Source organism: Mastigoproctus giganteus, chromosome 9, assembly GCF_048544385.1.
Source record: "Mastigoproctus giganteus isolate SK-2022 chromosome 9, ASM4854438v1, whole genome shotgun sequence".
Taxonomy (NCBI): domain Eukaryota; kingdom Metazoa; phylum Arthropoda; class Arachnida; order Uropygi; family Thelyphonidae; genus Mastigoproctus; species Mastigoproctus giganteus.
The window spans coordinates 227,661,625-227,905,417 of record NC_143583.1 but is presented as its reverse complement, the minus strand read 5'-3'; the positions used below and the strand labels follow the sequence as shown (position 1 = coordinate 227,905,417).

The 243,793-nt window shown below is 40.0% G+C and overlaps 2 protein-coding genes across 3 annotated transcripts; both read left to right on the top strand.

The window, feature by feature from the left end:
• Positions 1–10,690: 10,690 nt before the first annotated feature.
• LOC150081156 (glycine receptor subunit alpha-2-like) lies at positions 10,691–128,233 on the top strand. 2 transcript variants are annotated; one of them, XM_090382058.1, is made up of 8 exons: positions 10,691–11,031; positions 86,860–87,344; positions 90,878–90,945; positions 100,991–101,220; positions 105,006–105,088; positions 111,790–111,924; positions 113,835–114,196; positions 127,826–128,233. In XM_090382058.1, the coding sequence occupies exons 1-8, from the start codon at positions 10,943–10,945 to the stop codon at positions 128,012–128,014; spliced, it is 1,641 nt and encodes a 546-aa protein (XP_090238184.1). In that variant the 5' UTR covers positions 10,691–10,942; the 3' UTR covers positions 128,015–128,233. The 2 variants fall into 2 exon arrangements, with proteins under 2 accessions (XP_090238184.1, XP_090238185.1); XM_090382059.1 differs by lacking the exon at positions 113,835–114,196 and having other exon boundaries at positions 127,826–127,963.
• Positions 128,234–183,580: 55,347 nt separating this feature from the next.
• LOC150081155 (solute carrier family 25 member 44) lies at positions 183,581–217,981 on the top strand. The gene is made up of 3 exons (XM_090381230.1): positions 183,581–184,202; positions 204,775–204,902; positions 217,677–217,981. Exons 1-3 carry the CDS (start codon positions 183,602–183,604, stop codon positions 217,866–217,868), a joined length of 921 nt encoding a protein of 306 aa, XP_090237356.1. The 5' UTR covers positions 183,581–183,601; the 3' UTR covers positions 217,869–217,981.
• The last annotated feature ends 25,812 nt before the right edge of the window (positions 217,982–243,793 follow it).

Below are 243,793 nucleotides of genomic sequence, written 5' to 3'. Positions count from 1 at the left end.
TCAATTCCCGCGCAAGCGCACACAAACGCAATTAATTCGTATCGTTGTCTTCTCGTATTAACTCCTCCCCCAGCCATAAGTCTTTTGGCATACAGCAGCATCCGTGTCAACTTTAAAGGGAATGCTATAGCCATTAGCTAGATGTGCTTAATAAATTAGCCACTGAGCAGTGACCACTTTGTATGCAGTGATTTCTGGCTTGTCGCGAATCAAAAAATCTGACTTGAGTTTTTGTAAAGGCAAAAAGGTTAGAATGGCTGAGTTTTGAACACTCACGGGACCATTTACAGCTGGCGACAACCTTTACAGAAACAGGTGACAATGATCAGAGTGAACTGACGCGGGTAACTGTCAAGGGCAAGAGCAACAAGGGCTTTTTCTTTCGTAAATGTAACTACGGTGGTCGCACACTGTTTTTAAATACTATGGAGTCGGACCAACTGATGGTGCTGCCAACAGCAAATTCTACATGGGAAGTAATCATAGAAGCTGCAGGCTGTTCATGCCAACTAGGAACACTTGAACCGATGTCAAATGAACTGATGAGACTTTCGGCAGAGAAGAAACGTGTGAGATGCATATAAATTACCAGGTGATGCAGCAGCTTATGGTAGATATAAATTAGTCTGCAATAAAGTCACAAAGTAAGTCGGACAAGCCCTCGTGGGTAGCACAGTTGTTTTAATCACCCCCCCCCCACGCAGGGTGGAAAAGACCTGAGTTCGAATGGGTATTTTCACAACGTGAATGATTTAATCGGTCTCAGGCGAGAGAAGCATACTTTTCCTCCCCGAAACTCGGGTTTTGGGACCAGCAAATCTACCAAAGAACACCCTGCACATGCATTTTATTTTATTGTTATTATTATTATTGTTATTATTATTATATTAGGGTTACCCCTAATTTAATACATAAACCGGCATTTGTGTCTGTGAATTGCATGTGTTCTCTGGTCGATTTGCTGGACGAAAAAAAAACCCAGTTTCTGGGGGAAAAGACCTTGCTGTCTACGCCTGAGACCGACTAACTCAGCCACCTAGTGAAAAAAGCCCATTAAAGTTCCTCGCGTCATCGACGGGATTCGAACCCGGGCCTTTTCCACCCGGTGTGGGGAGGACAGTGTGCATAGTGTTAGGGGAAAGACCCTCCGGTGGTTTCCCACATCTGCGTCATATAAACTCTGGAGACGCACAGATTGAGTTCTGTTGGGCGTTCTGGCTTTTGGCCGCGGGGCCCTTGAAGGGACAAACACACACACACTAGGAGGTAGCCAGGCTGCCCATAATTCTCAGGCTGGTCTCCTCCAGGTCACCTGAGCTTCCTGGAAAGAGACCAAGTAAAAAAAATAATAATAAATAGGGTACATGGAGTACAGGACGTACCGGAGAGAGTAATGGAAAGGAGGTATAGATAGAGCGACCGAGGATGTAAGGGAAGGCATCCTCCGCAGGTTGGGTGGGATTTCTCCCACCTAAGCGGAAAGTGGAAGAAGAGAGCCCTCGAGAAGGTGGAAAGACGTCCCGTCGCGTATCAAGAGAGACGCGGGTGAAACAATTAATTTTTGTTATGAGCAACGTTCGCAGGTCCTCGTACAGCGGGCAAACATAGAATAGGTGATTCCAGTCTTCGTTTTCACCACAAAGACAGCGAGGGTCATCCACGATGTTCATAGAAGCAAGTTTGTGATTTATGGATCCATGGCCTATAATCAGGAAAGTGGTGTATAAACATGGGCTGTACCATGCTGGAGCTTTAGGGTAGATCTGGGCTATTTGAGGTAAGAATTTTTTAGTGATGGAGCCTTTCGGGGTGGTATTCCATCTGTTTTGCCAGGCGTTAAGAAGGTGAACTGCAAGGCGGTTTTTTTTTCTTCGTTGATGGCGTTTGCTGGGTTTGTAGAGAAATCCAGGATAGTGGTAGGGAGTTCCTTTGCGAATTACCTGCAGGTCCAGAGGGAGAACTCCCGCCAGGACTTGGAGCGCTAGGTTGCTTACTGTGCAGCGGGCATGGGTGATAGTGAGAAGGATATTATGCTGAATGGAGGTGAGCTTCCTTTGATTACGACCAAAGAGTACACGATGATACTAGACACCTGCACAGTAGGTTACAGTGGGAATAAACACAGCTTTGTATAGCATTTGGAGTGAGCGGCGACTAAGGCCCCAGTCAGACCTGCTGATCCTTGCGGTGTAGTTCCTGACCTTGCTGTATGAAGGTAGTCTAGATCCGGGTAAAACGTGAGCTCGGGGTCAAGAATTACCCCAAGGTACTTCATCTCAGTTGCCAGTTTGATGGTTCTACCAGCAATTTTAATCTGTGACGGCTTGCTTATTTGAAGTGTTCCTCTGAGTAAAAATGAAGTAATTTTCTCAGAGGATATATGGAATATATGGATGGCCCATTCTTGTAGCTTTTTACGGCTTCATTGGCCGTTGTTTCCAGGGAAGCTCTGAAGTTTCCAGTGACTGTCAGAGGCAGGTCGTCTGGAAAGGCTTGGGTGGAAACATGGCCCAGGTCTAGTTCAGGAACTCACCCATGACCACATTCCATAGGAACGGGCCAAGGACAGAGCCCTGGGGGCAGCATCTGCAGACATTTATGGAGACTTGTTGATAAGCATTTCTGACTGTAACACTTCCGTTGTGCAGATAGTCCTGTATACAGCTGCAAAGATTTTCTGGAACGCTTCTCTGAGTCTTTGTAGTATACTTGCCCACCAAGAGCAAGCCAAAGGCCCCGGCGAAATCCACTGATATTACTCAGAAGTATTTGGTGGCTGAATTTTTGACAGAGTCCATGAGCTGTCGAAGGACATTTTCTGTCGAACTGGTTTGTGGTGTGGAGTCCCCAAAGCATTATCATAGTGTTTTTCCAATCTGGATAAGAGAAGACGTTCAAATATTTTGCTTAAAACGGGAAGGAGTGCTATGTGTCTGTATGACCTTGGCTGCTCTGGTGGCTTACTTGGGTTGTTCAAAATGAGGCGTAGATTAGCTCTTTCCAGTCATATGGGAAAAGTCAAACTTCCAGGCAATGGTTGTGCAGGCTGAGATTTGATTGCGTTTCTGCGAGCTTCTTAATTATTTCTGCTTCAATGAAGCAGAAGTAATTAAGTAATTAAAAACTGGGCTTTTTTTTGTTTTGCCAATGGCAAAGTTTAATTCCTAAGTTGAAAGGCTGTTCAACTTAGGAAAGGCTGTTCTATAGCAGTGGTGCTGTAGGATGCGTTTTCAGCGCAGATTTATTGTTGCTGGCTGGATTAAGGATCTGTATTTAGCGGGAACAATGTGTCCAAGATATTGTTTACTGACTCTTCCCATGTGAGAGTTGTTGTGCCCTGCAGGGTGAATGTAGAGGAGGTGACCTCACCTTACCTTGTTCGTAACAATGCGATACCCAACTCCCCAGGGGGTACTGTTTCCAGTCGTGGAGACCACGTGCTCCCATGACCGTTTCTTCTTGGCTCTAATTAAACTAGTGTGGTCATTTCGTAACATACAGTAGTTATTGCGCAGGGCATCAACTTTATGGGGGGAGCCAGGTAGGGCTAGCACGTTGGGATGCTTTCCGTGCTGCATGAACCTGATGGCGGAGATGTTCCAGTTGGTTGCACCACCATGGGAGAGCACTCGGGAAAGGGTTTTCTTCTTGACTGTTCTGTCGCAGACATTGGTTATGATTGATGTTATTTTCCTCTGATGCTGTTTGTGGTTGAGGTTGGTGAGATTGACGTTTCCAGGAATTTGAACGGAAGCTTGAACTGTTGAATTAAAGAGATTCCAGTATGCTTGTGACGTACTTGTGTGAACTTACGTAGAATATAATCTATAATTGCAGTATAAGATATATATACAATTAAGCTCATCACTGCGTATTGGTATCAGGGGGTTACAAATACACATACAATTAACTTAATTACATTAAACTAATAAGTAAACAGGTAAATTGGCATTGAGATACTGCTGTAGTATTAGACACATTTCTATAAGATCTTATAGTGTAACTGTGACGTTGTATACTCTTAGCATAGCAGTCCAAAGCTGGAGCGATGTGATGTTAGCAGTCCGGATCCGGAACCCACGGGTAGAACTGGAAAAGTGCTCTCAGTGCTGGTGTTGTTCCAAATGTGGCTGGACGGGGATCACAGGTGCAGGCAGCGATTCACATCTCTAGCACAAGTATATGGTGGTCACGGGTGTCGTCACTATTAAGCAGCTAAAAGCGCAGTTGGTTGGGAAGTGGCGCTCTAAATTGTTAGTGTAGCGAGGATTTCCTGTCTATTTCTTGTCGTGTACCACTTCTTGGAGTGAGGACAGCATTTGCTTTGGCAGGAATCTATCGGTGAGTGCTACCCACTTATGGATTTATAATAGCTGCTGTGCTGAAGACCGGCAATAAGGCCGAAGAATAGGCCAAGAGCAATGATTCAAGAAATTCGGCTGTGTAATTTTACTCGTGGCCATCTTGATTGTGAATAATAGCGTTATTTCTCCGATGTTGTTGTTGTTGTTATTTGGTTTTTAGGAGCATTAGCAACTAAGGCCATATTGCTCCGAGGATATGCGGTGGTCATTCCCTGACCTTTCCACATCCTTCGTATTTGGTGGTCACGGGCTCGAACCCCGGTCTAATCAAGAAGCGTAAGCTACGCATTGCTGTTCCTGCCCACCTCCGATGTGCTACTTAGAAATTGGATTCTCCTATGTAGAATCGCAACCTTGACAGTTGAAGAGCATCTAACTGTGTTGCTCTGAGAGCTGTGAAGAAGTGGAGCTTAATTTTGGCCCATTTTAACGGCTATAATTCCGCGGCACAGATCCTTTTAAGGTTGGACTCGACACCTGAGGCCCATATTTCTGAGGGGATACAATAGGATATAGAATGTATACAATAGGAGGAGATATAGAATGGATACAATATATCTTTTTAGCAGGTGTGGGTCATCGGTGTGGAGCAGTGGTTGCTTGGCGAACCACCATAGAGAAGTCAGTTTCGAATGTATGACGTTAACAAGCTAACAACCACCGTGCTCGGTGATTGGTAGCTGGGGGTTGAATACGACTCCCAGATATTTGTGCGTTTGAACACTTGGAACTGAGGAGCCAATGAGCGCAGGCTCCAGAGTCATTGGGATTCCCTTTAAATAAATAAATAAATAAATTTTCTGTTTATACTCCGGGACGACCAAACGGTCAGAGGAGTTCACGAGAGACAGAATACAAGAAACAGCACCGTATTCACTGGTCACGGGCTTGAACCCCGGTCACTCAAGGCACGTGTACTTATGCACCCGCGCGCCTGACCACTAGGCTACGGCGGCCTTCAGTGAGACGATCTGTGCTGAATTCAATGAGGATTGATTCAATGAGGAGGCGTGATTTGGAAAGTGAAGGCGTTGAAGTAGTCGGCTATGTCCTATAGTTTCTGTTGATTTACTAAGTGCTTTCGGCTGGCGATATTGGATCACATATGCTTGACATCGTTTGCATAGGTGATCCAATTGCATTTGTTGGCCACAAATGGCATCATGAGTGCCATGAAGAGACATTGGCTGGGTCCTGTCCATTGCTGGACAGGACCCAGCCTTGAGGCACACCGGCAGTGATATCACGCTATCTGCTCTTTGTTCCGACCTTTGGGACGAGAGTCCTCTTGGATAGGAACGTTTCTATGAACATCACCGCGGATATTCAAACAGCCTAATAAGAGGTGTAGCTGTATGGACACAGAGATAGCATCAAACGCAGCGTGGATGCCAAGATATGACTGACAGCTCCTATCTTTCCCCCATAAACTGGGGTTTTTCGTCCAGCAAAACAGACAAATCGACAAATTAAGGGAGGAAAATGCCAAAAATTTATCAAACTAACAGGATGCTTAATGATTTTGTTATAACAGAGAGAAAAGTGGAGGAGAAATTGCTGAAGATAAACATAAAGGTTATGTTTATCTTCAACAATTATAAACATAAGAATCATCATCATCATCAGCCATTTTCAATCCACTGCAGGATGAAGGCCTCTCCAGCAACTTTCCAGTTCCTTCTGTTTTGAGCACTGGCCATCCATTTACTACTCAAAAACTCACGAATTTCATCTATCCATCTTCGCCTTTGTCTTCCAGGTTTTCTTCTAGCTCCACTTGGGTACCATTCTGTTATTTTCTTAGTCCATCTGTCATCATGTCTTCGAGCTATGTGTCCTGCCCAAGACCATTTCAGTTCTTTAGTTTTGATAAGAATGTCCTTTACTTGAGTTTGCTGCCTAATCCATGTGTTTCTCTTCTTATCTAACAGTCTGATTCCCAATATAATTCGTTCCATTCTTCGCTGTGTAGTTCTTAGCTTCTCTTCCATTCTTTTGGTGAGTGCCCAAGTTTCACTTCCATAAGTCATGGTGGGGAGTATACATTGATTCATTATTTTACGTTTCAGACAAACTGGGATATTGCTCTTCAGTATGTGACTATATTTCCTGAATGCTATCCATCCAAAATTTATTCTTCTCTTGACTTCCAGCCATTTATCATTATTACAGCTAATAACTTGTCCCAGATAAGTATATGACTCCACCTTTTCAATTACTGCTCCTTCAATCATTATTTCCCTTTCCGTGGCATACTTGTTCATCATTACTTTTGTTTTAGCCATATTCATCTTTAGTCCAAAATCCTTACTAGCTGTGCATAACTGATTAAGATTTTCCTCTAATTCTTTGGGATCGTGGCTTATGACCACAATGTCATCTGCAAATCGTAAATGGTTTAGGTACTCTCCGTTCACATTGACTCCTTTCTGCGACCAGTCTAATCTTCTGAAAGCTTCCTCAAGGGCAGCAGTAAACAGCTTCGGAGATATTGTGTCTCCTTGTCGAACTCCTTTCTCGATTTTAAATTTGCTACTGTCTTTGTCTAGTCTAATAAAGGATGTAGCACTCTCATATATTTTCTTCAAAATCATAATATATGGAGTATCTATGCCTTGTCTTTCCATTGCCCGAAACATTGCCTTATGCTGTATGGAGTCAAATGCCTTTTCATAATCCACAAATGCCAGGCATAATGGTGTTTTATATTCATTTGCTTTCTCTATTAGCTGTGATATTACGTGAAGGTGATCCATAGTTGAGAATCCTGTCCTAAAGCCAGCTTGCTCTTTTGGTTGATTCTCATCAAGTATTCTTTCTAATCTGTTAGTAATGACCCTTGTGAACAACTTGTAGATATGGGATAACAAGCTAATTGGTCTATAATTTGCAATTTCTGATTTATCTCCTTTCTTATGCAGCAAAACTATGATTGCATTATTCCACTGCTTAGGCATCACACCTTTTCTAATGCACTTTGTGAAGAGCCTTGCCAGTTTTTGTGTTATGTCTCTTCCTCCCAATTTTAACAACTCTACAGTAACTTCATCTTCCCCCGGGGCTTTCCGATTCTTCATTTTATTCAATGCATGTTCTACCTCATCAGGAAGAATATCGGGTATGTCGTATGTGTTGCTACTTTGCAATCCATCTTCCTCACTGCTGGTATCATTCCCTCGCTCCTTGTATAATTCTCTATAGTAGTCTTCTGCTATTTGAATTATGCCTTCTCTGCAATTTATAAGTACACCATCGCTATTCTTCAGTTTCAGTATCATTTGTCTTTCTGTATTACTGCTCATGGCTGCTGATTTAAATCCTTTGTTTTCCCTTAATGCTTGTTCTACTTTTCTTGTGTTAAATCTTCTTATGTCCTCTCTGAGTCTCTTTCTAATGGCTTTGCATAACTCAGTATACTCAATTTTCTCCCTATCAGTGTTTTTCTTGCTCTTCATTTGTCGTCTTTGGTTCATCATGACAAGTGTTTCTTGACTAATTTTTTCTTCTTTGGATTTCTGTTTTCCTATAGGTTTCTTGGGCTTTATCACTTTCAGAAAGTTGTAATATTCCTCGTCGATATCTTGGTCCTGAGCAGTCTGCAGAAGCTCAAACTTGTTCTTAAGTTCCAGTACATACTGCTTTTTCTCCTCCTCTGTTATTTCAAAGACCTTTGTATTATTTACTCGTGTCAGTTTTTTCCTTTCCTTTCCTACATCTATATCAAGTGTACATCTTACCATTCTGTGATCACTTCCAACATTTACCTTATTCAGGACGGTAACATCAAACATAAGAAAGGTTATGTTTATCTTCAACAATCCAGTTATATTAAAGGAGGCGGCAAAGGAACTAAGCAAACCCTTGCCATAATTATGAGAGAATCCTTGGACTCAGGGAAAGTCCCCATCGACTGGAGATGTGCAAATTTATCCCCAATTCACAATTACTGACCAGTTAGTTTAACTTCCGTTCCGGATAAAATAATGGGTCACTGGTTAAAGATGCATTGCAGGATCATCTAGACAAGACTTCAGTTATAGTTCAGACACAGTATGGGTTTGTTAAGGAAAAGCCTTGGCTGACCAATTTGATTGGATACTACGATGTGGTCACAAAGGAACTGGATGCAAAGCATAATTTTGATATCATATATTTGGATCTTTGAAAGACTTTTGATACCGGCACATGGAAGACTGCTGCACAAATTGGAACAGTGTGGCGTTGGAGGCATATTGCTGCTATGGATAAAAGGATGATTGACTGGGAGAAGACAGAAAGTGCTAATCAATGGACGCTGCTCTTCGTGGACTAATGTTGTTAGTGGAGTTCCACAGGGTTCGGTGTTGGGCCCACTGTTGTTTTGCATATTTATCAATGATATTGATGAAGGTGTATCAGGCTTAGTGTCGAAGTTTGCAGATGATACAAAGGTTGGCAGGGTTGTTAATGTCAGTAATGGCAGTGTGCGACTGCAACACGATCTAGAAAATTTGGGCAGATGGGCTAAGAAGTGGCAACTGAAGTTTAACATTGACAAATGCAAAATACTGCATATGGGCAGCAGTAACCCCAGATGCGTGGTACTACACTTAGGGTGGTAGAAAATGTAAAAGATCTGGAGGTAATGTGCAGTCAGGTATATGAAGTTTTCGGAGCAATGCGGACAGGCTGCTAGAGCAGGTCATCGGGTGTTGTCAATAGAATATAGGAATTTTGCTAGTAGGGAAGAGGAGGTGATTATCCCTTTGTATAAGGCAATGGTCAGGCGACGCTTTAAGTACTGTATACACGTCTGGAGGCGTCATTTTAGGAAGGATGTAGAGCGGCTGGAACGAGTACAGAGAAGGGCAACAAGATTGGTGAGAGGAATGAAGGGATCTTCTTACCAAGAGGGACTTAAGTAATGCAAATTGCAGTGTTTGGAGACTAGGCACCTGCGAGGTGATCTGATTGTGGTGTATAAGGCTTTGAATGGGTTGAGCACGCTGAAATGTGATGGGATTTTTAGACTTCCTGAGATTACGAACCTGAGGGAGCATATATTGAAATTGAGGAAAGACGGTCGAACATTGGAAAGATGTGCGCAATTTGTCTTTAGCCAGCAGGTGGTTAATTGCTGGAACAAACTTCCATTTTTGTTGTCGAAGTTGATAACTTAAATAAATTCAAGGAGGAATCGGACAAACGTTTAGAATGAATGTTGCGTGAAAATTTTTTTTTTTTTTTTTTTTTTGGCTGAAGGTACATAAGCTCATACGCTTGCTTTCTTGCATTTTATGCCCCTATTACTTCTGTACTCCCTGCGCTTCAGCTGAAGTAACTGAAGAAGCCTCGGTTGAAAAGCACTTTAGAAATTCTTCCATTGGTCGACGGAAATGAAACCTTGACCTCTCGAAAGGAGTGGGAGACCACGTTGTATCGTGCCAAATAAGCTGAAACACACAAGAATGCGGGGTGCTTCGATGTAAACATAAAATAAAGTGATGTTTATTCAAAACTGTTTCGTCCAAAACTATTTAATAAAGTTGCATTTCATTTGTTTATGAAAGGAATCTCACTTAAGACTAAACTTTCGCGCCCATATTTTATTCTAAAGCGATGGCCCTCGAGCCTCCATTCAGCTCGCCCTCCGCAGATTCGGCAGGAAAGTGGAGGCTCGTGGAAAAAGGAAAAGTCTGCAAACCGTAAAATGGCAAAAATAAATCTGTTCGTGCAACAACCACCGTAACAAACGAGGTTGCTTCCACGCCTCGTTCCAACCCGATTCCGAAATCAATTTTTGGCACTTCACCAACTTCGGGAGGGGGAGAGAGAGAGAGAGAGTGAGACAGAGAGAGAGAGAGAAGGCTCCGGGGATGGCACAGATGATGGCAGTTATTAAAAGTTAATTAGTAAATGGACTGTTTAATCCAATACAAGAGTTTTCACCCCACTCGACCCGACTCCCCCCCCCGTAATAAAAAATCCAAAACACCGTGAAATTGACTTAAAGGTCAACTTACGTCAAGGGCGCGCCAATTCCGCTTTGTGGTGTATTTAAACGCGTTATGTTCGCCGAAACAGCAACATCCGGTAACTTAAAATGTGACGCAGACCCCACTTTCCTGGAATATCACCGGCCCGACCTACTTTTCCCACAAAGTTCGCAAAATACTTTCTGTTCGTCAGTTTCGATCACATTTCGCATTACGAGCGCTTTGTGTCTTTTGCCTTCCAATAACGCGGCTGCGAGTAATGTGGGGGGGAAGGCGTGTCACGTGAATGTACGACCCGTACGGATAATTTCCCGTAACGGAGGAAAAGCTAGCGTGGTCTGGGAGCACGCACGCAGAGTGACACGCGAACAGAACCCAAAGTGTTCCCCCTCCGCCACCCGAACACCTTCCCCTCGTGCTCGGCTTTGGAGCGAGCGTGTCCGTGAAAGAGCCGCGATTTAATCGAAGGCACAGATCTGGACGACGGTGCACGCTTCAAGCGTTTCACCGCAACATCATCTCGCGCAGCGGAAACGCCGACTTGAACTTTCTTTCCGCTGCCCTCAGTCGCCACTGGTTGCCGCGCCCTCGAAGAATGGCAACATGTTGAACCCACGACGGAGGCTTCGCAAGCTGTTGGTGCTGTGCATATTCCTCGCCAGGCGGTTGGCGTCGTCCGAAGGCCCGACCAGGTGAGTCCTCTCATTCTCTGACCTTTCCACGTCCGTCTTTAGTGCGTGAACTGTTTCCGAAAACGGTTTCTTTCGGAACCAAAGGGGGGCCAGTTCAGTGGTCGAATAAACGTTCCGGGCTAGCATTCGCAATAACCTCGAGTTGCGGCAAAAGTCCCGAGATAAATATACCGCTAACTGCTTCTGACCCAACGCAGAGGTTCTCCTCGAAGTGTGGGACGCGTCCGTCTGGAAGAGGTGCACTTCGTTTTTTGGGGTGTGCTGATCGTATTTTTTAAATAAATAAATGATGTTTATTGTAAGCCACACGATTATTTAACGAAGTATGGACCAACTTTCTTTTTCCAATCCTTTGTTTGGTTGACGTAGTTCACTGAAAAGTGTTAACCGGTAGAAGTGTGTACACTCGTAGCTAAATATTATGTCGGATCGCTTTATTTGCGCTTGTTCTGGAGGGGGTGACACTTACGGAATATATTAATGGGGTGAAAGGTATACAAAGTTTGGGAAACTGATCCACTTTGACCACTCAATTTTTTTTTAACGGCTCTTTGGGAGGGACAGGCAGCCTCACTCACTCACTGCGCTTACGCCTGCAATTTTACCCTACGGCAGTGTTCCCAATTTAATTCGCCACGAAACCCTCTCCTAATCTTTAAACAATTACGGAAGAACCGGGCGGAATTCTTCACTTTCACTTCGTGGAACAGCATTTGGGGAAACAACACTGCCCTAACGAAATGACCAGGGACATTTAGGGGAGAGTCGATACTCGTAATCCAGTAACTTGAGAAAATACTCGCGCTAATCCAAGTACCGTGCACGACTCAATGCTCAGAAGAAAGACGTTACCATTAATCGGTGGTTTTAAAACACCCCGAAGGAAGTAAAAGAGTGACAAAGGTCGGAATGTTTGGTGACCAAACCAGAATTTGTTGAACAAGCCACGGACGCTCTTCTGCAGCGAATTCTGTCTCTCTTGAAATGTTTTAAATACCTCAATGCTGTTATTATTCATTTGTTGTAGCCGACTTTGGTTAGATCGGTGGTCTCCAAAGTGGGGTGCGCGAGATGATCCACGGGGTTATTTGGTAAGCAGAGCGAGTGATGCAATCCTTCCATTTGGATCAACGTACCCACGTGAGGTGACTTTCTCCGCAATAACTATTATTAAAACCACGTTTAGAAAGAAACTTAACTTGGAACCAGATCTTAGGGTAGCTGTGTCCCAAAACATGAAACCGTGTTTTGGGACACAGCAATAACGAAAAAATATTCAAGCACATTGTTCCCGCTAAAAAATGCTGTTGATTTGATTTATACCAATTTGTACTTTAATTTCAATTTCGTTTTGTTTTATTTGTGATCTTTTAAAATTATATGTGATTTTAGATATAATAGCTTCCCTGTAAATGATTTATAAATAAAAAAATTAAACTTTTTATATTTAATTTTTTATTCCGGGGTGTGCGACCAAAAACGTTTGGAGACCACTGAGTTAGATGTCTCGTACCAGTGGCGTATCCAGGTATCGTCGTAAGGGGGGGGGGGGCACATGCCTTCTCTGCCCACCCCTGAATACGCCTGTCTCGCACAACGTACTAATAAGTACAGTATATGCGGCCAGCATCTAATATTAAAGCATCTAACACGATGAGTTCGCTGTTGGCAACGGAAGACAGGTGGCCCGTGCGATCCCGGGTTCGTCGCCCCACCGATATTACTGTACAGGGTGTTGAATAACGTGTGGGCCGTACTTTCCAGGTTGATCGAGGACCTGCAACCAGTTCGAATGAAAAAAAAGTTCAAATAAATGTTTTGCTGGTTCTAAAAGGCTGTGTGAATTTTAAACCTGTTAGTTAATGCACGCACTTGAGGCGCGTTCGATTTTTTTTTTTTTTTTTTTTTTTTTATTCGTATTGTGCGATTAAGGAAGTGAAAAGTAATGCAGTTGTCTTCTTATCAATCAATTACTAAAGAGTATCACTTTATACTCTGAGGTCCAAAAAAATTATCTGATACCTTACGTTCCGTAAACATCTATTTCATCACTCTGTCTCGCCTCGACTCTGCGACCACTGACTTTATGAAGTTCAATCCACTGAACAGAATCACTCTCTCATTGACTTTTCCCAATCACAGATGAACTCCATCAGCAAGTTTGGAGTTCATCATGATCTTTTCTTGAACTGCAAAGTGACTAGCGCTCATTTATTTGTAGTTTATTACTTTTTTAAATTATTTTTCCCTTCTTTAATTAATTTATTTAATGTTTGTTTTACCCGTAGCTTAATTGAATTTTGTACATTTGATTTTAACGTTTGAATCTATATCAATGTTTTATCTTTCTGTTGGATTCCTTACGATTGTTATCAACTCTGCTCTCACATACATTCGTGATGGTTACCCGTTGTGTAATAAAATAAGAAAACGCGTAATAAAACTCGCAGTTTTACGTTCTTCTCTAAGCAGCCGTTCAGTTAAATTGCAGTACAATATTTATTACCTTTCTCCCGTACACTTTTTTTTAAGTCTCTTTTCTCTCAACAAGCGACACCCCAGTCACGAGTGTTAGATGACAAAAACATGCCAAATTCTGTTTGTCCGATTTTTGGCCAGCTCGCCAAATCTTTCTATATGAACCAAATGTAAAATTTCGTGAAAATCAGTCCACTGGGGGTCCATTTGTTACCTATGGAAGGACAAGATTAAGACGACAGGTCGCTTGTTTGTGTGTACGCGCGCGAACGCTTCTAAAATGGCTGTGGAGTTTTTATGGTAAACAAGAATAAGCAAACGTGTACCTAGTATGAATAAACATTTTACGGTAATGAAGAAACCATCCAAGCGGCTGATGATTATTCACCGCTTTTCCTCACTACTGATGGGCATAATCGATTATATGCAAATTAATTGATTATGAAAACGACAGCGTGCTGTATGTTATCAAAAGAGGAAGAGAGAAAGAGCTTATTGCTCGGGTGGTAACAACACTTTTCTTCTTTAATTTCATTCGGGTAGATTTCATAATCGACTAATTTGCATATAATCAATTATTTCACCGCCTCTGGAAGTTCTCTCGACTTTAAATCATTGTTATAGATTTCTGATCACGCGGCCCACCACTGAACAAAGATTTTCAGTAGTAGGTCCGTACTATATGATCATCTTAACAGAGTATGTCCGTAAATTAATGAGGGGAGGGGGCGGAATCCGAAATGCTTCCCTCTGAAATATCGGTAATTTTTGCAACGAACATTACGCACTTAACCACATACAGTAATTTTAAAGAGGTTTTACTTTTCATTAAACTTTCTCGCATTTTCTAATATATTTTTAAAAGAAGCACCCGCCTCAGCCACAAAGATGCGGAGCGACAGACGATTTAGCCCCCAAACCCACCCCCACAACCCCTAGTTACGCCGTTATAACAGAGTGACGGTTCCACCTGGTGAACTTAGTGTAGTGCAATGACAGTGTCGTGTGCTAATTTAAGTGTCAATCAATGGAAATTAATATCGCGTGCAATTAATGCAACCTCCACATCCTTCAGCGTTCAGCTTGTCCTGGGATGCCGTTCACTCGCGAATAAACTGCTCTGACATGGACGTGTTGCATCTTGAACAGGGCCGCTCCTGAATCTTAGTTCAACTGTGACTTGGTTCTCTGCGATGATACTTGCTCATACCGAATTGTCCATAAAGGCCGAAAAGCTGAAGATCATGCATTTGTAAACAGGGAGGAAACAAAAACAGGAGGTTCTTTTTCAAAAAGTGGGAGTGCTTCCCTAAAAAAGAGGAGGAACGCAGGAAATATTTCTTAAAAAGCAGGACCACTTTTATAACCAGAAATTAAATCACCTAACATTAATTAATTACCTAAACACCCTTACTAAGAATTTTTCCGGTCTGTGGGGTTCTCTTCGGATACTCTATTGGACTGGTATTGATCGTTTCAAACAAGATACCGCTGCACACTTTCCCTCTTTAGAAATGTTGAGAGCAAGTTCTGTTCATAATGGCCGTGCTGGCTATCAACAGTACTTTTATATTAAAATACAGAAGGATTGTTTCCCAGTACAGAACAGTATGCTTTTAAGCATCAGCTTACCTAAAATTTTTCTGTCTGTGGATTTCTGTTAGACATCGACTAATTCCGAGTACTTCAACAAAGATACTGGTGAAGACTTTGCTTTCTTCAGAAATGTTAATTCAAGTTTTGTTCATAACAATGACCCTGCTTAGCTGTCAGTAGAATTTGCGAAGCTTCCTTAGAAAGAGAACATCTGAACTGATTTCCCCACCCCCCGACAAGGCTGAATATTCTCTCACACTCACCACTGCTACGATCAATTGTTAAAATGCCAAGCGCAGGAATGTGCACCACGTAGTCATACGCAGCCATAAAGTACTTTCTCACTGCGAAAAAGAACAGAACCTTCTTTTATTTCAGACTCGCCACAACTTTGGCAGTAGAAATGCCAATAATCAGGTCAGAATTTTCCTCCAGGTTTCTGCCATGGAAATAAACTTCCAAAATGGAAGCAGCTACGTTCGGGTTTTACAGACAACTTTTAAAAAGAAACAGGAATGAATATTGCTTTTTCAACCAGGAAGACGGAAACATAAACAGAATTTTGGCACAAGTCATCATCAGCTTGCTTGGCCTGTTTTAGAATTGCTTTCGCAAGAAGTTTACAATTATTTTTCTTGAGTTCATCAATTTGTCTTTCTTTCAAAACCTTTTGATGACGAACTGGATTTGAAGAGGAGTCAGTGGCACTCACTATAGATCAATGGTTCCAATCTGGTAACTGTGAAAAGTGCTCGTATCTCTTATCACCGCTTCTAACCCCATCTTTAAAAGCGCTTGTCAAAGACTGCCACTGACCCCTGTTGTACCAGTGTAGTTACACAATTAACCACAGATGGCCAACGTGTACACACGTTTCAAAATCTTTTTTTTTTTTTTTCACTTCAGTGGCATGCATCGTTTGAAGTTATTTAAATCTGTCTTTCCTTTTATTACTTCTTTCGAGACAGTAGTAGTTGAAATTTCTAAGAAATATTCATCCACTTTCACGAGAAGGCATGCAGCTTTATTCAGCACAAATTAATAAGTTGACAAGGACATCTTATGATCATTACCACCAAATGCTCCGCCTCCTCTTTTCATACCCTTACTACTCCAGCTTTTAAGCTTACCATAACTAGTACACCATCAACACCAGAAAGCTTTTTGTAGGAGTCACCACAACATGAGCTGAAGACAACAGCTCATGTTGTACCCTCTAGAGCCATCTTTCAATGCTGGTACTTAAAGAAGCTGCTTTAGTTTTTTTTTTTTTTTTTCTAAAGGCAATCACAGTGGGATATCGCTTGGAATCTCTGTAATCAATGCCATCTGTAGCAATCGAAAATGGCGCATTCTGTACCGCCATCACCACCTCCTTTTTCCCTATCCACGCAATTTCATATTTAGCTATGCTCGTTTTTGTTCCTAGAAAACTGGGTCTTTTGGCTGGATAAAGTGCAATACGCACATTTTACGTATATTTCTTTCTATGGACTGCACGCTGTCGTTATGCTCATTTGCTTGAAAATGTCTGGTTACATTGCGTTTATTTATTTATTTTTAACATGTAATATACACAACAGGCATGCGCCCAGTTAAAGTGCATAACAGAACAAAGATTGTACAAAAGTAGAATAATACACTTTGTACAAGGCATAAGGTATGTTCGTGTCGGACGGCACCTGGGATTTCTCCCATCTACACTTTGTACAAGTAAGTGTAAAGTGTGTTCGTGTCAAACGGCACCAGGAGTTTCCCCCATCTCCGCGTGGTTTTCTTTGTGGGTGTAACAGATCACTTAAGGCCAGAGATTTAAAAGTGTATGGGATTTGGAAGTATTGTGTTGTGTATCGTTGTTCCTCTGGCCATTTAGCCGCTAGACCCCCTGCTGGGGCCCAAAGTTGCCCACACTCAGCTCCGTGGAGGCAGACCAGGTACACCCAGCATAATTATTTACTCTGGCAGGCCCTGCCACCTAATTTCCTGAGATTTCAGTGGCTAGGGCCTAAAAAAAAAAAATAGTAATAATAAATAAAATAAATAAAAATAATAACGCGATATTAAGGGGTGGTTCGCTAATGAGGTTAAGTTTCGGAATTGATGCACGATTTGGCTGTTATAATTTGGAAGTTTTTGTCGTGTGGGGCATACACTGTGATGTATAGAGAGAGAGAGAGTGGGGGGAAAGACTGAAGGGGAAAGACAGAAGTATGAGGCCAATAGGGTAGACGACCCCAGATATCAGTGTGGCATGCCCATGCCGCACCAGGAGAAGTAAACGGGGGAGACGGGGGAGGAGACGGGACGGGACGGTCCCGGCCCCTCCCACCGCCAGGATATGGAGAGAAAGTGGGCCAGACTAGGTGTCCAACCCAGATCGCCAAAAGGCGAGGCAACAGCGTAGCTGCGGTCACAGTCATGGTTTTTGAATGTTCAGTTCAGTGTCACTTCAGGTAGGTCACAGTCTTGGTTCAGTCTCACTTGTCTCGTGTTCATCTTATGGGATCAGGAAGAGGAGTGATGACTCTGGTCAGTTTGTAGTACTGCTTACACTTTGTACAATGAAAGTTCATTCAAACGGGAAAAGTCCATTTCATGGAAATAAAAAGGATATGCATGACGTCAAGTCGAGCGTCATGAAAAATCGCAGAGAGAAGTTTGCTGCAGGAGACATCATCACACACGAATTAATGAGGACATCTTTGGCCCAGAACTCATCCGTCAATCGATCAACCCACTCCAAACAGTTCTGTGAAACTGTTTCTTGTTCACAGCCATAAAAAAAAAAAAAAAGGTAAAGTGCAGCCATTATCAACCCACTGCAGGATGGAAGCCTCCTCAACAATTCGTGCTGAGGGAAATGGACCATAATCTGCCACGCTGGTCCAGTGCGGGTTGGCAGATCGACCGTATTCAGCAGTCAGGGGCTTGAACCCCGGTCTACTCAAAGAGCGTGTGCTACTGCACTCTCGCTCCTGACCACTCGGCTGTGGAGGCCGGTTCCATATCCAAGTCAAACTTGTTCATGAGTGCCAATGTTCTTTTGAAGAAGGAGTTCCTCGATATCTCTAATCTAGAGTTACCGATGTGGAATGTAGTCTTCTGTCTAGTAGCCACCACTGGAGCGTGAAGGTCAATATGGCACAGAAGATCCGGCAGGTAGGTTGAACCAGCGAAGATGTGGTACAACAGTTGTAAATCAAGAAGAGTTCGCCGAGTTTCCAGAGATTGAAGCTTGAAGTAAGAACAGAGATTCGGGCAGAAGATTCGGTGGTAAAACATGGGGTTACGTGTGGAAAGATAAATTTCATCTGGAGCGATTCTATTTGCTGTATCAAGTATGTTTCTTTCCTCCTCCATGGATTGAAATATCGCGTCTAAATAAGGTACAGAAAATGCAATGCACGGAAAATCTTGCGTGTATGCTTTCTGAAAATTTACAAATATTTCTTTCAAAATATTTCTTTGGGGTTTCGCCGAAAGACATTTTTAATTAACTTCGCACTACTCGAGTAACTGAAGTACTTAAAGTAGCGCGAAGTTGTCCGAAATGACCCGCACGTAACGGGAACAACACTCATTGCGCGTTTTTGTTTCGTAATGTGCGCTACCACAATGACGGCCAACTGGTTAAAGAAAATAAGCGGGGGGGAGAGTAATTTTAGCGTAGTTGCATTATTGTTATCTTATTTTTTTGTGAAAAGAAAAAGACGCAGAAAAACAGTTAGTTTTTCGCAAAAAGACAATCTTTGTCACCAATTATATTACACGGTGAGACGGAGAAAGGTCAAAATGAGCCGATTCTCCGTCATAAACCCGAGAGAAAAAGCTAAATGAAATGAACTGCGCTCTGAATGTTTACGGATGAGCAACTTCAGTCCTTACAAGGGTTGCGCACAATCGTCAACTGCCAATTTCAAACATCATCGCCATTAAGGCACATCTCAAATTGCCCGAAGACTTTCCCCGCTCTCTTAAGCGAGGCTTTGAAGGGTCACAACCCCTCCCGAAGGGCTGCTGTCAGAAAGCGACTCGAGCTGGAATAAGACAGACCCTCGAATCTTTTGCGAGTGATGGCGTCATCATCGGAAGGAGTTATTAAAGCTGCGCATCCGAGAAGAGTGGCAGGGATTAACGAAGCCTTTTAATGATCGATGGAGCGGGACTGCAAGCCGTTCCCGCCCATCCCCCCCACCCACAAGAGTTCACTCTGCACACAATCACGAGTATTTTGTGGTTCGTCATTACGAAGGTAATTCCGCTGTTGCCGGAGTCAGACGAAGAAGCCTTCATTACTGTCAAGAAACCCCGTGAATTCTAACCCCCCCCCTCTCTCTCTCTCTCTCTCCAGTGACGGAAATGTGTCAGAAGCGTTGCTGATCGTGTGCGAAAATGAAATGATTCCTCCCAGATTTTAAAAACAAAATGCAACTGGAAGAATTGAAAAGTTCGCTTCGATTTTCTTAGATCGTAAATCATCTTTTGCATCGTCGTGTAACCAAGCGAACGGCATTAAAAGGAAAGAAACGTCGAACGAATAAATAATGCGCGATAAATTTCCACGGCCTTCGACGACAACACCTGCGCGCTTTCGAAACATCCGCGCGGTTTCGGTGATGTTCCCGTTTTACCGACGATGATTCGTCCAACGTGTCCCCCCCTCAGTCGGAACTTTGCTTGTCCCGAATGGCACCCGTCTTCTACCGGAGGAACACCCGTAGAGGGGGAGGTGCAAGATTTTTCGCCAGTAACGCCGCTTCGTACACGCGCATTATTACGAACCTCGCGAATTAATGGACAATTAAAAATATACAAATTAGCATTAGCAGAGGCATTAACCCCGGGGGCTCCCATCTGGTGAGTATGGGCTTGGCATGCCCAGGGTCCTAACGTGGATATCATCATTCTTCTCTTCCACGGTCTCTCTCTCTCACAGTAACTTGGAAATTTTTTTGACTCGTGCAGCATAAGCCTCGGGCTCCCTTGCACCATACAAATAATAACAAAATGAGTTCCTTTGCGGGCGATTGTAAACGGTGACGTGGAGAGCAAATGACAACGTCACACGGCATGGCATAAGTGTCGCCGTCGTCTGCTTATGTGGCAACAGGAAGCGAACATTGCGACAGTTCGAGTGCGAAACGACAGGGTTGGAAAGCCGCAAACACGAACGGAGGTTTCGTCCACAACAAATGGGGGCAGTTTGGCACTCGTGCAAAGTTCATTCACGAATGTCATCGCCCGAGCAGTGAAGAAGGGGATGGACGCAACGAGACGTCTTTTTAAGACTTCCTCGTCGCCGCTGCGACGAAGAATTCTCGGGGCTTCGAAGAGGAGCGCGGCTGATGCAACGGGACCATCGGTCTCGATTGGGAAGGGGGGGCGGATATATTTACAGAAATTTTCTGCCAATAAATTACTGACGGAAGAAATGACGCAACGAGCGGCAAATTCAGCCAAGAAAATGACGAGTGGTGCCGCCGTGTACATTCAATTAAATCGAGATCGGTTCACGAGGGTCGTTTGAAAAGTTCACGGGCCCGAGTACGAAGGGGAGCCTGGTGACGCGTTGCCTTTCCACACACAGCCGGGTATTTTCAACGAAATGAAATTCAGTTCCGGTTACACTGGACGAGCGCAGTTCGCACTTCGCTAAAACTGTTCGCGTCGTTATTTTTATTTTTCGAAAGCGCGTCCACTGCAAGTACATTATCCTGGAAGGCCACAGCTACGCAGGCTCCTTCAAAGCAAAATTTTCCGAAGTGGGTGTCGCCAAACTTTGACCTCTTACCGGCATTCTTTTCACGCGTATTCCGACGTAACGATCGATTAAAATAGAATTATTGAACGAACGTTAAAAATTTACGACCCTTTTTTTGTTTCTTCACGTTTTTCAAAAACGGCGGCCAGTGAGCCGCGTACACGTCATTCCTCTTTCGATTTCAGAATAGCTCCGCTCACACTCGTGCTCGTTCTCCCTCACCCTCGTCTACACGGCGCTGCATCGAAACACGGAAAGTTGCGTACCGCTCAATTTGCCACCGACTTTAAAGCGAGGCAAAATGAATCGCAGGAATCCGTCAAACGACGGCTTCAGTCGCGTGACGCTATCCTGGGTCAACAGCCCTTAAATGGATGAGGTAAGCTTAATGCTCGTGGGATTCTCGCTCTTGTTCACATTAAAATATCTTTATGGTTACTGCAATAAAAGGAAAATTATAAGGAGACAAAATATTTACGTCCTTGTACTACAACTGAAAAGATTGGGGGGGGGGGGAGTGAATAAAGATCCAAACCGAGGATTTTATCAGACAAACATCAGATGGAATAACAAGCGGAAGTCATCAGGCGGGTTGGAAACGATCACACAGTTAAGTGTGGAGAAGGGGAGTCGGGTTGTGCCACTAACAGATAACACACACGTTCGGGGCATTTATCACCCCTACGAACATTTGTAGGGTCGTAATTAAGTGTGCCCGATGTCAATTAGCTAGGGAGCCCGGGCACATTAAAATGCTCGGCCATTTCAGTGGTTCCCAGTTGAGAAGATGCTTATGACTGGTCCATTTTAGGGCCCAGTGTTCGTATATGAACATGGGGGAGGGAGGTATAAGTTCAAATTGCAGAAAGATGTGGAAGTTTGCCTACAGCCAACGGGTTGTCGGAACAAACTTCCTCCATCTGTTGTTGTGGAAGTTTGAATAAATTCACTGAAGAAGTGGTCAAATTATTGGAGAGGGGATGAACAGGCGATGTAGGAAGGTTGTTCCCCCCTTCTATGTCGCTGGTGCTGGCAAACACGATAATGACGCATTCACGAATGATCCTTGGAGGAAGTCAACGCAACTGGCGGCTAAGTTCGTTACAGCATAAAACAGAACTCAAGGTTTTCTTACTCTCCTTTTCTTGTTAAAAACGAGAAATTATCAGCTTCCGTACTGTGTGAGTGTATTCAGAGCCCCGATAACATCGCGTGAACAATCACAGCGATCAGCTCGAGGGCACAAGAACCGTTGTATCTTTGGCTGAGCCCGCCCTTGTTCAGAAGCAAAGCGTGAAAACTAGTCCGAGATCGGACGCCAACTCTAGGAAATTAGAAAGATTCTGATACAAGGTTAATTCACCAGACCGCTAAGAGGGGTGTTCGGATCAATTACTCATTCCTCAATATCTCAAAATTGCGCATTTTGCAAAATTTATTTAAGGCAACGTTCTTTCATTTTTGCCGAAATTCTGCTTCACTTTCTTCTTTTTCTCTTCTTCAGTTGGTTGAGAACCGTCAGCTGTAATGAAGATTTCCGAAGTTCCCTCCTCCTGCAGCAACGTGCAGGAGGAGTGACCGGGTGTACATTTCCCTCCTAAAAGCCCATTGGCCACTCTCAAACGCGCGGGGGTCACGTTAGCGCGTGGTTTAAATTTGAACGATGAAAACTTGAGAAGTACGAGGTTCCAGCGATTTCTGTTCTCGCAGGAGCGACTGCAGCCAACATTTATTGCACACTTGCAGGACGTGCTTATTTTGGAATCGTGCATTTCACACACTCGAGGTTTGTCGACTCGACTTCCTTCGCCGATTTCGTGACGTTAAGTCCGTTCGCTGTCTTACTATCTGTTTCGGTAATACTTCCGGTAATATTCGATACTGTACATACAGTGCGCGACTAAATTAATAGAGCACGAAGAAAATGTTCTGTAACCGGTGCACAGTAGAATAACGATGAAATGAGGAGAGCGAGAAACAGGTATAAGGGACATTTATAGGGGTTGCGTAAGAATTTCCAAAAAGATCACATTACAGAATTCGATACAAGATGCTCGCAAATATGGCCACATGACATCAGTATGGCGTATGACCCCCCTCCAACGGCTAAACAGGCATGACAGCGGCGAACCATGTCCGACAACACTCTGTGGCAACAAATCCCATTCTTCCACCATCGCAGACTTTAGCTCACCAAGGAACCGAGGAATTGGCATTCGGATTGAAATGTGACGCCCAAATGCATCCAACACACGTTCGATCGCATTTGTCTGATCGTGTTGGCCACGGCAGTCCTTGGATATCTTCAATTTCAAGGTATTCCCTCCACCTCTTGAGCTCTAAGTGCACTGGCGTTGTCGTGCACGAAAAGAAAATCCGGGCCAACTGTGCACCCCCTAAAAAAGGTCGCAAATAGGGTTCGAGGATCTGTCCTCTGCACCACTGTGCAGTTACAGTACCCCTATCAAAAACACGAAGAGGAGTGAGTTGATCATTATTTCGCCCCACACGAGAACACCGCTCGAAGAAAGTGTCTGATTTTGGAGGGACTGTTCTGCATTCCTCGTTGTTCCCAAATGAAATACCGTGTAGAATCTGTTTGTAGGCTGAAAAGGCACTCAATCAGAGAACTTTTCATCGCTTTTCATGTTTTTTCATTTCCCATGTTCATATCAATTTTATACGTTTTATGTTCTAATATACGTATCAATTCTTGTATTAGTTATTTCGTGTTAAACCCCTAGCATTGTCGCTGTCGTGGGTATTATTGCATCAGGCAATCGTGTAATCGTTCACTGCCTGCAATAAAGATATTAATTAACTCAACTGTACGCCATTTGTCAGGGCTCCAAGTCACGTGTTCGTGGCCACCAGCTTCGACGAGCTGTGCCGTGGTTTGGAATTAATGGGACACAAACCACTGCCTTCCTTGCGTAGAGTCCACTCGAATTGAGCCTTCTTAACACAGTCCCTTTGGAAATGTTTTCGCATGTGGCCAGGGGTGGACTGCCATAAGATTTACAGGGGAAACCCCGGAGGGCGATGTGATTATCAATATTATGCTCTGAGCCCCGATACATTGTTTCCTCCGGTAAGAATTTTTGACCCAGTCCTCCCTTGCCTGTGGCCGCCGCGACCTCAAGAGGCAGTCGATGACACGACATCGTAGGGTTCCGTCTTGCTGTTAGAGCTAGAGAGTGGTCTGTTCTGGTTGACGTAGCCTCGGGATGTTGTTATTTGGTTTTTAGGAGCATTAGCAACTAAGGCCATATTGCTCGGGGATATGTGGTGGTCATTCCCTGACCTTTCCGCATCCTCCGTATTTGGTGGTGACGGGCTCGAACCCCGGTCTAATCAAGAAGTGTGTGCTACGCACTGCTGCTCCTTCCCACCTGGCTACGGAGGTGCCGTAGCCTCGGGAAACATTGGCCGGATTTGTTATAATGGTTCCTGTCTCCTGAAACCGCTTCTTTCTTAGTGCCGAGACGACACTGCGTGACACATTAACCCCACGTGACACCTCCGCCAGCGACTTCACGGCTTCAAGTTGTCCAGACCTCTTCGGTAGCATAGTTAGTAGAATCGTTGTTCTCCCCACACCAGGTGGAAAAGACCTGAGTACGAGTCCTCTCAATGACTAGAGGAATCTTATGGGCTTTTTTACAACGTGGCTGAGTTAGTCCGTCTCAGGCGACGGTGACATCGTTTCTACTCCCAGAGTAGAAACACACTCTGGGAGTAGAAACCATGGGTTTTTCGTCCAGCAAACAGAAAACGAACCACAAAACATACGCAATTTATAGACGGAGTATTTTCGGGTCTAACGGCACCAGGGACTTCTTCCATCTCTGCGCATGTTCTTTGTATCGAGGACAGTACGCTGTCAAGGCCAGAGGTTTAAAAGTGTGTGGGTTATGTGCTGTGTAATATGTTGTGCCCCTTGTTCATCTGGCTTGTTAGCCTCCAAGCCCCTGATGGGATCTGACGTTTATGTACTCCGCCACGTGGAGGCCAGCCTGGTGTTCCCTTAAAGTTTGCTCCGGCAGGTCCTGCCACCTACTTTCCTGAGATTTCACTGGCTAGAACCTAAAAAAAGAAAAGAAAAAAAAATTCTTATATTTTCTTTTGGGCACAGACGGTATATTAAACACTGTTTAGAGAGGCTATATTAGGGATATGCGCTGGAAGTGATAAGATTTCTTAATAGGTCGGGCATGAATTTTGATGTTTTAAATTTGGATGTGTGGAGCAGGCGCTGTGTAAGGGGAAAGAAATGGGAGGGGATTGGAAGTAAGGGGTCGATAGGGAAGTGACTCCTGTTGAAATAGTGGGGCATGCCTATGCCCCACCAGAGGAGAAAGAGGGGTGGCAGGAGGGGAATGAGACAGCAAGCCATTCTTTCCCCCCTGCCAGGGAAAGAGAAGTAAAAAAGCAGGCTAGGCAGAGTATCTAGCCGGAGCAGCCCAGTGGAGGTCCGAGTCCAAGTTGCAATCTTCATCTTTGCGTTAGTTCGGTGGAGATTCAAGTCCAGAAATGAGGTCCAGTTCGTCACGTTCATGTGTTGTATCTACTTCAGGTAGCCACTAGTTCAGAGTCTGTGTTTTCATAGGTTAGTAACGATGTGCCAGGGATCATTGTCATTCAAAGAGTTCGCGGGCAAAAACTGTGAAAGCCCGGTAATTATCTTCTTCTTGTAATATTATTTCTTCTCGGTTCCTTAGCAAGGAGTTGATCCATGTGTATAGTTGACATCTCAGGCCTCGTAGTTGTCACAGTCGTGGATAAGATGTTCCCAGGTTTCCACCTGCCCTTAGTTACAGCTCGATTTGTCGAAGATTCCCAGCTCGTGGAGTTTCCCTCTGAAGGAGGCGCGTCCCGTAAGAAGAAAGGTGGTGTGCAAGCCAGGAGAAAACCAGGATGGGGAGATAGAGGCGCCTCCGTAGCCAGGTGGGAAGGAGCAGCAGTGCGTAGCACACGCTTCTTGATTAGACCGGGGTTCGAGCCCGTCACCACCAAATATGGAGGATGCGGAAAGGCCAGGAAATGACCACCGCATATCCCGGAGCAATATGGCCTTAGTTGCTAATGCTCCTAAAAACCAAATAACTAACTAACTAACTGGGGAGATAGGATATACCCTGCTGACATTGGGTATAAAATTTTTGGCGATTTGCCCTGTTGTGGTAAGATTTCATCTATTTTGCCAGAATGTTGCAGATGTTCCGTTAACCTCTTATTTTCTGTGGATCTGTTGTGTAATCTAGATAACTCTAGATAGGTTTAATTTCCTTTTCTTTTATTAATTATTATTATTATTTTTTTATTATTGTTTTATTCGTGTTTTTTTTTTTTTTTTTTTTGCTGGTGCAGCATATGCTTTCTTGTACCGTGCGGCCATTACTAACACTAATAGAGTTTTTAGAAAAAAGTCATTTGGTCACATTTATCCGAAAAGCCCAATGGGCTGGAGAAACTAATTTGTCACAGACCAAGTTTTTTTTTTTTTTTTGTTTAATTGAAGCAGTGTTTCATTTCCTTCAGGTAAGCCGTCCCAGATCATCCTAATTACGATCCCCGTCCTTGCACACGGCGTGGAAAGGGGGAGTGAGGGTCGGAAGTGGTGAGGATCAGAAATGTGGTCAAAAATTATTTCCTTGTTGTCCGGCAAGGGTTGCGTAGTTTTTCGGCATGGAACGAGCAAAATACAGTGACGCCTCATGATCTTAGTTCCTTTGGCATATAGCGCGCACCACCGCCAATCTTCATATACGGCGAGGAGTTTTAATCATGTGCACAAGCCAAAAAGTTCCGATTTCCTCAGAGAAATGAGTCCAATGCCACTTACAAACGGCACAACACTTCTTGGGGCAGCAAAAGGAAGTGGCAGTGCTCGTGGGAGACGGCCAGGATGCGGTGAAGAAGGAGTTTAGTTAGATCAGTTAACGAGTTTCCAGGAATACCAAAAAGGACTACAAACTGAAAACGTAACACGAAGTTGCCCCGATGTCCACGAAAGTAGAGAAATTATGCCTTTCTAATTTGTTTCCTGAATTTCAAAGAGGTGTAGCAATTTTGTTACGTTTTTTTTCTTTAATTAGATTACGAGATGAAGAGAGGATAAGCGGAATGTAGTCCACCACGAATTACAGCGATTAGAGGACCTTTCAGCGAATTACTGTGATCAGAAGTAGACCAATTCTTCATCAACGTTTCATTCAATCAGATAACGAGAGTCAAATCATTCAACTTATCTCAATTAGTTCCTCTGCATGCTTTCGGAAGACTTGACATATTTCGTGACAACTGAACCGATTCCAGAAGGCCCCTTCCTACTTCGAAACGTATTCCCCACATATACTGCCAACTATAATGTCAGCTGCAAGGGACCCACCGGACGAAGCAATCTGCGTACAAGGGGCACAAAGTCAAAAGGGGTTAAAACAAATTTTCTGTTTATACTCCGGGACGACAACACGGCCAGAGAAGTTCACAAGACAAGGAGAATACAAGAAACAGCACCGTATTCAGCAGTTCTCTATGTCCGCCTCTACAATGCGAAAAAGGCTGAGCGAGGGTAGCCGCAATGCAAGTTGACAATTGTGCGTCACAGGAGAGAACGCCTGAACTGGCGTAGACAGCGCGGCTACCTGGACCACAGTTCTGATTTGTTTTCCACAGCGATTCGATGCAGGCACGTATCTCGTGGGAAGGGGGGGGATTCAGAAACGAATTACCGCTTCAGTGGAGAAGCAACTGCTTTTTATTTATTGTAGCGGTATCTCTTTTTTTAAGGGGTGCAATACAAGGTGACGAATCCTCCGCAGATGGATCCAATTACAAATTGCTTACATAACGCGTTTCTTATTTGTTAAAGAAAGGTTACATTTTGATGTTCAGCGATTATTTGTTTAGTTCCTCTGCCCTTGTGCTATCGGGGCAGTTCCAACGCACAAATGCAAGGTACAACCAAGTCTAGCGGTGCAGAAGTGCGACATTTATTTGCTGGTTTGTTACAACGCAAATTCAGGAAAGAAAACTTGGCCCATCACAGCCGTCGACTGGAGGCTTTACGTAAAGATGGTTTCATCAAACACAATTAAATTACCAAACATCTCTCACCTAGACAACGAGCAAACTGGCAAATGTCCATATTTGCCAGCTTATAAAGACGAAACTTAAAAGAATGAAACTGTGGGGAAAGTTATTAGGGCCGGATTTCCCATTAGGCCCGATAGGTACAATGCGTAGGACCTATGAACGAAGGGGGGGGGGGAATAAATAAATAAAAAAAAATAGAATAATGCAAATAGAACTTCAAAATTATATTTCAAAAAACTAATTACACGATGTCTAGGCTACTAATAACATTTCCGAAACAAGTTTCCTTTTTCGGCTTTTCGTTAGAACAAAGTGTTTCTTAACGTGCTCAAAGTTCATATTACGTTCTCGATGTCTCTCAATGAATTACATTCTCACTTCGTCACCTCATTTTCTTCCTTCCGGCGGAGCATGAGCATGTCTCACTGACCATCTGTGGTCGCCTTCTCTATTGACCCCACCTCTGTCTAACCCCCCAAGTCTTCAGTCTCCCCTCCCCTCTAACTTTGCGACCACCTCTAATGATAAATTATTCCCAACCCACACTCAAAAACTCAAGTGAATCATGCAACAACCCTATTATCATTCAGCCTACCACTTTCAGCGTAATTATACACTGGTATGCAAAATTTAAGGACCAGTCAGGTTTTCACCTGCAGCTTCTCATAGAAGTGGCCTGGATATGGGGAAAACAATACCAAAGAACAGAGGAAACTCGTGAGGTACAGAAATGATTAAGGAAACAAAACGGTACAGAGGGACTTTATTCAAAAGTGGCAACATAGCACTGGCTGCCATGATACAGATGCATCACTGCCAAAGGTGGAACAAAGGAAAGAGGTAGAAGAAATGGCCACCACTAATGTCGATGCAGTCTTTGCACCACCTGTCCGTACTTAGAACAATGTTGTTGATAATGTCTTGTGGTAACATCGTCCATTCCTCTGTCAGCGCCATCTTCAGCTGCTGAACATTTTCTGGTGGGTGTGCCGCTAGGCTCTCCGCAAAGCGTCCCATATGTGTACGATGGGATTTAGATCGGTGGAACGTGCAGGCCAATCCATACGAACAATGTCCTCACTTTCTAAAAGCATATCAACAGCTGCAGTGCGATGAGGTGTGGGGTTATCATCCATAAACACGAGCTCGGGGCCAATGGCCCCTCGGAAATAGACGCACATGGGGGAAGGATTACTTCAGTAGCGTGCACCGGTTACAGTACCGCCTTCCAGTATCTGGAGTTGTGTACGTCCATCCAAGATAACGCCTCCCCAGACAAGAACACCTCAACCGCCATATCGATCCCTTTCAGTGATATTTGCGGGGTGATACAGTGTGTCAACCTCTCCCCAGATTAGCTGACGTTCAGAATTACCGCTGATACTGAATTTACTCTCATCAGTCTGTATGTATCAGTCAAAATATGTATTTTGACTGATACATACGGTTCCTTTTGCGGTTTCTCATCAGTCAAAATATGTATTTTGTGGTTGTAACCTTTAGAAATAGTGTTGGTCCTTAAGTTTTGCACACCAGTGTAGTATTTTTATTTTTCCCCCTTAGGCCTAGCCACTGAAATCTCAGGAAATTAGGTGGCAGGACCTGCCAGAGTAAATATACGAGTGTTCCTGGTCTGCTTCCACCAGGCACAGTGTGGGCAACTGCGAGTCCCATTGGGAGTCCAACAGGTAAAAAGCCAGATGAACAATGGTACAAACCGTTACACACCACAATATCCAAACAATTTTAAATCTCTGGCCTTTACTAGGATATTGATTTTGTCAGCGGCGAAGGTCAGTGAGTTACTGAATTATGTGCTCCTAAAAATACTCAAATACCTAAGTTAACCTGAAAGGATCATAAATGAACTGCATATTGACAGAGAACTTATGAGAAGTGGAATCTGGATATAGTGTCTACTAATGGAATCTTGAACAGGTAATATGTCTAATCTTGATTTTAAGCATTCATACTTCGCGTAATAGTTGAAAGGAACGGTTGGTTTATAGCGATTCAGTGCAGCGGAACATAGCAATATTCTGCTTAAGGCAATACGGCACTTAAGCTCTGAACAAGGTCAAGCGGTGACAAAGTTAGGGATTAAAACCTCCCCCATTTCCACCTGCATATTTCTTCGGCTAGTCATCGAACGATAGAAGTGCCCTATCTTGTTGTACTAAAGACTACCTGCCTCGAAATTACTGAAATTCCAGCCCCCATTTGCATTTCAGAATGACAGATTTCAGCGCATCAGCCGTGCCGCTTACTTGCTGCATATGTCTGACCAATGATGACTTCATAATTAAATGCGTTACTTGTCACAAAAACTATTGCAATAAGCCTGATTGTACTTCTGTAGATATTAAGAAATTAAACAAAACTAGAAAACGCAAGTTTGAATGTAACGCCTGTAGGCAACAAACAGGGAAAAATAATGAAGAATTACCCAATGAAGTCATTTGTGAAGATTCTTGCACAGAACAGATTAATGACCTTGAACAAGCAACAAGAGAAATCCTCTCGCAGACTGACCTTGGAAATGGCATCTTGGGCCATCCTGAAGGATCAATTTTTGAAACCTTGGGATGCGATATTTGCCCGGAAGACTGCGAGCACTCTGAAGGGGGTTTCGCTAGAAAGAGGAGCAATCATAGCCCGGATGAAAGGCAGGAAGAGAACCGTAAAGAATATGTCTCGCGTACGGAATTAAAGGATATCCTTGCAGACTGCATCAGCCCCTTTTCGATGCAGGCTGTGGAATACGCTGAAAACCTCGCGAGCAATTTCATCCCTGTACATAAAATGCTACAGGAACTGCAGGAAGAGAATTTTCTTCTCAAAGAACAAAACAGTAAAATATTGCACACCCTTAAACGACTGGAGGAAAAGCTAGGATGCTTTGAATCCGTCCTCGTTGCACAAGGTGGCTCAACGGCTCCCGTAACCGACGAAACTTGCTATGCGAGGCAGAGCTACCCAAAGAAAAGTAGAAGTGATATGCATGGATTGTACAGGAGGACAGAAAGCATTGAAAATCACAAACAGAAGACAAGAAAAGAATTGAATTCGGAGGAAAACATATCAGAAAGAATTGCAAAACTACAAGACAGCCAAATAATATGTGAATCTCAAGCCCAGCCGCGAACTGTCTGTTTGCAGCAGGACCTCGCAAGCAATAGCACCAAACCCAGTGAAACATTAGGGGCAGCACAAGGAAATGGCTCCACACATTCCACTAGGAAAAGTCGAAACCAAAATAAAGAAGCCTCAGAAATATTAGGACAACAGGAATCAACTGAAATGATTGGAGCATGCATGTATTCCAAGAGTACGAACTCCAGAGTTACATCTTCCCCCTCAAATCATGTTCCTGCAAACCCACTCACTTATGCGCACATCGCTATGCTACCTAAAAAGCATAACACTTTTGAGGGTAGAAAAACCCGCCCATCCCAAAATTTCATGCCTACTCTCGCCGAGGACAGCCGACGACGTAATCCAGTTCACAGAGAAAGTATTAACGTGTCTTCCTGTAACACACCTGAAACAAACAAACGGTTTTCTGAAATCTACAACATTACTTCCGTTGCAACCAGAGAGCAAATTTTTGTATCAAGGCTGGGACCCACAACACAGCCCAGAAACATTAAAGCCATGTGTGAGGGCGAACATGGGATAACTGTGGAAGTAAAGCAAGTGAAAACACGACACCCAGCTTACTCCTCCTTTATAATCTCTTGTCCACCAGATAAAGCAACTCGCCTACAAGACGTAAGCGCCTGGCCAGTAGGTACCTTAGTCAAGCCCTACAGAGACAGATGGGCCAGACCACTGGTTAAAAATGATGCAAGGAATCGGGCTCAATAGCAATCAAGAAAACTACCCCCAGCTGGGAATGCAGAACATCACATCCACCTGTTTGTACAAAACGTGAGGAGCATCTCAAATAAGCTCCACACCCTACAAACGATGATGATGTACGAGGACCTGGATTTCATTTGCCTAATCGAAACCTGGTTGGGAAATGGAAAACAGTTAGATCGGCTAACTGCGGCAGCAAACTGCAAATGTGTGGGAACCGGAAGAACAGATAGGCGAGGAGGGGGAGTTATAATTTGCTATCAAAATAAATACCAGTCTATAAGAGAACGAAAAACCAATTCAAATAATTTTGAAGGGATTTGCGTTACCTTTTCAAAAGAGCACGTGAAAATACAGATATGCATCATATACCTCCCACCTGAGCACTCAAAGGAGACAAGAAACGAACTCTATGCTTGGCTTGCTGCAAATCTAAAGCCATCAGTCGACACAATAATAGCGGGAGATTTTAATTTGCCTCTTCCGAAACACAGGGAGGCCAAGAAAGAGCTGGATGCGACATTGGGTGCATTGCACTTAACGCAGCTTCCGACACCAGTGACAAGGGGAATGCAGCAACTTGACCTGTTGTATCATAGTTCCTTAGACATAAGGCTAGCGCAAAACTGCATAAAATTTAAGTCGGCCCACAATCCCATTGAAATAGAAGCAGCACTGAAGATACACAAATACATGCAGGGTAACCACACGAACTGGGAAAAGCAAAGTAAGTATCTTTTCTCCGTGAAGTATATTAATGCAGAGGTCATTCTCAGTCACCTGACTAGTTACAACTGGAATGACCTGCAAGAAAAGCCAGTAGACGAAGCTTTAGAAATGATCACTAAAAAGCTATACCAAACAGCATTGGAAGGAGCAGCAAAAGAAATCAAAATATCTGAGAGAACAAAAGAATGGTTCAACCCACAACTGAAAGCAAGTTTCCTCAGGAAGCAAAAACTGTATAGAAAATGGCAAAGAACGGGTCATCCTGCCGATCACATTCGTTATAAGAAAGAAAGAGCACATTTCATCAAAGCAAAAGGACAGGCACACTGCAGTGTTGTTCATAATAAACTAAAAAGAGCAAAAAGAATTACTAGCAATAGAAATAGCACAGAGAATATGACCGAATGCATTTTCAAGGAATGGGCTAATAACACTTTTAGTAACCTGCATGGACTGAATCAAATTGAGAACACTGATAATGGTAACAAAATTTTTGAATTCCTGAAAGATTTAAACAAGCGAAACCATTCGGCAATAGAGGAACCAACAAGACCTCCTTTGAGTGAAATACAAATCACCAAAGAGAGCGTAATGAAAGCAATCAACGATCTGCCCAATAAGGCCACTGTTGGACCAGACAAATTTCCAATGTTCATCCTTAAGATAAGTAGCCCATTTATAATAGATCTATTACTGCACATCTATCAGGAAATCATCAGGTCAGGAGCTTTCCCGCAAGCCTGGAAAAATTACATTGTAACCCCAATACCAAAGATTAAACACCCAAAATTGGCTAAGGATTACAGACCAATTTCTGTCAGCTGCACCCTACAGAAGGTATTCGAAAAAGCACTGCTTCCCACCATCAATCAACACTGCTTCAGCCATAGACCACCGCATTTGCACTCAGTTATTTCGGGTAGATCAACAATAACAAACTTACTGGAAACCCTTTTTCGCGTGCAGAGAGCACTAAATGAGAAGGAGCAAATTGATATTATTTTTTTGGATATCTCCGCAGCCTACGACAACGTCTCAATTCCAGCGCTCATTGCGATTTTAAAGAATTATTTTAATGTAAGAGGAAATTTGTTAACTCTAATAACCAGCCTGCTAGAACATAGAAAACTTATTGTTAAGCACCAAAAGCTACAATCTTGCTTTACCATCTCGCGAGGAGTGCCACAAGGGGGAGTTCTTTCGGCTACTCTCTTCGCCGCCGCCCTGGAGCCGTTTCTTGCACGGTACTACAATTTTATAACATATGCTGACGATGTAAAATTCTTCATCACTTCCAAAGACCATGAATCAGCAGAAGGTATTTGTCAGATGGCAAATAGCACAATCAGAGAATTTGAGAGCTACCTGGATTGCATCGGGCTCCGTATTAATGCGCAGAAGTCTGCCCAAATGACCATAACTTGCAAGCAGAATAAAAATGACATCTCGATCTCTGTGAACGGGTCTAATGTGGTAAAAGTGCACTCGCACCTGGACCTGGGTCGTAAGTGGGATGACAGACTCACCTTTGCTCAACACTTCGCCCATATGAAGACAAAAATATTCGCCGCTTTATGGGCTACTAGACAGGAACTGGTAGGAATTAGGGATCCTCAGCTAGCGACCAAGTACATTTTAATGTGTGTCCTGCCAATTGCAATGTATGCCTCGCAAATCTGGTCTTCAGCTCCAGATTCACATTATAAGTCCGTCCTTGGGATCGAGTACTGGTTCTTGCGATGGCTTAACAGAATTGCTGGCCACCCTTTTACTATCTCAAGGGCCATTCTCTACTCAAACCTTAACATCACACCCTGGATGCAGCGGACGATTAACAGGAACATACACACTCTCGCACAAATGCTCACAGGCAGAGTGGATGCTCCAGTCTTGGATAATATTCTAGTCAAACCGCGTGCCACTGCTAGACGTTGCGGGGAAGTAAATAATCCACTGCGTCCAGTCCTGAACAATCTTAGTAGCCTGCAAAGATTCTTCCCATCAAATGCAGCGAAAATATTTAACTCACTACACATAGATGCCGAAAAACTGTGTGAGGATGCAACATACCGGAAAGAGATCTTCCAGGATTCGTATAGACTTACCAAAATATGAATCGGCTGCAAAGTACCAAAGAATTTAGAGTAAAAGAGAAACTTTCTGCTTTCAGAACAATAATAATTTGTTGACTGTAAAAATATATCTTCTGTAACAGTTATGTAATTTATAGATGGAATTATTAGTGAATTGTAAATATATGAGTTGTATAATGTATGTACAGAATCATCAATGTGTAAATACTATATATATTAAACATAAAATGTGTATATAATATTTCGGGACGAGACTACGTGTTCAGTATATGTAACCCACTGCACGTAGTATCTCGTACCCTGATATGTACTTAGCACCCTCCTGGCACTTTGCCGTCCCGGGGTGGTTTCCTTATGGAAATAAACGGATAATAATAATACAGTGCTCTGTATCACACCCCAATGTATACTACGCGGAGATGGGGGGAACCCCTGGTGCCGTTAGACATCAATACACTTTACTGAATTAAGGGTGTGTGCAGCACATGGTACTCATACTGCCACTTCGTTGATTTCCTAGTTAAGGTGTCAGTGGGACAGGATCGGGTAATAAAATATATTTAAAAAATTTACTAAAAATGCATGCAATTTGGTAATTTTTTACATGTATGATTACATCGTTCTTTAGAAAAATTACAATTATTCTAGTGTATCCGTAGCGCCTGACATCTTGTTTAAAAGAATGGACTCTACTGGATCCCAGCTCCAAGACTTTCATATACCAAAAAAGCACTTCAGAGCTTTCTTGCAGAATCCATGCGCAATTCTTTTGATTTGACTGGTCTTTAAGAAGATGTTAGTATTAATCACAATCCGAGGAGAGTAAACAGTTCAAGTTACAGTTCCGAGTGCTGTTGCTTCACAATGGGAAATACACGCCTATTGATTTCTGTTCATATTAAAGAAGATTAGGGAAATGTAAATCGTGTGATAATATGAAAATCAAGTACATCCAGTATAAATAGGATGTCTGCGGGGACCTCAAGATGCTGCGGTCCAAGGTGGTTTCATTAAATTCTTGCTTTCCCTGCCTCTAGCGCAGCAGTAGAGAAAAGAAAAGAATATTCTGCAAGAAATTACCTGAAGCCTTGTACACATAAACAAGCCTTTGGTTTGCAAGAAACAACCTTGTTTTCACCACCCCATATCAAGCTGGACTGGTCAAACAATTTGTTAAAACAGCGGATCCTTAAGGTGACACCATCAAGCGAAGATAGTGCCTGTTTCAAAAATCACAAAAGTGAAAGGTGGGATACTTATTGGTCCGTAACTTAAGATGTTCTTCGCAAGGACTGCAAGACACAGTGGCCGATGCTGACCAGTCTTCACTTTATAATGATTGCTTTCTTAGTAACATTAATTAATTAATCTTTATTGTACAAAGGATATACAATTTACCCTTCACGGCAGGAATGCCAGGGGCCTTCACATTGGCTGGTGTACAAAGGCCTTGAGGGCGGGGCCCACATCGAAGTTCGGGTTCGTCCCTCAGGGCCAACAATATAATAGGTTTCAGTTAAATTTCACAGTATTCATAAAAATGTTATACAGTATTTTTTGACATTATATACAATATTATACAGACTTTAAATTTATTATACTGCGACATTACTGTGAAGTTTTCCTGGTTGAGTTTACGTCATCAAGGATCTCCCTCCGGTATTTGCGGTCCTTGACAAATTTGTAGAGGTCGCCTTCGATTGCTTAGACTGTGATAAGCATCTGCAAGTGAAAACATGGTAAAAAGCAGAGGTCCGCATTGATTAGATTTCTGCACGTTGAAGTGTACAAGGCAGTGGGAATTCATTGCTGACTGGCGAACGTATACGGCCCCACAACCATGCCACAGAAGTTGCCAACCGCCTCTTCGAGTCGATGACGAGACACGATTGGGAGGGTCTGGGTTATCCACCACACGAACAGTCTCGATCTCGCTACAAGTGATTCCATCTCTCCGTAAACCCCGAAGGAACAACTGGCTTGCAAGCAAACCCCCTGGCGACTCGGGGATGACCAGCATTTCAGCACCATACCGAAGCTGACTTAAGCCTGAGTCAAACGGAAGCTCCACAACTACTTCCGATCAAGGACCACAGAAGTTCGAAGCAGCTACTATTATTATTATTATTATCTATTTATACAGGTACATTAAAAAAGATTTCCTCCTAGTGATATTTATTCGAACCAATGGGAGAAGAGGGCGAGGCAATTACTTCACAACAAATGCAATTATTGACAACTGCCTCCATAACGTTCACCAACATCCTGCACGTGATTCTCTGTCTAACATTTGATGTTCCATTTAACGTATTCTGTATATTTATATTTTTAAATACTGTAGTTTAGTCTTTTGTAAATATTTTTTTAAATATTTACATAGTGTAAATATTTCAGTGAAATATTTGGCATACTTGCATTATGCAGAGTATATCAATGTGCTTGATGTCATTCTTGCAAATCTAGGTTTAGTATATCGTGTCACTTATACGTAGATTGAGAAAGCACTTTACTCTCTTTTGGCGCTGGATTATTCAAGCAAAAGAAATATATATTTTTTAATAGATTTTCATTTTTAACTACTTAAAGAAGGCTACGTCAGTTTACGCCACCAATTCGGGACGGATTGGAGCAAAACAATAGTGTCCATTATCTTGTATAGAATAATTACGAAAGTCGTTTTACGCATGAATTCGTTAGTCTTGGGGGTTTATTTTAAAACAGAGGAAAGTGGGGGATAAACATCCAAGACTAACGGCTTCATCCCCTACTAGCCGCTGTTTTTAAAAGCGGCAAGTAGGGGATAAACACCCTAACCAACACGAACCCTAGCGGGCTAGCATGTTAATCACTGCTTGTTAATCGGAAGGGTATCAGATTGTAAAGACTTACTTTTCTTTTTTTTTTTTTAATTTTCATAATTTTACATTTACTAGCACAATACAACGTTTTTTGGTTTTTTTTTTTTATTTGATAATTTTACGTTACCAAGAATAATACAATCGTTTTAAATCCAAACTGTGATTCACTGCCGAAGTGTATTCTCAATCTATGTATAAGTGACACAATACATTAAACCTATATTTGCAAGAATGATGTCAGGCGCATTGATATGCCCCATATAATGCAAGTGTTCCAAATATTTTAGTCCTGCTCTTTTGGGTGCAACAATATTCCTCATGTATTATGGAACCCGAAGCAAAAGGTCTTTTCCTAAGTGACCTATGTAAACGCGGGTAAATAATTACATAGTGATGATATCAGCTGAAGTCCAGGATAGAATACGCTGGCAGGTAGTTCGATGAAAGCGAGAGAGACGGCGATAACTGACAGGTGAAGGCACCACCGTTTTCTGACTGTTTTGTGTCGTCGAGGATGGGGGGGGGGGACTTAGCTTAGGTAGGGTGTTTATCCCTCCATTCCGCTGTTTTAAAATGGGAAAACGAGTTCCCGACTTAAAAACAGCGGCAAATCTGGTAAAAAACACCACAGGAGGGCAGTGGGTGGGAAAAGCAGTGGCATCTGTTTGTTCTGTTCGTTTTTCAAAATATGGGAGTCACAACTTGTCAATCATGTTTTGCTTGCCGCCATGATGGAGGGTGTACACCGTTCTGGAATTTTACCGTGATATTTATTTAACCTTGAGAATGACACGCACTACAAATGCGCCGGTAAAAAATTACATAGGGCATTTCCTGATTAGATATCGACCAGTGCGTTTCGACAGGTGTGTCTTTTAAGTAAAAAAGATTTGACTTACTCCGTCCTACCTCTACATTTTACGTAGAAAAGCGTGCGCGGGGTGGGCGAGCAAAGCCCCTAGTTATTATTAAAATTTTTTTTTGGATGTTTCTATTTGTACACAGACTGTGCAGAAGAAAGCACAACATCACGGCGCCAATAATAGTGGCCGGGGGTTAACATAAATAAGCAAACATCAGCACACACACGAAGCTCAGGATGATACTTAATCGCCGCACCCTGTTTGCATATTATATCACATAACCACGGATGATATTACATACACTGCATATAACATCCACAGAAGTCTCGCACGTTTTATATCAGTGAGGTGGCAAGTTACCGTCGGCAAAGGGCATCGGTGTCGAAAGGATTACAGTTCACTGATGAACTTCGTGGTTGAGTTCACTGAGGAAGTTTTTTTTTTTTTTTAAAGAATAAGATCTTTATTGTACAGTACATCGGTACACGCAGGTACCACGACCATACAATACCCTTCACGGCACCATACCTTGGCTCTATGGAGAATGTGACGAAAGCAAACTGCAACTGTTGGACCAGTTGGGTGCGGACAAATCTGATTGCACGCTTTGAATAAGGAAACGTCAATAAAGGACACTGTGTACATTAAACACGTGTTGCCAGTTTACAGTCCAACAATTTATGGTGTGCGCATGAAAATCTTGTGTGTGTGTGTTGGCCGATTTAAGTTGAGCAGCTCCTTCAAAGAGTAGTATTTGCGAATTCAGCTCGAGACCGCGAGGCAATTTCGCATCCGCCCCCTCCCAGTTCTTCTAGCGGCACTCCCACCCACCGAAAGAATCTGCCGTGTTATACGACGCGGAAAACTGTAAACACAGCGTGAGGCACCTCTTTTTGCCACGCAGATCGACAGGCCAGGCTCCAGTTATTCTTTTTTACCAAAGCAGTAATAATTGGAACAGGAATGCGGCTCAATAACGGTGAAGTTGAAGGTGAAAGTTATTTCTCGGACCTCAGTGGGCTTCGCCTTCTGATTGAAAGGAGTAATAAATGAGCAACGCGCTGCGGAATCGGCAGCTGCAAATAAAAACAACTGTCGAACCCACATGTTATAAAAACTGCTATTTCTAAACTCGTGTACTATTTCGAAAACTCTTGCAACCACAAATGAGTGCATTCCTTCGGAGTCCCCCTGAACCCGAAGGAGAAACTGCTACCGGCTTGTAAGAAAGTTACATGAAGACACACACGCCTCACTCCCCTAATCGTCGCCTCTAAGAGGGGTTTTCAAAATACGCTCTTCCGTCAGTCTTAGCGTCCGCTTAACGACTAAACTCAGTCACTTTCAGTAAAAGGAGACCTCGCAATCTTTGCGCACGAACTGCTTGACCTTGTGACATTCGTCTGCTTCCAGCTACCGGATTAAGCTGTTGTTGTTGTTATGGGGGTTTGATGGCGCATACTGCTTTGGCTATAATGCGCCGGATTAAGCATTTTTGAGTTCCTCGGTGTAGGTTAGTACGAACTGACATAAAGGAGGGGATTTTCTGTATTTTATAAATCATTTCAAACCGATTCAGAAAAATGTAGAAATTCAATTAAAAAAATATAGAAAACGGAATAGCAACGTAAATTATATACTACTGTACACACAATTGTGCAACTTGCTTATCCACAATGGTGAGATTTTTGGGGCATTTCAAACTGTTGCCAGAGAGGTTTTTGAGAAAAGACGGCAGCTGTTATCTGCAATTTCATCTTCCGGAATTTATCAGTAATCTAAAAGATATCATAACTCTCGGAGATGACAGGGACGATTTATTGATGGAAGAGCTAGATGCAGGGAGCGGAGGCGGCGGCTTGAAATCACTTAAAGAATTATATTAACTCCTCTGACCGTTTGGTCGTCCTGGAGTATAAACAGAATTTTTTTTTTTTTATATGCTAAAAGTTACTTTACCTTTCTTTTTAATATCTTCATAGTACTTTATGACGTAATATAACGGCTACGAGTTTTTTCAGTCCCCAGAACACGCGATAAATAATAATAAAATAAATAAATAAATAAAATTCCAGAGCAAGAACAACCGTAATAAATTTATATCTTTATCCCACAATTTTTTTTTTCATAAACAAAAGGAAAACGTAAGATAAAATGAAATTTTATCTTACGTTAAACGGCAAAAATGAAGAAACGGTTATACGATACCTAATATGGCCACCTTTTACCCAAATTACAGCCCGTGCTCGTCGCAGCAAGGATTCCAGTAGGGATCTAAAGAAGTCTAGCTTGAACTACAGAAAGAAATTCATTGAAGTACGATCACGTACATGGTAAGAGTGGAAGTACTTTACACAAACAGAACGTACCATTTCCAGCAGGCTTGAGTGATAGACGAGACAGTCTAGATGCAATGGCTTCATGAGGTTGGCGCCACACTTTCACCGTCCCATTGGTACAAAAAAAGTGTAAATCGGGTTCGTAAAACCATCGATTCCACAGGGCAGTCCTGGCGTTGGCAGCACCACTACAATCGAATCTTTCGATTTTCTTACAGAAAGAAGTGGCTTTTATATACATACGCAGACGACTGCCAAATCCCACATTTTTCAACTCCCGCAGCATAGTTCGGCTGGAAATAGGTCTTTCTTTGCCTAAACTGAATTTTTGCTGCACATTGCACTTTCTATTTGACGTACAATTTGCTTTGAATTCCTGCAGCCTTGGTCTTGGAGTGCCGCATTTCTTCCTTCTAGAGGTGCGTTACCATTTAAGACATACCACACAACTTCTCCGTAGCCGAGTGGTCAGGAGAGGGAGTGCAGTGGCACACGCTCCTTGAGTAGACCGGGGTTCAAGCCCCTGACTGCTAAATACGGTCGATCTGCCAACCCGCACTGGACCAGCGTAGCAGATTATGGTCCATTTCCCTCAGCATGAATTGTTGAGGAGGCTTCCATCCAGCAGTGGGTTGATAATGGCTGCAATTTACTTTTTTACTTTTACGCAACTTCTGGCATTTACAGAGCCCTGAATACTCCACAAAAGTGTGCTCTTGTGGAGAATTCAGGGCTCTGTAAATGCCAGAAGATGGCGTAGATGTGTTTTGTTGTTGGTATTGGATTTAACGGCCAAAATTACTAAAGGCCAAATTGTGTCTGCTCATCGTTTATTCACAAGAAGCATATCATTACAGATGTTAAATTATATGCTTCTGTACAAGGCGCAGATGTGGGAGACCACCGGTGGCGCCTTACCCTAAATACTATACTACTACGTGCAGACCCTCACCATCTCCAGTAACCATCCGGTTCAGCTCCAAACGAACTTGCTGTTTCTCAGGTGTGAGTAGTCTTGGAACCCAGCGTGCAAAAGACACGTGACACGTGACATTTGCATATGACACAATTGCATATGTGTCATATGCAAATGGTCACGAAGAATACCGTGCGTGCTTCCTAATATTCTCAACATCTCTTCCAGTTGCCTTACTGTCATCTCACACGATTATAGAAGCAGCCTGTATGGTTTCTGCGGTGACATCAGTGGGTGCAGCTCCAGGACTGCCAATTTTTGTGATTTAACTATGTCCATCTTTAAACATTCTAAACCACCTACCACTTGCGCTATATGGATGCGCAGTTTCACCATCGCGAGCCTCTTTTAACATTTCATACGCTTCAGCAGACGGGAACAAAATTTGAAAGCACCATTCTGTTCCTCGTGTGTTAGTTTTACGTAGGCAAAACTAAAGAGGCAATAAACTTAACAGACCGTCAAAGTCACACCGTGCGCACGAGTCAACTGTGCAGTTGTTATGTAATGCAGCCGAGCTATAAATAGCAAGTAGTACGGTTGTTCGTGAAAACATGATCGTTCTTAACTGAACAGCCCTAATTGACAGAAACACTTAACAAACCGGGTCTCAATTTCCTTGTCGCAAAGTCAGTCAGAGTGCTCGAAGTCTCGATGAGCCTTCGAGCACTAAACCAATCAATTAGAAGTTTCACACGTGGAACTTCCTCCAACCTCAAGTTTTTGCTAATTGAACTTGATTAGCTTTGTTGTTTGTTTAAAACGTACAATGTCGACATAGTTCTGGCAACTGTTTCGACGGCACTGACGCTTCAGTAGTGACAAAAGATACCTCTCTTTGCTATGCGTACAAATCAAACCTTTATTTTTAGGCCACCCGAATAATTAAATTCATCTGCGTGCTGTGTCTTCTTTCGGTTAATTGCGTGTGTCTTCTTTCGGTTAATTGCGTGTGTCCTCTGGTCTGTTTGCCTGCTTTGCCGGACGAAAAACCCCAGTTCTGGGGGGTAGGGGAATCTTGCTATGTACACCTGAAACCGACCAACTGAGCCACGGTGTGAAAAAAAAAAAGCCCATTAAAAAAGCGATTACGTTCAAGTTCCTCGCGCCATCGACGGGATTTGAACCCGGACCATTCCCATCCGGTGTGCAGAGGACGGTATGACAGCGGTACAAGTGTAAAGTGTATTCGTGTTTGACGGCACCGAGGGGTTTCCCCCATCTCCGCGTTGCTGTCATTGTGGGTATAAAGGACAGGGATTTAAAAGTGTATGGATTTTGTTAGTGTAGTGTTGTGTATCGTTGTTCTTCTGGCCATTTAGCCGCTAGACCCCCTGCTGGGACCCAATGTTGTCCCCGATATGCCTCGTGGAGGCAGACCAGGTACCCAGTAGCTCTATATTTTACTCTGGTAGACCCTGCCACCTACTTTCTTGGGATTCAGTGGCTAGAGCCTTAAAAAAAAAAAAAAAAAGCATCGTAGGGGTGACACTAGATTTTGTAAGCCCTAAAAGTTTCTGTACGTAGTTTAATTTAGTCGTTAGAATTTTAGTGTGGGACGTGGTGCGATGTGCAACGATGCTCTTTATTTCCCACTTATTTCTGATAACTAAGGACTCGCTAAGTGTAATGCTCATTGCCCCTTAACTTTTGCGATCTCTCAGTACAAATTCGCCAATTACTCGAGCACTGTTCTGTGGAGCACACGCATTCCAATCTGTTCTTGTAGCGATTACGTACAAAGAAAGCGTCCACTGAAGAACGGGGATTTTGAAGTAATATATTACGGGAATGTTTTTGAATGTTTTCGGAAGAGAAAAGTGGGTTGGCATGCAACGCAGAGCAAGTGTTTTGGCGAAGACTTGCAGCAGAAACTGTCAAAACTACAAATTACAGATTTCCCTCGTAAATAAGACGTTGTTTGAAAAACTTCTGTTCATCAGTCACGGCTGTCCAACGAATCTGTATAAAAGCTCACAGAACTCGCTGCTTTTCTGGAAAGAGGTTCTCCCCCCCCCCCCCCCAACCATCTGCTGCACGCAAATACGCATAACTGACGCCTGTGCGAAGAGTACACAATTCAAAGTGAAATTCCCGAAACCGTACGCTACCCTCGTCTGAGACTGGCTAACTAATAAGTAATATTTTATCGCACACAACCGGATACAGTGGATAATACATACCCATCACAGCCTACAAGGCCGGGATGTTTTTTTTCCCATTTATTAATTACACACAATACACAGTCTCAAGATTATGTACGTAATGATTTATATACAACATATATTTATTTGTAAAAGAATAAGAGAAGTTTGCCTCAATATGATACGTAGAACACTTTCATATTATGATACTCTCCAGAAATTAAAGCGTTTTAATTTCTGAGAGTATCATACGGAAGGGTTCTACGTACTATATTGAGGTAAACTTCTCTTATTATTTTTTTACAAATATTGATATCAACGTAGAACGTATTGAGCATTACAGCTCTGGTTCATACTATCAAAGATATATTTAGATGCTCTGTACATATCATTAAACACTTGTGTGTGCGCGCGCGCGCGCCTGGGTGGCTTCTAGGCTAAAAGCCCATCTCCACCTTGTCCTCTGTGTTGGTAGAGGAACTGTGTACAGCGGGCCTGGAAAAGTGTAAGTGTTTGGGTGTAAGATGTTAGTGTCCGTTCTGGTTTGTATCAGGCTACTTTTCCAGCAGGGAGCAGCCAACAGCTGGGCAGCTGCTCCCAACCCTGGGTCTATTATCACTTGTGATGTGCGAATAAACAATAAATCCCGCACCGACTGGAGGTAGTACAATACCAGTAGATGCCAGCAATCCCGCTCCGAGGTTGCCCACACCCGGGAGTCAGCACAAATAATAATAATAATAGAATCCTTACTGAAAAAAAAAATTGACGAGATCAACTTAATTACATCCTCTGAGAGCCAGGGATCTTAGTTGAAAACGCTTTTTGAAAACATTTGTAGCAAAATCTTAAAGGGCTTTAAAGTTATTGGCACACTCAACAAGAATACTGACGTTTTCTTCTGATAACTGTGGAACAAGACCAACTAAAGTCTATCTAAATTGCTCATATTCCGGGCAAAATAAGAGAACGTGTATCCAAGTTTCGAAGTCATTACATGCACATTATGGATCAGGTTCGAGTCCACGTTCAAAGAGCTTAGCCCGTAAGGAGCCGTGCCCCGCGAGCAGATGGGAAGTGTACATATTTGGCGTAAACCATGAGTTGTTAGATAGTCAGCCTTTTGTATATATTTTGTATTAAATAAATTTTCTGTTTATACTCCGGGACGACCAAACGGTCAGAGGAGTTCACAAGATAGACAGAATTCAAGAAACAGCACCGTATTCAGTAGTCACGGGCTTGAACCCCGGTCACTCAAGGCACGTGTACTTATGCACCCGCGCGCCTGACCATTAGGCTACGGCGGCCTCTATTAGTTGTCTGCTGCAGACAACTAACCAGAGCACTAGACCCAACATCATGAATCAGGTCCAGCATTCTAGTCAGAATCCAATAGTTGAAGGCAATGCAATGCAAGGCAAGACAAGTTGAGTACACGGCAAAGTACAATTAAAGAGTTCTATACCAAAAAGGTGTCCCCCCCCCGTGGGTAGCACGGTTAATAGGATTGCCGTCCTCCCCACACTGGGTAGAAAAGATCCGAGTTCGAGTCCCGTCGATGACGTTAGGAATTTTTATTCGTCTTTTTCACAACATGGCTGAATTAGTCGGTCTCAGGCGAGGCTGGCATGGGTTTTTCGTCCAGCAAGAGAAAATCGGCCAGAGAACACACGCAATTTACATACAGTATGCACGGAGCAATATGGCCTTAGCCTCTGATGCTCTTAAAACTCGAGGAAAAACATTAGCAATAAGGAACGTTCATAGATAACGTTAACAGTTACCATAATGGAAAGTCAGGTGTATTTTTAGATAGGTTAACAATTTTCTGAAATTGTTGAAGGTAAATCGCAGCAGGAGTGCAAATTATGCGATATTTATATTAAAATTAAGAAACATATACACAAAAATCAATTCCACTTAACACAACTGCCAAAGCGTGCAATTATAGTGAGCGGCAGAAGGTCGCTAACTATAATTGCACGCTTAATATAGTGCTGCAATTCCCTAACATTTCTCATGTTAAATGCAAAAATCTTTGCGTCACTACTGGTTTTTTACGTCACAGCTTATACCAGATCTCAATTAGACAGTTCACTGATTGCACTGGAGAAGCAGGGGTACGCAACTTGGCGGACAAGAGATTTAAGCTTCATCACTGGAATCCAAAGGCAACACGCACAGAGAGAGAGAGAGAGAGAGAGAGAGAGAGAGAGAGAGAGAGACGCGTGTCACCAAATGAACACGAGCCGTTTACATACTGAGTAAAGACGGACCTTGCTGTGCTCCACCTGATTTCAATATTTGAATAGATGGTAGTGACTGCACATGTGTGAATCTGTCGCTCAGTTTGAGTCTACGTAATTATGGCAACAGCTTTGACCTTAAAGATTGTGCAGGGGTGCGTCGGATACAGAGATCCCAGAAATTTGGGGATGAAATGGCACCAGTTAGCAGTTTGGTAGAAGTTGTGAATTTCTGCTCCACAGCTCAGAGTAAGTTGCAGTTTGAATACATTTCTTCGTTGTCCTCAAGTTATTTGCACGAAGGTTTTGTTTGGCGCCTTATCTACGGTTACTCATCCTTGTTACGAACGTCTCAATATACTGATGGAATCTAAGTTTTGGATCTAAAATAACTTCAAGGTCGTTGTGGCTTTTCATTATGGGGATCTGGGTTCCACGGAAAGAAGGTAGAATTCTGGCTGGTAAAGAAAATATCATCTCAGATTTATCCCTGATTTAGGTGCAGCCCAACTGTTCAAGGTAGTGTAAGATCTGAAAATCTTACAAAAATAAAATATTTTTTTTGACTTCTGAAGTTAGTTTTCCTTTTTGGATTCTTGCCGTTGGGAGAAATGTTAATAGCGTCAGTTTCAATAAACAAGAATTATCCAGTAAGGATTGTAAAACTTAAAAGGTAGGAAGAACGAAAAACAGGAAAATTAGCTTTGCATCCGTCAAAACAGAAAACTGACGGAGAATACTATGACAAACCCAGCAGGGGGTCCGGCGCTGCAAAAACAACTTAAGTTTTATGAGGGGTCACGCACCGGAAACGCATACGGCAAAACGCACACTAGTTTCTAAAAATAGATGCTATAGTAGCTAGTGTCACAATTTGTGGTTTTTCTGAAGTGCTATAGAGACAAGCTGTGATGACACAGGAGGAGGTGTTTTGATGCATTCGGCCTACATGAAAGAGCTCAACGGATGTTAACAGGTAGGAAATAAAAAAGGAGAGGGGTATTGTGAATCACGTGCCACTAGGCTGGCTGACCTGCCAACAAATGAAAGGATAAAAATGAATATAGGAAAGAGGTGATTGGAAGAAACCCACTGTGGGGAGGCGTGGAAAATTCAGGAGTAAGAGATTGTTTTTGGTCGGGTGAGTGGGAGAAGAAGTGCGGAGGGCAGGAAGAAGAGAGTGGGTCAGTGTCAGTGAGTTGGGCAGCAAGATGAGAGTGGGTGAGTGTCAGTGAGTTGGACAGTAAGAGGAGAGTGGGTCAGTGTCAGTGAGTTGGGCAGTAAGATGAGAGTGGGTCAGTGTCAGTGAGTTGGGCAGTAAGATGAGAGTGGGTCAGTGTCAGTGAGTGGGGCAGTAAGATGAGAGTTGGAGAAGAAAAGAAAGGAATGAGTTCTTTTAGATAGAGTAGCCGGTGGAGAAAAGTGGCTAAGTTTTAATGTGTAGTCAGTATGAGGGGGAGATAAGCTTTAAGTGAACAGTTAAGTCGTTAATCTAATAAGTTAGTGAGAGAGGCAGTCGAGTAAGTGGAAAGATGAAGTTGAGGGGCAGAAGTCGGTCAGACAGTCAGTCAAAAGTAGACTGAGTTTTGAAGTGAGAGATGAACACGTGCCATAGAAAAGAGGGAAAAATTTTCAAGATCCTTAAAGTAGATGAGAAGGAGTCAACTCCATTATGAAGGAACGAGATTGCCTGATATTCTGAGAGCAAGTACGCTGGAGCTGATGAAATCCGAAGCCGGACAAAAAGAGTACAGCCATTCTGATCAGATGAAATTAATGCGTCCATAAAGAAATACAAAGGTACCCAGGAAGGAATCCAGCATCTTATGTCGAACGCCCCCAGTGATTGTGAGATGCGACCCAGATAGAAAGGATCCCCTACTCGCTTAGAGAAGGATGTACCGTGAAGTCTGCCAAGTTATGTAAGTAAGTGATTAGTTTGCTTAAGCACCATCACACCGCCTATAGGCACTCGATAACCAATTTATCAGAACTTTTGATTGAACACATATGTATAAGTAGTACTTTATTGTAATGAATAAGTTAGTGAATGTTATGGACTGAAGGACATTACCCAGGGCAAGTCATATATATATATAAATAAATTTTGGAAGGGAATAGATATAAAATTTTTGATGTGATTGATACTTGTTAATATTTGGTTAAATAAGTGAATGACTAAGTATGAATTTTGGAAGGGGATAGACGGATGTCAGTAACCCCCGAATGTGCAAGTAGTTAATTGTAGAAATTTGATAGTAATAATTACCTAGATTAGAGAAGGTTGTAGGCTATAATCTGTTAGAAAACAGAGTAATGATTTATACTGAAATTAAGAGTATCGGAGCTTTATCAATTTGGAGTAGGAATTGTTTTGTAATGAAAGAAGAATGTTAATAGATTCTTTTGAAAGTCAATTGAACTCAGGAGTAAGGAAGTAGAAACATTTTGTTAGTTTAAAGGAGGAGATAGTTGTTTATGATTTATGTAAAGGAAATAGCCCTCCTTGAGTTTGCTCAATAGGCAAATTACTTTGCTCATTTACATTCTGTTATAAGAAGATGAAATTAAATCTATTTGGTCATGAGTTTAATAAATTTCTTTTGTTTGATGTATCTATGTAAAAGTGTCCAATAAACTGTATTTTTATTATACAACATTTGTGTGTCTCTTTGTTATTCTGAGAAAAAGCCTATCCAAAGGGAATTAAACTCGCCAAGGAGATTTTCCCCTAGAACTTGGAATTTTCTGAAGTAAAATAGTCAGATGCGCAAGTGGGGAGTTATTATAAAGGGGAGTTGTTAATAGGGGAATAAAATATAAATAATATATAAAAAAACATTATCATAAATATACCCCCCCACAGTAGAAAGTTAACTTCTGGCATGATGGGGGATCAGAATCTGGATGTCGTCAGTGTATACCAAAATATGTTCACTACTATCGATGAAAGGTATGAGTGCAGCCATAAAGAGCAATCCGGACAAAACACCCCCTTGTGGCTGACCTCCAGCAGTTATTTTTCTAATCAGACTGGTTTGTTGTTCCTGAGGTATACAGTTACCTGCATACATCTTATTCTAAATAAGAAAACTTCGTGAATTTATTTGAAAGTGCAATAGAAACGAAATGTCAACGCCTCGAAGGAATTCTCACTGGCGATGACAAGAGCAGCGACATCGATGCCAAAGTGTTACGTCAAGAAATCCAATCCTTGCAGCATGTTTAAAAAAAAAAAAAAAAAAAAAAACAAACTTAGTTGAATTATATCCCAACATCACCATTTCTCTTCAGATATTATTAACGTTGCCAAATACGGTTGCGTCTGGAAAGAGGAGTTTTTAAACATATAAAAACATCCGACGTTTTAGACAAATTCATATCAAACAAATATCGTAAAGTAATGCGTGGAAACTTAAGTTTAAATAAATAATTATGATTTGAATAATTTTTGGATATTTCCTTTATTTTTCAATTTTACGAATTCCACCTTTAATTTTTGCGAGGGGGCTCCAGATTAATATTTTGCCCGGGGCCGACAGAAGTCGGTCCCAGGCAAAGTAAAGAACTACTGATTACTTTGTGGCACCGTGCACAATACAACGTAACATAATACACACTCACACGTGTGTGTAGCTGATCTGGGGAAAGGACAAACAATGATTTCGCAGACTAAACCTTCCCTCCTCCCCCCACCTGACTAGTTGATGCCACACGCACCATCGGATCTGACCCTGTTCATTCTATTAGTTAATCAGAAACAAAATACAAAGAAGCAATTTTTATTCACTTAAGATTACCTTCTGGAAACAATTTGGGGGAGGGGGGCTGTGAGGTCTGTTAATTTGCCTAACAATAATCATTTACTATGTACACGAGTTAGAATTTGAATTTACAGGACAAAGATGGACGGTTTGTACTGTGAGCGCAGCGGATAATCTCGCGATGACGATAACTGCTTAATCCCCGCGGTAATTTGAGACTTTGTTGGGAGCCCCGTAAAGATGAAACGCCACGTGTTCAAATCCCATCCCAAGAAACACTGTGAGCATGCGCACAGATTTCTTCCAAATTAATCGGCAAGCGCGCTGAGATTTACGACTTTATTTAAATAAATTAACTGCGGTTGTCCAAAGAGAGGAATTAATCACAGCCAATGAAAGTCGATCGCCAGAGGGCGGACTGTTGCTGCTGAGCACCGCATTTACCACGAATGCAACTTCCGACGCTCTGCGAAATCCAAAATGTGCCCTCGTCTGACCCCCACTTCATTCTGTGGGAGTTTGTTTCTCTTTTATTTAATTGAATTTATATTTATTTCCCCTCTGTGCCTCAGTATTGCTGCGGTGGCACTTGTTATTCTCTTCGTCCAACAACTCCCCTCAAGCAGTAGCTATCTGACTGCGTCAAAATTATCAGGATTTCCCATGAAATAACCATTATAAGAGTAAACTGCCAGTATTTCACGAGCAATGACGCAAAATGTTTAACACAAGGTCGTTTATTATACAATGCTACTTAGGATATGTGTTAGATTATCCATTTCCTTTTTTATAATGCGTGCACCTTTTCTTCCACAACTACGTCTCTTAATTATACCGCGGTGCAACTCATTTTTGTGATGTACATCAATCATACGCCATCATCAGGGCGTATTAATTATCTAAATGATGCTCATTTACCATATGTTACTAACAAAAACTTTTTTTTCCACATACAACGCAATCCAATTTAACACCGTGACTTAGAACTTTCTCTAAAACCTAATCGATTGTAGCGCAGTTATTTCTCGTCTTTAAACTTCTCGTTTTACTTTACTTCCACATTCTGACGTTCATTTTTACGTTACTTCACCTTATATATTAACATTCATAAATACATTATTCCCATCAATCGTATTCATTATTATTTCACTTAACTTAGGTATCTTACATCCACTCTCCTGTCATTTTAAAAGAAACATGAACTGTCCAGTTCTCTTCTGAAAACGCTTGATGCGACGACTTACACTTTTCGGATTTTTCCATCCCGCGATCTCCTTCTTCCTCTACCACAAGAAATCTTTATATCGGAACTTTCCTCGCAGATCTTCTAATTGCGGTAACGGCTCTCGGGAGCGGATTTGCCTACTGGAGTATCATCGGCTATTCCTTCGCCCGCTATCCAGGGTCTGGACATTTTCTTATTTCTCAATTAGGCCTTTCCGTTTTCTCTTCAAGACCGCGCGCGCTTATCTTCAGGGCTCCCAACCACATCTCCATTTACCCATGTTTCCCCTTCGCTCTATTCTTCCGCTACTCTCCCCCCACTCACTCACTTCGCTCACAGCTTGTCTCTCCCACACTCTCTCTCTACTTTTTCTCCCTTCTCTTCATTTTTTCTCCCCTTCCTTGGGCGCAAAAACCTTACATATTTTCCTCTAATTTGCGCATCTCTGCCTATCTAATTTGAACTTCACCCAATCACCGACTTATTCCTGAAACTTACGCTTCCCGTACGTCACTAACTCACAGTTTTGACTTTGCCACACACCAGAACTTTTTTGTTTTGCCTTTGAAACCTCTGCTGACTATACTTTTGAACGTTAAGTACCAACGCCTTCCTAAAATGACTGTGTCCAGTCTTCAAGTAGCGGTATGACAGAAAAGATTAAATTAATGTCGACTACTTCCTTTTAAATTTACCCCGTCCTTCGTTCCACACCTCTCTACTTGCTATTTTGTCTATTATTCCGATTCTTTTAAACTTGTCCCACTTTCCACACCTTACCAATCGTCGTACACGTTAATGCTTTAAGCGCAATGCCGACAGGCGCACTCCCACTAATTGCAAATCTGCGTTGCAACTAGATGAATACAATGTACACAGATGCAACTGTCCCGTCATGGCCAAAGGCCAGGGCTCGCGTCAGAATTAAATAGTTAATTATGTACACACCGATACAAAAGTAAAAATTTAAAAAAAAGTTAGGTTATCGCAATTCCTCATTAAATGCATTATTCGCTGCATTTAACACGCTGCGTCACGTAAGGTTCTATTCACAATATAATACACGAATGGAATTCATACCTTCTCTGTGGAGACGCATCGATGCGCTCTTGTTTAAAGATGCGTGGGTATGCCAACTTTTGCACCCACACGTAGCAAAAGACTTTTGTAGTAGCACAGGGGAGCTTGGCAGATGGTGTGGAGAAGAGCACCAACTTGTTCTTATTGGCTTTTTGGATCCGAGCGAATTGCTAAGACCGTTTTTCTATAGGTTTTATTGGTGCAGAACTTTTTAAGTCGGCATCGAGGTGCTGTACTTCCGTTAGAATTTCATTTGGGAGGAAGCGATCTGGATACGAAGTCGCCCATGCTTCGAACAGAGCATCGGAGTCCACCGAAGTTCTAATATTCGCCAGTAACACGAATCCCAAATGGAAGGTGTTTAGATTTGGTCTACTGACCATCTTAACTGTGGCTAGCTCTGTATTTCAATAATATCAGGCAGTCGCTGCATCCCCAGTGAAGTAGCAAAGGGCAGTTCTGTCCTGCGGTGGGAGACCCGCTTTCCGATTAGCCCACTAAGGAGCCAGAATTCTGCAGCGAGGACTGGCTTCTTCATCGTACTAGCTGCTGATGCCCACATTACAGTTCTAATGAATTTTCTAATTATTTGAGGATCTTTGACATAAATTAATTGCTGCCCATTGAAGAGAGGCTGATCTGGAATGAGCTTGTCTACATGAGCTTGAAACCAGTTTTCGGTTGAATGCTGTTCCCAAATCTACGTGGGTGGGAGTGGTAGATATCACAATTCCATCGAATGTTGGGGATGTTATTGTAGGGGAAGATTTGAGGGAAAACACCATTAGTTTTGTTTTTTGAGGATTGATTGAGAGTCCATACTGTCTGAGGTAAGAAGCGATGTTGATGAGACTATTATTGATACATGCTGTAGCCTCAAGATGATTTGTTGGAAGCAATAGAGGTCAGGATTTTTATATCATCTGCATACGTGATGATTTTCTCGTTGTTACGGACAAGAAGCGCAATGATGGCTGTAAATAATAAGCCAGATAGGACCCCCCCCCCTCCTGCGGAACAACAGCAGAGATCGCCTTTTTGTGCGATTGTCCATAGGCATCGACTTGTAGTACCCAATCATAGAGGAGTGATGCTATGAACCAGAGGATATTAGAGGATATACCTTGGATTAGATAGTGCGCTTCAAGTAAGCAAAGGAGTGCCGACACATTGATGACGTCAAAGGCAGCTTGAATATCTAGGTACATTATAACGAGTTCCTCGTGCCGTTCAAAAGCAGACAATATAGTACGTGTGATTGCAAGGTAGTTCGTCACTGTGGATCGGTTTCGGATTGCGTAGTGGACCTGTGGCGGCCTATCTCCAAGAATCTGATTCATTCAGGTGGGCAGCATAATGTTTTCCAGGATTTTTAGGAGCGTTGACGGGTTAGATATCGGCAGAAAGTGCTTCTTAAGTAGAGTGGAGTTTTGAAGTTTTGGATGTGGTCTGATAAGGTAGCTGTTCCAGGAAAGATTCTTGTGGTCAGAATTCCGTTGAAGGTGAACCTGAGCGGTTGGAGAATGAACGGGATGGGGCATTTTATCATGAATTGTTGCACTTTGTTGACCCTAGCAGTTGCAGTCGCTGGAAGCTAATGGAAATCTTTTTGTTAGCCCTCTATCTCCACACATTATTCATAACAGGAAAACAGATATTTGCGACTTTGTCTTACAATTCGAGGGCTTCGTCGTTGGCTGCCCTGAGCCTTCTCGTTCAGCTGCAGAAACCGAGACGGAAGTGTAAACAAAAGGATCTTTCGGCAGTCCGATCTTCGGCCAAAGTTGCGCACGCGATTGTTCGGCAGATTTTTTAGGTGTTTAGATCAAGCTGCACCGCAGCCCCCACACTCGCCAATGTGAACGCGTCGTGCAAACAACTTCGATAAATTTATGACAGCGTCTCGTTCGAAAATTTTCTTCCTGTCGTAAATGGAGCTGGTTGCTATAGCAACCGAGAGAAATTTCTGAAAACGAAGTTTTCTCCGCTTTTAGAAAAATTGTCCGTACGGAGTCCCAGACGACTTTCTTATTAAATTTGCGATTCACTCGGCGTTGAACACACTTCGCGGTGTACAACCAGCTCCGGCTATTTAATTTAAGAAGGAAGTGGTTTTTGTGTCTTAAGAAGTTTATCGAAGGAAACCTAAAGCACGCAGTTCCAAGTGTTTACAGCGCTCGCTTTCAGAACCAGTTTCAAAAATGACGACTTCCCGCGTGGCTACGGGGTCCCTGTTGCCCGCCACATCTAATCCTCCGAACTAGAAGAAGAAGAAGAAGAATTGCGTGAAATGCACTCACTCAGCTGCCAGGGGAACAAATGATGCTGTTTGGAGCTACCAACAGGGCAAAGCCCAGAGGAAATTTTTAATCGGAAAATGAATAAATATCTCAAAAGCATCGCGGGTTTGCTTTGACTGCAAAATATTGAGGTCAAACACCGCGCAGTTTAAAAACTAATTACCCACATTGCATCACACGCGCGTTTTGCGCCGACCTTCGTTCTTCGTGAGGTCAACAGCATTCGCTCTACAGACGGAGACGGGGTCGGAAAGAGATGGCAAATTGACCTTCACCCTGGCCTCGTGATGTATCCATAAATTACGATTTACCCTTTTATAAAGTGCCGATAATTAATTAATAGGTCGGGTGTCAGCGATTAGAGCAGTGACAGCTGGATTAGCTGCGCGTGCCTCCTTAGCTAAAGCTACCCGTAAATGAAGACGAACAACAGCCACGCAGAATAGGTATTCATTTTACAGATATTAAAATATTTCGGCGCTTTAGTATTTAAATTTAAACGCTCAACTGTAAAACGGCCCATTTTTCAAAAGAAGCAACATTTTATAATCCGCAAATATTAAGACAGTAATCCGGCACTCAGACCGACGATCGCATTTGTCTTTAAGAATCCACGCAAAAAAAAAGTGACATTTCTTTCTTTAATAAGATGCTTGCAAAGTTGTTTTATCATTTCATCTGGTTTTGCTGGCAGCAGGATTACAACTGCCCAGATAACACAATGTTCTTAATTCCCACTGCGCAACAAACTTGCCTTTTCATTGAGTTGCTCTGGTATTGTACTCCTTTAACTCATAAACGAGGCCTATGTAGCCGAGTGGTCAGAAGCGGGAGTGCAGTAGCACACGCTCTTTGAGGTAGACCGGGGGTCAAGCCCCAGACTGCTAAATACTGTCGATCTGCCTTGCCGCACTGGACCAGCGTGGCAGATTATGGTCCATTTCCCTCAGCATGAATTGCTGAGGAGGCTTCCATCCTGCAGTGGATTCCCAATGGCTTTACCACCATATCACTGATTTAATAAAAACTGACCTCACTGATTTAATAAAAACTGCACGCATTGCCGGAAGGAATCAAATGGACCCAAGGCTCCCACTCACAATCAGCTTGAACAACCTGAAAGGATTGAGACGCATGTTCCCAGGAAACACGGTAGATTTGATGAACAATCTAGCCATCGACCTGGATAGATTCTGCGAACAGCATTCATACAGACGTCAGAAGCTAAAGGACACATATGCAAACATACACTTATGAGACGCCACCAGAAGGAAAATGCCACCACAATGCATCACGTTAAAGATAGGTGAAGCCATCACTGGTCCTCTCTTACTTAGAATCTACTACTCCAAAGACGCCTGGCTGCACTATTACGTTCAAGATTGAAGAATTGAAGAGATACCACGTGTAACAACTGGTGAAGGACTGCCTCATTTCTTTATATTTTGTATATTTCCCTCATGCTTATATAATTTATAGCAATTTAGAGAAAATAACATCCTTTAATTCTTTTAATTATGTAAAATAATAAACACTAAGTTCTGTACCTGTCGGGTTAAGCATACATGGGCCCCATGTAACCGCCAGGCACATGTCCCTGTCTTAATCTCTGTGTGTAATATCACCCCCCTAGCTTCTAGCTGTCCAGGGGGTGGCTCTTTGGCAGAGCAATAAACACATTTAATAAATAAATAAAATAAACATATGGCTCGTTGATTCGACATTTGTTTCAAAGACGACACCACTTTGTCAGCACTTCAGGGCTAACTGGTCCCACATTCGACAGCAAGTGGTCTCTACTGACAACACGCGGACAAAACAATCGTAAAGAAGTACCCGATACATCGAATTTTAAAATCCGGCGAGTCTCAAATCCACAAGCGTTCCGGATTAGAGTTTGGTGCATTTTGAATAAAGAAAAAATCAGCTTGACGCTGAGAATTTCAAAATTTGGTCGGAACCGAGCGCGCACTTTTAACATTGTAATCGGCCTGTTAGTTGGTACTCTGTCTGAAATCTCCAACCCCTCTTCCCCCACCACAGTTAAAGGCTGTCTCTACTGAAAAATAAATACAATATTTAATAATAACTGATAAAAATAATGATTGCTCATCAGTCGTATTATTGAATATTAATCTGATATCTGCTTGGCCGTAATGCATTTTGCGTGGCAAAAGCACGCGCTTCGTGCGTTAGCAACAAACCGCAGTGCATCAACCGAGACGTTGATGCACTGCGGATATTGAAGATATTAAGGCTTGAAAATGGCAGAGGGTTATCAAATTGTAGCAGTGTGCTTAATGATTTTGTAATAACTAAGAGCAAAGTGGAAGAGAAATTGTTGAAGTTAAATATAAAAAAGGCACCTGGGATGGATGGAATCTATCCCGTTATATTAAAGAAGGCAGCAAAGGAAGTAAGCATTCCGTTAGCCATAATTATGAGAGCATCCTTCGACTCAGGAGAGGTTCCCACGGACTGGAGATGTGAAAATGTATCCCCAATTCACAAAAGGGGATCGAAGGGTGACACGAGTAATTGCAAACCAGTTAGCTTAACTTCTGTTCCGGGTAAAATAATGGAGTCACTGGTTAAAGATGCATTGCAGGATCATCTAGACAAGACTGCAGCAATAATTCAGACACAGCATGGGTTTGTTATGGGAATGTCTTGTCTGACAAATTTGACAGGATATTATGATGTGGTTACAAAGGAACTAGATGCAAAGAAAAATTTTGATATCATATATTTGGATTTCAGGAAAGCTTTTGACACCGTTGCGCATGGAAGACTACTGTACAAATTGGAGCAGAATTGTATTAAGGGTAAGTTGCTACAATGGATAAAAGGATGGTTAAGTGCGAGAAGACAGACAGTGGTAATCAATGGGTGCTGCTCTTCTTGGACTTAATGTTATTAGTGGAGTCCCACAGGGTTCGGTGTTGGGTCCACTGTTGTTTTGTATATTTATCAATGATATTGATGAAGGTATATCAGGCTTAATGTCGAAGTTTGCAGATGATACAAAGGTTGGCAGGGTTGTTAATGACAGTGTGCTACTGCAACAGGATCTAGATAATTTGGGCAGATGGGCTAAGAAGTGGCAACTGAAGTTTAACCTTGACAAATGCAAAGTACTGCATATGGGTACAAGTAACCCCAGAGAAACGTACCAACTGTGTGGTAGAAAATATAAAGAGAAACGTACCAACACTTAAGGTGGTGGAAAATGAAAAAGACCTGGGAGTAATTGTGCAGTCAGATATGAAGTTTTCTGAGCAATGCAGACAGGCTGCCAGGGCAGGTCATGGGGTTTTGTCAATGATATATAAGAATTTTGCTAGCAGGGAAAAGGAAGTGATTGTCCCTCTGTATAAGGCAATGGTCAGGCCACGCCTTGAGTACTGCGTACAGGTCTGGAGGCCACATTTTAGGAAGGATGTAATTTACTTGAGCATGTACAGAGAAGGGCAACAACATTGGTGAGGGAAATGAAGGGATCCTCTTACCAAGAGAGGTTTAAGTTCTGCAAATTGCAGTAGCTGGAGACTAGGCACCTGCGCGGTGATCTGACTGAGGTGTATAAGGCCTTGAATGGGTTGAGCACGCTGAATTCTGATGAGATCCTTCCACTTGTTCAGATTACGAACCTAAGGGGGCATAAATTCAAATTAAGAAAAGACAGATGTAGAATAGATGTGCGGAAATTTGCCTTTAGCCAGCGGTTGGTTAATTGCTGGAACAAACTTCCATCTGTCGTTGTGGAAGTTGATAGCTTAAATAAATTTAAGGAGGAACTGGCCATGCATTTGGAGGGAATGGTGTGTTTTTTTTTTTTTTTTTTTTTGTGGCTGATGCAGTTGCTTTCTTGCATCACATGCCACTACTACTACTACGTCCCCTTCGTTTTCACCCACTTCGGGCAAAACGGCTCTCGCGAATAAACGATTTTTCGTAGTCGGCCCGAAAGAGCCGGTTTACATCCGCATCTCGGTTATTTCCTCGCAGTTCCGATTGACCGAGTCGTTAATCGCTTTATCGATTGTGACGTGTTCTCCCCTTTGAAGCGTTGGCGCACCCGTCGAGGCGACACGTCATTTCAGTCTCGCTTTGACGCAACGCACGGCGATAGCAGGGTGAGTGATGCAACGTTGCCGTTGTACTTTACAAAAGGCAGGAAAAACCAGGTCGCCGCGTCAACGTCAAGGGCTGTTTCACAATTGTATCACCAACTTGTTCGCCATTTTCAAGGCAACGAAGAAAAAAGAAAAAATACAACTCCCGCTTTTCTGAAATGTTTTTAAGCACTTTTCAAGACGTTTATTACGGTATTCTAATAATAATAATTTGGGCTTCGTTTTTTTTTATCTGTCGTCACAGAAAATTCCAAATGAACTCAACAAGGAACAGCGCAACGTTTAAAAAAGCGAGTGACGTAAGAGATTAATCCTCAACTGACAAACGAAGGCCGATTACGAAATTTTGAACTTTATAAAGCCAGTAATACAACGGTAGAAAATATCAGTAATAAAAATAACAAGATACAGAATTTTTCAAATAATAAGCTTTCACGGATTAAAAGAACTTGTTAAGGGAGTAGTTCGCCCCTTATCAACAAGTTTTAATTATTCGAGTAAATTGAAATAACCAACTTATACGATGAAAGCGGGGGGGAGGGGAATAAAAGCCTTGGTATCATGAGGGTAAAAATTTATTATTCTATAAGTTCATTTTGACGATGTGCTTCCTTTTAAAGTTTCAGCTTACCAAAAGAATACTCATATTTAGACCCGTTAGCTTATATGCATATTATACCTGTTAGCTTCACCATGTCCGTCCGCATGTAACAACTCTTCTCCTAGTATACGGATGTTCGTGAAATTTTATATCTGGGTATTTTAAAAAGATTTGTCGAGAATTTACAAATTTCATTAAAATCGGACCAATAGAAATCCGAAAATTATTATTTCTGGATTCTCAGTAGATGAAATTTTATGTTTGGCCCTTCTAGAAAGAGCTGTTGAGCCATCCTAAATTTTATTAAAATCGAACCAAACGAAAACCGGCAATTATTATTTTTTGTCCATCCGTCCGCATGTAAATGGATATTCATGAAATTTTTATTTAGATCTTTCAGAAGATTTGTCGAGCGTTCCCAAATTTCATTAAAATTAGACTAGAAATCCGGAAATGATTACAAATTATTTGTATTATATAGATATATTTTTATTTTTTTTCCCATACATATCACATATACCATACATTGTAGCTGAAGCACATGGTATTCTAGTGACAAATGGGCCTGGAGTACTGGGGTCCATAGTTTAATAATTTTCAAATAGATATTTACAGTATACCCAGTATAAAATAAAATATAAGTACAAATTTTATTTTATACTGGGTATACTGTAAATATCTATTTGAAAATTATTAAACATGGTATTCTGTTTGTTGCTGTGCGCCGATTAGAAGATAGTTCCTAAAGTGTTCCATATTTGTTCAGAGGTGTGGGTGATCTGACGCAGGAGCTATTTGTGAACTGAGAGTATACTAAGGAAATCGCGCTATTATCTGCAGAAAGTATACAGCCTTTATTATTATTAAGGGTTAAATTTAATTTCGCTTTTTGAAGGGGGAATACATTCCAAATTCCCTTACCCGTAAGTAACTTAAATATTGCGTTCAAAAAAATTATAAAACCGTATTACAGAAAAAGTGTCGCACATTTTGTAGAACTCGCTTTTAAAACTTGCATATTAATACGGATTGTGTTAGTTAAGGGGCAAATATTCACAGCTTACTTTAAAAGAGATTTTTCTTTAGAGATGCAGTTTATTTTAAATGTGGTAAAATAAGTATAGACGCCTGTTTGCTGCACAATAATTATAACTCTATACATTAAAAAAGTTTTCCACCCAGTAATATTTATTCGAGCCAATGGTAGAAGAGGTCGGGGAAATTGCATCACTTATTCGAGCTAATGGGAGAAGCGGGCGGGGCAATACGTCACTACGAATGCGCGGGTAAATAATTAAATTGTTTTCTTCCATTCAAAGACAACTGCTTCCATAACGTTCACTAACGTGTGCACGTGCTTCACTGTCTAATACATGACCACGCCTAGCATCATTCGATGTTCCATTGTAATGTCGGCTGATGAAGAAACCCGATATAGTTTGTATATTTGTAAATAGTTTAGTATTTTGTAAATAATTCAAATATTTGTACAGTTTGTAAATATTTTAGTCCTGCTCTTTTGGATGCAACAATATTCCTCATGCATTATGGAATTCGGAGCAAAAGGCCTTTTCCTAAATGACCTGGTACAAGCGAGCGGGGAAATTACATCACTACAAATGCACAGGTAAATAATTACATAGGTCATTTCCTTATTAGATATCGATCAGTGCGTTACGTAGAAAAGTATTGATTTACTCCGTCATACCTCTACATTTTACAGAGAAAAACGGGTTGGGTGCAAAGAGAGCAGGGATGAAGCCTCCTAGTTATTATTATTATTTATCCCTGATGGGGTTTACCACCCTCTGACAGGTATTGGTACATTAATAGCCAGACATAACAGGGTGGTTATATCCGGCTATTAATACTACTGGTTGAAGAACTTTGACTATCATTATTAAACTTTTTCTCCTTTATGGGATTTTTTTCTGCCCAGTGACGGCTGCTGGTACCAAGTGCTTGGAGTTGTTTTGTTGTGTCCAGTTATTATTATTATTAGTCGAGAAACTCTAATACATACTTTACATACATATATACTTTCTCCAGAAAGCTGCAATCCTCAACACCTGTCCTACAGGTGTTGACCTTTCTGTCTTTGTTTCTTCTGTCTGTGTGAGTGTGGTCTTATTGTTGGGGTTGAGTGTTGTGTGCCGTTTGTCTATCTTTCTTGTGGCTTGGTGCTGTATTTTCCTTGAAGTAATCCCGCAGGTTGGTTCTTAATCATCTTCTTCCCTTGTTCAAATGATGTCAATCAATCTCTCCCCTCCTTCTTTCGGGAGAAATGGTCATTCCCTCAATGGATGAATTTGGGTGCTATTGGCAGCTCTTGGTCATCAATATTATTATCTTTTCTATATATTAGAATAATTTTCCTCCTAACGACATTTATTCAGCCAATGGGAGAAGAGAGATGCGGGTTATATGTATACGTAGCAAATACAAAAATACGTAACAGAGGCTTACACTTCAGTTTAAAGGAGGTCACGCGCTACTTTTATTTAACATGACCACGCGGTACCATTCTTGATTTCCATATGTAAAACGTATTTATTTAAATAAACTAAATGCAACGAGGCATAATATTTTAAGAGTTTAAGATTCTATATCTATATAATATGGGTTTAGATACACCATAGGCAACTCTTAAAGAAAAACTACGATTGTAGTGTGAAAAGGCACCCGCCAATGAAAAGCCAACTAGCTTTGAAACGGTGCCGTCTGGGTGGTGGTGCCTACCGAGAAAAGTGACAATAGTCTTCTCTACTAGTGAAGCGTTATTTATTCGAGGTAGTGCAATACTTGGTAACTCGTTGTAAAGGATGAGCGCAATATGAGATACAGATGAAATGATGCCTTTCACATGATGGTAGTTTTTCTTTAAGAGTTGTCTATGGTGTATCCACACCGATATTATATAGATATAGTAACCTATTTATGTATTCATAGCTGAGGAAGAGACACACACAGTGTCGAAAGCTTCTGTAAGTATTTTATTTTATCAAAGGAAGCGAGCAGGTGGCAAAGCCCCCTAGTTATTATTAATGAAGAAACGTGGGGATGTGTTGGTTTTTTCTGGGGCCAAGTGGCGCCAGAAACAATCCAGCACATCACCGCGGGATGCAAGGTGATCACCCAAACACTTTCGGACACGAACAGGTCGCCAGGATAATATATTCTGAAGAATCATGCTTCAGAAGCTAGCGAGGAAATACCAGCTGATCAAAGAAAGTGTACCGTATTACAAGTACTAACCTCAAACAGTACTATATATTATTTTTAGGCTACCCGAATAATTAAATTCATCTGTGTCTGTAAATTGCGTGTGTTCTATGGTCCATTTGTCTGTTTTGCTGGACGAAAAAACCCCAGTTTCTTGGGGAGGAAAAACCTTGCTATCTACGCCTGAGACTGACTAACTCAGCCACGGAGTGAAAAAAGCCCATTAAAGTTCCTCGCGTCATCGACGGGATTTGAATCCGGGCTTTTTCCACCCGGTGTGGGGAGGACGGTGACGCTACCACTGTGCTACACGCGCAGACCCTCAGACAGTACTGGAGATCCCAACCCACAAGCTCTAAGGGATTTGGGCCATAATAACGGACAAGACGATCCCGCAGAACAGGCCGGACATAACGCCTCGCTGAAAGAAAGAAAAGGATGCCTACCTGATCGACATTGGGGTGCTCAACCAGCAACCTTCAGGAAATACAAAGAACTTAGACAGGAAATCAAAGAAATGTAGCATGTGAAACAAGTAATGACCATCGCTATCTCCACGTCAACCACCGGCATGGTGCCAAAGAGCCTGCATAAGAACCTAGTAGCAGTAGGCCTCCTCAGAACACCTACAAGGAACTCCAGAAAGCTGCAACCTGAACACCTGTAGGATAGTCAGACAGTTCCTTGACCAACAGCAAGAACAATAAAAATAATAATTATTATTAGTTTATTAACTCAAGGGGTGTAAATTGCGAAATACAGAAATTTTGAAATATACATCATACAATTTTTCAGATCTTTACAATATAATTATTGTATTGTAATAATTATTAAATAGATAAATACATGTACTTAATTGTATTCACTTTGGAATAACATAGATCTGAATAATTGAAGGATGACTTCTTTATCAGCAACTAATATAAAAGATTTATTTATTTCCATTGTATTATTGTTTTGTTTAATTTAATTGTTCATATCATACAAATTTTTGATAAAACTGCTCAATTTTCGCAGCAATCCTGGTGATTTAGTCCAGATTTGGTCTATAATTTGGCTTCTGTAGGTTTTGTTGACTTCAAATTTGACCGGATCAAAGGAGAAAGTGTTGAAGTGTTCAATGGTGTTACATGGGAACATTCCTTTTAGGGAGTCCAAGTTTGATAACTTCATCTTAAGTGGGTGATGGCTTCTATTTCTTCCTCTTGTTAGCGCGATGATATCTTCTATCGATGGGGCATCATTCTGGCCAGTTAGCAGCTTGGTAAGTTTGACAGATTTTTTTTTTTTTTTTTTTTTGAGTATAGCGAGCTTCCAGTAACTGGACACAACCAACCAACCACCACATGCAGTTGTTAGCAGTCCCCTTCACGGGGTGGTAAAAGAAGAGAATGTTTATTGCAATATTAATAATAATATGCAGACAATACAGTTTATGTTGCAACTCACCCGTCATTGGAACAGGCCAGGGGTTTACATGTTCTGAGGTCAATGAATTTAAATAAAAAATTAAAGAATTCACAAAATTAATATAAAGAGTGGCTAATATTTAAGTAGAAAAGGGGATTGAAAAGCGAGCAATGAATGAAAAAGACAGTCCGGGTGTTCAAGTAAAAATACAGTCGTCTGTTTAACAAAGTATATCCATAAGAACTTGTCACATCATCGACATCGTCAAACAGCGAAAGGAAGCATCTTCATAATCCAAGAGTATTCCAATGATGCTTTTTTAGAGTCCAAAAAAAAAATGCTTTCTGTAGAATTTGTCCGCGTCGAGCTTGTAGAATTGAGACATCCGAAAGGGGAGAAAACGGTCAGTCAGGAGTAGTCTAGTCTTCTAGGGGGTTAGTCGTGAAGTAGATCGGAAGGCAGGCAGAGGAATCCTTCTTGGTATTAACAATAACGTAAATATTTAACGAAGGTTGCACATTTCCTGCCCTGTGACCTTAAAAACTCTGAATAAATGACAAGAGAGGCCACGCTGCATCTCATATTCACAAATTCCTTTAGACAATGCGCTGATTTCCCAATGTCACAGGATAATGGCAGCTGTGTCACCGTTGAGCACATTATACGTGTCAGACACGTTAATATATTCAACACGCAATCACGTAATAACATGAAAACAATCCCTCGCCGGAAGCAAACTAATTAAAATTAAACTTGGCCTGGACTATTTAAATGTCAACGCAAAGTTGTCCTGATTCGCTATGAAACTGCACAGATTGACAATTTGACACCTTAAAGGTTGAGGACGACCCTTAAGGAGGTGTAAAAAAGAAAGTGGGCCAAGAAAGTGTAAAAAACATGCTTCGAGCGCGTATGGCCACTGGGATCAATAAAAAAAAAAAACACGGAAGTATATTTACAAGGGAATTTACAAGTCGAAGGGACTACAAGAACTTCGCCGTATTTAGTAGTCACGCGAGCTCGAGGCACAGCCACTGAAACACGCGTGCTACTGTAATCCCGCATTACCCACTTGGTTACGTCAGCTGGAAGAAAAAACGGCTCGCGTGCAATTTTATAAATGCTCCTTAATTTTTACTATTTAATAATTCATTACACGACATTGGACAAGTTAAACAATGGTACAAGGTCGGACTGGAAAAAAAACGCCCCTCCGGGGAAGAAAAACTAATCTAGTTGGGATTTTTAAGTGATTGTACAAAGCTGCAGACTCTGGAAGAATCTTAGGCCGCGGAAAAATTTCGGAGACTGAGACACTTCCCCCCCCCCCGTATCCCCTAAGATTTGTCTAGGTATCTACCCGATCCAATCCAACCAGTGTAGGGTTGGATTAGATCGCATAAATTCATGATTTCATTCAGAATTAACGTTCTCCGTGCGTTAATGCGATAAACAGCGGTGGTTACTGCAAAATATCTTTAATCACAACCCTCTGCGTTCTGCCCTGCAGCCACCCATATCAGAAGATTTCCAGCCCGTTCACCATAAAAATAATGCCCAAAAGCACCCCCCCCCCCTCCCATCTGAGTGGGCCTAGTATTTCGGAAAATAAATACCGTATAAATATAATCTTTACCTAGTATAATATTAGCGTGTATATGGAATGATTGACTAATTTTACAGCTTAAAATAATTATCCGTTTAATTCTTATTCGGTTTCTTCGTACTCAGCTGACATCCGTATTGGTTAAAGTTAAAAATTACGTGAAAAGGGAATAAAGGTGAAAGTTCCATTACATTATTAATTGATTCAATTTAAAAACATATCCCTAGGAAAGGGGAGTGCACCACCTTTTTCCTGGTTGTCATTTGTAAAATTGCGTGGGGGGGGGGGAAATAAAAATTGGCGCGTTAAAAAGCCAAGAGCTGGACGTGAAGCTTTCGATGTCGTCGTCATCAGTTGGTGAATGACAAAAGTTGTGAGTGATAATTTATAGTATGCAGTACCCAGGATGCATCGCGTTAAACACGTGGGAATGTGATTCGTTTGAGCTGGCATATTGATGTGGGTTCGTAGGTAATCTGGTGTTTAAAATTTCGCACGATCTATTTTGGCGAAACCATTCTATAGCACTGGAATATTTTATAATTCGATATAAGTTTAATTAGTGTAATTGCGTTATCTATTAATGGATCGTCATTAAAGGAGTGTACGTGTTAACTAAGTTCGGTTCCTAGTTGGTCTATTTGAAACTATTGTAACGATTAGTTCCAAATCTTGTGGTAGTACCACCTATGTAGCACGCGTTACATCCTGGTTGGCATTTTATAAAACGTATATCATATTATTCCGATCATGGACGTTGTATTTATATGTTTCTTTGTATTTACCAAAAAAAAGTCGTTAGTTTGTTATACGATGAAAAAATTAATGTGATGTTTGTACCTCTGAAGGTGTTACGGAGCTGGGGTGGCTGCCAGCTGCTTATGGTACGGTAGTGTAACTATGGTATTTTGTGTGCGATCAGTACTAATGTTATCTATTCGAAGATTATTATTTTTTTTCTTTTACGGCTAATATGGTTTCTTAAATTAGCTGTTTGGGGTATTTTCGAGCTATAAAGGTTTTCGTCAGGTATAATAGTTCTGTTGTCAAATCTTCCCGTGAAAGGTTGTATTTTATCGCATTGTAGATTTGGTTAAATAATACTGATATTTTTTTTTTTTTTTTTTTTTTGTATTATAGGGGTGGTGGAGTGAAAATGTAGAAATTGTCCTGTGTGTGTGTTCGCGTTTTCAGTTTGTTATCAGATTTATATAAAGTCAGATTTAAAAAAAGTCTTCTTCTAGTTCTAAGATATACAAAGGGTACTAGGAAAGTTTTGCAATACAGCTTTGTTTATTTAATTTTTTCAAAGTAATTTCCTCTACATTCAATACACCTCTCCATCCTCCGAAACCAATCTTTAAACCAGTTCTGCCAAGTTTCACTAGGGAGTAAAGCACACTCGTTGTCCCAAGCCCGTAGAAAGTCCTCATCACTGGAAAACCGCCTCCCTTTTAGCTTCATTTTCACATGCGGGAACAGTGCAAAGTCACAGGGAGCAAGGTCTGAACTGTAGGGAGGGTGCTCGAGAAGTTTCAGTCCTGTCGTGGTCAAATATTCGGTGCAGGCTTTGGCGTGATGAGCTGGAGCATTTTCGTGATGGAGGTACCAGGTGTCCATTCTTGACTTGGCCGCAGGTTCTTCATAGATCCAATGACTTTAGGCAGGCATTATTCAGTATACCACTTAGCTGTGACTGTCTTCTGCGTGTCCAAAACGACACGTTCCACAATTCCATTCGATTTGAAAAATACAGCTATCATTTTCTTCTTTACAGATCGGGATTTTCTGACAATTACGGGTGTGTCGTCATCATCAAAGACCCAAACTTTGTTTTGAGCCTTGGTCGGCAGATCGTAATAGTACAGCCAAGTCTCGTCACCTGTCACGATGTTGTTCACATACCGAGATTGTCCCTTATCAAACTTTTTTAACATCTCCCGGCACCAAGTCACACGTCGTGTCATCTGCTCTTCAGTCAGTTGATGCGGCACCCAGAGAGAACAAAGTTTCTTCACGTGCAAATGATCTTGCAGAATCGAACGAATTGCTGGTGCATTTAGGCCCAAAGTATCCTCTATCTGTTGGTAGGTCACTCGCCTGTTTTCGTCAAGCATTTTCCTCACAGCAGTAACGTTTTCCTCCGTAACTGACGTTCGTGGCCTTCCCGGCCTCTCAGAATCCTCCAGAGTGAAATTTCCCCTTTGGAATTCTCTATACCACCTGAATATCGTTGTACGATGTGGACAATCATCATCTAGTGCAAGAGTCATTTCTTCTAAGCACTGGTCTATGGTTAAACCACGCACGAAATTATACCGCAAAACTGTCCTTATCTCATTTCGTGACCACGATGCCATCGCAAGCACTTTACACTCTCACTACTAATGAATAACTGAGCCCATCGACTTGGCGCGGCGGCTACTATGCACGTATGAACATGTCTCAACATGCAGCAACAAGCAGCTTCCTGTGATTCATTGTTGCGTCATATTGCAAAACTTTCCTAGTACCCTTTGTATTTCAATCTGTTGTGGATGGAATTGAATTTTTGTAGGAGCTCATCAATGGTGGTCTTATTGCCAACGATTAATACGTCATTTGCATATCGCGTAAATAATTTGATCTTGGGGGGAAAAGGTTTTAATATTTGGTTTTCAATGGTAGCCAGATAAATTTCAGAGGGTGGGGCGGAAATGCCTAAACCCATTGGGAGGCCGTACACCTGTTCGTATATTTCATTCCTAAACCGAAAATGTTTTGCCCAAACTAAAAAGCTGTTTAATTCTAAAATACTGTTAATGTTAAGGGACGTTCGATCTTTAGGTGTCCATTGCTAATAACACCCGTAATTTTTGCAACGTGTAATCGCGTTTATGTTAGTGTAAAGAGATGCAACGTCGTAGGATGCCAATTTGTCTCCGTCCGATGTATTAATTTTTTCGTACGCTTGGTTAGTGTTGTGTATTCTGATAATCTCATTAATGACGATATTATTTTTACGAGAAATGTTGATAAGTTGGCAAAAGCAGATTTTTTGTACGAAATTATGGGTCGCAATGGGTCATTGATTTTATGCAGTTTAACTGTCCCAAATATATGTAGCAGAATGTTATTCGGAACACCCATATTTTGTAAGGTACGTAAATCAATTTGTTTTTTAGCCCTAATTCGTCTGAGAAGATTTTCGGATTGATTTTTCAGTCTGTTATCTATTTTAAAAGGGAACAAAATATAGAATTGAACCTGCTACGGTCAGTTCAGTATTTCAAATAAAACAGTTTTATATTTCTACGAAAATGGGATGTTGAAAGATATGCCATGAATCGGAGGAAAACTGAGCCAGTTGCTGTTTATAAAGTTGAGTTAAATTTGAGCGCTATCAGTTGTCTTCTACGTATAAATATAGCTGTAAATTATATTTATTTAGGTACTCATTACAATTAAATGCATGGGTAATCGTGTGATCGGTCTGATTTAAGAAGAAATTTGGTCGTGGTTCACTGAATGGCCTCAATTTGGAAATCTGTAAAGCAATCGCGGGACCATACCCACCGGAGTCGCAAAATTCGATGTGGGAAACACAAGTGCCGTGAAAACTATCCTCGCTGGGTATGAATTTGTGTGTGGGAATGAAAAACTTTTAATAAATACTTTTTTTTTCGCGGGCCCGTGTCACTATTTTGTCAACGTAACTTTTGAACGTAACAACGTGCTTGAAAATAAAACTCGTCAATCGCTAAACTCATACTCACCCTCCAGATCACACTCATGTCATTCAAATGATATCATCGAATTATTTCGTCCGAATAATATAATTGAATTTTTTCGTTCGAAAGATATAATCGAATGAAACAAATGGATTACGGAAAATCATTCGATTATTTCATAACTGAGTTATTTCATTAGATTATACCATCGCTCATTACTAGAAATATACGGTATAATACGCCCTTATGGGTAGCACAGCTGGTATAAACCGTTCCCTCCCCACCACGGAAAAGACTCGAGTTCGAACCTACAAGAGACATTCTCTGCGAGAAAAATGAACGCGAAAATCTACCCGTAGAAAAGTCTACGGGTATTTTTCACACCGTAGCTGAGTTAGTCGGTCCCAGGCGAGGAAGAGAAGAAAAAGGAACGCGAGGAACTATGCGTCTTTTTTCACACACACACCGTGGCTGAGTTAGTCGATCTCAGGCGAGGGCAATATAGTTTTTTTTTTTTTTTTTCTTCCTGAAATCGGATTTTCTACAGAAAACACTTTGCAATATACAGGCATATTATATACGGCACAATATGGCCAAAGTTGCTGATGCGCCTGGAACCACACAACAGCAGTAGAATACACGTACAAATTTTGTCTCCAACGTCTCCATTCTGTTAGTATTTGCTGACGAAGAGGCTCGTTTTATCTCGAAAGCTAGAAACCATTTGTAATTAAATGTGTATTAAAATTTTTACTGGACATACGTATTTACATTTAAGCAATGGATCCCACTACTCATGCACACACAATATACCCACCACAGCAAGCAGCCAAGAAATCTAGATATTAAAAACGACTGCAGTTAACATTAAAGGAAATTACCTACATTGATGAGGCTGATAAATTTGACATTAAGAGAAACGCAATGGCGTATTAACTTTGAAAAGATATGGAGAAGTATTATTAGAATTATCAAACATCTGCCTCTGGATCGTGTCAGACATGACACGATCCAGAGAAAATGACACACACGATCAGGAACCGAATCAAATTACGCCCCTTGTCTTCGGATTAATCCCTTCATTATTGCATATGCTGCGGAGAGTACTGGATAGGACCAAGTCTCAAGAGTCCAACCGAGTGTTTGAGAGCTGAGTGAAGCACCTATCCATTTAAGAGAGAATGTCTCTTGTATTTCTTGGGTTTCCGGACGACATTATAAGGGTCAGGACCAACAGGTATCCCAGCGACAAGTTTACAAAGAACAGCGGGGTTATGCTCTATAACTGTTTGAGTCCACGAGATGGTTTCTATTGGATATAGTCGGGGGTGGCCGTGACTCAACTGATATTCCACGTTGAAATTGTTTGATATTGGTATAATCCCTTTAGGGGATTATACCAATATCAACAGGCCTTGTGTGGTGTTCAAATAGTTTTTGATGAGATTTTCGAGTAGATGGCTGTTTTGCAGCGGCAGCTTTTAGTCTGTTACTGTTTGTAGCCCCACGCTGGTTTTTCATAATAAATTATTTCTTTGTGAAACTGAACTCCAAATAATATTAAAGCAAATATGTAATGATTATTTAAGTTTAAATTGTCTGATTAACAATAAATTAATTTCGATATCTTTCCATACATTAAAATCATTTTCCTCCTAGTGATATTTATTCTGCCAATGGGCGAAGAGGGATGCGGGTTACGTGGTAATACATAACAAATACTAAACACGTAACAGAAGCTTGTTTTACTGTGCAAAACAAGCTTCCGTTTTAGCGTGATCATGCTAGATGAACCTCGTGCTCCCGCTTTGTTTATTTAGCATGACCACGCCGTACCATTCTTGATTTCCATATGTAACGTGTTTATGTATTCATATACTGGTGTGCAAAACTTAAGGACCAACACTATTTCTAAAGGTCACAACCATAAAATCTTTATCTGAGGTACTCTTTACTGATCAGAGTAGATTCAGTCTCAGCAGCGATTCTGGACGTCAGCTAATCTGGCGAGAGGTTGGCACACGGTATCACCCCGCAAACATCACTGAAAGGGATCGATATGGCGGTTGAGGTGTTCTCGTCTGGGGAGGCATTATCTTGGATGGACGTACGCAACTCCAGATACTGGAAGGCGGTACTGTAACTGGTGCATGCTACTGTACTGACGTAATCCTTCCCCACGTGCGTCTATTCCGAGGTGCCATTGACCCCGAGTTAGTGTTTATGGATGATAACCCCACACCCCATCGCACTGCAGCTGTTGATATGCTTTTAGAAAGTGAGGACATTGTTCGTATGGATTGGTCTGCACGTTTCCCCTGGTCTAAATCCCATCGAACACATATGGGACGCTCTGGGGAGACGCTTAGCTGCACGTCCACACCCACCAGAAAATGTTCACTAGCTGAAGATGGCACTGAGAGAGGAATGCACGATGTTACCCCAAGAACTTATCAATAACATTGTTCTAAGTATGGACAGGCGGTGCAAAGCCTGTATCGACATTAAGGGTGGCCATTTCTCATACCTCTTCCCTTTGTTCCATCTTTGGCAGTGATGCATCTGTATCATGGCAACCAATTTGCCACTTTTGAATAAAGTCCCTCTGTACCGTTTTGTTAACGTTGTTTCCTTCTTCATTTCTGTACCTCAAGAGGTTCCTTTTGTATGCTTTTCCCATATCCAGGCCACTCCTATGGGAAGCTACAGGTGAAAACCTGACTGGTGCTTAAATTTTGCACACCACCGTAGCTAAGGAAGAGCCCCATTCAATTTCGAAAGCTTCTGTATTTATTTTATGAAAAGAAGCGAGCGCAGCCCGCTAGTTATAATTAATTTATAACTAATAAATACTGCGCGAAGACATCGTGGTTATAACAGGTTCGAGATTGTAATTTATTGATTAAATTTTGATATTTTGTTGTTATTATTAATAATTATCATCGTTATTGTCTACTTTTACTATATCTTATTATATTACTATCGATGTGAAACCCCTGGCAACATGGCGTGTTGGTTACATTGTATCCTACCTTTACGTATAATAAAGATTAATTTAATGAAACCCAGGCTGATTGCTTTTAGTATCGCAACCACCGAGTCTTCACTGAGAAGATGGTGTGGTGTGTTAAGGTGCCAGCAACCGTAGTCGTGAGGCGTCCGAAATTGCTCCTGTATTTCGATGCACAACTACAACCATGCTTAAATCCATAGTGAAGAGAGGAAGATAGATTAATATTGTTTTGTTTTTCTCCTGTCTCGTCCTCGTTTATTGCATTGTAATAGCGTTCACTGTAAACCCCGGGCTTGTAGCCGCGAAGGGGATTGTGTACGGCGAATTTGGAAGGCTGCTCTCGTTAAAGTAACGGGGGAATTCCCAGCTTCATCTTCGTTTATAATGAAAATAAGAATTACCGGCAAAATTGCATCTCTAACTTTGACGACGCCATTTTTAAAACTCAACGTCGACGAATCGCGCTCTCGCTGGCCAATGTCAAGGTTCCTTACAGTAACAGCGACGCGCAATCTTGCAGAAGGGCGATTAATTAATTACCTTTCGTTCCTTACGATTTTTCAATTCCGCTGCCACGGATATCTGTGAGGTCCTCGTGCTGCGTTTGTAGAATTAAAAGCGGGTACCGTGGGCTTGGCAACTGCGGAGATGCTCGGACTACGAAGGCATTCGCTTCTCCCCCCTCCTGTAAATAACGGCAGGAGAGCAGTTTGAAGGAAAAATAAAAATGGCAGGATTTTCGGCGTAATGAGAAAATTACTGGCCGTCCATTATAAAATTTCGAGATCCCGGGGGGATCCGAAACTGCACGCTACCGCCGCTCTCCTCGACAGTTAAGGCGCCCATTTCGACCAAAACTTTCAAACTAATTTAGCCGCCGATCCCGATGACGAGAGGGAGGGGGGAGAAAATGAACTGCCGCAAATAATCACGGCTGAGTTTGAGCGCACCACAAATTTCGTCAGTTTTAACTACGGAAAGCGGTAAAGTATTTGTCAAAATAAGAGCACCCCGAACAGGCTGTCGGAGAAGTGCAGTCGTCGCAACTCGTGCGATTTAATTCAACGCAATCTTTTGCTCGCATTCCACGATTCTGCTTAACGGGAGGGGGCCCATTTAGAAATGTCGCCGAGGACGAATAATATTCGGCGGGTTTAAGCTGTGCCCGCTGCTGCTGTTGCCATGTCGGCACGAGCTGAAAGTTGGGCGGCATCGTGCTAAATAAAACCGACAGCTGCGGGGGAAGGCAGGGGGGGCACCGAAATTAACGTAGCATCGAAGACTCGATTTCGTGCCGGGAAATACGAAGGCGCGCGACAGCAAAACAAGAAAACGAAGAGCGTCTTTCATCTTCATATATCTGTCCCACCAATCCCATTTCGGCCGGTTCTAATGCGAAATGTGCGAAGACACCCCAACACATAAAACAAACGTGCCGAAATGAGGGGTCGCGGCCTTTGCTGCGCAGTTCCGACAACTTCCCGGCTGAACTCTCCCGGAGCAAACCATCACTGAGGAACACGTTTCGCCTTTCTTCTCCTCCGCACAAAGGTCCTCAACAGGGCCGACAGCAAAGCGCATAAAGATGACGCGGTCCTATCCTACGAGGGGTGGTAAAAAAGCTCTAAAAACAGGGTGTATAAAATGTACGAATAGATTAAAGAATGGGCAATTCTGAGAGCTTAATGTCCCAAAATAATATCAATGTCTGACGCAGTTCCTAAAAAGTAGGTCGGTGGAAGAAGAAAAGCGAACGTGCAGCAAATCGAGCATCGTTCAGTAATCAACTTTTCCACGAAGAAGGGCCGAATGCTAAAAAAATGCACGAAAGAGTGACTAGACTGTTTGGGGGAGTCTCACCCATTTACACCACTGCCGCAAGATGGTCGAAAGAGTTCAAAAGAGGGAGCAGTCAGTTGAGGGTGATGATAGGTCTGATTGGCCACCTTGAAGCAATCGATCTGAAACATTTGTCACCACTGAAGGAAAATTTTAGAAAGCGGAAGAATCATTAAAGTGTCTGAACTTGGAAAAGTGCTCGACATCTCCCACGAAAGCGTTTTAACAAGAATACGCGAGCATTTGGCGAATGTGCAATTTCGTACAAGATGGATCCCCAAAAACCTTTCCATTCGTGATAAATTTTTAGCCCGTTTGCTGACTAGTGATAAAACTTGGCTACATTTTCTTTATCCCGAATCGAAATTAGAAAGCACGAAGTGGAGGCACAAGGGATCTCCAAACCCGAAAAAGTTTCCAACTCAACCATCAGCTGGAAAAGTGTTGGCCTCAGTTTTCTGGGAGACAAAATGGTTGTTGTTCATTGGTTGCTTTGCACATAAAACTACAATAACGGGGGAACATTATGCCTGCCATTTGCTGAAATTAAAAAGCTACAGTTACGACGGAAGCTGGGTCATCCTGTTTGCATCTCCGTGACAATTCCCCCAACGTACAACGCCTCGGTTACGCGGGCTGAACTTCAGGAGTGTGCATTTAAACAATTAAAGTACCTCGGCACAGCTGAGATCTGGCAACAGGTGACTGTCGTTTGTTCATAAACCTCGTGGATGGGGCGACTACCTCTTCGTGCTGAAGTCGGTAACTCGTAGGTGGGGGCGGAGACGTCGTCCCCGCCGCGAGGTCAAAGGTCGTTGCTTTCTTTATCATTGAGTTACGTTGAACTTTGATATACTGACCACGAAAGGTTTAGATACAACTAAAGCTGCAAACTGGCGGTATGGGCAGAGGCCCAGGTGGAAATAAGACAAAGATGACAAGACATCGTGTCTCTTTTTAAGATGACGAAAATGTAAAGTCGACAGTAGAAGCAGTGGCATAACTATGACAATGCAGCTAATGCGCTGCATTGGGGGCCACGACCAAAAGGGGGCCCACTGCCCTCCGGCCCAAAACAGAAAAAAATTTATTCAGTAAAAATGTAAGTTTCTTAATTATGTTTATGATGAAATTGACTACATCTACGAAGAATAATTTTCTTTTCACACGAAGCATGTTTATTTGTTAACTAGCTGCATAGCACACGCGAAACTGCAGTGAATAGAGACGAAATGGTATTAGCATAGCTGGGCATACCAGGGCAGTTTTTAAGGATTTGTGACTGCGGGGGCCAAAGTCAAATACGGGCCCACTTATTGGGGGTCATTATTGAGTACAGTATTACTGTTGCGCCTATAATCACCGTTACTGATGGATCAAATGCTGAAACAACGCCAATTATTTGCAACTCCAGAAATTCAATTGATCTGGATCTTTCGAAATATCTTGGGTACGATGGAGCAGCAAACACAATCAGTGGTGCATAATCAGGAGTACAATCCCGTCTAAAATAGTTACAACCGAATGCATTGCGGCGAACAATCTCAATCTAGTTATTAATGATGTACAGTAAATGGAGTACTGAAAATATCCAACTATTTCAGCATTGTTCAAAGCATTGTTCCACGGGCAACGTGGGGTCCCATTAGGGGTCCTGCGGCCAAAAGCCAGACCACAACAACAGAACCCAACTCATACAGAACTTCTCATATAGAACACACAATTCTTTTGTCTGGCTTTTACAGAGTAATGTATACTTCACAAGAGTACTTATGGCGCAGTTGTGGCGCCCTCTTCCCAAACACTATGTACGTGTTTTTGACTACAGTATTAACCGTTGGGACTTGTAATCTCAAATTACAAGTGAATGCGATATTGTATTAAAGAAATTAAATCCAACTCGTCGGTCTAGCCGGCTTGCATCTATAATTGCCATAAAATTGAGATTTCCCGATTTACTAATGGCATTAAATAAAATTATCGTACAATCTGATGAGGGAACGAGATTTTGAGGGCAGTATGAATAAAAGAGAAGAACAGTCATTGATTAGCTTCAGGTCTGTTGTTCAGAACTTCTTAGAGAACAAGGATCCAAACTACAAGAATAACTGTATTAGTTGAAAATACAAATGTTGGCAAACTTCGAGAAGTTGGGTCGCAACGTGCGTGTCAAGGTACGTTTTTCACACTCCCACATAAACTACTTCCCACAAAATCTAGGGGGAGTTAGCGAAGAACAGATGAGAGGTGTGTCACCAGGACATTAAAGGCACATAGATGAGGTACCAGGACAGGTGGAATGTCATCATGATGGCTGACTATTGCTGGGTGCTGTAGAGGACTGTAAAGTAGAAGGATCTGCAAGAAAATCAAAGAAACGAAAATTTGACCCATCGAAGATTAGCTTTTAAAATGAGAGGCGAGTGTTTAGTGGACTGTTTACCACATTGCCCTTTTTAATAGTGTTTGCAACATGTACTCGTATTTAAATACAAAAGTTGGTAAGTAGCATTTTGTTATAATTCCAGTGCCGAAATTATAATTCTCCCGAAAATTAACAAAAAATTTTGAAAAATCAAATCTTTTCTGTCATGATTTTTGAAGAAACCTCACGTGATCGAAACAAACGGAAGTCATTTTTGAAATCAGCATTGGAAACTGATTCAGAAACTGCTTTGGGGACAGGCCAGAATACTTACATTCTGTGCTTCCTCGAAGGTCGACTATTACTAATTTAATGGAGACTCTACTCCGAATACAGCTAGCTTTAAACAATAAACAACAGTTGGACATCGTTTTTCTGGATGTTGCAGCAGCCTTCGACAACGTCTCAATCCCAGCTATAACAGTAATCCTCAAGGAGTATTTCCTCATTTCAGGAAGCACTTTAAGCATTCTCACTAACACCCTTCAAGAAAGACAAATTATCGCAATAAACGGGAAACAAACAGCATCTTACTGTATCTCCAGGGGTGTACCTCAAGGGGGCGTATTGTCCGCCACTTTATTTGCAATAGCACTAGCCCCATATTTAGCTCAGAACTGTGAGAAATTTATTACATATGCTGACGATTTGAAATTTTTTGTAACATCTAAAGAACAAGAAACTGCACCCCATCTATCAGAGGAAGCAAACAAGGCAATCAAGAAGCTAGAAGAATATCTGCACTACATTGGCCTGAAACTTAATGAAAAGAAAACTGCACAAATGACCTTCACCAACAAAAAGAAGAAAAATGAAATTACGATTTTTGTGAACAATACCAGAATCCAAAATTCCCCCGCACATGTTGACCTTGGCCTTAAGTGGGATGAAGGATTAAACTTCATACCTCACTTCGAACACATTAGGAAAAAGACATACGCAGCACTGTGGAGCACTAGACAAGAACTCACCGGTCTCCGAAGCCCTTATCTTATAATTCAATACATCCTTAAATGCGTTACACCGATTCCGTTGTACGCATCGACTATCTGGTCATCAGCCGCTGAGAGCAACATCAAGGCCTTCTTAGGAGTAGAATACTGGCTCCTGAGATGGCTAAACAAGACTGACTGGAAACCGTTTACCATCTCAAGAGCGGTCTTGTCTGCCAATCTGGATATCACACTCTGGAAGTATATCATCACAACCAGAAACATCTTAACTCTGGCAAAGCTACTAACGGAGAGAATAGATTCGCCGAAAGTGGGAAACGTGATCACTCGCCCTCGGATGATACGACCGAGAATAAAGAGGGAAGAACCAAGTCTCAAGTGCCAACTGACTCAATTGGACTCTCTGGGGAGATTTTTCCCAGCAAATACTGTGAATTATTTTAATAATTTAAATATAGATGCAGAAAAACTATGTACAGACAAAATGTACAGGACAGAAATCTTTGGTAATGTGTATCGGCAAGTATAAATATAATAAGAAGACTAATTTAATAATTTATATAATAATATTTAGCATTTAACAACCATTTGCAATTAATTAAACCAACTTAACAATTAATTCATTAACCACATATTCTGTGTTTTTCATCTCCAAATTTTGTAAATAAGTTCATGTAAACATGCTTGTAAATACTATAATGTAACCACACCCTCTAGCCACGTGCTATCTATGGGTGTCTCGAAAGAGAAATAAACAGATAATAATAATAAAAAAAACACCCTTTACTCAGAAAACATCAGGAATTTTTTTCAAAATGCTGAGTAGTGTAATCTTGCGCGTATCTGAACAGCATCCGCGCAATTGTCAAGCAGGTAGGTCCTTGTCCACCTTCTGCGACGGGCACGGACAAAGTTGCTAAGATGAGACTTCGCACCAAACTTCTTTGGCCACTTGCGAGTAAAATGTGCGGTATATTCCGGCGTAATCTGTACTTGGTTGCCGAATTACAAAGTAATGCTGGGCGGTTTCAGCGGACACTGGTTTTGGGGTAGAACTTTCCCATCCCTCCCCTCACTTTCCCCAAACAAAAACATCCGTGGACTTGGATCCATTTTTGCGGTGAATTTTTCAAGCGGAAAATGAAATCTCGTTAGGGATGTGGACAATTTAAGTTAACGAGGAGGAAAAGAGGTGTGTGTGTGTCTGTTCTTCTGTAAGTACCCGAAAACTTCCGTCTATTTGCAGAAAACCACGTACACACCATAAGGGAGTATTTCCAAAAGCACGAGAATATGATACATTACGCCGCAGACCTTTCTTAATTACTGAGAACGAAAGTTCAGAAGTCAGCATCTGAGTTTGCAGTGATCGGCGGCGGAAATCTGAGCGCCTTCGCATTCTGGGGAAGGGGGGATGTGCATTCTGGCTGTACACACAATACTATTCTGTTAAATATCGTCCCTTTTTACTAATTATATTCCTTGTTTTCGTAATTTAGCATTCTTCGCCCATTTTCCTCCTAATTTCCTCTTCAAAGGAGAATTCTCCTTCACTAAGTAAAATTATTCGCAATGTCGCCATTCACAGAACCTTCAAATTTTTGATGCGTGGTTCTTTAATCGCATTCCAGTTTTCAATGCTTACTTGTTGAACGGAAAAAGGAGGTCGACCTTTCCTACGAGCGTACAATTTCATTCGAGGTTTCTTAAATCTGATTTTTGTTCTCCGGTCCGTCCGTAAATCTGTACAGAGACTGTGGGAGTTTCCTTGAGTGCAGGAGTTTCCTAGAGATTCCCCAAATAAGAGCAAACCAATTTCTTGAACCAACGGATGTTAAAAGAGCCAATGTGAATCGGCGGCCAAAAGTTCACGCGTCCAGCTACATACACAAACATGGACACACATCTAGTGTTCAACGTCAACCATGGTTCAAGCCTATGTGACTGCAAAATGCAGTTAATATTGTATTCATTGGCAAAACAGTTAATTGTAAACTCTTCTGAGGTAGTGGTCGTGCCGGAGAATAAACAAACACAAGATTTCCAGTCTCTATAAGAAGTTCTTAATATACAGAACGAAAAGGGAAAACAAAGCACGGAACACCAGCATTAGTTTACAAATTAGACTGAGAACCATCTTCTAATGTACACAGTGAGCAATAAGAGTGGCTACGCGACGCAAACGACAGGGGCCAAACCACGACATGGAAGCTGGTTTTGAAGGTGGAAACTTGTCTTTTTACGCCAACGCGATCAAAAGACTAGAAATGTCAAGAGCAGCAGTTTGAGTTTCTTCGAAATTTTCCATGGAGTTTGTTTCGACTGGAGATATCATGGCTTATGTTACTCATCTTGGCTTGGAGACAGGTGACATAAGCCAAAATGTCACTAGTGCATTGATACTTTTTTTTTTTTTTTTTTTATGTAAACTCCAAACACAAGAGGTATTAGAACCTATAGTACATGGTACCGTGCTTGGGTTGGAGGTTGAGAAAATGAAAGAAGATATTTGTTGACATTGGACTTGAACTTCTGTAGATTGTAATTTTCAGGAAATACGTATGAAGGAAGGTTGTTCCAGAAAACGGCAGCTGAATGAATAAATGAGGAAGATCAAAAGTTGGTTCTGTGAGTTTGGAGTTGGACAGAAAATGGATGTTGGATGGTTGCGGCACGTGCTCGGACTGTTTTGAAAGACAGAGCGGGAATTATAGAAGCCAATTCAGAAGAACAGTGCCCATGGAAGTATCTGTAGAAGAGGCATGCAGCACAAACAGTGCGTCTATGAGAAAGCGAGTGGAGAGACTCTGTTAGAGACGAATCATTAATTAGCCTAACTGCTCTCTTCTGAATGGAATCAAGAAGCCTGAGAGAGGTTTTGGGGGGCACTATCCCAGATGTGGGAATAATATTCCATGGTAGGGTGGATTTGCGATTTGTACAGAGTGAGCAGCAGTTTGGAAGAAAAGTAACGCCGAGAGCGAAAGAGAAAACCAAGTTTTTTAGATGCAGAGGAAGCAATATTTGTAATGTCCTTGTACCAAGAGAGAGAGAGAGAGAGAGAGAGAGAGAGAGAGAGAGAGAGAGAGAAAGAGAAAAGTCAGGGTAATCCCCAAAAGAGATATATAATTTTGCCTAGAAACTAGAGAAGAAGAATCATTTTTGGAAGATATAAGACAAGACTGAGTTTTAGAAGGATTGAAATCAACTAAGTTGTCTTTGCCCCACTGGAGAATTACCTGGAGATCGGCATTTAAGGCATTGGTAGCGGATATTCGAAAAGTTGCAGCTGATTGAGTAGGGCAAGGTTTCTCAAAATGGAAAGTGGAATGCAATGTGCTATCATCGACAAAACTATGGATAGGATTTCCATTCAATGGAAGAAGGTCATTAATATACAAGAGGAAAAGAGTGGGGGAAAGAAGTGAACCTTGGGTGAGTCGGGCATTAGTGGAGAAGTTAGAAGACAGAGAGCCATCTATCATCACCCTCAGTGAGCGATCAGAGAGAAAACTGGATAACCAATTACTAAAAACAGTTGGAAAACCATAAGATGGAAGCTTGTTTAGAAGACCTTTATGCCAGACACGGTCAAAAGCCTTTGAGATGTCAAGAACAACTATTTGTGTTTCACCGAACCTTTCCATTGAATTAGTCCATAAATGGGTAACATAAGCCAAAATATCACCAGTGGATCAACTGGCGGAACCCATACTGGCAAGCGTTGATCAGACGGAAGGTTTCTAGGTAGTTTAAGAGTTGGCGGTTAATTGATTTCTCCATTACTTTAGAAAGAGTAGAAGTACAGTAATTGCAATGGGACGATAATTGGATGGGAGGGATTTGTCACCCTTTTTAGGAACTGGCTGGATATGAGCAAATTTCCAAGCAGAAAGAAAAACATCTTCGGAATAAGAAAGTGAAAAAAGGCGGCAAAGAATAGGAGTAAGTTCAGGAGCACAGGTTTTGAGAACAAGTGGAGGCCTGCATCTTTCTTAGCGTCAAGATTCGTCAAAATCCTAACATCCTTTTGACGGAAGACCACAGGAGGCATTGAATGGAGCGTGTTGGGAATGGTGAGAGGTGTTTTAACGAGATCGTTAATACATGAGTTGGAAGAAAAATGGGATGCTAGCAGGTCAGCTTTATTATTGGCTAAAGTGACAACAGAACCATCTGGTTTGGACAGAGATGGGAGCAGAGATGGGCAAAAGTTGCGGCCAATAGGCTTTGGCAAGAGACCAGTATGCTCGGCTACCATTAGGGCAAGAAGCAAGTTTTCTACTCTTAGCCTATTCAAACTCTAGTTTGGACTGATTAATAACTGCTTTACAATTGTTGCGAGCTTTGGTGTAGGCAGAAAATGAAACTGAAGAATTAGAAACCAGCCAATTACGATATGCAACATTCTTCTCTTGGACAGCCTTAGCACATTTATTGGAAAACCAAGGTTTAGATAAAGGACGAGATTTTAAAGTGGAGTGTGGGATAAAGGATTCCATTCCTGCAAGAATAATTTCACTGACACGATCTGAGCAAACGTTGACATCAGAAGTTTTGAAACAGTAATCCTACCCAGGAAAAGCAGAAAAGAAATCTCGCAGGTCATCATTTTGCATTCTTGTAATGGCAAACAACACGAGGTTGGGAATAGCCATGAGATAAAGGCTCCATTGGAGAAGAGACACTCACCAAGTTGTGATCTGAAGTGCCTAAAGGACCTCTCACTTCGACCGCGTACTTAGAAGGGTTGTTTGTGAGAAAAAGATCAAGCGTGTTGGCTGTATGATTAGGATTGTCCGGTATTCTTGTAGGTAAATGAACAATCTGTGCTAGGTCATTAGTAATTGCAAAAGCATCAGCATCTCGACCAGCTGGGTCGTTGTGACTAGAAAATGGAAGCCAGCTGGGGTTGTGAACATTAAAATCACCAAGGAAAATTACCTCACTGTTAGGAAAGTTGGACTGGAGAAAGTCAAGTTGCAAAGAGAGTAAGTCAAAGAGCTCCAAGTGATTAGTGGAGTTGGGGAACGGTAGAGCCAACAGATGAATATGACACAATGAAGTAGAGAGAATTTAAGCCAGAGAAGATCAAAGAGAGGAGATTCCAAATTGCCAAGTCTCTGACAGGGAATATCAGAACGGATATATGCACAAGTACCACCTTTGAGGAGAAAGGAATCATACAGCGAATAATTTGGGCATCTGAGATGAGCAGTAGTTGAATCAACCGATAACTGAGATTCTGTCAGAAAAAGTACATGAGGTTTGGCAGACTGCAAGTAGAAATGGTCATCGTTGAGATTAGAATTGAGACCACGTGTATTTGTGAAATGAATTAGGAAATGCTTGGGAGGTTTAGATCTTTTCACATATAAGCTTGCTCTGTTAGTTTGGCAGCTCATGGTGTATTCAATAGTAAGAAAACCTGGGTGGGACATGCTGTACGAAGTAATGAAATTTTTGGATATGGCGTACACATAGTAAGAATATACCCAGATCCTTGACATAACGTGGCTTCGTCAATGCTCCCCGCATACACACTACTCGGACTTCCTCCAGTCACTATCTGGCAGAGTAGAGGTATCAAGATTATACACTAGCTGATCCTGAAGCCTCCTAGAGAGTTACCAATAGGTTCGGTCCGGTGTACTAACTAGCGGCCGGCCTGCGAACACCGTTTTAGAGCTGTACCCTCGAAATGTAAGGAAGATTGGATCTCGCCACGACGTTCATCATAACCTTAAAAATCATCAATCATACTGCATGATGGAAGAGATAGGGAAGGGTTGACCGGAACTTAGTTCTAGAGACTAAACATGGGTTCCACCACTTCAAGCCTCCAATAAGCAAAGTGGTGGTATTTCACCGGGTGATGAGAGTCATCTACCACCTAGTACTGCCTGGTAACATAGAGGGGCGGCATTCCTCCATGTGGTGTGGGCGCCACACCTCGACCCCTGCTTACGTTGGTTCACACCTGGGTGGTCACCCACCATGTACTTGTGCGTGGAGGTTATACCCAGGATTACTAACAGTTCCACCATCGTGAAGGTGCAAACAGAGGATTTGGCTGTCATAGACCGTCCGGACGTCGCCGAAATTGGGTCCACTTGACTTGAGTTTAACCCGAATATCAGTTCCATCAGCGTTTTAGACTCCCGGGTAGCAAGTATGGCTTGTTTGGCATATCTGAGAGAATGTCTGTGACAGCCTCAAGGACCAAAATGCATACTGCCAATCGAAGCTAATAGTTGAGTTGACATCGTGATGCGTTAAATCACGATGTCACCTTTCAGAACAACCACCACAGCTACAAATCCTGGGCGATTTTCTCCTCGACAACAATTATCCAACCTTTTCCTGAGGAAACACCCACTCTTTGTCTCGCTGGCCCCGTCCTAAGGCTAGTTCCCATTACTGGCTGCGCAATGCTAGTCGCCAATGATATTATTATTATTTTTTTATTATTATTTAAAATTTAATTTCTTATGAATCGCTTATGGGAAGACGGATGGATAACCTACGTTCTCGTATTATTATTATCATCGCAAGTTTTTGCCCTTAGACAGCCTCAATTGCTTTCAGGTTGTATAAATCAAGGGAATATCAGAATAAAGCTACAATACTGTACATCCATTCCTGCGTAACAGATGATGTGCTTAAATATATATTGAAGTAAATAGTAGTTAGAGGACTCATGAAAACGAAAAGTTTTAAACATTAATCCACGACTATCTCAGATAGATACATGCTTAACTCAGACAAGTGTTTGCAAAGACCTTGTCAAACCTATATTCCACTCAGATCATTGCTAATCACTTTGGACATTATTGTGACTTACACAGCGCGTTCTCCAGGGTTCAATTTCAAAATGGCAGTTGCTTAACCTTAGCTCTCAGCAATGTGGACAAGTAGTTCTTCGAATCTGTTGACGACATCGATGTTCTCACTAATCACCTGCGGCCACTCATCAATTAGCTCCGACTTTGTTTCTCAATTCGATCTGAATTGAGAAACAGATGATTTCGCATTATTATAACACTTTAATAAAAATTAAATCTGAAGAGAGTGTAGGACTATGTTTGTACTGGCTGATTAAAGCCAACTTTTACCATTTACACAAGCACTGCCGTGTAATGTCTGCTGTCCTACTTCATTTTTAATACGTTAGGGCCTCTGACTGCAGGGAAAACTGCGTGTCCTTTTAGAATGTAGTGTAGAGTGAAGACAAATTTACTCCAGACACACGTTACTATCAAAGAACAATTTAATATGCATGTAATAATATTGTTAGGTCTTAAGCATACATTTTTCTTTATAAGAGACAATTCTCATCGGTTAACATGTACATTTTAAAATAGTCTTCCTGAGTAACATCGATATTTCTACAACTCCACTTTGCAGGTGGGGGGGGGGGTGTCTTCACAGCTATTAGAATTTACTTGTACACTCCAAATACAAAAACTCCTACAAACTCCGCGTTCTAAAGAGTTAATATATATCCTTAACAATAGTCTCATGAAACATTATTCCTTAAGAACACCGAATGCCTTCAGGGAGTTCCAGTTAGTACTAAATCCTTCTAGTCCGAATTATTTTTGCGCGGGAGACATTATAAAGGAAAATTTGCCAACCTACACCCAGATCCACTTGCTAAATACTAGTCAGTCGAATTAATCTGTCCTGGATATCTAAACCGCATCCTGTTTTCCCCTAATCCTTTTTCGAGAAAAACGGTCTTCTTGACCTACTTTGGGTCAAAGTTCTCTTTCTTTCTGCGAATTTTTCCTCGCCCTTTCGTACCTTCTTAAACGATTAAATACCCGTTTCTATTTTGTTTAAATTGTTGGCGTATTAAATTAAATGATTGTTGAATATAGCAAAACTATATTCAGGAATAATATCCAATGTTAAATGTATATATTATTATTATTTTTTCATTGTTACTAGTAAGCCGAAGCTTACAAAAGACTTCCAAAGGAATACGTATAAGCAATTAGGCGAGGTACGATACTATGAAGTATTCGGTCAACTCCCCAAAGAATTAAAAACTCATATTAAAGGCTTACAATAACTACACCAAGTCAGTTCAGGGTAGTCTAATAACTCACAGAGATACAAAACCATTCTGGAATTCATAAGGAGAAACCCACCAGCAAGTTACAATTCCATAATTCGGATGGAACTTTATTATCTGACAAATTCCATACTGCTCAAGTGTTTGCCAAACATTTTTTTAGAATTCAAACTAATGATAAGAAAATATCTGCCTCATTTCCTGATTTCGCACGAGTTAAATATGAGCTCCTCAACGACCATTTCATCAGTTGTAGGATTCTAGGAGCATCAGCGATTAAGGTCATACTGCTCTGTGATATTGTCTGCAAATTGCGTGTGTTCCAACGTCGATTTTCTGTTTTCTAGAAGAAAAACCTGAGATTCCGGGTGAAAAAATCCCTCGCCTGAGACCGACTAACCCAGCCACGTTGTGAAAAAGGCCCATAAAAATTCCTCTCATCGTTGAAGGGATTCGAACTTGGGTCTTTTTCCATGCGGTGTGGGGGGGGGACTGCGATCCTACCGGCGCCAAGTGAGCAGGAGCAGCAGTTCGTAGCACACGCTTCTTCATTAGACAGGGGTTCGAGCCCGTGCCACCAAATACGGAGGATGTGAAAAGGTCAAGGAATGACCACCGCATATCCCCGGAACAATATGGCCTTGGTTGCTAATGCTCCTAAAAACCACATAACGAACAAGCGATCTTACCAACTGTGCTACCAACGAGGGCCTTCATCAGATGATTTAAAGTCAGCATTAAAGAATACGAAAAATGACCACACAATAAAGATCCCGACGACATACCAGCCATATTTTGGAAAAAGACTCACTACTCCTAAACTAATCATACTTCGTATTTTCGAATTATCTCTCAGGCAACTTATCCCAAGCACTTCAACCAATATTGGATCCTGATCTTTGCTGAGTGAGCTGGCTGAAGGTCAACTTTAGCCAGTTCACCCATCTCAGGATCTAATATTCGAGCCCACAGAATCTACTGAGCTGCGCTTGAGGACCAAATAACAGAAGCATAGAACGGGATCGGAAAGAGTAAATCTTTTTATGTACTGTGGCATTAGTGTGGAGTCCCCACACTAATGCCACAGTACATAAAAAGATTACAGTACTTCCACTAGCTCCTGCTAATCGCCTACATAGCTGCGTATGTCTTGGTCTTCATCAAAGTGCCGTCGTAAAGAGAGAGGCCTTCATCACACGTGGGAGGAAACCTTCTTTACTAGGCCTTCATCCACGTGGGAGGAAACCTTTACTAGGATGCCACCTATTCGGATATCAATGTTGTTTTTCTTTCTTCTTTTGGTCATTACTAGTTGGGCTGATTTGATCGTGTCAAGCCAACACCAATAGTGGTTAAGCAATTGTAGGTTTGAAGGAATATCACGTTGCTTGCATTACAAAGCGTTTTCTTCATTTTCAGTGTTCCATCACCGGACACGAAGGCTGTGCCGCACTTCTCTTCGGAGCTCAATACAAACGACTCTGGCTACGATTCAACGACGAACAGCACGGAGAACGATATGACGGCGACGTCCCCTAAAGCTCTCGACGTTATCGAAGTCACGTGCACATCAAATAGAGGAAACGACTGCACAACGGAAGTTTCCAACCAGAACAACACGCGCGCGTTGAACAGGTCCGAAACTGCCGAAGGAAACCTTTCTTCATCTTCTTCTTCTGCTGCTGCTGCTGCAGCCAGTCCGCCTTCGCCAACCACATCTCCCACAGTCACGCCGAAACCCACTCAGACGAATCTACTGTCAGGGGTAGAAGACTTCCCGTACACCTCCACGGCCTGCGCTCCCGTGTTCAACCGCCGCAAGAAACAGAGCCAGCATCGCCTCGCATTCCTCGATTACATGCTCGAGGACTACGACAAAAGGGCGTGGCCCACTTACGGAACAGGTAAGCACTTTTAAAAATGCTCTAAACGTAATCTTGCTCGGAGAGTCCATTTACAGTAGCCATAGCAACAGCCGTAATATTAAACGGGTGAGGAAATGCACGCACTACGCCGCATTTAATACATGTTTGCCGCAACGGTAGCAATATCGAAGAAAGATTTGACGCCGATTTTTTCTTTTTCTGTGATTAAATCATCTTCTTATCAATTAATCGTAAAGATTATTATTTTATATAACTCAGAGTAAACCTCTATAGTTTCACGTTCTCGAAACTTACCCGTTCAGTTTAATTACAACTCTGATATTTATTACTGTTCTCTCATATACTTTTATATACTCACAAACGATAGATATCGCGTTCAGGAGTCTTGCCTAACAAAACACAGGTGCAGCGAGCTCGGACTGCCTAAAGCTAGCAACTACATTAAATTTACATTTAATCTACGGATTTCTTTTTCCCATACAATTTGTATGGAAAAAAAGAACGGCACCCGCGCAGACACGTGTTTTGATTACACATTAAAATGTCTATACAACAAAATGAAGACATATTTTGGTGTTAATTTGGAGGAAAACCTCAAATCTAATCGCACTTTATTTATATATAAAGGCATAAGTACCGAGGAGCCACATCCAGATCCCTAACGTGGAGCAGTTGTTGTTTTGTGGTCCAGCGCATTTGACAGAATTTTGCTGTGAGCTTGTCAATGTGGAGGTTGAAGCTCAGTTTATAATCGAAGACGACTCAAGTCCGTATGCATCTTGACCACTGGGAAGGGAATGCAGTCTCGAGAGGCTTGGATTTCAGTGGTTCGCGCTTCCAATTTGGGCTGATTTGGCAGGGTTAATCAGGAGGCCAAATCGATGCAGATAGGATCCTAAGTCGTTATTTCGACTTTAAGGACATAGAGCTGAAATTCCCAATAAAAATATATATAGTATGATTCCTACTTATAAATTAATTGCCACGAATTTCAAAACTTGAAAGATTCGGAAATAATAAAAAAAAAAAACTAACAGAAGAGAAGAAACTGAGAGTTTATTAGTAAAATTATTGAGCCAAACATTTTTTTTTACAATACCGTAAAGTCTTATACATAACATGTATCTTCATTACAGTCAGTAAATAGAATGGATTACGTAGAGCCCGATGCAATACCAGTAAAAAGATAACAGCAAAAATGCTAAGGGTTAATAAGAAATTCCATAAACAATCGTTTTCTTCTTGAATCAGAAAAATATAAAAAACATGAAGAAAATTATGAAAAATATAACATATTAAATTGTATGTTTAAAAAACTAACGTGATTTGTGTTCTTGAGCTCTTTAACTAAGGACTCCAATCTGAGTTCAGTGGAGTTTCAAAAAGAGCATCGCATATAAGCATCAGAGACAGTCGAATGCTCTTCTTTTTTATTTACGTCATGACTAAAAATCGTGTTTCACATAAATAAGTTGATGTGAACGGTGGCAAAATCTTCAAAAGCTTTTTCACCCAACATGTTATATTAACTCCTAATACTTATCCAAAATGTTGCGAGCGACTTTTGCCCCCATATCTTGTTTCTAAAGAACTGTCATTGGCCAGTTCGATGAGTTGGACTTCTTCCAATCGTGCAGGGCTGGCTCCAAAATTTGTGGCACCCTGTTCAAGAATTACTTGCGGGCACTGGGGTCCTTCGCAGAACTTATACGGGGTGTTTTTGTAATAGTGATTCTTTAATTTTTATTTTTTTTTCAAATTTTACAGTAACTAAGAAATAATTGTGTATTATACTGAACAAAAATTTTAAATACCAATATTTTCTACATTAATAAATAATATTATTTAACGATTGCAGCCATCTCATAAAAATAGGAACTTGAATAAACAATAATAGGAACCAATAATCACACAAACAGTACAGATATTACTGAATGTGAGTATAAAGGAAAAATTCATTTTTAAACAACGTCCTATGTTCGATATCAAACGAATCCAACTCCTTTCTGCTCTAGTTAGCAGAACCCGGTTGAATCTGCATCGAAAGTCTCCTTCCATCTTTTAACATCTCATTGAGAACTTCCTCAATCGCTTCAACGTTCTACGGTGGCACGTCAAACAACACTTCCTGCACGTGACTACTCGAAGATTACGAGTACTCGCTAATTTCAGCGTGGGAATTCTGACTTCTAAAGTGGGCCACCCAAACACGGGTCCTCCCTCCCCCACAGCTACGAACCACTGTTATGGCTCATCTCTTAGACATCCCTCAACTCCCTGACGGAATCAGCTTCAGAATTACGACTGTCAAGATGTGCACAGATCAAGATTTCTACATTGCACCTCCTCCCTCCCAAACAGGAACTCGAGAATTTCGTCCAGAAAATCAGACAAACCGACCACAGAATACATGCCCTTTACAGACAAAATGCACTGACGCCTCATCGCCTTAACTGCTTTGACGCAAACAACAAGAAGAGTGGAAAAGTTCGTTTCGTATACAATCACTTTCCTTTGAGCATACCTGTCACGTGTCCGAGGCTCACAAAAAGTCAAAAGTAAGTGTTGAACTGTACCGAATGTGAAACGTGATTAGCCTAACAGATTTGAGGTTTCCCTACTCTACGTTGTTATCGTTGTGGGATTTTTTGTAGGCGCATCAGCGATTTAGACCATACTGCGCCCTTATATCTCTAAAGGGTATGTTCACAGGCTGATTTGCATGTTATGCGGCTGAAAAGCCCATAACTCACGGAGGGAACTCACTCCCTCCTCCTCCTCCTCCTGAGAACGGCTAACTCCGATCGAAGAGGACTTTAGAAATTCCTTCAGTCATAGACTGGAATCGAATCCAGTCCTACCTAATCGAGTGATAAGAGCGAAGCCACCACATTGCCAAGGAGGACTCCATGCTCTACAAAATATTCTGATTCTTCTAAGCGTTTCTTCCGTGTAAAGAGCTTCGCTAATTTTCACTGACTTCTTTAGATGAGATTGTTTTGTGTCAGTTGTAACAGATGGAAATAAACAGCACCGTCTGTTGTCTACTGGATGTGTGGCGCTCTTCTGTGAGGTTCATCCGCAGTGCACCATTCTCGGATTGTGTTTTGATTTGCTTTCGATCGTTGGGAGGAAAAATTTAGGACTGACTCCTTTTCACTTAGAATGCGGAAGAAAAGGAACTTCCAAAGACTGACCAACCGCAACTCGCGCTTGAAAATAAGAAAAGATTACTCTGCTTTTATTCTACGGTTGGTGCGACTTAATTTCGGGGTGAAAAGTCCGACTTGCGGGGCGATCGAACTCTCCGACAACTTGTTTGCATTCACTTGCCTGCCTAAAGAGGAGGGTGGACGACGCATATATCATCGGTCTGGGCGCACAGATGAAGTGCCCCCGCCCCACTAAATTCAACCACGGAATTCATTTCTCTCTTCCAATAACGTAACCTGTTTTTGTGTGGTGATTTGCATATTTTTAAGCTTATTCCTAGTTTTGTTTTCACGAAGCCAGCTATTGATTTTTCTCTCTTTTTTTCTTTCTATTCTCAGGTAACACCACGAAAGTCAGCGTGAACATATACGTGAACAGCCTTGGTTCCGTGAGTGCGGCCAATATGGTAAGCTTATTACAGTGTCTTCATCGCTAGGTTTAGGCCTGCTCCTATACGATGGACTATTCTGTATGCGAGTGGGTACAAAGAAACATGCGTTTCATACTTCGTAAACACACTAGAAATTTAATTTTCGGTCGCCTGAACCAGGGCAGACTTGCATGCACAAGATATGATTTTATTTTACCTGTTTTTTTTTTTTTGTTTTTTTTTTGGTAGTGAAATTATCATCGCTAGAAAGTATGACATCCTTAATTTTACTGCCACCCAAACATCTCGTCTAGTAGTACTTATATAGCGTCAACCAAAAAAAAAAAAAAAAAAAATAGAAACACACACACTTCACCCACCCTTATGTTTATATGCCCTTTCATGTGTGTAGTCTCAGCAAGGAGAAGAATGGCATTCACATTCGGATTACTCAATCCATTCAAGGCCTTAAATACATCAGTCGGATCTTCCCGCAGGTGCCTGGTCTCGAGACGCAGCAATTTGCAAAACTGAAGCCTTTCTCACTGCTTACCTTCACCAATCTGGTTGCCTTTCTCTGTACTTGTTCCAGCAACTCTACATCCTTCCTAAAGTGAGACCTCCAGACCTATATTCTGTCCATCAGTACTCAAGATGCCGCCTAACCATGGCCTTACTTATCCTCCATTGCAGAGTTTGTGTATATTATTGACAAATTTTTCAAGTCTGTTATCTAAACCATTTGTAAACCATTTCGCATTTCTAATAAATGCGCTACAAGAGAATAACATGAGGTCGCATTGGTTCGTATCCAAATAAACAGCTTCATTTTCTCTGTACATTAAAGCTCGCAACAGTTGTGAACAAAATACTTCTTCAAACCTTACTCCGAACAGACAAAGGGTAAGAACTTGTTTCTTGTCCAAATGGCAGTCGAGCCGTCGGGTGTCTGGCCAAAGCTACTGGTCGCAACTTCTGTCCATCTGTACACCCCACCACTGGTACACGCTAATGTTTCTATGCATTATGGAAATTAGGCACCTGCGAGGTGATCTGACTGAAGTGTATAAGGCCTTGAATAGTTTGAGCATGCTCAATGCTGATGGGATTCTTCCTCTTGCCCAGATAAATCACTTCAAGGGTCATAAATTCAAATTGAAAAAAGACAGATGTAGAATAGATGTGCGGAAATTTGCCTTTAGCCAGCAGGTAGTTGATTGCTGGAACAAACTTCCATCTGTCGTTGTGGAAGTTGATAGCTTAAATAAATTTTGCTGATTTTTGCATCATATACCTCTATTAATGCTAATGCATCCTCAATAAAGACAGTAGGCTTCAGTAGCATTATATTTTTTGTTTTCTTTGTCTTGCAAGACGATCATTTTAAAACCACCACCTACCACGTCAAGCACTAGTGGCCTTCAGACAGAAGCACATTAGAAGAATCTCGAACAATCTCGATGCCAGAAAATCAACAGGACATGACAGCATTTTTCCACTTGTTCTCAGAATCTGTGCTGTGTCGCGTTTTCACACTTTCTTATTCCTCTGGTGTTTTTCCTTCTGCTTGGAAATTTGCTCGCATCCAGTCAGTTCCTAAAATCCTTTGCCTGAAGTATACAGCCCTGCATAGAAAGCTAATGAATATGAATTCATGGAAACACTCAGTTCCTCTTCACTCTTCAAACTCATGATTACTGGCCTGAAAGCCATCTGGTAATGCCCTGATGTGGAAAAGTAAAGGCCGAAAACTCACCCACCAATATCTTCCAACATCACAAAGCAAAGGAGAGGAATAATCTTCATACGTGGAATTATTATTAACGATAATTTTGTATCAGTTGAAGATTTCTCTGATCTGCAGAGTATTGTACGGAACAACTACAGGTGAAAACCTTTTTGAAAGGTTAGGATTAAATATTAAAACCCTGGTAAGAGTCACAATTGACGGTGCAAAAAATATGACTGGTAAAAACATTGGGGGGCTTATGGGCAGAATAACCAAAAAAATTATAGAAGTCGGAGCTGCACCTCCCATTGGAATTCACCGCATTGTGCATCAAGAATCTCTCTCTCTCTCTCTCTCTCTCTCTCTCTCTCTCTCTCTCTCTCTCTCTCTCGGAAAGTATTGGATTTCCAACACGTTACGAATGTTTCTTTAAATTGTGTCATGAAATTGATATTTTTATGAGAGAAAAACAAGGAAAACCAAAAAAAAACAACTATCAAACATGGCGTTTGATCTTGCAATTCTTACAGACATTTCTAATCATTTAAATGCTCTTAAATTCAGAAAGGAAAAGTGGTCTGTGATTTGTATGGTGACATCAAATTATTTCAGAATAAATTATTATTTAAATCGTAAATTGAGCAAGACAATTTAGTTCAACTAGAATGTTGTACAGAGCTAAAAGAGACGTATTTCCAAAGAATCGTTGCCTCTCGTTATTACGGTTACTTTTTGACGAGTTTGAAAATCGATTTGCTGATATACAATCCCACGAAAAAGACATGATTGTTTGAGAACCCATTTACTTCTATTGCTGACAACTACAATCCCAGCGTGCAACTAGAAATCATTGTTCTTCAAGCCAAAACATGGTTCAAAAATAAGTATATAGATTGCAAAAACAAACTACTTGAATTCTACAAGGCTCTCCTATCTGAAGATTTTGGGGATAAATTCAAGTTGAGGAAGGATGATTAAAGGATAGATGCGTTTGCCTTCAGCCAGCGGGTGGTTGATTGCTGGAACAGGCTTACATCTGTTGTTGTGAAAACGGACGGGTTGAATAAATTCAAGGAAGAACTACACAAATTCTTGGAGGGTACAGATGGGTGAAGTGGTTTTTTTTTTTTTTTTTTTGACTGATGCTATATAAGCTTGAATTCTTGCATCATTTGCCTACTTACTAAAATGCCATGAAAATGGCTACTTTGTTCAAATCAACGAATGTCTGCGAGCAAATTTTTTCACGCATGAAATGAAATAAATATTTAAAAAGAAACATAATAACAAATGAGTTTCTTCATTCTTTTCCTTGGTCGGGTTACTGTTTCAAAACTTCTGATGTCAACGTTTGCTCAGATCGTGTCAGTGAAATTATTCTTGCAGGAATGGAATCCTTTATCCCACACTCCACTTTAAAATCTCGTCCTTTATCTAAACCTTGGTTTTCCAATAAATGTGCTAAGGCTGTTCAAGAGAAGAACGTTGCATATCGTAATTGGCTTGTCTCTAATTCTTCAGTTTCATTTTCTGCCTACACCAAAGCTCGCAACAATTGTAAAACAGTTAGTAATCAGTCCAAACTAGAGTTTGAATAGGCTAAGAGTAGAAAACTTGCTTCTTGCCCTAATGGTAGCCGAGTATTCTGGTCTCTTGCCAGAGCTATTGGCCGCAGCTTTTGCCCATCTCTGCTCCCACCTCTGTCCAAACCAGATGGTTCTGTTGTCACTTCAGCCAAGGATAAAGCTGACCTGCTAGCATCCCATTTTTCTTCCAGCTCATGTATTAATGATCTTGGTAAAACACCTCCCACCATTCCGAAAACGCTCCATTCAGTGCCTCCTGTGGGGTCCGTGAAAAGGATATCAGAAGGATTTTGATGAATCTTGATGCTAAGAAAACTCCAGGTCCTGATGGTATTTCTCCACTTGTTCTCAAAACCTGTGCTCTCGAACTTACTCCTATTCTTTGCCGCCTTTTTTCACTTTCTTATTCCAAAGGTGTTTTTCCTTCTGCTTGGAAATTTGCTCATATCCAGCCAGTTCCTAAAAAGGGTGACAAATCCCTCCAATCCAATTATCGTCCCATTGCAATTACTTCTACTCTTTCAAAAGTAATTGAGAAATCTATTAACCGCCAACTCTTAAACTACCTAGAAACCTTCCGTCTGATCAACGATCGCCAGTATGGATTCCGCCAGTGTCGATCCACTGGTGATATTCTGGCTTATGTTACTCATGTATGGACTAATTCAATGGAAAGGTTCGGTGAAACACAAGTAGTTGCTCTTGACATCTCAAAGGCTTTTGATCGTGTTTGGCATAAAGGTCTTCTAAACAAGCTTCCATCTTATGATTTGCCAACTGTTCTTTATAATTGGTTATCCAGTTTTCTTTCTCATCGCTCACTTAGGGTGATGGTAGATGGCTCTGTCTTCTAACTTCTCCACTAATGCCCGTGTCCCCCAAGGTTCAGTTCTTTCCCCCACTCTTTTCCTCTTGTATATTAATGACCTTCTTCCATTGACTGGAAATCCTATCCATAGTTTTGTCGATGATAGCACATTGGAGTCCAATTTCCATTTTGAGAAACCTTGTCCTGCTCAATCAGCTTCAACTTCTCGAAAATATGCTACCAATTCCTTAAATGCCGATCTTCAGATAATCCTCCAGTGGGGCAAAGACAACTTAGTTGATTTCAACCCTTCTAAAACTCAGTCTTTTCTTATATCTCGCAAAAAGGATTCTTCTGCTCTTATGCTTATCTTTAGTGACACTCCGATTTCTAGGCAAGATGATATATCTCTTTTGGGGACTACCCTGACTTCTAATCTCTCTTGGCACAAGCACATTACAAATATTGCTTCCTCTGCATCTAAAAAAATTGGTTTTCTCTTTCGCTCTGGGCGTTACTTTTCTTCCAAATAGCTGTTCTCTCACTCTGTATAAATCGCAAATCCGCCCTGCCATGGAATATTGTTCCCACATCTGGGGTGATCTCCCCAAAACCTTTCTCAGGCTTCTTGATTCTATTCAGAAGAGAGCAGTTAGGTTAATTAATGATTCATCTCTAACAGAGTCTCTCCACTCGCTGTCTCATAGACGTACTGTTTCTGCTGTATGCCTCTTCTACAGATACTTCCATGGGCACTGTTCCGAACACGTGCCGCCACCAGCCAACATCCATTTACTGTCCAACTTCAAACCCACAGAACCAATTTTTCATCTTCCTCATTTATTCATTCAACTGCCGTTTTCTGGAACAACCTTCCTTTGTGCGTATTTCCTGAAAATTACAATCTACAGAAGTTCAAGTCCAATGTCAACAAATATCTTCTTTCGTCTTCTCAACCTCCAACCCAAGCACGGTACTAAGTACTATAGGTTCTAATACCTCTCGTGTTTGGGGTACGCATAAAAAAAAAAAAAAAAAAAATTCCGTGTTGAGAATTGCAAATTTTCAACAAAATTTGGAGCAATTATCTAAAAATATGCAGCCTGAAACATCTCATTAAATGTTAAGTTTTGTTCAGTAAATGTGTCTTGTACTTAAAATATTTTCGAATATCTTCGATTTTAGGTGTATCGTTATATTTATTTATTCACCTTAACACTGAAAAGCACTGATCCTTTTAGGGGTCTAAATTTCTGAAATAAGTCATATTTTTATAATTTTAATAAAATCTAAACAATAAATCGCTGACAGATTTGTTGCACATAAGTGTTGAGGATTACCCCCAGGGGCTCACATCTGATGAATATGTGACTTGGCACACCCAGGGTCCTGAGATGGATATCATCATTCTTCTCTTTCTTGGTGATTCCCTTCTATTTCTCTCTCTCTCACTCAGGGTAATTGGGGAAATTTTTTTTTTTTTGGCTGGTGCAGCATAAGCCTCAGGCTTCCTTGCACTATATGGCTAGTAGTAATAATAATAATAATAAATAATAATAATAATAATTTCCGTTTTTATATATATATAGCCTGAAAATAAAAAACGGCAACATGAAAATAGAAATTTACTTTTACGTGTCACAAGACATGGAAAATGTCACACACCAAGTCTAAGTTTTCTCGAATCACTCAGTATGGCCCCTATACGGAAAAGGCTGGACACCACTGCTCTAGAGCACAGGTTCTTAAACTTTTTGTTATCCACAATCCCTTTTCATAAGGCGAAATTATTAGTGACCCCAAATTCTGTTTCGCGACCCACAGGTTAAGTACCCCTGCTGTACAGGACTCGTTATAGATTCAGAACTACGAACCAACACTCATTCACTTACGACAATATGCTTCCGACGGGTGACATTTCACTAATAATACGGGCACCCCGCCTCGCGCGTACACACACACACACACACGAGTTTATAGATTTAGATTATGGATATTGTAATTTTGACTCTTTCTGGCCCTTGTTTTGTAGTGCTGTATTTGCTTATTGAACCTTTTTTTTTTTTTTCTCGGCTCAATAGGAAAGTCGTTCCCCGTCCTCGGTTTAGTTTAAAAAACGTCATCATATTCTGTACTTCTGAAACGAAGTTAAACCGATTTTAAACGGTCGTGGCACGCAACTACTCTCGTAGCTACACAACTAAAAGCGCGTACTGAAGAGTGGACATTGCGAACACCCGTTGGTTGTGCGGTTTTTCTTCAAATAAAATCGATTTAAGTTTGTCTCGGAAGTATACCGACGACGACTTTAGAATAAACTGAAGTTGGGGAATTACATTCCCGTTGGAAAAAAAATAAATAAAACTCGCAGTTAAAAAACTGACAGTTGATTAATCAAAATTTTAAATTTCCCAATTTTAACATCTAATTCAAAAAAGTTCCGCACCCTAATGGTACTTGCAACGTAATGCCCAGAACCTCAATGTAAGGCATTGTACGAAAAGTTTCTTATTACTAAATACCTTTACATCATTAAATATCTTTATTGCGTCATTAGCTCTGTTAAACACCACCCTCTAAGATCAGGGCTTTAACAGAGGAAATAATAAATGAGATCTCGGAATTACTTCAGTGGGGCGCTTTTCTCCAATAACAGCCTCGGGTCTCCGTGCCATGCAGTATTCCGTCTTGCCCATCCTGAACCGTTCTGAGTGGGCAACGCGAAAGATTTAAGCGAGTTTGGGCAGTCGGCACCAAACGCTCCGGAATGATAATCTCGGAAACTAAAGCCCTGCTGGGGTTTACACGTCTAGGATCCCAGTGACCAAATAACATCCAGCAAACCACAATCATGTGGTAAGAAACATCTCGTTGCTGGGGGAAGCCAAAGGAGGCAGACTAGACTCGTGCAAGGTAACGGAAAGACTGCAGTCGGCCGAATAACAACCCAGCGATAACTAAAGAGAACGCAGTAGACGTATCTTGTCACGGGTGAAGTACCGCAGTCAACGACTTCAACCGAGTTCCAAATAACTGTCAACCAAAAAAAAAAAAAAAAAAAGAAGATACGGTACAGCGGGTTTAAAAGCAGCAAACAGTGAACAGCGGAAGATCGGAGACATTCTAACGAATCCGGCGTCCAGCTGTTTCTGCAATGGTAGACCCGGAATATGGCGATAACAGTCTGAATCTACGGGCTCATTTTGTCAGGAGCGAATGACAGAGACTGATGTGTGCACATGTGTTTTTGTAAAGAACGTTAGTTCAACTCCGCCTCGTCTCTCTGTGAAGAACAGAATCACTACAAATGGGCCAGATTTCTGTGTAACGTAGATGTGTGTGTTCTGTTCTGGCCTCTTGGCTACCCAGAAGCATCAGTCACCCGGACAGATCACTCTGGGTACTCGTCCACACCACGGAAAGATGGGCCAGTTCCAGTATATCACGTAACGTCTCAAAAGAGACTCTGACCCACCTGGTGTTGCCAGGTGAGCCAGACTCCGCTGGGAGCCCACTCCACAGGAAGAGAGAAAAAAAAAGAGAGAGGGGGGAAAAAATCCCGTGGTGTAATAAAGAAAAAAAAAGAAAGAGAGAGCGAAGCTACACTAGTGGAGAGCGGGGGAAGGGGAGTGAGAAAAAAAAAAGTACGCTAGTGCGGAGCGCGAAGAGAAAATGAGAATTTTCTTTTAAAAATAGATAAAATACAATTAAAAAATTATATAAAAATAATTAATAAAATAAAAAAATATAGATAATTTTTAAGCTGCTGTCTGGGGATCTCCATTCGTAGCCTATTATTCTGTATGAGGCTTTCCTGCGCGTGAATACTTGCGTCGAGGTTGTGGAAGGCAGCCAGGTTCTCTGGTGTCTTTAACAGAATGTCCAGTTGATTTTCAGTGAGAGGGATGGTATTTGCTAAGTCATGCCTCAGGCACTCGTAGAGAAGGTGGAACCAATTCTCCTTGGTCCCGCAGTAGCAAACGTCTATGGGTATTAAGCTGAGTTGGAAAAGCTTCTCGTTCAATGAGCCATGCCTAGTGACTAGGAATGGTGTCTCTAGAGTTAGAGAGAGCCACTTCTGCGCTGACTTAGAGGAGGAGAAAGCCACATCCAGCAGGAATCTCCTTGTAACTGCTCCCTTGGTGGAAGTGTCCCATCTTGTCTACCAGATGTTTATCATCTCATTATAACAGCGTGTTCTCTCTGCCTTAGGGTCAGTGTCCAGGTTTAGCTCAATGTCCAAGATCTTGGTCGGAATTTTCTTGTTGATTCTAAAGGTCAGGCCACGGAAGGTTACATATAGGTCCAGTGGAAGGGTCCGAGCTAAGACCTGGACAGCAAAAGCATTGTCCGTTGCATAGAGCCTAATTTGCCTATCATTTTTACCAATGTAGCTCGGTGGAACCAAGCACCTGCAGCATACGACACGATCGGAAGGAGGGCAGCTTTATAGTACAGCTGAAGCGACCGCTTGGACAGGCCCCATTCGTTCCTGGTGATTCTGATGATTGAGCCTGAAAATTTTTTCACCTTGGAGCTGTGAGATGGATGAGGTGAGGGTGAAAGCTTAATTTATGCTCCAGAACCACCCCTAGCACAGCGGTCTGTGTGACAATGGGAAGATGTACCCCAGTGACAGAGACTGATGGTGGCTGTGTAATGGTTTGATGAGTATTTTATTGGGGTACAGTGCCCCCCCCCTTCTACAGTGGAGCAACATCTGAATACCACGGATTATCTAGAAATTTGTTTCCGACCACTCTTATCCGGCAGATAATCGACCATGTCCTTGTGACATGGCCGGTTATCCTGTTGGAAGTGGATTCAGCCTACTGTGGTGACTGTTTGGAGCAACTGAGTGAACGGGAAGCAGCATCCTTCTGACTGCTTTCGTTGAGCCCATGCCACAACGTACCCAAAGCTGTTCTGAAGGCTAAAGGGGACGTACTCGCTATCAGGTAGATGCATACCTAAGAAAGTGGTCACTTATTTCTACCTAACAGCGAGTTTGTTCCGACGAATATCGCCAAAGATCATTTCAAAACACCCGTTATCTGTTCCAATAAATTCTGCTGCACACTTTCGAGTTGTCAAGACCGCGGGACTACAAAACACGGGAACGATGGTGTTCGTTGTCGAAATGTCTGAAATTAGCGGCCGTTCCGGTGCATGGACGGAACGGTGTTTAAGTAGCAAAAACCAATAAGTAAATAAAAATACCGAAACACGTAGAAGAAAAGTAACAAAATGTGATCAGAGATCCTTTTGAAAGTGACTACAGTATTTCATAAGAAAGAGGGTATCGGATAAAAATTTAAAAAAACCAGTTCTTTTGGAAACGGTACACAAAATGTGTCTTCGTAACTTGTCAAGTATTAATACCCAAATTTTGTTTTTATATTTAACATTTTTTTCGGGTGTTTTTTTTAACCGCATTAATATGAAAATTCATATTCGTACGACTTCTGAGGCTGTTTTTGTTTTTTAAATTCCTACAAAAGAGTGAACCGTTTTCTTCGATTTCGGGACATCTCCCCAACCAGAAAAAAAAAAGGAAGAAGAGAAAAAAAATAATGTAGTTACGGCAATTCATCTTCCCCTTATCCGCGAAGACGGGGAAGGGAATTCAATTCTTTTGCCGCACTTCGAAAATCTCAATTCACCGCTCCCCTGTTTTTTTTTTTTTTTTTCTACCATTCGAATCTTTTCGTAGCTGTTTTTACAACACGGGGTCATCCATAATCTATTTTGGGCATAGATGGACTTTGCAAATGTGTCCCGAATTGTTGTTCGGAAATATTTCGCTCAGATAACATTGTTATTAAAGGAATTCAACCGAGATTCAATAAATGAAAGGAATTCAATAAACCCGTACTCGTTGTAACACTTTCGTTCGTGCTTAAAAATAACTGCGTAGACAGACAGAAAGTGAAGCAAGTTTTCTTTCCTCCTTTCTAGGAATACAGCATGGACATCTACCTGCGCCAGTCGTGGTTAGACGAACGCTTGAACCTCTCTCGATACGGCATCGACTGCATAGTCACCCTCAATGGAGAAGATGTTGCGGACCGGATTTGGAAACCGGACATTTTCTTCAGGAACGTGAAGGAGGCCAACTTCCACATGGTCACAGTGCCCAACAAACTCATCAAAATTGCCCCTTCCGGGGAGATTCTTTTCAGCATGAGGTAAGGACATCCAGCGGCGATAAAGAGCGCGTGCTCTACGTTGCTACAGAACTTTCAACGAGTTTTAAGTCGCTCTGCGTGCGTGATCGAGTCACGAAACATAGAATAAAGAGACGCGTGGTCATCTTTAACAAGAATAGTTAAAACTATTCTGGTTAAATTGTCACATTTGCACAAACAGATGAAATTGGCGGAGTGGTTCGTAAGAACTTCCGATTAGTGTGAACCAACACGGGCTCAAATAACCCCAAGACCCCCCCCCCCAACTATTGAGTGCATTTTCTTTTTGCGCTAAAATTTTGCATCACTATTATAGTTTGTAAATTTCGTTTTTAGTGAATATGCGGATTGTTTCTAACCCCATCCCTTCAATAAATTATGAGGCAGCTGTTGGTTCTGCTCAAAATGAAGTAACCATATTAGACGGCGAGAAATGATAAAACGACGGAGGTCGTGAGCGATGGTGCCACTTGTGGTGTACTAGAGGGGGAGGGAGTTAATTTTGATGATTGTATCCTTTTGTCTGTAAATTGGGTTATCCTGGCTGTCGTTTTGTGCCACATTTACTCTACACTTGCACTGTTAGCTTCAATATGAGCCAGCACATTGTAGTGAAAAACTGAAATAAATCGTTTGTACTAATTTTTCAATTTTACTGCGTTTTAGATACAAAATTGATAATTTTCATTTAAATAATGGCTAAAGAACAAATCAAAATTTCTGTTATTTTACTTTGAGCGAAAGTTTTGCTGGCAAACAGGGTTAGATGTCGATAATTCTTTTTATTCTCATTATTCACTTTATTATCGATAAACACCCCTTCAGCTATTACAAATTACAAGAAAAACAGCATTTCCAATATCCACGCAAGTTATGCAAAACCGAACAGAATTAAAACACATTATTTATTGCGGAGGTAGCTGCATCTTGAGAGGCATTTCTTACAACTCGAAGATGTTTGTTGTACTGTGCTGCCATTTCTAAAAGAGCAAAACCAACAGCGAGCCCAATTCATATTTTAATCACTCGTGGAAGCTTTATTTAAATATATATATGTATATATATATATAGAAAAATATATTAGGTAAGTGTATGAGTAGGAGTGCTGACCTGTCAGGTGTAGTTACAATGGAAAAAATTATTAAAAAGCGCCTGAAAAATAAAACCCGATTGCATAAAATTAAATAAAAGAAAAGAAAATATACAAATAATACTTAATGCTATAGATTCTAAGATTTTCCCGATGTCATCAAGGGCCAAAACCAAAGGAAATACAGCAAAAAGCAAAGGCCTCTGTTTCTGTTATGATATGTACGTATCACACAAAAAGTGAGCAGAGGGATATATCATAGCCGACCCGACAGAGACCTTTGCTGTATTTCCCTTGGTTTCGGCTGCGGGCCCTTGATGACATAGTTAAAATCTTAGAATCTATAGCAATAAGTACTATTTGTATATTTTCTTTTCTTTTATTTAATTTTTTGTAATCTGCTTTTAAATTTTCAGGCGCTTTTTAATAGTGCCTCCGTAGCCAGGTGGGAAGGAGCAGCAGTGCGTAGCACACGCTTCTTGATTAGACCGGGGTTCGAGCCCGTGACTACGAAATACGGAGGATGCGGCAAGGTCAGGGAATGACCACCGCATATCCCGGAGCAATATGGCCTTAGTTGCTAATGCTCCTGAAAAAAAAAAAAAAAAAAAAAAAAAAGCTCCTGAAAAAATGCTTTTTAATAATTTTCCCCATTGTAACTACACCTGACAGGTCAACACTCCTACTACTCATACACTTACTTAATATACACCGATGAGCCAAAATATTATGATCACCTATCTAATATGATGTTGGTCCTCCACGTACAGTCAAAACAGCTCTTACCCAGTGAGGCATGGACAACAAGATTTCTAAATGTGTCTTGTGGTATCTGGTACCAACACGTAACCGGCAGATCCTTAAACTCCTGTAAGGTCCGTGGTTCAGACGCCACAAATCGCAGTTGCTGTTCCAACACAAACCACAGATGCTCGATTGGATTGATGTCTGGGGAATTTGGGGCCCAGGGCAATACCTGGAAATCTTCATGTTCCGCGAACCAGTCTCGAATAATCCGGGCAGTTTGGCATGGCGCATTATCCTGCTGAAAGATAGCACCGCCAGAGGGGAAGACCGTTGCCAAGAAAGGGTGTAACTGGTCAGCAATGATGTTTAGGTATGTGGTAGTAGACGTCAGAGTGCCCGGCATATGGATGACTGGACCCACGGTATTCCAACAGAACATCGCCCAAATCATGACACTGCCGCCACTGGCTTGTTTTTGTCCCATGGTGCATCCAGGGGCCATGGTGCAACAGGAAACATGATTCATCGGACCAGACGACCTTCTTCCAATCCCTCAAGGTCCAGTTTCGACGCTCACATGCCCATTGTAGGTGCTGTCGCCGATGAACCGTGGTTGGCATGGGCACTTGGAGCGGCCTGCGGCTACACAGCTCCATTTTCTGCAGGGTTTGATGTATTGTGTTTTGTAACACATTACTCCCGTCACCAGCATTCCAATTACCGGCGAGTTAGCCACAGTTGCCCTTCTGTTGGGCAACTGTGGCGTAACTCGCCGGTAATTGGAATTCAACTGCCACTTACCATCCGGCAGAGCCTTCGCTCACTTCGAGCATCGATGAGCAGTGGTCGTCCAGCACCTCGCCGGCGGTTCGTGAGTTTTCCCTCCTCGGACCACTTTCGGTAGTACTAACCACGGCTGGCCGTAAGCATCCCACCAGTCGTGCCGTTTTTGTATATGCTCTGACCCAGTCGTCTGGCCATTACAATTTGGCCTTTGTCAAACTCTCTTAAGTCCTCAGCCTTTCCCATCTGAAGAACAAGGGTAACACTGATTAACGGAGCTCAGTATCGGGTGTTTTTTAAACCGTGTCCCGACCCGCGCCGTAGTCCACCCGCAGTTGCTTCGAGTAGCATAACGACTCGCTAGTCATAGTGTTTTGGCTCATCGGTGTACTTGTCTCTATTTCATTGTGGCTGCTGGGTATTGCTGTTACTAGCAGTGTTGCGGATCCATAAATCAGTACAATATATTATTAATTTTTCGTTATTATTAATTCTTTATATAAATAAATGCATTCCGTAATATTAGAAGTAAGATCAATTGAAAATGAATATGTAAAGTGAAATGAATAAGGAAACTAATAACGATAACGGAAATTACCGCTTTAATTGGCTGAAGGGAAATGTTTCTTGAGAATGAATACAGTGCATTGGAAATGTCACGAAAAAGAATTCATTTCATTCTTTAAAGCGCTAAATGCTGCGGTAATTTTTGATTTATTGACCCATCTAATCACGCAGCTTGCATTTTTATTTATTTGCTTTTAAATGCATTCCGTAAAAGTTTTATTTTTTAAATTTTTATTAGATAATTTATAATAAAAATGTTTTAAATTAAACAGTTTTCGTTTAAAATGAACAGGCCCGGATTTATGCAAAGGCAAATGAGCCAGCGCCCTCTAAGTCAATCACTTTCCAAACTACGATTGTGTGGCTGCTGTTTTATCCCAAATGTCCTAAATTTTCTTCCGCGATCTGCAGTTTTCTAAATTTTGTGGGGTAGACTGGCCTTCTTTAGTTCAATGCCGATGGATGCCAACCTCTTAAATCCGGACCTGAACAGACGCGACTGTGAAATTTCCTCTGAAGAGAATTTTAGCAGAGGCACGTCTCTGATTAAGAAATAAATGACCCTCGCAAAGTGACTGACGATGTCTTTATTTCGTAGGTTAACGCTGAAACTGGCTTGCCACATGTCCTTTCGCCATTATCCACTGGATACCCAGACGTGTCAAATTGTGTTCGGATCATGTAAGTAGTGCCGAATTATTCAATTTTCATAAATAACGTAATCTTTGATGGATCAACGCATGGTTTAACTGTATTTAACGGAGGGATTCAGATGGAATTGGTTTGCGCTACTGCAGCTTGCGTCGGAACTGTCTGCTACGCTCTTCGGGGAATTGGTTTGAAAATTTTTGACGAACTTGATCGCGGATTAAGAAGATGTTTTCGAGAGTTGTTCGAACAACGACCCCCTGGAGTCGTACACAGCCCGTGCTACTGGCCATTTTCTGCGAGTTGTTTTTTTTTAGCGCGCGAGATATTGTCACTGCGCACTACAGCCGAACTTCGCATATTCGACGACCCACTATTCGGCTACGTGGCTTAGGAAAAGGGGCGAATCCAGCAAACCGCCCGAGAACAAGTAAAAAAGATCGGCTTTTTGAAGATTGTACAGAAACCACATTCGGAATGCCCCTAAATGAAAACCAGTTTAAAAGAAAACCACTTTAATAGAATTTAATAGTAAAAAATATCCCCTAGATGCAAGAAATAATTGAGCTGTAAACGAAGTATTACGTGAGATTAATATTACTAGGGATAACTTAAAAGAACCGATTAACTGTCTCCCCAACGACAGGATTGGACTAGCTTCCTCTATTCACAATAAAAATGTGCGGCACATATTTTTATTCCGGAATCGGCTCCACCAAAAGAGAGGATTATTCCGGAATTTGGAAAAGATATTACAGTGTGTATGTGAAACCAGTTCCAAAAATAAACAACCCTAAATCCAGTAAAGATTTCAGGCCTAACGCCACTGGATTTTCTCTGCAAAAAATATTCGAAAGGGCAATCTTAAACACCATCAATCAGCGCTGCTTTGGGGACAGACCACAATACTTGCACTCTGTTGTCCCACGAAGGTCGACTCTAAAAAAATTAATGGAAACACTACTACGGACAGAGCAAGCATTAAAAATAAACAAGCTGGATACCATCTTTTGGACGTAGCAGCAACCTGTGACAACATCTCTGTCCCAGCTTTGACAGTAATTTTGGAGTATTTTCTCATAACAGGAAGCATCTTAAGCGTTCTAACCAACACCCTACAAGAGTTACTGCAATTAATGGAAACAAATCAGTAACTTATGTCTGATTTTTCCATCCTCCCATGCCACCCAACTCATCCGATCTCAACCCAATTGAGCATGTTTGGGTCCTACTCGAAAAGAATATTCGATGCTACGATCATCCAGTCTCCAGAGGAGTATCGTAAGGAGCGTCTTGTCAGCCACCTTCTTCGCAGAGGCACCTACTGTTTTTTCTAGCTCAAAACTGTAAACAATTTCTACGCATGCTGATGATTTAAAAATTTTAATTACCTCTAAAGAGCAAGAAACTGCACTTCATCTTAGCGAGGAGGCAAACAATACAATAAGAAAGCTTGAAGAATACTTAGACGGCATTGGTTTGAAAGTAAATGAAAAGAAAATTGTGTAAATGGCCTTCACCAACAAAAAGAAAAAAAAAAACAATTTTTGTGGTACCACAGTAACAAAAGGTTCCCCCCACATGTCGACCTCGGGCTTAGTTGGGATGAAGGACTAACCTTCATACTTCACTTTGAATATGTAAGAAAGAAGACGTACGCAGCACTCTAGATCACAAGCACAGGAGTTAACCGGCCTCAGAAGTCCCCGCCCGATGATCCAATACGTTCTTAAATGTGTTACGCCAATTCCGTTGTATGCATCAACTATCTGGTCATCGGTTCCTGGGAGTAGCATCAAGGCTTTCCTAGATGTGGAATACTAGCTCCTGAGATGGCTAAACAGGATTGCCGGGAAGCCGTTTACTATCTGAAGGGCGGTCCTGTATACTAACCCAGACATCACAGCTTGGATGCAAATCATCATTACAAGAAACATTTATTTAACTCGGGCACATTTATTAACAGATAGACCGGATGCATGTAAAGTGGAAAGTTGGATCACTCGCCCTCGGGCGATGCGACGGAGAAGAAATGGGTAAGAACCAAACCCCAAGAGCAACTTGACACTCTGAGGAGATTTCCCCCCCCCCCCCAGAAAATATTAAGTTTTTTAATACTATAAATACATTGATCCAAAGAAGTTATACTCCGATAAAATGCACAAGAAAGAAATCTTTGGTAATGTGTACCAGCAGATTCAAATGTTAATAACCACATGTTCTACGTCTTATGATTTTCAAAATTTCGCAAATAACTTTGTAAATATTGAAATAATGTAACAAAACCCTCTAGCTTTATGCTGTTTATGAGTGTGTCGAAAGAGGAATAAACAGATAATAATACGATACAATATATTCATCAAAAATTTGTTTACAATAAATAGTAATAATAATAACGGAAATCCATAGCGCCATCCCTGCGAAAATAAAAACTAAACATGACATTTCGGAAATTGAGCTAGACAACCCGGCGTTCAATTTATCAGTAGCATCTCTTTGTCCTTCATATTCCACACGCTGCTTCTTTCCGGGCGCTTTGCTCATCTCTTGTGACCTCGGCCGCCCAGAAAATAAACGGAACATCTGCTGGTTTCGGATTTGCAGAGCTTACTCAGCTGCCCCGAGGGTGGATGTCAGTGATGACCGCAGTATCGCCAAGTTCACAATTTCATTAGGTTTATCAGATCAGGGTCACGAGTGTCGCATCTTCACTTTGTTTTCCGAACTGTACCAACTCTTCTCCGATTTCAATTTGTATTTTTTTGTCGCTCGTTTTCATTCGAAACTTTAAATCTGCTCCTTTACACCGGTTTCGCCAGTTCGGCAAAGCTGTCATACAGGGCTGCCCTCTTGTTGAACGACAGAGACTGCTGGTTGCTCATCTTTTTATTATTATTATCATCAGTTTATTCAACAAACACCCCTGTACAGAAATTATCTAGGAGGGTGGCGCATACATACATGCAACTAAACTTATTAGAGTGTAACATAGGATAAAATATTAGCAAATGCATAAGATATACGGTATATATAGAGGAAAAATTACATAGATACAGAAATCATACATTCATAGAAAAATGACATCGTCATCTACACTATCAATTGATCTTGATTGTCATTCTCTAAACAAAGAGGAATACCCTCAGTCCTATAAGAGTCTTTTGGAGACACTATAAATAGTTCATTTAAGATTTTTATGAGTTCGAGGGCACTTGAAGTCTTTCTTGAATTACATTCTTCATCATATTTGTAGTTTCGTATACAGATCCGCTGCAATGAGTTTCCTGTACGTTTTATCGTGGCAGTACCTGTCCGGGTCTATTTTGAAGTCTCTAAAGAGCTCCAGAGTATTGACAGGAAACATCCGCCTTAATCCGTCCGTGTTATTGAGAGCGCTTCGGAGACTATGAGGGTTGTGTAAGCAGGCTCCGGGGCCTTACTATAACATTTTCAATTTGAGGGGCATCTAAACTCCCAGTGAGAAGTTGTGCTAGAGTGCAGATGTTTCGCATCGTGATCATCTGAGTCCACGGAGGTGTGTTCAAGTTTGCGTACAGTATGGATTTCGAAATTGTGAAGGGCTTCCCGGCAATCCTATTTAACCACCGGAGCAACCAGTATTCCAGGCTGAGAAATTTCCTGATATAAGTATTTGGAGCAGAGGACCAAATTGTCGAAGCATATAAGGATACAGAAACGATACATCTTTGGATATGTTGGGTCACTAGTTGCTGGTTTCGAATCTCAGTTATTTCCTGTCTTACAGCCCATATGGCAGCGAGAGTTTTTGTTCTCGTGTTCTGAAAGTGCCTTTGGAAGGGTAAGGCCCTCGTCCCACGTCACTCCTAGGTCGGTGTATGAGTTGACTTTCTTAATCTGTGCTCCATTAATAGATAATTTGATTTCATTTTTTATCTTCTTATTAGTTATTGTTAGTTGTGCTGACTTGTCTGAGTTTAGCCACAAACCGATTTTGCGTAGGTATGTCTCCAGTTCATACAGCTAGCGTCGGCATGGAAATTGACGTCGGACACCTGAGATCCTTCGTTAGAAACAACAAAATACTTAATATCATCGGCGTAGGAAATAAAATTCTGATTTCGCGCCAGAAAAGGCTCCAGGGCGGCAGCGAACAGCAAAACTGATAAGACACCTCCCTGAGGGATGCCCCAAGCGAGGGTGTATTCTGACGGAATTCTTGGTGTTGTACAATGAGGTGCCTTGGCTTCAAAATGGTCTCGATGATCTGCAATAGTTTGCCCTCAATGTGGAAATAAACTTTCAATTTGTTTTCACGTGAAGGCCGCCGTAGCCTAGTGGTCAGGCGCGCGGGTGTATAAGTACACATGCCTTGAGTGACCGGGGTTCAAGCCTGTGACTGCTGAATACGGTGCTGTATTCTGTCTGTCTTGTGAACTCTTCTGACCGTTTGGTCGTCCCGGAGTATAAACAGAAAATTTATTTATTTATTTTAACGACACATTATCGAAAGCTGTCTTAATGTCAAGGAATATGATATCAATTTCGGCCTTTTCATTTAAAGCGTGTTGCATTCTGAAGAGAATGTCCAACAGATTAGTAGTAGTGGATCGTCTCATAGTGTACAAATGCCGTCCTTCTATTCATAATGTGCGAAGTTTGGCATGTTCTCCAATCGTGGTAAGTCTCCAAGTGAGGTACATGTTCTGTGACTTTTTTCCTGTCTTTCTTTTGAAATGTGCTGTTGGGGCTTAACTTCATTCTTATTTCTGCATCCTCAGCATTCGAGTCACTTTCAGACACTGTTTGAAGATCTATTGGCTTAAGCAACGTAATTTCGCAGTGACATTTCTTTTTGCATCTTCTTCTTTAGGACCAAGCGAATTATTATTATTATTATTATTAACAGCTACAAAACAGCAAACAAACGTGCCTGAGGGTGCAGCTACAAAGCATTATTACACAGCTTCAAAGCAGAAGCTTGGAGTATACATTTCCCAAAGTAAAGAGAAAGTAAATGTACATAAGAAGACTACTGAATTCAAATGTACAGATTAAATAAATAAAAGTAGGACTCATCCGTCCTAGGCAGAGCACTGCTATTTCTTCACACACACATTACACAATCAGAGTCTTAGAACTTAAAAGAAGAGTCCATTTTAAGTCAGGTAATGGATGAGGTTAACAATTCCAGTTGCCTCTTGAAGTGTCCGGGGGGTGTCAAATATCATATTTGCTTTGTTCATTGATCTTGCAGTCCTGTTGTAGAAGTTGTAGTAGCCATAATTTGTTCTCGTAAAGGATGGTTTCAGCAGTGGATGGTTTCTTAACGCTCTTATCGAAGCGTTGAAATTTAGTTGTGAGACGAGATGAGGGCAATTCAGGGTAACATTTAAAATTAGTTAAGAAGGAGTAAGTCGGCTTTATCTCTTCTTTCTTCCAGAGTTTCGAGTCCAAAGAATACACACTACTCTTGGTAGGATTTCTCATTGTATTCAAGGCCACTTTTAAAGCAAACGTACTGGATTGCTCTCTTTTGAATATTTTCAATTTCTAATTTTTGGTAAGCTGCATGTGGGGACCAGACCTGTAAGGCAAATTCTAGGGCTGGCCTAACATAGATTTTTATACGAAAGATGAATAGTGCCAATGATTGAAGTCTCGGTTAATTCTTTTCAGGAAACCTAGTTTTTTGCTAGCTGCCTTCACCATGTTAGAGACATGGACATCAAAGGAAAATGATTCTTTAAGAAAGATACCTAAATTTTTGGCTGTACTGACTTTTTTTGATTGCCTTGTTGTTGATACAATAAGAAAAATTAAGTTTGTTTTTCCAAAAACCCAGATTCGACTCCCTTTGGAACTGTTTAAAGAATGTCCTTTTAGCCATTAAATTAATAGTTGGAGGTTTTTCCCTCTCTCTCTCTCTCTCTGTAGTTAATCTCTATCTGGAGGTCGAGATCGATTCGTTTCTACCGTCAAAGGGAACCAACAAAAATATAGCTCTTTCAATGCCACCTTTTGGTTGGTCTTCTGGTGAGGCAAGCCAGAAAAAGAAAAAAAAATGCGGTAATATAAGCCACCTGCTCCTTTCTTCCATTAAAACAAGAAAATATTTCTGACGAGATTTTCTTGGCAGAGGCTTGACGTCAAGTTAGCTTGAAAATAAATTAATTCAGACTCGCATCTCTTATTCTCTTTTTGAACTTATCAAGTAAAAGGTCTCAACCCCCTTCTCCCCAAAACTATTTTATAATTAATTAATTATTTTAGAATTGATTTCGAACAGTGTCAGGAGACGAGCACAACAAGTTGTCTTGGCACTGCACGAATAAATAACTGCTAATAAATAAATAAATCTTCTGAGGTCAGAGGAGTTCACTAGATAGACAGAATACAAGAAACAGCACCGTATTCAGCAGTCACGGGCTTGAACCCTGGTCATTCAAGGCACGTGTACTTATGCACCCGAGAGCTGCAGTGTGCCACCCACGAAACCGCCGTTTCGTTGCTCTGGGTGGTGCAGAAATGAGTTGTTATGGCCTCACGTTATGAGAGATCACTGTCAGGTATTAATATTTCTAAACTGAACAAGTTTTTTGCTTGTTTCTTCTGTAAACAGAAAGGGAAGCTTAAGCCTTAGCTTATCTGTGCTTAGAATTGCAATTACCGCATCGATGGCCTTTCTGTTTTAGTGAACTTTCCCTGATTTTTCGTTATTTGATAATGTTAACGACGGCTGTTCTTTCAATCAGATGCCCAAACCATTGATCAAGTGGAAATTCAGTGGCAGAAAAAAGACCCCATCGTTATCGACCAACCGCTCGAGTTACCAGAATTTGACCTCACCGGATTCAGGATATCTGGATTCACCAGAGCTATCGATACAGGTAAGCGTCTCGCATTTCCTCCCTTCTAAAACACAATGTTACTTATAACACAAAAGAGAATTTTTTAAGGTTCTTTTAAATAAATGCAAAATTTATTCTGATTTATATTCTGAGAAACATTCAGAGTTATTTAATTTACGCATGCCCAATAAGAACATGCTGCTCGTAGAACCACATTCTTATTACGCACTGAACAGGAACTATAAAACAATATTTCTCCTCCTCCTCTTGCTGCAAAATTGCTATTACTCTGTGCCTGGGCGCACGCACCTAAGCGCGTCCTCTGCCAATTCAGATTCTTTGGTGTTCCCTTGAGCACCCTTGTTCACGTTCATCCGTAAAAGTTTCAAAAACTCTTCGCTTTGCCTACTACACTTATATTTATTATTGTACATTACCTGTCTTCTATTAGAATCTCGTGTCATTTGAGGGGACAAACTCTCCCCTCGGCCAAGAGATCACCACAAGATGGTGGAAGTCAGAGGTAGGAACTATACTCCCCTTATGATCAAAATAATGTTGTTATTTTTACCGTTACGTGACTGTTAAAATTTGATTCCCTAGAACGCTGCTTCAGCGTTCCCTTCCCAAAAATTGTGGGACCGCTCCGCGTCAGAAAGCCGACAGAATGTGAGCGATAGAAACACCACACTTCAGATCACCCATAAAAAATTAAAACTTGAACGAGTAAGTTTCAATATCTCTAATAACGAAAAAAAAAATCGGAGGCGGATGAAATCAATACTATTAAAGATTATTATTAAATAACAAGTACATGAGGCATTTATGGACACGACTATAGACGAAATATTCAAAAATTGTACAAGGTGTGGCTATCAAATAACGAGACTACGCGGGTATCCACTACACCAAACACTACCAGAAAAACAAAGGCATATCAATTGACCTTGAACCCCCTCTCCACCCTGGTTGTATACAAGTCACATCCCAACACGCTCATCTGCTATGCAGTGAGACAGGGTTTCATTAACTTGCGCTCTACTCACCAGACCTCAGCCCCTTGTGACTGTTTTCTTTTGCCCGAACTGAAAAGCGTACTTAAGCGAACTCATTTTCAGACCACTGGAGATATTCAGAAAAAAACGTTAAAAGGACTTACAGAAGGCAGCTTCCAGAAATGTTTCTCCGCTTGCAAGAAACGCATGGAACATACGTGCAAGCCCAAGGCGTAATTATTTTGAATGTGATAACTCGTAAGGTGCGAAATTCATTACATTTATTTTACTTAGTTTATTGCAACACAGAATATAAATCACAAGAGCATCGTAAAAGGCATCGGCGAAAAAAAAAAAAAAACAATCTGTAAAAAGTACTGGGTTCAGATGATCTTTAAATCGATTAATAGCGGGGGGAGTTTGTTCAAAGCTCAGACACAAAAGATTACAATAGAAAACGGGAATGTCGGAGGGTCTACGTGGGCGAGACGGTGAGAAGGTTTGAAACGCGCATAGTTGAACACACGTGGCTATAGAGAACACTAAACAATCGAGATGGCAGAGCACGCGCGTGAACAGCAACTTTGCGGTAATGGGAAGCAGAGACTGGAAAAATAAAAAAGCCTTTTTTACATTAAGGAATTTAGCCAGGTTGCTTTAGGGGGAAACATCGGGAGAAATTATGGAATGGGCTTTTCAACAGTAAAATTAAGCGGCGATTAAAGAAGTGTTTGGGAGTGCTGGACAACGTTTGACACTAAATTAGCGACACCTCTTATGCCACGATGTCAACAGTTTTAAAAAAAGGCAGATTTATTTGGAACAAGTAGTCGATTAAGAAAGCAGATGTTGGCACTCAAATTCTTATCGGTGTGCGTAAATAATTTGCGCGCAATTTGTTTATAGCTCTGTGTTCACGCACTGTATTTCATTCCCTTTATTCCACACGCGCAGGGGCATTCAGCTTTCTGAACGTCAGCTTTGTCCTGGAGAGACAAAATGGATACCACTTGATTCAGACGTATCTGCCGACCTTCCTCATCGTGATGATCTCGTGGGTGTCTTTCTGGCTTAACGTCGACGCGACTCCCGCTCGTGTCACGCTGGGCGTTACGACGCTGCTCACCTTGACTACGGTGGCATCCGGGGTCCGGACCCAGTTACCGCCCGTTTCTTACGTCAAAGCGATCGACGTGTGGATCGGCGCTTGCTCCGTTATGGTGTTCGGAGCTCTCCTCGAATTCACGCTGGTCAACTACCTCTCTCGGAGCAAGCTGAGGCCGCAGGAGATCCGGCACTCGATGAACATCTTCCAGGTAAGGAGCGCAACTGAGTCGCATTTTAAACGATGCCACACGGCAATGTCAAAGTTTATCTCGCGAAATGCACCAACCGCTTTATTACATTACTACTGTCGCTTTATAAAAATGAATAAATAAATTTTCTGTTTATACTCCGGGACGACCAAACGGTCAGAGGAGTTCACAAGGTAGAGAGAATACAAGAAACAACACCGTATTCGGCAGTCACGGGCTTGAACCCCGGTCACTCAAGGCACGTGTACTTATGCACCCGAGGGAATCGCCAAAAAAGAGAACAGTGACGATATCCGGCCCAGGACTCTGGGTGTGCCAAGCCCATACTCACCACAGTATGGGCCTGGCATACCCCCATCTTTTCATAAAGTTGGCGCTCTTCGATTAGATTAATCTGCTGATCCAAATGTTATCGGAAAACATCGCATCAGAATCGAATCACGTGATCCTGCGGTCTGTGAATGAGCGTGTTTTGTTTGTCTTACTGAAAAATCAGTTCGCGCACCAATCGTGCTGGTTTCAATCACGCACATATACCTTCCATACTTCCACGTAGACTACAGTTACATTTGGGGGGGGAGAGGGTAAACTGATTTTTTTCAGTGTAATCTCGCCACCATAACGCTATTCTTATCTTAGTACAATTGTGCGCAAACTATGGGGCGAGACTCCCCAGAGGTTGAACAGAATAAATTAAATGGGTCGCGGAAATTTTCAAATAAAATTAGTTGTTGTGTACATAAAAGCTAAGAAACCTGCTGTTAAAATTACTTTTTCAATACTGTACGTGTAGAGACCTTACTACTCGAACGAAGTCTCAGATACCGATGAACCCTATTTGCCACTTTATTTTTTAGAGTGGTTTCACGTGTGATGCAGGTGGTTTCTTACTTATTGTCCTTGCGGGTAATACGCCTTGATTCGCTTACTTGCTATGGGCACGCAGAAAGCAGCTGACTAGCGTGACTTCTCAGTGTGTATTAATACTTCTCGGTACTACTCAATTGCTGAACCGTGATCCCTTTAGCTCTTAATTCGTGCTTCCTACAGCAAAGATTTCTGAAATTGCCTGAAGGCCAGAGGTGCGAATTTAGTCTTCTAAAAGCACGCACGCTTTTATTCTGCTTCGTAACTCGGTGCTTTCACGTCAACTTCGATGTGTTTTTCATTCTTCCGCTACTTTTTATATTATCTTTGTTTTTAAGAAGAAAAAAAAATATATTTTTTTACCATGGACAACTGGGTAATCAGAACAAAACGGTCGAGGAGTGAGGACAATAATATTGTTACACATACTTCAGAAGCAGAAAGGGTAAGAAAATTTGGACACTAACGTTATTTAAAGTGTAGTGCAAACACCAATTTCTGGTAGAGGGCCATCATATTCCAAATGAAAAAGAATAGAAAATTCATGAAATACGGCTTTACTTCAGTGTTGTCGATGATGAGCAACGTCATTTGTGCGTAATATGTTACGAAAAACTTGAAATCGCGTACTGTTGCTGGATCTCTTGTTGTCCCAGCTGCTGTAAAAATGATTTCAATTACGCATGGAGAAAAGTACAGCGACAATTTAAATGCCACTCCTCTGTCCAGTGACGCCACAGTCTCGCAGCATATTACAGTTATTGTGGAGAACATAAAATTCAGTTTATTAAATCGATTGAGAGAAAGTCAAATTTTTGCAATACAGTGAGATGAATCCACAGATATTTAAAACCTTGCTCAACTTATTGTATATGTCGGATACTGCTACGAGGGAGATATTTTAGAGAATTTTCTATTTTACAAAACTTTGGAAGGAAGGAAGGAAGAACGAGAAGATTTTATGTTATTAATATTTTCTTTTTCAAACAAATAATCTAACATGGAACAATTGTGTCGCGATTTATACTGATGGTGGGCTGCATTAACAGGAGAAAATAAAGATTTAAAAGGCAAAGTAAAGGAGATTGCTCCAAATACAGTTTTGAATCATTGCATTATACAGTACATAGGGAAGCATTAGCAGCAAAGAAATGCAAACTTATTTGCACGAAACTTTGAAAGATCAATAATTGTGATCAACTTTATTAAAAAAAACAAAAATGGAATCTTAAATAGCAGACTTTTCACAATGTTTCGTAATGAAATGCTTTTATATACGAAAGTGAGGTGGTTGTCCAGTGGTAAAGTGTTGCGACGTCTTTTTGACCTCCAACACGAAGTTATTGTTTTTATCGGATAAAAATGAGAGAACCTTGCTCAAATGTTTACAAATCAAAAATGGCTTGGAAAACTTACTTCCCTCGCTGATATATTTTGAAAACTTAATGATACTCAGTGATAAAATAGAAACTTTCAAAGGGAAGCTTAATCTTTGGAAAACTGAATTTGAGCATAATAATACCGAAGTGTTCCCATGCTTTACTGATTTTGTTATAATAGTGACATTTTACAATTTAGGAATATCACTGCCACCCACCTAACAATGCTAATTAAGAATTTTTCCAAATGATTTAATGTATCTCCAGAAAAAAAGGTTGTATTGGATTCGTGATCGATCCCCTTGCATTTGAAATTTCTTCGTGTCCCGGAATTACCATTCAGCAAAAGGAAGATCTTCTGACAAAACAATACGTGCCCTTTTCAAGACTACTTGGGGAAAATTTGGCTTTCTCTTCGAGACGAGTGTCCACAATTATCGAAAATGGCGATACAAATATTGCTACCTTTCGGGTCTACAGATTTATTTGAGGTTGGTTTCTCAAAGCTGTAAAAACAAAAGACTTGATCTAGAAGATGACACGAGATTAGTCATTTCAAATATAATCGGTTATCCAGGCTCGTCTTTCTCGTTAATTGCTTTGCTTTGCAATTGTTTTCTAATCTTAACTGAAGAATAAGAATTTGATTTGTTGTTTTTACTGTATTCAATTAAAATATTAAACAATTATTTTAATGTGTAAATTAAAAAGGAAACAATTTATTTTATTCCTTTCTCAGTACTCGAATAAAATTTTCTACTACATAATTTATAAAATGCCATTTTTCTTCTCTAAAAATCTGGTCATCCATCCTCGGGGTTTACATTAAGGGTTTAACATCGCGTCAATTTTATATTTAATAAAGGGCGAAATAAGTTTGCGCGCCAAGTATACGTGGGACAGAGTTATCTATTTATACACATCTAAACTGTGTACAATTTATATCGGAGGGATTACATGTATCTACTTAAATTAGTGAAACCCCCTCCGGTATAAATTTTCTGTCCCCCTCTAATATTTTCTAGTAATTCTATTCTGTATGAAACTTTTAGGAAAGTATTCAGAGGCTGGCGTGAAACCACTCGAGATGTGCTAACTCATGCCCTCGCGGTAGCACAGTTGGTAAAATCGCCGTTCACACCTGGCGTCGATGAGGTGAGGAATTTTTTAGCCTTTTTCACAACGTGGCTGAGTTAGTCGGTCTCAGGCGGAGGTAGCATGATTTTTTCTCACGGAAACTCGGGGTTTTCGTCCAGCAAACAAAAAATCGACCTCAGAACTTTATAAACGGAGCAATATGGCCTTAGCTGCCGATGCTCTTAAAAAAAAAAAAACCCAATAACAATAACCCCACAACTGGTAGAAGAGACCCAAGTTCGAATCCCGTCGATAAATGACACTAGGAATTTTTAGGGGCCTTTTTTTCAAAACATGGCCGAGTTAGTCGGTCTTAAGCGGATGAAGCATGTTTTTTTCCTCTCGGAAACTCGGGTTTTTCGTCCAACAAACCACATAAAAAACAAGAACGCGCCGGACTATAAATGATGCCCATAACTGAACACATCGAAAAGTACAGGCAGAAATGGCAACATGTAGAAAGAATGGAAAAATCCAGGATACCTCGTCAGAATAAGCTAGGCAAAGTCAGTGAGTTACTGAATTATGTGCTCCTAAAAAATATTCAAATATCTGAGTTAACCTGAAAGGATCACACATGAATTGCATATTGAGAAGTGGAATCTGGATATGTAGTGTCTATTAATGGAATCCTGTACAGGTAATATGTTAATCTTAATTTTAAGCATTCATACTTCGGGTAATAGTTGAACGGCCGGTTTATAGTGAGTGATTCAGTGCAGCGGAACGCAGCAATAATCTGCTTAAGGTAATACGGCACTTAAGCTCCGGACAAGGTCAAGTGGTGACAAGTTAGGGATTAAACCTCTCCCATCTGCATACTTCTTCAGCTAGTCATCGAACGAAAGAAGTGCGCTACTTGTTGTGCTAAAGACTAACTGCTACGAAATTACTGAAATTGCGCCTTCCGTTTGCATTGCAGAAAACAGATTTCAGCGTATCAGCCATGCCGCTTACTTCCTGCATATGTCTGACGAATGATGACTTCATAATTAAATGAGTCACTTGTCACAAAAACTATTGAAATAAGCCTGATTGTACTTCTGTCGATATTAAGAGATTAAACAAAACTAGAAAATGCAAGTTTATGTGACGCTTGTAGGTAATAAACAAAAAAAATGAGGAATTACCTAACGAAATCATTTGTGAAGATTCTTGGAAGAACAGGTTAACGACCTTGAATAAGAAACAAGAGTACCCCTCTCGCAGACCGACCATAGGAAATGGCATCTTGGGTCATCCTGAAGAATCAATTCTTGAAACCTTGGGATGCGATATTTGCCCGAAACACTGCGAGCGCTCTGAAGGGTGTTCCGCTAGACAAAGGAGCAATCATAGCCTGAATGAAAGGCAGGAAGAGAACCGTAAACAATATGTCTCGTGCGCAGAATTAAAGGACATCCTTGCAGACTGCATCAGACCCTTTTCGATGCAGGCTGCGGAATACACTGAAACTCTCGCAAGCAATTTCATCTCTGTACATACGAGAATATGCTACAGGAACTGCAGGAAGAGAATTTTCTTCTCAAGGAACAAAACAGTAGAATATTGCACACCTTTAAACGACTAGAGGAAAAGCTAAGATGCTTTGAATCATCCTCGTTGCACAAGGTGCTCAGCGACCCCCCCCCGTAACCGACGAATCGTGCTATACGAGGCATACCTACTCAAAGAAAAGTAGAAGTGAAATGGATTTTACATGAGGATAGATAGTAATGAAAATCACAAACAGAAGACAAGAAACGAATGGAATTCGGGGGGGGGGAAATATCAGAAAGAATAACAAATCTACAAGAGACCAAATAATAAGTGAACTTCAAGCCCAGGCGCGAACTGTCTGTTTGCGGCATGACCTCGCAAGCAATAGCACCAAACCCAGTGAAACTTTAGGGGCAGCACAAGGAAATGACTTCACACATTCCACTAGGAAAACTATAAACCAAAATAAAAAAAAAAGGATCAGAAATATTAGGACAACAGGAATCCACTGAAATGATTAGGGCATGCATGTGTTCCGAGAGTATGAGCGCCAGAGTTACCTCTTCCCCCTCAAATCATGTTCTTGCAAACCCACACACCTATGCGCACATCGCTAAGCTACGTAAAAAGCATAACACTTTTGAGGGTAGAAAAACCCGCCTGTCCCAAAATTTCATTCCTGTTCTCGCCGAGGATGTAAACCGGTTCACAGAGAAGGTATTAACATGTCCATAGCCTCCTGTAAGACACCAACAAACCGTTTTCTGAAATCTACAACATTACTTCTGTTGCAACCAGAGAACAAATTTTCATATCAAGGCTGGGACCCACAACACAGCCCAAAAATATTAAAGCCATGTGTGAGGGTGAACATGGGACAACTGTGGAAGTAATGCAATTGAAACACGACACCCAGCTTACTCTTCCTTTATAATCTCTTGTCTACCAGATAAAGCAACCCGCCTACAAGACCTAAGCGCCTGGTCAGTAGGTACCTTAGTCAAGCCCAACAGAGACAGATGGGCCAGATCGCTGGTTAAAAACGATGCAAGGAATTGGGCTATGCAAGGAATTGGGCTCAATAGCAATAAAAAAAAAATACCCCCAGCTGGGGATGCGGAACATCACATCCACTTGTTTGCACAAAACGTGACGAGCATCTCAAATAAGCTCCACATCTTACAAACGATGATGATGCACGAGGATCTGGATTTCATTTGCTTAATCGAAACCTGGTTGGGAAATGGAAAGCAGTTTGATCGCCTAACTGTGGCAGCAAACTACAAATGTGTGGGAACCGGAAGAACAGATAGACGAGGAAGGAGAGTTATAATTTGCTATCAAAATAAATACTAGTCAATAAGAGAACGAACAACCAATTCATATAATTTTGAAGGAATTTGCGTTACCTTTTTAAAAGAGCACGTGAAAATACAGTTATGCATCATATACCTCCCACTTGAGCACGCAAAGGAGACAAGAAATGAGCTCTATGCGTGGCTTGCTGCAAATCTAAATCCATCAGTCGACACAATAATAGCATTAGATTTTAATATGCCTCTTCCAAAACACAGGGAGGCCAAGAAAGAGCTGGATGGTACACTAGGCGCAATGCACTTAACCCAACTTCACCAGTGACAAGGGAATGCAGCAACTTTACCTGTTGTACCATAGTTCGTTAGACAAAAAGCTAACGCAAAACTTCATAAAATTGAAGTCAGACCACAACCCCGTTGAAGTAGAAGTAACACTGCAGATCCATAAATATATGCAGGGTAAGCACACGAACTTGGCAAAGCAAAGTACCTTTTCTCCGTGAAGTATATTAATGCAGAAGTCATTCTCAATAATCTAACTAGTTACAACTAGAATGATCTGCAAGAAAAGCCAATAGACGAAGCTTTAGAAATGATCACTAAAAAGCTATACCAAACAGCATTGGAAGGAGCAGCAAAAGAAATCAAAATATCTGAGAGAACAAAAGAATGGTTCAACCCACAACTGAAAGCAAGTTTCCCCAGGAAGCAAAAACTGTATAGAAAATGGCAAAGAACGGGTCATCCCGCCGATCACATTCGTTATAAGAAGGAAAGAGCACCTTTCATCAAAGCAAAAGGCAGGCACACTGCAATGTTGTTAATAACAAATTAAAACAAGCAAAAAGAATTACTAGCAATAGAAATAGCACAGAGAATATGACCGAATGCATTTTCAAGGAATGGGCTAATAACATTTTTTGTAACCCTCCTGGACTGAATCAAATTGAGACTACTGATAAGAGGAATAAAATTTTGCGCCTTCTGGAAGATTTAAACAAGCGAAACTATTCGACACAAGAGATTCGAAACAAGACCTCCTTTGAGTGAAATACAAATCACCAAAGTGAGCGTAATGAAAGCAATCAACGATCTGCCCAATAAGGCCACTGTTGGACGAGATAAATTTCCAGTGTTCATCCTTAAAATAAGTAGCCCATTTATAATAGATCTATTACTACACGACTATCAGGAAATCATCAAATCAAATCATCAAATGTAATTTTTCCGGCAAGCTTGGAAAAATTACATTGTAACCCCAATACCAAAGATTAAAACACCCAAAATTGGCTAAGGATTACAGACCAATTTCTGTTAGTTGCACCCTACAGAAGGTATTCGAAAACGCGCTGCTTCCCACCATCAATCAACACTGCTTCAGCCATAGACCACCACATTTGCACTCAATCATTTGGGGGAGATCAACAAGAACAAACTTACTGGAAACCCTTTTTCGCGTGCAGAAAGCACTAAATGAGAAGAAACAAATTGATATTATTTTTTTGGATATCTCCGCAGCCTACGAAAACGTCTCAATTCCAGCCCTCATTGGGATTTTAAGGAATTATTTTAATATAAGAGGAAATTTGTTAATTATAATAAGCCTGCTAGAAGACAGAAAACTTACTGTTAAGCACCAAAAGCTACAATCTTGCTTTACCATCTGGCACTTTGCTGTCCCAGGGTGCTTTCCTTTTGTGGAATAAACAGATGATAATAATAATAATAATAATAATAATAATTCTCGCGAGGTGCGCCACAGGTGGGGAGTTCTTTCGGCTACCCTCTTCGCGGCCGCCTTGGGGTCGTTTCTTGCTCGGTACTGCAATTTTATAACGTATGCTGACGATGGTAAAGCGAGATGGTGAATAGCACAATCCGAGAATTTGAGAGGTATCTGGATTGCACTGGGCTCCGTATTAATGCACAGAAGTCTGCCCAAATGACTATAACTTACAAGCAGAATAAAAACGACATCTCCACCTCTGTGAATGGGTCTAGTGTGGCAAAAGTGCACTCTCAACTGGACCTGAGTCTTAAGTGTGATGACAGACTCCCCTTTGCCCATATGAAGACGAAAATATACGCTGCTTTATGGGCTACTAGACAAGAACTGGTAGGAATTAGGGATCCTCAGCTAGCGACAAAGTACATTTTAAAGTGTGTCCTGCCAATTCCAATGTACGCCTCTCAAATCTGGCCCTCAGCTCCTGATTCACATTATAAGTCCGTCCTTGGGATATTCTAGCGATGGCTTAACAGAGTTGCTGGCCACCCTTTTAATATCTCAAGGGCCATTTGCAGTGGACAATTAACAGGAACATACACTCTCGCACAAATGATCACAAGCAGAGTGGATGCGTCAGCCCCGGATAATGTTCTAGTCAAACGAAGTGCCACTGATAGACGTTGCGGAGGAGTATATAATAATAATAATAATAATAATAATAAGATTCTTTATTAACATAAATTTTATACAATAGTGATTCCTTACACAGAGAGCCAGAGGAATCTTACAATTCGTGGTTACAGTAATTAATAGATAAAGGCAAAGATGATAATCAAAATGTAAAAATGAAGTACTGTAGTAATTACAGCGAAAAAGGACTACAAGTTGAGCAGAACATGAAATTACATCGGCTAACTAAGATCGGCACTTACATAAATGTCCTTTACAAACAGCAAGATGGGACAAGGTGCCATGCAATATGCCTTGTCTAAATCAAAGGAGCAGCAAAAGAAATCAAAGTCCACAGGTCGATGTTGAACGAGTTGAGAGTGTCCAGAGTCACATTTGGGAAGTGTCTCCTGAAATTTTGTAACCGCTGGAGCCTTGAGCACAAGAAGGGGGTAACTACGGAGATGTCTGCCTAGCAAACGCCAACCAACCGTGTTCCAGATGTTGATGTGATCCTGCTTAGCTGAGCACAGATGAAGGAATGACTTTATTTTTAGCACATGGGCTCTGTGGACTATGGGCGTATATTGCAGGTTGCAGCAGAGAGTAGATTTAGATGTTGTGTAGATCTGGTGCGACCACAAGTTGGCCCACTTCAGCACCCAAAATTCGAAGCCCCATAGTTTCCTGAGGGTAGTGGGTGGTGCCGCCGACCAAACTTCCACGGCATAGGAGAGTACATTACTTCTGTAGTGTACTAAGTTCTAAGTTGCAAGGTATTTCTTGATTATTTGCTTATTGTGCGTTTTGCACAGATCAATTTTCATTCCCCAGAACGCTCTCAGGGGTTTGGAACACTGAGCTTGGATTTGTTTTTTATAGGTGAGGTTGGCATCAAGGATTACTCCTAGGATTACTTCTGACTCCCACACTGTCTGTGGGAGTCAGAACATTTTCTGCCAATTCTGGAAGTAGAGAAGATGCAGTATCAGCAGAAGTCATCCGACTTGGCGTAAAGATGAGATAGTTTGACTTCTCTGGATTGACTGACAGGCCAAAAAATTTGGCATACTTACAGAATGTATTTAGGTAGCTGTTTACAGATTCAGAGGAGGTTTGTCTTTCTTGTGAATCACCAACATGGCGGTTGCATGGCAAGTAGCATACAATATCATCAGCATACCATAGGAAAGCTGGAATTTGATCCATTAGTGGAATGAATATTGCTGCAAATAGCGAGGCTGATAGAGAACCACCTTGTGGAATCCCTACTTCGACGCTTTTAGTGACTGTTTTCCCTAAAGGCCTTGGTCAGGAGGTCATTCCACCATGGCTTTGAGTGGGGACTAAGGATGCAAGTTTTGGACATTGCAGACCTTGCAATGAATTCCATCCATCTCGAAAGCCAGTACTGCCATCGCCCTTGAAGTGAAGCATTCTCCTAGATAGCAAGTTATTGAGGATCTCGAGCATATTTCCGGATATCCCGTAGAATCTCTCAAGTAAGGCAAGAAGGGATGCTATTTGGACTGAGTTGAAAGCAGATTTCATGTCCAGAAAAATGGTGTAAAGGTCTTCGTTGTCATTCCAGGCGCGAAGTATTTTCTGTGATAATGACTGTAGGCAGGTTACAGTAGATCTATTAAGCATGGCATAATGGGTATGTTCTGGCCTATGCGCAAAGATTGCGAGTGCTACATCATCATTATAGATGCACTTCTCGAGACATTTCAGGAAGGGAGAGGCAATTGATATTGGCCTGAAGTCAGCCGGTCTTTTCGCATGAGGCTTTTTCGGAACCGCCACGACTCTGTATGATAACTAGCTTGAAGGCACCTGTGCAGATTTGAGTACTTTGTTGTAGAGTTGAGTGAGCTCTTTGCTGATGAAATAAGAAGCAATTTTTAGACTAAAAAGAGGTATTGGTCAATTCCTGTAGTGAACTTGCCAGCTAGTGAATTTATTATTTTGTTAGCTGTTCTTCAGAAATTTCTGTATTACTAGAAGGTGAAGAAACGTTAAACGCTTCGTTCCAATGATACAGGAATTGACCAATACCTCTTAGTCTAAAAATTGACTCTCGTGAAGGCGACTTCTTGTAGGAGGCATGGGCTGCCTGTTTTTCCCTAAAGGTCTTGGTCAGGTGGTCATTCCACCATGGCTTTGAGTGGGGACTAAGGATGCAAGTTTTGGACATTGCAGACCTTGCAATCAATTCCATCCATCTCGAAAGCCAGTAGGCAGCCTCATTTATGCTAAGCTCAGCCAGTATGTTCCATGGGTTATGTTGGAAAAAGGTAGTAACTTTTCCAATGTTGACGTATTTTGGATTGTATACTCTCCTGACAGTGTTTGTAGTTTGTACTTGTGTACGTTCATCCTTAGGTGCCTACAGAGATATCATCCACTGCGTCCAATCCTGAACAATCTTAGTAGCCTGCAAAGATTCTTCCCATCAAATGCAGCAAATATATTTAAATCTCTTCACATAGATGTCGAAAAACTCTGTGAGGATGTAACATACCAGAAAGAGATCGTCCAGAATTCTTATAGACTTACCGAAATATGAATCGGCTGCCAAGTGACAACATAAGAAAAGAATTGTGAGTAAAAAGTGAAACTTTCTGCTTCAAGAACAATAATAATTTGGTAAGCTACTGACTTGTAAAATATACTTTCTCTAACAGTTGTGTAAATATACAAGTTGATTATGGAATTACTGAATTGTAAATATATATTTATATGATTAATATGATTTGTATAATGTATGTACAGAATCATTAATGTGTAAATACTTTATTAAATGTAAAATGTGTAGCTAATATTTCGGGACGAAACTACGTGTTCAGTATATGTCACCCATATACTGAACTACACTGCCCGTAGTATCTCGTACCCTGACATGTAATTAGCACCCTCCTGGCACTTGTCATCCCGGGGTGGTTTCCTTTTGTGGAATAAACAAATGATAATAATAATTCTCCGATACTCCCTATAGGAAGAAGGCCAGGAAGACCAAGAGATGGCTGGAGACCATAACAGGCCACTAAGCCTACTACCTGATAAGATAATGATAATTGTGATAGCGGTCTCTCTCGTTCTGGGGTGAGACCCAGGCAGTTTTTTTTTTTTTTTTTTGTCTCATAATTTGAGACCTTAAGTGTGCTATCTACCGAATGGAACTGGCCTACCATCCGGCAGATAGCACAAGTCCCGTTGTGGGCTACAGAGCTTGGCAACCAGGCACCTCAAAGGTGACCTGATTGAGGTTTATAAAGCTCTGAGAGGTATTAGTAAAATGAATGAAGGTGGAATCTCACTGCTCTAAAGAATTCTAGAAATAGGAACCATAAATTCAAATTAGAGGGGTTGAGGTTTAGATTAGATTGTAGGAAGTTTTACGCAGGTGGTTGAGGCAGACAGTTTGAGTAAATTCATGGGTCAACTGGATACTTACCTGTGTGAGAAGGGAAGCATATAATTTATGTTTTCTTATCTACTTAGTTTTTGTTTTGTTTTTTTTGCCAGTGCAGCAAAAGCCTGTGGCTCCTTTGCACTATAGGGCGAATACTATTACTACTATATTGTCTGTAGGAGTACTCAGAGCACCTTTCCAGGTGATTACTGCTTCTGGGTAGCCAAGTAGCCAACACAACACGCACTTATTGCACAAACATAACGCTATGACACGTCTGGCCCATTTTTACAGAGTCTGTATAAATTAGAGTTAAACGAGGCCAACTTCAACTGACGTTCTAGGAGCTGCCCTTTACCACATGTCCCCATGTTACTTGTCATTTCAACGGCACCGAAGATCTATAGATCGACGATTGGTGACGTGAACTGGAAATGGAAGCAAAGCTGTGCTGAAACAGTCAAGAAACGATCGGGGAACCTCCAAAGTTGACGGAAGGTGGTAGGAAAGCCCTGCAAAGAAACGTCTGCTTGGAAAACAAGTCGAGGTTGTCGTAGCACACACACACACAAGCCCCTCAATGAGACTATTGGGATACAGGTTAAACAAGTACAGTGCACAGGGTATTGCATGATATGGGTTCCAAGATCACTGCCCACAAAGCACTAATCAACCCGATTAATGCCAGACGCCGTCTACCTGGGGTAAGGTCTGCGTTCTTGGACCGTAAGATCACAGGAAAGCTCTGCTTTAGAGTGTTAGACATTTGCATGGTCCACAAGTCTAATAGTCGTGCCTGGATTGGTGGAAGGCCCGAGCTACCTGCTGTATGTATCTTCCCGACAATGAAATTTGGCGGAAGCGGTATGATGGTCTCAGGTTTTCTTTTTTTTTTTCATGTTTTTCCCTGGGACCATTGGTTGTTTAGCACAAACCCATGAATGATGAGGTCTATGTAAACGTCCTGGACGATAATACCTTACCTACACTGTCAGCACGTCGGGTAGGCCATACTGTATCAGCAGGACACCGATTCATGTCATACTGCTAGTTTTGCGAAGGACTGGTTTGAGGACGAGCGCTGAAAAGTTGGGCTGGCCAGTCCACAGCTCTGATCCCAATCCTACAGAGAGCCTCTGGGATGAATTCGATCATTGGGTGTATGCAAAGAGAAGCTACCCAAAAAGCAGAGCTGAACTGGTTGTCACTTTGAAGGCTGAACAGTGAAAAATATCAGAGGACATTTCCAAAAAATTAGTGGAGAATGTCTCACGGAGACTCGAAGCTATCATAGAAAGATTTCGGCACACGTTTCCCTCTAAATAAAGGTTATTTGTAGGTATGTAGATGTACATACCTACAAATAACCTAAAGGTAAGCATTTCATTGGCTCTTTAATAAACATGTCTGAACAAGGAGTTAGTTTTTCAATTTCCGTTATCAAAATAATACCGAATTTCGATACTTTGAGGTGAGTTTATAAGAAAATTCAAGTAATTATTGTAGTCATTATGAAAAATTTATCCCATGCAATTCTGCAGCTGATAATCTCTTTTCCAGTGCTTTCTTATTAAAAGAATATCTTTATAGCGTTAGTATCCCGCGCATGTGCTAAATTCGACTCTTTTATCTTTGTAGTGGAGCAAGAGGATTGACCTGCACAACAACATTGACGACCAAGTGAACTCAGAAGAAGAAGAAATCGCCCGCAATATGAAGAGAGCTCGCACTATGGACCGGGTGTGCAGAGTGATCTTTCCGATGGCGTTTTTTGTCTTCAATGTGATATACTGGCCATATTACATGTACGTTCCCGACCGCAACTGATCCCTGTACATTAAGAAAGGTCCAGAAAGTTTTTCGTGGAAGGCAGTTCATTAAGGACTCTCCAAGAATTCCGCGGCAGCTGGAAGAAAAATTGCACGACAAGACAGAAGAACAAAACCATGTACTGTTCAGTACGGACAGTTTAACGTTAAACAGTATAATGTACATTCGTTTAAAGCCGTGTCGAACTTTTGATGTTTTAAAGATGGTGTACAAAGAACGAGCAAAATATAACCGGGCAGAAAGAAGGCATAAAAAAAAAAAAAGACACTTTCGAGTTCGTTATGAATTTCATAATAATCAACTTGGCATACATTTCCGTCCGTAACTGCACGAGTTCGGACGAGAGAGAGAGAGAGAGAGAGAGAAAGAAAGATCTACTTTTATGGCGAATTTTGATTCTGACATAATCGGATACAGTATTCAACGTAAAATATTGCCTTTACACAATGTTCACAAATAAGTTGGGCACTACTTTTGAGCGGTGGCCAACTGAAATTCCTGATGGACTGGAACTCGAACGCCCCCAGCAATTTTCGATTTAGTTCAGATCAGGGTGGACTGACTACAGCGTCCCACTTTTCAGGGCGCTTCCGTAGCCAGGTGGGCAAGAGCAGCAGTGCGTAGCACACGAGCCCGTAAGCCACCAAATATGGAGGATGCGGAAAGGTCAGGGAATGACCACCGCATATCCCGGAGCAATATGGCCTTAGTTGCTAATGCTCCTAAAAAAATAAAAAACCCAAATAACCCGCTTCTCAGTGAAGTTCCACTGTCCGGCGGAGCCAACTAGCTCCGTTTTCTCCAGCAGTATTCATTATTTCATTCATTCATTTATTTATTTACACACACAATTTTATTATATAGTATCGGTGTAAATACACCATAGTTAACCCATAGATTTGAGCTACGATTGTAGCGTACAAGGCATCGTTTTAATTGTATCTCATAATGTGGTTGCCTTCACAACAAGATAGCTTCTATTGAATTACTTCAAATAAATAACGCTTCTCTAGTAGAGAGTCGTTATTTATTTGAAGTAATTCTCTACTAGAGAAGCAGTAGCTATCTTGTTGTGAAGGCAACCACATTATGAGATACAATTAAAACGATGCCTTCTACGCTACAATCGTAGCTCAAATCTATGGGTTAACTATGGTGTATTTACACCTATATTATATAGTTAATTATCAAAACCCATAAGGATTATGCCAGTGCATTTAATTTTCCAAACACAATTTTATGTACATTTTCAAGATTCATACATTAATTTATAAACAAGATTTATATACAATTTAAAATATACATTCTCATATGGGAATATCTGTATGTGTGTGTGTGTATTTACGTTTCCGGGTGGCTCCTAGGCTAAAAGCCCATCTCCACCTTGTCCTCTGTTTTGGTACTGGAAAAGTGTAAATGTTTGGGTGTGAGATGTTAGTGTGTGTTCTGGTTTGGGTCAGGCCACTTTTCCACCAGAGAGCAGCCAACAGCTGGGCAGCTGCTGCCTGGTGTCCAACCCTGGCACTAAAATCCAGGCTTGCGTCTATTATCACCTGTGATGTGCGAAAAGCACTAAATCCCGCACCCACTGGAGGTAGTGCAATACCAGTGGGTGCCCGCAATCCAGCTCCCAGGTAGCCCACAATAAAAAAATATAATAATAAAATAAAACAAATAAATTAATTAATTAATAAAATAAAAATAGCTATAAAAATATACATATAAAATAACAGTAAAATCCTTACTGAAAAAAAAGAGAGAGAGAGAGAGAAAGTTGAAGAGATCACTTAATTACATCCTCTGAGAGCCAGGGATCTTAGTTGAAGAGGCTTCTTGAAAACTTTTGTAGCAAAATCTTAAAGGGCTTTACAGTTACTGGCACACTCAACAAGAATACTGACGTTTTCTTCTGATAACTGTGGAACAAGACCAACTAAAGTCTGTCTAAATTGCTCATATTCCGGGCAAAATAAGAGCACATGTATCCACGTTTCGAGGTCACTACATGTACAGTATGGATCAGGTTTGAGTCGACGTTCAAAGAGCTTAGTGTAAAGAGCTTATCTCCTTAGCCCGTAAGGAGCCGTGCCCCATGAGCACATAGGAGTGTACATATTTGGCGTAAACCATGAGTTGTTAGGTAGTCAGCCTTTTGTATATATTTCCTAGTGATGAGACCAAATTGGCTTTCATCCCATCTGCGTTGCCAAATTCCAGTTAATTCGCTCCAAATTCTAGCCTTTTCTTGCTTTATGTTATTTGCGGGGTCGGTTGTATTCCGTGCTCTGTGATCGAAAGTCTCTTTTTGAGATTGTACAACATTCCTGGATAGATTATATAAGAGGTCAAGTGGCATTACTCCTCCAAAAACCTGCAAAGCATTGTTAGAAGTAGTTCGTGGAATGCGGTGAATGGTATTTGTTTGTTTGTTTTAGGGTTTAATGGCGCATTAGCATCTAAAGCCGTAATGCGCCCGGTGAATGGTAAGTACGACGGATCTTTGCAAGGATATTTATTAGCTTTGTTTTTATCTTGACTTTGGTAACATTTTGATGCCAAATGCTAGCGTCATAAGGAACTACAGGCAAAAAGATCGTCTTATAATACAATGAAAATGTCTTCCTAGTAAGACTCCATTCTTTCCTGGAGATCATAACCACTGAGGCAGTAAAATTTCGAATTTTGTTCTTCAATTTTGAAACATGCGACTGAAAACTTAATCTATCATCTAATATAACTCCTAAATATTTAGTCTCAGAGACATATGGTATTTGTATGTTTTAAGAAGGAACCTAGGAGGTCTGTTATAGTTGAAGTGATTGCCAAAAGTCATAAAAGTCGTCTTACTCGGTGAAATTTTTAATGTTTTTATTCGCCCATGTTACCAAAACGTCAATAATTGGTTGCATACACTCCTCAAGCACCTTTCTGGATCTACCTTCGATGGCCACCACTAGTCATCGGCATATGCAATTTTAAGCACACCTTGATGATCTCTCAAAAGCCATTTGTTTAGAACTGCATTCCAGAGGAGAGGTCCCAACACCTATCCTTGATGGCATCCTCTGGATATAGGGGAACTATATGTCAGGTGCTTTGCAATTACCTTTACCATACGGTCACTGAAATAAGATCTTAAGACCTTGTAGGTATAATCATCATAATTAGCAGCTCTTAAGGACTCGAGGGGGCTCTCCCACCAAAGGGAGTCGAAAGCACCCTCGAAGTCCACAAACACAGCCAAACATACTTTGAAGTAGAATTCCGAGCATAAGTAGTTAGAGCAGATATGGCCTCCTCCGTAGATTTTCCTTTTTTGAAACCAAATTTTAGGTTAGAACAAAGTTGTTTCTAACGTAACATCTTATGGAGTCTAGGGGCTAGAAGCCTTTCAATGATTTTTCCGAGATTCGCAAGCAATGAAATTGGTCTGTAAGCACGAGGATCGAATGTTGGTTTCCCTAGCTTGTGAAGAATTTTCAGCAAAGCCACTTTCCATTGCCTTGGAAAAATATCCTCAAGGAGACATTTGTTCATAAGATTTAACAGAATTTGCGGAAACATATCAAAAAACTTAACAATAACGCCATTCTCACTAAGGTCAATACCAAGACATTTTTTACTGTTTATTTCACTAACAGCAGCTCCAAGATGGTAAACGGGTCGATGTCCGTAGGGCCACTATACATTTCATTACTGTGTCTTATCACCTGTTGTTCCGTTGTATCAAATTCAGGGGAGTCCAAAGGGAAAAGCTTGGAGACAATAGACTGTATTGTGGAAATCCAGTCACTTGTTTCTTGCCCTTGCTCCATAACAGTACAGTATTATACGCTTGTCCTGCAATCATTTTATGTTTTGTAATGCGGTAAATTAAACCCGACGGTTCCGTGTTCCCTATTTCTTTAACTAAGTTTTGCCAACAACTGCTGTTGGAATTGGCAATCTCCCTATGGTATCTTTTCCTGAGACTGCCATAAATTTCCTGGTAAGTCTGTACATCCACAGTTGACAGATGTCTGTTTCTCTTAAGATTCCTCCGCGCTTGAAGGACTTGTGCCAGCAGTGCCAATTCGTTGTCTATCAATAAGCGACATTTTTTTTTTTTTTTTTCAATTTTAGCAGGTGTTTGTCAAGCTGATCGCGCAACAGGGAATATCCGCTGACACTGTTGAGGTTATATTCTATAACATTTCTCTTTATAAGTAAAGCTTAAAAGTATTTAAAAAAATGCAATCGTAGAAAATAATGTTTACTGATTCGCCATCTGCTCCCAACAAACACGACTTTCCAATGCACAAAAGAAACGTAAGCAAAGAAGCACCAGCTGTGAGAGATCCGCTCTTCAGTTAACATGCGCGTAAATCACTTATTCGCGATACTCATGCGCACTATCAGTGAAACATGTGTGGTGCGTGTCCCCCTTTTTTTTATATACTCTATTTGAAAATCTGCTCACTCTACATTTAGGGCCTTGCACAGAGACATGTGAAATCCCCGACGGGAACTTCCTCTTTGCAAACAAATGCAGAGTGGTTTCTGCCTTTGAGGGCAAACGCACAAAATTGTTTCGTACCGAGACTTTGCTAACTTCTCGAGTGATTCTTCACGAGATGTCTCCCACTAGTGGCTTAGCTAGAATTTCTGGGCTTCTACGCAAAGAGACCGTCGAAAGATCATCGCCCTCTCTCTCTCTCTTCTATTAATGAAACGCCAACTCGTAAAAATATTATTTCTATTGTATATTTTAAGTAACATTCAACAAATCTGAAGTATAAAAAACTACTAAAATAAGTTGGTACATCAAAAGAAACTTAATAATCTATATGGCCTTTCAACTCTATCCACCATTACAGGAAACAAGGAAAAAAAACAAGTACGGTGGTTCTCTATTATCTCTCTACACATCAAAATAATTTTCCACCTAGTGACACTTATTGAGTGAATGTGAGAAGAAGATGAGGGTTACGTGGTAATACGTAACAAATACAAAAGTAACAGAAGCTTGTTTTACTGTGGTAAAACAAGCTTCTGTTTAAGCCTGATCACGCGCTATGTTTATCTAACATCACCACGTGTTACCATGCTTGATTTCCATAAGTAACGTATTTATGTATTCATAGCTAAGGAACACACACAGCGTCGAAAGCTTCTGTATTTTATTTTATAAAAATAAGCGAGCAGGGGGCGAAGCCTCCTAGTTATACATTAATAATAATATTATTATTAGTTGATACAGTTTTCTTTCGATGATATATATATATATATATATATATATTTTTTTTTTTTTTTTTTTTGGAACAGAGCACTGACCCCCCCATTTAGTGTGAGACAGAGGCAGCCATGCCTCTGTCTCACACTAAATCTGTCCAATGCGACTCTTCATCGAGCTAGGATGGAGACCATTTTCCCTTTGCCAATGAGCTGAGCAGCTTTCCGAAATCTATGCACACAGATTCAATTAATCTTCAGCAGTGAATATTTTTAACTATGAAGAAACGGATGTTGAAGAGAAGAGACTGTTGTCCCGATGTTAGTACACTTGTTTTACCCAGCTTCTACGAATTTCGCTCCAAGATGAAGTAAACACGTGGCTCGTACATCTGAGATAAACCTAGATGAAGGTTTATTTTAGAAGTCGGCATCACGTGCCGAGTGATGCTCGAAAATTCTGGCAAAAAAAAATTGTGCGTGTGCCGAGCACGCATAGCGGAAGTTAAGTGAAACTTCTTTAGGCCAACATTTATCACTTGACCGAGGATCACGTATCGACCGTATGAATGCCGCAGGTGACGAATCTGCATGAATGGGAGCCTCGGAGATATGAGATGTTCCGTTACCAAATCTAGTTTCGACAAGTACTGTGACATCGATGATATTTAAAACCATTTGACTTCGATAGAGCTGGAACCACTTTGTTCTTGAGAGAGCCACGACAGCTGTTACAGACCGACATTTGACTTACATCCTCATTTGGGAATGCTGTTTGAAGAAAAGCGTGATCTCGAGCTGCTACAATCTTCACAACCATCTTGAACCAAAGCCGATCACACACGGAACAGACTGAACCGAACTGAAACGTTCCTGCAGAAATTCTATTCCATGGTAATAGAAGTATTTGTCTGCAAACCACCCCTCTACTGCTGATATAACGTCTCTTGTGTCCCTAAATGTAGTACCTTTGAGGTTGGGGAACAGATAATAGTCCGAGGGGGGGGCAAGGTCTGGTGAATAAGGGGGATGTTCAATGATTTCGTACTGCAAGTCATGAATTTTCTCCATTGCAATTCTGGCCTTGTGACAGGGAGCATTGTCTTGGAGGAAAAGGATGCGTTTTGACTACTTTTCCTTCAAAGCGGCATGCAGTTTGTCCAACAAGACAACATAACGTTCAGCATTCAAGGTTGTGCCTTTTTCCAGGTATTCTCTGAAATATTACACCCATCACTTTCCCAGCAGATTTCTGTCTGCGAAATTTTTTGGGTCTTGGTGATCCATCATGGCACCACTGCATGGATTGATTTTTGGTCTCAGGATCATACAACTGTCACTATTCGTTGAATAACATTGCTTGCACTACTTGAAAAACGGTCCAAAAGTGCCTTCGCACAGTCCCTTCTTTTCGTCCTGTCATCAGCTGTCAACAGTTTGGAAACCCACTTGGCAGATAGTTTTCTCATACACAATTCTTCATGCACAATATAATGCACCTGCTGCAAATCGATGCCTAGGGTGTCTGCTACACGTTGCAGACCCGTCCTCCGGTCTGCAAGGATCAGGTTGTGGACACTATCGATAATTTCTACAGTCACTACGGTACTGGGTCTTCCTGGTCTTTCCTCATCTTCTGTACTTGCTCTTTCCCCTCCCGAAATCCGCCATCCACGATTTCACTGTGCTGTATGAAGGGCACGCCTTGGCCATTGTTTGTTTCAATTCGTCATAAAATTTCTTTGGCTCCAATTTTCTTGAAGAGGTACTTGATGACGGCTCTCTTCTCAACTTTGGAAAAAAACTCACACTTTGCATCGCCATGGTCACGTCAGACCTGTAAACAAAAAATTACTGTTATCAAGAAAAAAATGGAATTTTGCATAACATGTTATGAGACATTGGGTAACAACATACTAAAAGGATTTTCATTTATTCAAATTATTTCCTTGTCAAGCCGGAAACTTATCAAAACCCCCTCGTATACATGCAATATACTTTTTAGCATTAGCATAGGCACATGATGGAAGAAAGCAAGCTTATATAGCATCAGCCAAAAAAAAAAAAAAAACATCCTTCACATTTTACCCATCCACTCGCTCCAAACGTTTGTCTAGTTCTGCCGTGAATCTATTTAAGCTATCAACTTCTACAACGACAGATGGAAGTTTGTTCCACCAACCAACTAACTAACTACCCGCTGGCTAAAGACAAACTTCCGCACATTATTATTATTAAAATCCGTTTATTAAAAAATAGCAAGTGTTTGCTTTCACCCCTTATACACAGCCGACCGGCTAGAAGGGTGTACAAAACGCAAGAATTGCAATTATTTACAATATAAGAAGAGTGTACAAAAATGCACGAATACAATTATTTACAATAATTTACACAAGTGTGTATACATTACAATATTGTTTACAAATTCACTCATTGTCAAGATTATAGTTGAAGTAAGCAGTGCGCTTCTGAGATGCTCTTCACTCTCTACTGCTTGCTTTCGGAGTATTTCACAGGGTCTATTGTCAATGAGTTGAAAAGGTTCACTGCGTTGTTTGGGAAGAAGTTCTTCAGACAGCACAGGTTGAATAGTTTAGAATGCAAAGGTAAGTAGGGACTGTCATTACTGCGTCCAGCACGTGGAGTAGAGATAAGTCCTCGAAGACTGGGGGCGTCAATCACACCGGTAAGCATCTGAGAAAGAATTCCATCAGTATTGAGCATGCTCAAACCATTCAAGGCTTTATACACCTCAATCAGATCACCTAGAAGGTGCCTAGTCTCTAGACACTAATTTGCAAAACTTAAGCCTTTCTTCGTAAGAGCAACCCTTTATTCTTCACTAATCTTGTTGCCCTTCTCGGTACTCGTTCCAGCAGCTCCACATCCTTCTTCAAAATGAGGCCTCCAGACCTCTATACAGTTCATAATTTCCTTTGGGGTTACTGCTTCCCATATGCAGTACTTTACATTTGTCAATATTAAACTTCAGTTGCCACCTCTCAGCCCAACCTTTCCAGATCCTGTTGCAGCAGCGTATTGTCATTAGTGTCATTAACAACCCTGCCGACCTTCGTATCGCCTGCAAACTTGGATATTAAGCCTGATATACCATCATCAATATCATTTATAAATACAGAAAACAATAATGGACCCAATACTGAACCCCGAGGGACTCCACTAATAACATTAGTCCACGAAGAGCAGTCTCCATTGATTACCACTCTGTCTTCTCCCACTCAACCACCCCTTTATCCATAGCAGAAATTTGCCTCCAATGTCACATTGCTCCAATTTGTTCAACCGTCTTCCATGTGCAACAGTATCAAAAGTCTTTCTAAGATCCAAATATATAATATCAAAGTTATTCCCCCTACATCCAGTTGCTTTGTGACCACATCATAGTAGTCTTGTCTGACCAATTTGATTTGTCAGGCAAGACTTCCCCTTAACAAACCCATGCTGTGTCCGAGCTATAACTGAAATCTTGTCTAGATGACCTGCAGTGCTTCTTTAACCAGTGCCTCCATTAATTTTCCTGGAACAGAAGTTAAACTAACAGGTCTATAATTACTTGTGTGCCCTTTGATCCTCCTTTGTGAATTGGGGTCACATTTGCACATTTCCAGTCTATGGGTACCTCCCCTGAGTCCGAGGAAGCTCTCATAATTATGGCTAAGGGTTTGCTTTCTCCCTTTGCTTCCTCCTTTAATATAGCTGGATAGATCCCATCCACCCCACGTGCCTTCCTTATGTTTATCTTCAACAATTTCTCCTCCACTTTGCTCTCAGTTATTACAAAATCATCTAGCTCACTGCCAGAGTTTAAATCCCCTCTTGCATTCGCCACCTTGAATAAGTGCTCATGTGTGAATGTAGATGCAAAATACTCATTTAGTTTGTTAGCTACTTACACAATAATCAATCGCAGCTGTACAGCTAAGGGTTTTCCAAAATGAGTTGTTCTACAAGTTTACATACGGTATAAGAATTAACCAAGTACCTCATTAAAATATAAAAAGTAAGACATTTACATCGTGCGTACAAAATAAAATAAAGAAAACAACTGGCATAATATGATATGTCAGCCGGTTTACTGATTGCTGAGCGCATCCCGACAGGGTCCTTGTCATTAATACGGCGAATTCTTCGATGTCCAAAAGCAGGGACATGACGAAGATCAGCAGGCAACTGACGAAACTCCAGGTAAGCGATTACAGACTTAACGGAAGGAGCACAGATGAATAGTACCGTATAACTTGCTCAAATGGGTAGAGCTAGCTTTGTTCTTCCCACTGGTACGCAGTGATTGGACGATCTATTCTTGCGCGTAACTTCGCTTCCCGATGTTAAACCAGCGCCAAAGCGTGTAGGGGAACCCGAAACTATTCCCCCTTCTTTAGCGCTGATTTAAAATGGTGAACGATTTTCCCCTTTTGGCGCTAGTTTAAATTCAGGAAACGATTTTCCCCCTTTGCGGCTGGTTTTAAATCGGCAACAGATCGTCCAATCACTGCGAACCAGTGGGCGAAGCTAAGCCAGCTCTTCTGTCCTTGTCGCAAGGATCCATGGGTAAGCACCATAAAGCAAATTTCAACCATATAATCACAAGTAAGGCATTGGCGCTTATAATAGAGAGTGCGCGCCCTTCTTTGGTCTTTGCCCATATGAAGGTACAGAAACTAGCTACGCCATTGACTGGAGCTTTGGTATATCAGTTGTCAACATCGGCGCACAGACAGTGGCTCTCCTCAGTGACCAGGGCTTAACATGAGGATATGCAAGCCCTAGGCAAAAGTATTTTTTGGGGTCCCTGTAAAAATGTTTATTATGAAATGACATTTGTTTTTGGATTAATAATGATAAATGGATAGGGTTTGGTGCCGTTTTTGCGAAGTTATGGAGCCAATGGCAAATTCAAAAATGAATAAATAAATATAATCTTTATTTTGTACAAAAGGATGTATATAATGAACCCTTCACGGCAGGAATGTCAGGGGCTTCACACTGGCTGGTGGACAAAGGCCTTGAGGACGGGACCAACATCGAAGTTCGGGTTCATTCCCCAAGGCCAAAAATATAAGTTTCAGTTAAATTATTCACAGTATATTCATAAATATATTATACAGTATTTTCGACATTATGTACAATATTATACAGACATCCTTTTTTAAATTTATTATACTGTGACATTATTGTGCAGTTTGCCTGGTTGAGTTTAGGTCATCAAGGATCACTCTCCTGTATTTGCGATCCTTGACAAATTTGTAGAGGTCGCCTTCGATTGCTTGGACTGTGATAAGCATCTGCTTGGGAAGAAAGCGGTCGCTAAGGGCTAGTCTGTTATGGTTGGCTATAAGTGTTGGAGCTGACCTCAGTCCGGGTTGAGGGATCCTCCAGCTGCACAGTTCCCATATGTTTGGCTCCGAGATTATTCCAGTGGTCATTTTGGCAGTTAATGTGAGCCGTCTTTCCATTATAAGGTTTGTCAGTCGGGCAAAGTTCAGTGCGGTTGCCATCGCAGTTGTTCTTTGCTGGGGTGGACGATGATGTTTATGTGTGATCCAATGAAGGAGCCAGTATTCACAGGAGTACACATGCTTGATATTCGTGGGGGCTGCAGATACCCATATTTCTGAGGCGTATAACACGACGGAGTATACAGAGGTGTATACGTACCGCCGAGTCACATCCAGATCCTTAACGTGAAGTAGTTGTTCTTTGGTAATCCACCGCATTTTGCAGAATTTTGTTATGAGCTTGTCAATGAGGGGCTTGAAGGTCAGTTTGCAATCGAAAAACTACTCCCAAGTCCGTATGTGTATTTACCACTGGAAGGAGAATGCCATCTATAGAAGCTTGGACTTCAGTGAGTTGGTGCTTCAAAGAAAAACAATTTGGGCTGATCTTGGAGGATTAACAAGTAGTCCAAATTGATGGAGATAGGATTCTAAGTCATGTAGCTTTCAATTGATCTTTTCATTAATTTTTGAGATATGTTCGCGCGGGTTAATCTGGGTGTGTAGCTTAATATCCTCAGCATAGCAGATTATGTCTTTTCTCTCTTGAACAAACGGTATAATGACTGCAGTAAATAATGCTCCAGAGAGGACTCCACCTTGGGGTACTCCCGCAGCGATTTTTCTTGAGATTATATCTTGATCCGCTGTTTCTGATTCTGTTCCAATGATTCTGTCTGATAGCAGGGTTGTGATAAACCACAACATGTCACCTTTTATATGGAAGTAATTTTCTAGGAGGTGAATGAGCGAGGGAATGTTGACTGAGTCGAAAGCAGCTTCCAGATCAACGTACGTGACGGCAAGTTCTGCTTTAGCTTCTAGTGCTCTGAGAATGGTGCTGGTAACGGATGTTAAATTGGTGGCTGTGGATCTTCCGGGAATGGCATAGTGAATTTGTGCGAGTTTGTGAGGCAAGATTTGATCGGTTGAAAGTAATGCCTTCTCCCTAAGTTTCAAGAGGCTGGAAGAGCGAGAGACTGGCCTGAGCTGTTTAATGAGGGATGCAGATTGGCATTTAGAATGTGGCCTCACAGAATATCTGTTCCAGAGAGGGGGGAAAGTAGTGCTGCGTTAAGACATGGTTAAAAATTGAGAGTAGTGGATCGATGATAAACGTGCTGAGACACTTGATCATGAATTGTGGCACAAGGTCAGGGCCTGTGGATGGCAATCCATTTATAGCAGTTATAAGCTGCTTCCTGGTGATGCTAACGGTGGCAAGCATATCCGTTGGAACGTTGTTGACAGATAAGTTGCCTGGATATGTCGGGGCCACATTGTTCGAGAACCGTGCAATTTGGTCTATCCACAGTTTAAGATCCAATGTTTTAGGAATTCCTGTGTGCCGAGAGTCATAAAATAGTTTGCCTTTTTGTAGGGTTGCTTTTAGATGTTTTTTGATTGCAGATGATTTCTGGCGGGTGAACACTGTCCTTGCCCTGGAGAATTCAATCCGATCTTTGTACAGCGCCTAACACTTTCCATCTCTTATGCAGATTTTGTTTTTCTTGGAAGATTTTGTTCAGTGCAGGTGTCCACCAAGCTCTTGAACGGGGAGTGATGCAAACAGTCTTTGTCGCTCCGTAGTTGGCAATGGTCCGGATCCACCTGCTCATGAGGTCCACAGCCAGTTGGAGATCGCAATTGTTGAGAGCTTCCCAAGGAATGGAGGATGCGGCTACGAGACATCGTGGTGGATCAATGAATTTGGGGGATGTTATTTCTTTTTTCTTTTTTGGTCCTTGAATATCAAAGTGCGGCCAAGTGCAGGAGTATGACAATGGGTTCGTGATCGGATTGAAAGAGATTGTGAGGGTTATCTTCGAGGTCGCATGGTGCTGAGGAGAATACCAAATCTAAGAGATTGGATCTTCTAGTGGGGTGGTAGTTGAGAAGGCTGATACCCAGTGAATCCATACTGCTAACGAGTGTCCTACTATGATGTGCGAGAGTAGATGGAAGATTGAAATCTCCACAAACAATGTGCTTAGTAGAGGTGTGGAGGTGATTCACTAGCCAATGGATTACATCTTCAATAATATCACTGTTTGGGCCTGGTGGAATATATACTGTTGCTATGTCTATCAAGTAGGTGTTAAGCTTGAGAGACACCATGGCAGCTTCAAATGCAAGGGATTGGCTTACAACAGAATGTACCAATGAAAAGAGGGTGGTATTGTAGAGTATTGCGACTCCCCCTCCTTTACGATCCACTCTAGAGGAGCAGAGCAGCTGGTAACCAGCCTCAGGTGCACAGGCAACAGAGTCCTGCCCATTCCCAAGCCACGTTTCAGCGATACAGGGGATATCTACGGTTTTCGAGAGTAGAAGCTGTTCGACAGTGTCTAGCTCGTTACAGATACTTCTTGCATTTTGAAAGACAATTCGAATGGTGGTAGCCATAGCAATCGGAGTTCGTACGGGTGGCGTCTCTTTTTTGGGTCCACATTGGTCTATTGTGTGTTGCGATATGTACAGGGATATTAGATATAGGTTTGCAGCCTTGGGGATTGACATCATAAACGGCTGGTAGTTGGATTGATTGATATGTGGACATTTTGTTTCCTATAGTAGGTTTGTTCTCAGTAGATTCATTTGAATTCTTCTGCGTTTCTTTGGCTTGGCAGCTTGATAGTTTTAATTGCTATTGCATTTGTTGATGATTTTGGTGGTTTATCGCGGTTCTTAGTGTCTGGTCTAGGAAGGGTTTGACGAGAGTTCCAGAGGGCCATAGCCTTGGATCCAACACGAAGCTCATCATCTCTGGGTGGCAGGTAAGGATGAAAGATGCATAAGGTGGGTACCTAGTTCTTCTCTGTCTCACATCAATATTTATTCTGTGAAGTTCTGCAAACATGCTGCCTGGTTTAGTAGTTGGTTCCATAGAGAAACAAAGATTTGCCCACGAGTCTGGACCGCTGTGGTATTGTATGAGTATGAGTGATTCCCTTTAGTGGAGTGTTGTATGCCACCTGTTCCCACGTTCCATTTTCTGATAGGTTGAATATATGATCCCGGTTTTTTTTTTGAGTGAACCTGTTGATTGGGGAGATGAGATTTAGGCAGGGAGCACATGCAGTTTGTAAGCCTTGCTGGTGGGATCTTTTGGATTTTATGATCATCTTTTTGGCTGGTAACTACTTCTGCAAATGTGGGTATTAATGGACTCTTTCCAGTTTGGATTGTCTGCTCTAACATTTTAGGTTTGGTATTATTTAGGGTCAATACTGTAGACGGGAGCCACCTGAGAGGTCTTTGAGTGGCTATCTCCGGTGATGTTAGATGCAGGTTTGGTAGAGTTATCTTCACTAAAATCTGCATCTTTGCTGTTGAGCTGATTAGTGGATTGTTCTTTTTTGCTATTTTGAAGGTTGGGTTCTATGGTAGACGGCTGGTTCACTACAGTGAATTTATTTGCAACTACTTGTGACTTGAGTTGTTGTATTTCTTCAAGTAGGCTTGAGTTTTGGGCTTTCATTTGTTTGATCTCATCAATAAGCATATTCAGCTGCTTGTTTATGAGCATCACATAATCATCATCACTTATCTGCAGGCAGTTTTCCCTGTGCATCACAGTTGTTACCGTTTGGCAGCACTTTGTAGCTGAGGTAGCTACATCATATATGACTCCTCCAGGGCGGCGTGGGACTGCTATGCATTGCAACAGAGACGTGGAGGTAGTGCTGTCATTTGTGGGGAAATGATTGTCGCCATCGGCGATTTGTACCTGCTGGTCGGAAGTTTCCGGTGTGGTGCCTCCGCTGGGGTGTGGTCTTTAGCTTTATTTTTCTGTGCAGATGATGATGCAGTTTCAGCTGATGTGCAGGGTATCTCACTACGTTGGGGCGGTGCCCTTGATCCACCGTTGAGGGACTCACCATCAGGTATTTCCTTGCATGAAAGACATGAAAAATTGCGTCTCCGTTGCTTGTTCATCTTTTTTAAATCAATTTTGAGGCATGATCCACAAAAAAGTAGCGCAGCACGTAACACAGATAATGCATAGATCAGTGTTTAATTTGCATAATTTACATTCGGCTATGGTGAAAACTTCATTTAACTCGGTCATATTTGGATGTCTAATGGAAAATGCTCGTGTTTGAAGGTTTAACCGGCTAAATTAATGGTACAGTATTTAGTTCAGATTGTCACCCACTTTAGGAATGCAGTTAATCTGTTTCCGGGGGAGGGGGTGAATGTCCAGGAATTAGTAATTGACAGGTATCGCAAGTACAGTACTAACCTACAGCAGTGCAGTCTGACCTTGATATGTAGCCTGCAGCGGTAAGCGGTGCTGGTCAATTGTCAGAGCGTTAATACAGCTTGATCATGTCCAATTATGAGATTCTGTAATATGAAAAAGAACTGCAAATAATAAATACCTGGGTGCCTTGGTCATCTTGGTCAAAAAGTCATCTTGTCAATAACTCTTGCTTGAAACTGCTTTTTAAATTACTGATATTGTACAATTCTGCTCTCAGATGAGGCGGCTGTTTGTTCAATACCATACAGTTGAATACAGTAGTTTTAAAATTCCCAATATATTTATACTTGTTATTGATAAGATGAATATATTTCACAAAACAAAAATTAACTTGCGGAATATCAAACAGAGAATGGTGACTAATCAGGAGACAATATTAGTTACTTAGAGACGACTCAGTTATATTGCGAAATGTTTAAGATGTTTATTAAATTATTTCTAATGATTTGCAAACATTGATACTCTACAAAACAAAATCAAAATTAAGACACAAATAGAATATAAAAATTCACTACAGAAAATAACAAAAACGAAAATATACCATCAATGTAAAACATAGACCAACCCGTGGGTCTCGATCCCATTGGGGGTCGAGAGGTAGTGAAAAATAATACCCAAACATAATACTATTATATCGCTTGACATTGTAATTACTAAAATGTCGCCAATGTAATTGGCAACCCTCCTTTGAGACCCCATTGAAGCTGCTACAATGTCACGCGTTACGATTTTGGCTGTGTCCATTGCCACTTACGCTCCCCCCCCCCCTCAAAGTACGGGCCCTAGGCACTTAGCTATACCTAAGATGGATCCTGTCAGTGATTAACAAAATTAGCGGTGGTACTTACAAATTAGCACCCTAGTTGTTAAAAAAAAAAAAAAAAGCCAATACGAAAATTACTATTTCTTTATGACTTTTCAAACTTTAGGTAACCAAACTTTACACACAAATAAGTAGTTTAGGGTATTTAACAGCATTTTCTTGTGAAAGAAAGTTAGGTTACATAAAATTTGAACGAGTTGTCTTTTTAAAACTAGTCACGCGATGGCATCACCCTCTAAAACGCATGTTACATAAACATTATAACCAAACCTTTGGTTATACTGTCTATATGAGGCATGCATTTGTGACTGAGAGTAAGTGTCAGTCCTAATTAGCAACCAATGAGAAACGCGCATCACAGTTCGATTTCAGCGAAGCATCCATTAATGCCAGCGTAAATCATTGATAATAATAATAAATCTTCTGTTTATACTCCGGCACGACAACCAAGTCAGTAGAGTTCACGATAAATCGTCAACACAAATATTTATCGTATTTAGTAGTCGCGGGCTTGAACCCGGGTCCACTCAAGCAACGCGTGCTATGCACTCTCGCTCCTGACCACTGGGCTACGTCAAGCTGGTTTGGAAAGTAAAAATCGTTAAGTCATGCGCCCTACAGATTACATACTGTATATGTACTGTACCGTACTTCTGAATGAGTGATTTACTGCAATTTCAAAAATAAAATATGCTTTCAACACGATAGTCTCTGAACAAATATTTTTATTTTATAGTGTGTATTTTGTCATTTTATTTATGTTACTGATTTTAAAGCTGATATCGGAGTACGGTCGAATCTCTGAAATCCAGTAACCTCCGGACTCGACCCGGATCTTGTAATTTTCTGGATTTCGGATAGTCTTAAAAGTCTGCGAAAAATACTGAATACCTTCATTGCCCCTTATCATATGCGCTGAAGATGACATAGAGTCAACGTCTTGGTTGACTCTCTATATCATCTTGACTCGAATAACACCAATTTTCTTTAGAAAGGAGACATACCGTCTCACTGTTTGGAAACGAAAAAAAAAAAAAAAAACTCCAAACTGCCTTCCAGCTGTCCACACTGAAATGTCTAATTCAATGAGGAATAAAATAAAGTCCGCCTAATGGAGTGAGTGGAAGCTGTGTGTCATTTATAAAAAGGGAGAGAGAGAGAGAGAGAGAGAAAAAAAAAAAAAAAAAAAAAAAAAATGGAAATACCCGGGGAGAAGCAGAAAAAGAAAAGTAAGATGATATTGATGAAGATGGCCACCGTCAAGCGTCAGAAGCTGTTTTACAACAGCTCTTTGTATGTTTCCTAAAACTGAAATGAAAGTTTTGCAATGGTTTGCATAACACATCAGTAGAAAGAAGGGTACCTGCAAGTCCTGTATAGGGTTGGGGAACGGGGGTGTAATGATACAATATTCTCATTATACTGGATAAATTTTAAATGATCCCGCCTCTGCTGTCCACTTTGACAGAGAGAGTAGCAAATCTATCATTTCAAGTAAAACAAACGCCTAAAGGTTTTTTATTTATACGAGGTAACCGTAGGTAAATAGGCCTTTCGTATTTCTTAAGCAGAACAGTCAGAGGCAAAGGCACTACATTAACCCGCAAAAGTCATTACACAGAATGGAATTTAGTAACTTACCGTAAAATTATTATTAGGAGACCAGTTATTCAAAGTTGCCACAGCGTTTATAACGAAAAGAACCAATGAGTAAAAAACAAAATAAAAAGTCACCGTCAAAACCATGAATTTAATTCATTGTTTTGACCACTTGTATAAATTTTATATCATCAGAGTTAGGAAAAATTACCTTACAAATAATGATTTATCAAATGAAACACTTATTCGTAGTGGCAAAATGGTGTAAAGAAGCACGCTTATATAGAATCCTCAATAAAAAAAATAATAATAATAAAAATTACCCACTTCCACAACACCATATTCCAAAAATTAATTACTTTGTGGCCGACGGCAAATTCCCACACATTTATCCTGCAGCCACCCTTTTCCAATTTATATTTAGGTCCTCTTGTTTCGATCCGGAACGGTATAGACATCACAGCATTTAGTTTTCTCAGTTCAAAGGCTTAAATTCAGGCCTTCTCACAAATACCTTGTTTTCAGACGCTGCAATTTACAAAACTCAAGTCTTTCTAAGTAAGGTACCCTTTTCTATACCCCAACTGAAATACTTTACTCGATTGAGTAGCCCTTAAACTTGCGCTTAAAAATCATTAGTTTTGTTTTTATGGTAGATATTGGTAATTTATTTATACTAGACCACTTGATTAGTTCAGAAAGGGTTATATTGGCTGATTATTCTAGTTGAAGGCGCGATCGACCTGGAAATAGAAGAACCAATAGAAGAACCTTTAATTAGAAGAACCAATCATCGGCGTAGGAAGGTAAAGATACTGTCAGGTTTTTGCATGAGCCAGCTATCCAAAACTATGTTCCAGAAGAGGGGTCCCAGAACTAATCTCTAGGTGCATCCTCTGGACATTGTCCTTGAGAGAGACTGCTCTTTCAAGATTACTTGGACGAGTCTATTTTGGAAATAGCTTCTGATAACTTAGAACAGCTGCTGAGAGCACTTGGCTTTGGTAAGACAATTGAGAGCGCTCTCCCACCAGAGGGAATCGAAAGCTCCCTCGAAGTCGATCAATATGGCCAGTTCATATTTAAATAAATAAATAAATATTCTGTTTATACTCCGGGACGACCAAACAGTCAGAGGAGTTAACGAGATAGACAGAATACAAGAAACAGCACCGTATTCAGCAGTCACGGGCTTGAACCCCAGTCACTCAAGGCACGTGTACTTATGCACCCGCGAGCCTGACCACTAGGCTACGGCGGCTTTATAGCCCTGGAAGCTGACATATCAGCTTCCAGGGCTAAATAGTTGGCATGTGATTAACATATCAACTATGTTAACCACATACCGAAAGAGACGCCCCAGGGCTAATCTTGGGGACATAGTTTCGTAAAGTGTGTGCTTGGCCGACCGTCAAATTTTGAGGTTAGTCTTAATTTCTGTTATTTGATTTGTGTTGTACGCTATTCACATTTTCTTTGCTGAAAAAAGTTCCGATTAGCAGCCTTACGTCCCCGTCGTCTGGGGCGGGCGGTTAGGGGTGAATCCCCTTTCCGGCTAAATAGGCTAAATTGTCTTGGTGGAATAGAGGGCATAGAGAACAGTTAATTTTGTATTTCCGTGCCCTTGAGTTTTTGTCTTAAGCCTTGGGACCCTGGTCCGTTTAACTTGGACTGGGGATCTCTGTGACTGAATAGATTTTCGGAAACAGAGTTTTTGTTTAGTGTTGTGAGTTGTGAGTTTGTTATTAATTGTTTGTACTAAGCAATTTTGTTTGGCAGTTTGACTCTGAAAATTTTAAGTTGTAAATAGTTGTGAAATTTTTCACTTTTAAACAGAATTGTGATGCCTGTCCATCTAAGAAAGAGAAATATCCCTGGCTCTCTTCCTCCAACTGACAAGGAAGAAGAAGATGACTTTGACACAACTTCTGAGAGCACAGAGGATGAATCAGATATCGAAATGGAATTTCCAGAACAGATAATTGTTGCCGATACTGCAGCTAAAAGTATTCCTAGAGAAGAAAAGCAAATGAGTTCTGCCTCGAGAAGGAAGAAAGCTAAGAAAGTCCATTCTAAGACAGCTAAGAAAGATAAAGGTAGTACATCAAAAGTTAAGCAAAAATCTACTGGTAAAGGTTCTAAAAGGGATTTAGATAGCTCCGGTGATTCTGATGTTCTGAGCCTAATGGGTCTAGAAAATATTAAGAGGGCAAGAGTCAGGTTGAGAAAAGTTTTGTTTCATCCTGAAAATCATATCAAAGGTACCCTCTCAGCAGAGATTCTGGAGATCTGGGATGATCTGGAAATGGCAATTCTGGATCTCCAGATTGATAATAAAATATTAAGATCAAAAGAAGATCAAAGGCAAGAAATAAAAGCATCAAGTTATGCAGGAATTGCTGCCAAAAAAGTGGAACAGATAAAGCCGAAAGTTGCAATTATTACTGCAAAAAGTGACAAATATAGATCTAGTGAAGAAATGAGGGGTGACCTTTTAAAGAATGTAAGGCCAGTTCTGAAGGACATTAAAGTTAAAAGTATACGAGCTATCAAAGATAAAAGAGTTTTATTGGAGGCAGAAACTCAAGAAGATTTAGATCAAATTGTAAAGTGCTCTCAATTTAAAGAACTGGATATGAGAGTACAGGAAGTACGTAAGAGAAGTCCTCAGATACTAATTTATGATGTTGATCAGGAGATAACTAGGGAAATATTATTGGACCAGTTGTGGATAAGGAATTTAAAGCAGTACGGCATAGACCAAAAATTCTTTAAGGACAATGTTTCTGTGATATCTATGAATAAGGTTAAGAATAAAAATATTAATAATTGGATTATACAGGTTCCTGGAAATATACACCGGCTATTAATTGAAATTGGAAGAATTTATATTGACTGGTTTTCCTGCAGAGTGCGAGATATTGTTACAGTAACACAGTGTTACAAGTGTATGGGTTTCGGCCACATAGCAAAGTATTGTAAAAATGAGACGTATTGTGGACACTGTTCGGTGAAGGGACACTCGTTCAAGAACTGTCCCATAGTGGCAGAGGCTCCGAGATGTATAAACTGTTGGAAGCAAAATAAAACACTAGAATCAACAGTTGAGTCGCAGCATACAGCTGTAGATAGAAGTTGCCCAGAGTACAAAAAAGCTATAGAATTAAACAAGAAAAGAAATGATTATGGATAGTGGCAGTCCGTATAAATTAAAGATCGTACAGTTAAATGCACAAAGATCTAAGGATGTGGCTCCTCAGCTTGTACGGGAGATTGAGGAAAGGGTTTATGATATAGCTCTCTTGCAGGAACCTTACTCTTACCTTGGGAAAGTACGAGGGTATCCAGGTCAATACAGGATCCTGACGTGTGGCAAAGACCCTTATGCAGCGATAATAATCATTAACCCGGACTTGGGTGTGACTATGATAACATCGCTGTGTAATGAATATGGAATATGCTGTGAGGTCATAGGCCCGTTCGGATCACTGTACCTGGTATCCCTATATTGCAAGTTTAATGATGTACTTGAGCCATATCTGAGGTACTTAGAAAAGGTGGAGAGTAAGTTGAGAGCAAGATCTATAATCATCGCGGCAGATACAAATGCCGGTTCCACGCTCTGGGGTGCGGGGTCATCCGATGATAGAGGTCTGGATCTTGAGGATTTCCTTGCCTCTGTGGGCTGGGACGTGGCAAATGATTCAGCCCAATTGCCAACTTTTTCTTCTGTCGCTGGGGAGTCATATATTGATGTTACTATATGCTCTGGGGCTTCTATATCAAAAATAAGAAATTGGAAGGTACACTCGGCAGCAACCACCAGTGACCACAGATGCATATCATTTGAGTATGTGGTATGTGACCCGAAACGTACTTGGAGGGAAACCAATCGGTATGCAGTTAAAACAGCCAGGTGGGATATTTTCCATAATGTTGTGGACACTCAGTTGTATAGTATTAGTGATTGGGATGGAGTGAACGCCGAAAGAAAGGTGGATCTCTTAACTGATATATTAACCAAGGCATCGCAAAAGTCTATGAAAAGGAAGAAGAAAAGTGTTAGAAAGGTACCCTGGTGGAACAACGATTTAGACGACATGAAAAGATTAGTGAGAAGCGCAAGGAAACGTTTTCAACGAGAGAGAAGAAATAGGGTGTTTAACCAGGAGTGTCAGGAATACTATTTGCAACAAAGAAAGTTATATGTACAAAAAATAAGAAGTTATAAGAACCAGGCCTGGCAAGACTATGTTCGGATACAGGGAAACCAAGACCCCTGGAATCCAATATATAAGGTTATAACAGAGAAAATATATCTAGATGATATCACCTATAGTGTTGGCGAGGAGAGTCAGGGGGAAACTCTGACATGGAGTCAAACTGTCAAAGAAATTTTAATAAACCTTTTTCCAAGAGAAGGTATTTTAAATGTTTACCAAGAAGATATTTTAAAAGAAAATTTGCAGTACATGTCTGATGATATTGAGAGTCCTTTCACTCATGAAGAGTTAGGTTTAGCCTTAGACCAGACGAAGGATGGTAAGGCGCCTGGATTGGATTTCTTAGAGGCTGCAGTCATAAAGCAGTTCTACTCCAAGCATAGAGATATTCTGCTAGACTTGTATAATACTTGTCTGGCAGAAGGAACTTTTCCCAAGTCTTGGAGAACAGCGGTCCTTAAGGTTATTCTGAAGAGTCCAGAAAAGTCCCTGAACGAACCTGCCTCATATCGCCCTATTGCCTTGTTGCCGATTCTGGGAAAAATCTATGAAAGACTTCTCTCTTTTCGATTGAGAAGGAATTATGAGGCTCAAGGGCTGAGTTCTGAAAAGCAATTTGGATTCAAGAAAGGTTCCTCAACTGAGGATGCCATCAGAACGATGATGACCTATGTAGAAGAGGCACAGGCAAGATATGTCTTGGGTTTGTTTGTGGACTTCAGAGGTGCGTTCGACACTCTGTGGTGGGGCAGTGTCCTCCACAGAGTTAGAGCTGCACTCTGTACAATGAATCTGTATAAAGCTTTTCGCAGTTATTTTTCTGACCGCTGTGTACAAGTAAGAACGAGCTTTGAGCAAGAATGTTATCAAGTTGAACGTGGCTGCCCTCAGGGTTCAATTCTGGGTCCTTATATCTGGAACATGGTTTTAGATGATTTTTTAAATTCTGACATGGAGGACACGCAAGTAGTGGCCTATGCAGATGATATAGTTCTTTTGGTGAATGGGAATTCAAGAAAAGACCTTGAAATTAAAGCTAGTAGAATTCTAGAAAAATTATTAAATTGGAGTGAAAAGCATAAGCTAGAAGTGTCCACAAGTAAGACAGTTATTATGCTGTTGAAGGGTAAACTAAGTCTTACAAGGCCACCATTAGTGAGAAGTGGTGATGTCTCCTTAAAATATGTTAAGACCTTGAAATATCTGGGGTTGTTCTTGGAGGAGCGATTGTTTTTTACAGAGCACGCAAGATTTCTGAAGCAGAAAGTTAAGCTCCTGTACGCAAAGCTCCGCAGAGTTGTAAGAGTTAAATGGGGTATAAAGGGCCGAGCCCTTAATATGTTATATGAAAGTGTGTTCGTACCCATTATAACCTACGGAGCTGGAGCGTGGTGCAGTAGAGCAACAAACTCTGCAGTGATGAGACAACTGCTGTCAGCTCAGCGATTTGCTCTTTTGGGGATAACTCGGATATGTAGAACAGTTTCGACTGTTGCTGCCCAGGTCATTGCTGGAAAGTTGCCGGCGGACCTTTTAGTGGTTCGTTCTGGCTTATTATATTGTTTGAAACGGGGCATCACTAAAGAGATTCTTGGCATCCGGTCCTGTGCGGTTGGCGAGGCAGTGTCTGATGTACGACTGTTGGCGGTTGAACGGAGGAGGATTGAGAGTGATGTGGAAAATATCTGGCAAAATAGATGGCTTAATTCGGATAAAGGTAGAGAGACATATCATTTTCTCCCCTCCGTTAAAATAGTGAATTATAGAACAAGACCATGGCTTCAGTTCGGATTACAGGCATGCTTTGTTTTAACTGGTCACGGACTACGGGCCAGGCTGAGTGAGTTTGGATTATCAGAGACAGGCTTATGTGCTTGTGGACAAATGGAGACGGGCCTCCATGTTATGTTATATTGTCCGTTTTATTCGGATTTTAGAATTATGCTTGAGGTGGCTCTTGGTATCAATCAGAGTACTTTATATACTCTATTTTCAAATAGAGAGAATTTTAATGTTTTTAATGATTTTATTGAAAATGTGTTTAAAAGAAGGATATCTTGTATATAGTGTAAATGTAGAGGTCTTCCTCCCCGTGGAAGGGGCGGGAACTGAAGCCATAGGGAATATTAACTTATTCTCTATGGTGACAGGCTAAAGACCGAGCAATTAAGAATCATAAACAAAAGAGTTAGAAGTTTTTAACTTTTTAAATGTCCTTATTAACTTACTAACAAAATTTGTTGTCGTTCAATAACACAATGTTTTTTTGAGATGAAATTTTCAAAATTTTTAAGCATTAAATTGTGCATATGGGCACCTTGCCCAGGAGGCACTACTACTAACTCAGTTGTATATGATGATACCGAAAGAGACCAAGGCGTCTTCACAAGATTTTCCCTTCTTGAAGCCAAATTGGGATAAAAACATTAGGTTTTGACCTTCAATTAAGTCAGCTACTCTAGGTGATAACAAATAGTTATCACCTATCAATATTTCAAATAGTTTGCCAAGGTTTGACAAAAGAGGGATGGGTCTATATGCTTTGGGATCAGATTTATGAATAATTTTGATCAAAACTACCTTCCAGAGGTTAGGAAAAATCCCCTCAGTTGAGGGGATTTAGAAGCATTTCTGGAAAGATTTCAGCAAATTTGAGAATTACAGCATTTTCCAGAGGATCTAAATCTGGACATTTATGGAAATTTATTTTGGTCAGGGCCAGCTTTAGCTCGGAAAGAGTGAAGAGATTCGTTTCGTATGAGGAGTGGCAGGTTGAGTTGCTATTCCTAATAGATAATTGTTCTGGAGTTTGTGTGGTGAGATCGTCTAGGAAGTAAGCGATCCAGGATGGCATTACCTGAATCATTCCAGTTAGTGGTTTCTGTATCGTTGTTCATTACAGTGTTGTACACTTCATGAGAGTGAAACTTACTTTTGCTATTTTTATATAATAGACCCCAGGGATCAGAATTTTCTGTGGAGTGAACTAAGTATTGCCAAGAGACAAATGGCGCCTCCGTAGCCAGGTGGGAAGGAGCAGCAGTGCGTGGCACACGCTTCTTGATTAGACCGGGGTTCGAGCCCGTCACCACCAAATACGGAGGATGCGGAAAGGTCAGGGAATGACCACCGCATATCCCGGAGCAATATGGCCTTAGTTGCTAATGCTCCTAAAAATCAAATAACTAACCAAGAGGCAAGTTTTTGTTTTGCAATTATTTTTCATATTCTTTCTGCTGGCCTTTATGGATATTTTTTTAGTGTAATGACGCCGACCGGGCTAACTATGTGGGTAAAATGCCTGCCGCCTGTGGCAACCCAAAGGTCGTGAGTTCGAATCCCGCCTCGGGCTTGGATATTACGATGGTGCCGTACTCTCCGTTGGACCTCACGGCCACGATACACGAAGGAAGCAGGAAAAAACTGGTTCCTTCGTGTATTACTCACATCATATGATGAAAAAAAAAGTGTAGTGACCGCTGGTTCAGGCCAGGACCTTCTCAGTCGAAAGTCTCTGTGTACTTTTTTGTGCAGAGTGTAAAGTTCTTCTTATTTATCTTCCTCTTCACTGTGGGATTAAAATTATTTATTTATTCTGTAATTATTATTATATATTTTTTTCATTTACTTAGCTTCATATATATATATATATATATATATATATATATTTTTTTTTTTTTTTTTAATACTCGCGCTCTGTTCTGACACCTGGGATTTGGGCTGTCTACGGCCTCCGTAGCCGAGTGGTCAGGAGCGGGAGTGCAGTAGCACACGCTCTTTGAGTAGACCGGGGTTCAAGCCCCTGACTGCTGAAGTCGATCTGCCAACCCGCACTGGACCAGCGTGGCAGATTATGGTCCATTTCCCTCAGCATGAATTGTTGAGGAGGCTTCCATCCTGCAGTGGGTTCATAATGGCTGCACTTTACCTTTTTTTTTGGTGCCAGACAGCTCTCTCTTTCTTTCTTCTTTTTTTTTTTTTTTTTAATCACAGGGAATTTATTTATTTATTTTATTTTTTATTATTATTTTTTTATTTTTTTTAAATTTTTATTTATTTAATATATTTTCTTTTTCACCACGGGGAATTATTATAATTAGTTATTCATTTATTATTATTTTTTTTAGTTATTATTATTATTTTTTTTTTTTTGCACCACGGGAAATAAATTTTGTTTTTGTTTTATTTACTTTTTATTTATTATTTATTTTTTTTTTTTTCCCTCTCTGGAGTGGGGCCCCAGAGAAATCTGGCCCACCTTTTGGCAACATCAGGTGGTTCAGAGTCTCGTATCGAGACAGTACGTGCTCCATTGGGACTGGCCCACCTTCGTGGTGTGGATGAGTACCCAGAATCATGTGTCCAGGTGACTGATGCTTCTGGGTAGCCAAGAGGCCAGAACAGAACAACAGAACACACACAAACCGACGTCACACACATATCTGGCCCGTTTGTAGTGATACTGTTCTTCACAGAGATACGAGGCGGAGATGAACTCACGTTCTAGGAGTCGCCCTTTACAAAAACACATGTCCACGTCCACATAGACATTGATGGGGGGGGGAGGGTACTTGATATATCGAGCTGCTTCAGAAGGGTTTCCGTTTGTTCCACCGTTGCTTCCGGGCATAGTTGACTTATAAAAAATGCTGGAGGGACTCGACCTCCTTTCTCTACGCTGCACGGTTTTAATACCTAGTGTGTTAGGGTTAGAGCCAATAACTGCATCACGATTCTGATCTGCTTGGGCGAAAAAAAGTCTCTTTTTAAGACTGGTCTTGCCTCTCGTGGAAGGCACATTACTGCTGATAGGTGTTGATATCACCCCCATGCTCTTGGTTCAACTGTCTTCTTGGAACTACTTTCAATTTGCATGTGGTGACCATCAGATATATTTTTTGCATTACTGTTCATTGTTAGTTGAAAGTAATGCTGTTGTAGCTTGATTTGGGTTGTTTGGATTTTTTATACTTCAGTTCTGAACGTCTGACAGCCTCTTTAGTTGGTCTTCTGGTATTGTGATGCATTATTTCTCCTAGTGGAGTTGGTAGCTGGTGTGTAGCCTTTGATAAATTCTAAGTAGTTCTCTTGAGGTCTCTAGAGACCTCAAAAGCAGGTTTATGATTATTAATCGACACCTTAGGTTGCTGCGGTAGCGTCTCTCAGTAGGCGTTGAAGAGACAAGATCTGACGTTTGAGAAGACACGTCCCTTTTGAGTATGGTTTACTTTTCTTTAATTGAGCTATTCCGGTGTGTGTTAGGTATGTCTCAAGTTATCAAGATATTCCGGTGTTAGGCATGTCTCAAGCTAACGTATGGGTAAGTGCGAAAGCATCAATTAACGTAGCTATCTACCCAAGTAGTTAAGTTGGCCATATTTTATAGTGTATGTCTTTATTTTTTTATTTATTTTTTTATTTTTATGTAAACCCCAAACACGAGAGGTATTAGAACCTATAGTACTTAGTACCGTGCTTGGGTTGGAAGAAATAGGGAAGGGTTGACCGGAACTTAGCTCTACAGACTAAACATGGGTTCCACCACTTCAAGCCTCCAATAAGCAAAGTGGTGGTATTGCACCGGTTGATGAGAGTCATCTACCACCTAGTCTCAAGAGTATTGGCTATTCTGTTAATACTTTCAAGAACCATCTCATAGCCATTTGTATTATCTCCTCAATTTTCTCGAGACGTTGTATCCACTTTTCTAGTTTTTTTTTCTCCTTGGCCGATATATACAAATATATTATTTTAAATTATTTATCTCGCTAAGACAAGTAACATGGGATTCATTCTGAATTTTTTTCTTTTCATGCCTCTGTATTTGGAGTTTTCGGAACCGGGTTCAAAGATCGCAACAGATAGTGGGTTACGATCTTCTACTTGGGCCTCCTCTGCTCAGGTATGCCGTTCGAATCAGGCGATCCAATTATTATTATTATGGTTATGTTATTGTTATTTCGCATATTCTTTGCTTTTCTAAGTGTTTTTTTCATTGTGGTTTTCCTGTACGGAAATCCGAAACCGCCGGTGGTGCAGGTGATTTTTTTTTTTTTTTTTTTTGTTAGTTGTTGGCGCATCGGCTTCTGTGGCCATATTGCACCTCCCAAGGTTTTTGCATTTTCTACTATGATCCAAGCCCGAGGCGGGATTCGAACCCGCGACCTTTGGGCTGCCAGGCAGGCACTTTACCCACCCGTCTAGCCCGGTCGGCGATGCAGGTGATAGGCGGGGAATTATTCCTAGAAACGCTGGAGCTGCTTTTGCCTAGGGGCGCCGTGAAAAAATTACTGAGACAATAAGGCGCCGTGAACCGAGAAAGTTTGGGAACCTCTGAGCTACAATATATGATAAATGGATAGTCTATGTTACTTCTGTAAAATAATAATTACTGGATTTTTATTGTTCCGATTTAATAAAATTTGGATAACATTTCATGAAAATCCACTAACCGGAAGTCGAATTATTACATTCGGGCGGACAAAGAAATAATAAATGCTAGTTTTCTACTGGTCCGATTTTAATACAATTTGGGATGGCTCTGGGCATCATGGGAAATTTTACTACTTTTTACAGTGATACAACGGCGAATCGGTACGCTGAATTAGATGAGCCTGTTAACAGAATCCCACGTAAAAGTTTTAAAGCTGTATGCAAATAACCATTATTATGGTTTTACCACCGGCACACATTCAGGTATCTAATGTGATGGCATGACCTAATCGGTATTATTAATAGAAATAAGAATAATACGGTTTTATTGACCTTCCAATGCATTTAAATCATATAAAACTTTTAAGTTATCTTCATGAACAAGTTAATTTTTCTGATATTTAATAAAGAAATATACTTTCTGTTTATACTCCGGGTCGATCACATATAAGGTCAGTAGAGTACACGAGAGAGAGAGAGAGAGAGAGAGAGAGAGAAAGAAAGAAAATACAGGAGTCTAGAGTATATAGTAATCACGCGAACGTAAACCACAGACCAGTGCTGTAACTTGTGTACCTACACTTGACCACTCACCTACTGAGGGCTTCAACATTAATACTTAACACAAAATTTGAAATAGCACTCCCCCCCCTCCCACATACAACGAAACCATAAAAATAAGAGAAACAGAGGAACGAAAATGATTCCTTAGTAGTTATAACTTTACAAAATAAGGGAGAAAAAAAAACTATTTCAAACGCACTTGACTACTACTGTATTTCATCATATTTATGATATGAAAAGTCTCTCTAACCATATCTATTTAATAGTTTAAATATCAAAAAATTAGTATTTCGGATTTCCGAAATTACAACAATTTTTTTTTTTCCTGATTAGAACACCCCTTTAACCAGAGAAAGTATTTTCATATAATAATAAACTATAAAAGCATAAATGAAAAAAAGTTTCTTTTATAATAATAATTATTAAATATTTTTTTTAAGTTTAAATATTTAAATTAATTTATTAATTGAATTATTTAAATAATTAATACTAATAATTCATTTTTATTATTTATTTAAATAAATATTAAATTATACTGTTATTTAATTAAATAACGGCTGAAATTTAGAATAAGGTACTCCCTCCTGACTGCCTCAGTCTTCGGGTGTTTATCTCCCCCTTCCTGCTGTTTTAAAATAGGAAAACGAGTTCCCGATTTGAAAACAGTGACCATAGCACTATAACACTAACCATAGCGGGTTAGGCATGTCATTCACTGCCTTTTTCCTTTTTCCTCTTCTTCTCGCCGCTATTTTGGAAGGGGAACCCTGTTCTAAATAAAGTTTTACCTAAATAACAATTTAACAAAAATGAATTTTGGCCACATGGGCCAAAATTCATTATGGCCCATGTGGTTGTGGTTGTGCCAAAATTCGTTATGGCACAATCACATGTAATCATCTTTGAAGAAGCATCTCACTCAAACAGTGGTATTTCTAGATGAAGAATGAAAAAAGGGGTTTTTTTTTTTGGTTTTTTTTATATCATCAACGTTGGTGTAAACAATTTTGGGGGAAAGGGGTTCTCCAATTTCGGCAACGCCGCTGTCTGATGAGCCCATGATTCTGTAATCTCGAAAGAAAAATCTGCATGTTACATCAACTAAGATAATTAAGAAATACATTTTACTTACTTGATATTCTTCTTTAAACTTCAAACAGAACTGCTTAAGCGAATATTCTAAAGGTACTTGAGACATACACACAATAAGTTCACACACTCTACATATGATCATAAATATTAATTCATTTTCTTTTTATATATATATAACAACCCACATGAATACATGTCTCTTTTATCCTTTCCTAAAACAGCTTTCTTCCTTATTTTGGCGATGCGCAGAAACAAAATTAGCGCGAGAAGAGTTCAGAATCGTTTAGTCTCTCCCGGTCCGAAATATACACATGCAAATACCATTTACTGTGTCCCTCCAACTGCCTTCACCCCTATTTTTCGGTTATGGTGGAATGTGTCGTTTACATTTCTTACAGAACGGAATAGACAGTTAATCTACGTTTTATTCTTTTATTTATTAATTTTGCTCACACCTTGCACTGTCCCGTTTATTATTTGTGAGAATTTTCTATAATATAAAAATACTAATACAGAAAAACAAGGATTACACAGTTACAAATTGTAAAATAATTTTTCACCACTTTTAAACACTTTATTGCATATGTGTAGAGTACACAGTACTACAATAGCAAAATCTTATCACAGCAAAATGGCAGGTGTTTATAACTTTTCTTAGCTATAATTGAAATCTCAGCAGTTAATAAAATTACACTATGTATAAATTAAAAGTTAAAACACATACAGCATGCCCATTCAATAATTGATCTTTTCCGTTTTGAGGCATGTTATTATATATGCGTAAAATGCGTATTGTCTTCACCATGTCCATCCATCCTTCCGCATGCAACAACTCGACTCCTAATGAATGGATTTTCATAAAATTTTATATTCACTGTTTTATATAAGTTTGCCAAGCCATCCCTCAATAAAATGCGAGTCCCATTCCAAAACTTATCCAACTTTATCTAACACTGATTCTATTTCAAAACTTGCTGTATACGAGGACGTTTGAAAAATTCATGGGGTCGATACTCTTTTGCCACCGATGCTGCAATGCGTTGATTCCAGCTGCGAAAAGAGTTTGTTCTTGGGTTTCAGGAATCTTAAATATTTTCTCAGAGGTATGGTGCGCAGGTATACCAAGAAATGGAAACTGGTGAAATAATGAGCATTTCAACCTGCGTGAAAAATAATCTGCCTTAAAAATTACGACAAATTCTCAAACGTACTTCCTGTACTTCTTCAGTGACTGTAAAAACAGCAGAACTGGTAAATTAAGGCATATAATAAATAAAAGCTAAATAGCTAAAAGCTGGCATGTAAGTAAAGGCTAAATATTCACAAGTAAGAAATGTGTAATTAAATTAACAATTAAATGTAAATGAAGTCACCATAATTTACCAGTTCTGCTATCTTTACAGTCACTGAATAAGTAGTACAGGAATACCAGGAAACGTGTGAGCATAATCTGTAATTCTTTAAGAATATTAAAGTCACATTACACTCCACACAGGCTGAAGTGCTCATTACTTCACCAGCCTCCATAAATGCATCGACTGCTGCAATGATGTTACTCTCGGTTGGAAAATGGATGCTAGACAGGTATGTAACTAGGTGAAAGTACAATGGTGCTGGATTTGGTGAATATGGGAGATGATCCAAGATTTCAAAGCCGCACTCGTGCAGCTCAGCCATCGCAGTGTTGTCCTGTTGAAATAAAACTCCTTTACTGAGTTTTTCTAGGCTTTCATGTTTTCGTGTAAAAGCCTCAAAAAGTCTGCATAATATGCCCCTGTGACTGCCTGACCTTTTTGAAGGTAATTTACTAGCAACACTCTGTCAGCAGCCCAAAAGATAAATACCATCACCTTGCCAGCAGAAGAAATCGACTTGTTTGTCTCTGGAGAGGGGAGAAGAGCTGTGTTTCCATTGTTTGGATTGTTCCTTTTGTCTCTGATTGAAAGGGATGAATCCATGTCTCATCCATGGTCACAAGCCTCTCGAGAAAATTGCTGGATCTGCTTGAAAACGATGTAAATGTTCACTTGACCGACAAATCCTGTGCATTTTTTTCCCCTTTTTTTTTACTGTTGTTTGAACGACCGGGCAGCAGGATTTGCAGGTACCCTCCGGTATTACACTACTTCCAGTAGGTGTGGGATTTTGGGCGCTGAAAGCTCTCTACAGTAATAGTAGACCCAGGTTCCCTGCCACCGCGGTTGAACTGCACTTGACTGGGGAGGGTGACCCCCTGTGTTATATATTGAATCACAATTTAACAGAAAGCTTATGAGAACTAGAACCTGTAGTGTCTGCTAAGGAAAATATGTTTAATCTAAATTATAAGCATTCATATTCCAGTTAATTAAGAGTCGAAACCAACAGTGGGCTTAATGTTCATTGAACGCAGCCGAACCCAGTGATGTTCTGCTTAAGGCAACACGTCACTTAAGCTCCTGGCAAGGTCAAGTGTCAACAGGGTTAGTGATTGTTTTTCCCCCACCCCCACCCACTGCTGCATACTTTCTCCCCTAGTCATCGAACGGAAGAATTTCACTGCCACTACAGTTGACCATATGGATATCATCCCAGGGCAAATAGCACGTGATTTATACTGTAAATCCTATTGGTGGTAGCTGTTCTTGTGTAGCGCTTCTTAAGTTGATTCACCTACTAACTTGCAGTGGGTATTATCTGCCCTCATTTTCTGAGCTCTTTCTGTGAGACTGTCTCGCCACTCGCTCATCCGCAGTGAACTCGCCAATTCGTATCTGCTCAAATGGAGGGTAAATCGAGGAAATCGCTGTAAACACAACCCTGCCAGTGACCGACAACCCTAAAACAGCAGAGCAACACGAAGAATCTCAAACTGAACCCCCCCATTAAGAAGAACAAAAAACCAATCGGTACCAAATTTGATCGGGAAACCAGGTCAAAATCTCAAAACAGAGGGACCATGGAACCCCCCTCTCCCAAACCGAGTACACAGACATGAGACAACCTGACCTCCCCCTTGACCCCAACATGCCTGAGGGGACAGTTATCCAACAATCGCTACAACTCAAAGTAGCACTGGAGAACTTGCTCAAAGAGCCAACTAACAGAGTTACAGCACTTCTTAGGGCAGAAATCGTCACCCTATGGAATAAACTGGAATCGCTGCTTATCTAGACTCACCTGGAAAGCGAAAAGGCAACTGCAAAATTGGAAGCCTACACTGACTGTGGAGTAAAACAAATGCGACATCGCGACTCCACATATGCCCAAGCGCTGAGGAAGCCACCACCTGACTTTATTCCCGAATCTCAGGAACTGGGCTACAAGACAAACAATTCAGGTGCCAATCTACGGACTACACTGAAGAAAACGCTATCACCCAGACCTAACCCAGTGGTACTTAAACCCCTTACCAATGAAGGTTCTTTGTCCAGTGAGGAGGTCAAGAAGACCGTCATGGACTCCTTGACAGATGACTTAAAGAACACTAAAATCAAGTCAATTCGCAAAACGCAAAATACAGGAGTAATTATAGAAACAGCCACAAAAGAGGATGCTGAACTGATTATTAAGAACCCTAAAATACCATCTCTGGGACTCCTGGCCGAGCCCCCTAGACAAAAGGGCCCTTGTATACTGATACTAGACGTGGACAAGGATCTCCCTCCAGAGGAACTGCAAAGCGAAATTTTCCACAGGAACTCCCAGATGAAGAATCGACTTCTCACATAATCCCTAAATTCCAAACAAAAACCAGAGCTGGGCACACCATTAACTGGGTCTTTTAGCTATCATCCAAGGCCTGGAAGATCCTCTCCCAGGAAACAAGAATTTACATCAACTGGGGCAGCCACCGCTTTAGGGAGCATGTAGCCGTCCCCAAATGTTTCAGGTGCTGCCGTTTCGGCCACACCACGCACACGTGAAGGCAAAATCTGCCCACCTGTGGCCACTGTGCCGAAACGGGGCATGTGTACGCTACATGTCCCAAAAAGTCTCAACCTCCCATATGTGCCAATTGCAAGGCCCTAAAGGTGCCAGCCAACCATTCACTCCGTGACAGTAATTGCCCAATTTATCTCAAAGCCAGAAGTGCTCAACAGTCAAGAATAGATTATGGGGAGTAACAGACAAAACGTAAATATCCAGACTGTGAAAATAGCACAACATAACGCTCAGAGGTCCAAGGCTGTTACTGCACAACTGGTAAAAGGCAGATGAAGAGAACTTAGATGTGCTGCTTCTTCAGGAACCATACACTCATAATAAGGAGGTAAAAGGCTACCCCTTGAGATTTAAAGTGGTCCAGGTTGATGGTGACACACCCTGGACTGCGATCGTCGTTCGCAATCCCGAACTGACTGTCACCAAAATCACTGATCTGTGTACTAGCTGGGCTGTGTGCGCCCATTTAATTTCACCACTGGGGCAATTCTACTTAGTCTCGATATACTGTCGACCAGGGGAAGTTATTCTTCCTGTCACCCGATATCTACAGACCATCCAGCTACAAATGCCAAATGCAAAACTCATTATAGGGGCTGATGTTAACTGCAGGTACACAGCCTGGAACAGCCGAACTCAAAATCACAGAGGAAATAGAAATGGCCAACATCTTGAGGACTACTTGTCTAATATCAACCTGGTCATTCTAAACAAACCTATCTGCCTGCCAACTTTCTCCAGTACCTGTGGGAAGCTACCATAGATGTCACCTTAGCCTCAAGCTCCATTGCTCAGCACCTTGCTTCCTGGACAGTCCGTGAGGACTGGACCACCTCTGACCACAGGGTACTATCCTTCCAACTACACCGTTCACTAGTAACTAACCAACCAACCGAACTCAACAAAGAAGATATGCCCTGAATAAGGCTGACTGGAAGGAGGAATTGACCAGTGCAGCTAGCCACTTTAATCCTAGCGGCCTCAGCCCAGACCAGCATCAATGCGCAATTACACAGCTCGTCACTAATGCTGCAAACAAGACTATCAAAAAGAAGAGATTCACACCTGGTGCTGTCCCCTTGTGTTCACCAGAACTCCAGGTTCTTAGACGCGAAGTCATTTACCATCAAAAACGCTATCAACGTGCAAGAAGAACATGGCCTCCAGAAGAAACAGGGGCTTTACTGCAGCAATATCGATTGACCAGGAACCAGTATAACACAACAATAAAACAGCGCAAAAGGCGTTCATGGGAAGCCCTGGTAAGCACTGAAGGGAACGCCGATCCCTGGGGGGGGTTGTGTATAAAGTGATCACTAATAAGCTCCCCAGAGGCGAGGTCGTATCAACCACAAAATTACCGAACGGACTCTACACCAGATCGTAGCAAGACACTATCAATAATATTCTAGACGCTACATTCCAGCAGCCTGCTGACCCACACACAATGGAACAGCTAGAGCTCTGCACGAAAAATGAAACATATCTCACAACTGAAATTGAAGAACCCTTCACCCCAACCGAGCTCAACTTAGCTGCATCTAGAATCAGAAACAAGAAGACTCCGGGCCGAGACATACTCGATCCAGAAATCGTCCATAAAGCCATTGAACTTATTCCCACTACCATACTCAACCTGTTAAACCACTGTCTTCACCAAGGATTCTTCCCCACACAGTGGAAGACTGCAACCGTTAGACTTATATTGAAGAATGCAACCAAACCACACGATCTGCCACAATCCTACCGGCCCATTGCACTGCTGCCAGTCTTCAGCAAACTTCTCGAACGGATGATCTCCCATACAACAGAAGCCCACTACAATGACGCTGGTCTCTCCTCACTTAACCAGTACGGTTTCCGGAAAGGACACTGCACGGTAGATGCACTGGAAACAATCATTGAAGCTGCTACCAACTGCAACTCCAAATACTTTCTTCTAATCTCCTTCGACTTTGCTTGTGCCTTCGATTCTCTCTGATGGCCCAGCGTCCTCGGCAGGCTCCGGAGGGCGCAAGTCCCTCCGGACACTGCCGAGAGGTGCAAGGACACTGCACGGTAGATGCACTGGAAACAATCATTGAAGCTGCTACCAACTGCAACTCCAAATACTTTCTTCTAATCTCCTTCGACTTTGCTTGTGCCTTCGATTCTCTCTGGTGGCCCAGCGTTCTCGGCAGGCTCCGGAGGGCGCAAGTCCCAGAAAACTTATATAGATGCATCAAGACCTATCTCCAGGACCGGCGAGTTGTCGTGTCCACTCCCCACTGCAGTGTCTCCAGACCAGTCTTCAGGGGATGCCCTCAGGGATCTGTCCTGGGGCCTCTCCTCTGGAATCTGGTGCTGGATGATTTCTTGAACACCAAACTAAACAATGTACAGACCCAGGCTTATGCAGGTCATCTGCATAAGCCTGGACAGCATAGAATTGCTTTTGCTTTCTTAAAAGCGACCACAGTAGTTTCAGAGAGTTTTTAATTTCTATTGTTGTGTTATAATTGTTGTGTTATATTGGTGACAAGGACACCAACAGTAAATTCTAAATGGAAAGCATTCAGGAAAATAATTATAGAAGCTACAAACCTTTTTAATACAACTAAGAAATACTGTTTAAGACTTAGACCTGAATGTATGTCAGATGAACTGATGAGATTTTGGCAGAGAAGAAAAATATTGTATGCATATAAATTATCAGGAGATACAGAAGCCCATGGTAGATATAAATTAGTCTGTAATCAAGTCAGAAAGGAGGTTAGTTAACTAAGGCTGATTAAAAGACGTGTCTGGCAGTAGAAAAAACTTTTATGCTTATATTAATAGTAGAAGGAAGGAGTTGAATCACATTGGGCCACTTGGTGTGAATAGTTTAATTGTTGATGATCCTGCTCAAGTTACTAACAAACTGAATACGTATTTTTTTATCTACATTCACACACGAGGAATTCTTTAAGGAAGACGGTGCCAGAAGTTTATCAAACTCTAACAGATAACTGAAGGGAAAGTGGAAGAGGAATTATTTATTATTATTATTATTATTATTATTAGCGATATGGTACAAGGAAGCCTGAGGCTTTTGCTGCACCAGCAAAAAAAAAAAAAAAAAAATAACTTACCCTGCGAGAGAGAGAGAGAGAGAGAGAGAGAGAGAGAGAGAGAGAGAGAGAGAGAGAGAGAGAGAGAGAGAAGCAGAAAGGAATCACCAAGGAAGAGAAGAATGATGATATCCAATTTGTTGAAGTTTAACATAAAAAGACACCAGGGCTGGATGGTATGTGCCAAATCATATTAAGAGAGGCAGCAAAGGCGGTAAGCAAATCTTTAGCCAAAATTATGAAAGCATCCTTGAGTTCAGGTGAGGTCCCTATGGACTGGCGATGTGCAAACGTATCCCCAGTTCATAAAGGGGGCTCAAAAGGTGACCCGAGTAATTATATGCCTGTTAGCTTAAGTCTCTTCTAATGGAGTCGCTGGTTAAAGCAGTAATGAGGGATCATCTAGAGAGGTACGCAATTATACTGAAGTTACAGCATGAATTCGTTAGGGAGCGGTGTTGTCTGACCAATCTGATTGAATACTAGGACGCAGCAAGTAAGGAGCTGGATTAAAAAAAATAATTTTGATATCATATACTTGGATTTCAAGAAAGCAAGAACCCTTCCCTTTACCCTTAATGGTAGTTACATCTTTAAGTAAATCCACATCAGTACATCGTGATCACTGTCACCCAGTAGTTCCTTTATCTGCAATTTCTTAATGCATGAATAATCACTGCTGATTATCAGATCAAGAGTATTACTCTCTCTCTCTTTGATTGCCACTCGAACATGCTACTGTAGAAAACAGTCATTCGATAAATCCACAAAAGTCGTGCTAGTGTACGAATAACCAAACTACAACTTCCAGTCAATATCTTGAGAGTTAAAATGTCCCATTATAAGACATTCTGATTTACTGCCCCGCTCTATTTCTGTGTACAGTTGTTGGTTGTACTGGGGGTTGCCGCTGTGTTGTCTGATGATCAAGTGAAAGCTCTGTCATTGATGTGGGTAGCTGTGAGCTTGATGGGGCTCCCAGTTTAAATACTTCCACGGCATCCACCCTCTTCATCAAGCTCTCATGAAGGCCCATAACAACGCTGAGTTCGCGCCTAACTTCCTCACACTGTTTAAATCGAACAAAACAGAGCTTCATTGACTTATTATCATCAAGTTCTGGTAATATTAGTTCTTGTTAGAGAAAGCAGCAGAGGTTTTCTTCGTGGTGAGCATGAAGCGCTCTCAGAAGGTGAGGGCATTATCCCAGTGGAAATCTAGTCAGAGCGGGAACAGACCCTTTGTGTTCATTTTCTGTTCATGATGACTTATATATGTTCCACTTCTGCCTCTTTGTTAGAGACACCTAGACAGCACTGGTATGATAAAATTGTAGTCCTGTGATATGTTGGAAATTAGATGCCTATTTTGTGTTTCTGTGCATTTTACGAAAATTTTTGGGTGTTGCCCTTAATAATTCTTTACTATTTCGGCTCACATTCAAAATCTTAAATTTAAGATTAAAATTTTCATAGCTGTGTTAATTCGAGTTACCTGCCAAAACTGGGGACAGGATAACAAAACTCTTTACCTCTTATATAAAATAGCCATCATCCGTATTACTACATATGCAGTTGCTGCTTGGTTTAGATCATCAATTGTCAGTATTCAGTTAAAGTTATTTGCAGTCCAATGATATTTCCTCCTTGCACTGCTTCACTCTTGAAAAACAGTCTATCCCTGTTTTTCAGGCTGTTAGATCTTAGATCTAACTCTTATAACTTCACTTCGTGTTTAAAGTGAAGTGGTAGTACAGTGGGCATAATCACCGTCTTCCTTACATCGGGTGGAAAACACCTGATTTCGAATCTCGTAAATCATATGAACTATTTTTATGGGTCTTATTTACAACGTGGCTGATTTAGTCGGTCTCAGAGAGGACAGTATGGTTTTTTTCTTTCGCAAACTCAACCTCTAGCAAATAGCAACTCAACCACAGAATATATGCAATATACTGTTATATACGGCGCTATATGGTCTAAGTTTCTGATGCGCCTAAAACTCTACAACAAAAACCAATCTGGAGATGTTCTTAAAAATTTGTAAAATATTTTAAGGGCGCATCAAGGTATAAATTTTGGAAACCTTGATCTAATCAAAAGCTCAAATTCATTTAATTTTATGATTCCAGTTCAAGATACCAGGTGGTGCTCTATGATTCTTATGACGCAATCCATTCATACACTCTGATATTCTCTAGTGTCGGTTTTGTAACTTTCTGTGTGTGGTGAAATGGAATTAAGTTTTCTTAGTTATAAAAGTTGTCTACCATTTTGGATTGTTATGAATGTAATTAATTTACATAAATGATACCGTAGTTTTGCGGTTCTAACCGTTATGAATATGTTCATCTATTTTAATTGAGGTGAGTTTTTTGATTAAAATGCTCCTGCATTTTCGTTTGCCGGTGTCTTATGTAAATCTCGTGTGCCTTATTTGTGAGGCACACGAGATTTACCAGCTGTAATCGAAAAGTGATAGCGTCTGTGGATCGGTGCCTAACCGCATATTTATTGATATAAAATGAACCAAATTAGAATATGAAAAACGAAGAGCTTCGCCACCGCGTGGTGTGGAGGCGTCATGATAGTTTCTATGGTACGACTAGTATTCAACCATTTCTGGGCCATTTAGTCCTTTTAGCCAACTGATAGAAATAGCTGTTTCAAAGAATCAGGTTACATGAGCCGTCACCTGAATTGGAGTATGGTTGGGACAGGGGATATCTTGTTAATTATCTTGCAGGGTCGCCACTACTGGATTTTGTTAAATTGAAGTTAGATATGGAATCTTATTGCGGTGTGCCACTACGCTTGGGACACTCGGTTACAAGGATGACTCCAAAAGTTTTTGCAGTCGTAGGTTTATTAAGTTACATACTTCAAATTTTTAAAGTTTATCAAAGTAACCACCCTTAGTATTTATATAAGTTTTCCACCTTCTAAACCAACTATCAAAGCAGTTTGACCAGTCTTCTCTGGAGATCATATTTATTCCATCGATGAAGGCCTGAAAGCTTCATCCCTCTCAAATTTTTTTTTTCCCTTTTTGAGTAGAATTTTGACTTTTGGAAATACAAAGAAATCACAAGGTGTTAAGTGTGAAGAATAAGGTGGATGAGTGACTAAATGAACAGCAGAAGTGGCAAAAAAAGTCTAATGTAGGAGCTGAAGTGTGAGCCCTTGCATTGTCATTTTGGAGCAAGATCCCTTTAAGTTGTTTTTTGGATCTGTTTTGAACGATGTGTTCAAACACTTTAGGAAGACATTTGGTAGCATATAACTCAGGCTTTTGATCTTCTCACTTAACTATTTATAAAAATTCATTTTTTCTGAAGAAATACGTGACTGTATCCCATTTGTGTTCCAATACTTGTAGCACAGCAAACTCTCTTGGGTGGAGGGGTTGTTTGAGAGCACCAAATGGTTGATTGTTGTTTTGTTTGTGGATCAAAATTGTATAACCAAGCTTCATCACCTGTCACAGTATCATAGAGAGCATTGGATAAACATAAAGCATATTTAATTGTGAATATTCATTTTTCTTTTTTTTTTTTCAGTTAGAGAGACTCTGGATAATTTTGTTGTAATATTGTTTTGCTCAGAGGTGATCTGAGAGAGGTGTTTAAGGTCTTAAAAGGAATCACCATAGTTGATTTTCACATTGGCAGCTGAAATCGGAACAAGGGAGCACACGTTCAATTTTGAGAAGCAGTAGAAGAAGATTAGATTTTCTGAAGTTCACCTTCAGGCAGTGAATTTTTGATCATTAGAGTAAGCTGGAATTGTTGTCATTGGAATAAAAATGTTAAAAATATATCACAATAAAAATAAAAATGTATAAATACACCAGGAGGTTTTTTGACTACTATATGAAGCTTTTTTTCAACTAACTTGGAAGTATAGCTAGCACTATCATCGTGGTCCTTGAGGTTGTCACAGACATTCTCTCAGATATGCCAGACAAGCTGTACTTGCTACCTGGGGGTCTAAAACACTGATGGAACTGATATTCGGGTGACACTCAAGTCAAGTGGACCCAATTTCGGCAAAGTCCGGACGGTCTGTGACAGCCAAATCCTCTGCTTGCACTTTCACGATGGTGGGACTGGGGATTGTTAGTAATCCTGGGTATAACCGCCATGCACAAGTACATGGTGGGTGACCACACAGGTGTGAACCAACGTAAGCAGGGGTCGAGGTGTGGCGCCCACACCACATGGACGAATGCCGCCCCTCTATGTTACCAGGCAGTACTAGATGACTCTCATCAACCGGTGCAATACCACCACTTTGCTTATTTGGAGGCTTGAAGTGGTGGAACCCATGTTTAGTCTGTAGAGCTAAGTTCCGGTCAACCCTTCCCTATCTCTTCCATAATGCAGTATGATTGATGACTTTTGAGGTTATGATGAACATCATGGCGAGATCCAATGTTCCTTACATTTTGAGGGTACAGCTCTAAAACAGTGTTCGCAGGCCAGCCGCTAGTTAGTACACTGGACTGAACCTATTGGTAACTCTCTAGGAGGCTTCTGGATCAGCTAGTGTATAATCTTGCTACCTCTACTCTGCCAGATAGTGACTGGAGGGAGTCCAAGTTGTGTGTGTGCAGGGAGCATTGTTAAGGCCACGTTATGTCAAGGATCTGGGTATATTCTTACCATGCTATAGTAAATTAATAAGAGGAGTTTACCTCAATGTAGTACATAGAACACTTTAGCATTAGCATTAGTAGAGGCATTTGATGCAAGAAAGCAAGCTTATGCAGCATCAGCCAAAAAAAAAAAAAAAAAAAAAAAAAACCACTCCCACTTCACCCCTCTGTTCGTTCAAAATACCTGTCCAGCTGAGCCTTAAACTTATTTAGGCTATCAACTTCCACGACAAGGGATGGAAGTCTGTTCCACCAACCAACCACTCGCTGGCTAAAGGCAAATTTCCGCACGTCTATCCTACATCTGTCTTTCCTCAATTTGAATTTATGCCCTCTCAGGTGATTATTCTTAGCGAGAGGAAGAATCCCATCAGCATTGAGCATGCTCAAACCATTCAATGCTTTATACACCTCTATCAGATCACCTCGCTGGTGCCTAGTCTCCAGACACTGTAATTTGCAAATCTTAAGCCTTTCTTCGTAAGAGCACCCCGTTGTTCCATTCACTAATCTTGTTGCCCTTCTCTGTACTCGTTCCAGCAGCTCTACATCCTTCTTGAAATGAGGCCTCCAGGCCTGTATACAGTACTCTAGGTGTGGCCTGACCATTGCCTTATACAAGGGAATAATCACCTCCTTATCCCTGCTAGAAAAATTCCTATATATCATTGACAATACACCATGAGCTACTCTTGCAGCCTGTCTGCACTGCTCAGAGAACTTCATATCTGCCTGCACAACCACCCCCAGGTCCCTTTCATTCTCTACCACTGTCAGTGTAATACCACAGAGTTGATACGTTGCTCTGGGGTTGCTGTTTCCCATGTGTAGTACTTTACATTTGTCAATGTTAAACTTCATTTGCCACCTCTCAGCCCATCTGCTCAACCTTTCCAGATCCTGTTGCAGCAGCATAGTGTCAGTAGTGTCCTTGACAACCCTGCCTACCTTTGTATCGTCTGCAAACTTCGACATTAAGCTTGATATACCATCATCAATATCATTTATGAATACAGAAAACAATAATGGACCCAACACTGAGTCCTAAGGGACTCCACTAATAACATTAGTCCACGATGAGCAGTGTCCATTGATTACCACTCTCTGTCTTCTCCCCCTCAGCCACCCACTTCCGTATGATACCCTCCAGAAATTAAAACGGAAAAAACGAAAAAATCGACATCTTACCGGTACATTAAAGTAAAATATAAATAATTAAATAATCAATTTAACACAATTCAAAATCAATTTAAAACAATTAAAATTCAAATTAACGCAATTAAAAGAATCTAACGAAAATTCAAAACGATTTTCCTTCCTGAAGCTTCCTTCGTTAGATTCTTTTAATTGCGTTAATTTGAATTTTAATTGTTTTAAATTGATTTTGAATTGTGTTAAATTGATTATTTAATTATTTATATTTTACTTTAATGTACCGGTAAGTTGTCGATTTTTTTCGTTTTTTCCGTTTTAATTTCTGGAGGGTATCATACGGAAGTGTTCTACGTATTACATTGAGGTAAACTCCTCTTATTAATTTACTATATTATTATCAACGTAGAACATATTGAGTATTACAGCTCTGATTCATACTATCTAATTCTTACCATGCGTATGCCATATCCAAAAATTTCATTACTTCATACAGCATGTCTCACCCACTTTTTCTTACTATTCAATACACCATGAATTGTCAAACTAATAGAGCAAGCTTATCTGCGAAAAGATCTAAACCTCCCAAGCACTTCCTAATTCATTTCACAAATATACGTGGTCTCAATTCTAATCTCAACGATGTCCATTTTCACTTGCAGTCTGCCAAACCCTATGTACTTTTTCTGACAGAATCTCAGTTATCAGTTGATTGAACTACTGCTCACCTCAGATGCCCAAATTATTCGCTGTATGATTCCTTTCACCTCAAAGGTGGTACTTGTGCATATGTCCGTTCTGATATTCCCTGTCAGAGACTTGGCAATTTGGAATCTCCTCTCTTTGATCTTCTCTGGCTTAAAATCTCTCCACCTCATTATGTCAAATTCATCTGTTGTCTCAACCGTTCTCCCAACTCCACTAATCACTTGGAGCTCTTTGACTTCCTCACTTTACAACTTGACTTTCTCCAGTCCAACTTTCCTAACAGTGAGGTAATTTATATTTTAGCATTAAATCAGCTCGTACACCAACCATAAGAATAAGTATTTACTGTAACTAAAATATTTACAAATTAAAATAAAATAAATATTTACAGAAACGGCTATTATATTAAATTAAATTATATACATGTGTAAAACATTAAAACTGTGATAAAATCCTTGAGATAAAATACACTAAAATAAACCAGATTAAAAGCGCTAAAAACAATAATCTCTGGAGCTTTCGGAAGCATCGGCTTCCTTCCTCAGCAGTAACAAAACTTCCTGCAGCACGTCCATATATAACAGGCTCACTGTACTTATACACGTGGTGCAGTCGGCGCATGGTCTGAACTGGAAGCGGAAATAGCTCGGGAACGTGTTAAGCAAAACCGTTCATCCGTACTTAGGATGATAGTTTCAAACAGAGGATGCATACGCATACCTCTGTCCCTATTCATAATATTGTTGTCGGATGAACAGATTCGTAGGCTCTCGAGCCATTTACGGTTCCAGAACACATGCACTCGATCCACAATAACCACATCCTCTGGGGAGATTTGATGCTGCTTCTCCCAAAAATGTTCGGCCACAGCAGACTTATTGTAATCAGCGGTTTTTATAGCATTTGCATGTTCCTCCAGACGATCCTCGCCCACATAACATTCCCCATAATTCGGGCATTTTACCTTGGGTCTTTTATCTGAAATCTTGTCTCAGGTAAAAGACCCAATAGCAAAGGAACTGAGTAGTGGAGTAGTATACAGGATAAAATGCCTGGATTGTGGGGGGATGTTATGTGGGCGAGACAAAACGACGGCTCAAGGATCGTCTGGGGGAGCATGCAAATGTTATAAAAACCGCTGATTATTGTAATCAGCGGTTTTTGCTGCTGTGGCCGAACCTTTTTGGGAGAAGCAGCATCAAATCTCCCCAGAGGATGCGGTTATTATGGATTGAGCATATGGGTTCTGGAACCGTAAATAGCTCGAGAGCCTACGAATCTGTTCATCCGACCACAATATTATGAATAGGGACAGAGGTGTGCATATGCATCCTCTGTTTGAAACTATCATCCTAAGTACGGATGAACAGTTTTGCTTAACACGTTCCCGATCTATTTCCGCTTCCAGTTTAGACCATGCGCCGACTGCACCATGTGTATAAGTACCGTGAGCCTGTTATATATGGATGTGCTGCAGGAAGTTTTGTTACTGCTGAGGAAGGAAGCCGATGCTCCAGAGAGATTTTTATAATTTTTATCGCTGTTAATCCAGTTTATTTTGTGTATTTTATCTCAAGGATTTTATCACAGTTTTAATGTTTTTCACATGTATATAATTTAATTTAATATAATAGCTGTGTTTGTAAATATTTATTTTATTTTAATTTGTAAATATTTTAGTTACAGTAAATACTTATTCTTATGGTTGGTGTATGAGTTGATTTAATGCTAAAATGTGAATTTGCCCAACCTCAGAGGCCTTTTTCAGGATAGTGAGGTAATTTTCCTTGGTGATTTTAATGTTCACAACTCCAGCTGGCTTCTATTTTCTAGTCACACCAACCCAGCTGGTCAAGATGCTGAGGCTTTTGCAATTACTAATGACCTGGCACAGATTGTTCATTTACCTACAAGACTACCAGACAATCCTAATCATACAGCCAATACGTTTCCTCCGTAGCCAGGTGGGAAGGAGCAGCAGTGCGTAGCACATGCTTCTTGATTAGACCGGGGTTTGAGCCCGTCACCACCAAATACGGAGGATGCGGAAAGGTCAGGGAATGACCACCGCATATCCCGGAGCAATATGGCCTTAGTTACTAATGCTCCTGAAAACTAAATAACAAACAAACAACCAAAACGCTTGATCTTTTTCTCACAAACAACCCTTCTAAGTACACAGTCGAAGTGAGAGGTCCTTTAGGCACTTCAGATCACAACTTGGTCAAGACAATCAGTCTCTTCTCCAATGAAACCTTTATCTCATGGCTATTCCCAACCTCGTGTTGTTTGGCATTACAAGAATGCAAAATGCGATGACCTGCGAGACTTCTTTTCTTCTTTTCCCTGGTCGGATTACTGTTTCAAAACTTCTGATGTCAACGTTTGCCCAGATCGTGTCAGTGAAATTATTCTTGCAGGAATGGAATCCTTTATCCCACACTCCACTTTAAAATCTCGTCCTCTATCTAAACCTTGGTTTTCCTGTAAATGTGCTAAGGCTGTTCAAGGGAAGAATGTTGCATATTTATTTATTGGCGGGAAGAATGTTGCAAGGGAAGAATGTTGCAGTTTTATTTTAGCCAGCGAGTTATAAATTACTGGAATAAGTTGCCTTCATGGGTGGTAGAGGCCGACAGTTTGGGGAAATTCAAAGGTCATCTGGATAGTACTTTCGGGTAAGGGAAGCGCATAGGATGATAGGTTTAATTTCCTTTTTATTTATTTTTTATTTATTTATTTTTTTTTATTTATTAATTATTATTATTTAGTTATTTATTTATTTATTTCTTTTTTGTTTTTATCATTGTTTTGTTCGGATTTTTTTTTTTTTTTTGGCTGGTGCAGCATAAGCCATAGGCTTTCTTGCACCATGCGGCCGTTACTAATACTAATATCGTAATTGGCTCGTTTCTAATTCTTCAGTTTCATTTTCTGCGTACACCAAAGCTCGCAACAATTGTAAAGCAGTTATTAATCAGTCCAAACTAGAGTTTGAACAGGCTAAGAGTAAAAAACTTGCTTCTTGCCCTAACGGTAGCCGAGCATTCTGGTCTCTTGCCAAAGCTATTGGCCGCAACTTTTGCCCATCTCTGCTCCCACCTCTGTCCAAACCAGATGGTTCTGTTGTCACTTCAGCCAAGGATAAAGCTGACCTGCTAGCACCTCATTTTTCTTCCAGCTCATGTATTAATGATCTTGGTAAAACACCTCCCACCATTCCCAACACGTTCCATTCAATACCCCCTGTGGTCTTCCATCAAAAGGATGTCAGAAGGATTTTGAAGAATCTTGATGCTAAGAAAGCTCCAGATCCCGATGGTATTTCTCCACTTGTTCTCAAAACCTGTGCTCCTGAACTTACTCCTATTCTTTGCCGCCTTTTTTCACTTTCTTATTCCAAAGGTGTTTTTCCTTCTGCTTGGAAATTTGCTCGTATCCAACCAGTTTCTAAAAATGGTGACAAATCACCCCCCATCCAATTATCGTCCCATTGCAATTACTTCTACTCTTTCTAAAGTAATGGAGAAATCAATTAACCGCCAACTCTTAAACTACCTAGAAACCTTCCGTCTAATCAACGATTGCCAGTATGGATTCCGTCAGTGTCGATCCACTGGTGATATTCTGGCTTATGTTACCCATTTATGGGCTAATTCAATGAAAAGGTTCGGTGAAACACAAGAAGTTGCTCTTGACATCTCAAAGGCTTTCGATTGTGTTTGGCATAATGGTCTTCTAAACAAGCTTCCATCTTATGGTTTGCCAACTGTTTTTTGTAATTGGTTATCCAGTTTTCTCTCTGATCGGTCACTGAGGGTAATGGTCGATGGCTCTCTGTCTTCTAACTTCTCCTCTAATGCCGGTGTCCCGCAAGGTTCAGTTCTTTCCCCCACTCTTTTCCTCTTGTATATTAATGACCTTCTTCCATTTACTGGAAATCCTATCCATAGTTTTGCCGATGATAGCACATTGCATTCCACTTTCCATTTTGAGAAACCTTGTCCTGCTCAATCAGCTTCAACTTCTCGAAAATCTGCTACCAATTCCTTAAATGCCGATCTTCAGGTAATTCTCCAGTGGGGTAAAGACAACTTAGTTAATTTCAACCCTTCTAGTACTCAGTCTTGTCTTATATCTCGCAAAAAGGATTCTTCTGCTCCTATGCTTATCTTTAGTGACACTCCGATTTCTAGGCAAAATGATATATCTCTTTTGGGAATTACCCTGATTCTAATCTCTCTTGGCACACGCACATTACAAATATTGCTTCCTCTGCACTAAAAAACTTGGTTTTCTCTTTCGCTCTCGGCGTTACTTTTCTTCCAAACAGCTGCTCACTCTGTATAAATCGCAAATCCGCCCTGCCATGGAATATTGTTCTCACATCTCGGATGGTGCTCCCAAAACCTCTCTCAGGCTTCTTGATTCTATTCAGAAGAGGGCAGTTAGGTTAATTAATGATTCATCTCTAGCAGAGACTCTCCACTCGCTTTCTCATAGACGTACTGTTTCTGCTGCATGCCTCTTCTACAGATACTTCCATGGGCACTGTTCTTCTGAATTGGCTTCTATAATTCCCACTCTCTGTTTCAAAACAGTCCGAACACGTGCCGCCACCAGCCAACATCCATTTACTGTCCAACTCCAAACTCACAGAACCAACTTCTCATCTACCTCGTTTATTCATTCAACTGCTGTTTTCTGGAACAACCTTCCTTCATACGTATTTCCTGAAAATTAGTCTACAGAAATTCAAGTCCAGTGTCAACAAATATCTTCTTTCATCTTCTCAACCTCCAACCCAAGCACAGTACTAAGTACTATAGGTTCTAATACCTCTCATATTTGTGGTTTACATATAAAAAAAAAAAAAAAAAAAAAAAAAAATGTACTGTAAGCGAAGTTGACATATATTCATGTACTGCCAGATCTAAAAAAAAATGAAAGGATGACACCACTTTGTACCTTCTTTCTGCAAAAAATGGTGCCTTTGTGCACAAACAAGGCTCAAAGTAATGCACAGAATAAAACAAATACGACACTCAAATGTAATATGACTGGTGGACACAGGCACACAGCTAAACTTTGAATTACTTTGAAGTAAACATTACGCATGACCAAACTGCATGACCCATGAACTAGAATGGCAATCACATCAGCATCAGTGTTGCCAACTGTAGTCGGTTGAAAATAGCTAAGCCACCATTATAAAATTCTACATTAACAATGAAAAAAATTTTTTTTTTGTAGCTAAAGGGAATTAAAACAATTGGTGTATATTCTGAAAAATGATAGGGGCATGTTCCTCAGTGCCCCTACCTTGAATCCGCCTATGCCACCATGTGTGCAAAATTTGAGTCAAGAAGGGAGGAGAGTGATACTGTGTGTCAGAAAGTAAGTGAGAAGGGGGAAGGAAAGAAAAGTGGTTGTTGATAATTAACAGCTAATCATGACAATGTTTATGAAACAGACTTTGGGGAGAGAGGCATCTCCTAACCTTGCAACAAAGACTCAAAAATAGGGTGTAAACACAGTCCCTTTTAATTGTATGCTTAATCGTGCTGATGTATGCAAATTCCAACCAGCAGCAGATCTTAAAGATGCTTGCATAATCTGCTATGTAGGCATCATTTGGCACAAATTTATGAGCTACCACTGATTTTGTGAAATTGGCTGTCTAATAGAATCACACTGGTCATTAAATTGATCCTGCAGATGATGGATATCGGCACCTCTGTAGCCAGGTAGGCAGGAGCAGCAGTGCGTAATACACGCTTCTTGATTAGACCAGGGTTCAAGCCCGTGACCACTAAATACGGAGGATGCAGAAAGGTCAGGGAATGACCACCGCATTATCCCCGGAGCAATATGGCCTTAGTTGCTAATGCTCCTAAAAACCAAATGACAACGAGATGATTGATAATAGCCTTACTAATGTAGGTTGCAGCGCACTCCTTACAGTAAGTATGATGAATGACACTGCTCCTTTTTATAGATAGTATAGGTGTTTTTAGAGTGTGGGGGGCAGTATATTGTCAGTAGTTTTCTGCCAGATCTCTATATAGTATGAATATTATTAGCCTCTCAAGGGTCGTGACTGTATCCCATTATATTTTTGGGTAGAAATAGAAAGAAATGTGATGGAGGTTCAGGATATAAGATATGTGGGAATTTAGGTTTGTATTCTTACTGCTACAAAAGTGTGTTGATTTAAAATGTAAATAATAAATAAGAATATACATATGTTAAAAATATTACTTTAGGTTAATGCTATACTGCATATAGTTGTGGGTCATTACAAAATAGGGTTACTTTGATATTTTTTTTAGACTCTAGTTATCTGTTGATAAAATTCTGAAAAAATATTTTGTCCTTTGGCTTTTTGGAAATAGGGAGTCAAACTGTTTACTGCTAATTTGCAAAGATGAATGCACAGAGTAGAAGTTGGGGATTTTTAAATGCATTTAGGAGGCTTTATGTTGAAATGAAATTGGAAATGTGTTATATCTGTATATCATTTTAGAAAACTTTGTGGCAGTGGTGCATTGTTGGAATAACTAACTGTAATTGTTTCTTGATCCACCTTGGTCATCTTTGGCACTGGTGCCTGGATTCTGTATGCAGGGTTGTTGACGTCTGCATACAGCATCCAGAAATTTTCTGTAAAAATTTCGAGATTTGTTGATGTATATATATTTGATTAGGAAGTTACCTTTGTATATTTGCTTATGAAGTTACTATTATTACAGTGTACAATTGTATTTCCACTAGACTTTGGTATAAAAGGGCCTTAAATTTAAATCCAAATTTAACTGTGTTGCTGTTATGGTTGTTTATTTTGTACACCCAATAATTGAAAAATTAAGGATTTATCTGTTGGAGTTATTAGTAGAGGCATATGATGCAAGAAAGCAAGCTTATGCAGCATCAGCCAAAAAAAAAAAAAAAAAAAAAACACTTCCATTTCACTCCTCTGTTTGTTCGAAATACCTGTCCAGCTGAGCCTTAAATTTATTTAGGATATCAACTTCCACAACAAAGGATGCAAGTCTGTTCCACCAACCAACTACCTGCTGGCTAAAGGCAAATTTCTGCACATCTATCCTACATCTGTCTTTCCTCAATCTGAATTTATGCCCTCTCAGGTGATTGTTCTGAGCAAGAGGAAGAATCCCATCAGCATTGAGCATGCTCAAACCATTCAAGGCTTTATACACCTCTATCAGATCACCTCGCCGGCGCTTAGTCTCCAGACGCTGTAATTTGCTAAACTTAAGCATTTCTTCGTAAGAGCAACCCTTTGTTCCATTCACTAATCTTGTTGCCCTTTTATTATTATTATTATTATTATTATTATTATTAGCCATATGGTACAAGGAAGCGTGAAGCTTATGCTGCACCAGCCAAAAAAAAAAAAAAAAAAAAAAAAAAATTCCCGAGTTACCCCCTGAGAAAGAAAGAAGAGAGAGGAGGAGGAGAGAGAGAGAAAGGGAGAGAGAAGTACAAAGGAATCACCAAGAAAGAGAAGAATGATGATATCCAGCTCAGGACCCTGGGTTTGCCAAGCCCATACTCACCAGATGGGCTTGGCAAACCCAGGGTCCTGAGCTGGATATCATCATTCTTTTCTCTGTACTCATTCGAGCAGCTCTACATCCTTCTTGAAATGAGGCCTCTAAAGGCAAATTTCTGCACATCTATCCTACATCTGTCTTTCCTCAATCTGAATTTATGCCCTCTCAGGTGATTGTTCTGAGCAAGAGGAAGAATCCCATCAGCATTGAGCATGCTCAAACCATTCAAGGCTTTATACACCTCTATCAGATCACCTCGCCGGCGCCTAGTCTCCAGACGCTGTAATTTGCAAAACTTAAGCCTTTCTTCGTAAGAGCAACCCTTTGTTCCATTCACTAATCTTGTTGCCCTTCTCTGTACTCATTCCAGCAGCCCTACATCCTTCTTGAAATGAGGCCTCTAAAGGCGAATTTCTGCACATCTATCCTACATCTGTCTTTCCTCAATCTGAATTTATGCCCTCTCAGGTGATTGTTCTGAGCAAGAGGAAGAATCCCATCAGCATTGAGCATGCTCAAACCATTCAAGGCTTTATACACCTCTATCAGATCACCTCGCCGGCGCCTAGTCTCCAGACGCTGTAATTTGCAAAACTTAAGCCTTTCTTCGTAAGAGCAACCCTTTGTTCCATTCACTAATCTTGTTGCCCTTCTCTGTACTCATTCCAGCAGCCCTACATCCTTCTTGAAATGAGGCCTCTAAAGGCGAATTTCTGCACATCTATCCTACATCTGTCTTTCCTCAATCTGAATTTATGCCCTCTCAGGTGATTGTTCTGAGCAAGAGCAAGAATCCCATCACCATTGAGCATGCTCAAACCATTCAAGGCTTTATAAACCTATATCAGATCACCTCGCCGCCGCCTAGTCTCCAGACACTGTAATTTGCAAAACTTAAGCCTTTCTTTGTAAGAGCAACCCTTTGTTCCATTCACTAATCTTGTTGCCCTTCTCTGTACTCATTCCAGCAGCTCTACATCCTTCTTGAAATGAGGCCTCTAAAGGCAAATTTCTGCACATCTATCCTACATCTGTCTTTCCTCAATCTGAATTTATGCCCTCTCAGGTGATTGTTCTGAGCAAGAGGAAGAATCCCATCAGCATTGAGCATGCTCAAACCATTCAAGGCTTTATACACCTATATCAGATCACCTCGCCGCCGCCTAGTCTCCAGACGCTGTAATTTGCAAAACTTAAGCCTTTCTTCGTAAGAGCAACCCTTTGTTCCATTCACTAATCTTGTTGCCCTTCTCTGTACTCATTCCAGCAGCTCTACATCCTTCTTGAAATGAGGCCTCTAAAGGCGAATTTCTGCACATCTATCCTTCATGTCTTTCCTCAATCTGAATTTATGCCCTCTCAGGTGATTGTTCTGAGCAAGAGCAAGAATCCCATCACCATTGAGCATGCTCAAACCATTCAAGGCTTTATACACCTATATCAGATCACCTCGCCGCCGCCTAGTCTCCAGACGCTGTAATTTGCAAAACTTAAGCCTTTCTTCGTAAGAGCAACCCTTTGTTCCATTCACTAATCTTGTTGCCCTTCTCTGTACTCATTCCAGCAGCTCTACATCCTTCTTGAAATGAGGCCTCCAGACATATATACAGTACTCAAGGTGTAGCCTGACCATTGCCTTATACAAGCCAATAATCACCTCCTTATCCCTTGCTAGAAAAATTCCTGTATATCATTGACAAGACACCATGAGCTACTCTTGCAGCCCATCTTCACTGCTCAGAGAACTTCATATCTGCCTGCACAATTACCCCCAGATCCTTTTCATTCTCTACCACTGTCAGTGTAGTACCACAGAGTTGATACGTTGCTCTGGGGTTGCTGTTTCCCATATGTAGTACTTTACATTTGTCAATGTTAAACTTCATTTGCCACCCCTCAGCCCATATGCTCAACCTTTCCAGATCCTGTTGCAACAGCATAGTGTCAGTAGTGTCCTTGACAACCCTGCCAACCTTTGTATCGTCTGCAAACTTGGACATTAAGCTTGATATACCATCATCAATATCATTTATAAATACAGAAAACAATAAAGGACCCAACACTGAACCCTGAGGGACTCCACTAATAACATTAGTCCATGATGAGCAGTGTCCATTGATTACCACTCTGTCTTCTCCCCTTCAACCATCCCTTTATCCATAGCAGCAATTTGCCGCCAATGCCACACTGCTCCAATTTGTGCAGCAGTCTTCCATGTGCAACAGTATCAAAAGCCTTTCTAAGATCCAAATGTATAATATCAGAGTTATTCCCTGCATCCAGTTCTTTTGTGACTGCATCATAGTATCCAATCAAATTGGTCAGGCAAGACTTTCCCTTAACAAAACCATGCTGTGTCCGAGCTATAACTTAAGTCTTGTCTAGATGATCCTGCAGTGCTTATTTAAACAGTGCCTCCATTAATTTTCCTGGAACAGAAGTTAAACTCACAGGTCTATAATTACTTTTGTCAGCCTTTGATCCTCCTTTGTGAATTGGGGTCACATTTTCACATCTCCAGTCGATGGGTACCTCCCCTGAGTCCAAGGAAGCTCTCATAATTATGGCTATGGGTTTGCTTACTTCCTTTGCTGCCTCCTTTAATATAACTGGATAGATCCCATCCACCCAGGTGCCTTTCTTTTGTTTATCTTCAACAATTTCTCCTCCACTTTACTCTCAGTTATTACAAGATTCTCTAGCTTACTGCCAGAGTTGAATACACCTTTGGCATTTCCCTCGCTGAATAACTCCTCATGTGTGAATGTCGATGCAAAATATTCATTTAGTTTGTGTTAGCTACTTGAGCAGGATCATCAACAGTTGAACTATCAATATCAAGTGGACCAATCTGATTCATCCCCTTCCTTCTAGAGTTTACATACGTAAAGAACTCTTTGCTGTTTTTCTTTGCATCCTTTGCCAAAGATTTCTTGTAATCTGCCTTCGTCTGCCTAACCTCCTTTGTAACTTGGTTACAGATCAGCTTATATCTATCATAGGCTTCTGTGTCACGTGTTAATTTGTATGTATTCCATGCCTTTTTTTTCTCTGCCATGTGTCATTAGTTCATCTGACATCCATTTAGGCCTAAACCCTGAACAATATTTCTTAGTTGATATGTTTCCTAGCTTATATCAGTGTTAATTTTAGTATTCCTCAAATATGATATTCATTTTCATTTTGTGTCATGAATTATTTTTTAATTGTAAATGTATAGCAGTAAAAAAAAAAATTCTTCAAAACTCAATGGCATAAATGTACAGTTTGATTACATTAATTAAACATGCTTTTTTTTTCCTTTTTGCATTCATTAAATTGATAAATTAAATCAAATATTTCTCAGTTACATTGACAGTTTAACTGTAATGCAAAGTGATGCATGTCAATCAGACTATTATTCAATCTAAAATGACAGTTTGATTGATATTGGCTTATCAATATTTCACTGCTGCTTTGGTGTACACACCAACCACCAGTTTGCTACACTTGGCAAAAGTTGGAGTTATAGCTATATTTTTGCATTTGAGGTACACACCCACACATTTTGTATCTGACTTTGGAAAAAAATTTTACTGGACATATGATTATCTAGACTAATATCCTTAACTGTTACTTTAAAAAAAAAAAAAAAAAAAAAAAATAGCAACCAAAAACTTACAGTTTTAAGAAGTTGAAATATTTAAGAAGCACTGGAACCACCCATCTTTGTATGTGCTATCATGGTATTGCACTACTTGGAAACAAATGGCAAATAACCTCATGGCAATGTCATTAGTTTGAAACACTTATGACGGCTGGCTAGGACCCACAGGGTCCTCTGATGAGGGGCTTTTCCTGAATTATTCTGTCATGCCACTGCTCTACCTTTTTAAACAAATGGTGGAATTATTTCACAATGATGCCACTTGTTTGAAAGTTATATACAATATCAAATAACTTCTTACCTCTTAAATAACCAAATACCTTTTAAGCAAATGGTGGAATTATTTCACAATGATGTCACTTGTTTGAAAGTTGTATACAATATCAAGGTTAAGTAACTAAAAATATTTTTAAAAAAAGTTTTATTAAAACTTAAAATATTTATATTTTTGGAGCTTTTGTATTCATTATGTTAGTTTATAATAACACTTTTACAGTTAATGATGTTTACTTTTTGCTTATCGAACAAGTAAAATGGTTTTATTTTATCACCTAGAACATTTAAGATTGTGCAAATTTTACATTGTTAAAGGCTTATATCTCATTTTCAGTAAGTAGTTTTCAGTCTGGCAAACATGACTGTTTTATTTAAAGTGTGGTTCTCAAAATATTTTTGTAGTTCCAAAAATATTTTAGTCAGTAGACTCGCCAAAGCTTGTGGAATTCTAAAAATTGTTGAAAACTGTTTAAAACAGCTTCTGCAATTACAGAAATTCCTTTAAAAAATCCTTTGAAACGTGTTCTTGAATTTTGAAAATGTTTGTTTGTTTTTTTGAAATATAGCTGGTTTTATATATATATATATATATATATATATTTTTTATTTTTTTCATTTCAGGTGGCTGCTTAATTTGTAGTATTCTTGTAAACTGTGAAGTAAAGAGATGAGGAGATTGCCTAGAAAACTGTAATGCAAGTGCTGTGTGGCAGTTTCTTTTTTTTTATTTCTTTTTTAATAACAGAATTTCATAATGTCCCTCAGTACATATAGATTAAAAGCTATGGAATCTTCTGGTGGTATCTTAACAATAGAATGGGATATGATGGACAAAAGTCGGTTTTTTCCATTAAGTATGATTTATTCTTTTGCACTTAGAGGCTTACTCTATCCTTTTACTGTTATTAAAACCCGTCTTCAGGTTCAAAAACATACAGCTGTGTACAAAGGCACATACGATGCTTTTTTAAAGATTCTTCGGTATGAGGGCATGCATGGATTATATAAAGGTTTCTGGATAAATACTATTCAGATTGGTTCTGGTATAGGATATATAGTGACTTACGAGAAAGTACGACATTTGCTAAAGCAGTATGCAAATATTACTGATAAAAGACTCAAAGGACTTATAGGTGGTGGATGTGGCTCTTTAGTTGGACAAACCATAATTACCCCTTTTGATATAATATCTCAACATATGATGATCCTTGGCCAGATAAAGGATAACAGCAAATCAAATACTGTAATAAATCCACTTAAAATAAAATATGAAGGTCATAATAGAAGAGGTTTAGCCATTGCTATTATAAAAGAACTATATAAGCAAGATGGCATTAAGGGATTTTATAGAGGTTACTTTGCATCACTTTATACTCAAGTTCCAACAAGTGGGTTTTGGTGGATGTTTTATCCTGTGTATTCAGGTAAGTTGCAACAGCAGTTTATACAATAAATTCCCATCATAACACTGGATTCCTGCCTATAGTACTCTCCTGCTTTTAACACTTCTTTCTTCTGGCACCATACTGTCATTCCTACAACTGCCATCCATTTTAAAATGCTTTTCTACTTAAGAAGGAGTAAACCTGATTATAACCTCCTTTCTCTTTATTTTAATTTTGAGAAGAGGATGATAAAAAACTAAATTCTGGGAGTAGTTTATGCTGCTTTAATTTCAGAGGGATCATTTCCAGTGTATGTGAACTATATTTATATAGTTCAGTATAATGTGTATATATACAATAATCATTGTCTTTTGTGCATGTTCAACACTGGCATCAATAAAAAATGTTCAGAAGGCATTTTAAGTGGTGGCAAAATTACTAATTAATTTTATGAGTGAAAGCATTGTTATTTATTATTATATTAATTATACATTTATCACTTACAATTAATAGACCTGAGAAATAATTAAGCAGTATCGCAATAAAATAAGTTAGGAGAATTGTTTGAAGGTTATAAAGCACTCAAACATATGTTGGTTTAATTATTGTTTATTTCCGAATTAGAAATGTGTACATAGTAGAGTCAAACATTTTATGGTGGTATTTTCTGACTACTTTTCAGTGACAGCTTTCTTTGCAAGTACATATTTTGTGTATATATTTCCAATTTCAAAATAAGCATAATTAAACTAACATAAATTGCTTTATTTCCTTCAAACAATACCATACCATGCTGCTTAACAATACCACCATGCTGCTCAATGAAAGGGTTGGAGAAATTCAATGGCTTTTTGCCCTTTGAACTTGTTTCTGCCCTAATCATATTTTGATCAATAAAAAGCTATTATGCATTAAATTTACATTATATAATGTAATTATTGGTGTACAAATGAACATTGAAATTTATCAATGAACACTGATAGGATAAGGTAGCATTCTAACACATATCTTTAATTATTGTGGTGTACTAAAACTATATTCCAGGAACATAAATTTTACAAGACAACATAAATAGTTCTTAGTATGATTCATAAATTACAAAATCTTTTTTAAATGAATTATAGATTTTTCGATGCCAATATTATTGGGTAGAATGAGGTGTGGCCAATTATAATAATTTTGAATATTGATTCGTGGATTTCCAAATATATTCTTCAAGATGTCCAGAAAAATTTATTCCAGAATAACTTTGCTAGAAATGTTAAAACAAACAATTTTTAAATTTTTGAAGAAGTAGTAGTAGTAGTGGCATGTGATGCAAGAAAGCAAGTGTATGGGCTTATGCAGCATCAGCCAAAAAAAAAAAAAAAATTACAAAAATTTCCCTCTAAATGTTTGTCCAGTTCCTCCTTAAATTTATTAAACCTATCAACTGGCCATGTCGCCGTGATGAGAGTTATTGTCACCAGTACATGTACCGTACTTAGCAGCAATAAAGAAGTTAAATTAACTTCCACGACAGATGGAAGTTTGTTCCAGCAATTAACCACCCGCTGGCTAAAGGCAAATTTCCACACATCTATTATACATCTGTCCTTCCTCAATTTCAATTTATGCCCCCTTAGATTCGTAATCTGAACAACTGGAAGAATCCCATCAGAATTCACTGTGCTCAACCCATTCAAGGCCATATACACCTCAATCAGATCACCTCGCAGGTGCCTAGTCTCCAGCTGTTGCAATTTGCAGAACTTAAGCCTCTCCTGGTAAGAGGATCACTTCATTCCCTCACCTATCTTGTTGCTCTTCTCTGTACATGCTCAAGCAAATCTACGTCCTTCCTAAAATGCGCCCTCCAGACCTGCATGCAGTACTCAAGGCGTGGCCGGACCATTGCCCTATATAGAGGGACAATCACCTCCTTTTCCCTGTTAGCAAAATTCCTGCATATCATTGACAACACCCCATGACCTGCCCTGGCAGCCTGTCTGCACTCTCAGAGAACTTCATATCTGCCTGCACAATTACCCCCAGGTCCTTTTCATTTTCTACCACCTTAAGTGTAGTACCACACAGTTGGTATATTTCTCTGGGGTTACCTCTACCCATATGCAGTACTTGGCATTTTTCAATGTTAAACTTCAGTTGCCACTTCTCAGCCCATCTGCCCAAATTTTCTAGATCCTGTTGCAGTAGCACATTGCCATTACTGTCATTAACAACCCTGCCAACCTTTGTATCATCTGCAAACTTTGATACTAAGCCTGATATACCTTCATCAATATCATTGATAAATATACAAAACAACAGTGGACCCTGTGGACTCCACTTATAACGTTAGTCCACGAAGAGCAGCACCCATTGATTACTACCCTCTGTCTTCTCCCACTCAACCATCCTTTTATCCATTGGAGCAACTTAATACCATTCTGCTCCAATTTGTACAATAGTCTTTAATGCGCAACAGTGTCAAAAGCTTTCCTGAAATCCAAATATATGATATAAAAATTATTTTTTGCATCCAGTTCCTTTGTAACCAAATCATAATAACCAATCAAATTTGTCAGACAAGACTTTCCCGTAACAAACCCATGCTGTGTCTGAATTATTGTTGCAGTCTTGTCTAGATGATCCGACAATGCATCTTTAACCAGTGACTCCATTATTTTAACCGAAAGAGAAGTTAAACTAACTGGTCTTTAATTACTCGTGTCACCCTTCAATCCCCCTTTGTGAATTGAGGACACATTTGCACATCTCCAGTACGTGGGGACCTCCCATGAGTCCAAGGGTGCTCGTAATTATAGCTAAGGGTTTGCTTACTTCCTTTGCAGCCTCCTTTAAAAAGCTGGATAGGCCCCATCCACCCCAGGTGCCTTTCTTATGTTTAACTTCAACAATTTCTCCTCCACTTTGTTCTCAGTTATTATAAAATCATTAAGCACCCTGTTACAATTTGATAACCTTAATAACACCATGTGTGAATGTAGAGGCAAAATACTCATTCAGTTTGTTTGCTATCTGAGCAGGATCATCACCAGTCGAACCATCAATATCAAGTGTACCAATCAGATTCATCCCCTTCCTTTTAGAGTTTATATAAGAAAAGAAATCCTTGCTGTTTTTCTTAGCATCTATTGCCAAGGATTTCTCGTAATCTGCCTTCGCCTGCCTAACCTCCTTTGTGACCTGATTAGACTAGCTTTTATCTGCCATAGGCTTCTGAGTCGCTTGATAATTTATATGCATCCCATGCATTTTTCTTCTCTGCCACGAGTCTCATTAGTTCGTTTGACAACCATTTAGGCCTAAACCTTGAACAGTATTTCTTAATAGGTGTGAAACATTTAGTAGCTTCCACTATTAATTCCCTGAATGTTTCCCACTTAGAATTTGCTGTTGGTAACATCATCAGTTGGTGACATCATGATGTTGGTAACATCATGAGTACAGAATTTAAAACCTGTCTGAGAACGCTGTTGTCACCTTTACAGAAGCAAAAACCGCTTCCTTTACCCCCGATGGTAATTATATCTTTAAGTAAATCCCACATCAGTACACTGTGATCACTGCCATTTAATGATTCCTTTATCTGCAAATTCTTAATACACGAATGATCACTGCTGATAAACAGATCAAGAGTATTACCCTCTCTGGTTACCTCTCGAACATGCTGCTGCAGAAAACAAGTCATCCAATAAATCCACAAAAGTCGTACTAGTGTGCGAATGACCAACCCATAAGTTCCAGTGTATATCTGGGAAGTTAAAATCCCCCATTATAAGACATTCAGATTTACTAGCCCACTCTATTTCTCTGTACAATTGTTCATTGTACTCGGCCCCGAGTGCCAAGCGATAGTGACAAGCGATTTTCTCAGTGATTTATAGAGTGCCCTTATTAAAGAAAAAGTTTTATTTGATTTTTAGTGTCTTTTTCTATTTAATTTACTTCCAGTTGTTCTGTGCTTAAAGTATTAAGTAAGAACACAGAAAGGAAAACAACCTTTCTTTATTTAGTATATATATTTTACTAATAACAAACAACTAACTTCTACAACCGCTTGGTCACTGGTGGCACCGCTCCTGCCTCCACGTGGCGGGGCCGGTAACCTGGGAGATAAGACAACCCCCGTTTCCACGCTTAGAGCCGAAGAGCTCTCAATTAAATGAGACACACGACACTGACCATGACTCCTCTATCTCAAAGAGATTGAAGAAAGACACTGGCAGACAGGAATTACCAGACTTCCTGATTATACATTCTCTGTCAACGCAACCTGTCGGCAAGCTCTCCCCCTTCACCATCCAGAGATGCCTAGAACATGCTGCAGGTTCGCCAAAAATGGTGAAACGTCTTCAATCTGGAGATTTGTTAATAGAGACCACCAATTCTAGACATTCTGAGCTACTACTACATCTGACATCCTTGAGTGGAATCCCAGTTCAAATCACACCACACACCACCCTCAATTCTTCAAAGGGAGTGATCACTGAATGGGAAGGCGCCTCCGTAGCCAGGTGGGAAGGAGCAGCAGTGCGTAGCACACGCTTCTTGATTAGACCGGGGTTCGAGCCCGTCACCACCAAATACGGAGGATGCGGAAAGGTCAGGGAATGACCACCGCATATCCCGGAGCAATATGGCCTTAGTTGCTAATGCTCCTAAAAACCAAATAAACAAACAAACTGAATGGGATTTATTGAACGTCCCCGAAGATGAAATAGTTCAAGAACTTAAAGAACAAAACGTCACTCAAGCAAAAAGGATCATGATCCAAAAAGATGGCAATTTAGTCCCTACCCGGAGTATAATTTTAACATTCAGTTCTCCAAATCTACCATCTTCAGTCAAGGCAGGATATTTAAACTGTCGGTGTTCGGCCCTATATCCTGAACCCTCTAAGATGTTTTAAATGCCAGAAATTTGGCCATTCCCAGATAGCATGCCGTGGAGATGCAACTTGTGCAAACTGTGGGTGTAAAACTCATACACAAACAGAATGTAAGGCACCAACTCCACAGTGTCCGAATTGCAAAGGCAACCATCCCGCTTATTCCAAAGACTGCGACCTCTGGAAGTTGGGTAAAAAAATACAAAAATATAAAATTGAAAATAAGGTTTCCTATCAAGAGGCAAGAAAACAAGTAAAATTAAGTATGCCAAAACACACCTATGCTACTGCTACACACAGTCACCAATCAGTAGCATGTCAGACTGAAGTGACCATTCCTCCAGACACATCGATCTCCAACTGGGCTCGGTTAGTCCTATCTATTGAACATCCATCTCCACCAAACGTAGTAGACCAATGCAGTAATACACCACTAACAGTTCCATCTCAGAGACCTCCCCGTTGTCAAGCAGTAGATAATTTACAGAAACCAGATCCTGTTGAGGCAAAGCAATCTCATATATCAAGCATGGACACTGATGACATAACTAATCAGGATCTGCTTGAAATACATGCAAATGGAGATATGGAAGAAATTAATGACTCAGAACGCCCTAATTTTTTAAGAAAAGAAAAATCAAAACTCGAAAGAGGTAAACAAGCCACCCACAAAAAACAGACAGACTCAACTTCCACCCACAGAACTAAATAATGGAACAGATCATACGGTGGAATTGCAGAGGTTTTCGCAGCAGTATTGACGATATTTATGAATTAATTCACCATTTCAAACCCGCTGCTATGTGCTTACAAGAAACAAATTTAACACCAAAAATTTCTGTTTCAGTCAAAAATTATACCATCTTCAGAAAAGATCGATCTGAAACTTGGAGGAGTAGCTGTACTTGTGGAATCAAGAGTCCCTTCCAGGCACATTCCTTTGAAAACACCATTAGAAGCTGTTGCAACGCGTATAGTTATTGGTATCACATTGACAGTGGTCTCGATATATCTTCCGCCAAACCATCCATGCACATTTCAGGATCTGGAAAACCTTATTTCTCAATTACCATCTCCGATCTGTCTATTAGGCGATTTTAACGAACATCATCCATTGTGGGGTTCACTGGTCTCAGATGGACGTGGTGAACTTATTGAAATGCTATTGATAGAGAGAATCTGACACTGTTGTACACTGGCTTACCCACCTACATCCATTTTCCTACTGGGTCAAGCACTGCTATCGATCTCTCAGTCTGCACTCCAATCCTGTTCCCAACCATAGAGTGGACAGTACACGACAATCCTCTAAACAGCAATCACTTTACGCTGATTTGTAGCATTCAATCCACCCATTTCAAACAAACACAAACAAAAACCCAATGGAAATTTTCCAAAGCAAACTGGACAAAATTTACCAATCGTATCTTTTGATGAGGATATCATTACGTCTTTTCCTATTGACGCTGCCACCGAATATATTACAAAGTAGATACTAACAGCTGCAACAGCAGCCATCCCAAAGTCTCAAATAAGAAACCATCGACATACCAATCACTGGTGGAATGGTGATTGCAATAAAGCAAAAAAGGAAAAAAATGCAGCATGGAATACCTTCCGCAAATATCCCACCACTGCCAACCTTATTAACTACAAGAAACTGAGAGCCAAAGCTCGTTTCATCCGGTGAAAGGCCAAAAAAGATTCATGGGTAAAATTCTCCTCCTCAATCAACAAAGATACTGATACCCGAATAATCTGGGGAAAAATAAAGAAGCTAAGTGGAAAATATCATGTACCACCTTCTCCTATTATTAACTGGAATGGGAAGGAGATCTCCTCTCCTGGAGAGATTGCCAATGCCTTAGGAACTGTGTTCTGTGAATTATCTGCCTCAAGTGCATATCAACAGTCTTTCCAAAAAATTAAAGCCGGAATAGAGAAAAGGAAACTGAACTTCAAAGCTAACTGCCATTTACCCTATAACCAACCATTAACAATTACTGAACTGAAAGAAGTTATGTATACCTCAAGAAACAGTGCTCCTGGCCCTGACGGAATTTACTATATAATGCTTCAACATCTCAATCAGAAATCACTATCTTTATTGCTTAAACTTTACAATTGGATATTCTCAGAACATATATTCCCGACCTCCTGGCAACATTCTTATATAATAGCTATACTGAAACCTGGAAAAGATCACTCGATTCCGCACAATTATAGACCAATTTCTCTTACCAGCTGCTTGAGTAAGACTTTGGAAAAAATGGTTCACCATCGTCTCACATGGTATCTTGAATTCCGAAACATAATCAGTAATAATCAGTTTGGTTTCCGAAAGAATAGATCATCCCTAGACCTCATGACCAAAGCCGAATCCAACATAAGAAATGCATTCATCAGAAATCAACATCTCGTCATGATATGCCTTGATATAGAGAAGGCTTTCGATACCACATGGGGATACGGCATCCTAAGAGATCTCCATTCTATTCATATGAGAGGGCACTTACCATATTTTATTCAAAGCTTTCTTCGACACAGGTCTTTCCAAGTTAAGTACTGGCAGGTTTTATCTCAAACATATATACAAGAAGGAGTCCCACAGGGCTCTGTTCTTAGTGCCACTCTGTTCTCACTACGAATAAACAATATTACAAACTGCATTCCAAACACCGTTGACTCATATCTCTATGCGGATGACCTTACCATATCCTGCCATTCCCAGAATATGAACTATATCGAGAGGCATCTACAAATATCCATAAACAACATTGAATTATGGATGGCACAAAATGGATACAGACTGTCAAGCCACAAATCAACAGCCATACATTTCTGCACAAAGCACAGAATGCATCCTGAACCTGAGTTGCACTTGGCCAATCACCCTATACCAATCGTGAACAGTATTCGACTCCTAGGGCTAATTTTTGATAAGAAATTAAATTTCCAGGAGCACATAAAATATCTAAGAACCTCTTGCGCAAGGAAAATGAATATACTCCGGATAATCTCCAGTACATCTTGGGGTGCAGATTGCTGTACCCTGCTCCACTTGTATAAGTCCCTAATTAGATCTCGGCTAGACTACGGAGCACCTGTTTATGACTCAGTTAGGGAAAGCACCTTAGTGCGTCTTGCGCCCATCCAACATTTGTCTCTTAGGATAGCCCTAGGTGCATACAGAACATCACCGGTTCAAAGTCTTTACGTTGAAGCTCACGAACCTCCACTTAGCATCAGAAGAAAAATGTTACTGATGAATTACTCAGTTAAAATTAAAAGCCTGCCTACTCATCCTGTTTGGCCACTCCTGCATGATCCTCTGTGGAAAACTCACTAAAGAAATAAACCCAGAACAATTCAGCCTGCTGGTATCAGACTGCAGATTCTAGCAGAAAGCTGGAACATCCAATTTGATAATATCCTCAGAGAATCAAAAGATCCAGATCCCCCATGGTCTACTCTCACATTTGCTTCTCATGAATACCTTGAGCAATGGGGTAAAAGTTCCATAGCAAATATTAAAATCCAACAACTACATTATGCTCATACACAAAAATACCCTGAATTCACCAAGATCTATAATGATGGTTCAAAGTCCGACAATCAAGTGGGTGCAGCTGCTGTCTTCCCTAATTCAACTATCTCATTTTCACTTCCAGTTGAATATAGCAGTTATACCGCTGAGCTTCATGCCATTAAGCTTGCTCTGGAAAATATCTCACTGCTGTCAATAAATAAAAGTATAGTTTATACCGATTCAAAAAGTGCTATTTTAGCTTTGAAAGGTATTTCCTCACCTACCAATCCTTTATTAAAACTCATAAAACATAAGCTGATGCAGCTTCATGAGCATAAACAAACTATTATCTTTTCTTGGGTCCCAGGCCACGGTGGTATTCCAAGAAATGAATGTGCAGATGATGCTGCAAAGCATCCTTCTAATATAGCCTCAACAAATGATCTAGTCCCATATCCTGATTACAGACACAAAATTCAGAAAACATGCATGGAACAATGGACACTTCTGTGGAAAATGCAAACAAATAACAAGCTATTTCAAATAAAATCTGAACCACAATTATGGACTTCTAGCCTTCGTAAAAATAGAAAAGAAGAAGTAATCTTAGCCAGAATCCGAATAGGTCACACTCACCTCACACATCTCTATCTGCTTACAGGGAATGATCCTCCTCAATGTGCAAACTGCTCACAGCCACTTACAGTAAAGCATATACTTGTCGAATGTAGCTTGTTTAACAACGCCTGACGAATGGCTTTTAGTTCCATCTCAGATCTGCAACAACCTTTGTCTCTCAATAGCATCATAGGCAAAGAAGCAAATCTCTCTGAATTATTTCTCTATTTAAAACAAATTAAAGTGTATGATTGTTTTTAACTGCTGTACAAGCAGTTCCCGTATGTAAAGTCAATTGATTTGGGAGGTGCAATATGGCCTAAGTTGCCCTTGCACCAAAAAACACCACAACAACAACATCATTGTACTCATTTGAGTCATTAGGCCTATAACACACTCCTACTCTTATTTTTGCTTTCACAGTGCTTATGTCACACCAGACTGACTCAACAGTGCACTGTTCATCTATATGAACTGGATGCACTTCTTTTGATTTTGTTTTTCTTAATTAACAGCATAACACCTCCTCCCTTCCTATCCTTTCTGTACGCATTGTACTCCTCAAATTCCAGTTCTGCATTCCTTATCTTTGTGACACCGTGCATTTCTTATCTGCAATCCCAACAATATCCGCCTTTGATGTCTTGAGCAACACTTCAAATTTATCAAATTTATTTACTATATTTCTAGCATTGGTATACGTGCAAGTATACATGTACCTATTCTTATTATTAGTTACCCTAACAGATCCCATATACCCACCTGTTTCACGATGACTGCCATCAGTCCATGAAACCCCCAACACCCCTTGTTCCAGCCCACTGCTTATTCTAATAGAAGTAGTGCAAGAATAAATACACCTCTGTCTGCGGCTACTTTTAACCTTTTCATTTGTTTGTTTGTTATTTGGTTTTTAGGAGCATTAGCAACTAAGGCCATATTGCTCCAGGAATATGCGGTGGTCATTCCCTAACTTTTCTGCATCCTCCGTATTTGGTGGTCACGTGCTCGAACCCCGGTCTAATTAAGAAGCGTGTGCTATGCACTGCTGCTCCTGCCCACCTGGCTACGGAGGCAGCAACTTTTTAGTCTGTGAATCCCCCCCAAGCTAGCAGTTTTCCGACCCACCTAACACTGCTTCGATATCATCAGCAAATATTCTTGCACCCTTTCTATTTCTAAGTGTGCTCTTGAAAGACAAACTTCATAAAAAAAAAAACAGTGGCCGCTTACTGTAACAAGATATCTTTGAAATCTTCTAAAATTAAGTTTTTTGTTTTTCTAAAATTAAGTTTTTTTAACCCACTTCTCTTTCAACTGAAAGAGAAGTTAAACTAACTGGTCTGTAATTACTCGTGTCACCCTTCAATCCCCCTTTGTGAATTGAGGACACATTTGCACATCTCCAGTCCGTGGGGACCTCCCCTGAGTCCAAGGGTGCTCTCATAATTATAGCTAAGGGTTTGCTTACTTCCTTTGCAGCCTCCTTTAATAAACTGGATAGATAAACTCCAAAAAAAAAAAAAAAAAAAAAAAGACTAAAGAAGGTTTTGTGAATTTTAAATTTCATATCGATAATATTTACACATTTGATACTTCCTTCCTAACTAATGTACTTTTTGAAAGCATCCATTCCATAAATTAGCATTTGGCATATGATGCAAGAAAACAAGCGTATATAGCATCGGCCGAAAAAAAAAAAAAACCCTTCACGTTTCACCTGTCCATTCATTCTACAGGTTTGTCCAGTTAAAAATTTGAATTGAGGTATTCATAAGTGGTTTTATACATATCAAATATTTTATCTTTAAATGGCAACATTTCTTCATTCTTAATTTGCAATCATTTAAAATTTTGCAAGAACTTAAGGGAACACACTTTTCTTCAGAGAAGAGACAATCACCAAGTTGTGACCTGAAGTGCCTAAAGGACCTCTCACTTTGACCGTGTACTTAGAAGGGTTGTTTGTGTGAAAAAGATCAAGCGTATTGGCTGTGTGATTAGGATTGTCCGGTATTCTTGTAGGTAAATGAACAATCTGTGCAAGGTCATTAGTAATTGCAAAAGTCTCAGCATCTCGACCAGCTGGGTTGGTGTGACTAGAAAACGGAAGTCAGCTGGAGTTGTGAACATTAAAATCACCAAGGAAAATTACCTCACTGTTAGGAAAGTTGGACTGGAAAAAGTCAAGTTGCAAAGAGAGTAAGTCAAAGAGCTCCAGGTGATTAGTGGAGTTGGGAGAACGGTAGAGACAACTGATGAATTTGACACAATGAGGTAGAGAGATTTTAAGCCAGAGAAGATCAAAGAGAGGAGATTCCAAATTGCCAAGTCTCTGACAGGGAATATCAGAATGGACATATGCACAAGTACCACCTTTGAGGCAAAAGGAATCATACAGCGAATATTTTGGGCATCTGAGAAGAGCAGTAGTTGAATCAACCGATAACTGAGATTCTGTTAGAAAAAGTACATGGGGTTTGGCAGACTGCAAGTGAAAATGGACATCGTTGAGAATAGAATTGAGACCACGTATATTTGTGAAATGAATTAGGAAGTGCTACATTGCAAAGGAGTGGGGAAACATGGCTAAGTAACATACATTGTGTGTAATACAGTAAAATATCATTAATACAAACTTGGTTTATACAAAGTGCTCATTTATATGAAGCACATACCATTCCACTGCAAAAGGATAGGCTTTCCTATGTAAATATATTCATTTATTATAAAATTCGGTTAATATGTATTACAAAGTTATTTTTCGTCCTGTGAGAAATAAATAGTCATTTTGTACACTTAATAACAAATCTTGGCAAAGCGATTCGATTATTGCTTCCGGCCACCTTTCTTCCTACTTCTCATAGGATGGCACTGACTTGTTAGAAATTGCTTTTGTGTAAACAAAAGCAGTTTATGTTAGCTACAACATCAAGTGCATTCTGAAAAACATCTTTGTGAAGGATGAGTTGTTAAATTAATTGTTGTGCAATCTATTTTTTGTGCCATTTTATCTGAGCTGATATCTTTTTTTGGAACTTGTGTCTTTAAATTAATTTAAAATTTGTTTATATTAAATCTTATCTAGCAGTGTTATGTCGACAAAATGTAAACGGATGGAATTAAGCCTGGAAATTAAAATAAAATTATACAAGAGGCTGATAGGCTGGAAAGAAGTAAAACAACATTGCAAAGAAATGCATCCCTTTACCTACTTTATCTATAATATTGAAAAACCGAAAAAGGCTTGAAGTGCGTGACACTGGAGCAGTAATGAAAAACAGGAAATGAATACCTGGTGCGAAACACGAGGAGCTTGAAACAAAACTTTTCGAGTGGTAATAACAAATGCATGCATTTAATTTGCCAGTATCAGGTCCGATTTTGCAAGAAAAGGCAAATTATCTAGCTCAGCAACATGGAATTAGGGACTTCAAATGCAGCAGTGGCTGGCTCCAAAGATGTATAGACAGGAATAACTTGGTTTTGCAAAATGTTTGCAGTGAGTCTGCATTAGTTGACAAAGAAAAGGCTACAGACTGGTTGTGTTCTGTATGGTCCATTCTTGAAAAATATGAGGCAAAGGATATTTTTAATCTTGACGAGACAGGTTTATTTTATAATTTGCTGTTTGAGGAGAGTCTTATCATGGTGGGAAATTTAGTAAACAAAGACTCACTGTTCTGTTATGCTGCAATTCAGATGTCAGTACAAAACTACGCTGACTTGTGAGTGGTAAGTTTTCCAAGCCGTTTTAAAGCAGTTAACCAACTTCCATGTGATTACGAGGCCAATAGAAGTACTTGGCTTACGGTCAAAAGTTTTCAGTCTTGGTTATCAAAAGTGGACAGAATGGCTTCAGAAAAAAGAACATTTTGACGATTCTAGATCGTTGTATAGGCAACTCTGCTGAGACACTTAAGTTTTACAAATATATGGCTGTTATTTTTACCCCTCCAATACCACTAGTTTATTACAACCACTGGATCAAGGCATTATTTATGATCTCAAGAGAGTATACAGAGCCCGCCTGATAAGGTACTTGATCCACAACATAGAAGGAGGGAACAATTTGCAGCCAAATTGGAATGTCTTGGATGCTATCCGTAATCTTGTTATTGCTTAGAACAGTTGTTTGTTATTTGGTTTTTAGGAGCATTAGCAACTAAGGCCATATTATATTGCTCCGGGATATGCAGTGGTCATTCCCTGACTTTTCCGCATCCTCTGTATTTGGTGATGACGGGCTCGAACCCCGGTCTAATCAAGAAGGGTGTGCTACACACTGTTGCTCCTTCCCTCCTGGTTACGGAGGCGCCTCTTAGAACAGTATTGCCTCAAGTGTAATAAACAACTGCTTCAGAAAGAGTGGCTTTGGAGAGAATATCATCGAAAAACATGGTCCAGCAGACGAATGTGATAGCAAAATCGAGGATGGAGGAATTTGAAGGAGCATATAGATTTTGTTGGCAAATTTGAAGAGTTTGAGAAGGTGGATGATGAAGTTACTACTACTGCAATGCCAATGCCAGAAGAGCTGCTAAGCACTAAACAAAACAATGATGTTTTTGTTACCAGCAACAGCGAAAGTGAAGAAGCACACACACTGCCATCTAAAAAAGATGCCCAAAATGCATTGAACATAATAGAGAATGTGTTGGCTTGCAGTAAAGTTTGATAAAGATGCAACTATTGCATTTAATAATGTCTGTGCTGTAGTTAAATGCATATAGGACAAAAACTGTGCAAATAACATTGGATTCTTTCTTTAAATTAGATTAATTTATTAAAAAGTTCATGGTTTTATGTCTCTTTTTATATTAAGATATTATTATTATTTATTATTATTCTTAGATATACAGCATGTACCAAAAAAGAAAAAAGGTAAAATTTTGACACTTTTGGGGGACCTCGTTACTACAAGCCTTGTTATTACAAAATGTGAAAATTTAGGTCCCTTGAACTTTGTATTAATGAGATTTGACTGTAATTACAACCATATGCACTGATATTGTATAAAAACAAGGAATTTAAAAAATGCGTATATCTTTTGATGTAGATGTGACAGAAGTAAAATATTGATATTTTCATAACCAGGACATTAATTTTATTCAGAATAACCAACTTTCATTCCAGAGGTATGATGAAAAAAAAATTTTTTCAGGTAGTGTAATTTTTACCATTCTTCATGTATGGTATTGACTTTCAAGTCTGTATCATTATTTATTTATTAATTGGGAAAAATATAGTTATAAAAATGTTACAGCAAAGAACGGAGCCATAGAAAATTACCTAAGGTCTACGTTTGTGCAAAATGTGTACCTTGTGTACTCACTACTGTTTTAGTTTTCCGTGAAGCCTTTAATTTTGTTGTTTTACTTCCTTGAGTGCTGCAATTAGTCTGGATTTTTTTTTTTTTTTTTTTTTTTGTGACAAGACTGCTGTAATGAGCAGTATTGTTTTTTTTTTTTTTTTTTTTTTCTCTTTTTATCTAGTATAACAGCTGGTCAGCATGAATGAAGAGGAAAAAACCAAACCCTCCAGCACATAACAGCATGCCGAAACAAATGGTCCTCAGTCCCCAGATGCTTTCACTCACCCTCTTACAGCAGCAAGAGGATCAGAGTGGAACCAGAGGGTGCTAAGAATCTCTGGGTACAACCAGGCTGCTATGCATGGAAACTGAACTTGGCCTGTTACAACATAAGATCGATCATCGGAGAAGACAGGATATTAGAGCTGGAAAAGGAATTAGAAAATGTGAATTGGAATATCATCAGTTTGGCTGAAACAAGAAGAAGAAATGAATCACTTATAAGTTTATCAAGTGGAAATCTGCTGTTACATCAATGGAAACAGTGAAAGTAGCGAAGGTGGAATTGGATTTCTGGCCCAAAAAGATGTAAAAAACAACATTTTGAAATTCAAAAGTATATCACCAAAGGTATCAAGACTACTACTCAGGATTTCTAAGAGGTACAAGCTAAAGGTTATAATGATTTAATCACCAACATTGAGTCATGATGATGAAGAGGTTGAAGAAATGTACACCGAAAGTCAGTCTTCTAGATGAGCAGAAAACCCACTACACTATCATTATGGGGTGACTTCAATGCTAAGGCTGGAAAGAGACAAAACAGCACAAAAAGAGGAACTATAGGAAATATTGGAATTGGTGAAAGAAATGAAAGAGGTGAAAGACTTGTAGAATTTGCAGAATCTCGAGGAATGTAAGTAGTGAACACTTTTTTCAAGAAAAGGTTGTACAGAAAGTAGACATGGAAGAGCCCAAATGGATTAACAACTAATGAAATTGACTTCATCCTCACTAACAGAAGATATATTGTGAATGATCTTACCGTCCTGTAAATGTTGGAATTGATCACAGAATGGCAAGATGCACACGATATAGATGTAAGAAAAGGAAAAACTGACTCGAGTAAATATGAAGGTCTTTGAGATAACAGAAGAGGAGAAAAAGCAGTATGTACTGGAACTTAAGAACAAGTTTGAGGTAGCCAGGTGGGAAGGAGCAGCAGTGCGTAGCACACGCTTCTTGATTAGACCGGGGTTCGAGCCCATCACCACCAAATACAGAAGATGCGGAAAGGTCAGGGAATGACCACCGCATATTCCCGGAGCAATATGACCTTAGTTGCTAATGCTCCTAAAAACCAAATAACAAACAAACAAACAAGTTTGAGCTTCTGCAGACTGCTCAGGACCAAGATATCGATGAGGAACATTACAACTTTCTGAAAGTGATAAAGCCCAAGAAATCTATAGATAAAAAGAAATCCAAAGAAGAAAAAATTAGTCAAAACACTTGTCATGATGAACTGAAGACGACAAATGAAGAGCAAGAAAAACACTGACAAGGAGAAAATTGAGTATACTGAGTTATGCAAAGCCATTAGAAAGAGACTCGGAGAGGACATAAGAAGATTTAACACAAGAAAAGTAGAACAAGCATTAAGGGAAAACAAAGGATTTAATCAGCAGCCACGAGCAGTAATACAAAAAGGCAAATGATGCTGAAACTGAAGAATAGCGATGGTGTACTTATAAATTGCAGAGAAGACATAATTCAAATAACAGAAGACTACTATAGAGAATTATACAAGGAGCAAGGGAATGATGCCAGCAGTCGGGAAGATGGATTGCAAATTAGTAACATATACGACATACCAGATATCCTTCCTGATGATGTAGAGCATGCGTTGAAGAAAATGAAGAATTAGAAAGCCTCGGGGGAAGATGAAGTTACTGTAGAGTTGTTAAAATTGGAAGGAAGGGACACGACACAAAAACTGACAAGACTTCACAAAATGCATTAGAAAAGGTGTGATGCCTAAGGAGTGGAAAAATGCAATCATGGTTTTGCTGCATAAGAAAGGAGATAAATCAGAAATTGGAAATTATAGACAAATTAGCTTGTTATCCCAAATCTACAAGTTGTTCACTAGGGTCTTTACTAATATTAGAAAGAATACTTGATGAGAATCAACCAAAAGAGCTTTAGGACAGGATTCTCAACTATGGATCACCTTCACGTAATATCACAGCTAATGGAGAAACAAATGAATATAAAACACCATTATACCTGGCATTTGTGAATTATGAAAAGGCATTTGACTCCATACAGCATAAGGAAATGTTTCGGGCACTGGAATGACGAGGCATAGATACCCAATATATTATGATTTTGAAGAAAATATATGAGAACGCTGCCTCCTTTATTAGTCTAGACAAAGACAGTAGGAAATTTAAAATTGAGAAAGGAGTTCAACAAGGAGACACAATATCTCCGAAGGTGTTTACTGCTTCCCTTGAGGAAGCTTTCAGAAGATTGACTCCTTTCTGGGACCAGTCTAATGTGAATGGAGAGTACCTAAACCATCTACGATTTGCAGATGACACCGTGATCATAAGCCATGATCCCAAAGAATTAGAGACTAAAATCTTAATCAGTTATACAGAGTTAGTAAGGATTTCGGACTAAAGATGAATATGGCTAAAACAAAAGTAATGATGAACAAGTATGCCACAGAAAGGGATATAATCATTGAAGGAGCAGTAATTGAAAAGGTGGATTCATATACTTAACTGGGACAAGTCATTAGTTGTAATAATGATAAATGGCTGGAAGTCAAGAGAAGAATAAATTTTGGATGGATATCATTCAAGAAATATAGTCACATACTGAGGAGCAATATCCCAGTTTGTCTGAAATGTAAAATAATGAACCAATGTATACTCCCCACCATGACTTATAGTAGTAGTACTAGTAGCAGTAGTGGCATGTGATGCAAGAAAGCAAGTGTATGAGCTTATGCAGCATCAGCCTAAAAAAAAAAAAAAAAAAATCACACCATTCCCTCCAAATCCCTGTCCAATTCCTCCTTAAATATATTTAACCTGTCAACTTCCACAAAGAGAGATGGAAGTTTGTTCCAGCAATTAACCACCCGCTGGCTAAAGGCAAATTTCTCCACACATCTATTCTACATCTGTCTTTTCTTAATTTGAATTTATGCCCCCTTAGGTTCGTAATCTGAACAAGTGGAAGGATCCCATCAGAATTCAGCGTGCTCAACTCATTCAAGGCCTTATACACCTCAATCAGATCACCGCGCAGGTGCCTAGTCTCCAGCCACTGCAATTTGCAAACTTAAGCCTCTCTTTGTAAGAGGATCCCTTCATTCCCCTGAAGGGATCCTCTTACAAAGAGATCTCTGTACATGCTCAAGCAAATCTACATCCTTCCTAAAATGTGGCCTCCAGACCTGTATGCAGTACTCAAGGCGTGGCCTGACCATTGCCTTATACAGAGGGACAATCACTTCCTTTTCCCTGCTAGCAAAATTCCTATATATCATTGTCTGCATTGCTCAGAAAACTTCATATCTGACTGCACAGTTACTCCCAGGTCTTTTTTTCATTTTCTACCACCTTAAGTGTAGTACCACACAGTGTACGTTTCTCTGGGATTACTTCTACCCATATGTACTTTGCATTTGTCAAGGTTAAACTTCAGTTGCCACTTCTTAGGCCCATCTGCCTAAATTATCTAGATCCTGTTGCAGTAGCACACTGCCATTGCTGTCATTAACAAGCCTGCTAACCTTTGTATCATCTGCAAACTTCGACACTAAGCCTGATATATACCTTCATCAATATCATTGATAAATACACAAAACAACAGAGGACCCAACACCGAACCCTGTGGGATTCCACTAATAACATTAGTCCACGAAGAGCAGCACCCTTTAATTACCACCCTCTGTCTTCTCCCACTCAACCATCCTTTTATGCATTGTAGCAGCTTACCCTTAATACCATTCTGCTCCAATTTGTACAATAGTCTTCCATGCGCAACAGTGTCAAAAGCTTTCCTGAAATCCAAATAAAGGATATCAAAATAATTTTTTGCCTTCAGTTGCTTTGTGATCACATCATAATATCCTATCAAATTTGTCAGGCAAGACTTTCCCTTAACAAACTCATGCTGTGTTGAATTATTGCTGCAGTCTTGTCTAGATGATCCTGCAATTCATCTTTAACCAGTGACTCCATTATTTTACACTGAACAGAAGTTAAACTAACTAGTCTGTAATTACTCGTGTCACCCTTCGATCCCCCTTTGTGAATTGGGAATACATTTGCACATCTCCAGTCCGTGGGGACCTCCCCTGAGTCCAAGGATGCTCTCATAATTATGGCTAAGGGTTTGCTTAGTTGCTTTGTCCCCTCCTTTAATATAACTGGATAGATCCCATCCACCCCAGGTACCTTTCTTATGTTTAACTTCAACAATTTCTCCTCCACTTTGCTCTCAATTATTACAAAATAATTAAGCACCTTGCTGCAATTTGATAACCTGCCGCCATTTTCAAACCTTAATAACTCCTCGTGTGAATGTAGATGCAAAATACTCATTCAGTTTGTTTTCTATATGAGCAGGATCATCAACAGTGGAACCATCGTTATCAAGTGGACCAATCAGATTCATACCCTTCTTTTAGAGTTTATATAAGTAAAGAAATCCTTGCTGTTTTTCTTAGCATGTTTTGCCAAAGATTTCTTGTAATCTGCCTTCGCCTGCCTAACCTCGTTTGTGACCTGATTACAGACTAGCTTATACCTGCCATAGGCTTCTGAGTCGCTTGATAATTTATATGCATCCCATGCATTTTTCTTCTCTGTCACAAGTCTCATTAGTTCATTTTATAACCATTTAGGCCTAAACCTTGAACAATATTTCTTAATAGGTATGAAACTTTTAGTAGCATCCATGATTAATTGCTTCACACTTAGAATTTACTTTTGATAACATCGTCAGTTGATCCCACTGTACAGAATTTAAAAACTGTCTGAGACCACTGTACTCACCTTTATGGAAGCAAAAACCCTCTCCTTTACCCCTGATGGTAATTATATCTTTAAGTAAATCCCACATCAGTACACTGTGATCACTGCCATCTAGTGGTTCCTTTATCTGCAAATTCTTAATACACAAATGATCACTGCTGATAACCAGATCAAGAGTATTATCCTCTCTGGTTGCCTCTCGAACATGCTCCTGCAGAAAACAGTCATCCAATAAATCCACAAAAGTCTTACTAGTGTGCGAATGACCAACCCATAAGTTCCAATGTATATCTGGGAAGTTAAAATCCCCCATTATAAGACATTCAGATTTACTAGACCACTCTTTCTCTGTGCAATTGTTCATTGTACCCATTCGAGTCATTAGGCCTATAACACACTCCTACTCTTATTTTTCACTTCTAATGGAAGTGAAACTTGGGCACTCACCAAAAGAATGGAAGAGAAGCTGAGAACTACACAGTGAAGAATGGAACGAATTATATTGGGAATCAGGCTGTTAGATAAGAAGAGAAACGTGGATTTGACAGCAAATTCAAGTAAAGGACATTCTTATCAAAACTAAAGAACTAAAATGGTTTTGAGCAGGACATATAGCTCAAAGACATGATGACAGATGGACTAAGAAAATAACAGAATGGTACCCAAGAGGAGCTAGAAGAAAACCTGGAAGGCAACGACAGAGATGGAAAGATGAAATTCATGAGTTTGTAGGTATTAAATGGATGGCCATTGCACAAAACAGGAGGGACTGGAAAGTTGCCGGAGAGGCCTTCATCCTGCAGTGGATTGAAAATGGCTAATGATAATCTAGTATATTGTCAAAATTAAAAAAATGAAATTTTAAAGTGTATTTTTTCAAACTGTACCTTGCCTTCTCAATAGAATTGATAAACAATATACATCAGAACTCCTGCTACTGTAAATTTTTTACATGCCCACTAGATATATGGTTAATAGGATTTTTGGAGTTTGTCATTTTCCATAATAGTGTAGTTGTACTGCAAACATTTGCTTTGGCATGGTGTTCCCCCTCTCCGCTACACTCTAGACATTCCCTGTTGAAATACTAATTGAGAATAACTGTGTAGTAGATGTTTTTGATGTGTAATATGCTTTGTCATGCTGAAACTGTACTTGATTTTTTAAGGCAAGAATTAACTTTTTGTTTTTCTCTTTAGATTCCTTAGCTTCAGTATTTCCTGTGTGGACTTCTCACATGCTTATTCATTGTTTAGCAGGACCTCTCAGTGGTATGACAGTAGCTGCCATAACAAATCCATTAGATGTTGTGCGGGCAAGAATACAGGTAAATTAAAATCATTACATTCAGGAACTGTGAATCTAGATTATTCATTTAAAAAAGGTTGGTGTTTGTTCTATGAAATGCCTTTTTAATTAAAAAAAAAATTATATTTAACTGGTCCCATTTGTATTTTAGGTGCTGAATCCAGTGTCATTGGTTTTAACTTTGTCAATTTTTTTGGCCATAATTGAAGGTTTTACGTTTTTGCTTTATTTATGTGTAGTATTACATAAGTACACAACAATACTGTGTTATATAAAAGCCTGCACTGTTCATATAATGAGAGTTTTTGAAGCATCACATTTTTCTAATCATTAAGAATTGGATGAGTGAGTGAGCGACAGACTTAGGTTTTACCAAATTCAGTGCATCTCATTTATTAGTATTAGTAATGGCCGTATGGTGCAAGAAAGCCTATGGCTTATGCTGCACCAGCCAAAAAAAAAAAAAAAAAAATCCGAACAAAACAATGATAAAAACAAAAATTAAATAAATAATAATAATTAATAAATAAATAAAAATAATAAAATGAAATAAAAAATATATAAAAAGGAAATTAATCCTATCATCCTATGCGCTTCCCTTACCCGAAAGTACTATCCAGATGACCTTTGAATTTCCCCAAACTGTCGGCCTCTACCACCCATGAAGGCAACTTATTCCAGTAATTTATAACTCGCTGGCTAAAATAAAACTTCCTGCAGTCCAATCTAAACATTTCCCCCCCGTAACTTGAATTTATGTCCCCTAGTTCTAGCATCATTTATAATCTTGAAAATTTCGTCCTCATTCATTTTACTGATGCCTCTCAGAGCCTTAAACACCTCAATCAAATCTCCTCTAAGGTGTCTAGTTTCCAAACTCTGCAACCCACATATTCGAAGTCTTTCTTCATAAGGACGCCCTTTTGCCGATCTCACCAGGCGAGTTACCCTTCTTTGCACCCTTTCAAGAAGCTCGATGTCTTTCTTTAGGTGCGGTCTCCATACTTGAACACAGTATTCCAAGTGTGGTCTAACATAAGCCTTATATAATGGGATTATCACGTCCCTATCTCTACTTGCAAAAGTTCGATAGATCATCGATAGGACACCATGGGCCTTCCTTGCAACCTGTTTACAATGCTCAGAGAATTTCATGTCTGACCGTATCGTAACACCCAAGTCCCTTTCCTCCAGTACTGGGTTTAGTTGAACCCCACCAAGTGAATAAGTTATTTTGGGATTACTGTTTCCCAGGTGTAATACCTTACACTTTGTTGGATTAAAGCACAGCTGCCATTTTTCTGACCATTCTTGAAGTCTATCTAGGTCTCTCTGAAGAAGCTCAGCTTGACAGTGATCATTAACTACTCTACCAATTTTAACATCATCTGCAAATTTAGACATCACGCCCTCTATCCCTTCATCAATGTCGTTTATGAAAATTAAAAACAACAGTGGTCCTAATACTGATCCTTGGGGAACCCCACTTCTTACATCAACCCAATCTGAGGAATAGCCATTTAAAAAGATAATTTACTAGATCTCAGTTGTAAGACTCCACATGCAGAATAAGTGGGCTATCATTTATTCACATTTTTACACTGTTTCAGAATTCCTCTGCTGTTTTTCTGATATTACTGTTCTTTGTGAAGAAATTGGCAATAGTTACATTCCAGAATAGTGGCATCTTTTGTCTCTGGGACAGCAGTGCAATAGATCAGCTACAGAAAGGAATAAAATTGCAGCATGGCACAAACACAATGTAATAAATAATCCATCGGTTCCAAGAAACAGTTTCAATTCCACCCATATCGTGGTGAGACTGGTCAAATAATTTGTTAAAGGATCCTCATGGTAATACCTTTAAGCAATATTAATCTATTTCCAAAATTCCCTGATGCAAAAGTGAAAGGTTACATATTTACTGGTCCACAAACTAAGCGTACATTGGCTTCACAAGAGCTGGAAGAACCGGATACTGAGCACAATGCCTTGCAGTCATTTTTCCTTATAGTGTAAATGGCTTTCTTGCTAACATCAAGAGTGAAAATTATAGAGAACTAGTTTATAAGTTGATAGAAAATTGCAGAAAAATGGGATACAGAATTTCAGTCAAGCTTCATTATTGCACTTTTACCTAGTTTTTTCAGACGAGATCTAGGTGATGTTAGTGAACTATGTGTGGAAATTCGCAAGGTCGTACAATCAATGGAGAAGAGATACCAAGGAAGGTGGGATGAAGCAGCGATGGACAGCTGTATCTGATTATTAGTCTGGGATAGTTACATTGACCACAAAGACACAAGATATTCAAATGCACATATTTAAGGAAACTTTTTTTATTAGTCAGAGGAGGGTTTTTACTTTTTAATTTTTTTTTTTTTTTTTACTTTTTAATTTTTTTTGTTTTAGCTTGTTGTTTTCCTGTATCAAAGATTAATACTCTATTCTGTACAATAGAGCAAATTAAACCCACATGCATGTACAAGAATATGTATTTGAAACATCACAAGTTTATGAATTTTATGCATTATGGTCTTAAGTTTATTACAGGTATATTGTTCATACCACATTGCTGTTGTTTGCTATAATAGGTCATCTTCAATGCCTGTAACTGTCAGTTAAAGTAATAGATGAGTGTTATTGAGCTTAGTATCATCTGACATAACAAATTCCTAGGAGTAAATAAATTGATGCACTGCTTAATTTAGTGGACAAAATTAAGCAATGCATCAATTTTCTGGAGCATTGTTTCTGAAAAAGGACTATATACACTTATCAGCCTAGATTTCTTGTAATTTCATGCTATAACAACAGTCTTTTTAATAGTAATAGCCATACAGTGCAAGGAAACCAGAGGCTTTAGCTGCGCTGGCCAGAAAAAAAAATAAATAAAACCAAGTAGATAAGAAAATACAAAAATTATTTGCTTCCCTCCTCACACAGGTAACTGTCCAGTTGATTCTGAATTTATTCATACTGTCAGCCTGAACTGCACGTGAAGGCAAAATAAAAGTTCCAGTGATCAACGACTTGCTGGCTAAAAGAAAACTTTCTACAGTCTAATCTGAACCTCTTTCATAATTTGAATTTATGCCCAAAAATTCTGGAATGTTCTATAACAGTGAAAATTCTATCTTCATTTATATTACTAATCCCTATCAGAGCCTTATAAATCTCAATCAGGTCACCTCTGAGGTACTTAGTGTGTCTTCTTGGTGACATCTTTTCTTCACGACGAATGATTAACTGTAGAAATAAGCCAAATGAATTCAGATCCACAAGAATTGGATCACAAGGAACCAGTGGCAAGTTTGAATAGTCATCTTAGTGACTTATTTTAAAATATGGTTGTACATCCACTCCTTTGCAAACCTTAATATCCAACAAGTTGACCAGTGAATGCAAGGCATTCACTGGTCAACTCACATTTTTGTCAGTTAGGGTGTTTCAAAATTGCCCAGAAAAACTGTGGGAGCATATTCTACAGCTAAATATAAGGAAAAAAGTTTGTATAATCATGTCTCAGGTCTTTATTTTTGAATTGTTATCATTAATCATAAATTACAAAACCATATAAAATGGCAAAACATTTTTATGTTCAACTTGGTCATAAAAATATGATTGTGTAAAATGGGCTTTAAACAGTACAAACATTACACGCGCGCACGCACGTGTGTGTTGCACTGACACAATTAATATTGTTCTGCTATATGAATCATACCAATTGCTCATCTAATTTGTGAATAACCATTGTGTCAGACTACATAGCATGTATTCTGACACACTGGTTAAATATTGACAGTTTTTATTCACAAATGAGTAAAAACTATATCATGTGTCTACTGAGTTTCAGGTTCCACTACAACTGTCTTGTTGTTTTTGGAGTAGATTTGTTAAACTGATGTTATGGGAGACAACCAACCAACCTGCTTACTTTTGAGTTATCTATGATTTTAATTTATGGTGAGATTCATAAGAATTCGCTAGCTGTTATTTGCAGATATGCTGAAAAATTTCTAACTCGATGAATACCAAATCGCAATATCTTGAAAAGATATGCTAATGTGTAGAGACAGCTTAGAGAAACTATTATGCTGAAACCATTAGGAATATGTGCTTTCATCTGCAAGCATGTGGAGGGAGTTATATTATGGTGTTATATCCATTTCACAGCACAGCACAGAAATTGTTGCCGGAAGGTGGCTCATTTTGCAATGGACATGATCCTCAGTATCTCAGCCATGTTCTGGTTACAGATGAATCATGTTTTATAAGAATTTATTTATGGTAAGAGATACTTATATCTCTTATCACAAAGTATTTGATCTATCATCGCAAAGTATCTGTTATTATAAAACAGGGGTGACCAATGAATCGATCACAGCTTTAATTTCAGTCGATCACGACGAATTTTGAATATACAGTCATCCCTCAATTTGTGCGGTCAGGTATACTACCAAAATTTTATATTGTGCAGTGGGTTTTGCTACCTGCCCGTTATTTTTTTTAATTTTTATTTTTTTTTTTTCGAAGCTTCAAAAATAGGAATGAAGAGCAGATTTTGAAAATTTATTTTTGTTTTTTTTAAATGATTGAAGATTTCATTGAAAGAGAAACACATTTCACCATAATAACGTAAAATACCACAGAATTCCAGCTGTCGGTATTATTACAAATGCAATAAGATTGAGTTTACTACCTGTTTATAATTAGATTGCACTAACAGAAAAGCCCAATAAACCGGAAAGTGCAAATAGTTTTTATTGTTTTATGGTCGTGACCTTCAGAAATAGCTTTAGAGAAATACCACAAAGAAATTCAAAATTGATTCTTATAACGATATAACCAAACAGAGCAATAAACGGTGGTGTGTTTGTCCGGTTATTATGGAAACAACTTCCTCATTCGGGAATCCTCTTCATCAGTTATCCTACGTTAGTTGTTCAGACAGAATATTTTTCCGGTTTGCACAATTTAGTGTTTTAATTGGTAAGCATTGCTTTTGCTAATTTAATAACTTGGACAGTGTTTATATGTTAATTTAATACATTTTGATTTAAAATGAATACTACGAAAAAGAGTAAAATGTATCATTTTCATCAAGAGTGGGAACTAGAATTTTTTTTGTAATAGTGAAAGAAAAATGTTGCTGTTTGATTTGCAATGCTTTCGTAGCTATACCCAAAAAAGGAAATTTAGAAAGGTACTTCAACACACTCCATGGTAAATATCAATCAGATTTTCCGCTGAATAGTGACCTTAGAAAAAATAAATTAGAAGAACTTAAATCCAGATTATTCGTGCAACAAAATTTCTTCATGACACCTAATTTACAATCTAAAGCAGTAACTGTAGTATCATTTAAAAGTGAGTCTTCTTGCAAAAAAAAATGCAAATCATTTTCCGATGGTCAATTCATTAAAGACACATTTTTAGAAATAACAGATTCTCTTTTTGAAAATTTTAAGAACAAATTGAAATTAAAAGTGCTATTCAAGATGTGCAATTATCTCGAAATACTGTGATGCGACGCATTGAAAAAAATGAGTAAAAATATGAGCGAACAATTGCTTGCTGATATTTCTAATTGTATGTCCTTTTCTTTACAAATGGATGAACCTACAGATGTCAGTGATACAGCTCTCAGTTGCTCGTTTTTATTTGTATGGTTTTCGATGATTCTGCCACTAGAGAAGAACTGTTGGGTATGGTTTCGTTAAAAGAAAGAACTAGAGGTCTTGATATATTTAACTCATTCAAACATTTTATTGAAAAAATTAAATTACCACTATTTAAGCTCGTATCAGTTACAACAGATGGAGCTAAAGCAATGATGGCCCATCTTAACGGATTCATTGCATTGTGCCAAAAGGATGATGAATTCCCAGATTTTTTGAGTTACCACTGTATCACCCACCAACAAGTGTTAGCCAGCAAAAGATTAAATACTAAAAGTGTTATGGACATAGATTTCAAAATTGTGAATTCTATCAGAGGACAATCTCTTCAAAGGAGACTTTTAAAAATGCAACTTGATGAAAGTGAACCAGATCTGATATTACATACAGATTGTGAGGTGGCTGAGTCGGAGTAAGTCTCTACAGAGAGTTCGAAATTTGCTGAATGAAATTAAAAAATTTGTTGATCAAACTTTTTTTGGGGAGATGATTATCAGCAGCTGCACGATACAGAGTGGTTGTGTGATGTGATTTTTTGCCACATTTTACCTGTAAATTAAGTGATCTGAATTTGGAATTACAAGGAAAAAAATAGAAATGTGGGTGACATGATTAGTAGTATTTCTGCATATAAATATCAATTTTTGGCAATGGCTAAGGATCTCAAAGAAAAAAAAATTGACTATTTTGCAAATATGCAAAGATCATTTGCAAAAATATCTTGTTTTTGAATTTAATAGTGAGAAATATGTTTCTGAAATTGAGAATGTTGTGGACGATTTTGAAACCAGATTCAGTGATTTTAAAACAATTGAAGACATTGTTCAAAATATTTCTTATCCATTTAATGTCGACTTAGATACAAAACAAATTGCAGAGAAAATATTACTTGAAAATTAAATGATTACATTGCAAAACGATATCTTCCTAAAAGCCAGATCATCAGAAAAAGAGTTTTGGAAATATGTTTGCCGAGAAAAGTACCCAGATGTAAAAAAATGCAGTGAACCTTTAAATTCCTGTTTTGGTTCCACATATCTATGTGAATTGGCCTTTTTATATTTGAAACAAACAAAGATGAAAAATCTCTCTACTCTTACGGACTTGCATACAGAAGATTCTTTACTGTTGGCCTTATCACGGTATATCCCTGATTTTGAAAGCTTGGCAGATGACATGAAGATACAAACTTTGCATAAATTAAAATTTTAAATACGTATGAATTTAAAAATAAGAAATTGAATTTTATTGAATTTTAAAATTTATAAACAATGTTTTTCAATATGTGTTGATTAACTTTTTTAACCCTGTGCAGTGAAATTTTTGAGATGGTAGATCACAGCACATTTTGAAGGAAAAAAGTCGATCGCATCACAAGTTAAGTTGGCCACCCCTGTTATAAAGTATCAGAAGGTTATCAGGTCACTTAAATGTTTCATCTGTAAGCACATGGAGGATATTATATAAACAGCAACTGTATCCATTTTACAGTACGAAATTGTTGCCACAAGATGTATATAAATGCTGAAGTCCTTGTCAGTGGCATATTTTGCAGTGTACATGTGATCTTCAACTTAGCATATTTTGGTTACAGATAATTTAGAAAAAAATTGAATTCTTAACTCGTGAAACACTCACAACCGAGCCAGAAAAAGAAAAAAAAAAACTCCATATACATTCATTCAATTGGCACTATTCATTATCAAGACACTCTTTCCTTTAATGACACTGATCAACAAGGTTTTGCTAACATGGGTGAAAGTAAGCATTTTTTTGTTAATTTGTATGTGTGATTACGATAAAAAGTTTCTATCGTGTCACAATTTTTAGAAAAATGCAAAAACATAAAATAGCTTCAAAATCAACAAAATCGTCCAACATCACACTATCTTTTCTGGTTGAATTTATTGTAACAAAAGAGACATCTGTGTTGTTTAAAGATATATTAATACCTCTTTAGTTTTATGGCCGCTCTGAGTTATATTGCTATAATCCTTATTATGCGGTAGCATGTTCGGACCCTATTATATTTTCGGTGGCCAGGCACCTCTGTGAAAGACAACAAAAACAACAAGCTATCTTCAGCCATTATATGTACAATTTTCAGGATTGTTTTGATTTGTAATCTCTAATGGTAGGTTGTGGCATTTTAAAGTTCCGTTTTGGTCTTGTGAAAACTCATGAAATGGAGTGAAAACAACGTGTAAACATGAAGTGGAGTGAAAACGATGTGTTAATTTGCCAAACAGTTTTTTTGTGGACAATTTACAGTGAAGTCGCAACGTCGATCAATTGCAGGTGAAATAAGCTTATTATTTTTATTTTGGTTGTGAAGTGAGTGATCAGGATAAAAAGTGGGCACCACATATGTCTATATAATGTGCTATGTAAATCTGACTGAATGGATGAAGGGGAACAATTCTAAAATGCCTTTTGCTGTTCCGATGATCTGGCAAGAACCAACAAGTCACCTTGAAGATTGTTATTTCTGCCTCACAAATACAGTAGTAAGACCCCCTGTATCTGCGGGGGATACTTTCCAAGTCTTACCGTGGATGGCTGAAACTGCAGATATAAGCGAACACCTGTTGACCCCTTGTATAATGTGACTTTCTTGTACATACATATGTATAATAAAGTTTAATTGATAAATTAAACACTTGGAGGAGAACTGCCTTTAGATTTATTTATCTTATACCGTGGCATGATTTATAAACATAAGAAAGGACTGCAGGTATCTATTATGGGAATTACAACCGACCCAGTTGGTAACTTAAAGACAGAACGGAAAAGATTATGGAGTGAAATGGTTAGTATTTGGCAAAGTAGATGGAATGAGTCTGTGCACGGTGAAGTCACAAAGAAGTATATTGAAAATGTTGAGTTTGCTTCTACTCAACCTTCTGTTTCATGGTTTGCACCAAGTATGTTTACGATGTATTTATTAACAGGCCATGGATCTCTGAGGGCCAAACTTTTCGATAGAGGTTTGGAGCCGGATCCTTTTTGCACCTGTGGTCAAATGGAAGACTGGATCCATGTCTTACTGCTTTGTCCGCAATATACAGACCATCGAGTATTGCTACTTAATCAGGTTCCAGGTCTAGCTGAGGACAATGTGAAAATACTAGTTGAGAACAAAACAAACTTTGAGACTTTCCAGACCTTTGCAGAATCGGTCTTTAAGAAAAGACTTCAACTAAGAACTCAAATCCAAAATCGAATATAAATCTGACAGCTGAGAAGTTAATATAAATGTTTGTATCCCATTAAACATATAGGATGACTTGTAAGATATGTAAATTGAATTGTATTACTAGGATTTAGAGTTAAAATTCTATTATCTTTTGTACAAATGTAAATATTTACTTCGCTAAGTTTATTGGAGTTTTCCAAATTGGCTTGTATCTGCTGAGGCTTGGATTTTTTTTTTTTTTTTTTTGCTAGTTTCCAGGTTTGGGCAACCTGGGGACGGGATTGCTGGCACCCACCGGTATTGTACTATCTCCGGTGGGTGCGGGATTTGTGCCCAAGGCACTAAAGGCAATAGTAGACCCAGGCTTGGCTGCTTGTGCCTGGGGGCAGGCAGCGGCTGCCTAGGTGTTGACTGCTCCCTCAAGCGATAAAAAGCTTTGCAGAGTTTCTGCACCAACACAGACGTGCAAGGTGGAGATGGGCTAAGGCCTAGGAGCCACCCTTGATACAGGTAAAACACACACACACAAACACGTGTTCGTATACAATATAGTATAAATATATTTATATATGTATAATGAGAATGCTAATGTATATAAAATTGTATATATATCTTCTCTGTCAGTTTTTGTATATAAACTGTAAAGAATTGTGTGTACAAATAAATGGAAATGGAATGATAAATTAAACAAGACTAAGCTTCTTTATCTTAAGAGCAATCTTAACATTTTCTGGCCTCCGAATGTTAAACTATTTGGTTGCTCTCTCTCCACTCACATAAATTTTTGGGTATTATTCTAGATCTTAAGCTAAACTTCCAGAAGCATATCTTGCACCTTCACTTCACTTTGCTATCTTATCACTTCATGATAAGATAGCAAAGTATACATCTATGCTTGTTCATCTTTCACATCAATCCTAGGGTATTAACCATCGTACCTTTTGTCTTTTATACAAAGTGTTGTTTGTTCTGATTTGTACCTATGATGCTGGTGCATGGTTTACTAAGAAGATTGCCATCCAAGAGAAACTCTCCTCTATCCAAAGACGTATGCTCTTAATGATGAATCATACCTGTTGCACTGTTTTGACAGCTGCACTCCATGTTTTAAATGGTTGCCTACCTCTGGACCTCCAAATTGCTTATCGAGGTTTGTGCTATTACCTTATACATGCCATTCCAGTTGACTTTTTAGACTTAAAACTGTTAATATCCACTACAATCCTAAAACCCAAAAAACTTGTTGCTGGAACCATCTGGTTCAACTCTGGCAAGATCGGTGGTCTTCTTCTTCCAAAGGTATGGTCACAAGAAAGTTTATTCCATCTGTGTCCTTTGCCTTACAAAAGTCTATTCTAAAATGGTTCAGTCCGATTCTCCACACTCTTTTTCTTCTAACTGGCCATGTTTCCATTCGTGCTAAACTTTCTGTGTTTAACCTGTCTGATTTTCCCTTCTGTAACTGTGGCAGCCCAGAAGACTGACAGCATGTTCTTTTTACTTGTCCATATTTCTTGGATCTTCGTCAGCCTCTGTCTACTGTGTGTGTCAACCATTTTCTCCAGGCAATGCGTTGTCTCTCTCTTGGACTCCAAAGAAAAATTATCTTCTGCAAGATTTTGCACATAAAGCCTTTGCCAGATGTGGACAACTCATCAATAGTGCCCCATTTCCAGGAACTACTCCTGTTCCAACTCTACCTCCAGTCCAGACCAGCACCCCCATCGTCGCCATCTCATGATACAACCACCATTGCCATTACTGCAATTTTTAGCTCAAGTACAATCTTCACCATCACCTTTGACTTGGACAGTTGGTAATCAAACTTGTGCGATGCCGAATATCACTGTGTCTTCTATCTCCTGCTGGCCTCAGGCCAGTCTCGAGGCAGATTCATCTGCTGGCACCGCCTTGCACTGGTGTGGGATTTTTAACAGTGCCATCTGGGTGGTGGTGGTATCCACCGAGAATAAATAACATTAGTCTTCTCTACTAGAGAAGCGTTACTTATTCAAAGTAGTGAAATACCTGGTATCTTGTTGTGAAGATAGCCACAATATGAGATATAATTAAAAACTATGACTGACATAGTGTAAAAGACAGTTTTTGATTATATCTCATATTGTGGCTATCTTCACAACAAGATACCAGGTATTTCACTACTTTGAATAAGTAACGCTTCTCTAGTAGAGAAGACTAATGTTATTTATTCTCGGTGGATACCACCACCACCACCCAGACGGCACTGTTTCAAAGCTGTTGGCCCATCATCGGTGGGTAGGCAGGTATCCCGATAATGCAAACATGCCATCACAGTTGTGAAGATATTCCAACAGCTTTGAAACAGCCTGGATGGTGGTATCCACTGAGAATAAATAACATTAGTCTTCTGTACTAGAAAAGACTAATCCTTGAGAGACAATAGAGCAATGAAAAAATATCATGTATCAAAGATGATGGAGTAATGAAAATTATACTTTCTATACACCTCAAAGGACAAAGGCACAATAGAAAAACACCTGTACTGTTACACGTTTTACAATGAAAAATACCTGTACAGTACTACTGTATCATATACTGTACCTGTATATATCATGTAATGAAAATGGTTTTATCTGTTAGAAAATATCTTAGCCTGTGTGGGTACTCGCCAGCTTCTTTGTTCTTGCTGCGATGATCCATGATGATGGTACTGTACAGTCCTATGACGATGAGATGAAGTGGGGTGTTAATGTAGGCATTGTGATGTTCTTCTAGGGTATTGACCTTCTGACGAGATGTCAGAAGGATCATCTTCTGAAAATGGAGGAGATGAAGATGACGGCTATTGGATGACATCGGGAGTAGACAACGTTAATGGCTATGGATCGTCGATAGTGGACACTTTTTTCCGACCCTTTTGAAAAACATTATGATAGGGAGTTGTTTATTTTACCTTTTTAATTCATCAAACATATGCTGGAGAGGTTCCATTGCTTCTGTTATCAAACGGGTAACATTAATGCTGCGTTCCATCATAGGATTATAATCCATTATCTTCTCCTTTAATTTTTATACCATCTGAAACGCTTCGCCAAATTTTTCAAGTATCCACTTTGCTGCTTCAGCTTCAGTTTCTTCTTCCTCTGTAGATGACCTAACAAGGTCTTCCAACTCCTCATTCGTCAAAATCTCAGTGTTCTTTGATATGGTCTACCATTTCTTCAGCTATCATATCGACCAATCCATCGCCACCAACTTCTCTTGCTATTCGGATGATCTTGTTTACCTCTCCGTCGATTTCTGGGAAGCCTTTGAAATCATGGACGACTTCACTCCACAAATTCTTCCAGCATGCATTCACTGTTTCTGGTTTTAATTCATCCATTCCACCTTTGATGAATGTTATTGCATCAGCAATGGTGAATGATTTACAGCAGTCCATGATTTCAATGTCAGGGTCGGCATCAATCGCTGCTCGAATCATCTCAAACACTTGCCGAGCGTATGCAGCCTTGACACACCTAATGATACCCTGGTCGAGTTGCTGAAGCAGTTGGGTCGTGTTAGGTGGCAAAAATAATTTAGAGTATTGAATGTCCAAGACTCCAAATCATAGAAAAAGAAAAAAAAATCATAGAAAAAGAAAAAAAAAAAATTCAATTAATTTAAGAAAAAATAATTAAATGTGCCTGAAATGTAACGCACTGCATACATTAACATTTGTTTTTGTGTAATATGCAAATCCATTGTTTAGCATAATGTGCACAAGGTAAGTGCTTACTTCTTTTTTAATTCCTCCCCTCCCTCAAATTTTTGAACTCTTCCTACCACTTAATTTCACTAGTTGCACTCTATGTTACAGTAAAAATTTTTATATTTGTTTAATATGTTTGAAATATTACTTTGGAATTTCATTTTTCATAATTGTTTTCAGGTCCACAGAACAAATTCCTTTGCCACAGCATTTTCTACACTATGGTTAGAGGAAGGCATGTGGATGTTTACAAAAGGACTATCAGCACGTGTAATTCATAGTTCTATATCTTCATTCTTTTTAGTTTTAGGATATGAAACTCTTAAGCGTTGGAGTGTATATGATCAGTATAAAGACCAAATAAAGTGGTAACGCTAAATATTCAGTTCACAGAATGAAAACTTTATATGATCAGTATAACAACCAAATAAAGTGGTAATGCTAAATGTTCAATTCACAGATTGAATGTTTTAAAAAACTATATCTACAGCCTGGCATTGCAAAATGAATATTTTCATTTCAGTGAATCTGCATTTTTTCAGTTATTGTTTAGTATGCTGTACTTATAAATTAGTTTATATAATGTATTAAGCAATGAAATAAGAACTTTTATCAGTTCTCATTTATTTATAAGAATAAATTGTAAATATTTTTGTAAGAATAGATCATGCATATAATATAAACTGAATATATATATTTTTTTAGTAATTCTGAACACCTTTGAAAGTAACAGTTGTTATGTAATTATCTATGGGAATTCAAGAAAATGATTGCATTATCATTTATCTTAGTGATGTCACTTACAATTCATAAATATAAAACAGCAATAGAAGAGGTATTAAAAAATTTAAGTTCCTATATTTTTCATTTTAGAATCATTTTGGAATACTAGTTCATGTGACATAATTATACAATATAAGAATTAAACAGAATATTATACTAAAAATATATTTCTTCCAGACAGTCAAATACCACAGCCTATCAGTGAACATTGTGTGGGTCATTTAATCATTTATATAATTGTATTTTTGCTTTCATCTTAATATTACACAATGGAGTTGTTGGGCAATAAATGTACTAAGCTGACTCACAATAGGTGTTTGTTCTCCAACACTGTGGCATCTTTTACATTTTTTCACTTTAATTGCATTATATAGCATTTTATTTTCTTTTGTTCCTTTGGAGATTGTGACCATGTTAATTTTAGTTATTTTTGTACTTGGGAAAGTGAGATACTTTCATGAGAAAAATGTGTAAGTATTAGGTATTAGCCTGGAAAGCAGGGTGGAGGATTACAAGTCTTTTGTGGGATCCATATGGGACTAGTATGTATGGGCTTTGGTAGTTACTAAGAGCACAAACAAAAACATGTGGTTTTCTTCTTCCAGTCACATAGCTCCCTGAGAAGCTGTTGTGGCCACCAACAAATTCCTCCAACTGCATCGATCATGTACTCTGAGTGGCATTGCAAAGTGATATATACATAGAAGTTCACTGATCCCATCCTTCCTAGTTGCAGGTCTTCCACTGCACCTCTCTCCCTCAATTTTTACTTCCATTATATTCTTCAACAGAAAGTTTTCCCTCTTTATTACTATATTTCCAAAAAACTTTATTTTATTTATTTATTTTTTGATGCTATGAAAAAGAATTGTAGGCCTGCCAATTTTATTCAATACCCACTCATTTGTTCTTCGATCAAGGTAAGAAATATGCAGTATTCTCCGGCAACACCATGGCGCCTCCGTATCCACGTGGGCAGGAGCAGCAGTGCGTGACACATGCTTCTTGATTAGACCGGGGTTTGAGCCCTTGACTACCAAATACGGAGCATGCGGAAAGGTCAAGGAATGACCACCGCATATCCCCGGAGCAATATGGCTTTAGTTGCTAATGCTCCTAAAAAAAAAAAAAAAAAAAAAAAAACCTGCAACACCACCACATTTCAAGTGCTTCAATTTTCTTCCTGTCAACTCTTTTCAGATTCCAACCTTCACATCCATAAGTGGGAACTGGAAAAATTAATGAATCAATGATTCTCAGTTTTGTCTTGAGGGGAAGATCTTGATCTCTCCATAATTTTATCAGATCAGTGACCAATGTTTTAGCCTGTCATCTCTTTATATCGTTTGAGCAGTCACTATTTTTTTTTATTCTTGACCCTAACTAATCAGTTTCATCAACTTCTTCGATATCTTGCTTATTAGCCTTCACTTTACTGGAACCGAGATTATCACCAATCACCATAGTTTTAGTTTTACGCACATTCAGAAACAATCCTTTTTTCTTACTTGTGTCACATACTCTCCTCAGAGTTTCTTTAAGATGAGGCGCCTCTGTAGCCAGGTGGGAAGGAGCAGCAGTGCGTAGCACACGCTTCTTGATTAGACCGGGGTTCGAGCCCGTCACCACCAAATACGGAGGATGTGGAAAGGTCAGGGAATGACCACCGCATATCCCGGAGCAATATGGCCTTAGTTGCTAATGCTCCTAAAAACCAAAATAACAAATAACAATCTTTAAGATGATCCTTAGAATTGCAAATTAGTACAGTATAATCTGCATAACAAAGGTTGTTTACTTCAGTTTAGCATTAGTAGAGGCATACAAAGCAAGAAAGCAGGCTTATGCAACATCAGCCAAAAAAATAAGGGAAAAAAACCCTCCCATTTTACCCCTGCATTCATTCCAAATGCCTGTCCAGCTCAGCCTTAAATTTTTTTAGGCTATTAGCTTCCACAACAAAAGATGGAAGCCTGTTCCACCTATCAACTACCTGATGGCTAAAGGCAAATTTCCGCACATCTGTTCTATAACTACCTTTCCTCAATTTGAAACTATGCCCCTCAGGTTCTTAGTCTGAGCAAGAGGAAGAATCCCATCGGCATTCAGCTTGCCGATGGGATTCTTCAAGGCCTTATACACTTCAAGGCCTTTTACACTTCAATCAGATCATCTCGCAGGTGCCTCCTCTCCAGGTTCTGCAATTGGCAGAACTTAAGCCTTTCTTGGTAAGAGCGCCCCTTTGTTCCCCTCCCCAATCTTGTTGCCCTTCTTTGTACTTGTTCTAGCAACTCTACATCCTTCCTCAAATGAGGCCTCCAGACCTGTACACAGTACTCTAGGTGTGGCCTAACCATTGTCTTGTATAAGTGGATAATCACCTTCCTGTCCCTGCTAGCAAAATTCCTATATATCATTGACAAGACTCCATGACCTGCCCTGGCAGCCCATCAGCACACTGCTCAGCAAACTTCATATTTGACTGCACAATTACCTGCAGGTCTTTTTCACTTCCCTGAGTGTAGTACCACACAGTTGGTATGTTTCTCTTTGGTTCTTCCTACCCATATGCAGTACTTTGGATTTGTCGGCACCTCCGTAGCCAGGTGGGAAGGAGCAGCAGTGCGTAGCACATGCTTCTTGATTAGACTGGGGTTCGAACCTGTCACCACCAAATACAGAGGATGCGGAAAGGTCAGGGAATGACCACCTCATATCCCGGAGCAATATGGCCTTAGTTGCTAATGCTCCTAATAACAACAACTTTGCATTTATCAATGTTAAACTTCAGTTGCCACTTCTCAGCCCATTTTCCCAACTTAGATCCAGTTGGAGTAGCATGCTGCCTTTACTGCCATTAACAATCCTGTCAACCTTTGTATCATCTGCAAACTTGGACATTAAACCTGCTATACCTTCATCCGAGTGGTCAGGAGCGGGAGTGCAGTAACACACGCTCTTTGAGTAGACCGGGGTTCAAGCCCCCGACCGTTTAATATGGTTGATCTGCCAACCCGCACTGGACCAGCGTGGCAGATTATGGTCCATTTCCCTCAGCATGAATTGTTGAGGAGGCTTCCATCCTGCAGTTGGTCGATAATGGCTGCACTTTACTTTTTTTTTTTTTTTTTTTACCTTCATCACTATTATTGATAAATACTGAGAACAACAATGGGCCCAACACTGAACCTTGGGGAACTCCAGTAATAAGATTTGTCCATGAAGAGCAGTGTCCATTGATTACCACTCTCTGTCGTCTCCCACTCAAACATCCCTTTATCCATTGTAGCAACTTACCCTTAATGCCACACCTCTCAAATTTGTACAGAAGTCCTCCATGTACAACAGTATCAAAAGCTTTCCTGAAATCCAAGTATATGATATCAAAATTATTTTTAGCATTCAGTTCCTTTGCGACCACATCATAGTATCCAATCAAATTGGTTTGTTAAAGGGAGGTCAGACGACCTCCATTTAACAAACCCATGCTGTCTTAACTATTACTGCAGTCTTGTCTAGATGATCCTGCAATGCTTCTTTAACCAGTGATTCCATTATTTTCCCTGGAACACAAGTTAAACTAACAAGTCTGTAGTTACTTGCGTCACCTCTTGTGAACCCTCTTTGTGAATTGGTGATACATTTGCACGCCTCCAGTCCATGGGGTGCCTCCGTAGCCGGTTGGGAAGGAGCAGCAGTGCGTAGCACACGCTTCTTGGTTAGACCGGGGTTCGAGTCCGTTACCACCAAATACGGAGGATGCGGAAAGGTCAGGGAATGACCACCGCATATTCCGGAGCAATATGGCCTTAGTTGCTAATGCTCCTAAATAACAAACAAAACAAAACAAACCAGTCCTTGGGGACATCCCCTGAATCCAAGGAAGCTCTCATAATTATGGCTAAGGGTTTGCTCACTTCCTTTGCTGTCTCCTTTAATGTAACTGGTTGGATTCTGTCCATTCCAGGTACTTTCCTTATGTTTAACTTCAATTTCTCCACTTTATTTAAAGAATCACATAGCTCCCTGTTAGAGTTTGATAAACTTCTGGCCCTCCCATCATTGAATAACTCCTCATGTATGAATGTAGATGCAAAATACTCATTCAGTTTATCAGCTACCTGAGCATGATCATCAATAGTCAACCCATCTATGTTAAGTTGTCCAAGCTGATTCATCCCTTTCCTTCTTGAGTTTACCTAAGTAAAGAACTCTTTGCTGTTTTTCTTTGCATCCTTTGCCAAAGATTTCTCATAATCTGCATTCACATGCCTAAACCTCCTTTGTGACTTGATTACAGACTAGTTTATATCTGCCATAGGGTTCTGTGTCACCTGATACTTTACATTCTTCTTCTCTACCACGAGCCTTATTAATTCATCTGACATCCATTTAAGCCTAAACTTTGAACAGTATTTCTTAGTTGGAATGAAAAACTTAGTAGCCTCCAAAGTTAAGTCCGTGAAGGCTTCCCATTTAGAATCAACTTTGGTAATATTATCAGTTGATCCCACTATACAGAATCCAAAAACTGTCTGAGACCTCTTTTGCTTTACGAAAGCAAAAGCCCTTCCCTTTAGCCTTGATGGTTGTTATTAAGTAATTCCCACATCAGTACATTGTGATCGCTGTCACCCAGTGGTTCCTTTATCTGTAAATTCTTAATGTATGAATAATCACTGCTGATAATCAGATCAAGAGTATTACTCCCTCTGGTTACCTTTCAAACACCTTGCTGTAGAAAATAGTCATCAAATAAATCCACAAAAGTCTTGATAGTGTGTGAGTGACCAAACCACAAGTTCCAGTCAGTATAGTTCCAATTTTGATGCTAGTCTGTAAACCTTCCAAACACTTCATTGGTGAAGTGTTACTTATTTGAGGTACTGCAATATCATGGCAACTCATTGCGAAGGTATTCACAATGTGAGATATAATTAAAACAATGCCAATTCACCTACCTTGGAGGTTTACTGCATATAAAAATGATGCAATTGCACTTATCCATATGTCAGTAAACCTTTGTAGTCTAAGGCTCTAGCCATAAAGATGTCTTTTGATTTCCTGTATGTTGTTGTTGTTGTGCTTTAGGAACATGAACAGCTAACGCCATAGTGCATTATTGTGTGTTATATCTGTGTGAATGTGTGTTCACAAGCTGATTTGCATGTCATTCATAATAAATGTTGGGGGAACTCCCCCACCTTCTTTCTCTGCCTGAAATTGGCTAACTACAGTATCGATTGAAGAGGACCTTAGAAATTCCTCAAGTCATAGTGGTACTCAAATCAGAATTCTGTCATGGAGGACTTCTGAATATTTTCTGTAACAGCAGCCTTTTAGGGGCAACAAGAGAAAACAATATTCTTTATCTGGTTTTAAGCAGGGATTTACCATGTATTAACAATCTTCATTTGAAGAAACCACTAGGTGACAGTGATCATTGTGTGTTAATTGGAATTTATTCAGAGAAATAGCTACTGTCAAGGGTGAAATGATTTTTGGTTTTAGAAAAGTGATTACACAGTCTTAGATATTATTTTAAATTCTTTTCAGTGAGAATGTAATACAAATGGTAAATGAGACATTCAGAGAAGTAATTGTAGAAGTTACTAAGCTTTTTATACCAACAAAAGAAGAAAAATACATGGGATGATTATGAATTGTAAGGGGGAAACAGAATTCTGAAGTTAGTATAGGTAAGTTAGTTTAGGGTAGGTAAATTAGTATAAGAAAAGTAGCAAAGAATTCTTTGCAACTAGAAGAAAAGCATTGAACCACATTGCTTTAGTTGGTGTGAATGGTTTCTGACCAAGTGAATAAATATTTTGCTTAGTATAGGTAAGTTAGTTTAGGGTAGGTAAATTAGTATAGGGGCTTAGAGGGGAACAGGTATCCTGTGTGTTATCAGACACTCAGCCTAAAACACTGATGGATCCAATATCTCTCTATTACAGAAGATTTAGGAGAAGTCCGGTTGGCCTGCCTCCCTAAAATCCACTCATGCACACCTTCTCGATGGTAAGCCCTGTTACGTCACTTAGGTGGCAACGAACGTGTAGAGTGGTTCTCTTCAAGACGCCTGGTCAGCGTGAAGAGGAAAAGACCAAACCCTCCAGCAATATGAAAGCACGACGAAACAAATGGCCCTCAGTCCCCAGCAGCTTTCACTCTCCCTCTTACGGCAGCGAGAGGATTAGAGTGGAAGCAGAGGGTGCTAAGAATCTCTGGGTACGACCAGGCTGCCATGCACGGAAACTGAACTTGGCCTGTTATAATGTAAGAACACTCATCGGTGAAGACAGGATATTAGAGCTGGAAAAGGAATTAGAAAATGTGAATTGGAATATCATCGGTTTGGCTGAAACAAGAAGAAGAAATGAATCACTTATAAGTTTATCAAGTGGAAATCTGCTGTACACCAATGGTAACAGTGAAAGGAGTGAAGGTGGAGTTGGGTTTCTGGTCCATAAAGATTTTAAAAACAACATTTTGGAATTCAAAAGTACATCACCAAGAGTGTCAAGACTAATACTCAACATTTCTAAGAGATACAAGCTAAAGATTATAATGATTTATGCACCAACATCGAGCCATGATGATGAGGAGGTTGAAGAAATGTACACCGAAATTGAGAATCTTCTAGATGAGCAGAAAACCCACTACACTATTATTATGGGAGACTTCAATGCTAAGGTTGGAAAAAGACAAAACAGCGCAGAAAAGGGAACTATAGGAAATTTTGGAATTGGTGAAAGAAATGAAAGAGGTGAAAGACTTGTGGAATTTGCAGAATCTCAAGGACTGTCAGTAATGAACACTTTTTTCAAGAAAAGGGTGAACAGAAAGTGGACATGGAAGAGTCCAAATGGATTAACTACTAATGAAATCGACTTCATCCTCACTAACAGAAGATATATTGTGAATGATGTTACCGTCCTGAATAAGGTAAATGTTGGAAGTGATCACAGAATGGTAAGATGTACACTTGATATAGATGTAGGAAAGGAAAGGAAAAAACTGACTCGAGTAAATAATACAAAGGTCTTTGAGATAACAGAAGAGGAGAAAAAGCAGTATGTACTGGAACTTAAGAACAAGTATGAGCTTCTGCAGACTGCTGAGGACCAAGATATCGACGAGGAATATTACAACTTTTTGAAAGTGATAAAGCCAAAGAAACCTATAGGGAAAAAGAAATCCAAAGAAGAAAAAATTAGTCAAGAAACACTTGTTATGATGAACCGAAGACGACAAATGAAAAGCAAGAAAAACACTGACAGGGAGAAAATTGAGTATACTGAGTTATGCAAAGCCATTAGAAAGAGACTCAGAGAGGACATAAGAAGATTTAACACAAGAAAAGTAGAACAACCATTAAGGGAAAACAAAGGATTTAAATCAGCAGCCATGAGCAGTAATACAGAAAGACAAATGATACTGAAACTGAAGAATAGCGATGGTGTACTTATAAACAGCAGAGAAGGCATAATTCAAATAGCAGAAGACTACTATAGAGAATTATACAAGGAGCAGGGGAATGATGCCAGCAATGGGGAAGATGGATTGCAAAGTAGCAACACATACGACATACCCAATATTCTTCCTGATGAGGTAGAACATGCATTGAAGAAAATGAAGATCAGAAAGCCCCGGGGGAAGATGAAGTACTGTTGAGTTGTTAAAATTGGGAGGAAGAGACATAACACAAAAACTGGCAAGGCTCTTCACAAAGTGCATTAGAAAAGGTGTGGTGCCTAAGCAGTGGAATAATGCAATCATAGTTTTGCTGCATAAGAAAGGAGATAAATCAGAAATTGGAAATTATAGACCAATTAGCTTGTTATCCCACATCTACAAGTTGTTCACAAGGGTCATTACCAACAGATTAGAAAGAATACTTGATGAGAATCAACCGAAAGAGCAAGCTGGCTTTAGGACAGGATTCTCAACTATGGATCACCTTCATGTAATATCACAGCTAATGGAGAAAGCAAATGAATATAAAACACCATTATGCCTGGCATTTGTGGATTATGAAAAGGCATTTGACTCCATACAGCATAAGGCAATGTTTCGGGCACTGGAAAGACAAGCCATTGATACCCCATATATTATGATTTTGAAGAAAATATACGAGAGTGCTACATCCTTTATTAGACTAGACAAAGACAGTAGGAAATTTAAAATTGAGAAAGGAGTTCGACAAGGAGACACAATATCTCCGAAGCTGTTTACTGCTGCCCTTGAGGAAGCTTTCAGAAGATTAGACTGGTCGCAGAAAGGAGTCAATGTGAACGGAGAGTACCTAAACCATTTACGATTTGCAGATGACATTGTGGTCATAAGCCACGATCCCAAAGAATTAGAGGAAAATCTTAATCAGTTATGCACAGCTAGTAAGGATTTTGGACTAAAGATGAATATGGCTAAAACAAAAGTAATGATGAACAAGTATGCCACAGAAAGGGAAATAATGATTGAAGGAGCAGTAATTGAAAAGGTGGAGTCATATACTTATCTGGGACAAGTTATTAGCTGTAATAATGATAAATGGATGGAAGTCAAGAGAAGAATAAATTTTGGATGGATAGCATTCAGGAAATATAGTCACATACTGAAGAGCAATATTCCAGTTTGTCTGAAACGTAAAATAATGAACCAATGTATACTCCCCACCATGACTTATGGAAGTGAAACTTGGGCACTCACCAAAAGAATGGAAGAGAAGCTGAGAACTACACAGCGAAGAATGGAACGAATCATATTGGGAATCAGACTGTTAGATAAGAAGAGAAACACATGGATTAGGCAACAAACTCAAGTAAAGGACATTCTTATCAAAACTAAAGAACTAAAATGGTCTTGGGCAGGACACATAGCTCGAAGACATGATGACAGATGGACTAAGAAAATAACAGAATGGTATCCAAGAGGAGCTAGAAGAAAACCTGGAAGACAAAGGCGGAGATGGATAGATGAAATTCAGGAGTTTGTGGGTAGTAAATGGATGTCCAGTGCTCAAAACAGAAGGAACTGGAAAGTTGCTGGAGAGGCCTTCATCCTGCAGTGGATTGAAAATGGCTGATGATGATGATGATGAAATTAGTATAAGAAAAGTAGCAAAGAATTCTTTGCAACTAGAAGAAAAGCATTGAACCACATTGCTTTAGTTGGTGTGAATGGTTTCTGACCAAGTGAATAAATATTTTGCACTCCATTCATATATGAAATTTTAGAAATGGAAATACCCACCAATCAATCACTTGATTGATTGTAATTTATTGAATTATGAGGGGCTGTCAATGGTTATTTACCCTCACCTAGAAATATTTTAGTTAGGGATTTGAAAGTTGGCTGGCAGTTTCATCCTTCTCTGTGTAGCTACCTTCTAGAGCTACACATATTTCCCATCTGTTGATAAGCTCTTTCAGTCTCTTGAAGACAACTCATATTGAGCAGGCTTCCACTTCGTTACTTACTTTCTCATCAGTTTGAAATCTGTAGCTTCATAATGGTTTCTTTATTTTGGGGAAGAGGAAGAAGTCTAGAGTTAAGAGGTCAGACAAATAAGGTGGATTCTGCAGATTTTCAACACACCCGATTGCAGGATTATTGGCAGCTAGGAGGCAGATACCTTTGGCTAGCTTCCTGCTTCTCTTCAACTTGCTAGCCTCCCTTAACTTTCCCAGGAAGTTTCTGTAGTACTGTCCAGTGATCAGTGCCAGACCAGGGATTTTTTGGCACCCCTTTACTAAGGATATATATATTTAAAAAAAAATTTTTTTTTTCATGATTTGTAAAATTTGGCGCCCTTCAAAGAATGCTGCTTCGGGCAAGGGCCCTGCTAGCCCGTGCTTTAATCCGGCACTGCCAGCAATGCTGTTGCTTGTTTATTGATTACCTTTCCTTTGGGAGGTAATCTGTAATGATGATGCTTTACAGTCTCAGAAGATGACAATATGACCTTGGCTTTTATGGGGGTTGCTGAAGACGAATGCTTCCAGCATTACTCATCTGTTTTGTGTCTAGGTCATGGTGATGAATCCAGCACTCACATTTCAGTCAAAAAATCATCAACATTCTCTCTACAAAGTTCCAACAATTTTTCCTGTGGAGCTTTTGAGGAGGTGCGAATCTCAGAAACCATTGGGCTGCCACCTTGAGCATCTGCAGGAATTTGAGCATTATGGTGCAAATGGACCCAGACTAATTGTTCACTTCATTTTTTATAAAATGTATATTCAATGTGTCTGTCTTCATGGATCTGCTGTTTTGTTTTAGCAACAATGACAAAGGTCTGGGTCTGAGCTGGGTCCATGAGAAGAATCTCATGGATCATTGTGCACACTATTGTGCCCACACCTGAACTGACTTTTCAGTTTTTCAGTCTCATATGATGGGCAGTTCTCCCCATATATAGCTTTCATCTCCTCATTGATTTGTTTTGTTTTTTTGCCTTGCAATTGAAGAAATTTTATAATGGATTGGATGTAAATCTTCTCCAGCATATACCACCTTTGCCCGTGTTTATGGTTTTAGGTTTAGATAGAACTAGGAAAACAAATACATTAATTTATGAGACTTAATTGTATATGTATATACATTATATCAAATCCCTAGCTCAAAAATTTCTAGGTGAGGATGAATATTTGACTGCTGCTCATGTAATTCAAGTAATCTTGATAGGAGTGAAGCTATAAGCAGACAAACATGCATTCATTAAGGGAAGATGATGCTTGGCAATAACTTTTATGAAGGAACACAATGGAGAGAAAAAAAAAATTTGACATCTTTACTTTTTTGATAAAGCACCTGAAAATTGAGCAACGTGGCATTCGGGACTATTTATTATTATAATTAAAAGAATGCTTAAGTGGTGGGAAATGAAATTGCTCATTTCATGTGCACAGATCTCATCGTGGACTAATGTTAGTAGTGGAGTCCCTCAGGGTTCAGTATTGGGTCCATTATTGTTTTCTGTATTTATAAATGATATTGATGATGGTATATCAAGCTTAATGTCCAAGTTTGCAGACGATATGAAGTTTGGTAGGGTTGTCAAGGACACTACTGACACTATGCTACTGCAACAGGATCTGGAAAGGTTGAGCAGATGGGCTGAGAGGTGGCAAATGAAGTTTAACATTGACAAATGTAAAGTACTACATATGGGAAACAGCAACCCCAGAGCAATGTATCAACTCTGTGGTACTATACTGACAGTGGTACAGAATGAAAGGGACCTGGGGGTGGTTGTGCAGGCAGATATGAAGTTTTCTGAGCAGTGCAGACGGGCTGCAAGAGTAGCTCATGGTGTATTGTTGATGATATATAGGAATTTTTCTAGCAGGGATAAGGAGGTGATTATTCCCTTGTATAAGGCAATGGTCAGGCCACACCTAGAGTACTGTATACAGGTCTGGAGGCCTCATTTCAAGAAGGATGTAGAGATGCTGGAACGAGTACAGAGAAGGGCAACAAGATTAGTGAATGGAACAAAGGGGTGCTCTTACGAAGAAAGGCTTAAGTTTTGCAAATTACAGTGTCTGGGGACTAGGCACCAGCGAGGTGATCTGACAGAGGTGTATAAAGCCTTGAATGGTTTGAGCATGCTCAGTGCTGATGTGATGGGATTCTTCCTCTTGCTCAGAATAATCACCTGAGAGGGCATAAATTCAAATTGAGAAAAGACAGATGTAGGATAGACGTGAGGAAATTTGCCTTTAGCCAGTGGGTGGTTGGTTGGTGGAATAGACTTCCATCCCTTGTCATGGAAGTTAATAGCCTAAATAAGTTTAAGGCTCAGCTGGACAGGTATTTCGAACGAACAGGGGGGTGAAGTGGAAGTGGTTATTTTTTATTTATTTATTTATTTTTTTTTTTTTTTGGCTGATGCTGCATAAGCTTGCTTTCTTGCATCAAATGCCTCTACTAATGCTAATAATAAACATGACTAGCACACAATGACCAAAGCAGTTGATTTGTTAACCTAGAGTGTAGTACTACACAATTGGTATATTATTCTTAGATTACTGCTACCTATATGCATTAACCTACGTTTGTCAACGATAAACTTCAGTTGCCACTGCTTAGACCATTTGCTTCTTCAGTTAATTTTTTTTTTTTTTTTTTTATGAGAACCCCAAACACGAGAGGTATTAGAACCTATAGTACTTAGTACCGTGCTTGGGTTGGAGGTTGAGAAGACGAAAGAAGATATTTGTTGATATTGGACTTGAACTTCTGTAGATTGTAATTTTCAGGAAATACGTATGAAGGAAGGTTGGTCCAGAAAACGGCAGTTGAATGAATAAATGAGGAAGATGAAAAGTTGGTTCTGTGGGTTTGAAGTTGGACAGTAAATGGATGTTGGCTGGTGGCAGCACGTGTTCGGACTGTTTTGAAAGAGAGAGCGGGAATTATAGAAGCCAATTCAGAAGAACAGTGCCCATGGAAGTATCTGTAGAAGAGGCATGCAGCAGAAACAGTGCGTCTATGAGAAAGCGAGTGGAGAGACTCTGTTAGAGATGAATCATTAATTAACCTAACTGCCCTTTTCTGAATGGAATCAAGAAGCCTGAGAGAGGTTTTGGGGGCACCACCCCAGATGTGGGAACAATATTCCATGGCAGGGTGGATTTGCGATTTATACAGAGTGAGCAGCTGTCTGGAAGAAAAGTAATGGCGAGAGCGAAAGAGAAAACCAAGTTTTTCAGATGCAGAGGAAGCAATATTTGTAATGTGCTTGTGCCAAGAGAGATTAGAAGTCAGGGTAATCCCCAGAAGAGATATATCATTTTGCCTAGAAATCGGAGTGTCACTAAAGATAAGCATAGGAGCAGAAGAATCCTTTTTGCGAGATATAAGACAAGATTGAGTTTTAGAAGGGTTGAAATCAACTAAGTTGTCTTTGCCCCACTGGAGAATTACCTGAAGATCGGCATTTAAGGAATTGGCAGCAGATTTTCGAGAACTTGAAGCTGATTGAGCTGGACAAGGTTTCTCAAAATGGAAAGTTTAATGCAATGTGCTATCATCGGCAAAACTATGGATAGGATTTCCAGTAAATGGAAGAAGGTCATTGATATACAAGAGGAAAAGAGTGGGGGAAAGAACTGAACCTTGGGGGACACCGGCAGCATTAGTGGAGAAGTTAGAAGACAGAGAGCCATCTACCATCACCCTCAGTGAGCGATCAGAGAGAAAACTGGATAACCAATTACTAAAAACAGTTGGCAAACCATAAGATGGAAGCTTGTTTAGAAGACCTTTATATCAAACACGATCAAAAGCCTTTGAGATGTCAAGAGCAACTACTTGTGTTTCACCGAACCTTTCCATTGAATTAGTCCATAAATGGGTAACATAAGCCAGAATATTACCAGTGGATCGACACTGAGAGAATCCATACTGGCGATCGTTGATCAGATGGAAGGTTTCTAGGTAGTTTAAAAGAGTTGGCGATTAATTGATTTCTCCATTACTTTAGAAAGAGTAGAAGTAATTGCAATGGGACGGTAATTGGATGGGAGGGATTTGTCACCCTTTTTAGGAACTGGCTGGATATGAGCAAATTTCCAAGCAGAAGGAAAAACACCTTTGGAATAAGAAAGTGAAAAAAGGCGGCAAAGAATAGGAGTAAGTTCGAGAGCACAGGTTTTGAGAACAAGTGGAGATATACCATCAGGACCTGGAGCTTTCGTAGCATCAATATTCATCAAAATCCTTCTGATATCCTTTTGACGGAAGACCACAGGAGGCATTGAATGGAGCATGTTAGGAATGGTGGGAGGTGTTTTTCCAAGGTCATTAATACATGAGCTGGAAGAAAAATGGGATGCTAGCAGGTCAGCTTTATCCTTGGCTGAAGTGACAACAGAACCATCTGGTTTGGGCAGAGATGGGCAAAAGTTGCGGCCAATAGCTTTGGCAAGAGACCAGAATGCTCGGCTACCATTAGGGCAAGAAGCAAGTTTTCTACTCTTAGCCTGTTCAAACTCTAGTTTGGACTGATTAATTACTGCTTTACAATTGTTGCGAGCTTTGGTTTAGGCAGAAAATGAAACTGAAGAATTACAAACAAGCCAATTACGATATGCAACGTTCTTCTCTTGGACGGCCTTAGCACATTTATTGGAAAACCAAGGTTTAGATAAAGGACGAGATTTTAAAGTGGAGTGTGGGATAAAGGATTCCATTCCTGCAAGAATAATTTCACTGACACGATCTGAGCAAACGTTGACATCAGAAGTTTTGAAACAGTAATCCAACCAAGGAAAAGAAGAAAAGAAGTCTCGCAGGTCATCCCATTTTACATTCTTGTAATGCCAAACAATACGAGGTTGGGAATAGCCATGAGATAAAGGTTCCATTGGAGAAGAGACAATCACCAAGTTGTGATCTGAAGTGCCTAAAGGACCTCTCACTTCAACCTTGTACTTAGAAGGGTTGTTTGTGAGAAAAAGATCAAGCGTATTGGCTCTATGATTAGGATTGTCTGGTATTCTTGTAGGTAAATGAACAATCTGTACTAAGTCATTAGTAATTGCAAAAGCCTCAGCATCTCGACCTGCTGGGTTGGTGTGACTAGAAAACGGAAGCCAGCTGGAGTTGCGAACATTAAAATCACCAAGCAAAATTACCTCACTGTTAGGAAAGTTGGACTGGAAAAAGTCAAGTTGCAAAGAGAGTAAGTCAAAGAGCTCCAAGTGATTAGTGGAGTTGGGAGAACAGTAGAGACAACAGATGAATTTGACACAATGAGGTAGAGAGATTTTAAGCCAGAGAAGATCAAAGAGAGGTGATACCAAATTGCCAAGTTTCTGACAGGGAATATCAGAACGGACATATGCACAAGTACCACCTTTGAGGTGAAAGGAATCATCCAGCAAATAATTTGGGCATCTGAGATGAGCAGTAGTTGAATCAACCGATAACTGAGATTCTGTCAGAAAAAGTACATGGGGTTTGGCAGACTGCAAGTGGAAATGGACATTGTTGAGATTAGAATTGAGACCACGTATATTTGTGAAATGAATTAGGAAGTCCTTATTCCTACCAGTCTTAACAGTTAGAGACCTATCTCACTATCCAGTTGCCTTGGTAAATTACTTGAAAAAATGATCCATAATCGTCTTGTTTGGATCGTCTAAACGCAACAACTAATTAGCAATAATCAACACGGCTTTCGAAAGAACAGGTCCTCCTTAGATCTCATGATCAAAGCTGAGTTGCAATTTGTAATGCCTTTGTAAAAAATGTTATAGTTTCCCTAGACATAGAGAAGGCATTTGATACTACCTGACATCGTGGCATTCTCAGTGACCTCCATGCTCTAGGTCTATGAGGCAACCCTCCTATATTCAACAGGAACTTTCTCAGGACTCATTCGTTCCAGGTTCGATACCACAACTCGCTTTCTATGACATTTTTACAGGAAGAAGGATTGCCACAAGGGTCTGTACTGAGTGCAACCCTTTTTGCCCTTAGAATCGATTCCATCTCAAAAGAACTTCCAACTGTTGAGACGTACCTTTTCGCCGATGATTTCTCTATTTCTTGCCATTCTCAGAATATGAACTCCATTGAACAGCAGCTGCAGATATCTTTGAATAAAGTCCAAAGGCGGGCAGAGTTAAATGGCTATCGTCTATCAGAGCAGAAAACTGTTGCAATCCACTTTTGTAATCAATGGAAAATGCATACAGATCCCGAACTTCGGATGCCAAACTTTACCGTTCCAGTGACTAACAACATCAGATTCTTGGGATTAATCCTTGACAGGAAACTAAATTTCCTTGAGCACATTAAATCTGTGCGTATATCCTACCTCAAAAAGCTGAACATACTAAGAGCTTTATCTGCCTTGTCTTGGGGAGCAGACCGTATATCTTTGTTGCTCTTATATAGAGCATTGATCAGATCCCGATTGGATTATGGTGCTCCACTTTATGATTCCGCCCGAAAGAGATACACTACAATGGAGAATGGCTGGATCCTATACAGCATTGCAGATTGCACTTGGTGCTTTCAGGACATCTCCTACTCATAGTTTGTACATTGAAGCTGATGAGTCCCCCCCTTTACCTCCGCAGAAAAACGGTGCTTCTTAAGCATGCAGCCCGAATACAAAATTGCTGTCATCATCCTATTCAGCCATACCTCTTTAATCCACCACTGCAAAACCTCTATAGAAATAAACCGAGTAAAATAAATAGAAATAAACCCAGTAAGCCTTGTTGAATTAATGCAGAGTTGGAATGTTCAAATTTTCAACAGGCAACATTTAATGAATTGCTCCCAACCGCCATGGATTCCCCCTCCTCAGTTATATTTCGATACTTATCTTCACAAGTGGGGAAAGAATCGTCTACCAACACTCAATGTGAAACAACTCCATGCAAGCCATATTCAGAAATACGTGAATTTTTTGCCCACATATACTGATGGCTCCAGATCACATTCAGCCGTTGGAGCAGCGGCAGTATTTCCCTCTAGGCTGCCCTTCCACCTGAGTATAGGAGCTTCTCCGCAGAACTTCACACAATAAAATTAGCTTTAGACAACCTGAATCTCTACCCATCTATAAAATATGTTGTATACACAGACTCTCAGCTCAATAACCACAATGCAAAACTCCTCCTACAAGGCTCACCCTGTGTTAAATCAAATTGGAAGACTCCTATTACAAATTGAAAAATGTCATCAATCAGTGACCTTTTGCTGGATCCCAGCACATTCGGGGATAAAGGGTAACGAACTTGCTGATGAAACTGCTAAAAATCCATCAACTTTTGATTTAACCTCCATTCCGGTTCCAGCCTCTGACTACTGTCACATCATACAAACAGCATCTTTCACGAAGAGGAAAGAGCTATGGCACACCCAAACCAATAATAAACTCTATTATTGGCATTTGCACTCTAGCACTGGCACTCTTAGTACCAAAACAGTATAAAGAGAAGAAGTGGTTCTTGCACGGGCGCATATCGGACCCACCTCCATCTGCTCCGATGCAAATATCCTCCTCAATGTCCATACTGTTCAGAAAATTTAACAGTCAAACATATTCTGATTGACTGCCCTGTTCTATCCTGTTGATAATGAGTATCAACAGGATAGAACATCCAATGACATTACAACATATTATTGGAGATGATGCAAACATCAACGAGTTTTTCTCTTATCTGAAAATAATTGGATTATATGATAAATCCTAAAATATCTCTATAAACACAACCAAGTTGTTATACTTAAATTTTGTTTTTAGCATTTTCATGTGAATAGGTGCATTATAGCCACAGCAGCTTATACGCCATTAAACCACCGTAACACACCCTTCTTGTCCTGTCTATCCTTTCTGTACACATTGTGCTCCCAAAATTCCAATTCTGCACTGCTTATAATGTGTGACACCACATCTCTGATATCCCAAAAATATCTGCTTTTGATGTCTTGACTAGCACTTCAAGTTCAAATTTATTAACTGTACTAGCATTGGTGTGCATGCAAGTATAGATGCTCCTGTTTCTACTCTTAGTTACCCTAACACAGCCCATGTATTTATTTGTTCGACTATGACTCTTAACAGTCCTGGAAATATCCATTGCCTTGCTTTCCATGCTGCTGCTCGTTCCAATAGAAGCAGTGCAAGAATCACTGAGGCAAAAGTGATTCTTGCACTTCTTCTATTGGTCTTTTAGTCTGTTTATCCCCCCCCCCAAGCTACCAGTTTTCCAACCCACCTAACATTGCCTCGATAGCATCAGAAAATATTCTTGTACCCTTTCTATTTAAGTGTACCCCATCCCTGTAGAAGCAGTCTCTCCTGACAACAAGCACAGACCAGGCTGAAAAAAATTCTACCCCTTGAGCCTTGCACAATCTCTCCAGGGCCAAATTGATAGACAAGGCTCTCATCACTCTCCTTCCTATTGTGTCTAGGTAGAATTGCATACACTTTCACAATCAGTCCTAACTTGCAACTTTTTTTTCAACATTGACCTGTACTTGTTGAGTAAATCTGTGGATCTCTTACTCTTAATGTTATTAGTTCCAATGTGTACAACAATGTCGCCTTTTGTGCCCAATTTATGTTTATAACCTGAAGAGTATTCTTAGTTGGTATGAAAAGCCTAATAGCTTCTAAGATTTATTCCTTGAGTGCTTCCCATTTAGAATTTGCTGATTGCAACATGATCAGTTAGTCCCTCTGTATAGAATTTAAAAACAGTCTGAGACCACTGTAGTCAACTTTACCCTCGATGGCTGTTACATCTTTAAGTAAATCCCACATCAATATGCTGTGATCACTACCACTTAATGGTTCTTTTATCTGCAGGTTTTAAATGCATGAATAATCACTGCTGATAATGAGATTGAGAGTTTTACTCCCTCTGACTTGCTGCTGTAGAAAACAGTTATCTAATAAATCCACATAAGTGCTGCTAGTGTATGAGTGACCAATCCACAAGTTCTAGTCAATATCTGAAGATTTAAAATCTCCCATTATAAGTCATTCTGGTTTACCAGCCCACTCTATTTTTCTGTATTGTTGTTCGTTGTGCTTATCAGAGACATCAAGCTAATAACACACTCCTACTCTTTTTTGGCTTTCCCAGTGTTTTGTCACACCAAACTGACTCAATGTTGCACAAATAAGACATATATATGAGATCATTTAAAGCAACTTTATTATTTCTTAGTCTGTGTGGGGCTAGCAGAAATACTCTTGAGTGGCTAGTTTGTTATGGACATTGGCCTGATCTGCATTAATACCTCATTTAGATCTCAGAATGGCACAGAAAACCCAAGAAGCTAAAATCATTCCACAGGGATGTTAGCCAATGCAATTTCATTTGCATCTCACAGTTGCTTCAGATTGGACAGCAGTGGATTCCTGTAATGAACAGTTTGTTCCACCACATCCTGTTTAATTTTTGACAACTTGATTGAGACCTTGATTATGTTATTTACCTCAGAGCCAGAGGCGGATTTAACGGTGGGTGCACCGGGCGCGTGCCCTGGGCCCCGACTTCTGAAGGGCCCACGCAAAACCCCAACAAATTAGTTGAACTAATATGTTCAACTATTAGTTTCAAAACTTTGTGATTATTATTATGCTATTATTAATTATATTATACATATATTATATTCAAATTTTATTGGAAATAAAACATTAATAGTACATTATATTTTTTATTTATTTAAAAAAATGGTTAACATGCATTTTTATTTTCCCTGTCTCTCTCTTTTTTTTAAGGGGCCCGATATTTTTTTCTGCGCCCGGGGCCTCAACCGACCTTAATCCGCTACTGCCCAATATTTTTTTCTGCACCCGGGGCCTCAACCGACCTTAATCCGCTACTGCTCAGAGCTGTTCAACACTGGTGTCAGATTTGAAATTATTATTCTGTGTTCTAATGTTTTCTTACTCAGTGTTCGGTTTCCTTTGATCTCTTCTGAAACATTTATTTTTGTTTTCATGTGTACTAGATTTTATCTATGCTTCTGATTTTATTTATTTTTATCATGTGAATTTGATTTAAAACAGATTTTATTGAATGTTTAATTTGAAGTTATGCAAATTAGTTATTCCAGCGTTAACAGCTAAATGAATAGTGAATTCAGTTGACACAGGAGGGGGGGGGGTATCCAACTCATGGCCAACTGCAATGTGGGAAGTCCCACACCCTTGAGTTTAAAAGTAGCACATCACAAAGATATAGTTTCGCACTGACTATGAAATATCCATTTTTTTATAATGGTCAATTTTTTTGTATTGCTTTCTTATGATATTTTATGTATCTTTATTACTTAAGTAAAGAAGTCTTTGCATTCTTTTCCAGTCTTTTCATAATCTGCCTTAGCTTGCTCAGCCTCCTTTGCGACTTGATTACAGACTAGTGTAAATATACTGTTGGGTTTCTTCATAATTTGTATGCACCCTGTGTATTTTTTTTTCTTCTTTGTAAAGGCGCCTCCGTAGCCAGGTGGGATAGAGCAGCAGTGCATAGCACATGCTTCTTGATTACACTGGGGGTTTGAGCCCGTCACCACCAAATACGGAGGATGCAGAAAGGTCAAGGAATGACCACCGCATATCCCGGAGCAATATGGCCTTAGTTGCTAATGCTCCTCAAAACCAAACATCTTTGTAATAAGTGTCAACAGTTCATCTGACATTCATTTATGGCTAAGCCTTCAAAAACAAATTTTGAATTTGCCATTGAGAACTAGAATTTAAAATCTGTCCAAGACCATTGCAGTCACCTTTACAAACACAAAACCCTTGACACTAGATCTTTAAGTAAATCCCTCACAAATTAGAACAAAATTGTGATCACAGCCACCTAGTGGTTCTTTCATTGTTGTGTAATTGTTTTTCATATTATTAAATTCTATAATAAAATTAAGTTCCTCATAACAAAAATTGAATTCTGTTTCAAAAAATGTGTAATTAGTTATAGGGATCTGTTTTTGCAGCCAATAGCATGCTTACAGAAGACTCTTGCTGTTTGCAGCCTTGAACATTTTATATTTTATGTTCCTAGCCAATAAAAGGTTAAACAGCACTCCTGAATTAGTACATGAATTTTAAATTTATTTTTGTATGCATGGTGTCAAATATTTCTCCCCTTTAATTGCTCTTTAGTGATATTGAATAATGAATTAGAACAGAATTGCAAAATTGGGTTCATTAATTCTTTAATTACTTAATCCCATCTTTTCTGTCCATTGGTCTGTGGAGAGGGTTGGCCTGTGTAAATTACTCCATTTATAGTTCTGAAAGTGGGTGGGGGGAATAATCCTGCAAGTATATTTACTCTAAGATTATGTATTAAATCTTAGTCATATATACATGATTGATTAACTTTTAGAAGAATCAGAGAAATTTACCTCAATATGTGGGGCATATTATTGGTTAGTCCAAGACTTCATTATTTTGACAATGTGTTCTTGGATGTTCATGATGCCAGTCTTATTTTCAATTGTAGCTTGGCAAGCCTGGTTGGCCACACACCACAAGTATTGTGCATAAGTTGTAGAACATGTGGTGTTCTACAACTTTCTGGTGTTCTCAATGCCTATCCATGGTTGGCCTTTGTGTGTTTTCTAATATCTTCTGATCAGCTGGACACTTGTTCTCTCACAGGTTGTTGAAATCCAGGTTTTTAGCCTTGCAGTTGACACAGCTTGGAGGGTTTGATTTATTGGGGCATGCATTAGGCAGATACCCAGAGCCCAAATAATGTCCACAAGTTGGAACAGTTTTGGGGCAGCATTATGCAGTGACTGTATCTCAAGCATTTAAAACATTTGTTCATTAATAAGAATTCTTTAAAACAGTCTGGCAATCATGCTACAAAGTTCCCCTCTTGAATTTTTAGTGTTTTCCATACCCTGAAATAGAGTTGTACCCAGTTTTCTGCTGAGTTAGATCTGGATTTTGTAGTGAAGCATAGGGGTGCTTAATATTATAATATAAATTTCCTGCAAGATCCACGTGTAACTCAGCTGTAAGCTAAGTACTTCTATTTATCCTCTATTAAAACAGAATTGCAAAAGTGAGTTCATTAACTCTTCAATTACTTAATCCAATCTATATACTGTTATGATCTCTGTCCATTGGTCTGTGGAGAGGGCCTGTGTAAATTACTCCATTTATAGTTCTGAAAGTGGGTGGAGGGGGAATAAGTTATTAGATGTGGATTTTGTGGTGAAACATAGGGACACATAACTATCAAACACCTCTCTTGTCAGGTCATAATGCAGTAAGTTTTTCTCAGATATGCTAGTAAGTCGTCTTTGGCCATGGAGTCATCTGTATCACACAGTATGATATTGAGCTGTCGAATTTTGAGTATCTAATATTAAGATGATTTTGCTATTCATAATGGTCATGACTGATCTATCCATATCACCTTTGGAGGGTGTAACAATGATCACCATTGTTTTAATTTTTTGCATAGACAACTCTGATATTCTTTAGTTGTGATTTCACTTGAACAATGTCTCTTTTAAATGCTTCACTGGAAGATAGGTCACTTCCTGCTTCAGTTTATATTGAGATTATATTGCTGCTCAAGATTATATTGAGTTCTCAATATGTTTTCAGAACATGAAAACATTTGATGATATCATTAGCAAATGTTTTCATGATACTAAAAATTCCTGAAGGATTAAAATAGTAGTAGTAGCACATGGTGCTTTATAAGCTTGCTTTCTTGCATCATGTGCTGCTTCTACAACTATTTTAATTCTTTGTGTGAATCGATGACAGTGGTATCTTGACTTCTTGATCACCATCTATATCTATTGGAATTAATCAGGTGCCTCCGTAGCCAGGTGGGCAGGAGCAGTAGTGCGTAGCACATGCTTCTTGATTAGACTGGGGTTTTGGCCCATGACCATCAAATACGGAGGATGCGGAAGGTCAGGGAATGACCACCGCATATCCCCAGTCCGGATAAAGGGTGAGGGTTGGCGTCAGGAAGGGCATCCGGCCGTAAAAATTTCATGCCAAAACAATAAAAATGCTGATCCCATATATATATATATATAATGGGAAAAGGCGAGGACAAAAAAAATCTATTGGAATTAATCAGTATGCTTTATGCTGGTGTGATCTGCAAATTTAAGCAAGCTGGTGCTGAAACTGTCACAAAACAACCTGGAGAACCTCTAAAGCTGACAGAATGTGAAAGGAGATCTTTGCAAAGAATCATCTTTTTGGAACATGGGTTGACATTACAGCCCTTCAGTAAAATGATTGTCAGTGTCGGTACATTATGCTGTATGATATGGGTTAACATGGTCATGCAGGCCACTAATCATCCCACCTATTGCCAGACACCATTCTTGGACCATAGACCAATAGAAAACTGTGTTTTGTAGTGATGAGTCACAGTATGAGTTCTGACAGCTGTGCCTGGGTTTGGTGGATGGCTGAGAAAGTTACCTGCCAGATTTTATTTTCCTGACAATGAAATTTGATGGAGGCAACATTGATTGTGTGGAGCTTTTTTTTGTGGTTTGACATAGGACCATTGGTTGTTTTGGATAAAACCATTATTGACGAGGTCTACTAGATGTCCTGGACAATAATGCATTACCTACATTATTGGCAGCTTGTCGGGGAAGGCCCAGGCCTGTATCAGCAGGATCACATGTACTGTTTGCATTGTGACAGAGTGGTTTTACGACATGAGTGTTGAAAAATTGGACTGACCAGCTGAGGTCTGTGACATCAATCCTGTAGAGAACCAGTGGGATGATTTGGATCATTGGGTGCACATGAGAAGAGACTGTCCAAAAAAATTAGAGCTGAACCAATTGCTGCTTTGAAGGCTGAATGGCAGAAAATATCAGAGTTGATTTACAAAAAAATTGGTAGAGAGTGTTCCATGGAGACTAGTGGCATCATAAAGGCTAAACGTTTCAATTCACATAAGTTTCGTTGTAAATAAAGGTTATTTGTAGATATGCAGGTGTCTGGATATTAACTATTTTCTGAATATAGTAATATGTAGTATTCATTTGTTTCTGTGTTTCATCAATGTTAATGGGATTGTTATCTACAGTACTGCAAAAAAACTTTTACTATTCAGTCCCATGAACCACTTTCATAAGTTACATAGATTAAAAATGGTCTACATACTACAAGTTGGGGAACAATGCTTCAAGAAGGCATTCAGATTTATCTGTTCTGCAATTTTTAAGGAATTTGAGTGATTCTGAAAACATTTGGGTATTCTTTCAGCTTGTGACATTTAAATTGACCCCTTAGATATGGGTTGTCACACCAAACAGTTAGGTAGCAGATAATTTTGCCTATATAATTTTTTCAATGATAAAACATTTGGCCCTGATTTTTTATAAAGAATTCCTTTTTTAAGCTGGTCACTTCTTTCTTGTTGATTGAGAGTGGTATATTTTTCAGTTGCTTTTTTGAATTTTAGCATTAACCCTCCCTCTCCCCCAAACGTCGGCACCTGAGCCCCTTCCCCCCACACTTCACTACTGCTAGTGTTAAATTAAGCATTTCAGAAATGAAATATGCAGTTCAAGAAGAAAAGAAGGCTGGGAGGGCCAAAAGTAACCAATATAGTTTGAGTCAAGTTCTGTTAATCAGTTGGTGGCAAAATATTCATGCAAAAAAAAAATTAAGTTGGTTTAATTAAATTAAACGGGTGTCGGGTTCACAGTCAATGTTTTGTTGACAATATATCCATTCATTTCCAAGTATGAGGCTTGGGAGGCGTGAAAAGCTGCCCATGTGTGGGCGAGATAAGGAAATGCGATAATCTGTAAAAGGTTCGAGTGAGATGGATTGGAATTCCCGTTTCACCCACCATTCACTCCAAATCTTGTCTAGTTCTACCTTCAACTTATTTAAGCTTTTAACCACCACCACAACAAATTAAAGTTTGTTCCAACTATCAACTACCTGCCGGCCAAACGCAAAGGTATTATTAATCGTGCAGTTATTTGATTTAGGTTCTGTGGACTTCCTGATTGAAACTAAAAATTCACAAAAAATATTGCTGTACAGGAGAAAAATAATCTCTACAAAAGACGGAATAATAAAATTTTTGCATAAGTAAAAATTTAGTAACCGTTTATTTCAAGAGATTAGTGTTAACTATGCCTGCGGGTTGTGTGCTTTTAGCTCGTCAGTTCAGAACCCACTTTTATTACGGTATTTTATTTAATTTAAATAATAATGATTTGATGTAGCTGGGAGTGTAGAGTGCAGTAGCATACACTCTTCCAGTGGACCGCGAATACGATTAACGGCTGTAGGATTTGTAAATTGCTCTGACCCGGTGGTCGTGTCTGTAGTATAAGAAACCTTTTTTTTTTTATTCATAAATTTCGTTTATACATAAATTTATTTATTTGCGTCTTTCAGCAAATATATTTTTTCATAATTGCAAAAAACAAAAAAAGTACTTTATAAATTATAGATCTATATGTTATCAATACAGACAAAAGAAAAGAAAAAGTGTTTAGTATGCAGCAAGCGAAAATTACGATTCTACCGTTTCCCAAATTTTCATTCAAGGTAATAAACGATATACTGTAGAGGAAAAATAACAAAGGCAATTTATAATAAAAACTACTCAATATCAAATTAACTTAATGAGTGGTTACATTAATTACAATTAGTAATATTAATATTAATTACTAATTGTGAATAATTAATCAATTTAACTTGACAGATGTAATATCTGTAGATCCAATCACTGATATTGCCTTGTTGGGTGTTTACACCCTTTGTCCCAAATTGCAGTTAAGTATATCATAACATTCCAAGCCATTCCTGCATACATTTTTTTAAATTTAAGTGGTATCTTCCTTCTGCTTTTTTTTTTTAAAGCTAAAACGATATTAAATAATTCCTATAGTTAAATCATAAATCCTTAGGTGGAAAATCAGTGGTCTGCGCCGACTGTACAAACAGCACCCTCTCGATGTAAAAAAGACAAACCCACAGCAGTCTATCCATC

What these genes read in the sequence shown, in the direction of transcription:
- LOC150081156 (XM_090382058.1), top strand. Translation starts at nt 10,943, where the DNA reads ATGTTGAACCCACGACGGAGGCTTCGCAAGCTGTTGGTGCTGTGCATA. An exon ending in GTGGCCCACTTACGGAACAG is followed by an intron (nt 87,345 to 90,877) that starts GTAAGCACTTTT and finishes TTCTATTCTCAG; the next exon opens with GTAACACCACGAAAGTCAGC. An exon ending in CCGTGAGTGCGGCCAATATG is followed by an intron (nt 90,946 to 100,990) that starts GTAAGCTTATTA and finishes CCTCCTTTCTAG; the next exon opens with GAATACAGCATGGACATCTA.
- LOC150081155 (XM_090381230.1), top strand. Translation starts at nt 183,602, where the DNA reads ATGATGGACAAAAGTCGGTTTTTTCCATTAAGTATGATTTATTCTTTT. An exon ending in GTTTTATCCTGTGTATTCAG is followed by an intron (nt 184,203 to 204,774) that starts GTAAGTTGCAAC and finishes TTTTCTCTTTAG; the next exon opens with ATTCCTTAGCTTCAGTATTT. An exon ending in TTGTGCGGGCAAGAATACAG is followed by an intron (nt 204,903 to 217,676) that starts GTAAATTAAAAT and finishes AATTGTTTTCAG; the next exon opens with GTCCACAGAACAAATTCCTT.